At 38.4% G+C, this 288,358-nt stretch overlaps 2 protein-coding genes and 2 pseudogenes across 2 annotated transcripts; 2 read left to right on the top strand and 2 right to left on the bottom strand.

Annotated features, from left to right (window-relative positions):
* The first annotated feature begins 109,726 nt into the window (after positions 1-109,726).
* On the top strand, positions 109,727-267,962 carry TRPC5 (transient receptor potential cation channel subfamily C member 5). Its single transcript, XM_053657523.1, has 10 exons — positions 109,727-110,104; positions 143,030-143,548; positions 206,199-206,535; positions 207,898-208,037; positions 214,044-214,366; positions 235,785-235,980; positions 250,015-250,218; positions 250,457-250,498; positions 265,436-265,525; positions 267,270-267,962. Exons 1-10 carry the CDS (start codon positions 109,727-109,729, stop codon positions 267,960-267,962), a joined length of 2,922 nt encoding a protein of 973 aa, XP_053513498.1.
* TRPC5OS (TRPC5 opposite strand) lies at positions 155,872-156,222 on the bottom strand. The gene has a single exon (XM_037167195.2). The coding sequence runs from the start codon at positions 156,220-156,222 to the stop codon at positions 155,872-155,874; it is 351 nt and encodes a 116-aa protein (XP_037023090.2).
* On the top strand, positions 193,707-193,825 carry LOC119065262 (uncharacterized; annotated as a pseudogene).
* LOC119047161 (zinc finger protein 296-like) lies at positions 219,931-220,968 on the bottom strand (annotated as a pseudogene).
* Positions 267,963-288,358: the final 20,396 nt, after the last annotated feature.

Below are 288,358 nucleotides of genomic sequence, written 5' to 3'. Positions count from 1 at the left end.
CCCCCAACCAGGGATCTGGCCCGAAATCCAGGCCTGTGTCCTGACTGGGAATCAAACCAGTGACCTTTTGGTTTGCAGGACAACACCCAACCCACTGAGCCACACCAGTCAGAGCATCTTTCTTCTTCTTTAACATTGCTGTGTCACCTACTGCTTGAAATAAAAAATCCAATACAAATATCCAATAGAAAGCCTCCCAGTATGATGACTCCATTTACTTTCTTGCCTCTCTCACCCATGCATTCTGTCCTCCAGTCACACCCAGTTGTTTATCAGTTCACAGACGTACCACCTAAATTAATCCCATTGCAATCTTTTTTATATTGTTTTCTTGACCTAAAATGTTTCTTCTTCTTTGCTTAAAGCAGTAGTTCTCAACACATGAGGGCTTGTTACAACCCAGATTTCTAAGCTGCACCACAGAGTTTCTTCTTTTTTAATTTAATTATTGTTAAAGTACAGTTTTCTGTCTTTTACTCCCATCCCAGCCCACACCACCCAGTGCTCCCCACCTCCCTCCCATTTCCACCCCTGTTAGTTGTTGTCCATGTGTCCTTTATACTTGTTCCTGTGAATCCTTCCCCATTTCCCTTGAAATTCCCTCCCCTCTCCCCTCTGGTCCCTTTTATCCTATTCTCTATTTCAGTGTCTTTGGTTATATTTTGCTTGTTTGTTTGTTTTGTTGTTTAGGTTCCTGTTAAAGGTGAGATCATATGGTATTTGTCTTTCACTGCCTGGCTTATTTCACTAAGCATAATTCTTTCCAGTTCCATACATGCTGTTGCAAAGGGTAGGAGCTCTTTCTTTCTTTCTACTGCATAGAATTCCATTGTGTATATGTGCCATATTTTTGGGATCCATTCATTTACTGATGGGCACCTAGGTTGCTTCCAACTCTTGGCTATTGTAAATTGTGCTGCTATGAACATTGGGGTGCATAGGTTCTTTTGGATTGGTGTGTGCAGGGTTGAGATGTGCAGGGTATCTCTCTAGTTTTTGGAAAATTTGAGAAACACCCTATCAAGTGTCTAAATGTCTTGAAGTATAGTACAAATGGTGGAGCCACTTACACCTCAACCCTGTAGTGAGCTCTACATTGAAAATTGTAACAACAGGCTGCTGTAGCTCTAAATGGTTTAGAGTTGATTTGTTTGTCTTCTTTATAATTATCTATTTTACTTTTTATGTTTGTCTTTTTAATGTCATAATCTAAGCTATCAGAAAGAAAGAGCATGAGCTATGAACAGGTGTATCATTTGAGAGGATCTGTTGAGAACAAAAACATACTTTGTGGGCACAGGACTCAGAAAACAGTGATGCCAATTAGTGGAGAAAGTGGTGACACAGAGCATTATGGTGTTTCTACTGGGATGTCTGCTATTTGAGGACATTTCCTGGACCTCCAGGAAGTAACATTTGGCTAAGGTCAGGCTTAGGAAATTTGACTCCCACTTTCTTTACCCATTCACACCCCTAAGCCTGAGTTCAGGGCCACTGCCTTGATCTTCCTTTTCAGTCCTTAGGTTATAGTTTGGGCTCAACTCTAAGAGGCTGGAGGCAGTGCCCTGAATCATTCACTCTAGCAGTTTAGCACTGCTCCTTAACTGTTAGCCAGTGTGTGTAAAACCATAAGAAGTGGCTCAGAGAGCTCTGGTGGACATGTGGTTTTTAAAGCAAAGCACTTTCCCTGCCACCCCCACATCAAAGCACACTGTGACTCATCTATAGGGATTTAACACAGATGGTAAAACCAGAGCCTTCCTGATTTTTAAATTCCTTCCACTCCAGAGCATAAATTTACAACCCCAAACAAAAATCTGTGAATCAAACATTTTATTTGGAAATGCAAGTTCAAAAACTTAAATAATTCAAACCTTCAGTAAACTTGTCAATAGCTTTTAGGTTTGTTATATCTTTTCACACTTGCCCACTATGTTTTTAAGTTGGTATGTTAATTTTTAATAGAAAAAGTTGTCATCAACTATGATTTTGCAAGGTATTACTCCCCAAAGAAAAGAAAAACAGAATAGACAAGGCATTTTCATTTAAAAAGATAATACTGGATCCATGTAAAAACCAATTAAAAATACAGACTTATATCAAAGTAAATGTAAATTCCCCTTCTTTTGCTCCCATCTTCTTCTGCCAAAAAATGCCACATTTCCCAGAAGACATTGTTAATAGTTTGAGCTTTTCTAAGTATTCTAATTTTAAAAGATTTTATTAATTTATTTTTAGACAGAAGGGAAGGGGAGGGAAGAGAGGGAGAAAAATATCAATGTGTGGTTGCTTCTTGCACGCCCCCTACTGGGTACTTGGGCTGTTGTCCAGGCGTGTGCCCTGACTAGGAATTGAACTGGCAACCCTTTGTTTTGCAGGCTGGCACTAAGTCCACTGAGCCATACCAGCCAGAGCAAAAGATGTTATTTTATAAAAGTAATAGAATGGACTCTTCAGAATGATTTTTAATTGCAGCCAGAGAGCTCCCAGTACTCAACACCTCAGGCTGGCAAGGTTTTGACCAGGCCCATAGAATGGAGAAATTGTCAAATTTTCATCCCCAAAGCCTTTTTTAATATCTCCCCCCATGATTCCCATTTATTCTGAATTTTGCCAAATTGGTTTTATCAGTTAAAACTTAATTTTTCCACTCTCCAATAATCAAAGCCAAATACAGTTAGCTCCAGAATGAGGTTATCATAGAATATAAGCTGTTTCTTAGAGTAAGAAAACATTAGTGAGGGACATTACCTTTTTAAGATCATATATTCATTCATTCAGCAAATAATTATTGAAGAATCATCATATTCCAGGCACTGAGGATAAAGCAGTGAACAAAATCACCAAAGTCCCTGTTCTGGAGGAGATGGTATTTTTGAAGCAGTAAGACAGACAATAGGAAATAAAAAAAATAACAAATATGTCAGGTGGTAATAAATGTTACGAAGAAAACCAAAGGAGAATAAGGTGGTGAGGTATTTCTTGGAATTGCAATGTTGCTTTATATGGTACAATCAAAGAAAATAGTTTCTTTAAGTCCAATATTTGTGCAGAGATTTGAAGAAAGTGTGGAAATGAAACAAGAGTGTATCTGGAAGAACATTCCTAGCAGAAGAAACAGCAAGTACAAGGATCCTGAGGCCGGAGTTTGTAATATGTAATTGGTGTGTGTTAAAGAAATACTATTCTACTTCAGTACTTCCAGCCAAGATGGAGGTGTAGGTGAAAACACTGTACCTCCTCGCTCAACCAAGTTTAAAGACAACAAATTTTTAGTAACAATGACACAGCCAAAACACAGAAAACTGAACTATACAGAAGTCCAAAAACAACGAACCCTTCAGCCAGACAGGTAAGAGAGGCAGAGCCAGCAGCAGAGTGAGTCGGGCAGGAAAAATCCCCTGGATTGACCCAAGCTGCAGGCAGCCGTTGGCGGATCCCAGGTGTGGGGTAGCAACGGGCAGACCCAGTGAGGGCAGAAGGTGACAGGCTGACCGCGGTCACACATTCTCATGCAGATAAACCAGCAAAGGAGCAAGCAGTGAGACAGACCTCGCAGGCCCCAGCAGCGGGAAGCAGCAGAGGGGACTGCTATTGTCCCTCTTTGACCCCACCCCCACATACAGCATCACAAACCAGCGACCGAGTTGCCCCACCCTGGTTAACACCTAGGGCTCTGCTCCTCATACTTAACAGGTGCAAACAGACCAAAACATGGCTCAAGAAGAACTCAAAGCCCCAGAGCCGATAACTCTAAGTGACCAAAAAAATAGCCATACTATCAGATGCACAGTTCAAAACACTGGTGATCAGGATGCTCACAGAGCTGGTTGATTTGAGTCACAAATTAGAGGAACAAATGAAGGCTAAACTAGTTGAAATAAAGGAAAATGCACAGGAAACCAATAGTAATAAAAAGAAAACTGGGACTCAAATCAAGGGAGTAGACCAGAAGGAAGGAAAAAATGACCAAACAGAAAAGGATGAAGAAACAAGAGTTCAAAAAAATGACGAGAGGCTAAGGAACCCCCAGGCCATCTTTAAACGCTCCAACATCCTAGTTATAGGGGTACCAGAAGGGGAAGAGGAACAGCCACCAGTGGAAAACTTATTTGAACAAATAATAAAGGAGAACTTCCCCATTCTGGCAAAGGCAATAGACTTCCAGGAAATCCAGGAAGCTCAGAGAGTCCCAAAGAAGGTTGACCCAGGAAGGAACACACCAAGGCACATCATAATTATATTAGCCAAGATTAAAATGAAGGAGAGAATCCTAGAAGCAGCAAGAGATAAGGGGACAGTTACTTACAAAGGAGTTTCCATCAGGCTGTTAGCGGATTTCTCAAAAGAAACCTTACAGGCAAGAAGGGGCTGGAAAGAAATATTCCAAGTCATGAAATCCAAAGACCTATATCCAAGATTGCTCTATCCAGCAAAACTTTCATTTAGAATGGAAGGACAGATAAAGTGCTTCTCAGATAAGATCAAATTCAAGGAGTTCATCATCACCAAGCCCTTCTTTATTATATGAAATGTTAAAGGGACTTATCTAAGAAAAAGAAGATAAAAAAGATGAACAGTGAAAGGACAGCAGACTCACAGTTATTAACAACCACACCTAAAACAAAAGCAAACTAAGAGGACAGCTAGATCAGGAGCAGAACCATAGAAATGAAGATCACCTGGAGGGTTAGCAACAGGGGAGTGGGAGGAAGAGAAGGGGGGAGAAGGTACAGAAAATGAGTAGTATAGATGGTAGGTAGAAAATAGATAGGGGGAGGGCAAGAATAGTAGGGGAAATATAAAATCTAAAGAACTTGAGACATGTGAATATAAACTAAAGGGGGAGAATGGTGGGGAAGGGGTGTGCAAGGTGGAGGGGAATGAAGGGGGGAATAGAACAACTGTAATGACATAATCAATAAAATATATTTTTAAAAAGAAAAGATACTATTCTATTTCAGTGTGACTGAAACACAAAAGTCAAAGAGGGAAAGTAATAGAATATGAAATCAGAAAGACAGCTGAAAGGGGATCATGTGAAATTTTTTGTCCTTTCCTGTAAATGACCTGGGAGTCAGGGGAGGGTTTTAAGCAGAGAAACAGTGTGATCTAACTTATTTTTAAAGAATCACGTTCAGTGCTTTTTGAAGAAAAGATTCTGGTTTGTGAGAAGAGAGGAAGGTTTCAAGGAGTAAAGAAAAGAAACAGCAAGGTCACTTAGGATGCTGTTGTGATCCTTCAGGTGAAAGGAGGTAGAAGCTATTGACCAGATGGTAGGTGAGAAGGCAGTGAAAACTGATCAGATTCTAGACATATTTTGAAAACAGAACTGACAGATTGGATATGAGATGTGAAATAAAAAGAGAAATTAAATATTCATTCATTTTTCAACAGATATTGACTAAGCACATTCTATGTACTGGTTACTGTCCTGTATGCTTGGGACATGGTAATGAACAAAGCAAACAAAAGTCCCTACCTTCATGGAGATTATTTTCTAGTAGATAATTACAGCTAACCTTTATTAAGCATTTCCTATATTCTAAGCTCTTTGCTTTCCTTACTCATTTAATATGCACCATAACCCAATCAGATATGTAACTCTGTGTGTATGTATGTGTATATATATATATATATATATATATATATATATATATATGTGTGTGTGTGTGTATTATTATTATTATTATGGCCAATGATCATACAAGCTCTGTCCCTAATATATGGGTTTCATATAATATATGTAATATTGTATTGTATATATATAAATATAATATTAACTTCATTTTTCAGATGATTCCCTCACAGAGAGGATAAATAAGTTCTTTGAAGTTTCACAACTGGTAAGTAGCAAAACCTTGTTTGAAACTCAGAAAGTTCTGCTGCCTTTGCCAGTAGTCGCACACCAAAAATCAAACCTGGACCACCTATGTGCAAACCAGGGCTCCCAACTGCTAGATGACTCTGTTTTTTGGCCAATAAAACTGTAAGAATGCTTTTGCCATTTACTTGGCTCAGAACATAAATTAGTAGCCTGGGTCTATGGACTGAGTTGTCCCCTTCCTCAAATTCAACCTCAAGTCCAATATGATGCTATTTGAAGATGGAGTCTTTGGGAGATGACATGAATTGGATGAGGTCATGAGGGTGGAACCCTTGTGATGGCACTAGTGTCCTTATAAAAACAGACACCAGAGTGAGAACATATGAGGACACAGTGAAGAGTCTATCTGAAAACCAGGAGGAGGGCCCTCAGCAGGAATGAAATCAGTCAGCACCTTGATCTTGGACTTCTGGTCCCTAGAACTGTGGGAAATAAATTTCTGTTGTTTAAGCCCAGTCTATGACATTTTGTTAGGGCAGTCCTAGCAGACTAATATACCTGGGCATAGAAAGATTTGGGCCAGTGAATACTCTCTAAAATGCCCTGTATTGGTTGACACAAAATATTGTGTGATAGGACCATGTAAGTTTTAATTCTAATTATACACTAGAATACCTAAGTAGAATTCATAAGGACAGAAATCATCGGGCCTGTTGAGAACCTGACACACTACCAGGCAAATCATGAGGCTTTGGTTAGGGAAGTTGTCCTGGGATTATTCCATAGAAACCTCCCATAAATATGGTAGAAAGAAATATGTGGGAGTAAAAGTGAGAAAGAACCCTGAGATTTGGAGATATACAAATCACTTGCATTTTGTTTAATGTTTACTATGTTGTAGGCTCTATTATATTAATTGCTGAAAATGTATTAGCATATTTAATCTTCACAATAACTTCAGGAGGAAGATATTAATGTCTCTAATGTATTAAAGTAAGGTTCAGAAAGGCTCAGTGACCAACCCAAACTCTCCCAGCTAAAAAGCAGTGAGGGGTGAAACTCAAACCCCTATCTGTTTGACAGCAAGCCCCCACCATTCCCCAGTAGGGTGAATTCTCTGCACTCCCCAATGAACCTTGCCCAGATTATCTATTCACTATTTTTTGTATTGCTTCTACTACTTAAGTGAAGACTTACTTGTATGTTTCTATAAATGTTTCGGTATAAGCTCATTCGAATATATGCCCCATCTTTCCCATTCATTTTAACACCTTACAGATGTCAGAGGCTCTGATTTACATAACTTTTCACTTCCCAGCAGTTTCAGTTAACAAAAATCTGCCCACAAGTGAATATCTAGTAAAGGTAGTTCATTGTTTGCAATCAATAAACTGTTTTAAGAATCTGCATGTAATTCTGTATGCTTTCACCCAAGACAAGATTAATATCACACTTCCAGGTAAAATAATTGCTGCCATTTCTTTACAGTCTAGTTATTGCTCAATATTGTGCTAAGTGCTTTCCAAGCATTATCACATTTTACCCTAAAGTATGAATTAGATGCTCTCATTACAATCTCTATTTTTAAGGTGGAAAATTGAGACTCAGAGAGGTTAAAAATAACTTTTACCCACAGTCACTAAGCTACTAAATGAGAGATCGACAGGTCTATCCATCTTCAAAGCCAGTTTTCTTAACCAATGAGTTTAAAGTGGAAAGTAGGCCCTATGAGAATTTGCCTCAATGAAGGAATGCATTTTAAATGTATATCTTCAAATTATTTTAACAGCTTTATTGGGGTATAATTGAAATACCATAAACCCCACATATTTAATGTATATGACTTCGGAGGAGGGCAAAGGGAGAAAAATTAGAACAACTGTAATACAATAGCCATCAATTTTTTTGTAAAAAATAAAGTGTGCAACTTGATTGGGTTCAGTGTATGTATGGAAATATGAAACCACCATAATCAAGATATATATTACTCCCCCAAATTTCCATGACTTTCAGTAAGCCCTCATTCCAACCCCTCTCTGCTCAATATCCTATCTTCAAGTGCAAATTATTTTTTGAATGTGCAAGGCAGAAACTGAGGTGAGGTTCTTCGTGCCCAATAATCATACCAGCTCTGTCCCTAATACACGTGGTTCATTTGATTAGTGTCATTTTACTGATATGTGACTTGGGATCCATAATGCCAAATTTTAACTTCAAGCTGTCATCCAGGCTAACCACAGTAAGGATAGTGAAAATAAATTATCCCTGACAAAGCTAATCTAAAAAATCAGCTAGGCTAATTGATTTCTTATCCTTAGAATCAGAGATGCAGACTATTTATCAAATAGACTGAAGCCCTAGGGATCTTTTGGGCTTCTGTGTGTTACAAAAAATGGGTTTGACATTTTTAAGCTTTTGAAAAGTCTCTAATTTATCCATTAGAGTGATTCTCAGGCTTATGACAAAGGTAGCAGAGCCAGTCAGTAGCTACACATTTTTTAAAATATTTATTTATTTATTTATTCATTCATTTATTTATTTATTTATTTATTTATCTTTAGAGAGGAAGGAGAGAGGGAGAGAAACATCAATGTATGGTTGCCTCTAGTGCCTCCCCTGTTGGGAACTGGCCTGCAGGGAACTGGCTTGCAACTCAGGCATGTGCCCTGACTGGGAATTGAAGCGCGATCCTCTGGTTCCCAGACCTGCACTCAATCCACTGAGCTACACCAGCCAAGACTAGTAGCTACACTTTTAATAAAAACCTATCCAAACTATTTATTTGATGAATGGGCCTAAAAGTCATAGATTGCTGCCAAGTTCTTTTTTTTAAATTTTATTTAGTTATTTTTCAAGTACAGTTTTTTGTCTATTTCTCCCATCCCAGCCTCCCCCGCCCCTTGCTCTCCTCCTCCCTCCCATTTCCACCCCCCTTAGTTCTCGTCCCTGTGTCCTTCCTATTTGTTCCTCCAAATCCCTCCTCCTTTTTCCCCTTAAATTCCCTTCCCTCTCCCCTCTGGCCACTGTCCCCTTGTTCTCTATTTCAGTGGGTTTTTTTTTCTGCTTGCTTGTTTGTTTTGTTGTTTAGCTTCCTGTTAAAGGTGAGATCATATGGTATTTGTCTTTCAACACTTGGCCTATTTCACTCAGCATAATGCTTTCCAGCAATTCCACTGCTAGGATTATATCCTAAGAATCCTAAAACATCAATATCAAAGAACCTATGCACCACAATGTTCATAGCAGCACAATTTATAATAGCCAAGTGTTGGAAGCAACCTAGATGCCCATCAGTAAATGAATGGATCAAAAAATTGTGGTACATATACACAATGGAATTCTATGCAGCAGAGAGAAAGAAGGAGCTACTACCCTTTGCAACAACATGGATGGAACTGGAAAGCATTATGCTGCCAAGTTCTTTTTTAAAAAATGATGCATAGGAACCTGAAAGGTTTTTTTTTTTAAAAAAAATCACATCAATGTACCTATCTACTGAGTGTGTTTATTTGCTCAGCCCATCCACACATTAACTTAACATTTTCACTCTAAGTGGAGAAAATAAACTGGGAGTGAAAAAATTATATGAACATCTGGGCCCTAACAGACCATACCCTTAGCCACTGTCAACCATCCAGCCAATTCCCAACCCTGTTTATTAAATGTAATGGTGAGGAAAAAAGAGTAAAATCATTTAAATGGTGAGAGAATTCATAGTGGTATAACATAAGGATTAATCTATATGGTACAGACAATATGTCATAGAGAAAAGAGATATCTGTGAACTGAGGTGGTCAGGGAAGTCTTTTTAAAAGAGCAGGACATAGGCCCAGAGAAGAAGGGGGAAGTATTTCAAATACATCTAGCCACTGGGATAACTACTAAGTTAGAGGCAAGAACGAATGTAGCAAAGTAGTCAGTATAGAGCAGGGGTGTCAAACTCATTTTCACCAGGAACGACATCAGCCTCCTCTTTGGCTTCAAAGGACCAAATGTAATTTCAATTCCTTAACAGTTAAGGAGTAGTTACATTTATACAGTCCTAAAATTATTTTGGCCCTTTGAAGGCAACTGCAAGGCTGACATGGCCCCCATTGAAAATGAGTTTGCCACCCCTGGAGGGAGACATAGGGCATCTGTGGTCTTCAGGGTTGAAAGCATCTAACAGCCCTGCATTGCTGACCTAAAAGAAATAGAGACCTAGAAAGAGGGGTGACAGAGTAGCTGCCAATTAATTCTTCTTTTTTACCATGATATGTGGCAATCAGATGTATAGGGTTTTTAATTTCAGATAAGCCCTTGTCTACTCATCAAAGATAAAACAATTCTGCTTAAAGCAACTTCTATTAGCAAGAGCAGGTAGCACTAAAGAAAAAGTAAGAAGATTATGCAGGAAAAACATTTTCCTTGATTTTTCTCTCAACGATTAAAGTGTTCCATGGTGAGAAATATACAAAATGACTCAACCTTTCTGCAATAGGCTATCAGTTGATCAGTAGTCAAACACTTCTGATCAACTTCTATTTTGAAGGCAAAACATACTTCATGCCGGAGACTAGCAGAATCATTTAAGAAAAATGATTCCATCTTTGTTTGCTTTCACAGACACTCAGTGTTAAAATAGTGTTAAATGTAATCTGCTCTGACTCCCAGGACAAAATTTAGCCAAAGGAAGCTCCTGGAACCTTGGCTGGTATAGCTCAGTGGATTGAGCACTGGTCTATGAACCAAAGGTTCACAAGTTTGATTCCCAGTCAGGGCATATGCCTAGGTTACAGACCAGGTCCCCATTTGGGGGCACATGAGAGGCAACCATACACTGATATTTTTCTCCCTCTCTTTCTCTCTCCCTTTCCCTCTCTCTAAAAATAAATAAATAAAATATTTAAAAAAAAACAAAGTGAGCACCTGGAAGTCATTTGTTCATCTCCTTGTCTCAAGGCCATTATATCATAAACTGTTTATCCCAGAGAAAAGTGTGAAGCTCAATCCCAGTAGAATTTTCAGAGGTTGTTGCAATATTCCATTTTTGAATCTTCCTTTCACCTTAGAGCCATAGAAATTTTACAACTCAAAAGGAACTTAAGGATTACTTTGTATAACACTCACCATTTTTAAAAAGAATACTTTTATTTTAGAAAATTATTTAGCAGGTAGAGGAAATCAGAATTTTTTACTTTTAATTTAAAACAAAAATTAGAGACAAAGCTGATGATCTCCTCCCAATCTGGGACACATCCTTGTTAAACTCCCTATCCCCTCAGAGGTAAGAATTATGATTAGTATGCTGATTTTCCTTTCAAAACATTTTTGAAAAGAAACGTGGTATTACTTTTTATGTTTTAATTAATTAGTATATTTTGTATATTTTATTTTTAAATGGTATCATGCCTTCTGGCTGTCTTCATTTAGCATTGATTTGAGATCTAGAGCATTCTTTTTAAATGTAGTTAAATATTCCATGTATGAAAGTACAACATTTTCTTTATCCCCTCTCCTCTTGATGGACATTACATTTTCTTTTTTTAATTATATTTAGTTTTTTTCAAGTACAGTTTTTTGTTTATTTCTCCCATCCCAGCTCCCCCTGCCCCGTGCTCCCCACATCCCTCCCATTTCCTCCCCTCCAGTCCTCATCCCTGTGACTTTCATACTTGTTCCTCCAAATACCGCCCCCTTTTCCCCCTTAAATTCCCTTCCCTCTCTCCTCTGGACACTGTCCCCCTGTTCTCTATTTCAGTGTCTTTGTTTTTATTCTGCTTGCTTGTTTATTTTGTTGTTTAGCTTCCTGTTAAAGGTGAGATCATATGGTATTTGTCTTTCAACACCTGGCCTACTTCACTCAGCATAATGCTTTCCAGTTCCATCCATGTTGTTGCAAAGGATAGTAGCTCCTTCGTTCTCTCTGCTGCATAGAATTCCATTGTGTATATGTGCCACAATTTTTTGATCCATTCATTTACTGATGGGCACCTAGGTTGCTTCCAGCTCTTGGCTATTGTGAATTGTGCTGCTATGAACATTGTGGTGCATAGGTTCTTTGATATTGATGTTTTAGGATTCTTAGGATATAATCCTAGCAGTGGAATTGCAGGATCAAAAGGCAGGTCGATTTTTAGTTTTCTTAAAAAATTCCATGCCAGACTGGTGTGGCTCAGTGGATTGAGCACGGGCCTGCGAACCACACGATTGCAGTTCGATTCCCAGTCAGGGCACATGCCTGGGTTGCAGGCCAGTTCCCGGTAGGGGACTCAAGAGAAGCAACCACACATTGATGTTTCTCTCCTTCTCTCCTTCCCTTCCTCTCTAAAGATAAATAAATAAAATTTTATAAAAAATTCCATACTGTTTTCCACAGTGGTTGTACAAGCCTGCAATCCCACCAGAAATGGATTAGGGTCCCCTCTTCTCCACAACCTCTCCAACACTTGTTGTTTGTTGCTTTGTTTATGATGGCCATGCTGACTGGTGTAAAGTGGTATCTCATTGTGGTTTTAATTTGCATCTCTCTGATAGCTAACGATATTGAACATCTCTTCATGTGTCTCTGGAAATTCTGTATGTCATCTTCGACAAGTGTCTGTTCAAGTCCTTTTCCCATTTTTTAATTGGGCTAGATGTCTTCTTAGAGTGAAGTCGTGTAAGTTCTTTGTATATTTTGGAGATTAAACCTTTCTTTGAGGTATTATTGGCAAATATGTTTTCCCATACAGTTGTAATTTAATACTGTTTTCTTTAGCCATGCAGAAGCTTTTTATTTTGATGAGATCCCACTTGTTTATTCTTTCCTTTATATTCCTTGCTCTAGGGGACATATCAGTAAAAATGCTGCTGTGTGAAATATCTGAGATTTTCTTGCCAATGTTCTCCTCTAGGACTTTAATGGTTTCAAGGCTTATATTTCAGTCTTTTATCCACCTTGACTTTATTTTGGCGTATGGTGTAAGTTGGTGCTCAAGTTTCATTTTTTTGCACATAGCTGTCCAGTTCTCCCAACACCATTTGTTGAAGAGGCTATCTTTACTCCATTTTATGTTATTGCCCCCTTTGTCAAATAGTAATTGACTGTAGAGAGTTGGGTTGATTTCTGGGCTCTCTGTTCTGTTCCATTGCTCTGTGTGCCTGTTTTTATGCCAGTACCAGGCTGTTTTGATTACAGTGGCCTTGTAGTACAGTTTGATATCAGGTATTGTGATCCCTCCTACTTTGTTCTTCTTTCTCAGTGCAGCTGCTATTCGGGCTTGTTTATGGTTCCATATAAATTTTTGAAGTCTTTGTTCTATGTCTGTGAAATATGTCATTGGTACTTTAATAGGGATTGCACTGAATCTGTAAATTGCTTTGGGTAGTATGGACATTTTGATGATGTTAATTCTTCCAATCCATGAACATCGTGTATGTTTTCATTTGTTTGTGTATTCCCTGATTTCTTCCTTCAGTGCTGTGTAGTTTCCTGCATATAGGTCTTTTACTTCCTTGGTTAGGTTTATTCCCAGATATTTTATTTTTCTTTTTGCTATATTGAATGGGATTTTTCCTTGATTTCTGCTTCTGCTGATTCATTGTTAGTATACAAAAATGCCTTTGATTTGTGGATATTGACTTTGTAACCAGCTGTTTTGCCAAATTCATTAATTAGTTCGAGCAGTTTTTGGGTAGAGTCTATAGGATTTTCCATGTACACTATCTTGTCATCTGCAAACAGTGACAGTTTTGTTTCCTCCTTTCCTATTTGGATGCCTTTTATTTCCTTTTCTTGCCTGATCGCTGTGGCTAAAATTTCCAATACTATATTGAATAGAAGTGGTGAAAGTGGACATCCTTGTCTTGTTCCTTATCTTAGTGGAAAAGCTTTTAGTTTTTTCCCATTGAGTATGATATTGGCTGTAGGTGTCTCATATATGGCCTTTATTATATTGAGGAATGCTCCCTCTATTCCCACTTTGCTTAGTGTTTTTATCATAAATGGGTGTTGTCCCTTATCAAAAGCTTTTTCCGTGTCTATTAATATGATCATGTGGTTTTGTCTTTGCTTTTGTTTATGTGATGAATTACATTTACTGATTTGCAAATGTTGAACCATCCTTGCATCCCTGGGATGAAACCCACTTGGTCATGGTGTATGATCTTTTGGATATATTGTTGGATGTGACTTGCCAATATTTTGTTGAGGATTTTAGCATCTATGTTCATCAGTGATATTGGCCTGAAGTTTTCTTTTTGTGCTGTGTCTCTATCTGGTTTCAGAATTAGGATGATGCTGGATTCATAAAAGGAGTTTGGGAGTTTTCTATCCTTCTGGATTTTTTTGGAATAGTCTCTGAAGAATAGGGGTTAGCTCTTCCTTAAATGCTTTGAAGAATTCTTCTGTGAAACCATCTGGTCCAGGGCTTTTGTGTGATGGGAGTTTTTTGATGACTGCTTCAATTTATTTTGCTGTTATTGATCTATTCAGGTTTTCTACTTCTTTTTCATTGAGTTTTGGAAGATTGTATTTTTCTAGAAATGTGTCCATTTCCCCTAGGTTCTCGAATTTCTTGGCATACAGTTCTTCATAGTAATTTCTTATAATCCTTTATATTTCTGTGTTATCAGTTGTAATCTGTCCTATGTCATTTCTGATTGTGTTTATTTGTGTCCTCTCTCTCTTTTTCTTGATGAGCCTACTTAAAGGCTTGTCTATTTTGTTTATCTTTTCAAAGAACCAACTCCTGGATTCACTGATCCTTAGAATTGTGCTTTTAGTCTCTATGTCATTTAGTTCTTCTCTGATCTTGGTTATTTCCTTCCTTCTACTTGCTTTGGGCTGTTTTTGTTTTTGCTCCTTGAGTTCTTGGAGACGTAGAGTAAGGTTGTTTGTTTGAAATGTTTCTATGTTCTTTAGGTAGGCCTGTATTGCTATAAACTTTCCTCTCAGGACTGCCTTCACTGTGTCCCATAAGTTTTGGGTTGTTGTGAGATCGTTTTCATTTGTTTCCAGGAACTTTTTGATTTCTTCCCTAATTTCATTCTTGACCCATTCATTGTTTAATAGCATACCATTCAGTCTCCATGATTTTGGGTGTTTTGGATTTTTTCCTTTGGGGTTGGTTTCCAGTTTCAGTTCCTTGTGGTCAGAGAAAATGCTTGGTATGATTTCAATATTCTTGAATTTGTTGAGGCTTGTTTCGTGTCCTATCGTGTGGTCTATCTTTGAGATTTATACATTTTCTTTATGAGTTTATGAGAATTGAGGTTTAGAAAAGCTACAAGATTGGCCTAAGGTAAGTTTCAGCACAGCTGGAACTAGAATCCACATTTTATTTAATTTTTAAATTATACTTTATTGTTTATGCTATTGGAGTTGTCCCAAAATTTCCCCCTTTTCCCCCATCTACCCAGCCCTCCACTTCCTCAGGCTGTCCCCATACCACTGTTCATGTCCATAGGTCATGCATATGTGTTCTTTGGCTACTCCATTCCTTATGCTGTCTTTTACATCCCCATAACTATTGTGTAACAACCCTTTGTACTTCTTAGTCCTTTCACTTTTCCCACCTATCCCCTGACCCTACCTTCCACCTGGCAGCCATCAAATACTTCTCTGTATCTATGATTCTGTTTCTGTTCTGATTCTTTGTTTATTTTGGATTTTTTAGAATCAATTATTGATAGATATGTATTTACTGCCATTTTGTTGTTCATGCTTTTGAACTTCTTCTTAAAGAAGACCTTTTATCATGTCATGTAGAGTCATCCCTCATTATATTGCAGTTCAATTATTGTGGCCTCATTTTATCACGGGTTTTAAATATATATATATATATATATATATATATATATATATATGTAATTCTGTATCACGGAGTTTTCACTATATCATGGGACTTTGCAGTATACTTTACCCATATAGAATTTTATATGTTGTTAAAATTACGTAGGCTTAAGAGTATAGAAAGTGTTTAAGAGCATATGAAATATTTATAAGAGTGTGGGAAAGCTTAATAAGAGAGGGAAAGGTTTATAGGAGTGTGAGAAGGGTTTATAAAGCCTTAAAATACATATAAATAATAAAATAAATATAATGCTGCTACTTCACAGATTTTCACCTGTCATGGGGGTCTCTGGAACATAACTCCTGCAAATGGTGAGGGATCACTGTAATACTTTTTAGAATCTAGAGACAGATAAAGAGCTTCCCAGACAAGAAAAAAGTTACAGCAGTTCATCACCACCAAACTAGAATCTACATTTTAGATGAGAGGCAGATTAATTTCTCAAAATTTTACAGTCCAGGCTCATTCATGAAAGTCTTAGTTGGTCCAATATGAGATTGGAGCACTGGTTTAAAGAGTGCGAAAATTCTGAACTTCCATACTTCCCAGAGCTTGTGATCCCAACAGCCCTAATACATGCCCTTGTATAGTTAAGAGCTTTGGAGCTTACTCCTGGGGAAAAAATACCTGGGACACAGCCACACTTCTGAAGCAGGGGAAGTATGCTGGAATGCTTTATTCTCTGAGAATCATCACATGCGGGCCCAAAACATTTAACCTGCCTTTGTTCTCGGTCTGAAAAACCTTCCTTTAAGACTTAATTACATTGGATCTTGAAGGTTTTTCCATCCGTAAAACTTCCCTGGATCCCCACTGAGAGTTAAGTTAAGGTAATATTGGTTATCAACAGGCAGTTGATAACTTGCTCAAATAAAGTCATTCTAGAAAATGGACATGCATCCTGGTAGGTGGTCAGGATGAAGCAAAGAAAAGGATAAAGGAAGAAAATGGATGTTTATTAATTGCTTGCTATGCTTCAAGCAATGTGATAAGTGCAATATTTTATTACGAGATTATTGATGCTACTTTCCATGTTAGGAGACAAGAGCTCATAAAGGTTAAATAACATTCCCAACTTTATTTCTTTATCTATTCATTCATTCATTCATTCAAGAAAGTTTTGCCAAGTTACTATTGCTATGTGCCAGATGGTGGGCTAGGTGTGGAAATACAAAAGTAAACATGAGAGATCGGGTGTTTGTTCTCATGGACTTGAATCCATGAGAAATTATGTATCATGGACAATGGAAGATTAGTAAGCATGGTCAGGCACACTGGGTTTGGCACTGTGAATACAGACAGCAGGCAAATCATAAGCACCTTGAGGTTCCATTCATTTCTTCTTTCAATGAACAAATATTGAGGGCATACTACATATAAGAAATGTGCTAAGCACTTTGGCAAGATATAAATGTGAATAATACAGAGCATACTCATAAGAGTGCTTAAAACATAGGTTTTCATACAACACTTGAATACCAGTCTAGAACTTTTAAACTCAAGTTCAAATAAAAACTTTGTGTTTTCAAGCTATTTGTCTTCTCAGGTATAAAGGAAAACCTATGTCAACCTGAGGAGCCAAGGGAGGGTCAAATGGGTAGAATATGGCAGAGTATCATCTACCATTTCCATGAAACTGCATAGCTTTATAAAAATGCTTCAATCAATAAAACAAGGGACAAAAAAGGGCATTTTTTAACCAACTGACTGACAGACAGATGATATCTCATTGATGCAAAGTATCAGCAAGTTCTTATTGTCTGACTAGAAGCAACATGACAAAAGATTTACAAGTGTATCTGGAGTTGCCAGTGTGTCTGAACATGGGCTGCTTTTTTCCTAAGATCCAGAACAAAGAGGAGAATCTTCCCTAAAGGCAGAACTCCTGTAGCATAGAGCTACTCCCATTTTTCCAATTGGAGCTTTTGTGCTATTGTTATTGAAGATTTTGTGTTTAGATATAAAAGTAATACACACAGTACATTGTTAAAGGTATAGCTAAAGCAGTCCATTACATTTAGTGTCTTAAGGAACAATACCTTTTATATTTACCCATGTCATTTCCAATTTTAGTGCTAATCATTCCTTTGTATAGTTCTGTATTTTTACCTTATGCTATTTTCCTTTTCCTTAAGGCCTTCTTTTAATATTGCTCATGGTGTGGGCCTACAGGTGATAAATTATATTGGATTTTGACATCTAAAAAACTTTTAATTTAACCTTTATTTTTGAAAGATATTTTCTAGGTATAGTTTTAATTTTTTTCACTGCTTTAAACACGTTTCCCCACTTCCCTCTAGCTTGTGTTGTTTCCGAAGAGAAATCCACTGTCAATCTTATGCTTGTTCCTCTGAACTGAATTTTTTTCCTGAAAAGTTTTAAGATATTCTCTTTATTAATAATCTGGAGCAATTAAATTAGGATGTGTGTTGGTGTACTTCCCTTCATGTTACTGGTGCCCTTCATGTAACTTACTATAGTCTTAAACCTATAGGTATATGTTTCATCAAATTTGAAAAATATTTCAGCTATTTAAATATTTTCATTGCCATCCTTCCACTCTTCTCTCCTGTAGGAACTCCAAATATGCATATGTTGAGCACCATGAAGTTGTCCCACAGTTCACTGATGTTCTTGTGTTTTCTTTGCCTCTTTGTGCTCATTTTGGATAGTTCTCTTTTGCTGTGTATACATATCAACTAATGTTCACTTCATGATCTAATCTCTTCTTCATCATTAATCTCACATTGGGTATTATTCACCTATGGCACTTCATTTATTATCTCTATGAGCTTAATTTGATTCTACAAGAGACCTACTTCAGAGTGAAAGAAACACACAGACTGAAAGTTAAGGAAGAGAAAACATATTTCATGCAAATGGAAATTTTTAAGAAGTTTTGATATAATACTTATATCAAACAAAATAAACTTTAAAACAAAAATTATAAAAGATACAAAGGACACTACATAATAATAAAGGAACAATGATAAAAATGTGAAAATAATAATAAAGGAATCAATCCAACAAGTGAATATACTGCTGGTAAATGTTTATGCACCCAATATAAGAGCACCTAAATATATATAAAGCAAATCCTGATGGACATAAAAAAAGAGGGATCAACAGTAATAGAATAGTAGTAGGATATTTTAACACCCCACTCACATCAATGGATAAGTTTTCAAGATGGAAAATTGACAAGGAGACAATGTTTTTAAATGACACACTAGATCACATGGATTTAATTGATATCTTTAGAGCATTTCGTACCAAAGCAGTAAAAATATACATTTTTTTAAAATGCACATGGTAACATTTCTAGGATAAACTACATATTAGGACACAAAACAAGTCTCACTAAATTTACATATCAAACTTCTTCTCTGACGTAATGGTATGAAACTAGAAATCAATCACAAGAAAAACTGATAAACCCCCCAAAACATAGAAGCTAAATAACATGTTTCTAAAAAATGAATGTGTTAACAATGAAATCAATAAATCAAGAGATAACTTGAAACAAATGAAAATGAGAACACAACAATCCAAAATCTATGTGACATAGCAAAAGGAGTTCTAAGAAGGAAATTCATAGCATTACAGGCCAACCTCAAGTAACAAGAAGAATCTCAAATAAACAAGACTGATGGACCTGTAATAAGAGTCATAAAGAAAAAAAACAAGATCCAAATAAACAAAATCATAAACAAAATTGGAGAAGTACCAAACAACACTATAGAATACAAAGGATTATAAACAAGTGTAAGTCAAAAAATAGGATGATCTGGAAGAAATGGATAAATTTCTAGAAACAGATAATCTCCTAAACTACATCATGAAGAAACAGAAAATCTGAACAGACTGATGACAACTAATAAAACCAAAACAGTAATCAAAAAACTCCTAAAAACGAAAGTCCTAAACAAGATGGTTTCACAGGTGAAATTTACCAAGCACTTAAAGAACTAACACCTATCCTTCTCAAACTATTACAAAAAATTTAAAAGGAGGGAAGACTCCAAAGCTAGTTCCAAAACTAGATAAAGATACTGCAAAGAAAGACAATTGTAAGTCAATACCCTTGATTAATATAGATGCAAATATAATAAAAATATGAGTAACTGAATATAACAATGTACTTAAAAGATCACTGACTTGGATTTATACTTGGAATACAAGGTTGGTACAATATCTGCAAATCAATTACAGTCATACACCACATAAACAACATGAAGGACAAAAATAATATGATCATATGGGTAGATGCAGAAAAAAAATTTGGACAAAATCCAGCATTTATTTATGATAAAAACTATCAGCAAATTGAGAACATAGTCAACATATCTCAACATAATTAAAGCCATATATAACAAGGCCAGATCTAACATCTTACTTAATGGGGAAAATCTAAAAGCATTTTCCTTAAGCTCAGGAACAAGACAGGGATGTCTGCTTTAAACACTCTTATTCAACATAGTATTGAAAGTCCTAGCCATAACAATCAGATGAGAAGAAGAAATAAAAGGCATCCGAATTGAAAAAGAGAAAGTTAAACTGTCATTATTTGCAGGTGACACTTTATAAAGAGAACCCTAAATATCTCACCAAAAAAATCTACTAGAACTGATGAAGTCAGTAAAGTAGCAGGATTCAAAATAAATATCTAGGAATAAGTTGTATTTTTAAACACCTGTAATGAATTATCAGAAAGTGAAACTAATAAAATGATCCCACACTGAACAATAATGAGAGAGAAGCCTTATAGCCTTGGAGAGAGAGAAGAACCAGCTTTGGTACAACCTGTCTGAACCTGCACAACAGCATACAAGACATGGTGGGTGAAGTGACCCTCAGCCAACCAGCAGGAGGGAAGAACCCAAGAAAGAATGACCCAACAACAGTCAAAACCCAAATACATCCTGAGGGCCAAGTAAAAGGTATACCAACAGAAGCAATTTCACGAGATCAAAAAGACAGCACTACTGACTGTCACAGGTATCCTACCATAGAAGTTCATACAACAAACTCAGGGAGTCAGAAAAGATCAATTAAGTAACCAGAGGCTAATGAAAAGAGTCTAGCAAACAATGGGAAGACAAAGAAACCCCAAATGAAAGGAGGAAGCCTCAGAAAGAATGCTAAATGAAATAGAGGCAAGTCAACTATCAGATATTGAGCTCAAAGCAATGATTATCAGAAAACTCAGTGAGTTCACAGGGAATTACCAAAAACTGCAGAGAAACTACAATGAACTCACTGCAAACTATACCAACATGAAAAGGGAAATAGAAACTATCAACAAGGGCCAAGAGGATATGAAAAATACAATTTCTGAATTGAAGAACACAGGGAAAAGAATCAAAAGCAGGCTCAATGAAGCAGAGGATCCAATTAGTGAGCTGGAAGAAAAGGTAAAAAAAAAACAGGAAGAGCAAGAAAAGGAAAAAAGACTCAGAAATTATAAAGAGCTGTTAAGGGAACTGAAGGGGCAGCATGAAATGCAATAATATCCATATAATAGGGACACCAGAAGGAGAAGAAGAAGAGCAAGTGATAGAAAACCTGTTTGAAAAAGTAATGATGGAAAACTTTCCAAATTTGATGAGATAAAAAGTCACACAAATCCAGGAAGTACAGAGGGTCCCAATCAAGAGGAACCCAAAGTGGCCCACTCTAAGGCACATCTTAATTAAAATTGCAAAGTTCCAAGACAAAGAATCTTAAAGGCACCAAGGGAGAAACAAGAAGTAACATAGAAAGGAACCCCAATAAGGCTAGCATCAAACATTCCCCAGAAGGGAATGGCAGGAAATATTCCAAGGAATGAAAGAAAAAGTTCCCTAACCAGAGCTACTCTATACAGCAAGGCTCTCAAAATGGAAGGTGAAATAAGGAGCTCCCCAGACAAAAGAAGCCTCAAAGAATACACCCCCACCACACCAGCACTGCAAGATATGCTAAAGGGACATCTTTAAGAAAAGTAACAAAAAGAGTGAGAGAGAGAGGAACACAGGTACAAAGGAAGTAAAATGGCAATGAAAAAGTACTTATCAATAATAGCCTTAAATGTAAATGGATGAAATACTATAATAAAAAACATAGAGCAGCTGAATGGAAAAGAAATCATGACCCATGCATATGCTACCTACATGAGACCCACCTGAGAACAAAAGATCTATGCAGAATGAAAGTGAAGGGTTAGGGAGAAAACATTGCAAGCAAATGGACAGGAAAAAAAACAGGGTAGCAATACTCTTTATCTGACAAAATATACTTCAAAACAAGAGCCATAAAAAGACACTGAAGGACCCTTTATAATATTCAAAGGAAGAATCCATCAAGAAGACATTAAGACTATATATATATATATATATATATATATATATATATATACACACACACACACATATTTATACACATATATACACAACATAGGGTCACCCAAATATATAAGGAAAATCTTGGATGACTTCAAGAAATATAATGGCAGCAAGACACTTATACGAGGTGATTTTAACACCCTACTGTCAAAAATGGAAAGATCTTCCAAACAAAATATCAACAAAGATATTGAGGCATTGAACAATGCCCTAGGTGAAATTGACTTAACAGATATATATAGAACCTTTCATCCCAAAGAAGAATATTCATTCCTTTCAAATACACATGGAAATTTTTCAAAGATAGACCACATGATAGGACACAAAACAAGCCTCAGCAAATTCAAGAAAATTGAAATCATATCAAGCATTTTCTCCAACAACAAGACTGAACTAGAAACCAATCTCAAGGTCAAAACTCAAAAACACTATAAATCTAGAGATTCAATAGCATGCTATTAAACAGTGAATGGGTTAAGCATGAGCTCAAGGAAGAAATCAAAAAGTTTCTGGAAACAAATGAAAATCAACTCACAAAAGTCCAAAATTTATGGGACACAGAAAGGCAGTCCTGAGAGGAAAGTTAACAGTGATACAGGCCTAACTATAAAAGATAGAAACATTTCAAACAAACAACCTAACCCTACATCCACAAGAACTGGAATAACAATACTACCCAAAGCAATTTACACATTCAACACAATTCCTATTAAAGTTACCAATGACCTATTTCACAGATACGAAGCAGTCATTTCAAAAATTATATGGGACCATAAGTGACCCCGAATAGCCACAGCAATTTTGAGAGAGAAAACCAAAGTAGGAAAAAAACACAATAGCTGATATCAAACTATATTACAAGGCCACTGTAATCAAAACAGTCTGATTCTGGCATAAGAATAGATACATAGATGAACACCAATTAAAATTTAAAAAAAGAATGCACACATAGATAAATGGAACAGATTTGAAAGCCCAGAAATTATTCTAAGTCTCTCTGGCCAATTAACATATGACAGAGGACAGAAGCATAAAATGGAGTAAAAACACATCTTCAACAAAAGATGTTGGTAGCTGGAGAAATACGTGAAAAAATGAAACTAAATCACCAACATACAATATACAAAAATATAAATTCCAAGTTGGATAAAATACTTAAATATAAGGCACAACACCATAAAAGTCCTAGGGAGAATATAGGTAGGAAAATCTCAGATATTCCATGCAGCAATATTTTTTTTTAAATAAGGTGATATGTTTTATTTTATTTTATTTTTTTAAGATTTTTTTTATTTATTTATCTTTAGAGGGGAAGGGAAGGAGAGAGGGAGAGAAACATCAATGTATGGTTGCCTTTTGTGCGTCCCCTGCTGGGAACTGGCCTGCAGGGAACCTGCCTGCAACCCTGGCATGTGCCCTGACTGGGAATCGAACCGCAATTGTCTAGTTCGCAGGCCCGCACTCAATCCACTGAGCTACACCAGCCAGGGCCAATATTTTCAACAATATGTGGAAGTGGGGGAAGATGGTGATGGAGTAGGACGAAGCAGATTCTAACTCCTGCACTCGTGGGTGAAAATCCTGGCAGATCTATAGAGAAACAACACAATAAACCATCGATTACCCAGCATTTATGAAATTAAAAGACCAGAGGTTGTGACCTGGGCGCCAGAGGAGTCAGCTACGGGAGCCGGGACACTCTTGGCCACTGTGCTACTGCCACAACAACGGGCCTGGGCACTGGAAATGTCAGCTACTGGAGCCGGGACACTCAGCACTGGTAGGCAACCAGCGCGGGGACCAACGCAAGGACAAGCGTGAGTAGGTGGAAATGGAGAACATCAAGATACCTGAAGGAGTCTGCACCACTGACCTTCAGAGGTATCATACCACAGAAGTTCACACCATAAACCCAGGGTGTCAGAACAGATCAATTTTGGAAGCTGAGACTAACAAGAAGAGTCTCAAACAATGGAAAGACAAAGAAACAGTCCCCAAATGAAAGAAAAAGCAGAAACTTCAGAAAGAATGTTAGATGAAATAGAGGCTAATCAACTACCAGATAGTGAATTCAAAGCATTGGTTATTACAAAGTTCAAAGAGCTCACAACGAGCTATCAGAAACTACAGAGAAACTGCAATGATCTCACTAAAACCTACATCAACATGAAAAAGGAAATAGAAAATATCAGAAAGGGACAAGAGGAAATGAAGAATACAATTTCTGAATTGAAGAACACAGTAGAAAGTTTCAAAAGTAGGATAGATGAGGTGCAGGATAGGATTAGTGAGTTGGAGGACAAAGTAGAAAGCATCTCACAGAAAGAGCAAGAAAATGAGAACAAGGAATAGAAAAAGTATTTGAAAGAGTAATGAGAGAAAATTTCCCTAATTTGATGAGAGGAAAAGTCACACAAAACCAGGAATCACATAGAGTCCTAATCAAGAGGAACCCAAGGAGGCCCACTTCAAGACACATCATCATCAAAATGGCAAAATTCCAAGACAAAGAGAGAATCTTAAAGGCAGCAAGGGAGAAAAAACAAGTAACATACAAGGGAGCCCCCATAAGGTTAGCTACTGACTTCTCAAAGAAAATATTCCAAGCAACAAGAGAATGGCAAGAAATATTCCAAGTAATGAGAACCAGAGGCCTACAACCAAGGCTACTTTACCCAGCAAGGCTCTCAAACAAGATAGATGACCAAATAAAGAGCTTCCAAGACAAAAGAAGCCTAAAAGAATACTCCTCCACCAAACCAGCTCTACAAAAAATACTAAAAGGACTGCTTTAAGGGAAGGAAGGATAAGAGGGAGACGGAAAGGAACACAGGTACAAGAATGGCAATGAATAAGTACCTATCAATAATAATCTTAAATGTAAATGGAGTAAATGCTCCAATCAAAAGACACAGAATAGCTCAACGGATAAGAAAGCATGAACCAAGCATATGCTGCCTACAAGAGACCCACCCCAGGATGAAAGACCATCACAGACTAAAAGTGAAAGGCTGGAAACAAGTTTTCCAAGCAAACGGACAAGAAAAAAAGCTGAGGTAGCAATTCTGATATCGGACAAAATAGACTTTAAAAAAAGGGGCATAAAGAGAGACTCAGAAGGTCACTTCATTATACTCAAGGGAAGAATCCACCAAGAAGACATTAACATTGTAAACATATATGCACCAAACATAGTGGCACCCAAATATATCAAGAAAATCTTAGAGGACTTAAAGAAAGATATCGACAGCAACACAATTATAGTAGGGGATTTTAACACCCCACTATCAAAAATGGACAGATCTTCCAAACAAAATATCAACAAAGATATTTTGGCATTACAAACACCCTAGATGAAATGGACTTAACTGATATATATAGAGCCCTTCATCCCAAAGAAGCTAAATACACATTCTTTTCAAATGCACATGGAATATTTTCAAAGATAGACCTCATGATACGACACAAAAAGAGCCTCAGAAAATTCAAGACAATTGAAATCATACCAAGAAATTTCTCTGACCCCCAGGGAATGAAACTAGAAACCAACCACAAAGAAAAAAACCCAAAGCACCCAAAATCATGGAGACTGAATGGTATGCTATTAAACAATGAATGGGTCAAGAATGAAATTAGAGAAGAAATCAAAAAGTTCCTGGAAACAAATGAAAATGATCTCACAACAACCCAAAACTTATGGGACACAGCGAAGGCAATCTTGAGAGGGAAGTTTATAGCAATACAGGCTTACCTAAAGAAGGTAGAAACATTTCAAAAAAACAACCTAACCCTACACCTGCAAGAACTCGAGGAACAACAACAAAGACAGCCCAGAGAAAGCAGAAGGAAGCAAATAACCAAGATTAGAGCAGAACTAAATGACATAGAAACTAAAAGCACAATTCTAAGGATCAATGAATCCAGGAGTTGGTTCTTTGGTAGGTACACAAAATAGACAAGCCTTTAATTAGGCTCATCAAGAAAAGAAGAGAGAGGACACAAAGAAACACAATCAGAAATGAAAGAGTTGAGATTACAACTGATACCACAGAAATAGAAGGGATTATGAGAAATTACTACCAAGAACTGTATGTCAAGAAATTTGAAAACCTAGGGGAAATGGACACATTTCTAGAAAAATACAATCTTCCAAAACTCAATGAAAAGGAAGCAGAAAATCTAAACACACCATTAACAGCAAAAGAAATTGAAGCACTAATCAAAAAACTCCCATCACACAAAAGCCCTGGACCATATGGTTTCACAAGAGAATTCTACAAAGCATTTAAGGAAGAGCTAACCCCTATTCTCCACAGACTATTCTAAAAAATCCAGAAGAATGGAAAACTCCCAAATTCTTTTTATGAAGTCAGCATCACCTAATTCCAAAACCAGATAGAGACACAGCACAGAAAGAAAACTTCAGGCCAATATCACTGATGAACATAGATGCTAAAATCCTCAACAAAATATTGGCCAATCACATCCAACAATGTATCCAAAAGATCATACACCATGACCAAGTGGGTTTCATCCCAGGGATGCAAGGATGGTTCAACATTTGCAAATCAGTAAATGTAATTCATCACATAAACAAAAGCAAAGACAAAAATCACATGATCATATCAATAGATGAGGGAAAAGCTTTCGATAAGGTACAACACCCATTTATGATAAAAACACTCAGCTAAGTGGGAATAGAGGGAGCATTTCTCAAAATAATAAAGGCCATATATGAGAGACCTACAGCCAGCATCATACTCAATGGGAAAAAACTAAAAGCTTTTCCACTAAGATCAGGAACAAGACAAGGATGTCCACTTTCACCACTTCTATTCAATATAGTATTGGAAATTTTAGCCACAGCGATCAGGCAAGAAAAGGAAATAAAAGGCATCCAAATAGGAAAGGAGGAAACAAAACTGTCACTGTTTGCAGATGACATGATAGGGTACATTGAAAGTCCTATAGACCCTACCCAAAAACTGCTCAAACTAATTAATAAATTTGGCAAAACAGCTGGTTACAAAGTCAATATCCAGAAATCAAAGGCATTTTTGTATACCAACAGTGAATCAGCAAAAGCAGAAATGAAGGGGAAAATCCCATTTGATATAGCAAAAAGAAAAATAAAATATCTGGGAATAAACCTAACTAGGAGGTAAAAAACCTGTATGCAGAAAACTACACATCCCTGAAGAAAGAAATCAAGGAAGACACAAACAAATGGAAACATATACCTTGTTCATGGATTGGAAGAATTAACATCATCAAAATGTCCATACTACCCAAAGCAATATACAGATTCAATGCAATCCCTATTAAAGTACCAATGGCATATTTCACAGACATAGAACAAACACTTCGAAAATTTATATGGAACCATAAATGAGCCCGAATAGTAGCTGCACTTTTGAGAAAGAAGAAAAAAGTAAGAGGGATCACAATACCTGATATCAAACTGTATTACAAAGCCACTGTAATAAAAAAAGCCTGGTACTGGCATAAAAACAGGCACATGGACCAATGGATTAGAACAGAGAGCCAGAAATCAACCCAACTCTCTACAGTCAATTAATATTTGACAAAGGGGGCAGTAACATAAAATGAAATAAAGATAGCCTCTTCAACAAATGGTGTTGGGAGAACTGGACAGATATGTGCAAAAAAATGAAACTTGAACACCAACTTACACCATATACCAAAATAAATTCAAGGTGGATAAAAGACTGAAATATAAACCATGACACCATTAAAGTCCTAGAGGAGAACACTGGCAAGAAAATCTCAGATATTTCACGCAGCAACATTTTTACCGATATGTCCCCTAGAGCAAGGAATATAAAGGAAAGAATAAACAAATGGGATCTCATCAAAATAAAAAGCTTCTGCATGGCTAAAGAAAACAGTATTAAAATAAAAAGACAACCAACTGTATGGAAAAACATATTTGCCAATGATACCTGAGACAAAGGTTTAAGCTCCAAAATATACAAAGAACTTACACGACTCCACTCTAAGAAGACAACCAACCCAATTAAAAAATGGGGAAAAGATTTGAACAGACACTTCTCCAAGGAGGACATACAGAACATTCAGAGACACATGAAGAGATGCTCAATATCGTTAGCTATCAGAGAGATGCAAATTAAAACCACAATGAGATACCACTTTACACCAGTCAGGATGGCTATCATAAACAAAGCAACAAACAACAAATGTTGGAGAGGTTGTGGGGAAAAGGGGACCTTAGTTCACTGTCGATGGGATTGCAGACTGGTACAACCATTATGGAAAACAGTATGGAGTTTTCTCAGAAAAGTAACAATAGACCTGCCTTTTGACCCAGCAATTCCACTGCTAGGATTATATCCTAAGAATCCTAAAACATCAATTTCAAAGAACCTATGCACCACAATGTTCATAGCAGCACAATTTACAATAGCCAAGAGTTGGAAGCAACCTAGGTGCCCATCAGTAAATGAATGGATCCAAAAATTGTGGTACATATACACAATGGAATTCTATGCAGCAGAGAGAAAGAAGGAGCTACTACCCTTTGCAAGAACATTGATGGAACTGGAAAGCATTATGCTGAGTGAAATAGGCCAGGTGTTGAAAAACAAATACCATATGATCTCACCTTTAACAGGAAGCTAAACAACAAGACAAACAAGCAAGTAGGAAAAAAAACCAAAGACACTGAAATAGAGAACAAGGGGACAGTGACCAGAGGGGAGAAGGAAGGGAAGTTAAGGGGAAGAAGGGGGAGGGATTTGGAGGAACAAATAGGAAGGACACAGGGACGAGAACTAAGGGGGGTGGAAATGAGAGGGAGGTGGGGAGGAAGGGGCAGGGGAGCCTGGGATGGGAGAAATAGACAAAAAACTGTACTTGAAAAATAACTAAATAAAATTTTAAAAATCCATATATATCCTAGCAAGAGACATAAAGGAATGAATAAATAAATGGAATCTCATCAAAATAAAAAGCATCTGCTTGGCTAAAGAAAACAGCATTAAAATGAAAAAAGAATCAAATGTATGGGAAAACATATTTTCCAGTGATACCTCAGAAAAGGGTTTCATCTCCAAAATTTATGAAGAACTGACACAACTCCACACCAGGAAGACAAACAACCCAATTGAAAAATGAGCAAAGAAGTTTGACAGATACTTCTCCAAGGACACACGGAAGGCCCAGAGACATATGAAAGGATGGTCAGCATCACTAGCCATCAGAAAGATGCACATTAAAACCACAATGAGATACCACTTCACACCATCAGTTTGTTCTTCAATTCAATGTTTCTGTTTACATTTTGTTTGCTTGTTTGTTTTGTTGATTAGCTTTCGCTTTTAGCTGAGATCATATGGTATTGGTTGATTACCTGCTGGCTTATTTCACTTAGCATAATGCTCTCTAGTTCTATCCATGCTGTCCTGGAGGGTAAAAGCTCCTTCATTCTTTCAGTTGTGCAGTATTCTATTCAGTAATTGTAACATAGTTTTTTATCTACTCATTTACTGGTGTGCATTTAAGTTACTTCAAGCACTTGGCTATTGCAAATTGTGTTGCTATTACCATCAGGGTGCATAGGTTCTTTTGAATCGGATGTTTCAAGATACTTAAGGTAAAATCCAAGCAGTGGTAATTCTGAGTCAAAAGGCAGTTTCATTTTTAGTTTTCTGAGGAAATTTTATACTGTTTTTCACAGTGGCTGCACCAGTCTGCATTCCCACCAACATTGTAGTAGGGTTCCCTTTTCTCCACAACCCCCCCCCCAGCACTTGTGTGTTGATTTGGTTATGATGGTCATTCTAACTGGTATCTCACTGTGGTTTTAGTTTGCATCTCTCTGATGGCTAGTGATGATGAGCATCCTTTCCTATGTCTCTGGGATCTCTGTATGTTCTCCTTGGAGAAGTAACTGTTCAGTCCTTTTCCCATTTTTTAAAATGGTTTTGGGTCTTCCTGGAGTAGAGTCATGTGAAGTCTTCATAAATTTTGGAGATCAAACCCATGTCTGGGTTGTTACTGGCAAATGTGTTTTTCCATATAGTTGATTCTCTTTTCATTTTACTGCTTTTTTTCTCTAGCCATGTGGAAGCTTTTTATTTTGATGAAATACCAATTGTTTATTTGTTCCTTTATGCCCTTTGCTATAGGGGCCATATCAATAAAAACATTGCTGCATGGAATATCTGAGATTTTCCTGCCTATGTTCTCCTCTAGAACTTTTATGTTCTCTCAATTTATGTTTAAGTCTTTTATTCACCTTGAATTTACTTTTGTGTATGGTGAAAGTTGGTGATCAAGTTTCATTTTCGCATGTATCTGTCCAGATGTCCAAACACCATTTGTTGGAGTGGTTACTTTTTCTCCATTTTATGCTTCTTCCCCCGCTGTTGAATATTAATTTACCATAGATATTTGAGTTTATTTCTGGTATCTCAATTGTGTTAACATTAAAATTTATGTGTCTGTTCTTTTGCCAGTACCAGACCATTTTGACTAGTATGGACTTGTAATATAGTTTACATCGAGTATTGTGATCCTTCCTACTTTCTTTTTCTTTCTCAAAATTGCTGTGGCTAATTGGGGTCATTTATGACTCCATATAAATTCTTGAAATGTTTGTTCTATATCTGTGAAATATGTCATTGGTATTTTAATAGGAATTGCATTGAATCTATTAATTGCTTTGAGTAGTATGGACATTTTGATGATGTTAATTCTTCCAATCCATGAACACGATCCATGCTTCCATTCCTTTCTGTCTTCCTGAATTCTTTCTTCAGCGTTGTGTAGTTTTCTGAGCATAGGTCTTTTACCTCCTTAGTTAGGTTTATTCTTAGGTACATTAGTTTTCTTGTCACTATAGCAAATGGGATTTTTTCCTGATTTATGTTTGTCATGTTTCATTGTTGGTGTACAAAAATGCCTTCAGTTTCTGAATATTGACTTTGTATCCCACTGTATTGTCAAATTCACTTATTATGTCTAGTAGTCTTTTGGTGGAGTCTTAGGATTTTCTATGTACACTGTCATGTCATGTGCAAACAGTGACAGTTTTGCTTCCTCCCTTCCAACTTGGATGCCTTTTATTTGTTTTTCTTCTCTAATCACTGTGGCTAAGATGTCCAATGCTATGTTGAGTAGAAGTGGTTAAAGTGGACATACTTGACTTTTTCCTGAACTTAGTGGGAAAGCTTTTATATTTTCCCCATTGAATATGATGTGGGCTGTAGATTTCTTGTATATAGCCTTTATTATGTTGATGTATGGTCCCTCTACTACCACTTTGATGAGTGTTTTTTTTTCATAAATGGGTGATGTACCTTATCAAATTGTTTTCCTCATCTATTGATATCACCATTTGATTTTTGTCTTTGCTTTCATTTATGTGATGTATTATGTTCACTGATTTGTGAATATTGTACCATTCTTGCGTCCATGGGATGAATCCCACTTGATCACGGTGTATGATCATTTTAAATATTGCTGGATGCAGTAAGCCAATATTTCATTGAGGATTTAGGTGTCTATGTTCATCAACAATATTGACCTGAAGTTTTCTTTCTTTGTTGTGTCTTTATCTGGTTTTGGGATTAGGATGATGCTGGCTTCAATAAAAGAGTTTGGGAGTCTTCCATTTTCTTGTGTTTTTTGGAATAGTCTGTGAAGTATAGGAGTTAGCGGTTCCTTAAATGCTTTGTAAAATTCCCCTGTGAAACCATCTGTTCCAGGGTTTTTGTGTGTTGGGAGTTTTTTAATTACTGTTTCAATTTCATCAGCTGTTATTAGTCTGTTCAGGCTTTCTGGTTATTTTTCATTCAGACTTGGAAGATCATGTTTTTCTAGAATGTGTCCATTTCACCTAGGTCTTCAAATTTCTTGGCATATTGTTTTCATAGTAATTTCTCACAATCCTTTGTATTTCTGTGGTATCAGTTGTAATCTCTACCTTTCATTTCTGATCGTGTTTATTTTGGTCCTCTTTTTTTCTTGATGAGTTTGCTTAAAGGTTTCTCAATTTTGCTTATATTTTCAAAGAACCAATTCCTGGATTTATTGATGCTTTGGATTGTGCTTTTAGACTCTATGTCATTTAATTCTGTTCTGATATTGGTTATTTCCTTTCTTCTACTTGCTCTGGGCTGTCTTTGTTGCTATTCTTCAAGTTTTTGTAGATGTTGGGTTAGGTTGTTTATTTGAAATGTTTTTATCTTTTTTAGGTAGGCGTGTATCACCATGAACTTCCCTGTCAGGACGGTCTTTGCCATGTCACATAACTTTTGGCCTGGTAAGAGTGCATTTTCATTTATTTACAGAAACTTTTTTATTTCTTCCCTTATCTTATTCTTAATCCATTTGTTGTTTAATAGCATCCTATTCAATCTCCATGAATTTGAAAGGTTGTTTCAAAGGTTTCCCCTCAAAGGGGAAAGGTTGTTTTTTTCCCCTTGAGGTTAGTTTCTAGTTTCAGGCCCTTGTGGTCAGAAAAATGCTTTCTAGGATTTTAATTTTCTTGAATTTGTTGAAGCTTGTTTTGTGTCCTGTCATGTGGTCTATTTTTTAAAATGTTCTATGTGTATTTGAAAAGAAGGTGTATTTTCCTTCTTTGGGATAAAGGTTCTATATGTGTCTGTTAAGGCCATTTGATCTAGGGCATTGTTCAATGTCAGTATATCCTTGTTGATATTTTTTGAGGATCTATCCATTTTTGACCGTGGGGTGTCTAAACCCCATAGTACAAGTGTGCTGCTCTCTGTCTCTTCTTTTCTGTTAAATATATTTTATTGATTATACTATTACAGTTGTCCTATTTTCCCCTTCACTCCTTTCCACCCTTTGCACCCCCTCCCACCCATATTTCTCCCCTTTAGTCCATGTCCATTGGTTGTACATATAATTTTTTGGCTTCCATATTTTACATACTATTCTTACCCTCCCCCTGTCTGTTTTTTACCTACAGTCTATGCTACTTATTCTCTGTACCTTTTGCCCCTCTCTCCCCTTCCCGCTTCCCTGTACATGACCCTCCATGTGATCTCCATTTATGTGGTTCTGTTCCTGTTCTAGTTTTTGCTTACTTTGTTTTTGTTTAAGTGTGTTTGTTAATAATTGTGAGTTGGCTGTCATTTTATTGTACATGGTTTTTGTCTTTTTCTTAGATAAGTCCCTTTAACATTTCATATTCTATCTCTTTCTTGAAGTTCTCCAGGATTTTCCTTGAGTATTTGCATGTTGCTATTTTTGGTGCATATATTTTTACAATGTTTCTATCTTCTTGAAGGATTCTTACCTGGAGAATTATGAAGTATCCTTCAGTGCCTCTTTTTATGGTTTTCATTTTGAAGTCTATTTTGCCTGTTATAAGTATTCCTACCCCAGCTTTTTTTTGTCCTGTCCATTTGCTAGGGATGTTTTTTTTTCCCAACCCTGCACTTTCAGTTTGTGTAGGTGTTTAGTTTTGAGATGGATCTCTTGTAGGCAGCATATGTGCATGTCATGTTTTCTTACTCATTCATGTACCCTATGTCTTTTTATTGTAGCATTTAATCCATTCATATCTAAAGTTCTGATTGATAGGTATTTAATCATTTCCCCCTATTGTGCCTGTGTTCATCTCTCTCTAACTCTTGTCCTTCCTTTTCTTCTAGCAGTCCCTTTTTACTATATCTTGCAGTGCTCATTAAGTGCAAGTATATTTTTTCAACCTACCTTTGTTAGCAAAACTCCTTATTTTGCTTTACATTTTTGACTGAGAGCCTTTCTGGGTTAAGTAGTCTTGTTTGTAGTTCTTTGCTGTTCATTACTAGGTGTATTTCTTGCCACTCTTTCCTGGCTTGCAGTGATTCTGTTGAGAAGTCAGCTGCTAGCCTTATTGGAGCTCCTTTGCATGTTACTTCTTGTTTCTCCCTTATTGCTTTTAAGATTTCCTCTTCGCATTTAAAACTTGGCATTTTAATTATGATGTGTATTAGAGTAGGCCTCTTCGGGTTCATCTTGGTTGGGACCTTCTGTGCTCTCTGAACTTGTGTGGTTTTTCCTCTGTCTGTATTTGGAAAATTTTCTGTCCTTATTTTTTCAAACAGGGTTGCTGTCCCTTAAACCTTTCTTCTCCTTCTGGCATTCCTATGATTTGAATGTTGTTGTGTTTCATATTGTCTTGCAGTTCCCTTAAGCTATCTTTCTTTTTTTTAGTGTTTTTTTCATGCAACTGGTCCACCTGAGTATTTCTTTATACTTTTTCTTCCAGTTCACTAATTCGATCCTCTGCTTCATCCAGCCTGCTTTTAATTCCTTCTAGTGTGTGTGTGTGTGTGTGTGTGTGTGTGTGTGTGTGTGTGTTTTATTTCAGAAATTGTATTCTTCATTTCTTCCTAGTTCTTATTATAGTTTATATTTCCTTTTTCATACTGTTGTATTTCCCACTCAGTTCTTTGTAGTTATCTGTGAGTTCCTTGGGCATACTTATGACCATTCTTTTGAATTCTATATCTGATAGTATGCTCGCTTCCATTTCATTTAGCTCTTATAGTGGGGAGTCTTGAATTGCTTTTAATTGCAGGTTCGTTTTTAATCTCCCTGTTTTAGGTGACTCTTTTTGTTTATTTCTGTGATTCCTGATGTTCTGCTTTGCTAGCTGTTCTTGTAGAGTGAACTTCTATGGTTAGAGTTCTGTGTGATTCAGTAGTGTAGTCGCTTTGCTCTCCTTGTCTGGATGATCTAGGGTTGCCCTTTTTTTTTCATTTGAGTGGGCTTTCTTGTACTTGGGCTTTACCCATTGGTGGCTCCATATTTTTTCTAATATTTATCCTTATGCAAGGGAAAAAATGGAAAAATAAACAAATAGGACTATGTTCAAATAAAACATGTTTGCCCAACAAAGGAAACTATCAAACAAATAAAAAAACAACTGACCAAATGGGTGAACATGTTCGCCAGTGATACATCTCATAATGGGTTAATATCCAAAATTTATAAAGAACTCATATGTCAACACCCAAGAAACAAACAATTCAATTAAAAACTGAACAAAGAAACCTAAAATACACATCTCCAAAGAGAACATACAGGTTACCAATGGATACATGAACAGATGCTCATTGTCACTAATCATCAGAGAAATGCAAATTAAAGCCTCAATGAGATATCAACCCACACCTGTCAGAATGGTTATCACCAATAAGTCAACAAACAAGTGTTGGCCTGGATGTGGAAGAAAGAGAACTATACACTTTTCGTGAGAATGCAGATTGGTATAGCCACTATGGAAAACTAAATGAAGGTTTTTCAAAAAATGAAAAATGGAATTGATTTATTACCTAGAAATTCCAATTCTAGGTAATATCCAAAGAAACCCAATACACCAATTCAAAAGAATATATGCAACCTTGTGTTCACTGCAGCATTATTTACAATAACCAAGCTATGCAAGCATCCCAAATGCCCATCAATAGGCAAGTGAATAAAAAAACAGTGATATATATATAACTCAATTATATATATATATATATATATATATATATATATATATATATATATATATATAAAACTCAGCCATATAAAAAAACCAAAATCTTATCATTTACAACAGCATGGATATACCTAGAGGTTATTGTGCTCAGTAAAATAAGTGTCAGAGAAAAACAAATACCATATGGTATCACTTATATGTGGAATCTAATGAACAATATAAACAAATGAATAGAACAGAAACAGATTTGTAGACACAGAGAACAGGCTGATGGGTGCTAGAGGTGAGGGGATCTGGAGAACTGGGTGAAAAGGGTGAAGGGATTTGGAAATATAGATTGGTAGTTACAAAGTAGTCATGGGTAAGTAAAGTACAGCACAGGGAATATAGTCAGTAATATTGTAATAGCTATGTATAGTGCCAGGTGGGTACTGGAAATATCAGTGGGAACACTTTGTAAATTATGTGACTATCTAACCACTATGCTGTGCACCTGAAACTAATAACAAAAGAATATTGAATGTAAACTGTAATTGAAAAATTATTTTAATCAAGAAGTTTAATTTCGTTATTTTATATATCTTCAATATTTCTATACAAATTGTATCTTAAAACTGCTTTATGAGATATAATTTGTATGTGGTATGTACACAATTGCCCATTAAAGTATTTAATCATTGTTTTTTATATTCACAGATATGTGCAATCATCATTATAGTAAATTTTTTTTTAAATTTTATTTAGTTATTTTTCAAGTACAGTTTTTTGTCTATTTTTCCCATCCCAGCCTCCCCTGCCCCTTGCTCCCCACCTCCCTCCCATTTCCTCCCCCCCCTTAGTTCTCGTCCCTGTGTCCTTCCTATTTGTTCCTCCAAATCCCGCCCCCTTTTTCCCCTTAACTTCCCTTCCTTCTCCCCTCTGGTCACTATCCCCTTGTTCTCTATTTCAGTGTCTTTGGTTTTTTGGGTGTTTTTTTTTCTGCTTACTTGTTTGTTTTGTTGTTTAGCTTCCTGTTAAAGGTGAGATCATATGGTATTTGTCTTTCAGCACCTGGCCTATTTCACTCAGCATAATGCTTTCCAGTTCCATCCATGTTGTTGCAAAGGGTAGTAGCTCCTTCTTTCTCTCTGCAGCATAGAATTCCATTGTGTATATGTACCACAATTTTTGGATCCATTCATTTACTGATGGGCACCTAGGTTGCTTCCAAATCTTGGCTATTGTAAATTGTGCTGCTATGAACATTGTGGTGCATAGGTTCTTCGATATTGATGTTTTAGGATTCTTAGGATATAATCCTAGCAGTGGAATTGCTGGGTCAAAAGGCAGGTCGATTTTTATTTTTCTGAGAAAAATCCATACTGTTTTCCATAATGGTTGTACCAGTCTGCACTCCCACCAACAGTGAACTAAGGACCCCGTTTCCCCACAACCCCTCCAACATTTGTTGTTTGTTGCTTTGTTTATGATAGCCATCCTGACTGGTGTAAAGTGGTATCTCATTGTGGTTTTAATTTGCATCTCTCTGATAGCTAATGATATTGAGCATCTCTTCATGTGTCTCTGAATGTTCTGTATGTCCTCCTTGGAGAAGTGTTTGTTCAAGTCCTTTTCCCATTTTCTAATTGGGTTGGGTGTCTTCTTAGAGTGGAGTCGTGTAAGTTCTTTGTATATTTTAGAGATTGAACCTTTGTCTGAGGTATCATTGGCAAATATGTTTTCCGATACAGTTGGTTGTCTTGCTAATTTAATACTGTTTTCTTTAGCCATGCAGAAGCTTTTTATTTTGATGAGATCCCATTTGTTTATTCTTTCCTTTACATTCCTTGCTCTAGGGGACATATCAGTAAAGAAGTTGCTGCGTGAAATATCTGAGATTTTCTTGCCAATGTTCTCCTCTAGGACTTTAATGGTGTCATGGTTTATATTTCAGTCTTTTATCCACCTTGAATTTATTTTGGTGTATGGTGTAAGTCTGTGCTCAAGTTTCATTTTTTTGCATGTAGCTGTCCAGTTCTCCCAACACCATTTGTTGAAGAGGCTATCTTTACTCCATTTTATGTTACTGCCCCCTTTGTCGAATATTAATTGACTGTAGAGAGTTGGGTTGATTTCTGGGCTCTCTGTTCTGTTCCATTGGTCTATGTGCCTGTTTTTATGCCAGTACCAGGCTGTTTTGATTACAGTGGCCTTGTAATACAGTTTGATATCAGGTATTGTGATCCCCCCTACTTTGTTCTTCTTTCTCAAAAGAGCAGCTGCTATTCGAGCTCGTTTATGGTTCCATATAAATTTTCGAAGTGTTTGTTCTATGTCTGTGAAATATGCCATTGGTACTTTAATAGGGATTGCATTGAATCTGTATATTGCTTTGGGTAGTATGGACATTTTGATGATGTTAATTCTTCCAATCCATGAACAAGGTATATGTTTCCATTTGTTTGTGTCTTCCTTGATTTCGTTCTTCAGGGCTGTGTAGTTTTCTGCATACAGATTTTTTACCTCCTTGGTTAGATTTATTCCCAGATATTTTATTTTTCTTTTTGCTATATCAAATGGGATTTTTCTCTTTATTTCTGCTTTTGCTGATTCACTGTTGGTATACAAAAATGCCTTTGATTTCTGGATATTGACTTTATAACCAGCTGTTTTGCCAAACTCATCAATTAGTTTGAGGAGTTTTTGGGTAGAGTCTATAGGATTTTCCATGTACACTATCATGTCATCTGCAAACAGTGACAGTTTTGTTTCCTCCTTTCCTATTTGGATGCCTTTTATTTCCTTTTCTTGCCTGATCGCTGTGGCTAAAACTTCCAATACTATATTGAATAGAAGTGGTGAAAGTGGACAACCTTGTCTTGTTCCTGATCTTAGTGGAAAAGCTTTTAGTTTTTTCCCGTTGAGTATAATATTGGCTGTAGGTCTCTCATATATGGCCTTTGTTATTTTGAGAAATGCTCCTTGTATTCCCACTTTGCTGAGTGTTTTTATCATAAATGGGTGTTGTACCTTATCGAAAGCTTTTTCTGCATCTATTGATATGATCATGTGATTTTTGTCTTTGCTTTTGTTTATATGATGTATTACATTTACTGATTTGCGAATATTGAACCATCCTTGCATTCCTGGGATGAATCCTACTTGATCATGGTGTATGATCTTTTTGATATGTTGTTGGATGCGATTTGCCAATATTTTGTTGAGGATTTTAGCATCTATGTTCATCAGCGATATTGGCCTGAAGTTTTCTTTCTTTGTTGTGTCTCTATCTGGTTTTGGAATTAAGATGATGCTGGCTTCATAAAAAGAATTTGGGAGTTTTCCATTCTTCTGAATTTTTTGAAATAGTCTGTGGAGAATAGGGGTTAGCTCTTCCTTGAATGCTTTGTAGAATTCTCCTGTGAAACCATCTGGTCCGGGGCTTTTGTGTGATGGGAGTTTTTTGATTACTGCTTCAATTTCTTTTGCTGTTATTGGTGAATTTAGATTTTCTGCTTCTTTTTCACTGAGTTTTGGAAGATTGTATTTTTCTAGAAATGTGTCCATTTCCCCTAGGTTTTCAAATTTCTTGGCATACAGTTCTTCATAGTAATTTCTTACAATCTCTTCTATTTCTGTGGTATCAGTTGTAATCTCTCCTTTTTCATTTCTGATTGTGTTTATTTGTGTCCTCTCTCTTCTTTTCTTGATGAGCCTACTTAAAGGCTTGTCTATTTTGTTTATCTTCTCAAAGAACCAACTCCTGGATTCATTGATCCTTAAAATTGTGCTTTTAGTTTCTATGTCATTTAATTCTGCTCTAATCTTGGTTATTTCCTTCCTTCTGCTTGCTCTGGGCTGTCTTTGTTGTTGTTCCTCAAGTTCTTGCAGGCGTAGGGTTAGGTTGTTTGTTTGAGATGTTTCTATATTCTTTAGGTACGCCTGTATTGCTATAAACTTCCCTCTCAAGATTGCCTTCGCTGTGTCCCATAAGTTTTGGGTTGTTGTGCGATCATTTTCATTTGTTTCCAGAAATGTTTTGATTTCTTCCCTAATTTCATTCTTGACCCATTCATTGTTTAATAGCATACCATTCAGTCTCCATGTTTTTGGGTGCTTTGGGTTTTTTTCTTTGGGGTTGGTTTCTAATTTCAGTGCCTTGTGGTCAGAGAAGATGCTTGGTATGATTTCAATTTTCTTGAATTTGTTGAGGCTCCTTTTGTGTCCTATCATGTGGTCTATCTTTGAGAATGTTCCATGTACATTTGAAAAGAATGTGTATTTAGCTTCTTTGGGATGAAGGGCTCTATATATATCAGTTAAGTCCATTTCATCTAGGGTGTTGTTTAATGCCACAATGTCTTTGTTGATAATTTGTTTGGAAGATCTGTCCATTTTTGATAGTGGGGTGTTCAAATCCCCTACTATGATTGTGTTGCTGTCAATATCTTTCTTGAAGTCCTCTAAGATTTTCTTGATATATTTGGGTGCCCCTATGTTTGGTGCATATATGTTTACAATGTTAATGTCTTCTTGGTGGATTCTTCCCTTGAGTATAATGAAATGACCTTCTGGGTCTCTCTTTACAGCCTTTTTTTTTGAAGTCTATTTTGTCTGATATGAGAATTGCTACCCCAGCTTTTTTTTCTTGTCCGTTTGCTTGGAAAACTTGTTTCCAGCCTTTCACTTTTAGTCTGTGATGGTCTTTTGTCCTGAGGTGAGTCTCTTGTAGGCAGCATATGTGTGGGTCATGCTTTCTTATCCATTGAGCTATTTTGTGTCTTTTGATTGGAGAATTTAATCCATTTACGTTTAAGGTTATTATTGATAGGTACTTATTCATTGCCATTTTTGTACCTGTGTTCCTCTCTGTCTCCCTCTTATCCTTCCTTCCCTTAAAGCAGTCCTTTTAGTATTTCTTGTAGAGCTGGTTTGGTGGAGGCATATTCTTTTAGACTTCTTTTGTCTTGGAAGCTCTTTATTTGGCCTTCTATCTTGATTGAGAGCCTTGCTGGGTAAAGTAGCCTTGGTTGTAGGCCTCTGGTTCTCATTACTTGAAATATTTCTTGCCATTCTCTTCTTGCTTGAAGTGTTTCCATTGAGAAGTTGGTAGCTAACCTTATTAGGGCTCCCTTGTATGTTATTTCTTTTTTCTCCCTTGCTGCCTTTAAGATTCTCTCTTTGTCTTGGAATTTTGCCATTTTGATGATGATGTGTCTTGAGGTGGGCCTCCTTTGGGTTCCTCTTGATTGGGACTCTCTGTGATTCCTGGATTTGTGAGACTTTTTCTCTTATCAAATTAGGAAAATTTTCTCTCATTACTCGTTCAAATACGTTTTCTATCCCTTGTCCTTCTTCTTCTCCTTCTGGTATTCCTATTATTCGTATATTATTACGTTTCATATTGTCTTGCATTTCTCTCAATCCCTCTTCATTCTTTCTGAGCCTCTTTTCATTTTCTTGCTCTTTCTGTGAGATGCTTTCTACCCTGTCCTCCAACTCACTAATCCTATCCTCCGCTTCATCTATCCTACTTTGGAAACTTTCTACTGTGTACTTCAATTCGGAAATTGTATTCTTCATTTCCTCTTGTCTCTTGCTGATGGTTTCCATTTCCTTTTTGATGTTGCTGTAGTTTGCAGAGAGATCATTATAATTTCCCTGTAGTTTCTGGTAGCTCACTGTGAGCTCTTTGAGCTCTTTGAACTTCGTAATAACCAGTGCTTTGAATTCACTGTCTGATAGTTGATCAGCGTCTATTTCATCTAACATTCTTTCTGAAGTTTCTGCTTTTTCTTTCATTTGGGGATTGTTTCTTTGTCTTCCCATTGTTTGAGACTCTTCTTGTTAGTCTCTGCTTCCAAAATTGATCTGTTCTGAAACACTGGTTTTATGGTGTAAACTTCTGTGGTATGTTCCTTGTGAAGTTCAGTGGTACAGACTCCTTGAAGTTTCTTGATGTTCTTCGTCTCCACCTACACTCACGCTGGTCCTCGCACTGGTCTCTGCGTTGGTCGCCTACCACTGCTGAATGTCCCAGCTCTAGTAGCCGCCTCCTCAAGCACCCAGGCCCGTTACTAGGGCAGTGGCACAGAGGCTGGGAATGTCCTGGCTCCCGTATCTGGCTCTCTCTGCAGCCCAGGGCCGTCACAGGGGCTTGGAGTGTCCCGGTTTCCGTACCTGACTCCCTGGCGTCTAGTCCTGTCTCTATGGCAGTGGCACAGAGGCTTAGAAAGTCCCAACTCCCGTACCTGATTCCCCAGTGTCCAATCCCCTTGCTATGGCAGCAGCACAGGGGTTGTGACCCTCCCAGTTCCCGTAGAGGGATCCTCTGCCACCCCGGGCTGTCTCAGGGGTTTGGAGTGTCCCGGCTTCTGTACCTGACTCCCCGACGGCCAGTCCCGTCTCTATGGCAGCGGCACAGGATTTGAGAGCTTCCCGGCTCCCGTAGCTGGCTCCTCATCTGCGTCACAGTGGTTTGGAGAGTCCTGGCTTCCGTACCTGACTCCCCGGCATCCAGTCCCGTCGCTATGGCAGCGACACAGGATTTGAGAGCTTCCCGGCTGTAGCTGTCTCCTCAGCTGCGTCACAGGGGTTTGGAGAGTCCCGGCTTCCTTACCTGACTCCCCGACGTCCAGTCCCGTCGCTATGGCAGCGGCACAGGATTTGAGAGCTTCCCGGCTCCCGTAGCTGGCTCCTCAGGGTCCAGGCCTGTCTCTATGGCGGCGTCACAGGGGCCTTTGGTGTCCCAGCTCCTGCAACTGACCCTTCCATTGCCCAGGCTAGTAGCTATGGCATCGGCACAAGGGTGTCCCCGCTCTGGTTCCTGACTCCTCTGTCTCCCAGGACCGTCACAGGGGCTTGGAGTGTCCGGCTTCCGTACCTGAGGCCCCGGCTCCCAGGCCTGTTGCTCTGGCGGCAGTACAGGGGCCGCGTGAGACCCAGCTCCGGTAGCTGACTCTGCCGCCGTCTGGTGTTTCAGCGTCGGTCACAATCTCTGGTCTTTTAATTTCATAAATGCTGGGTAACCGATGGTTTATTGTGCTGTTTCTCCATAGATCTGCCAGGATTTTCACCCATGAGTACAGGAGCTAGTATCCGCTCCATCTTACTCCGTCGCCATCTTCCCAGCATCTCCCCATTATAGTAAATTTTAGAACAGTTTCTTTACCTCAGAAAAGCAACGACATATCCTGTAGCTATCATCTGCCAAGTCCCCCATCTTTCTAAGCCATAAATAACCATTAATCCACTTTCTTGCTCTATATATTTTCCCGTTCTGAGCATTTCATGAAAATGGAATAAAATATTATGTGATTTTTTTTTGCCTTACATCTTTCACTTAGCATAATGTTTTCAAGTTTCATCCAAGTTGTTGCATATATCAATACTTCACTTTTTAGGGCCAACTAATATTTAATGGATGGATAAAATCATATTTTATTTATCAACTCGCCACTTGATGGACATGTAGGTGGTTTCAACCTTTTGGCTATGATGAATACTGCTGTTATTGATGTTGACATACCCAGCTTTTATATGAACATGTTTTTAATTCTCTGTTACATAATTTGAACTGGAATTGCTAGATCATAAAATAACTTTATTTTTTCACTATTGGAAGAGTTGTGGTACTGTTTTCCAAAGTGGCTGCTCCATTTTACATTCCTTACAGCAGTGTATAAATGTTGTGATTTCTCTACATCATCAACATTTGTTACTGTCTGACATTTATATCATAGTCATCATAGTGAGTGCAAAGTAGTATCTCATTGCTGTTTGATTTTCATTTACCTAATGACATGAAGCATCTATTCACATACTTATTGGCCATTTGTATATCTTCTTTGTAGAAATGTTTAATTTTTTCAGCCATTTTAATTAGGTGATTTGCCTTTTTATTGTTGAATGATAAGTTATTCATACTCTAGACAAAAATTCTTATCAAATATATAACTTTCAAACATTTTTATCCATTCTATGGGTTATCTTTTCATTTCTCAGTATCACCTCTTGAAGCATAAAAATTTTCAACTTTGACAAAGTCTAATTTATCTACTTTTTTAGCTGTTGCATATACAACAATTGTTTGCCAGGTCTGCGGTAATGAGGATTTACCACCTTTTTATTCTAAAAGTTGTGTGGTTTTACATCTAATGTCTAAGTTTTTATTGATTTTTGAATTAAATTTTAAATTTTGGCATGTGTCACAAAACCAACCATCCACAAAACAAAAAGCTGAATGGGAGAAGATATTCACCAATTTTGTATCCAATAAGGGGTTACTATCCAAATTCATAAAGAATTCAGACAAAGCAACACCAGAAAAAAATACACAACACACTCAAAAAGTGGGCTGAGGACCTGAATAGACATTTCTCCAAAGAGGACATAGAAATGGTCAATAGACTCATGAAATGTACTCAACATCACTAACCATCAGAAAAATGCAAATTAAAACTACAAGGAAATGTTTGCTCTATATCTCTGATGTGTGTCATTGGTATTTTAATAGTGAGTGCATTGAATCTGTAAATTGCTTTGGATAATATGGACATTTTGATGATGATAATTCTTCCATTCCATGAATACAGTATATGCTTCCATTTATTTGTGTCTTTCTTTCTTCAGTGTTGTGTAGTTTTCTGAGCAAAGATCTTTTACTTCCTTGGTTAGGTTTATTCCTAGGTACTCTATTTTTCTTATTGCTAAGCAAATGGGATTTTTTTCTTGATTTTTGAGTCTGATATTTTGTTGCTGGTGTATAAAAATGCCTTCAGTTTATGAATATTGACTTTGAATCCTGCTATTTCACAAAATTCACTTATTAGGTCCAGTAGTTTTTTGGTGGAGTCTATAGGATTTTCTATGTACACTATCATAGCATCTGCAAAATGACAGAATTTCCTCAGAAAACTAAAAATGGAACTGCCTTTTGACCCAGCAATACCACCACTGGGATTATGTCCTAAGAATTCTGAAACACCAATTCAAAAGAACCTATGCACTCCAATATTCATAGCAGCACAATTTATAATAGTCAAGTCCTTGAAGCAACCTAAGTGCCCACCAATAAATGAGGGGATAAAAATATAGTATATTTATACAATGGAATACAATGTGGCAGAGAGAAATGAGCTCCTATCCTGTGGGGCAGCATGGATGGAACTGGAGAGCATTATGCTAAGTGAAATAAGCCAGGCAGTGAGGGACAAATACCATATGATCTCACCTACAAGTGGAACCTAATCAACAAAACAAACAATCAAGCAAAATATAACCAGAGACATTGAAATAATGACCAAACTGACAGTAGCTAGAGGGGAGGGAGAAGAGGGATAATGGAGGAAAATAGGAGAATGTCTAGCAAGGAACATGTATAAAGGACCCATGGGCAAAGCCATGAACCTACCCATGGAGGTAAGTTCATGGGCAGTGGACAAGGATGGGTAGAGCACTGGGCCATGGTGGGGCAAAAATGGAGACAAATGTACTTGAACAAAAATAACAAACAAACAAACAAACCACAAGGAGATATCACCTTACACCTGTAAGAATGTCTATCATCAATAAGTCAACAAAATAAGTATTGGAGAGGAAGTGAAGGAAAGTGAACCCTTGTATACTCTTCATAAAATTGCAAATTGTTACAGCAACTATGGAAAACAGTATGGAGATTCCTCAAAAAATTAAAAGTAGAACTACCTTATGACCCAGCAATTCTACTTTTGTATATTTATACAAAGAAATCTAAGACACTAATTTAAAAAAATATATGCACCCCCATGTTCATCACAATGTTTTTTGTAATAGCTAAGACAAGGAAGCACACCAAGTGTCCATCAACAGATGAGTGTATAAATTAGAATGGGTCGTATACATAGTGGAATAGTACTTGTCCATAAAAAGAATGGAATCTTACCATTGGTGTCCACACAGATGATCTTAGAGGAGGGTATTATGCTAAGAGAAATAAGTCAGAGAAAGACAAATTCCAAATGGTTTCACTTATATGTGCAATCTAAATAACAAAATTAATGAACAGATCAGAAAAAGACTCAGATGTAGTGAATAGACTGATGTTTCTCAGATAGGATAGGTGTTAGGAGCCTGGTTGAAAAATATGAAGAGATAAAGAATTGTAAATTAGTAGTTTAAAATACTCATGGGGATGTAAATTTTAGCATAGGAAATATAGTCAATAATGCAATAAATGTGGTGCCAGGTCAGGACTAGAATTATCAGGGGATCACTTGATAAATTATTTTTTTATTTTTTATATATTTTATTGATTATGCTATTAAAGTTATCCCATTTTTTCTTTCTGTTTATTCCTCTCCACACTGTACCCCCTTCCCACAATCATTCCCCCACCTTAGTTCATGTCCATGGGTCATACATATAAGTTTTTTGGCTTCTCCATTCCCCATACTATTCTTAACCTCCCCTATTTTTTACTTATCATTTATGCTTCTTATTTCCTGTACCTTATCCCCCTTTCTCCTCCCTCCCCTCCCCACTGATGACCCTCCATGTGATCTCCATTTCTGTGATTCTGTTCCTGTTCTAGTTGTTTGCTTAGTTCATTTTTGGCTGGGTTGTTTTTGTTTTTGTTTTGTTTTAGGTTCAGTTGTTGATGGTTGTGAGTTTGTTGTCATTTTATATGCCCTCCCATTCTAAATGATAGCTTTGCTGGATAGAATAATCTTGAATGTAAGTCCTTGCTTTTCATGACTTCAAATACTTCTTTCAAGCCCCTTCTTGCCTGTAAGGTTTCTTTAGAGAAATCAGTTGATAGTCTTATGGGAATTTCTCTGTAGGTAACTCTCTCCTTTCCTCTTGCTGCTCTTGAGATTCTTTCCTTATCTTTAATCTTGGGTGGTATAATTATGATGTGCCTTCATGTGTTTATTCTTGGATCCAACATTTTGTAATTGGATCCAACTTCTTGTAAATGAAACTAATGCAAGAAAAGGGGAAGTTAAAATGGGCTAAGAGGAGGGGGGTATAATATGTGAATTGAAATAGACTATAGTATAAAATCTAGTCACTTGATATGTACAAACTTGCTGGACAAGAAATGAATGTTAAAAAGCTATGCAAGAAAGAAAACATCACGAATCACAAAGACCACAGTGGCTTTCATCTTGGTTGCCTCTTGTATTTACCACTGTCTTTTTTTTCTTTCTGGATCTGCCTCTAGTGATGTCAGATGTTGACCCCATCTGACCTTAGGCTGTCTGTTCAATGCTTCCAGGGGTCTGCTGACCCTGGCTCTCTCCTTCAGTCGTTAATCTGGTCACTCCACAGTCAGCAGTCTGGTTTAAGCACCATAGGGCAGGACTGAATCCCTCCTGGGAGGGGACTATTGTTTCCCCTCAGGCTGCTGCTGCTGGGAGGGGAGGGATCTGCCTGAGCAGGATGGTTGCTGTGTATGGGGGTTACCTCAGCACTGGGAGCCCAGCCACTACTCTCAGCTCTCTTCCCAAGGCCTCTGTCCCCAGTATTTCCTTAAGCCTCTCTAGTCCGCTCTGCCCCTCTTTTGGAAGTAATCTACTGTCCCTGGTTCTCTCCTTCGGTTGTTAATCTGGTCACTAGGATTCAGCAGTCCATCTTAAGCACCACAGGTCCAGGGCAGATACCTTTCTGGTGTCCGGGCTATTTTTTCCCCTCAGGCTGCTGTTTCTCAGAGGGGAGTGGTCTGCCTGAGCATGATGGCTGCTGCTGTCTGGGGGATGTCTCAGCTTTGGGACCCTGGAGTCCACTCTCTAAGTTCTCTATCCAAAGCTTCTGTCCCCAGTCTCTCCTTAGGCATCACCAGCCCACTCTGCCTCCACCTTTGCCAGAGCCCAGAGTAAATAGCTGCAGATGAAAATTTGTGTGTTAGCCCTTTAACTAGTTCCTGTGTCTCCAGCCATCTGTCTCTGCAACCCTGATGCATTTTGCTGCTGGTTATTGTCTGTGTACTTTTTGGGTTCAGGTGTTCTAGGCTGGGAATCCTGGCTTAGGGTTTAGAGCCCATTCTTTTCAGGAGGATCCACCTTGCTGCTTAATTATCCCTCCAGTGCTGCTGCCTATGGGTGCCCAGCCAGCCCTCTTGAGTCTTTACTGCACTCCCTATCAGACAGGTTGTGCTAAAGCTGTTTTTTTTCTGTTTGAAGTTATATGGCTTCTCTCTGGCGATTGCTCAGCTGTTTATTCCAGGTAGTTTCTTCACAATTGAGTTGTAATTCCAGATTGGTCCTTAGAGGAGGTCAGTGTGACTTCCATTCACTCCCCCACCATCTTCCCTCTCTCCTAAACTATCTTTTTAAAATTAAATTTATTGGGGTGACTTTGCTTAATAGGATTATATAGGTTTCAGGTGTACATGTGTATAATACATGATCTGTATATTATACTGTGTGCCCACTACCCAAAATCAAATCATCCTCCATCAACATATATTTGACCCCTCTTTTATTACCCTCCATGCACTTCCCTCTGTTAACCACCATACTGTTGTCTGTGTTTATGAGTTTCAGTTTTATATCGCTCATATGAATTAAATCATATGGTTCTTAGCTTTTTCTGACTGACTTATTTCATTTACCATAATATTCTCAGGACCCATCCATGTTGTCAAAAATGGCAGTGTTTCATCTTTTCTTATGGCTGAGTAGTATTCCATTGTACACATGTACCACACCTTCTTTATTGAATCCTCTATCCCAGTTCACTTCGTCTCCATGTCTTAGCCAATGTGAATTAACACTTCGAGGAACACAGGGGTGCATATATCTTTGCAAATAATGTTTTTGAGTTTTTCAGGTAAGTAGACTGAAAAGGTATTGCTGGGTCATATGGTAACTCTACTCTCATTTAAGATTTTTTTGTTTATTTTTAGAGGAAAGGGAAGGGAGAAAGGGACAGAAATATCAATCAGCTGCATCTCATACACTCCCTGCCTGGGACTGAACCTGCAATCCAGGCATGTACCCTGGACAGGAATCAAACTGGCAAACTTTTGCTTTGTGGGGTGTTGCTCAACCAACTGAGCCACACTGGTCAATCTATTTTTAATTTCTGGGAACTGCCAGACTGTTTTCCATAGTGATTGTACCAGTTTACAGTCCCACCAGCAGAGAATGGGGGTTTCTTTTTTTCCACCACCTCTCCAACACTTACTACTTGTCTTGTTGATCATAGTCATTGTAACAGGTGTAAGGTGGTATCTCATTGTAGTTTTAAATTGCATTTCCATAGTATCAAGTTGAACATCTTTTCATATACCTATTGACTGTTTCTATGTCTTCTTAGGAGAAGTGTCTGGTCAGGTCCTCTGCTCATTTTTAATTGAATTGTTTGCTTATTTGTTATTAAGGTATATAAATTCTTTATATATTTTGGATATTAAGTCCTTGTTGGAACTGCTGTTTGCAAATACCATCTCCAGTTCTGTTGGTTGTCTTTTTGTTTTGTTGGCAGTCTCTTTTGCTGTGCAGAAGCTTTTTTAGTTTATTTCTGAATTTACTTCCTTGCCTTTGGGTCAAATTTATAAAGTGCTCTCTAAGACCAAGGTCCATAAATTTAGTATCTATGTTTTCTTCTATGAAATGTATTGTTTCAGATATTATATTTGGCCTTTTACCCATTTTGAATTAATTTTTGAACACAGGTACAAACTGTAATCTAGTTTCTTTTGCATGTCATTTTCCAATTTTCCCAGCACCATTTATTGAAGAGGTTTTCTTTTTTCCATTGTGTGTTTTTGGTTTCTTGACACAATTTATTTGCCCATATATATGTGCTTTTATATCTGTGTTCTCAAACCTCCTCTATTAGTCTGTGTGTGTCTGTTTTTTTTTCTGCCAATACCATGCTGTTTTGACTATCATAGCTCTGTAATATAATTTGAAGTATAGAATCATGTTGTCTGAAGAAAGCGACACATTTACTTCTTCCTTGTCAAGTCGTATGCCTTTTATTTCTTTCTCTTGCCTTGTTGCTCTGGCTAAGGCTTCCAGAACTATGTTGAATAAGAGTGGTGAAAGTGGGCACCCTCATCTTATTCCTGGTTTTAGGGGAAATACTTTCAAATTTTTATCATTGAGTATGATATCCACTGAGGGTTTGTCACAAATGAACTTCATTATATTGAGATACTTTCCTTCTATACCCATTTTATTGAGTGTTTCAGTCATAATTTAATGTTATATGTTATCAAATGTTTTAGGCATTTATTGATAAATTTACTCTTTGTTTTGTTAATGTGATATATTACATATATCAGTTAATATATTGATCAATTTGTGTATGTGGAACCATCCTGGTGCCCCTAGAATAAAACGAAATTGATCATGATGCACTGCTCTTGTTTTTTTCTGGGGGGGGTTGTATTGTTGTATTCAATTTGCTAGTATTTTGTTTAGGAGTTTTGCATTCATATTAATCAGAGATGTTAGTCTGAAGTTTTTGTTTGTTTATTTTTGCATGTGTGTTATCCTTGACAAATTTTGGTATCGGGCTTATGTTGGCCTCATAAAATGTGTTAGGAAGTATTGCCACTTCAAGTTTTTGGAAGGTTTTGAGGAGTATAGATATCAAATCCTTTTTGAATGTTTGATATAATTTACTAGTGAGCCAATCTGGTCCTAGACTTTATTTTAGGAGAGGTTTTTGATGGTTGTTTCAATTTCCTCACTGTTTATTGGTCTATATAGATTTTCCAGTTCTTCATGATTCAGTCTAGGCAGGTTATATAGCTCTAGGAACTTATCTTTTTCTTCTAGGTTATTGCATTTGGTGGCATATAGTCTTTCATAGTATTCTAGTATAATCCTTTGTGTATCTGTGATGTATGGTAAGTTCTCTTCTTTCATTTCTGATTTAGTTTATATGTATTTTCTCATTTTTATTAGTGAATCTAGCTGTTTGTCAGTTTTATAAATCCTTTTAAAGAACTAGCTATTTGTTGTATTAATTTGTCTATTGTCTTTTTGTTCTCTATTCAATTTTTCAATGGTTTTTATTATTTTATTTCTTCTGCTAACTTTTGGTTGCTTTTGCTCTTCTTTTTCTGCTCTTTTAAGATGTACTGTTAAGTTGTTTATTCGGGATTTATCTTGTTTCTTTCTTTTTTAAAATTTTATTCAGTTATTTTTCAAGTACAGTTTTTTTGTCTATGTCTCCCATCCCAGCCTCCCCTGCCCCTTCCTCTCCACCTCCCTCCCATTTCCACCCCACTTAGTTCTCGTCCCTGTGTCCTTCCTATTTGTTCCTCCAAATCCCTCCCCTCTTTTCCCCTTAACTTCCCCCCCTTCTCCCCTCTGGCCACTGTCCCCTTGTTCTCTATTTCAGTGTCTTTTTTTTTCTGTCTGCTTGTTTGTTTTGTGGTTTAGCTTCCTGTTAAAGGTGAGATCATATTGTATTTGTCTTTCAACACCTGGCCTATTTCACTCAGCATAATGCTTTCCAGTTCCATCCATGCTGTTGCAAAGGGTAGTACATCCTTCTTTCTCTCTGCTGCATAGAATTCCATTGTGTATATGTACCACAATTTTTTGATCCATTCATTTACTGATGGGCACCTAGGTTGCTTCCAACCCTTGGCTATTGTAAATTGTGCTGCTATGAACATTGTGGCGCATAGGTTCTTTGATATTGATGTTTTAGGATTCTTAGGATATAATCCTAGCAGTGGAATTGCTGGGTCAAAAGGCAGGTTGATTTTTATTTTTCTGAGAAAATTCCATACTGTTTTCCATAATGGTTGTACCAGTCTGCAATCCCACCAACAGTGGACTAAGGACCCCTTTTCCCCACACCCTCTCCAACATTTGTTGTTTGTTGCTTTGTTTATGATAGCCATCCTGACTGGTGTAAAGTGGTATCTCATTGTGGTTTTAATTTGCATCTCTCTGATAGCTAACGATATTGAGCATCTCTTCATGTGTCTCTGTATGTTCTGTATGTCCTCCTTGGAGAAGTGTTTGTTCAAGTCCTTTTCCCATTTTTTAAAAATTTTTATTTAGTTATTTTTCAAGTACATTTTTTGTATATTTCTCCCATCCCAGCCCCCCCCGTCTCCCCACCTCCCTCCCATCCCCCCCCAGTCCTCATCCCTGTGTCTTTCATACTTGTTCCTCAAAATCCCTCCCCATTTTTCCCCTTAAATTCCCTTCCCTCTCCCCTCTGGTCACTGCCCACTTGTTCTCTATTTCAGTGTCTTTGTTTTTATTCTGTTTGCTTGTTTGTTTTATTGTTTAGCTTCCTGTCAAAGGTGAGATCATATGGTATTTGTCCTTCAATGCCTGGCCTATTTCACTCAGCATAATGCTTTCCAGTTCCATCCATGTTGTTGCAAAAGATAGTAGCTCCTTCTTTCTCTCTGCTGCATAGAATTCCATTGTGTATGTGTACCACAATTTTTGGATCCATTCATTTACTGATGGGCACCTAGGTTGCTTCCAACTCTGGGCTATTGTAAATTGTGCTGCTATGAACATTGTGGTGCATAGGTTCTTTGATATTGATATTTTAGGATTCTTGGGATATAATCCTAGCAGTGGAATTGCTGGGTCAAAAGGTAGGTCGATTTTTATTTTTCTGAGAAAATTCCATACTGTTTTCCATAATGGTTGTACCAGTCTGCAATCCCACCAACAGTGAACTAAGGTCCCCTGTTCCCCACAACCTCTCCAACATTTGTTGTTTGTTGCTTCGTTTATTATAGCCGTCCTGACTGGTGTAAAGTGGTATCTCATTGTGGTTTTAATTTGCATCTCTCTGATAGCTAACGATATTGAGCATCTCTTCATGTGTCTCTGGATATTCTGTATGTCCTCCTTGGAGAAGTGTCTGTTCAAGTCCTTTTCCCATTTTTTAATTGGGTTAGATGACTTCCTAGAGTGGAGTCCTGTAAGTTCTTTGTATATTTTGGAGATTAAACCTTTGTCTGAGGTATCATTGGCAAATATGTTTTCCCATACAATTGGTTGTCTTGCTAATTTAATACTGTTTTCTTTAACCACGCAGAAACTTTTTATTTTGATGAGATCCCATTTGTTTATTCTTTCCTTTATATTCCTTGCTCTAGGGGACATATTGGTAAAAATGTTGCTGCATGAAATCTCTGAGACTTTCTTGCCAGTGTTCTCCTCTAGGACTTTAATGGTGTCATGGCTTACATTTAAGTCTTTTATCCATCTTGAATTTATTTTGGTATATGGTGTAAGTTGGTGCTCAAGTTTCATTTTTTTGCACGTGCTGTCCAGTTCTCCCAACACCATTTGTTGAAGAGGCTATCTTTACTCCATTTTATGTTACTGCCCCCTTTGTCAAATATTAATTGACTGTAGAGACTTGGGTTTATTTCTGGGCTCTCCATTCTAATCCATTGGTCTATGTCCCTGTTTTTATGCCAGTACCAGGCTTTTTTGATTACAGTGGCCTTGTAATGCAGTTTGATATCAGGTATTGTGATCCCTCCTACTTTTTTCTTCTTTCTTAAAAGTGCAGCTGAAGGAGAAGAAGAAGAACAAGGGATTTATCTTGTTTCTTGAAGTAAGCCTGTAATGATATACACTTCTCTCTTAATACTGCTTTTGCTGCATCTCAGAAGTTTTGTTATGTTGTATTGTCATTTTTTTTGACCCACTGTCTTTTTAATAGTATGTTGTTTAATCTCCACATAATTGTGGGTTTCTTTACTTTCTTTTTGCCGCTGATTTCTAATTTCAAATCAGAGAACATACTTGGTATAATTTTAATCTTTGTGAATTTTTTGAGGCTAGTTTTATAACCTAACATATGGTTTATCTTTGAGACTGTTCCATGTGCACTTGAGGAGAATGTATAATCTGATATTCTGGAAAAAAGGCCCTGTATATGTCAATTATGTACACTTGCTATGTGTCCTGTAAGAGCAATACTTCTTTATTGATTTTCTGTTTGGATGATCTATCTAGAGCTGTTGATGGAACATTAAGCTTCACAAGTGTGATTGTTTTGGTCTGTTTCTCCCTTTAGTTCTGTGAGTAATTGTTTTATATATTTTGGTGCTCCCTGATTGGATGTGTGTGTGTGTGTGTGTGTATATATATATATACATATATATATATATATATGGAAGTGTTATGTCTTCTTGATGTAGTGTCCCATTATCATTATGAAATGTCCATCTTTGTCTCTTGTTACCTTTGTTATCTTAAAACTTATTTTGTCAGATATAAGTATGACCACACCTACTTTCTGTGGATGTTAATTGTTTGGAAAATAATTTTCCACCCTTAACTTTGAGTTTAACTTTCACTTTGCAGCTTAGATGTGTCTTCTGGATGCAGCATATGGTTGGGTTTTGTTTTTGATCCAATCTACTACTCTGTATCAGTGAATGCAGTCCATTTGAAGTTAGAGTAATTATTGATGTATGAGGGTTTCTTATAGCCATTTTGTCTCTTGTTTTCTGGTAGCTGTGAGCCTCCTTTTGTTCTTTTCCTTTGTGTTTCTGTCTGTTGTTTTTGCTTAGTGATATTTCTATTTTTTCTTATTTTTTTAAGCTATGTGTCTCAGTTTTGAGTTTTTTGTGTGTGTGATTAACATTAATTTTATGAAAAAGAAAGTCTTATATATTCAGTTGTCCTTTTTCCTTTTCAGTGCATCTGGTCTCTACACTCCTTTGCAAATTCAGATCTTTACCTACCCTCCTTTTATGTTTTTGTTGTCACAAATTATCCTTGTTTATGCTCTAAGATTTTTTTGGTGACCTTACTCATAGTATTGTGACCTTTTGCTCTAAGTTTCAGGTAGAATAGCCCCCTTGAATGTTTCTTCCAATGGTGGTCTTCTGGTGATAAATTCCCTCAGCTGCTGTATGTCTGAAAAAGTATTTATTTCTTTTTCATATTTAAAGAATAATTTTGCTGTGTGTATTACTCTTGGCTTGTAATTTCTCTCTTTCAGTAGTTTGGACATTTGGTTCTACTCTCTTCTGCTTATAAAGTTTCTGCTGAGAAGTCTGATGATAACTGAATGGGCTTTTCTTTATAGGTTACTTTCTTCTTTTCTCTGGCTACCTTGATAATTCTTTCTTTGTCATTAATTTTTGACAGTTTTAATATGATGTATCTTGGAGAAGGCTTCTTTGAATTGAGGTAAGTAGGTGTTCTTTTTGCTTCTTGGATTTGAGGATCTAGCACTTTCCATAGGTTTCATAAATTCTCACAACCTATGAGAAGGTTTGAGTAGGCTCTCCATTCCCTTCTTCCTCCCTTTTTCTTCTGGTATGCCTATTATTTTTATATTGTCCATTCTAATAGAGTTAGATATTTCTTGTTAAGCTCTTTCATTTTTTTAATGCTCAAATTTCTTCCCTCTGTGTCATTTCTAGATTTTTGTCTGCAGTATTACTCATCTTTTCTTCCATCTGGTCTGCTCTATGTCCTATGCTTCTTAGCTCGTTTTTGATATCTTTTTTGTCTTTTTAAAATTTAATTGTTGTTTAAATACAGTTTTCTGTCTTTAACTTCCATCCCAGCCCACCCCCCAGTGCTCCCCACCTCCCTCCCATTCCCACCTCCCTTAGTTGTTGTCCATGTGTCCTTTATACTTGTTCCTGTGAATCCTTCCCTTTTTTTCCTGTAATTTCCTCCCCTGTCCGCCTGGTCACTGTCTGCCTGTTCTCTATTTCAGTGTCTTTGGTTATATTTTGCTTGCTTGTTTGTTTTGTTGTTTAGCTTTTCTTAAACTTTTAATCTACAGAATTTATGTTTGATTATTTTTTAAAACTTTAAATCTCTGGGGAAGGACACATTTTGCTTGTTGATTTGTTGTTTGAGCACAATCAATTTGCCTGTCTGTACTTTTACACATCTCATTATTTTCAGAACTACAATCTTGAATTCTCTGTCATTTATATCACATATTTCCATGTATTTAAATTTGTTTTTTGGAGATTTTTAAGTTTCTTTCTGAACTGCCTCTCTACATTGGTAATTTAAAATATTTTGATGGTTTTCTTTGCGGAGGCATCTGAGTGGCATTTCTCTAGCAGATTAACATGAAGACGTTTTCTATCATTTTCCAGTAGGTGGCGCTGAATCACAAGTTTGTTAGTTTTTTTTTTTTTTAGTTGCTTTCTGCAGCAAGACCCTGCCATCAGTCTAGCAGCAAAGTGACTGGGTGGATTGGGTTGGAGGAACCAACTAGCCTGTTTGTTGTCTTGCCCTCCTGGTAATGGCAACCTCAGACCTCTGAGGGGTTCCCCCTTCTGTTTCAAACCTTAGATTGGTCACAGAGTGACCCTTTTGCTAAGGGATAAAAGTGATTATGTAATAATACCAGTTATTGAATTTGCAGATAATGTGCTTTGCAACCATGGGCAAAGGGAGATAAACTTTGGGAGACTATGTGCAGCAGTGCTCTTTGGCTTTGTTTCTCTGTCTGGAATGCCACCTGCCCAACAACTGACAACCTTGGTTGTACCCCCGTGCTCTGTCCTTGTCTAGGTCTCTTGGTTCAGCCACAGCTCATAGTGCTCACTCCTAAAAAATATCCCACCAAGTATCTTTGCTCCTCCCTGCTGAAGGGATCATTGGACAAAACTGGATTTTTCTTCTCTCCAGGAAAAGGTCCCACATGAGGTCCCCAATGCAAGGCTGTACCCATTGCTTGTCTAAACCCTTCTTTCTTCTCACCTCACTGGTTTACTCTCTCTTGCCCACCTTTTTATGTTTCGATGCATGAATTTCTTAGATGTGTTTATGCATTTAGTAGAAAATCTTTTGCTTATTTATAGCTGTTTCAACTATTGAAATTTCAAGGGAAGAGACCAAGGGGAGCTCTCACACCACCATTCCTCTAATGTTACCGGTGTATACTATCCTATTAATGTATATGTGTATCTCCTTTACTAGTGCTCTTTATTTTTATATACACTGACATTCCTATGTCACATTTATTTCAGGCTAATGGAATCCTTTTATAAAATTTCTTATAGGGCAAGTTTCATCAGTTTTCGCTTATCTGGGAATGTCTTCATATCTCTTTTGCTTTTTTAAAGATTTTATTTATTTACTTTTTTAGACAGAGGAGAACGGAGAGAAAAATAGAGAGCTAGAAACATCAATATGTGGTTGCCTCTCACACACCCCCTACTGGTGACCTGGCCCACAACTCAGGCATGTGTCCTGATTGGGAATCAAACCAGCAACCCTTTGGTTTGCAGGCTGGAGCTCAATCCGCTGAGCCACACCAGCCAGGGCCCTTTATTTTTTAAGAATAGCTTTGCTGAATACAGAATTGTTAAAATATATTTTTCTATTTTATTGATTATGCCATTACATTTGTTCCAATCCCCCCTTCATTCCCCTTTACCCTGCACACCCCTCCCCCACCATCACCCCTTTAGTTCATGAACACGTGTCTCAAGTTCTTTAGATTCTATACTTCCCCTACTATTCTTGCCCTCCCCCTATCTATTTTCTATCTACTGTCTATGCTACTTATTTTCAGTACCTTCTCCCCCCTTCTCCTTCTCCCACTCCCCTGTTGCTAACCCTCCATGTGATCTTCATTTCTGTGGTTTAGTCCTGATCTAGCTGTCCTCTTAATTTGCTTTTGTTTTAGGTGTGGTTGTTAATAACTGTGAGTTTGCTGTCCTTTCTCTGTTCATCTTTTTTATCTTCTTTTTCTTAGATAAGTCCCTTTAACATTTCATATAATAAGGGCTTGGTGATGATGAACTCCTTGAATTTGATCTTATCTGAGAAGCACTTTAACTGTCCTTCCATTTTAAATGAAAGCTTTGCAGGATAGAGCAATCTTGGTTGTAGGTCTTTGGTTTTCATGACTTGGAATACTTCTTTCCAGCCCCTTCTTTCCTGTAAGGTCTCTTTTGAGAAATCCACTGACAGTCTGATGGGAACTCCTTTGTAGGTGACTGTCCCCTTATATCTTGCTGCTTCTAGAATTCTCTCCTTCACTTTAATCTTGGCTAATGTAATGATGATGTGCCTTGGTGTGTTCCTTCTTGTGTCCAACTTCTTTGGGACTCTCTGAGCTTCCTGGATTTCCTGGAAGTGTATTTCCTTTGCCAGATTGGGGAAGTTCTCTATTATTTGTTCAAATAAGGTTTCCACTCGTGACTGTTTTTCTTTCCCTTTTGGTACCCCTATAATTCGTATGTTGGAGCGTTTAAAGATATCCTGGAGGTTCCTAAGCCTCTCCTCATTTTTTTGAATTCTTGTTTCTTCATCCTTTTCTGTTTGGTCATTTATTTCCTTCTGGTCTGCTCCCTTGATTTGAGTCCCAGTTTCCTGTCCATTACTATTGGTTTCCTGTGCCTTTCCCTTCATTTCCATTAGTTTATCCTTCATATATTCCTCTAATTTGTGACTATAATCAACCAGTTCTGTGAGCATCCTGATCACCAGTGTTTTGAACTGTGCATCTGAAAGTTTTGCTATTTCTTTGTTGCTTAGATTTATTGGCTCTGGGGCTCTGAGTTGTTCTTGAGCCATGTTTTGATCTGTTCGTGCCCGTTACATATGAGGAGAGGCACCTTAGGTGATCACCAGGGCAGGGCCACCCAGGTCACTGGTTTGTGATGCTGTATGTGGGGATGGGGTCAGAGAGGGAGCAATGGCGGTCCTTTACTCTCGCAGTGTCCACCTCACAGCTTGCCCCGGTCTGTTTATCTGAGCGCAAATGTGTGAGCCCACGGCCCTGCACTGGGGACTGAGTGGTCTGTCTCAGTGCTCGCCTCTTCACTGGTTTATCTGCGTGCAAATGTGAGACCTCAGACAGCCAGCCACACCTGGGATCCGTGCCCTTGGCTGCTTGCACACTGCCTAGGGGATCGTTTTTGCCTGACCCGCTCCACTGCTGGCTTCGCCCCTCTCACCGGTTTAGCTGAGCGGGTCATTGTTTTCTGACTCCGTATTGTTTGATTTTCTGTGGTTTGGTTGCGTTTATTGTTGTAAAACCTTTATTGTTTTTAGATTTGGTTGTGCGAGGAAGCAAAGTGTTTCCACCTACGCTTCCATCTTGGCAGGAGTCCTAGAATTTTTTGTTGATAGTCTTTTATGTTCAATTCCTTGAATACATCTCCCAACAACTTCTGCCATCAATTGTATGTGATAAAAAATAAGTTGTTAATTTTATTAAGGAAATGTCACATAATGAGTTTACTTCTCTTTTGCAGCTTTCAAGATTCTTGTGGCACTTTTTAATATGATGTGTCTAGGTGTGTATCTCTTTGAGTAATTGTACATAAATTTGCTGGCCTTCTTTTTATATGTAGATCAATGTTGTTTCTGTAAAATTTGCAAAAGTTTTGGTCATAATTTAATTTTTTTCTGCCCCTTTTTATTGCTTTTATTTCTGAAACTATCATTATGTGTATGTTCGTGTACTTGATTGTGTCCCACAAGTATCTGTGGCTCTGTTCACTTTTTCACATTCTTATTTTTTCTATTTATTTATCAGCTCAAAGTCTGCCATTACACCCCACTAGTGTATTTTTCATTTTAGTTATTTTACATTCAAATTTTAAAATATATGTTGTTTATTTATTGTTTAAGATTTTTATTTATTTTTTTAGAGAAGGGAAGGGAGGGAGAAAGAGAGAGAAACATCAATGTGTTGTTGCCTCTCATGTGGCCCCCACTGGGGACCTGGCCTGCAACCCAGGCATGTGCCCTGACTGGGAATCGAACCTGTGATCCTTTGGTTCACAGCCCGCGCTCAATCCACTGAGCTATGCCAGCCAGGGCTATGTTGTTTATTTTTAATAATTTTCCTCTATTGATATTATTTGATAAGGTAGTATTCTCATACTTTTAATCCTTTAGCCATGGTTTCTTGTCATTCATTTAATATATTTATAATAGCTGATTTAAAGTCTTTGCTTACAAGTTCAATTTGGGGGCTTCTTTTAGGATATTTTCTTTCTTTTTAAGATTTTAGTTATTTATTTTTAGAGGGGGGAAAGGGAAGAAGAAGGAGAAAGAGACATATTGATGTGAGAAAAATATCAATTGGTTGCCTCTCGTATGCACCCCAACCAAGGACTTAACCAGCAACCCAAGCATTTGTCTTGACCAGGAGTCATACCCATGAACTTTCACTTTGTGGGAGAATGCCTAACCAACTGAGCCAAACTGAACAAGGTCCTTGAGATATTTTCTATTGACTGGTTTATTTTTCCTTTATATGAGCCATACTGTCTTGTTTATTTGTGTGTCTAGAAATTTTTCTAAAAGTGGACATTTCAAATAGTATGATATGGCAGCTACATAAATCATATTGCTCCCCTCTTCAGTTTTATTACTGCTACAGGTGTTGTTTGTTGCTTCTGTTTATTTATGTAGTGAATTTGCTGGACCAAGTATTTAAAGTTTGTATTCTATGTTAAGTGTGGCAACTGAAGTCTCTGCTTAGTTAGCTTAATTTTCAGTTAATGATTGGACAGGTATTCATTTTTTCACTTTTCAATATCTTTTTCTTTCTACTTTTTTCATTTTTGCTCAATTACTCCTCCTCAGCCGCACCCCCACTCCCAACAGCTATCAGCCTGGACAGATATTTACTTAAATTCCTTGAACTGCTAGTTCCCCCACCTTTTGCCAATGGGGTTCTTTGTATGTTGGGACAAGCTTTCCACTGCTGGGATTATATCCTAAGAATCCTAAAACATCAATTTCAAAGAACCTATGCACCACAATGTTCATAGCAGCACAATTTACAATAGCCAAGAGTTGGAAGCAACCTAGGTGCCCATCAGTAAATGAATGGATACAAAAATTGTGGTACATATACACAATGGAATTCTATGCTGCAGAGAGAAAGAAGGAGCTACTACCCTTTGCAACAGCATGGATGGAACTGGAAAGCATTATGCTGAGTGAAATAGGCCAGGTGCTGAAAGACAAATACCATATGATCTCACCTTTAACAGGAAGCTAAACAACAAAACAAACAAGCAAGCAGAAAAAAAAAACCCAAAAAACAAAGACACTGAAATAGAGAACAAGGGGATAGTGACCAGAGGGGGAGAAGGAAGGGAAGTTAAGGGGAAAAAGGGGGGAGGGATTTGGAGGAACAAATAGGAAGGACACAGGGACGAGAACTAAGGGGGGGTGGAAATGGGAGGGGGGTGGGGAGCAAGGGGGGGGGGGAGGCTGGGATGGGAAAAATAGACAAAAAACTGTACTTGAAAAATAACTAAATAAAATTAAAATTAAAAAAAAATAAAATTTGTTATATGGGATCATAGATTTGTTTAATCTGGGGCTAATTATTTCTCACTATCAAAGTAAGACCTTTTTTCCCAGTGTCCTATAATGCATAAAGGTTTCCGGTCTGGCTAGTAGCAATAGGATCTAGTTCCCTTTCTCTGTAAGCACCAAATATTGTTTCATCTAACACTTCAGGTGGTTCTTTCTCTAGCCTTGGATTGCCCTTTCATATGCATGTACTGATGCAGATATTTGGAGTTCCCTGTATGGAACTCTCTTGTCCAATACTCTATCCTGTCACCTGTAGCTGACCTGGTTTCCTTGGACACCCAGCTCTATCTCCTTATCACAGGAAGTCCACCAGTGTCTGCCTCCGTTCTTTTTCCCTGTACTATGGCCTGAAAATTCCCTTGAGGCAGTAAGCTTGGGTAATCAGAGAGTTTGCCTCACTTATTTTCCATCTGTCAGAAGAAACTGTCCTTCATTAGCTGATGTCCAGTGTGTTGAAAAAAATGTGTCATTTGTTTTGTCCCCACTTTTAGTTGTTTTAAGTGGAAGGTCAAATTAAGTTTCTATTACTTCATTTTATCTAAAAGCAGAAGTCTTTACATGACATACTATTTTTAATTTTAATTTATTTTTATTTTTAAGTATTTTCTATTGTTGTTCAAGTACAGCTGTATCCATTTCTCCCCAGCACTTCCCCCTCCTCATCCATCCCCATCTCCCACCTTGATCCTATCCACCTTTGGTTTGTCCATGAGTCCTTTATAGGTGTTTCTGAAAACCCTTCCCTCTTTTTCTCCCACTATCCCATCCCTAGATCAAGGGACATAAAAGAAAGAATAAATAAATGGGATCTCATCAAAATAAAAAGCTTCTGTATTGCCAGAGAAAGCAGCATTAAAATGAAAAGAGAACCAGCCATATGAGAAAGCATTTACCAATGACATCTCAAACAAGACACACTTTTAAGTTTAATTTGAATTATTAATATTTTAACTATCATTTCATTTTTTCCACTTTTTTAAGGTATTATTGCCTTTGCATTATTTTCTTAAGTTGAGACCATCAACAAAACAATAAATCCAGCCCTGGTTTATAGCATTTTGCCAATTTGTATGATGTAAATACTCCCAATATGGCCAATTTCAAGCAACCAACAATATGTATTTTTCCATTATAGAGATATAATAGATGGCAATAATCTCAAGAATATCAATTACAGTAAAAGGTACTAAAATAATTAAGACATAATTTTAAAGTATTTCTTTGTTTTTAACATAATACATTAACTTGTAAGTTGGTATAACTTATTTTAATAATAAACATTTTAAAAACCAGCTTATAAAATTCCTTAAATTTTAATAATCAGCTCGTGAAATAGTATGAGCTGTCTTTAGCACACTACTGCCTCTATCTTTGGGAATTAAAATCAGTGTGGAAGCATTACTATAAACCAGTATACAAGAAGCAGATTTCTTCTACCTGGGGATATGTTCCCTGCTCACTAAGGATATTAGAACACCTTATCAAATACTCAAAGCAAGCATTTGAACACCTTTTTCTCTCCAGAACAACAAAAAGCTGTCCTAAAAACTCCTCTTTTAAAAACATATTACTAGCCCTGGCTGGTGTAGCTCAGTGGATTGAGCGCGGGCCTGCAAACCACACGATCGCAGTTTGATTCCCAGTCAGGGCACATGCCTGGGTTGCAGGCCGGTTCCCTGCAGGCCAATTCCCAGCAGGGGACGCACAAAAGGCAACCACAGATTGATGTTTCTCTCCCTCTCTCCTTCCCCCTTCCCCTCTAAAGATAAATAAATAAAATCTTAAAAAAAAAACATATTACTATACCCCTGGCCAGTGTGGTTTGTTTAATTGGAGTCTTCCCGTACCTCAAAGGTTGTGGTTCAATTGCCAGTCAGGGCAGATACTTAGGTTATGGGTTCAATTCCTGATCTAGGCAAGTAGGATCCCAGGTCTAGTCATGTATGATCTGAGTGTGCACATGTACAGGAGGCAGCCAATCGATGCTTCTCTCCCATCAATCTTTTTCTCTCTCCTCTTTCCCCTTTCTCTTTTCTGCTTTCTTTCTCTCTAAAAAAAAAATGAAAATTGTCCTCAGGTGAGAATAAAAAATTATTACTATAGATCTTGAAGTCTTTTGTATTTCTAAGAATCCCTTTTTGAAATGGCAATGTATCACTGGTGAGCAGTAATACTTTCAACCTTTAATTGGCTAATATCTATATAGATATTAGGCAGCTAAATAAGCACAGGGCCTGGTGTCATTGGCCCATAGGTTCTGTGCTTGGTGGAGACAGTGGTAGTAGATGTAGGAAAGAAATAAAAATAGGAAAGGAAAAATATAAGCCCAAACCACCTTTTTCTTAGACTTTCAGAAGTTCAGCTCCAGTGTATCCACATGTGGACAGAGTTTTATAATACTAAATGAATTGTTAGTACCTTCTTCCATTTTAGCCAGACTACCCACTAGCAGGGAATACCGTATGAGCTGCTTACGATTATATCTTGCCCATCTCCTCAAGAATATTTTTATATTGGGGAAAAAATAAAAGAAGAAAATGATAAGACAATCCATATACTTCAAAGGCTTAAAATACCCTTACAAAATAAAGTACCTTTTTGACAATAGCCATGCCAAAATATAAAAAGTTAGTAATGTTCAGTAGTTCATGTAAGTAGAAAAAAAGACTAGAATGAGAAAGCAAAGAAAAACAAAGGAAAATTTTATATAGATAACCAGATTTGTCATGAAATTGTCATTTTTTACTTGAGTTCAAAATCCTTTTTTGTTCAGGATTTAAAAATGAAATTATACGTGAGTGATGAATAATAACCCACTGATAAATATGTAGAATGTATACAACCTTTTTAACATCTTTCAGGAAGAGTACTAAGAGCCACATCAAACCTCTCTAACCATAATCAGTAATTCCTATACAGAGGTGTTAGGCCCATTCATCAAGCCAGCAATGCAAATTCAGCTACACTGAATTTCAAAGGGCAGAACACTACTAATACACTAACCCCCAGAGACATGTATCACCCCCAAGTCACCTAATAAAATTCCTAACTTCCTCGTAGCTCAAATGCAAGCAACCTTTCATGGACTATGATGAGTGGAATCTAGCAGTTTGATGTGTTACTCCAGAAAAAACAAAGTAAGTGGAATTGAACTGTGCTCTTCTTTACAGCTGTTGAAATGTGAATAATACTTTCTTCAGACTTTTAACTTTATCAAAGTAAGAAGAAATCTAAAGTGGGTGTCTGAACCAACTTGGACTACTCTAATAAAATACTAGGGACTGGATGGCTCAAACAACCAAAATTTATTTTTTTCAGTTCTAGAGACCAGGAAGTCTAAGAGTAAGGTGTCAGCTGAACTGTCTTTTTGGCTTGCAGGTGGTACCTTCTCTCTGTATCCTGACATGGTGGAAAGAGTGAGGGAGATCCCTGAGGTCTCTTCTCATAAGGGCACTAATACCAGAAGGGATACACCACTATGACTTCATTTAACCTTAATTATTTCCTTACTCCAAATACATTCACATCCGGGGGTCAAGTTTTCAAAATACAAATTTGGAGAGCATAATTCAGTCCATAGAAGTAGGGAAGATTTCTGAAACTTAAAAATATGTTATGCATGATCCAACTTGGAAAGGGGCACAAGGGCAGAATCCTCTGGAGTTTAGCTGAAAGAGGATGACTCTGTCTTCAAACACAATGTGAAGTGCAGCCCTAGGAAGGCTACAAATGTAATTCACCCAAAGGCTTTTGCTTCAATCAATGCATTTCACAGAGCATTTCTTCACTTCACTATTTTACACTGAGTGGACCAACAAGTAGAGAAAGCCCAAAACATGGAGAAGGCACAAGACTGAGGTTATAATCCTGATTCTGCTGTTTATTAGTCCCTGGATTTTAGAGTAAACTACTAATTTCTGTAATACTGAAGATAATCACCTATTAAAAAGGAAAAAGAGCCTTGTCTGGTGTGGCTTGGTGGATTGAGCACTGACCTGCAAACCAAATGGTCACTGGTTTGATTCCCAGTCAGGGCATGTGCCTGGGTTGTGGGCCAGGTCCCCAGTAGGGGGCACATGACAGGAAATCACACGTTAAAGTTTCTCTCCCTCCTTTCCCCTCTCTCTGGAAATAAATAAATAAATACTTTTTTTTTAAAAGGAGGGGATGCCCTGAGCTACACCATGATGCCCTAGCTGGTGTAGCTCAGTGGATTGAGTTCAGGCCTGTGAACCAAAGGATCATGGTTCGATTTCCAGTCAGGGCACATGCTTGGGTTGCAGGCCAGTTCCCAGCAGGAGACACATGAGAGGCAACCACACGTTGATATTTCTCTCCCTCTCTCCTTCCCTTCCCCTCTAAAGATAAATAAATAAAATCTTTAAAAAAGAAGGAAATGACAACAACTCTGTGAGGTAGGCAAGGGTAATTGAAAGAACCAAATGAGATGGTGTTTGTAAAAGAGCTTTGCAATCATAAAGCTCTAAAGATCAGAAACATTTAAACTGAAAAGAGAGCTTAGAAGCCTTCAGACTCTTGAGACACATTTCATCTGGGAAAGACAGTAGCCAAGAAGGGCCTTTTTAATGGGAGTTAGCAAATCCCAAGATACTAGCATGGAGGAAATTTGAGGATAAATAAAAGTTCCATACTACATGGTAAATTGTACATATAACTTACAAAACTGGTTATTAGAAGAAGTAGTACAGGATGACTAATTATATAAATAACACTAAAAAAGATTATGGTCAACTAGTACTCATCAAATTATGGTTCCACAAATTATTGATGTTCACCAGGTTTCACCAAGGTGTTCTGCCACCAAAACCAAACTTTGGCAGTCATTCCTCAATTTGTAGAAACAATTTTAGTTCATAGAGAGAATTTTCTCCATTTTGGGTTTTTCTTTTTTTTTTTTAATTTTATTTAGTTATTTTTCAAGTACAGTTTTGTCTATTTTTCCCATCCCAGCCTCCCCTGCCCCTTGCTCCCCACCTCCCTCCCATTTCCTCCCCCCCCCTTAGTTCTCGTCCCTGTGTCCTTCCTATTTGTTCCTCCAAATTCCTCCCCCTTTTTCCCCTTAACTTCCCTTCCTTCTCCTCTCTGGTCACTATCCCCTTGTTCTCTATTTCAGTGTCTTTGGATTTTTGGGGTTTTTTTTTCTGCTTACTTGTTTGTTTTGTTGTTTAGCTTCCTGTTAAAGGTGAGATCATATGGTATTTGTCTTTCAGCACCTGGCCTATTTCACTCAGCATAATGCTTTCCAGTTCCATCCATGTTGTTGCAAAGGGTAGTAGCTCCTTCTTTCTCTCTGCAGCATAGAATTCCATTGTGTATATGTACCACAATTTTTGGATCCATTCATTTACTGATGGGCACCTAGGTTGCTTCCAACTCTTGGCTATTGTAAATTGTGCTGCTATGAACATTGTGGTGCATAGGTTCTTTGAGATTGATGTTTTAGGATTCTTAGGATATAATCCCAGCAGTGGAATTGCTGGGTCAAAAGGCAGGTCGATTTTTATTTTTCTGAGAAAATTCCATACTGTTTTCCATAATGGTTGTACCAGTCTGCACTCCCACCAACAGTGAACTAAGGACCCCGTTTCCACACAACCCCTCCAACATTTGTTGTTTGTTGCTTTGTTTATGATAGCCATCCTGACTGTTGTAAAGTGGTATCTCATTGTGGTTTTAATTTGCATCTCTCTGATAGCTAACAATATTGAGCATTTCTTCATGTGTCTCTGGATATTCTGTATGTCCTCCTTGGAGAAGTGTTTGTTCAAGTCCTTTTCCCATTTTCTAATTGGGTTGGGTGTCTTCTTAGAGTGGAGTCGTGTAAGTTCTTTGTATATTTTGGAGCTTAAACCTTTGTCTGAGGTATCATTGGCAAATATGTTTTCCCATACAGTTGGTTGTCTTGCTAATTTAATACTATTTTCTTTAGCCATGCAGAAGCTTTTTATTTTGATGAGATCCCATTTGTTTATTCTTTCCTTTACATTCCTTGCTCTAGGGGACATATCAGTAAAGAAGTTGCTGCGTGAAATATCTGAGATTTTCTTGCCAATGTTCTCCTCTAGGACTTTAATGGTGTTATGACTTACATTTAAGTCTTTTATCCACCTTGAATTTATTTTGGTGTATGGTGTAAGTCTGTGCTCAAGTTTCATTTTTTTTGCATGTAGCTGTCCAGTTCTCCCAACACCATTTGTTGAAGAGGCTATCTTTACTCCATTTTATGTTACTGCCCCCTTTGTCGAATATTAATTGACTGTAGAGATTTGGGTTGATTTCTGGGCTCTCTGTTCTGTTCCATTGGTCTATGTGCCTGTTTTTATGCCAGTACCAGGCTGTTTTGATTACAGTGGCTTTGTAATACAGTTTGATATCAGGTATTGTGATCCCTCCTACTTTGTTCTTCTTTCTCAAAAGAGCAGCTGCTATTCGGGCTCGTTTATGATTCCATATAAATTTTTGAAGTGTTTCTTCTATGCCTGTGAAATACGCCAATGGTACTTTAATACGTATTGCATTGAATCTGTATATTGCTTTGGGTAGTATGGACATTTTGATGATGTTAATTCTTCCAATCCATGAACACGGTATATGTTTCCATTTGTTTGTGTCTTCCTTGATTTCTTTCTTCAGTGCTGTGTAGTTTTCTGCATACAGGTCTTTTACCTCTTTGGTTAGGTTTATTCCCAGATATTTTATTTTTCTTTTTGCTATATCGAATGGGATTTTTTCCTTGATTTCTGCTTCTGCTGATTCATTGTTTATATACAAAAATGCCTTTGATTTCTGGATATTGACTTTGTATCCTGCTGTTTTGCCAAATTCATTAATTAGTTTGAGTAGTTTTTGGGTAGAGTCTATAGGATTTTCCATGTACACTATCATGTCATCTGCAAACAGTGAAAGTTTTGTTTCCTCCTTTCCTATTTGGATGCCTTTTATTTCCTTTTCCTGCCTGATCGCTGTGGCCAAAACTTCTAATACTATATTGAATAGAAGTGGTGAAAGTGGACATCCTTGTCTTGTTCCTGATCTTAGTGGAAAAGCTTTTAGTTTTTGTCCATTGAGTATGATATTGGCTGTAGGTTTCTCATAAATGGCCTTTATTATATTGAGGAATGTTCCCTCTATTCCCATTTTGCTGAGTGTTTTTATCATAAATGGGTGTTGTACCTTATCGAAAGCTTTTTCTGCGTCTATTGATATGATCATGTGGTTTTTGTCTTTGCTTTTGTTTATGTGATGAATTACATTTACTGTTTTGCGAATGTTGAACCATCCTTGCACCCCTGGGATGAATCCCACTTGGTCAGGGTGTATAATCTTTTGGATATATTGTTGGATGCGATTTGCTAATATTTTGTTGAGGATTTTAGTGTCTATGTTCATCAGCGATATTGGCCTGAAGTTTTCTTTCTTTGTTGTATCTCTATCTGGTTTTGGAATTAGGATGATGCTGGCTTCATAAAAGGAGTTAGGGAGTTTTCCATCCTTTTGGATTTTTTGGAATACTCTGTGAAGAATGGGGGTTAGCTCTTCCTTAAATGCTTTGTAGAATTCTCCTGTGAATCCATCTGGTCCAGGGCTTTTGTGTGATGGGAGTTTTTTGATTACTGCTTCAATTTCTTTTGCTGTTATTGGTCTATTCAGGTGTTCTACTTCTTGTTCATTGAGTTTTGGGAGATTATATCTTTCTAGAAATGTGTCCATTTCCCCTAGGTTCTCAAATTTCTTGGCATACAGTTCTTCATAGTAATTTCTTACAATCCTCTCTATTTCTGTGGTATCAGTTGTAATCTCTCCTCTTTCATTTCTGATTGTGTTTATTTGTGTCTGTTCCCTTCTTTTCTTGATGAGCCTACTTAAAGGCTTGTCTATTTTGTTTATTTTTTCAAAGAACCAACTCCTGGATTCATTGATCTTTAGAATTGTACTTTTAGTCTCTATGTCATTTAGTTCTGCTCTGATCTTAGTTATTTCCTTCCTTCTACTTGCTTTGGGCTGTTTTTGTTGTTGTTCCTCGAGTTCTTGCAGGCGTAGAGTAAGTTCATTTGTTTGAAATGTTTCTGTTTTCTTTAGGTAGGCCTGTATTGCTATAAACTTCCCTCTCAGGACTGCCTTGGCTGTATCCCATAAGTTTTGGGTTGTTGTGAGATCATTTTCATTTGTTTCCAGAAACTTTTTGATTTCTTCCCTAATTTCATTCTTGACCCATTCATTGTTTAATAGCATACCATTCAGTCTCCATGATTTTGGGTGTTTTGTGTTTTTTCCTTTGGGGTTGGTTTCCAGTTTCAGTCCCTTATGGTCAGAGAAAATGCTTGGTATGATTTCAATATTCTTGAATTTGTTGAGGCTTGTTTTGTGCTCTATCATGTGGTCTATCTTTGAGAATGTTCCATGTGCATTTGAAAAGAATGTGTATTTAGCTTCTTTGGGGTGAAGAGCTCTGTATATATCAGTTAGGTCCATTTCATCAAGGGTGTTGTTTAATGCCGCAATGTCTTTGTTGGTATTTTGTTTGGAAGATCTGTCCATTTTTGATAGTGGGGTGTTAAAATCCCCCACTATAATTGTGTTGCTGTCTATATCTTTCTTGAATTCCTCTAAGATTTTCCTTATATATTTTGGTGCTCCTATGTTGGGTGCATATATATTTATGATGTTAATGTCTTCTTGGTGGATTCTTCCCTTGAGTATTATGAAGTGACCTTCTGGGTCACTCTTTATGGCTCTTTTTTTGAAGTCTATTTTTTCTGATATGAGAATTGCTACCCCAGCTTTTTTTTTCTTGTCCATTTGCTTGGAATATTTGTTTCCAGCCTTTCACTTTTAGTCTGTGATGGTCTTTTGTCCTGAGGTGAGTCTCTTGTAGGCAGCATATGTGTGGGTCATACTTTCTTATCCATGACGCTATTCTGTGTCTTTTGATTGGAGCATTTAATCCATTTACATTTAAGGTTATTATTGATAGGTTCTTAGTCATTGCCATTTTTGTACCTGTGTTCCTCTCTGTCTCCCTCTTTTCCTTCCTTTCCTTAAAGCAGACCTTTTAGTATTTCTTGTAGAGCTGGCTTGGTGGCAGCAAATTCTTTTAGACTTCTTTTGTCTTGGAAGCTCTTTATTTGGCCTTCTATCTTGATTGAGAGCCTTGCTGGGTAAAGTAGCCTTGGTTGTAAGCCTCTGTTTCTCATTACTTGGAATATTTCTTGCCAATCTCTTCTTGCTTGGAGTGTTTCCATTGAGAAGTCAGTGGCTAACCTTATTGGGATGCCCTTGTATGTTATTTCTTTTTTCTCCCTTGCTGCCTTTAAGATTCTCTCTTTGTCTTGGAAGTTTGCCATTTTAATGATGATGTGTCTTGAAGTGGGCCTCTTTGGGTTCCTCTTGAATGGGACTCTGTGTGATTCCTGGATTTGTGTGACTTTTTCTTATGTCAAATTAGGGAAATTTTCTCTCATTACTCTTTCAAATATGTTTTCTATCCCTTGTTCTTCTTCTTCTCCTTCTGGTATTCCTATTATTCGGATAGTATTACGTTTCATATTGTCTTGCATTTCTCTTAATCTCTCTTCATTCTTTCTGAGCCTCTTTTCCCTTTCCTGTTCTTTCTGTGAGATGCTTTCTACTTTGTCCTCCAATTCACTAATCCGATCTTCTGTTTCATCCACCCTATTTTTAATGCTTTCCACTGTGTTTTTTAATTCAGAAATTGTATTCTTCATTTCCTCTTGGCCCTTGCTAATAATTTCCATTTCCTTTTTCATGTTGATATAGTTCACAGTGAGCTCATTGTAGCTCCCCTGTAGTTTCTGGTAGCTGATTGTGAGCTCTTTGAACTTCCTGATCACCAGTGCTTTGAATTCAGTATCTGATAGTTGACTTGCCTCTGTTTCATCTAGCATTCTTTCTGAGGATTCCTCCTTTCCTTTCATTTGGGGATTGTTTCTTTGTCTTCCCATTGTTTGTGAGACTCTTCTTGTTAGCCTCAGCTTCTTAGATTAATCTGTTTTGACACCCTGGGTTTATGGTATGAACTTTTGTGGTGGAATGCCTGTGAATTTCAATGGTGCAGCCTCTTTTGGTTATCCTGTTGTTCTCTGCTTCCACCTACTCAAATATGCAGCAACTTGTGGCTTCTCTCCTACAACAGTGTGCAATTTGTCTCTCTGATTCTACTATTGGGAGGCCTCTTCTATGGGTCTGGCTCTGGTCTTTTTATATTTTCAAGTTGATTGTGACTCTTGTGGGTAAAAGAAAGAAATGATAAGGAAAGAAACAAAAGGAAGAAAGAAAAAATGGTAGGGGAATGGAAGAAATAGCAATAAGTTTAGAAAGAAAAGAAAAAGAAATAAAACAGGAAATCTGGGAAAAGAGGACAAAAGTATGGAAAGATGAAACAGTAATAAAGTTTAAAAGAAATAACAGATTACTTTAAAAAAGCAAAAAGATAAAGAAAAGGAATGGAGAAGGGAGAAAGGTAAATAAAAAAAAGAAAGAATAAAAATAAAATAAAGTAAAAAACAAAAAACAAGAAACGCACCAAAATAATCTCTCAAAAACAACCTCAGAAAAAGGAATGTCACTTGTTGGCTTCAAACTAGCCGAACCGGTTTTTCTGGTTGCAGTTGACTGACGGTCGATTGTTGTGATTTTTTTCAGCCAGCCCCTCTCAGGATCCAGACACTTGGCGCCTCTCCCCCAGCTCCCTACAATGGGGAGCTAGGACTTTCTCGCAGTGCTGCCCCTCTCAGGATCCAGACACTTGGCGCCTCTCCCCCAGCTCCCTACAATGGGGAGCTAGGACTTTCTCGCAGTGCTCCCCTCCCAGGGGTTACTGCCATAGTCTGGTTTGCTGTGTTTGCAGGCACCTGCACCAGCCTAGTTGCCTGGTTCCCTCGGGATTGAGCACAGGCCTGCCCCCGTTCAGTTGGGAGGCCCCAGACCCTCTGCCCAATCCTGGGCTCGCTGCCAAGCTGGGTGTGAAGCAGACCAGGCTGCCGTGTCTACTGGATTCAGAGCCCCAGGCTGCACCTCTGAGTTCTCCTGGGATGGCAACCACAGAGTCTTTGGTTGGGGCCCTTTGTCCTCCGCACCCTCTCTGTAAACTCTATCAGTCAAGTCTCTCCTGGCCCCCCACCTTGCTTGGCCAGAAAGGGAGGGGGTTGAGGGTCTCAGCTCTTTTCCCAGGACCCCTCAGCGTCCCGGGCTTCCAGATAGTCTGAGGGGGGTAGACTGGAATCCGGGAGCCGATCTGAGGACTGGGCGCAGACCTAAAAACTCTGTGTGCTCGTCATGGCATGCTGCGTGGTGTGTATCCCTTCTGCTCCTGTGTTTGTCTGGGTCCCCTGGCCAACCTCTGGCAAAAAAAAAAAAACAACCCAAATAAACAATAACAACAACAACCGAGAAACCTTTCCCTTGTTGGTTTCAAACTGTCCAGACTGGTTTTTCTCGTTGTAGCAGGATGTCCCTGTGTGCTGGGATGCCGGCGCAAGTGCGCGCACCAGCCGGGCTACCAGCTTGGGGTGTGGGCGCCTGCACACTTGCTGGGAGCACCAGCCAGGCTACCGGATTGGGGTGTGGGTGCCTGCACACTTGCCGGGCACACTCCCGGGCTGTCCGGGACTGCGCAACCAGCGCTTCCAGGTCCGTGCCGGCCCCGAGCACTTCCCCGTCCTCGCAGGCCCCGAGCACTTCCCGGTCCTCGTAGGCCCCGAGCACTTCCCAGTCCGCGCCAGCCTCGAGCCCTTCCTGGTCCGCGCAGGCCCCGAGCACTTCCCGATCCTAGTGGCGTCAGCCTAGAGTTCTCTGCGCCCCCGCTCGTGCGGGAAACCGTCTGGCGCTTCTAGGACCAGTAGCCCCGGCTCAAAGATCCCTGCGCCAGTGCGTGCCAGAGTCCGGCTATGCGTGCGAGCAGGAAACCGTCAGGGAGCGTCTTTGTCCTGCGGCGCCTCTCTGAACTCTCTGCGCCCGCAAGCTCGTCCTTCTGGGACTGGCGTAACCGGCAGCGGGCTTCCCAGTCCCCTGGTGGTGGCTCAGAGGCCTCCGCTTCCAACAGACCTTCTGGGACCCTGAGTAACCGGCAGGGCGCTTCCCATTCGTGTGGCTAGTCCCCAAATGCCTCCACTTTCCCCCTGGCTCGCTGCAAGGCGGGATAGGAAACAAGCCAATCTGCCTTGGCAGGAGAACACCTCAGTCCACTTTCAATAAAACAAAACAAAACAAAACAAAACATTCCGGACATCCTGTCTCTCATTCCTGCTCAGTCCCCAACCAAACCCGTGAGGCTAATGCATCTCTGGATTCCTGTCAGGCTTGCAATCACAGAGTCTGCAGTTGCACGGGGACCTGTGTCTTTGTACCCCTCCCCAAAAATGCAAGCCTGGTGTTGTCCAGTTTTGCTTATACAGGAAGCAGGGGAGCTGCTGGCCCACGCTGGTGGCCACTGGAGCTGCTGGATGCCCAAGCTCCTGTGGTAGACCTCTCTGGTGTTGGTCTCAGACCGATGGTTCTGGACCCCGGCTGTAGATGCAGCACCCGGGCCACCTGGCCTGGGGCGCCAGCCCCCGCCGCTGCTTTGTCTTTACTCTGGTCCCCAAAGCCCCACTGACCTGCCGCTTTCTGGTGTTTCAGCGTCCAACAGAGTCTCTGTTCTTTCAATTTCACAAATGCTGGATAACTGATGGATTAGTGAGCTGCTTTTCTATAGATCTGCCAGGATTTTCACCCACGAGTGCGGGAGCTAGAATCCGCTCCCTCTTACTCTGACGCCATCTTCCCCTGCCTACCCCACTTGATCATCTTCTATAATATTTTTGATGTATAGGTGAATGCAGTTTGCCAGTACTTTGTTGAGGATTTGGGTATCTATGTTCATCAATGATATTGGCCTAAAGTTTTCTTTCTTTGTGATGCCTTTATCTAGTTTTGGGATTAGGATAATGCTGGTTTCATAAAAAGAGTTTGGGAGTCCTCCATCATTTTGGATTTATTGGAATAGTCTGTGGAGAATAAGGGTTAGCTCTTTCTTAAATGCTTTGTAAGATTCTCCTGTGAAACCATCTGGTCCAGAACTTCTGTGTGATGGGAGTTTTTTTTGATAACTGCTTCAATTTTGTTTGCTGTTATTGGTCTGTTCAGACTTTCTGCTTATCCTTCATTGAGTTTTGGAAGATTATGTTTTTCTAGAAATTTGTCTATTTCATGTAGGTTTTACATTTTCTTCGCATATAGTGCTTCATAGTAATTTCTTGCAATCCTTTGTATTTCTGTGGTTTCAGTTGTAATCTCTCATCTTTCATTTCTGATTGTGTTTATTTGGGTCCTCTCTCTTTTTTTCTTGACGAATCTGCTTAATGGCTTATTGATTTTGTTTATCTTTTCAAAGAACGAGCTCCTGGAATTATTTATCTTTACAATTGTGCTTTTAGTCTCTATGTCATTTAATTGTGCTCTGATCTTGGTTATTTCTTCTACTTCCTCTAGGCTGTCTTCGTTGTTGTTCCTCAAGTTCTTGCAGGTTTAGGGATTAGGTTGTTTATTTGAGATATTGCTATTTACTTTAGGTAGGCCTGTGTCAAGGTGACCTTCCCTCTCTGGAATGCCTTCACTGTGTTCCATAAGTTTTGGGTTGTTGTGAGTTCATTTTCATTTGTTTCCAGGACCCTTTCGATTTCTTCCCTAATCTAATTCTTTTTTTTTTACTTTTAATTGTTTTTCAAGTACAATTTTCTGTCATTTACCCCATCCCAGCCCACCCTCCCAGCCCTTTCCACATCCCTCCTATTTCCACCTCCCTTGTTATTGTCCATGTGTCCTTTATACTAGTTCCTTCAAACCCCTCTCTTTTCCACTGAAATTCCCTCCCTTCTCCCCTCTGGTCACTGTCAGCTTGTTTCAGTGTCTTTGGTTATATGTTGCTTGCTTGCTTCTTTGTTTGTTTGTTTGTTTGTTTATTAGATTACTGTTAAAGGTGAAATCATATGGTATTTGTCTTTCACTGCCTGGCCTATTTCACTTAGCATAATGCTTTCCCTAATCTCATACTTGAGCCATTAATTGTTTAATACCATGCTGTTCAATCTCCATGAGTTTGAGTGTCTTTGTGTTTTTTCCTTGAGCTTGGTTTCTAGTTTTAGTCCCTTGTGGTCAGAGACAATGCTTTGTATGATTGCAATTTTCTTGAATTTGTCCAGGCTTTTTTTGTGTCTTATTATGTTATCTATCTTTGAAAATGTTCCATGTGCATTTGAAAAGAATGTGTATTTTGCTTCTTTGGATGAAACACTCTCTATATATATCAGTTAAGTCCATTTGATCTAGGGCATTGTTCAGTGCCACAATATCTTTGTTGATATTTTGTTTGGAAGATTCATACATTTTTAACAGTGGCATGTTAATATCCTCTACTATAATTTTGTTGCCCTTAAGATCTTTCTTTAAGTCCCCCAAGATTTTCTTTATGTATTTGGGTGCTCCTATGTTTGGGTGTATATATATTTACAATGTTTATGTCTTCTTGATGGATTCTTCCCTTGAATATTATGAAGTGACCTTCTGAGTCTCTTTTTATGGTTCTTGTTTTAAAGTCTACTTTGTCTGATATGAGTATTGCTACCCCAGCTTTTTTTCCTGTTCATTTGCTTTGAATATTTTTCCCAGCCCTTCACTTTCAGTCTGTGTGGGTCTTTTGTTCTGAAGTGGGTCTCTTGTAGGCAGCAAATATGTGGCTCATGATTTCTTATTCATTTGGCTACCCTATGTCTTTTGATTGAAACACTTAATCCATTTACATTTAAAGTTATTATTGATAGGTACTTATTCATTCCCATTTTTTGTACATGTGGTGCTCTCTCTCTCTCTCTCACACACTATTTTTTTCCATTTTCTTAAAGCATACCCTTTACCATCTCTTGCAGAGCCAGTTTGGAGGAGGTATATTCTTTGAGGCTTCTTTTGTCTAAGAAACTCCTTATATTGTTTTCCATTTTAAGTCAGAGCCTTGCTGGATAGAGTAGGCGTGGTTGTAGGCCTTTGTTTTTCATTACTTGGAATATTCCTTATCATTCCCTTCTGGCTTGCTGTGTTTCCATTGTGACGTTAGCTGCTAGTCTTATCAGGACTCCCTTGTATGTTACTTCTTGTTTCTCCCTTGCTGCCTTTAAGACTTTCTTTATCTTGGAATTTTGCCATTTTAATGATGATGTGTCTTGAAGTGGGCCTCTTTGAGTTCCTCTTGATTGGGACACTCTGTGTTTCCTGTATTTGTGTGACTTTTTCTCTGATCAAATTAGGAAAGTTTCTCATGATTACTTTTTCTAACATGTTTTCTATCCCTTGCTCTTCTTCTCCTTATGTCATCCCTGTTACAGGGATACTTTTACATTTCATGTTTTCCTGTAGTTCCCTTAACATCTTTGCATTCTTTCTGTCTCTTTTCCTTTTCTTGCTATTTCTCCTGTTTTTTTCTACCTTGTCCTCCAGCTCACTGATCTGATCCTCAGCTTCATCTAGCCTGCTTTTGATTCCTTCTATTGTGTTCTTCAGTTCAGAAACTATTTTCATTTCCTCTTGGCTCTTGTTGATAGTTTCTATTTCTTTTTTCATGTTGATATAGTTTCTAGTGAATTTATTATAGCTTCTCTATAGTTTTTGGAAATTCTCTGTGAGCTCATTGAGCTTCCTAATAACCATTGTTTTGAACTCAGTATCTCATAGCTAACTTGCTTCTATTTCATTTAGCATTCTTTCTGAGGCTTCCTCCTTTCCTTTCATGTGGGGATTGTTTATTTGTCTTCCTATTGTTTGTATTCTTTTTGTTAGCCTCTGCTTCTTAAAGTGATCTGTTCCTATTCCCTGGGTTTATGGTATGAACTTCTATGGTAGAAGACCTGTGCAATTCAGTGGTGCAGTCTCCTTGATCTCCTGAACTTGCTTCTCTTGGGCTGTCATTTATGTTGGCTATGTGGATATATTTGGGTTTTGATTGTTGTTGGGTCTTTGGTGGGTCCTTCCCTCCAGGTAGTAAACTGAGGGACACTCCACCCACCATGCCTTGTATGCTGTTTTGCAGGTGCAAATATAGATTGTGTCAAAGCTAGTTCTTCTGTCTATCTGATGTTTTGAGGCTTCTCTCTCACTGTTGTTCAGTTGTTCTTTTCTGGGTAATTTATTCAATGTTTAGTTGTAATTCCAGATTGGTCCTGAGTAGAGGTTAGTGTGGCTTCCACTCACTCTTTCACCATCATCCTTCCTTACCTGTTGTTGGTTCCTCTGTTGGTGGTATACTGGTGGTATTCAGAAGGTATACTGGTGTTCACAGCTCCCAGGTTTATGCTTAATTCAAATACACATACAGTTTGTCTTCTAATGGTCACCATTCTTGCTGTATTTCAGGAAAAATTAGAAGTCCATGGCTCGGCTATCTCCTCATTCTTTCCAATAATCCATGCTTTGCTGGCAGGCTTCCTGTGGTTCCCAGCACCATCAGCTGTGCAATTGTGATCTCCAGTTCTTAACTGATACCTATGTGGCACCTACTCATGGTCCACCAGCAATAGTCCTTTCACCTTTTTCCTTCCCACAATATCTCTCCTACATTTTTCTGAACTGCTATGAGCATGCTCTGCATATCTTCTACATCTTGCTTTCCTGCTTTCTAAGCCACATGGTAAAGAGAACCCAAAACTATGTGGTTAACCCCCAAAAACCACATGGTTAGCTAATAAAATTTTTTAAAATAGTTATATGCATGCTTACAATTTCAAAAATAGATTTAAAAAGAAACTAGGCAGGTGGTAACTTTATTCTAATTGGTATTTATTTATATGCCCTGATATGGTTTTCTCAAACCATATGCTTAGCTTTTAGTGCTTTTCTTTTTTATGCCCTTGTTAGATAATGCCTGTTAATTTCCCCCAAAGACATTAATTTTAATCCAAATCCAAATATCTCAGCTTAAAAGGAACTTTAAGAAAAAGTTTGAAAATTATAATTTATGACAGTGATAGAAGTCTGTTTTGATTTAAAATTTAGAACATATTTATTTCTATTGACCAAGTAACTTGAGAAGTTATTATTCCACTATCATTTATTTTTGTTCACCCACAACTTTTTGTTTGAATCTATTGATCATGGGCAGTTGGAATTATACCTGGTTCAGTTTCCAAAACTCTGAATTTTTGTTGAAATAACCCCAATGACTTTGCCCAACCCCATGAGGGTCCTAAGAGAAAAAACAAATGCAATCCTCTGGTTACAAAAAGAAGAAGGAAAAGGAGAAAAAAGAAATGATATGTACTAACTAAATCTTATTTGTAAGAGCAACTTCCCCACAAGGGAAAGTGGTGGTGGCCAAGGGGGTGGTCAGGAGTTGTGTAAAAGAGGGCAACTGTAACTTGAGGAAGTTTTGGAGGCAGACAATTCTGAAAATTATCCAAGAAGAACACAGTTCAGCATTTAATCTAGAGAGGAAGGTGTGGATAGGATAGGTAGCTGAGAGAATAGATAGCATGAGAAAACAGAACTTGGGTTGCTACAGGAGATGAAAGCTTTGCTGGGCAGAGCTTTTGTGTGTATTAGTATGTCCCTCTACTTACATGTTACTTACTACACATTAAATAATGGATTGAAATGCTCAAGGAATTTGTATTAAATTTATAACAATGTTTTATGGGGTCCAAGAGGGCATCCTGATTTCTACGTGATCTGTTGTCAACATTTGAGAAGCACTAAGGTTGAGTTGTGGATGCAGAGCCATGGAGAATCATTAATAGACAACAAATATTCTGGCAATTATCCTAATTCTTGGAAGGGGCACAATGGAGAAAAAACCCTTTCTTCTAACCACATACTACTCAGAGTGTCTATTAAAGGAAAGATCTTGGGCTGGTTCCTCTTATGATGGAAATCACTAGGATTCCTTAAGATGGCTCTGAAGACTATGGCTGCTATTTTTGGGAAATGGCACTCAAGAAGCTATAGGCACAGGACTCAGAAAATCAGGGCAACCCCATCTTTGGGTTCTGTTCTAGTCTACCTTAAAAATATAGTCATATAATGCTGGCCCCAGTTTCAAAGGGAAGGTGATTTGATATGGGTTATTTAGTTTATTTCACCTATAAAAAGAGCTCAAGCCAGTAACTGAATCTCAAAATTTATTTTTTCATCTGATTCATTCCTGTTTGCCTGTCTTTATGAAGTAAACACATGGCTTACTGATAAATGTGTCTCTAATTTGATTCTGTATCTAACCCAGTAGACTCTAAGTATCATCAATATTGCTAATATTATACAAACATTTTTTGTTTTAATAAATAGTTTATTTTAGGGCTGGCATTCATCTTAGCAATCAACTTTTTATCTCCCTCATTTCACAGAAAAGAAAACAGAGACTTAAAAAGAGGTAATGTGACTTGTTCGAGCCCATATGTCAAATTAGTGGTAAAGCTGAGACTAGAATCCAGGTCTCCTAATTCACAGGAGACTATTCTTTAACCTGCACCATTTTACACATAGAGGTATGTACCATTATTTCTAAGTAAGTCCTCTGACAAATTTTTATCGTTTGCTTTAAAACTGTACGATTGTAACATTTCAAGTCTTAATCTTATATATTAGGGCAGGCAGGGAGGTGAAGAACTAACCAACTTCACAAGAAATATATTCCGTGCAAAAGTAAAAATCTCTAAGTAATAAAAGGGTGACCTGGTTTTACAGATCCCAATATGCAAAAGGAGAAAGTTACAAAACAGTTAAACTGAAGGCAATTGCATTATAAAGGAATGCTTAATAGAACTTGAGTTCATTTAAGCATTTGAGATCATTACTTAGCAGAACCCACAGGGACAGAGAAACAATCAAAATGTTAAGAACTACTGCCAAATGAAGACCAAGAAAAAGCCAAAATAAGCTTCGAAGGGGCACAATGGAGAGAAAAAAAACTCTCTTCTAACAACATACTCCTCTGAGTCTCTATTAGAAGAAAGATCTTGGGCTAGATCTCTTTGAAGTAAAATGGAAGTCATGAAGAAATGGAATCTGTTTGACAGACACTTAGGACCTTAGTAACCAGCCTAATGAAGAGCCTTTCTCAATCACATAGATAGAAGCATTACCACTCTTCTAGTCATTCAGGCTTAAACACAATGTGCAGCATAGGGGAAAAAGTCAATAATAACATAACTTTTTTGTGGTGTCATGTGGTTACTAGATTTACTTTGGTGATCACATTGTAAGGTATATAAATGTTAAATTACTCCCCAAACTATTATATGTCAATTATGCTTAATAAATAATAAATGTTTAAAATAATAAAATAATTTAAACACAGATATCATCTTGAGGTCTCCCCATACCTCACTCTCCATAGTCTATTGATACCAATTTCTGTTTTTTTTTACAAAGTCTTGTTTTTTCTTCATTAGAAATAACTCTAAAATTCTTCTCTTTCTTCTCCATTCTGACTGCCCACATTCTAGACCAGACTCCTTTCTCATAGCAACAGTTCCATGATCCTTGTTTTTGACCCAGTAATTTGACTTCTAGAAAGTTATATTGAGCAAATACTTGAATATACTATATCAAAATTTTATGTACAAAAATATACATCAAAGTTTTATTTAAAACAGTGGAGGTAATGGAATAAAATCTTAATGTCCCCTAACAGAAGATTAGTTAAGTACATTATGGTAAACCTGACCTGATCCAAGAAAATATTACATAGCCTTTTAAAAAAGACTTATTTATTTATTTTTAGAGAGAAGGGGAGGGAAAAAGAGGGGAAAGAAACATCAATGTGTGGTTGCCTCTTCTGTACCCCTACCAGAGTGGAGGGACCTGGCCCCCAACCCAGGCACCTGTCACAATAAGATATTGAACCAGCAATCCTTTGGTTCACAGGCAAGCTATCAGTCCACTGAGCTACACGAACCAGGGTTATATAACCTTGTTTTTATATTTTACAATGTGAGATATTTATTTATTTATTTCATTTGTTAATTTTTTACAGAATTATTATACTTTTTAATTTTTTAAATTAATTTATTGTTCAATTATAGTGGTCTACATTTTCTCCCTACCAATTCCCCCCACCCAAACACACCTCACTCCCTTTCTTCCACCCTCCCCCTTGGTTTTGTCCATATGTCCTTTATAGAAGTTCCTGAAAATCCTTCCCCCAGTTTGTCCTCCCACCTCCCCCAGGGTTACTGTCAGATTGTTCTTAATTTCTATGTCTCTGGATATATTTTACTTGCTTTTTTTCTTTTGTTCATTATATTCCAGTTAAAGGTGAGATCATAGGGTATTTGTCCTTCACCACCTGGCTTGTTTCACTAAGCATAAAGCTCTCCAGTTGCACCCATGCCATCACAAAGGGTAGGCGCTTTCTTTATTTCTGCTGTATAGTATTCCACTGTGTAAATGTATGACAGTTTTTTGATCCACTCATTTACTGATGGGTACTTAGGTTGCTTAATGCACTTGGCTACTGTAAATTGTGCCACGATGAACACTGGGGTGCATAGGTTCCTTTGGATTGGTGTTTCAGGGCTCTTAGGGTATGATCCCAGCAGTGGAATCATGGGGACAAAGGAAGTTCCATTTTCAGTTTCCTGAGGAAATTCCATACTGTTTTCCACAGTGGCTGCACCAGTTTGCATTCCCACCAACCATGCACTAGGGTTCCCTTTTCTCCACATCCTCTCCAACACTTGTTTGATGACTTGTTTATGATAGCCATTCTCACTGATATGAAGTGGTATCTCATTGTGTTTTTAATTTGCATCTCTCTGATGGCTAGTGATGCAAAGCATCTTTTTATATGTCTCTGGGCCCTCTGTATGTCCTCCTTGGAGAAGTGTCTCTTCAAGTCTCTTGCCCATTTTTGAATTGGGTTGTTTGACTTCCTAGAGTGGAATTGTGTGACTTTTTATATATTTGGAGATCAAACCCTTGCCCAAGGTATCATATGCAAGTATATTTTCCCATATAGTTTTTTCTCTTTTCTTTTAATGTTGTTGTCTTTAGCTACACATAAGCTTTTTATTTCGATGAGGTCCTATTTCTTTTTTTTTATAATTAATTTTATTCAGTTATTTTTCAAGTACAGTTTTTTGTCTATTTTTCCCATCCCAGCCTCCCCCGCCCCTTGCTCCCCACCTCCCTCCCATTTCCACCCCCCTTAGTTCTCATCCCTGAGGTCCTATTTCTTTATTGTTTCTTTTATGTCCCTTGCTTGAGGGGACATATCAGTAAATATGTTGCTGCATGGAATGTCTGAGATTTTCATGCCTATATTTTCCTCTGGGGTTTTTATGGTGTCACGGCTTATATTTAAGTATTTTATCTACCTTGAATTTATTTTTATGTATCGCGTAAATTGGCGATCAAGTTTCATTTTTATTTATTTATTTATTTAATTTATTTATTTATCTTTAGAGGGGAAGGGAAGGAGAAAGGGAGAGAAGCATCAATGTATGGTTGCTCTCTGCGCATCCCCTGCTGGGAACCGGCCTGCAACCCAGGCATGTGCCCTGACTGGGAATCGAACCGCGATTGTCTGGTTCGCAGACCCGAGCTCAATCCACTGAGCTATACCAGCCAGGGCCATTTTTTTTTAATGTAGCTGTCCAGGTCTCCAAACATCACTTGTTGAAGAGGCTATTTTTACTCCATTTTATGTTTCTGCATCCTTCGTCAAATATTAATTGACCATAGAAACTTGAGTTTATTTCTGGGATCTCTATTCTCTTTGATTGGTTGATATGTCTCTTTTTATGCCAGTACCAGGCTGTTTTCATTACAGTGGCCTTGTAATACACTTTGATATCGTATTATAATTCATCCTACTTTACTTTTCTTTATCAAAATTCCTGCAGCTATTAAGAGTCTTTTATGGTTCCATATAAATTTCTGAAATGTTTGTTCTGTATCTGTAAAATATGTCATTGGTACTTTAATAGGGATTTCATGGAATCTATAAATTGCTTGGGTAGTATGGCAATTTTGATTATGTTAATTCTTCCAATCCATGAGCATGGTGCATGCTTCCATTTGTTTGTGTCTTCCTTAAATTTTCTCCAGTGTAGTGTAGTTTTCTGAACACAGGTCTTCTACATCCTTAGAAAAGTTTCTTCCTATGTACTTTATTTTTCTTATTGCTATATAAAATGGGACATTTTTCTGATTTCTGTTCCTGATATTGCATTTTTGGAGTACAAGATTGCCTTTGATTTCTGAATAGGGACTTTGTATCCCGCTGTTTTGCCAAATACGCATATTAGGTTGAGTAGTTTTTTGGTAGAGTCTATAGGATTTTCTACGTACACTGTCACATCATCTGCAAACAATAACAGTTTTGCTTCCTCCTTTCTAACTCAGATGCCTTTCATTTTGTTTTCTTGTCTGATTGCTGTGGCTAAGACTTCCAATACCATGTTAAATGGGAGTGGTAAAAGCATGTATTGTTGTCTTGTTCCTGAACTTAGTGAGAAAGCTCTAAGTTTTTCCCATTGAATATTATGTTGGCTGTAGGTCTCTCATATATGGCCTTTAATATGTTGAGGAATGCTCTCCACTTTGTTAAGTGTTTTTATCATAAGTGGATGCTATACCTTATCAAATGCTTTTTATACATGTACTGATATGATCGTGTGATTTTAGTCTTTTGTTTTGTTTATGTGATGTATTATGTTTTTTGATTTGTGAATATTGTACTATCCTTGCATCCCTGGGGTGAATCCAAATTGAACATGGTGTATGATCTTTTTAACATACTGCTGGATGAGGTTTGCCAATGTTTTGTTGAGGATTTTAGTGTCTATATTCATCAGCGATTTTGGCCTGATATTTCCCCCCTTTGCTATGTCTTTATCTATCTGTTTTTGGGATTGGGATGATGCTGTCTTTATAAAAAGAGTTTGGGAGTCTTCCATCTTCTTGAATTTTTTGGAATAATCTTTGAAGGATAGGGGTTAGCTTTTCCTTACATACTTTTTAGAATTCTCCTGTGAAACCATCTGTTCCAGGGCTTTTGTATGTTCGAAGTTTTTTTTATTACTGCTTCAATTTCATCAGCTGTTATTGGTCTATTCAAGATTTCTGCTTCTTCTTCATTCAGGTTTTGAAAATTATATTTTTCAAGAAATTTATCCATTTCACCAAGGTTTTCAAATTTCTTGGCATATAGTTCTTCACAGTAATTTCTTACAACCCTTTGTATTTGTGTGGTATCAGCAGTAATCTCTCTCCCTTCTGATTATGTTGATTTGGGTCCTCTCTCTTTTTTTTTTTTTTTTGTTATGAGTGCCCTTAGAGGCTTTTCAATTTTCTTTATTGTTGTAGACCACTCTGCCTGGTTCTAGGAATTGTATCTCGACCCCTTGTGGCTAAGGGTGAGGGATGACCTCTAGAATGTGAGCAGCAGGAGACAAAGCTTGTCTCTGGTAGCAAACATTGCCTCAGTTTCCTCTCCCTGCCCCCGAAGCTTGGTTGAAAGTCAATGACGAGTAAGACCCCTCACAGTGGGGGGCAACCTAAGCCAGACTCAATCACTTGGGAGGCCTTCATGGAAGGACTTGGGGGGCTGCAACAAAGAGCAATGGCTTTGACATAGCCTGAGTCCCCATGTTCTCTGGGAGAAGTGCTTCCTGGCTCTAATCCCCTTAAGCCTGAATACCTGTTGGGGAGAGGTGCAGCTCCTTGCCTTGCTAGAGTGAGCCTGTCCTGGGAAAAAACCTGGCATCACAAAAATTTCCTGATAAACTTGTGAAATCTGCTCTGCTAAGAGTGCTTTCATTCATATGTTAAAGGTTTGAGCAGGAAACCCTAAAACTCTGTTCCTGACAGACTCTGACTCAGACTAAACCCTCAGATTTCTTTGAATTGTTATATACTGTTTGATCCTTGCCGCCCTGTATTCCTGTGTATTAGAACCCAATAAAAAACTCTGGAGGAGGGGGCTCAAGGCCTTTTTCTTCTCGGAGAACTGGTCGCTGCTGGCCTTTTCCCCCTGAAATACTGGCCACTGCCCACGCCTTTTTTCTCTGGGAAAATGGCCACTTCTCCCCAAACAGATCACATGATGTCTTGGTCATGATTACTCTCATCTGTGGCAGCTTGGGGGACTTGCAAGGAAAGTTGCCCTCACACTTTATGCTTTCAAAGATCCCACTCCTGGATTTGTTCATCCTTAGAATTATGCTTTTAGTCTTTATGTCATTTAATTCTGCACTGATCTTGATTATTTCCTTCCATCTACTTACTCCGGGCTGTATTTTTTGTTGTTTCTCAAGTTCTTGTTGGTATATGGTTAGGTTGTTTTTTTCAAATGTTTCTATCTTTTTTAGGTAGGCCTGTATTGCTATGAACTTCCCTTTCAGGACTGCCGTCACTGTGTCCCATAAGTTTTCGATTATTGTGAGTTCATGTTCATTTATTTCCAGAAACTTTTGATTTCTTCCTTAATCTCATTCTTGACCCATTTATTGTTTAATACCATGTTATTCAATCTCCATGCTTTTTAATTTTTTTGTTTTTTTTCCTTGAGATTGGTTTCTAGTTTTAGTCCCTTCTAGTCAGAGACAATGCTTTCTATGATTTCAATTTTCTTGAATTTGTTCAGGCTTTTTTTGTGTCCTGTTATGTGGTCTACCTTTGAAAATGTTCCATGTACATTTGAAAAGAATGTGTACTTTGATTCTTTGGATAAAAGGCTCTCTCTATATATCAGTTAAGTCCATTTGATCTAGGGCATTATTCAATGCCATAATATCTTTGTTGATATTTTGTTTGGAAGATTTATACATTTTTTAAAGTTGGGTGTTGAAATCCCCTACTATAATTTTGTTGCTGTCAAGATATTTCTTGAAGTCCTTCAAGATTTTCTTTATGTATTAGGGTGCTGTTATGTTTGGGTGCATATATATTTACAGTGTTTATGTCTTCTTGATGGATTCTTCCCTGGAGTATTACGAAGTGGCCTTCTGGTTCTCTTTTTATGGTTCTTGTTTTGAAGTCTATTTTGTCTGATATGAGTATTGCTATCCCAGCTTTTTTTTTCTATCCATTTGCTTGGAAAATTTGTTTCCAGCCCTTCACTTTCAGTCTGTGTAGGTCTTTTGTTCTGAGGTGGTTCTCTTATAGGCAGCATATGTGTGGGTCATGCTTTCTTATCCATTCAGCTATTCTATTCCTTTTGATTAGGGTATTTAATCCATTTACCTTTAATGTTATTATTGATAGCTACTTATTCATTGCCATTTTTTTGTACCTGTGGTCTTCTCTCTCATACAATTTTTCTTCCTGTTCTAAAAGCAGGCCCTTGGGAAAATATTGCAGAGCTGGTTTGGACAAGGTATATTCCTTAAGGCTTGTTTTGTCTGGGAAGCTCTTTATTTGGCCTTCCATTTTCCTTGAGAACCTTGCTGGGTAAAGTAGCCTTGGTTGTAGGCCTCTAGTTCTCATTACTTGGAATATTTCTTGCCATTCTCTTCTGGCTTAGAGTGTTTCCATGGAGAAGTCAATTGCTAACCTTATCAGGGCTTTTTTATATGTTATTTCCTTGCTTGTTTATCCCTTGCTGCCTTTAAGATTCTCTCTTTGTCTTGGGATTTTTCCATTTTAAGTATGATGTGTCTTTTTTTTTCTCCCATTTGGTTTTTATTGATGTTAAACACAAACTCCCCAGTTTTTAATAAGCTGGGGCAATTTCTCTGCGAGTTCAAGCTATCTCCCCTCAGGTTTCCAGTTCAGCTTGTCAGGTACCCCGTGAAGCTCTGGTCTATCACCCAAATAACTGTCTCACCACCACCAAGCAGCTTGCATACAGGCACGTTGCCACCCACCCACCCAGGAGCAGGCGCAGGCGCAGTCACAGACAACAACAAAGTGCAGTCCTCGGCCCCTCCCACACTCCCCCTTTATTCCTGCCTCCTATTGGCTATTTCTACCACGTCGTCACAGTGCCCTAGCGACTGGCCAATGAGAACTCTGGTGGGTGTGGTCAAGGGCGGGGAGGCTAGTTTTGCCAGCACGCCTCCATCGGTCCACTTGGCCTGGGGTGGAACCGCTACTTTTCAGGTGCCCCTTCAGCTGTGATGAACTTAAGCTGCCTGTGCCCTCTTCTAAAGCCGGTTCTTCTGTGAGGAGCTCTGGCAGTGCCAGGCCTGGCCAGCACGTTGGTGAGCGCAGTGCTGGCTGCCAGGCAGACTGGCGGGCCATTGGGGTGGACACGCGGTCTCCACCCCAACGCCTGGGGCCAGAGTGACCTTGGGTGGGAGGGCGCCATCCAGCACGCAAGGCGGCTGTCCGGGTGATGGGTAGCGTAAGGGCCGGGGTACTGACGGGGTCATGGCTGGGGGTGGTGTCCTGGGATCAGCGAGAAAAACTAAGCTGTTGGGTCTCTCCAACTGCGCAGGGGCTGCTGTGTTGGGGCAACTGGGGACCTTGGGCTGCTGGTGCCCAGGCTGGAGCCGACAGAGTGAGGGTGCCCCTTGGGCTGGTTAATCCACCGCCCCTCCCCCACCCTGTACACCCTGGGACACTGCACAGTGGTGTCACAGATGGGCGGCTGGGAGCCCTGGTTACCGGTCCTTTGTTCCCCTGTGCGGCACTTGGTGGGTACCGAAACATCTGGAGGATTGGCGTGGGCCGTGCAGCCGCCTGCTCCCAGGGTCGCTGCAAACGGCCCTGATCCCCCCCAGGGGGCGGTATGATGTGTCTTGAAGTGGGCCTCTTGGGTTCCTCTTGATTGGGACTCTCTGAGTTTCCTGGATTTGTGTGATTTTTTTCTCTCATTATATTAGGGAAGTTTTCCATCATTACTTTTTCTAATAGGTTTTCTAGCCCATGCTCTTCTTCTTCTGGTATCCCTACTATAGGGATATTATTATGTTTCATGTTATGCATTTTCCTTAACCCCTCTTCATTCTTTCTGAGTCTCTTTTCCTTTTCTTGCTCTTTTTCTTTTTTTTTTTCCTACTGTGTCCTCCAGCTCACTGATTGGATCCTCTGCTTCATCTAGTGTGTTTTTGATTACTTCTATTGTTTTTTTCAGTTAAAAAATTGTATCCTTCATTTCTTATTCACCCTTGTTGACAATTTCTATTTCCTTTTTCATTTTGACATAATTTGCAGTGAGTTCATAGTAGTTTCCCTTCAGTTTTTGGAAATTCTCTGTGAGCTCATTGAGCTTCCTAATAACCATTGTTTTGAACTCAGTATCTCATAGCTAACTTGCTTCTATTTCATTTAGCATTCTTTCTGAGGCTTCCTCCTTTCCTTTCATGCGGGGATTGTTTCTTTGTCTTCCCATTGTTTGTGAGTCTCTTCTTGTTAGCCTCTGCTTCTTAAAGTGAACTGTTCTGACTTCCTGGGTTTATGTTGTGAAGTTCTATGGTAGAAAACCTGTGAGATTCAGTGGTGCAGTCTCCTTGATCTCCTGAACTCACTGCTCTTGGGTTGTCATTTATGTTGGCTCTCTGGATGTTTTGGAGTTTTGATTGTTGTTGGGTCTTTCTTTGGTCAGTCCTTCACTCCCACTGGATAGCTGAGGGATACTCCATCCACCATGTCTTGTATTCTTTTGTACAGTTTGTGGACAGGTTTTGTTGAAGCTGGTTCTCCTGTCTGTCTGATGGTTTGAGGCTTCTCTCTCACTATTGTTCAGTTGTTTTTTTCTGAGTAATTTTTCTACTGTTGTAAATCCAGATCAGTCCTGGGTGAGGATTAGTGTGGCTTCCATTTCCTCCTTCACCTTCTTCCATTGTTATCTGTTGTTGGTTCCTTTGTTGGTGGGTTTCCTCTTCCTGCAGGTATACTGTTGTTCTCAGCTCCCATGGACTGTTTTTTTTTTTTTTTGATCAGTTGGAATGGAAGACAAAGTGGTTTAAGACAGTGAGATTGTATTCTATGGTATTTAAAGTACCAACCTGTAGAGAAGAGATAAGAAATCCTTTGGGTATGTATAGTTTTAACCGTGATATTTCACCAAACTAGCCACTTGTTAGAAATGGTGGAAAAAAGATAAGACTCTTGTTAGGGCAGGGAGGACTATGAATTGGATCTAGAAAACAGTAAGCTTGTGGGAGATCAGATTATGAGGTAGAGTGAGAGTAAACAATATAAAGTAGGTGTAGAGTGAAAGAGAATAGAGTTAACCACAACAGTAATAAAGTTTCAGAAACAATGAAGTGAGCTAACATCCAAGAGGGGTGCTATATAGTATTTACAATTGTATGGAACAGCAGTTATTTACAATAGTAATGAAGCAACAATCATATGACAGAATCTATGTGATCCGAATGACAAGAATAGGAAGTATAGGACCTAGAGTAGTGTGCTATTGGAACACAAGTGAAGTGAAAGATGGAAAATTAAAAACACACTATAATAGTGAGAACATGGGAAACCAGTCAAACAATGCAATTTAACAAAGCAAGAGAAGAAGTAAAATTTAAAAAACTGATAAAATAAAAACCTACAAATAATGAAAAAGTATAATAATACTAATATACAATAACTTGCAAGATCTCTGGGGTAGCAAAGTGGAATTTGTCTCACTATCTCAGTTGTTGGGATGATGCCTCATTGAATCTAACTCTGGTCCTTTCAGAGCTCTAGATCTTATTGTCTCACTTGTGGGAATTTAAAAAAAGGAAGAAAGGAAGAAGGAATAAAAAAGAAATAAGGAAAGAAAGGAAGAAGGGATTAAAACAGAGGAGGAAGAAGAAGCCTTTTGCTGGCTTTAAACAAGCCAATGCAGTTCTGCTGGTCTTCCTGGCTGCAACAGCCTGAGGGGGATTGGTTTTGCTTTTCTCCCTTCCTTTAGTTTTGCTGGGATGGGGACAGGTCTGAGCCACACTCTGCAGTTTCCCAGCCTTCAGTCCAGTTCTTCAGTTCACTGCCAGGCCCCCAGTGCCCTTCTGCACCTGCACAAGGGCAAGATCACCAGTTGTGCTGTCCTTGAGGTGCACCAGTTAGGGGCAACTCACATACCACCTTCTTGCCCTTTGCTGTCCTAGATGCTAAAGACTCTAGGAGTTTATTCAGGGTAGTTTAGCCCTGGCACTGTTAAGTCTTTCTAGGGATCACTGACTCCCTGAGCCCTGCTGCTCTTCTCCACAGGGGCATCTCTCTGCCTTCCTCTGAGAGAGCCAGTCCACCTTGCAGAGCAGGGGCACCATTTTGGCACTCCTCTTCTGCTACTGTGCCTGGGGGAGTGGGGTTGGGCTCAAGGTGCCTCTGGGTGGCAGGGTCAGGTGCACTCCATTCCTGGGGATGCGTGCATGAGCCCCTTAGCTACTGGAGCAGAATGGGCAGCCACTGGGTTACGGGGTAAGGTCTGCAACATCCCTGGGTTATAGGTGTGAGTGCTTGGCCTCTGCTGGTGCTCTTTCTGCGGTAGACACAGTGGTGGGGTCAGGCGTGCTCCTATTTTTTAATGTTTAATGTTTTTTTTTAATTTTTATTTTTGTATTATTAATGTTCTAATACAATTGTCTCCATTTTCCCACAACCACTTTCCCCTGCCCTACCCCCTTCACCCTCAATCCTACCTCCCTTTGGCTTTGTCCATGGGTCCATATATGGCCTCTTAATGTGATGTTTTAACATACGATATGTGAAACATAATCTCTCAAATCCCACCTAGCAGAGCCACTAACCCATAGGAGAAAGTGGTGGTGGGAAGGTAGGAGATTCAAAGAGTGTTTTTACAGATTAGTGAGAAATTTTTACAAAATAGTAAGTGAAAAAAACTGGATAGAAAACTATATACAGGAACTCACAAAATGCATGGAAGGAAAGACTGAAAATATTTATTTTAAGCCACACCATTTTATTTTTATGAGGATGTATGATTTTCTTAAGTAACTTTTTGCAATTTTTATTTTAAAGTAATTCTAGACACAGAAAAGTTTTAAGAAAATTATAAAGAACTTACATGTACCCTTCATCCATAGTCCCTCATTTTTGGCATTAAAAAAAAAACTGTTAAAATCCCTTTCCCTCCATTTAAGGAGGGTTTGTCCAATAAGCTTCTGTGTGAACATTGCCACTTTAGATTCTAAAGTGAAAAAGTACCAGAAAGGGTACAAACACTCATTTCTCATGGCCTGTAGGGTTTGGGATGAAAGCCAGTCCCAAGATTAAAAATCACATGCAAGACTTTTTACCAATTATGCCACCTACTGTTTGTTGTAATCAGTGTCATTTCATTCTGCCTTTCCTTGACCACTTCAAGAAACATCATGCAGACAAAGTGATAAGTGCTGAGCCACCGATTTAAACTCCTCCATGCAGGTGAGTAACAGATTTAAACTCCTCCATGCAGCTGAGTAACTTGAGGGAGACAAATATTTTGTTTTTCACTCATTTCTTTACTCCAGAAAAAAATGAAAAACATTGATTTAATCCAGCTTCCAAGAGTTCTACGTAACTCCTTTGGGCATCAAAGAGAAGTGAATAAAGAGTGTAAGACCTTACAAAAATAAAAATACCACATGTCCATAGCCATGAAAATGCACTTTGCAAATTAAAGTACCCACATTTTAACATAGATACTGTATATTTCTACACTAAATTTGGAAAATCCCTCTGTACTATACATAGTTGAGAGGTAGAAGAGACATTTGGGTCATACAGCACCATCCAATAGAACTTTATGTAATAATTAAAATCTTCTCTATCTGTGCTCTCCAATATGGTAGCCATTATTAAGTGTGTGAAATGTGACTGGTGCAAAAACAGAACTGAAGTTTTTATTTCATTTTAATTCATTTAAATTTAAATGATCACATGTGGCTAGTGGCTACTGCACCAGATAGTAGAGCTCTAGACCCGTCTCCACTCTAAGTAGAAATTTGCTCTCCAGTTCCTCTGATCTTTTTGCACTTTCCCTGATGATCACATCCAATCCAAACAGCTCCTGTTACCACTTACAATGATGGAATTCAATTTTGGGTGCATGTTATATTCACTTGGGGAGCCATTTCTAAATGACAATGGTGGGGGCTGTTACTATGACACAAGCATGGGTATTTTTCAAAAGTTCCTCAGATGATTATAATGTGCAGTCTGTTTTGAGAACCTTTGATCAATATGCTGATGATTCCCAATTCTATATCACCAGATCTCAATGCTGTGCTCTACATGCTAACTGGATCTCTCCTTCCTGATGTCTCCAAAAACTAAGATATCAAAATGAGATATAATTATCTCCTATTGCACTCATGCAAATCCTTCAAACTATAATTACTGGACTTACTTTTATCATTTTGCTATTTGTTTTCTTTATGTCTTAAATAGTTTTGTTCCTCAATTCCTTCATTACTGCCATCTTTTCTGTTTATATGATTATTGTAGTGTGTCATTTTGATCCATTTCTCATTTTCTACTATACATATGTTTTTAGTTACTTTCTTAGTATTCTCCATGGCAATTAAAATTAATGTCTCTAATTTATAGCAAACTAGTTTGAATTAATAACTAGCTTCAATAATGCAAAACAAAACGTCTTTTTACTACCTACCCAGAAGAAGCACCATTAACATTCTTTTTTTAAATTTATTTTAATTGTTGTTCAAGTAGTACAACCACTATGGATAACAGTATGGAATTTTTCTAAGAAAACGAAAAATGGATCTGCCTTTTGACCCAGCAATTCCACTGCTAGGATTATATCCTAAGAACCCTGAAACACCAATCCAAAAGAACCTGTGCAGCATTAATATTCTTGTAGGGGCACTTTATGGGCAATGAACTGCCTTAGCTTTTGTTTGTCTCAGAATGTCTTAATTTTACCTTCATCTTTTGAAGAATAGTTTTGCAGAATATATAATTTTGGTCAAAAGTGTTTTTTTCTTTATTTCTTTTCTTTAAATTTATTTAATTATTGTTCAAGTACTGACAGTAACCAGAGGGGAGGTGGGAAGGGATAATGGGGGGGAGGGTTTTCAGGACCATGTATAAAGGGCGCATGGACAAAGCCAAAGTGGGGTAGAATCAAGGGTGAGAGGCAGGGATGGCTGGGGTGGGGGGAGTAGTGGGGGGGGGAAATGTAGGCAACTGTACCTGAACAACAATAAAAAAAAAGTTCTATGTAAAAAAATAAATTAGAATCAAAACTAAAAATAATAATAATAATAAATAAAAGGTTTTTTTTTCTTTCCTTCAACACTGTAAATATATCACCTGAATACCTGTGGCCTCCATGATATCTGAAAATAAATTGGCTGTTAATTTTATTGAGGGCCCCTTGTATATGACTAGTCACTTATCTTTCTGCTTTCAAAATCCCCTCTTTGTCTTTGTCTTTTGTCAGTTTGATTATAATGTGTTTCAGTGTGTAATCTCTTTAAGTTTAGCCTTCTTTGAGTTTGTTGACCTTTTTGAATAGATTCATGTGTTTCATCAAATTTTGGAAGTTTTTGGCAATTATTTTCTCAAATATACTTTCTGCCAGCTTCTGTTTCTCCTCTCTTTCTGAGACTACTATTATGTATCTGTTAGTGTTTCACATGCCTCTGAGGTGCTATTTACTTCTCTTCACTTTTTTAAAATTTCTGCTCTTCAAACTGGATTATTTCAATGGATGTATTTTCAGTTTTTTTCTTCTACATGCTTAAATCTACTGTTCAGCATTTGGCAAACACTGCCGAGGAAGATGCTCCAGCTCGAGAAATTCCAAGGGGGAGTAAAAAAGGCAATCTTCTGAGCTAATCCCTCTTTTTTATATACAGCAATTCAATACATATGTATTGTCCAATCAACATGTACAATCACAATTTTTTCTCTTTTTTAATTGTTTTTCAAGTACAGTTGTCTCCATTTTCCTGCTACCACTTTCTCTTGCCCCACTCATCTCCACCTCCTGTCCTCAATCTTACCCACTTTAGATTTGTCCATGGGTCCTTTATATATGTTCCTTGACAACATTTCCCCTTCTTTCACCCATTATCCCCCACCCTCACTCCCCTCTGGTTAATGTCAGCTTGTTCTTTATTTAAGTGCCTCTGGTTATATTTTGCTAGCTTGTTTATTTTGTTGATTAGGTTCCACATAGGTGATCTTACAATCACAATTCTTTGAGAACAAAATTCATATTTTCCCTCATGCTTGAAATGCAAGCCACTGTCCCCACAGCTGTCTCCATGCTAAGGAGTAGGTAATGGTTGAAAGTTCAGTAAAAATGTTATAAAACCTTCTCACCAAAATTTAGTAACCTCTTTCTTCATTAATCACTACTGTGATTGCTGTAAGTTTTTATTAGATTCCAGAGTTCAGAAAAAGTTGATTCTGGTGGTGTTTGCTAGATTAATCATTGCTTTAGTGGACTGATAGGTTTTTGGAGTTCCTTACTCTGTCATTTTTATAATGTCATATTTTTCTTAATCAAAATTTTTGTGAAAATTTTTACACATTTATCCTTTCATCTAAAGTTTATTTTTTGTCCAGCTTCATATAAAACTAAAATGGAGTCCTGACTGCTGTGGCTCAATAGATTGAGTACTGCCTGTGAACCAAAGGGTCGCCTGTTTAATTTCCAGTCAGGGCACATGCCTGGGTTGTGGGCCAAGTTCCCAGTAGTGAGTACGCAAGTGGCAACCATGCCTTGATGTTTCTCTTCCTCTCTTTCTCCCTCCCTTCTCCTCTCTCTAAAAATAAATAAATTAAAAAATTTTTAAAACACAAATGGAACACTTCTTGTAATTTATATCTTAATTTAGGAAGAAATTATATTTTTATTAGAGTCTTTATTTTCAGGAAAATAGCATGCTTCCATATTTTCTTTGGTCTTGCTTTATCCCTTTCAGTACCTTATTTTAGATGGCTCCTATTCTTTTATAGGTAAATTTATTGATAGATATCTTAAGATATTGACACTAATATGCACTGAAAATTTTCTACTTCATTTTCTGAGTGAATATGATGATTATTGTTATAAATTTTTCAGAGTAGTTAATATGTGTACATTTTTCTTGCATTCTGTCACCTTAACAAAGTCTCTTGTTTGTTCTAATAGATATTTGTAAAAATTATTGGATGTTTTATTATACAAATATATTACCTGCATATAAAGGTAACTTTGTCTCCTCTGTTAAATATTTATAATAATTTCATGTCTTTATAATATTTCATATCCTCCTCTATTACATTACTCATAATTTTAAAACAGAATAATAGTGCTGATAGTGGTATACCTGTTTTATTATTTTAATATCAATGGGTCCAGTATTTAATAATTTATTACAATATTTATTATTTATTTGTGGTAAATAGTTTTTTGTGCATAGGAGTTTACTTCTGTTTCATTTTTTAAAAATAACAGGTGCTGAGTTGTGTCAAATTATTTTTAATAATATAATCATGTTTTCTTTCCTTTAAGTCATTGGCTTATTTACTGAATTATATTAAAAATTTCCTCATATTGAACCATGCTTGTATTCTTAGGATAAATTCTACTTAGTTGTAATATATTATTCTTCAAATAGAATAACACTACTGGTTTCAATTTGTTAATATTTTATTTAGAATTTTTAAAAATATTTTATTTAGTTTTAGAGAGAGAGAGGGAGGGAGAAAGGGGGGAGAGAAACATCAAGGTGTGGTTGCCTCTCACATGTTCCCTACTAGGGACCTAGTCTACAACCCAGGCATGTGCCTTGACTGGAAATTGAACCTGCAACCTTTTGATTTGCAGACACATGCTCAATCCAGTGAGCTACACCAGCCAGGGCTATTTAGAACATTTGGAATTATTTTCATGCTTAAAATTTGTCTATAATTTTCAATTTGGGTACATTTATCAGTTTTTATCATTAAGATTATGCTAGCACTGTAGAATTAATTGAGGAGTTTTTTTCTTTATTCAATAATCTGAAATATTTTTACTATCACAATAATATCTGTATTTTTAAGTTCTATATATAGCTGTGAAATCATCTGAGTTGAATGACTTCACACTATTTTAATTTTTCTCTATGATTATTAATGTGGTCAGTCTACCTATTTATGTGTGGTTTAATTTTGGTGATTTTTCAGAAAAGCTTGTCACTTAGAATATCTGTGGCATCTTGTAAGAGAAACATACCTAAAAGTGGGTTAACAAAAATGGAGTTTTCAGCTCACAGAACTGAAAGCCTAGAGGTTGAGCAGCACTCAGATTGGTTAGTTCAGTGGCTCAGACACACCATAGATTTATGCCAATTTATGTCATCCTCAGCATGTAGGCTCCACCTTTTAGGGTAGCTACCCTCAGAGTCCCAAGGTGACTACCAAAGTCTTTGTTGTCACATGCAAATTACAACATTCATAGACACAAAGAGAAATATTTCTTTTTTTACATCTTTTTTTTAAGAACAAAGAAACCTTTCCCAGAGGCCCTCCAGCATATCTTATTGGCCTAAATTACATCATATGCTAAAATCTAGGTCAATTACTAGCCAAAGAAATTGAATTACCCACCTTGGCTGGGTAGCTCAGTTGGTTAGAGCAGCAGTCCTTAACATTTTTGGCACCAGGGACTAGTTTCGTGGAAGATAATATTTCCATGGACCAGGGGGTCAGGGCACGATTTGGGGATGATTCAAACACATTACATTTACCCTGGTGGGTGTGACTAAGTGGACAGAGCACTGGCCTGCACACCAAAGGGTTACCAGTTTAATTCCCAGCCAAGGTACATGCCTGGGTTGCAGGCCAGGCCCCCAGTAGGGGGGACGTGAGAGGCAACCACACACTGATGTTTCTCTCCTTCTCTTTCTCCCTCCCTTTCCCCTCTTTCTCCCTCCCTTCCCCCTCTCTAAAAATAAATAAATAAAATATTTTAAAAAACACATTACATTTATTGTATACTTTATTTCTATTATTACATTGTAATATATAGTGAAATAACTATACAACTCACCATAATGCAGAATCAGTATGAGCTCTGAGCTTGTTTTCTAGCAACTAGATGGTCCTATCTGGGGGTGATGGGAGACAGTGACACCCAAAGTGTGTTGCTTATCTTATGTCCAGTCCACTCCATAATCTCATTTTGGTTGCTGTTAGAAAACCCTGCTTCACAAAGATGTGATGTTGGAAATGGAAGCAGGCTATTCCGCTTTTGTGGCAATCTCAGGATATCTTGCCTTGACTTTACTCCAGAAGATATAGAGATCTGAAGTTTTCTCAAACACACATTTAAGACCACCATCATTTACAATCTCAAGCAGTTGATCCTCTTCTAACACAAAGTTTATTCATCTGGCTTATTTAGAAATGGGTGGCGGATCCATTTCTTCCCAGTTCAGGGGTCTTTCATGGTTGAGAAGTAATTCTCAAACTCTTTTGAAAACTGAGACAGGTGATCATGTACCAGCTGGGAGAAAGAAGGCCTTGGCTGAGTCTCTTTCAAAATCTCCACTGTTTGAAACATATAAAAAATCCTAATGTTCCCTTGTTATCCCCAGTCTGGCTTTGAATGTAGCCACTTTATCTGCCAACTTGAACACAGTTTTTGTTCTCCCTTGAAGTGACAGATGGAGTTCATTGAGTAGCTCAAATATGTCCCACAAGTAAGCAAGTATTACGACCCATTCTGTGTCAGCCACTGAAATGTGTTGTCAGTGGTGACTGCTTTTCTAAAATAAATCTCTGCAGATGCTCTTATAACTCAAAAACTCTGGCCAGTGATCTACCATTAGAAAGCTATCTCACTTCTGTGTCTAAGAGAAGACTTGTGTGCTCTGCGTCCATCTCCTCACAGAGCTGCACAAACAGATGTGAGTTAACGGCATGTACTTTAAGGTGGTTGATCATTTTAATCACATTCTGAAAAGCTTTATTAAGTTCAAATGACATTTTTCAGCTAGCCAGCACTTCTCTATGGATGACACAGTATGTACACTCACATTTAGAAGTGACCTCTTTGAGCTAAATAGTGAAAACAGAAAGCCATCCAGTCATGGCAGCTGCTCAGTAAATATACCAACATGGTCAGTAAATATACCAACACAAAAAAAGACCAATTCAGTTTTCCTGATGTGTAATGATTTAAAGACTTGAATAGTTCTGTAGCTGTGGTGTTGTGGCAGCAAAAATGCATATAACATATCCTCATGCACATCCTCCTGAAAAATATATCACACAGAAACAAGTATTATTGCTTTGTTGTCAACATCAGTAGACTCATCAGCATGGATTGCATACCACAGTGACTCCTTCATCCTCTCTAACAATTGTGCCTTAATATTTTCTGCTATTTCGTCAATTTGTCTAGTTATGATGCTAGCTGAAAGAGGAACATGTGCCACCTTTTGAACTGCAGCCTTTCCTAAAACTTCATGACAAATGCCCTTAGCAGCAGGCAGGATCAATTCTTCACCAATAGTAAAAGGCTTCTTAGCTTCAGCAATGCAGTCACCCACTAAGAATGATGTTTTCTGTGCAGACACATTTGATGAAGTGGTGGCCTTCAATAATTGCTTCTGTTCTTCATTTTCACATTTTTTTTTCTTTCAAAAAACTCTAAAGGCTTACCTTTTAATGCACGGTGCTTTGTCTCCATGTGGTGAAGCAGTAATGAAAGATTCATGGCTTTGTTGGATAGCTGGTCACCACATACTTATACAAAGAAGGCTTGGAGAATGTCAATAACCTGTTGCAATGAATCCATAATTTAAGTAGGATTCATGATATTTTCTTTTAAATGCAGCTGTCTTTTTGTTGGCAGCCTTAGAGTCTTCTTCCGTATTATCATTGGGCCTTTCCCCCTTATCAAACAAGCTCTCCAGTGACATTTGATTTTTACTAATTTTGGATAAGGTTAGCTTATGGGCTTACCAAAACTGTGACCTAGACAAGTGCACAGTATGGGAAAGAGGCACAGACAGAAGTGGTAAATAAAATCATTGATAAGCCACACACAGACTGATATAAGTGTCGGATTCTGACTTAAAGCCTGTCACCAGATGCACATGTACAATTAAAGTATATCAACTCACTTGCCACTGTAAAGCCTGCCACCAGATGCAGCTTAATTGTCACTTGTCACTCACTGATAAGACTTCGATATGAGCCTGCAAACAATTGATTTGTTATGGTCTCTGTGCAGTCAAACATCTCTGCTAATAATCATCTGTATTTGCAGCTGCTCCCCAGAGCTAGTATCACTGCCTCAGCTCCAACTCAGATCATCAGGCATCAGATTCTCACAAGGAGCACTCAACCTAGATCCCTCCCATGTGCAGTTCACAGCAGCATTCATGCTATGAGAATCTAATGCTGCCACTGATCTGACAAGAGGCAGAGCTCAGGTGGTAATGTGAGTGATGGGGAGCAGTTGTAAATATAGATAAAGCTTTGCTTGCTTGCCCACAGCTCGCCTCCTGCTGTGCAGCCTGGTACCTAAGAACCCACAGACCAGTACTGGTCCATCTGTGGCCTAGGACTTGGGAACCCCTGGGTTAGAACATTTTCTTAATATACCAAGGTTGAGGGTTCAAACCCCAGTCAAACCACATACAAGAATCAACCAATGAATACATAAATAAGTGGACCAACAAATAGATCTCTCTCTCAAGTCAATAAATAAAAAAATTAAAAATGGAATTACCAATATTAAATTAGTTTTAGACTAATTAAGACTCTGAGATACAAAAACTTCTTGCCTATGCACATGGCTGTATGGAAGAGAGGAGGTTAAATATGCAAACAAAAGCAGAGCTCTATGAGCAGTGTTTTCTCACATTGCTATCTACACCACTATGTCATATAGTAAGTCAATACCGTAGGTCTGTTCAGAGTCTAGTCTATGCTAGGCTCTGGGTATAGAGTAGTAAACATGACAGATAAGGTCCTTGCTATTGTGGAATTTATATTTTGGTCAAGAAAGTTTTATATTAAAGTAAAAAAAACAAAATATGGCCATTTCAAATAGTGATAAGTTCTTGCAGGAAATCAAGTCAGGGTAATGAGATAGAGTGTGAAGGGTTTTCTCTGCTATAAAAAGTAGTCTTAGAGTTGGGAAGATGGTGACAGAGTAGAAGGGAGCGGATTCCATTTCCCCCGTACACATTGGAGAAAATCCTGGCTGATCTATGGAGGAACAGTGCAAGTAACCAACAGTTCCCCAGCATATATGAAAATAAGAGACCAGAAATTGCAGTGGACACTAAAAAAACAGAAGGTAAAGAGATGGCTGTAGGACAGTAGGGTCTCAGGGACCAGAGTGGAGACAGGAGCTATGGCAGTCCTGGGCTACGGCTGGGGCACCTGGCGCCCAGTAGGTCTACCACAGACTCTTTGGGAGCCCCAGACCTGCTGCAGGGTCTTTGGGACAGAGCCAGGTCATCAGCTCCCTCCCTCCCCGGCCAAGCAAGGTTGGGCAACACCACAGGGAGAGACCTCTTTCTTGAGATTGCAGAGAGGGTGATAAGGACAAAGGACCGTGATCAGCCACGGAGTCTGTGATCACCAGCTTGGGAGAATTGAGAGGCACAGTGTCTGGCTCTGACTCCGATAGTCACCAGTCTGGCTGGGGAACTGAGCTGTGCTGAGTATCAGGCTTTCTGAAGGAGAAATTTTTTGGAAAGTAAACTGAAGGATTCTCTTGCAGCAGCCGCTTGGCCTGCTCCCCACCCAGCCTGGCAGCAATCCTGAGGTTGGGCAGAAGACCTAGAGTCCACCCACAGAATTGCTACGGGTCTGTGCCGGAACCCACGGGACCCAAGCAGCCTGGCTGGTGCGTGCACGCACCCGCACCCCAGCCCACAGCTATGACCCCTGGGGAAAGTGCTCTGAAGAGGACCTAGATCCCCTTCGTTGTGGGACACTGGGGAGAGGCTCCAAGTTAGCTCATGGGAGAGCACTACCAGAAAGACCACAACAATCCCCCCTCAGCCTGCTGCAGCCAGAAAAAACAGTTTGGCCAGTTTGAAACAAACAAGAGATGTTTGTTTGTTTTTTTAAGTAATCTTTTATCTTTTAAATTTTATTATTGTTTTATCTTTGAATACCTTTCCTCTCTTTTCTTCTTTCTTGTTTTATTCCTTTTTCCTTTCTTTCCAAACTTATTGCTTCTTCCTCCCTTCTCCTGCCTTTTTTTCTTTTACCCACAAGTGACACAAACAACTTTGAACTGGGAAAAGACCGAAGTTGGACCCAAAGAGGGGGGCGCCCCAACAGTAGAGAGAGAGAGACAAATTTCACTTTGCTATAGCAGAGAAGCCACAAGTTGATGCATACTGTGCATTATTATTTTTTTCATTCTCACAACTTTTATATTTTAATAGTATCTTCGTATTCCTCCCCTTTCTGTATAGGCTTCTTTGCCTTGGCTAGTTATATTGTATCATTTGACAGGTTTCCCCTGTTCTCTCTTCCACACTATATTGCTAATTGTCTATACTTCACGTCACTTGTGTTCCTTTAGTATACTACTCAAAGGTCTGTATCCCCATTCATGTTATTCATATCACATAGAGTCTGTCATAGGATTGTTGCTCTAATATTATTGTAAATAATAGCTGTTCTATACAACTGTAAATACCACACAACACACCTCCTGGATCTTAGCCCATGTCACAGTATCCTGAACTCTATTACTGTAGTGGTTAACTCCATTTGCTCACACACTAAACCTATTTACTATCCTTTACTCTCACCTTACCTCAGAATCTGACCTCCCACAACCTCACTGCTTTCTAGATCCCACTCACAAGCCACCCTCCCCAACAAGAGTTTTATCTTCTGTCCACCCTTTCTTAAAAGTGGCTAGTGGGGTTGAAGATAATGGTTAACACTATATATAGCCTAAAGATCTTCTATGTCTTCTCTACCGGCTGTGACTGTAATTATCATAATATACTCTCCTGCTGTCATAAACCATTTTTCCTCCCCCTCAACTGATCACAAAAAGAAAAGAAGTGGGTAGAAGCAGAGAACTCCAAGATACCCACTGGAAGAGGAACCCCAACAACAAAGGAACCACCAACAGAAAACAACAGAAGAAGGTGAAGGAGGGAGTAGAAACCACACAAACATCAATCCAAAACCTATCTGGAAATACAACTAAATAGTGGAGAAACCTGCCCAGTACAAACAACTGAACAAGAGCAAAAGAGAACCCTCAAAAGCTTGTACACACAGAAAAACTAGCTTCAACACAACTGGCCCTAACCAGCACAGCAAATTAAAATGGGTGGTAGAAAGAGGGACCATCAGTTCACCAGCTGGTGGGAATGACCCAACAAAGGAAGACCTCAAAACAACCAAAGCCCAAAGACAAACACAGAGCTGACTTAAGCAACAGCCCAAGATAAGTGAGCTGGGGATATCAAGGAGACTACACCACCAAAGCTCACAGGCATTATACCACAGAAGTTGACATCATAAATCCAAGAAGCCAGAACAAATCAATTTAAGAAGCTGAAGATAACAAGAAGAGTCTCACAAACAATGGGAAGACAAAGAGACAATCTCTGAGTAAAAGAAGAGGAGGAAGCCTCAGAAAGAATGTTAGATAAAAGAGAGGCAAGTCAACTATCAGATATTGAATTCAAAGCACTGGTTATCAGGAAGTTCAAAGAGCTCACAAAGAGCTATCATAAACTACAGGGGAGCTACAATGAACTCACCCCAAACTATGTCAACATGAAAAAGGAAATAGAAACTATCAGCAAGGACCAAGAGGAGATGAAGAATACAATATGTGAACTGAAGAACATAGTAGAAGGAATCAAAAGCAAGATCAACAAAGCAGAAGATGGGATCAGTGAGTTGGAGGACAAAGTAAAAAAAAAACACCCCACCCAGAAAGAACAAGAAAGGGAAAACAGACTCAGAAAGAATCAAGAGAGATTAAGAGAAATGCAAAACAATATGAAACATAATAATATCTGAATAATAGAGACACCAGAAGGAGAAAAAGAAAAAGGGATAGAAAACCTATTAGAAAAAGTAATGAGGGAAAACTTCCCTAATTTGATAAAAGAAAAAGTCACACAAATCCAGGATTCACAGAGAATCCCAATCAAGAGAAACCCAAGGAGGCCCGCTTCAAGACACATCATCATCAAAATGGCAAAATTCCAAGACAAAGAGAGAATCTTAAAGGCACCAAGAAAGAAAAAGAAAGTAACATACAATGCAGCCCTAATAAGATTAACTGCTGACTTCTCAATGAAAAAGCTCCAAGCAAGAAGAGAATGGCAAGGAATATTCCAAGTAATGAGATCCAGAGGCCTGCAACCAAGGACACTTACCCAGCAAGGCTCTCAATCAAGATAGAAGACCAAATAAAGAGCTTCCAAGACAAAAAAAAAACTCTAAAAGAATATGCCTCCACCAAACCAGCTCTTCAAGAGATGCTAAAATGTCTGCTTTACAGAAAGGAAGGAAAAGCAAGAGAGAAAGAGAAACACAGGTACAAAAATGGCAATAAATAAGTATCTATCAGTAATTACCTTAAACCTAAATGAAGTAAATGCTCCAACCAAAAGACATAGAATAGCTGAATGGATAAAAAAACATGACCCACACATATGCTGCCTACAAGAGACCCACCTCAGGACAAAACACCACCACAGACCAAAAGTGAAAGGCTGGAAAAATTTTTCTAAGCAAACCAACAGGGAAAAAAAAGCGAGAGTAGCAATACTCATATCAGAAAAAATAGACTTCAAAAAAGGGCCATATAGAGAGACCCAGAAGGTCACTTCCTAATACTCAAGGGAAGAATCCACCAAAAAGACATTAACATCATAAATATATATGCACCCAACATAGGAGCACCCAAATATATAAAGAAAATCTTAGAGGACTTCAAGAAAGATATTGACAGCAACACAATTATACTAGGGGATTTTAACACCCCACTGTCAAAAATGGACCGATCTTCCAAACAAAATATCAACAAAGATATTGTAGCATTGAACAATGCCCTAGATAAAATTGACTTAACTGGTAAAGTACCAATATAGAACCCTTTATCCCAAAGAAGCTAAATACACATTCTTTGCAAATGCACATGGAACATTTTAAAAAACAGACCACATGATAGGACACAAAACAAGCCTCACCAAGTTCAAAAAAAAATTGAGATCATACCAAGCATTTTCTCAGACCACAAGAGATTGAAACTGGAAACAAACCCCAAAGGAAAAAACTCAAAACACCCAAAATCATGGAGATTCAATAGCCTGCTATTAAACAATGAATAGGTCAAGAATGAAATTAGAGAAGAAATCAAAAAGTTTCTGGAAACAAATGAAAATGAACTCACAACAACCCAAAACTTATAGGACACAGCAAAGGCAGTCCTGAGAGGGAAGTTCATAGCAATACGGGCTTACCTAAAGAAGATAGAAAGATTTCAAACAAACGACCTAACCCTATGCCTACAAGAACAAACAACAACAACAAAGATAGCCCAGAGAAAGTAGAAGGAAGGAAATAACCAAGATCAGAGCAGAATTAAATGACATAAGACTAAAAGCACAATTTTAAGGATCAATGAATCCAGGAGCTGGTTTTTTGAAAAGATAAACAAAATTGACAAGCCTTTAAGTAGGCTCATCAAGAAAAGAAGAGAGAGAACCCAGATAAATACAATCAGAAATGAAAGAGGAGAGATTACAACTGACACCACAGAAATACAAGGAACTGTAAATACTTACTATGAAGAACTGTATGCCAAGAAATTTGAAAACCTAGGTGAAATGGATACATTTCTAGAAAACTATAACATTCCAAAACTTAATGAAGAAGAAGCAGAAAGACTATAGAAACCAATAATAGCAGACGAAATTGAAGCAGTAATGAAAAATCTCCCGAAGCACAGAAGCCCTGGACCAGGTGGTTTCACAGGAGAATTCTATAAAGCATTTAAGGAAGAGCTAACCCCTATTCTTCACAGACTATTCCACAAAATCCAAAATAATGGAAGACTCCAAAAATTTTTATGAAGCCATCATCCTAATTCCAAAACCAGAAAAAGATACAAGAAAAAAAGAAAACTTCAGGCCAATATTGCTGATGAAAATAGATGCTAAAATCCTCAACAAAATATTGGCAAACCGCATCCAATAATACATTAAAAAGGTCATACACCATGAACAAGTGGGATTCATTCCAGGGATGCAAGGATGGTTCAATATTCGCAAATCAGGAAATGTAATACATCACATAAACAAAAGCAAAGACAAAAATCACATGACCATATCAATAGATAAGGAAAAAGCTTTTGATAAGGTACAGCACCCATTTATGATAAAAACACTCAGCAAAGTGGGAATAGAGGGAGGAAGCATTCTTCAATATAATAAAGGCCATATATATGAGAGACCTACAGCCAACATCATACTCAATGGGCAAAAACTAAAATCTTTTCCACTAAGATCAGGAACAAGACAAGGTTGTCCACTTTCACCACTTCTATTCAATACAGTACTGGAAGTTTTAGCCACAGCAATCAGACAAGAAAAGGGAATTAAAGTCATTCAAATTGGAAAGGAGGAAAGAAAACTGTCATTGTTTGCAGTCGACATGATAGTGTACATGGGAAATGATATATACTCTACCCCAAAATTGCTCAACCTAATAAATAAATTTCGCAAAACAGCGGGATACAAAGTCAATATCCAAAAATCAAAGGCATTTTTGTATACTAACCATGAAACAGCAGAAGCAGAAATCAAGAAAAAATCTCATTCGATATTGCAAAAATAAAGTAAAATATCTGGGAATAAATCTAACCAAGGAGGTAAAAGACCTGTATACAGAAAACTGCACAACACTGAAGAAAGAAATCAAGGAGGACACAAACAAATGGAAACATATGCCGTGATCATGGATTGGAAGAAATAACATCATCAAAATGTCCATACTACCCAAAGCAATTTACACATTCAATGCAATACCTATTAAAGTACCAATGACATATTTCACAGACATAGAACAAACACTTCAAAAATTTATATGGAATCATAAATGAGCCCGAATAGCAGCTGCACTTTTGAGAAAGAACAAAGTAGGAGGAATCACAATACCTGATACCAAACTGTATTACAAAGCCACTGTAATCAAAACAGCCTGGTAGTGGCATAAAAACAAGCACATAGACCCATGGAACAGAACAGAAAGCTCAGAAATCAACCCAACTCTCTACAGTCAATTAATATTCGACAAAGGGGGAAGCAACATAAAATGGAGTAAAAATAGCTTCTTCGACAAATGGTGTTGGGAGAACCGGACAGCTATGTGCAAATAAATGAAACTCGAGCACTGACTTACACCATACACCAAAATAAGTTTAAGGTGGATAAAAGACTTAAATATAATCTGTGACACCATTAAAGTCCTAGAAGAGAACATTGGCAGGAAAATCTCAGATATTTCACACAGCAATATTTTCACTGACATGTCCCCTAGAGCAAGGGACATAAAGGAAAGAATAAACAAATGGGATCTCATCAAAATTAAAAGTTTCTGCACAGCTAAAGAAAATAATATTAAAATAAAAAAGAGAACCAATCATATGGGAAAACATATTTGCCAATGATACCTCAGACAAGGGTTTAATCTCCAAAATATACAAAGAACTTACATGACTCCACTCTAAGAAGACAACTAACCCAATTAAAAAATGAGAAAAGGGCTTGAACACACACTTCTCCAAGGAGGACATACGGAGAATCCAGAGACATATGAAAAGATGCTCAATATTACTATCTATCAGAGAGATGCAAATTAAAACCACAATGAGATACCACTTTACACTGTTCAGAATGGCCATCATAAACAAAGCAACAAACAACAAGTGTTGGAGAGGTTGTGGAGAAACAGGGACCCTAATACATTGTTGGTGGGATTGCAGACCGGTACAACCACTATGTGTAATAGTATGGAATTTTCTCAGAAAACTAAATGGATCTGCCTTTTGACCCAGCAAATCGACTGCTAAGATTATATCCTAAGAACCCTGAAACACCAATCCAAAAGAACCTATGCATCCCAGTGTTCATAGCAGCACAATTTACAATAGCCAAGTGTTGGAAGCAACCTAGGTGCCCATTAGTAAACTAATGGATCCAAAACCTATGGTACATTTACACAATGGAATTCTATGCAGCAGAAAGAAAGAAGGAGACCCCACCCTTTGCAACAGCATGGATGGAACTGGAAAGCATTATACTGAGTGAAATAAGCCAGGTGGTAAAAGACAAATACCATATGATCTCACCTTTAACGGGAACTTGAACAACAAAACAAACAAGCAAAATATAACCAAAGACACTGAAATAGAGAACACGCTGACAGTGACCAGAGGGAAGAGGGGAGGGAATTTCAGGGGAAAAGGGGAAGGGTTTATAGGAACATGTATAAAGGACACATGGACAACAATCAAGGGGGGTGGAAATGGGAGGGAGGTGGGAAGCACTGGGGCCGGGTGGGCTGGGATGGGAGTAAAAGACAGAAACTGTATTTGACCAATAATTAAATAAATTTTAAAAAAGAGAAGAATGTGAAAGAATACTTTGTAGAAGATAGTTTATGAGGGTTGCTCTGAAGAGATACATGTTTTTGAGTTTGGAAAGATGAAAAGAGCTGGAGAATATTGTTCCAGGTAGTGATCAAAGGCCTTGAGGTGGGAAAAACTTGATGTGTTGAAAAAATTGAAAGAAGCTCCACATGGCTGGGAAATAGCTATGGAAGGTAAAGTGCAGCATAAGAAATATAGTTGATAGTATTTTGATAACTATGTATGGTGTCAGATGGGCACTAGATTTATTGGGGTGATCACTTTGTAAGTTATGTAAACATAAACTAACATAATATTGTATGTCAACTATAATTTAAGAGTAAATGACTAAATAAAAATAATGTACGAGCATGAAAGAATGGCTTTACATAAAATTTGAGAGGTAAACACAAGCCAGTACCTAGGTGACGTCAGCAGGGAGTGTTGATTTTATCACAAGAACAGAAGTTAACCAAGGAGGAGTGCAACGGGATCAGGTTTGTGTTTCACTGGATAACTTGGGGGTGGTGTGATAAACACCAATATGGAGGGGAGAGAATGGGGTCAGCATGGTCAATTCTAAGGTTGCGAAATGGTGGTCCAGTTAAATGATGAAGGCAGGGATCTATTCTTCTATATCCTCCAAAAGTGACTATCATATTGCTAGGTACACAGAAGGTTGCTACCATGTTCACATTGATTAACTAAATAAACATAAACTAAATTGAGTTGCCAAGTCTCTCTCTAGGAGATCACTCTATCTCTTATTCTTCCTCCATTTTTATTTGTAATGGAGATGGGGAGGCAGTCTACATTGATATTGTTAAAATCATTCACTGTTTATTAACAAATGCTTACTCTAAGCACCATTCTATTTTAGTTACTGTTGAGTTACTTGAAAGTAGCACAGGAAGTATCAGTACTTCTTGAGACATCCCAATAGCACCCTGCTATCCTGAGATTTCAATGCAGGGAGAAATTTGTCATTTAGGCCTGTTCAGGGCAAGAGGTAAACTCATCTTCAAATATTAACTTCCTAGAAGATCACAAGCACATGAATCATGAATTCCACATAGTATAATATATGGTTATCCCTCTGCCAAAACAAGAATGTAATTACCTGGAAGAGTGATGCAAATGCTTCTGGGACCTTCATGTCTTCATCTCTCTTACATCAAGATGATGAGCTAACAGTCCCTTTATCACATTTCCATTTCTTTTTGTTGGCAAAGGAGTCTGGTAATGAAGTACATGTAAATAAGTCTATCCAAACTCAGCCTCCAGAGGACCCTGGAAGTCCCAGGGTTAAGAAGTAAAGGAGAGTCAATCACCTAATGTGTCTGAGCCTCATCTTCTCCCCTGGGTAGGATAGCCATTTCTACCTTAGAGGGCTAATACAAGGAGCCAATGAGGAATGTGCATGAATTTGATCTGTGAACTAGAAGACAGGAGCCCTATACTGTGATTAATTCTATGAATATGCAGGCAAAGACCATTATATTTTTATTCCAGAGAAAGTTAAACGCATTGCAGGAACTCCATAATAGGATTTACTTTAGATTAAATTCTATGAAAATCTGACTCTAGATGTGATGCATGTAAAACAGACTATTCACTTCTCAGAACTAAATTACATTCTGAGATCTATAAGCTCCTTGGTTTGGAATGGTGGAGGAAAAATTATGAGTGGACAGAGGGGGTGTGTGCTTATCTTTTGCAGCTGCCTTTGGTCTGTTGGAGCCAATACCCCTTATACAGTAAGAATTAGCAAGAATCAGGGTTTCAGTTAACACTAAGACAGGGTTGCAATCCAGGATCTACATCTGGGCAACTGTAAATGTAATCCTTAAAATTACCACAAGGACAAGCCCACAGGCTCAGATCCCAGAGGAATTGGCCAAAGACAAACTCCAACTTTGTATCACCAATCACAGGTATTATGAGTATTTTCAGGCAGCAAAAAGGAAGAAAAGAACCAGCTTGTGCCATGTCTCAGGAGGTTTATACTTAGCCAGTTACTTTGATAAACATATTGTTTTACTTAACTCTCACAATAGGCTTTCTGAGGTAAAAATTATTCTTTAGCACAGAGCTTAGTACACAGTGAGCAGTTACTGATGATAACTGTTAACAAATTATTAATATCGACAACTTTAATAATAAGAACAAACTGAAACACAGAGGGCTTGACTTGAGTAATTTATCCAAGATCACAGAGGTGTTAAAGCCAGGATTTCAACCATGTGTTTTCATTCCCCAAAGCCTGGGCTCTCTCTGATATACTCCTTTGCAAGAAAAAGATTCTGACATTAAAATGGTTTGGGATTTCCCAAACCATTAGCAAGGCTACCTCCACAGCTGGCCATTTGAGACCTTCAGGTATCTAAGAATTTCTCTGGTCTCCCTTTCTCTCCTCACTCAGGTTTCTAAATTGCTGCGAACCATGGCACAACTCTACTACAAAAAGGTCAACTACTCACCATACAGAGACTGTATCCCCCTGCAAATTGTGAGGGCTGAGACAGAGCTCTCTGCAGAGGAGAAGGCCTTTCTCAATGCTGTAGATAAAGGGGACTATGCCACTGTGAAGCAGGCCCTTCAGGAGGCAGAGATCTACTACAATGTCAACATCAACTGCATGGATCCTCTGGGTCGGAATGCTCTGCTCATTGCTATTGAGAATGAGAACTTGGAGATCATGGAACTACTTCTGAACCACAGCGTGTATATAGGTGATGCCTTGCTCTATGCCATCCGAAAGGAAGTGGTGGGTGCTGTGGAGCTTCTGCTCAGCTACAGGAAGCCCAGTGGAGAGAACCAGGTAAGAGAAGTCCCTATAGGCTGGGAAATAGTCAGGGACAACAGGATACCATGTTCAGAAGCCTTGAACCTATGGAAGGTCAAGTAGGTTAGAATTGAGAAGCCTCAACATGACAATCCTCTGCTCTTAGAAATAGCATCAATGATCTCAGGTGGTATCCTAGAGCTACCCTGTATGACCCATGCTTAGTTTTACTCATATGCCTTCTCCTTACTGGTATTTGCCCTTATATATATTCAATACTTAACAATCCAAAAGTGTTCTCTCCATTTCCAAAATATTTAAAATCCTTCTACCCTCCCTCCCCTCTGTTTTTTATCTTCATTTTCTTCCTCTACTCAAAGGTTACTTTCTAGAAAAGAAATAAACCAAACACAGACCTGAGCTTTCTTTTTTTACTAGCCTCTGTCCTGGAGGACAGGAGGCCTTTAAACATGTGTCATGATGCAAATTCAAGGGGATACTGGGGTTCCCATACTTTTCTAGTACTTGTCATGTGACTGTATTCCACCCCTAGATGCTTGGGGTTTTGCCTTGATGATTCCCTACCCTCCATGGCACCTAGGTTTCATACTCTGGAGTCATCTTTGAGTCTTTCCTCTCCCTAGCCTCCATATCCAACCCCCAAACCCTGTAGTTTCTTCCCTCCTAATATCTCTTACATATTTTCCTTTCTAGCCCAACTCCCATCACTCTACCTCTGGTTTTCATCATCTCTCTTCTCAATGAGTTGTTCTCAAAGCGTTGTCCCTAAAGCACCAACATTACCATCATTAGGGGAACTTGCTAGAAATAGAAATTCAAATTCTCAGGCCCCACTATAAACTGAATAAAAAATTCTAGGGGTGAGACCCAGCAAGCTGTATTTTAACAAGGCCTCCAGGCAATCCTTACACATACTCAGGTTTGGAAACCAATGACCTAGATAACATGAAAATCTTCTAACTGGACTTTCTCCCTCTAACCTCTCTTTCTCTCTAGACATTCTGAACAATGATGCTAGCTTATTCTTTTCAAAATATTGTAACAATTCTATAATTCCTGACTATCCTTTAAGCAACTACAATGTCTTCTCTTTCCAAGAGAAACCAACTCATGAAACTTAGCACTCAACACTGTTCATTAACAGTTTTTTCCAGTCCTTTCTCCCTTAGTCCCTTCTAAACCCCTCAAGTCAAACACATCTCTTGATTATATCTCTTACTTGAAGCATAGCATTGGGCATAGTAGGGACAAAGAAAATACCGTCATCAAACATAGACTACTGCAACATATTAAAAAGTAGAAATAGTACAAATCAAAACAAAAATTTCAAAGTACTTAAAACTATTGATAATAAAAACATTTAACATTAAATTTTATGGGATATTAGCTGTGGGCTGGGGTGGGAGTAAAAAACAGAAAACCGTACTTGAACAATAATTAAATCAAAAAATAACAAAAAAATTTATGGGATATGACCAAAGCTGAGTTTAAAGGGAATTCATAGTTTTAATATTTGCCTAAACAAAAAGAAATTAAAATAAGCTAAGTGATAACTAGAAGACTAAGAATTGTAATTGATAGAGCAGAAAGGAAGACACTAGATTAAAAGTTCTTTGGGTAAAGGGCCTAAATCTCCTTCTTCTCCATTAGGATTTAACACAGTGCCAAAAGAGAAGGGACCTGGTCTCTCTTCTTTACTGCTGTATCCCAACACTGGGAAAGTGCCTGCAACATTTACTTCACTCAATAAACATTTATCTTATAAATGAATAGTATGTGACTAGCACTGTGCTAAGCACCATACACAACTTACCTCATTTAATCCTGCCAGTAGCTCTGTTAGGTAGACACTATTATTATCATCCCCATTCTACCAGTGAGAAAAATCAAGTCACAGGATGATTAAGTCAATTGTCCAAGATCACAATAAGTGTCATGGCCAGGATTGAAACCCAAGCAGTTTACCTCCTAAACCCACTCTCTTAAGCACTAGGCTGTACTGCTTCTCTGGCAGTTTGATTAAGTCCTAGAATTCCCACCATAGGAGTTCTGAGATGTGGTAGATCAATGGAGTATGGATAGATGAGCTCTCTGGAAAGGATTCATCATGTGAATTAATACAAGAGCAGAGATATGTGAACAAGTTCCCTACTTAGTCCACATCACTATCCACATTAAAACTGATTTGTTCTGCACCCCATTTCCTTAGAGGCCTGATAAATGCCTGACTGATTTAATGTGCCAATCTGAACAAAGGCTCCTGCAGCACTATAATCTTGCCCACCTCTGAGATCATGTAGGCCTTTACTTGACACCAATATACTATTCATCAGCCTTCCTTGTATAAATGTCTAGTCTCTGTAACTAGATTGCTTTTTTAATGTGAGGCATAATCTAATGCCCAACTGTTCCCATGCTTCCCCCATCAGCACCTAACCCAGTGCATAGTATATAATGGGTAATAAACAATGGTGGGCAAAAATAGTTTAATAATAATAAATAATATAATGATTAATATATAATAATACAAGAATAAGCTCTGTGTTTCAGATACTCACAACTGGAAATTTACTTTTGCCCACCTCTGTATAAATATTTACTGATTAACATGAAGGAATTAAGTGTATCTCCCAGAAAAGCATATGCTAACTGATTAAAAGAGACATTCCAGACTTTTATATTCAATAACATTTGTCTTCATCATTGTTTTGAAAGAGGGAAGAGCACAAGGGCAGTTCTGAAGAGGGAGCTAGCAATACCAACCCTACATGAGTTTTGAAAATAGGAAAAGTCCTTAATTGATGGCCCCCACTTCCTCCATCTTTCCCTGGTGTTTTGGCAAATGCTGAGGAAGAAAGGTACTAGGTAAAATTAGACTAAAGTACAATTTAAGGCATGATCTTCCCTGGAGAAAGACAGTACTTAACTCACAGAATAAATCACTAATGGTGGAATATCAGGCATATGGAACCTGGGTAAAGCTGTTTGGTACAAGCTGTCTTTTACTAAGATCCTTTCAGACACACTGCCAATATAAGACCTCATTTGTCCATACTCTGATATCATACTGTATGTACAAACCCACAAAGCTTTCAGCCCCATCCCCAAGTCTCTTTAGCAGCCTTCTCCTCCCTTATTCCTCTTTCTCTCCCAACCCCCACTGCCAACCTCTGCTAAATATCACTTTGTCCCATTGCTTTGACAATCACTATGACAAGTCATACATCAGTAACTATAACAACAGGCTACCACAGAGCTGGAGCTCTGCCTCTTTAGGGATAGAAACAAGATTTATTTACCTGGGAGCAATCAGGGATGTGAGCAAACATGGGTCTCTTGAAGGATCTTGGATCCAGATGGGTAAGCTACTCTCAAGAAGGCACTCCCCCAACAAACAGAATCTGAATACCTGCCCTTTTTTATGGAGATCCTCCCCCATCTCTCCAAGGGGTTAGGCACAGCTGACCTCCATCAATTTGGGGTAAACTAGTGCCCTCCTTGGCTTTCCTGGTTATGGCATTTGACCTCAGGCTGGCAGCAAGACCCCCTCAGCTCAATCTTTACCCCAGACCAATGATCTTCTTCTGCCTCTTCTTGCCAATAAAAATTGCTCTCAGATAAAGATTGGAGGCCAGACCTGAATGAAAGACACAAACTTCAAGTATCAACACTCACATGGAGATGTGCATTTTTAATAGGGACCAAATCTTAAAGTAAAATAGTAATGCTCTATAAGATACAAATCCCTGCACTAGATAACCAGTAGAACACGGTGTGCATGTGTGTGTTGTTACTATGTTTTTGTGTGTGTTATTCTGTGGTATTCATGCTGCTCCAGAAATCTGACCTTCTTGGCAGCATCCACTCCCAAACTACTATGGTCTATTTTCTTAGAGGCAGATTTTGGTGACTTGGAGAATTCCTTGGGATAAACACTCTTAAATAATTTTCAAAATTCAAATGTTTTGGACTACAGAAGATTTAATACCAGCTTGTTTCTTGTTCATTAAGTCTACTCCTTCAACCCACTGACTCTGAGAACCACTAGAAGAAGATCATCAGTAAGGATAGCAAATCAAGCAACAATTCAGAGACTTGTATCTGTGTATGGTCACAATAAGCTCAGAGATCAATCACCGTGCACATGGAGAACTTGTCAAGATGCACATTTCTCAGTCCCATTGCATACCTACAGAATCAGAAGCTTGGGGTTTGGACAGGGAAGCAGCATCATAATAAGCTTACTCCAACCTGTTTCTAGCTAAGAGATGTATGTATCTTTCTGTATTTGTTTCATATGTCTTCCATAACAAGTTACAACAAACTGGGTGGTTTAAAATAAAAGAGATGTATTCTCTCATAGTTTGGGAGGCCAGAAATCCAAAATAAAGGCTGGTTCTTTCTGGAAACTCTAAGAGAGAATCTGTTCCATGTCTTGGCTTATAGTCACATCAGTTCAATCTCTGCCTCTGTCATCATGTAGAGCTCTCCTTAGTGTCTTTGTGTCCAAATATCCCTCTTCCTTCTCTTATAAAGACACCAGTCATTTGATTTAGGGCCCACCCTAATCCAGGATGACCTCCTTTTACCTTCATCATATCTACAAAGGCCCTTTTTCCAAAAAAGGTGACATTCAGAGGTACTGGGATTTAAGACTTGAACATATCTTTTGAGAGGACAGTTCAACCCACTACACTTTTTATGAGAATTACTATTTATGAGAAGTGGTTTTATAACATTTTAATTAAATTAATCCTTCCAAAATGTAAAACAAACAGACCAAAACAGTGCTGCCCTAGTTTAAGTGCAGGTTGGAGGCAAAGCCCCACTTGTTCACACACAGATACACACCCCCATTCCTGCTTGGCCCCTGAAGAGCAAGCATAGCTGGAAAGCTACTGGTATAGAAGACAGAATGTCAGGCTCTAATTCAGAGCTTCAGGTACTAGCCAGCTTATAGATAACAAGATGACCTTGAGTAACTCATAAGGTCTTTTACACATATCCAAGTATGGAATCACCCAACAGCTCAATTTTATCATCTGGAAAATGAAGCTAACATTACCTGCCTCTACCTGATCTAGGAGGATATTATACAGGAGAAATAAGATAAAGATATGTTAAAGTCTTATGATAAAAATTAAATGCTAGACAGAGGTCAATGGCTATAATTTTAAGCTTCACTTTATCAATTTGACTTAGCCCATCATGTTGTTGGAGAGACCAGGTGTCAAGTGGCACTCATCATAAGGCATTATCAGTACAGTGAGAGGCAGAGGCTGGTGAGTGAGTGGGCGAGTTCACAGATTCCTTCCTTCTGCCTGGCTTTGATGGCAATGGTCTCCCTTTTGCTGCCAGGTAAGCTTCATGACCTGAAAGTCACCCCTCCTTGTTCACTGGAGTCTAAGAATTTTAAAGGGGGAGGTAGATCTGCTGGCCTCTGCATCTACAGCTTACCCAAGTAATTTTATTTTTTGGCTATTTGCATCAATGCAGGCAGGAGAAAAAAGGCTAAGCCAACCTTCTCCCCATGTTCCACCCCACTGGACTCTGCCATAATTACTCATTTGTCTGTGGCAGATGGCTCCAATTTAAAATGGGTCTCACAGATGATCTAGCAAGACAAAGTCTCAGCAACACTGTAAATGTTTGTGTTGAGATTTCAGAAAATCAGCAGGAAGACACTATTTCCTCCTCCTGTATGATCCTTGGTCTCAGGGAGAGATTGCACAGTATGGAGGGGGACACTAAGGGCCCAGGCAAAGGAGATTGAAGCACAGAGAGGGGTTAAAGACTCTAGCCTATAAATAGCTCTCAATATAAGAGTGGAAATTAAAGGAGAAGGTTGTAAAAGTCACCCTGCTATCTATAAGCAGCTTGAAGTGGTAGAAAGAAGAGAGGCTTTGGAGTCATCCACCTATAAGATGTGTTTCCCTGGAAAAGTCATCTAATCTCTTCAAACCTCAGTTTCTTCATCTGTAAATGGGAATTACAATGGAGTGTATTTCATAGTTGTACTGGAAATTAAATGAAAGAATACATGTATATTACTTGTAATAGTGCCTGACACGTGAATATTCAATTTATGATAGGTAGTACTAACTACTCCTACTCCTATTAGTTGAAGCCTTGATGATAATTCAAGCCAAGAATGATATTCTGTTCACTTCTATTCAATTTTATAAGCATTTGACTGCTAATTATATGCTTCACAATAAATATGAAAGATAAAGTTAGTGCCCTCCCTCACAGGGAGAACAGACATGCACATGCTGTCCAACCAGACCACTGCTCTTACTAGGCATGCACTTCTCCGTCCCAAGGGACACAAAATATTGAACACAGTGATGTTTGCCTTTCAGGAATAAATATTTGAACTTGGACTTAAGTAGACCAAGGGAGCTGGCTACATAAAACTTCACAAGGAAGAAACCATAAAGTAATCTGAAAAGCTAGTCACTAAATAGAAACACATGAGGAATTTAAAAATATATTTTATTGATTATGCTATTACAGTTGTCCCTTTTTTTTTCTCCCCTTTATTCCCTTCCTCCCTGAACCTCCCCCTCCCACCAGCATTCCCCCACCATAGTTGATGTCCATGGGTAGTACATATAAATTCTTTGGCTTCTTCATTTCCTATTCTATTCTTAACCTTCTCCTGTCTATTTTGTACCTACAATTTATGCTTCTTACACCATGTACCTCTTTTCCAATACCCCCCATACTGATAACCCTCCATGTGATCTCCATTTCTGTGATTCTGATCCTGTTCTAGTTGTTTGCTTAATTTTTGTTTTTGTTTCTTAGGTTCAGTTGTTGATAGCTGTGGGTTTGTTGGCATTTTACTGTTCACAGTTTTCATCTTTTTCTTAGGCAAGTCCCTTTAACATTTCATATAATAAGGGCTTGGTGATAATGAACTCCTTTAATTTGAACTTATCTGGAAAGCACTTTATCTGCCCTTCCATTCCAAATGATAGCTTTGCTGGATAGAGTAATCTTGGATGTAGGTCCTTGCCTTTCACGACGTCAAATACTTTTTTCCAGCCCCTTCTTGCCTCTAAGGTCTCTCTTGAAAAATCAGCTGATAGTCATGTGGGCACTCCTTTGTAGGTAACTGTTTCCTTTTCTCTGGCTGCTTTTAAGATTCTCTCCTTATCTTTAATATTGGGTAACTTAATTATGATGTGCCTTGGTGTGCTCCTCCTTGGGTACAACATTTTTGTGACTCTCTGAGCTTCCTGGACTTCCTGAAAGTCTATTTCCTTCCCCAGATTGGAGTTTTCATTTATTATCTGTTCAAATAAGTTTTTAGTTTCTTACTCTTCCTCTTCTATTCCTGTAACCCCTATGATTCAGATGTTGAAATGTGTAAAGTTGATCCAGAGGTTTCTAAGCCTCTCTTTATTTTATTTTTTAAATTCTCATTTCTTCATTCTGTTCTGGTTGAATGTTTATTTCTTCCTTCTGGTCCAAACCATTGATTTGAGTCCCAGGTTCCTTCTCATCACTGTTGGTTCCCTGTATATTTTCTTTATTTCACTTTGCATAGCCTTCACTTCTTCCTCTATTTTGTGACCATATGCAACCATTTTTGTGAACATCCTGAGTACCAGTGTTTTGAACTCTACATCTGATAGGTTGGCTATCTCTTTATTTCTTAGTTCTATTTTTGGGGCTTTGATCTGTTCTTTCATTTGGGCCTTATTTTTTGTCTCAACATGCCTGTTACATAGTAAGAGGCATAGCCAGAAGTTTTGAGGCTTTATTTTCCTGTATTAGAACCCTTAGTTGTACAGTCTGTCTTGCTACCCAGTTGCTCCTCTGGGTTTATCCACATGCAAATGAGGGACTGTGTGATCTGCCAGCCACCACCTTGCCAAGAGTCCTCTTCACCACAGCTACTCATCTCCACCTCTTCTACCATTCTGGATGAATATTTCTTCTTTAACTCCTTGGTTGTTAGACTTCTATATTTTGATTTTTCTGGCAGTTCTGGTTATTTTTGTTTCTAATTTTGTTGTCTTTCTTTTGGTTGTGTAAAAAGGCAAAATGTATTTACCTATGCCTCCATCTTGGCTGGAAGTCCACATGAGGTTTTTTAACCATGACCCTCCACTCCTTCCTTCACAGTTACCACCAACTCAGGTCTTTCTTTCTGTATCCTCATGGTTATAGTTGTATATAGCCCTAACCCACTGTTGGAAACTGCTCTGCCTGGTTTCAGGAGTTGAAACTGCCCCCCATGGCTAATACTAAGTGAGCTACCCCCAGAATGTGAGCCACTAAGGAAACAAAGCTTGTCTCTTACAGCAAGCGCTGCTTCTGCTTCATCCTTCTGCCCCCAATGAATGGTTGGTTAGTCCATGACGGGTAAGACCCCTCAGAGGGGGAGCAACCTAAGCCAGACATGATCACTTGGGAGGCCATCATGGAAAGACTAGGGGGGCTGCAACAAAGAGCGAGTGATGGACCCTCGCCCCCCAGCTATTCTGATATACCCTGAGTCCCCATGTCCCCTGGGAGAAGCACTTCCTGGGTCCACTTAAGCCTGAAAACCTATGATGGGGGAGGTGGTGCAGTCCCTTGCCAGCTAGAGTAGGATCCAGGGTGATCGGGCATAAGAAAGAATTCACAAAGTCCTGTGAAGCCTGCTTTGCTGAGAGTGCTTTCATTCATATGTTAAGGGTCTGAGCAGGAAATGAGTATGTCTCCCAAAGTTTCTGCAACTCCCTTACCTGACAGACACTGACTCAGATTAAGCCCTCAGATTTCTTTGAAATGCTATCTACTGTTTGATCCTTACCGTCTGTATTCCTGTGTATTACTACCTAATAAAAGCCGTTGAGGAAAGGGTTCCTGGCTTTTCTCCTCTGAGAGGTTGTCCACCTCTCCTCCCCAAGCAGATCATGTCTTGGTAGTGTTACTTTCATCCGTGGAGGACAGGGGAACTTGCTGGCCAAGTTGCCCCCACAACCCACATATGCATGTCCAATTAAGGGGAAACCTTTTCTCCTCTGTCCTCTTTCACCTAGCAGGTACAGTTGTATAAAGGGCAACTATTTTCTTTCTGTCTCCTTTTCACCCCAGGCTCCTTTTGATTTTTTCCATCTTATGGCTCTTGTCACAAACTCAGATTAAGTGTGATATATCTGCAACACTTAGAGCTCTTCTTCCATCTCCCCTTCCAGCAGTCCTATGCCAGTACATCAAACACTACCTTGTACTGATTCTTTTCCATATGCCAACTACAAACATGGGACAGAAATAGAAGAGTACAAGAAAATGCATACTATGTCATCCAATATGTGTAATGTAGACAATATAGGAGGTCATTCTGGATACAAGTAGACAGAGAGGTTTCAAGGGAGGGACATTTCAGCCCTGGCTGATGTGGTTCATGGGATTGAGTGCTGACCTGCAAACAAAAATGTCGCTGGTTTGATTCCCAGTCAGGGCACATGTCTGGTTTGTGCACCAGGTCCTCAGTTGAGGGTGTGCAAAAGCTAGCCAATGGATATATCTCTCACACATCAATGTTTCCACCCTTCTCTTTCTACATCCCACTCCCTCTCTATATAAATAATTAAATAAAATCTAAAAAAAGGGGACATTTCAGATAAAAATAGAGCTTTATATGGAAAAGAAAAAAGAAGGGGTCAGAAGCAAATAAATGGATAATGACGTTGGTAGTGGGAGTGATAGTGGCCTGTTTGCAGTGGATCCTGGAGTGATGGGTTGATGATAGAAACAATGCTTGGGCCTCAAGTTATCCTCATATAGGAAGGCTGCAGATACCTCACTCAGTCAGAATACAAACAGTGGTTGCTGGGTTCCTGTGCTCATCTGCCATTTCTCTTTTTCTCTGATCTTAGTTGGAATAAAGGACAATGAGTCTATAGCCATTAGTTGAGCTACTCCTTAGTTGGGATGTTGGTGAATAGTCACCACCATTCCAGCTGGTTGTTACTGATCCTATGACTGTCATTTGGAGCTGAGAGGCCTAGAGTGGGATGAAAGAAAGAGGTTGGAGCCACTGATCACCTAGGGGCCTGGTTGGACAGCAAATATTTGTGAGGAAGTGGATATAATGATATTTGACTTTCCCTTTTCAACTATATACTTCCCCAAATGACAGTCTATCCCTCCTTTTTCCCAGTCCTTCCCCATACACACATTTTAATGTCTGTGTCACATTTTAATTTCATTGGTTGACAACTCTCTTAGCTTCCATATCATGCCTATCTGGTTCCTCCTATCTCTCTGACCACTAACTTATAGTGTCTTTTTCAAATCCTTTGATATTAGTGCTACCCAGGGTTCTGTCACTTCTCCCTTTGTAGCCTAATATCTATCCTGAACTTCAAATTTTATTTTACAAATTTCAACTAGATATAAGCATCTAGATGTACCCCAAACATTTAAAATTTACTATATCTAATAATAAAAAATAGCAAACACTAATTTAACACTTACTATGTGCCAAACATCATTCTAAGTACATAAAATACATTAAGTTATTTGATACAACCTTTATGTGATCCAGAATAATAGCATTATCCATTCTTACAAATGGGGATATAAGGAGGTTAAATAAGGGGAAAAAGAGGTTAAATAACTTCCCAAGCTAGTAAGTGGACAACCTAGGATTCAAACCTAAGCAGACATGGCAGTAGAGTCTATTCCCTTAATCCCTGCTGTTAGCCTCATTTTGCCCTCCAAAGACCCTTCCTCATCCAGTGTATGCTCTCAAGTGATAACACCTGTCTCCTTCCAGTTTTCCTTTGAATAGTTTTTTATTGCCTAGAATAGCTTTTGGAACATGACAGTTACCCCATCAATATTTTTAATTGAGATATAATTGACACATAACATTATATTTTATATTTTTTCAATTAATACAACATAATGATTTAATCTTTGTGTATGTTGCAAAATGATCACCACAATATGTTTAGTTAACATTCATCACCATACATATACATTGTTTTCTTGTGATAAAAACATTTAACATCTACTCTCTTAGGAACTTTCAAATATAAAGTACAGTATTATTAACTATAGTCACCATGGTATATATTATAGCCTTGGGACTTACTCATTTTATACTTGGAAGTTTGCATCTTTTGACTACTTCCATCTATTTCCTCTTTATATGTATACCCCAATCTCCACTTTTTGCAATGACTGATTCCCAATCTGTTTTCCATATCTATGAGTTCACTTTTATTTTTGATTCCACATATAAATGATATCATATGGTATTTGTCTTTCTCTGAGTTACTTCATTAGCATAATGCCCTCAAGGTTTATCCATGTTGTCATACATATATGTTTTTTTTGAAAGAGTGAAATTAATATAATGTTAGACCTGGAAAGATGGTCTAATCCACCTCCTCCCCATTTTATTGATGGGGGCAGTGAGACTCAAGAAGTGATTTATCCAGGCTCAACAGATTGACTTTTATAGCAGAACCAAAATACATAACTTCTGACTTTCAACTGAGTGTTACTTTTACTACATTAAAATTGTTTTCTGTCTTTAAAGCCACTCAGAGTGAGTTCTATGACATCAATAGTAATTTGGTCTGGAGTCTAGCACTAAGAACTGTTTTTTTTGTTTGTTGGTTTGTTTTTTGCTTATAACCTAAAACTTTCATCTTATAAGCTAAACAATTTCATCTACTTTAGCTCTTGGTGGAGAGAAAATATATTATAAAGATAAACAACCCTTCTTTCAAGCACATGTTTGTTATTTCAAGAAGCTGCAGTTTGCTCTAAACAAAAGCCAAGGCAAGGTTTCTGTTCTCTACTATACATCCAAAGACTTATATCAACCCCATGAAGCAAGCCTCTCTTGTTAGACAACAGGAATCTAGAGAACCAAAGTAGGAAAGTCACATGAGTCTCTAAGAGACAATACCTTTAACTTCAGTTTAGTGCAGCTGAGTCAGGAGAGCATTAAAATATGTCCACTAAAAATATATTTGTATCCAAAATCCAAACTCATTTAACCAATAGCCCCTGCCACTGGATCAGAAGCATTCATCCATTATACAGATGTGGTCATAACTGACAACTTTTACTAACCAAGTAACCTTCCCTTGGACTACTAAAGATGAACAGAGTAGTGAGCCCTAGCTTGGCCTTGGCATCATTATTTTCTGCCTTCCTTGTTGAGACCCTGATTTCTTTCTTCCAGCCTTAATGTCTCTACCATTTTAAACAGAGATTGCCATAATTTCTAAATTAGCTGGTTCTCATTTGTAGACCAGGAAACAAGACAAATGAATTTTCATATTCTGCTGTCAGTGTTAACATTTTGGGGGATAATAGCTTGTCTGATCAGAATGGAAATTATTATCTGTATCCTGGAACTTACTTGGGATAAATGTCATATATATTATTTGGAGAAATAACTTAAATTAGTAAGGTTCTATTTAAATAGCAATCATTATTTGGTCATTCTCACTACTTTTTCATTTAAAGTACCTAGAAGGAAGCCTGAATTCATAATTTCAACTAAATGATTCAACTGGTAGTATCATTTCTATCCTGCTTGGCCTTCAGGATTGAAGAACAAAACCCAATATCCAGAGAGAGCAGTGTGACCTAATAAGAACACCAATCTAGCACTCTTTATCCTGAACTTCTTTGGAACCAGACTGAAATAGAAGTTGATCAAGTCATTGAGCAGCTACCTTGTATCAAGAGGGAATAAGCTACAAGACAGGAAAGCATTCTTTCTCCTCCTTTTCCTCCTCCTCTTCCTCCCCTTCCTTCCTTCCCTCCTTTCTTTCTTTTCTTTCTTTCTTCTTTCCTTCTCTCTCTCTTCTTTCTTCTTCATTTTTTTTACTGAATGTCCTTATTAGAGAAAACTACTATTAAAAAGGACTTAAGAGGGACTTCCAGCCAAGATGGAGGTGTAGGTAGACACACTGTGCCTCCTTGCACAACCAAAATAAGGACAACAAAAATTTAGAAACAAAAAGACAACCAGTACTAACATAAAATTGAACTGTATGGAAGTCTGATAGGCAATGAGTTAAAGTAGACACATCCATCCAACCCAATAGGAGAGGCAGAGTCGGATGGCCAGGCTGAGATGGGTTGCAGAAAAAAAAAAGTGGCAGCTGGTATACCCCGGGTGCATGGGGTGACGGCAGGGGCATCCCGTGAGGTGGGAGATCATGAAGGGGCACGGAGCACAAGGCGGCTGGCCGACCAGGTGGTCCCACATTCAGGCACAGATAAACCAGGAAAAACTGGAGAGCAAGGCAAACCACACAACCCAGGGCTTCATCTCAGGGAAATAAAGCCTTAAAACACCAATTGAAAACACCTGTGGGGGCTGAGGTGCTGGGAGAGACTTCCAGCCTCACAGGAGAGTTCAGAGGAGAAACCCACAGGGTCCTAGAACATACACAAGCCCACCCACATGAGATTCAGCACCAGAGGGCCCAATTTGCTTGGGGGAAGTGGCAGCAGGGATTGAAATCTGGGAGAGAGTGGAGCAAGTGCCATTGTTCCCTTTCAGACCCCTGCCCCACCTACAGCGTCACAACACAGGACGTGTGAACACCTAAGGCTCTGCCTCTTTCTACGCAACCAGTGCATAAAGACAAAAAAATGGCCCAAATGAAAGAACAGATCAAAGCTCCAGAAATAATACAACTAATCAATGAAGAGATAGCCAACCAGTTCAAGAGATAGATGCACAGTTCAAAGCACTAGTGATCAGGATGCTCATAGAATTGGCTGAATTTGGTCACAAATTAGTTGCAAAAAATGAAGGCTATGCTAAGTGAAATAAAGGAAAATGTACAGGGAACCAATAGTGATGGGAAGGAAACTGGAACTCAAATCAATGGAGTGGACCAAAAGGAAGAAAGAAACAACCAAACAGAAAAGAATGAAGAAACATGAATTCAAAAAAATGAGGAGAGGCTTAGGAACCTCCGGGACATCTTTAAACATTCCAACATCTGAATCATAGGGGTGTCAGAAGTAAAAGAGGAAGAGCAAGAAATTGAAAATTTATTTGAACAAATAGTAAAGGAGAACTTCCCCAATCTGGTAAAGGAAATAGACTTCCAGGAAGTCCAGGAAGCTCAGAGAGTGCCAAAGAAGTTGGACCCAAGAAGGAACACACCAAGGCACATCATAATTACATTAGCCAAGATTAAAATGAAAGAGAGAATCCTAGAAGCAGCAAGAGATAAGGAGACAGTTACCTACAAAGGAGTTCCCATCAGACTGTCAGCTGATTTCTCAAAAGAGACCTTAGAGGCAAAAGGGGGCTGGAAAGAAGTATTTGAAGTCATGAAAGGCAAGGACCTACATCCAAGATTGCTCTATCCAGCAAAGGTATCATTTAGAATGGAAGGGCAGATAAAGTGTTTCTCAGATAACGTCAAGTTAAAGGAGTTTGTCATGACCAAGCTCTTATTATATAAAATGTTAAAAGGGACTTATCTAAGAAAAAGAAGATCAAAAACATGTATAGTAAAATGACAGCAAACTCACAATTATTAACAACCACACCTAAAACAAAAACAAAAATAAAACAAACTAGAACAGGAACAGAACCACAGAAATGGAGATCACATGGAGGGTTATCAACAGGGGAGTAGGAGGAGGAGAGAGTGGGAAAAGGTACAGAGAATAAGTAGCATAGATGGTAGATAGAAAATAGTGGGAGGACAAGAATAGTATGGGAAATGTAGAAGCTAAGGAACTTATAAGTATGACACATGGACATGAACTAAAGGTGGGGAATGTGGGTGGGAGAGGGTGTGCAGGGTAGAGAGGAGTGGAGGGGGAAAATGAAATTATTGTAATAGCATAAATAATAAAATATATTTTTTAAAAAGGACTTAAGAGTTACCATTAGTGCCTTTCTTCTTGCTAAAGATGTGTATAAAATTAATGAAGTGACAGTACTACATCTGCCATTTGCACAGCATATAACTTTCTCTTCCTCCTCTCCTTATCCCTATTTTTCCTCCTTTCTGGCCACTATGGGAGTCTGACTTCTCACTTTCCCAGCATAGGCCAGGATACCATGAAGTTTACCTCCAAGAATATGGCCAGCTGCTTCCAGTGTGGTCAAAGCCTCCACTCCACACTGTCCAAGAGTAGCTTCATCCTCCAAAGGACTGCCTGCCAGGACCACCACTTGATTTCCTGGGGTTATGCCCTCTAATGATGCCCCATAAGCCTCAATATAGCCAACTATCTCCTGGCCAGTCATCTTGAGGATGTGTATGTAGTATATTGGCATGGACAAAGAACCCCATGTTGACTACTGATCCAACTGTGGCTACAGCTGCCACTACCACAAAGATGGAGTCAAGAATAGGAAGGAGTACATTTTCACTGCCTGCTGCATGCCACGTTACTCAGGAAAGTATTTTTAATGAAGAGTTTAATACTAGAGAGAGAAGACTGAGGGTGCTTAGTAGTGTTTGATGGGGAAGAATAAAATGTCCCCACCCATTTTCAAAACAATAATCTCAGCAGTAGAGAGAAATGAAATGGCATATCACCACAGGGCATGTTTGAGCAGAGGTAGAATGGCCAATGGGCAGGAGTATTAAAAAAGGGATTAAGCATCCATTATGAAGTTAGATTATGTCATCTCCAAAGTCCCTTCCAACTTTGCAATTTTGCAATGTGTATATCAGCAGTGGCACATGATACAATGGACAAAGTCTGAGAGTTGAGTTCTCTGTTGACTCTATCTCTCAACTGTTATGTAGCCTTAGAAAACTTACTCAACCTATTTATAGCTTAACCCTATAGCCCTTGAAAAGCAAAGGAATAATACTAAATAACTTCACGGAATGCTGTGAATAAATGAACAATTTTTTGAAGTTATTCTAAAATTACTCTATAAACCCATATTAAATAGGTACCATGCAAGACACCTAAGTGGTTTAGTAGAGAGGCAAGAATACAAAGCTTCAGTATTTATTAAAAAACCACAGGTGAGTTCACTAATAAATCCAGAAGCAGTGATATCATTGATACATTTCTATAATAAAGAAAACCCTTTGAGTTCTGGTGGGTATGTGTTTAGCAATCTAGGTCATTCTTCTGCCACTGCAATCAATCCAAGAGTTATTAACCTTTAGCCTCTGAAAGAGTTAAATACCCTAATGTAAATTTTATAGAACCTAGGCAGGGTATGAAAGAAGTCCCAAAATAGTCTATATAAGTATCCATTGTCCCAAATTCTCAGCTGTATGCCTCAGGCCTCCAAAGAGTCTCAAATTCATAAATGAATGGTATAAGACCACAGGCAAAGAAGAGCTTGCTGGAATCTAAGTCTCCTTTTTGCATACCTAATCACCTTAGCTGCTTTTTTTCTGTCAATAGACAAACAATTCTATGCATCTTTGGAGCTGTCCAAGAGCTGGGTATTTCATCCCCCACTAGAAATTGGGGTTGGAATAATCAAACATCTGGGAGCCTCAGTCACTACCTCTCTTGCAACTTTTCATCATTCTTTGAGATTCTTATCTTCTATTCATTAAATATAAAGAAGAAAATTCAGTAGTAGTGAATTTCGTAGGGAACACCAGTCCCTTCTAAAGCCTCCTTCCTATTAGCCCTGCCCTACATTCCTGAAAAAGGTATTGCAGAGTTAAAGATTTCATTGAAACTATAAGTTGTCTGACTACATGTGTCTTCCAGAGAGGAGAATGTTTTGCAAGCTATTGAAAGGTTATCCTTACATTTAAAATGACTCTGCCTTTTGAGGTTTCAGATCAGGAGTATGTTTGACTTGCCAGAAACAAGGACAAGGCACCTGGTGTTTTCCTAATTCAGTAGTGATCAACACTTAGCTTACCTTTCTCTATTGACAACAACCCACACCTTTAGCCTGGGAGGATACTGAGATAAAGAAAAGCAAGAGACAGAGTCAGCAGGGTTAAAAGCCCAAAGTAGCTCTCCTTTCTTTCATTTCCAGACAGAGGCAACCAAGCTCTTGGTTTTTTCCTTGCATTGTTGGTCAGTTCTGACAGAAACATAAGGCATTCTGTTTGAGAAAGCACTATGATAGTGCAGCTGTGAGTTCAAAAACATAGAAATGAAGATCTCAAGGAGGGTTAGCAACAGGGGAGTGGGAGGAGGAGATGGGGGGAGAAGGTACAGAAAATAAGTAGCATAGACAGTAGATAGAAAATAGATGGGGGGGGCAAGAATAGCATGGGAAATATAGAACCTAAAGGACTTGAGACACATGGACATAAACTAAAGGGGGGCAATGGTGGGGATGGGGGGGCAGGGTGGAGGGGAATGAAGGGGGGAATAGAACAACTGTAACAGCATAATCAATTTTAAAAAATTAAAAAAACACTAGAATTATAAGTAATTTCAGAGAGAGGAAGAAACTATGGTGGGAGGAGGTGTTTTTCTTGAGCTTTTCTTCTCAAAATGCAATAGAGAAAAACATATGAGTAAATGCAGTACATTATATGGGTATCAGTAAACCTTTGCTTGTCAAAGACTGAAAAGAACTTGCTTACCATTGATGATGTCAATACGATAGGCATCAATTCAATCACAAAATGACTTATGCTACTTTACTGTCAACAAATTTCACCTGTTTTTTAAATATGAGCAATTTATTATTATGACCCACTATTTCAATCCTGGCTGTTTTGTACTGAAAGACCTGTTGATCATCATGATGTGTGTTGTCATTGCCACCAGAGATATTCGAATCCTGTTTTCTGCAAAAGAAAATTCTTGAAATGAGTCCTACTGAGATGTCTGTGGTAGGTGAACTTAACCTTCTTGAAATTGTCCAAACTCAAGCTTCTTTTCTAAAAGGCTTCTCCTGGAGTTCCAGCCAAGATGAAAGCATAGGTAGAAACCCTTCGCTTCCTCACACAACCAAAAGGAGGATAACAACCAATCTAAAATCAATAAACAACCAAAAGTACCAGAAAATCAAACTGCATGAAACTCTGACAACCAAGGACTTAAAGGGAAAATCAAGCAGAATAACCAGACCAGTAAGGTGGCAGACCATGCAAGCTGACTCAGAAAAACCAGGCATGGCTGCAGACCACAGGGTTGGGGCCGGCTGCCAAGCTCAGCAGGTTGCGTGGGAGGGGCTGATGTAAGGGGAAAACTGAGACTCAGAGGTGGCTGTGGACTATAGTGTTTGCCACAGCAGGGGAAGTTCCCAGTCTCACATGAGAGTTTGTTAAAAATGAGCAGGCGAACTGCACTGATCCCCCTATGGCCCCTCCCCTACAGGCAGTGCCACAGCGAAGCAAGGAGGTTTGCCTTGCCTGGGTGAATACCTAAGTCCCCACCCCTTACAACTTATCCTGTGTACCAAGACAAAGAAATATGGCCCAAGTGAAAGAACAGAGCAAAGCCTCAGAAAGAGAACTAAAGGAGGAGGACATCACCAACCTATCTGATAGAGAATTTAAAGCTCTGGTAATCAAAATGCTCACAGATCTGATTGAGCTTGGTCGAAAAATGAAAAAACAAATGAAGAGTACCCAAAGTGAAATAGAGCAAAATATTCAGGGAACCAACAGTAACAGGAAGAAACCAGGACTCAAAGCAACAATTTGGAACAAAGGCAAAAATAAACATCCATCCAGAACAAAATGAAGAAACAAGAATTTAAAAAAGTGAAGAGTCTTACACCCCTCTGGGGCAACCTGAAACATTCCAATATCTGAATTATAGGATTGCCAGAAGGAGAACAACAGGAAGAAATTGAAAACTTATTTGAATAAATAATGAAGGAAAACTTCCCCAATCCGGGGAAGGAAATAGACTTCTAGGAAGTCCAGGAGCCCAAGAGAGTCCCAGAGAAGTTGGACCCCCCAAGAAGAACATACCAAGGCACATCATCATTAAGTTATTCAAGATTAAAGATAAAGAGAAAATCCTACAAGCAGCAAGGGGAAAGGAGAGTTACCTGCAGAGGAGTTCCCATTAGACTATCAGCTGATTTCTCAAAAGAAACCTTGCAGGCAAGAAGGGGATAAAAAGAAGTATTCCAAGTCATGAAAGGCAAAGACCTACATCCAGTATTACCCTATCCAGCAAAGATTTTATTTAGAATGAAAGGGCAGATAAAGTGCTTCGCAGATAAGATCAACTTAAAGAAGTTCATCATCACCAAGCCATTATTATTTGAAATGTTAAAGGGACTTATCTAAGAAAAAGAAGATAAAAAAGATGAACAGTAAAATGACAACAAACTCACAACTATCAACAAATGAACCTACAAGAAAAGAAAAACAATGAAAATAAAAACTAAGCAAACAACTAAAACAGGAACAGAATCGCAGAAATAGACACCACATGGAAGGATTTCAGTGGGGAGTGGGAATGGAGGCATAGGAGAAGAAAGGTACAGGCAAGAAGAAGCATAATTAGTAGGCATAAAATAGACGGGGAGAGATAAAAATTGTATAAGAAGCAGAGGAGTCAAAGAACTTGTACGTACAACCCATGGACATGAACTAAGGGCAGGGGATGCTGGAGGGTTAGAGGGCCAGAACAGATGGGGGATAAAGTGGGTAAAATTGGAAAAACTGTAATAGCATAATCAATAAAAATACTAAAAAATAAAAATAAAGGGCTTGTGTTTCCTAGCCAGGCCCTACTGCAGAGTGAGGGGCTTCTCAGAATTCACTCAGAAATCCCAGGCTGGAATTGAAGCAGAGAGAACTCAAATACAAAATTCTCCCAGGGTGGCTCCAGCAGTACAAACCAGTACAAAATGTTTCCTGTCATATGTAAAAAAAATTCATTAAAAATAATGGGAAAAAAAGAGAGACTTTATTCAAGAAAACAATTTTCAAACTTGGAAGATGCCGCCTCCAGTGAAAATAGAATGATGTTCTGCAGAGACAAAGGAGAGGCCATTTCTTAAGTTCCTGCCCAGGTTCCCATCATACAAATGAGGACTTCAAGTCAGATAAGTGTGGGTTGTTTGATGTAGATGCAAATGAGGAGTAGAATCTATGCAGTTCTGATTGATCAGGGCATATCACAGTCTATTGGTTTAGTGGTAGTACAGTGATGATGGGACAAGGAATGTTGCTGCAGTGATTGATTAAGAAAGCATAAACAGATAGGGAGTTGAAAGTTCAGTCTATGGTTCTCTCCAGAATGCAGAGTACTTGAGAGGCCTCTCTCAACAAAGAGCCCCTAGACTTTAGTTTTGAATTTAGGCCCAATTAACCACAGGAAGTCTACTTCAATACATAATTTTTTTCTTGGGGTTTATACATGAATAGTAGTTTTTTGTTTGCCTCATGTTTTCCTAAAGTATTCATAAATCATGAAGTTTCTATTTCAATGATAACCAAGGGCCCTAACTGTGGTATTGTCATGAGATGCATGTGCCCTGACTCACCTGCAGTGTGGCTGAGGATAATAGAATAATAGCACTATGCCATGGAAAGGTGATCTCCATAATGACCTGCCCATTTCCCTGTCACTGCAACTCTTCAGTACAACCATTGCCAGATGAAGACACTTCATTCCCATGGGGTGACTCTTCTAGTGTAGGCTCTGAGACTAATCCAGTTTCTAGTCATGGGGACTTATAGAACTAGAAGCCAGCAACTCAGCAGTTTAGCAGCCAAGCCACTGTCACCTCTGAATCTTGTATTTTTGTAGCTATACTTGAGCCCTTGCCTTGTTGACATGTAACCAAGTTCTGCTTTACATTCCACTTCAGTGTTTTTAAACTGCAGGCTGTTTTTGTCCCTCAGGAATGTGTTTAGCAATGTCTAGACATGCTTTTGTCCATCACACTTGGGTAAAAGGTTCCATTGATAACAAGGGAGTAGAAGCTAAGAATGCTGCTAAACATCCTACAGAGAACACGACAGCCCTTCTCCCAACAAAAAGTTATCTGAGACAAAATGTCAAAAGTACAGTGGTTAACATGCCTTGAACTGATTTCAGTAATTGAGTCCCTATACTATATCCTTCCCAGTACCCCTATTCATGTTGCCACACCTCTATAATACCAACCATGTGCCTCATAGACCTCTGCGTATATCCACATTCTCTAGATACAGTGTTCCATCTAAATATTCAGAAATCTGTCTTATCTACTACTAGCACATCTGGGCTGCTTCTGATGTTAGCTGCCCATAATTCCACTTGATCACCTTCAGGCCATATCATATGCTTGTTAACAACCCAATGTCTAGATCCAAACTGACTGGATTTAAGTCCTGGCTCATCCATTTGGTAGCTGTGTAATCTTATACAAGTTACTTTACCTTTCTGAGCCTCAGTTTTCTTGTGTATAAAATACAAATAGTAGCAATTCCTATGTCATAAGTGAAATAAAACATACCAAATGTTTAGAGGACACATTTTACATAGGTTTCAGCACATTTTAAAATATAGCAGGCCCTCAAAAAGTGTCCTTTTGTTCAATGTTGTTCTGTTATAACGTTAATGAGAAATGTGGCTAGTAGTTATCCTGATGCAGAATTTTCAAACTTAATATTCCACAAAAGTAAAATTCCAATAAACTCTCCTGAGGAAAGTTTATCCTACTCCCCCTCCTTCCAGACATTAAAAAGTATTGTTATAGTGACCTCCTGTACTGATGGAACTGTGTTGCAACAATCAGATGGACTGTAACAGAAAAAAACCCTTAGACTGCATGACTAATTCTATCTAGTTTGCCTCTCCCTGTTTCAGTCAGCTCGCTGCAAAACAAGCCTCATATTCTACAGCAGTGGTTCCCATCTGGGGCAATTTTGCCTCTGGGGGACAATTAGCAATTTCTAGAGATATTTTTGGTTGTGAAAACTGGGGGATAGGGAAGCTGATATTGGCATTTTGTAGATAGATACAGGGATCCTACAATGTACAACACAGTCCCTCACAACAAAGAATTATGTGACCCTGAATGTTTTCTTTTGTTTTTATGTATTTTAAAATTATTGTTCAAGTTGTCTGCCTTTTCCCCCACCACTTCCCCCAACCCAAACCATCCCCACCTCCCACTCTGATTCCACCCCTCCTTGGTTTTGTCCATGTGCCCTTTATAGTTGTTCCTGAAAACCCTTCCTCTTTCACCCCCATTATATCCTCTCACATCCCTTCTGGTTGCTGTCAGTTGGTTCTTAATTTCAATGTCTCTGGTTATTATTTGCTTCCTTGTTTTTTTAGTTGATTAAGTTCCACTTAAAGGTGGGATCATATGGTATTTTGTCTTTTACTGTCTGACTTATTTCACTTAGCATAATGCTCTCCAGTTCCATCTATGCTGTCACAAAGAGTAGGAGTTCCTTCTTTCTTTCTGCAGTGTGGTATTCCATCAGTAAATGTACCATAGTTTTTTGATCCACTCATTTGTTGATGGGCACTTAGGTTGCTTCCAGCACTTGGCTATTGTAAATTGTGGTGCTATGAACATTGGGGCGCATAGGTTCTTTTGAATCGGTGTTTTGGGGTTCTTAGGATATAATCCCAGCAGTGGAATTACAGGTGTGATCTTGAGTGTTGAGAAACTGTGCCCTGGAGGGAATTCTTAAACTATCTCAGACAGGAAAGCATATATTCTCCTCTTAAAAACCTCCAAATATAGGGGGTCTTCTAACCTTCCTGAAAAAATTAAGCATAATGTTTACACTACTCCAAGTTTATTCCCTCCAGATTACCTAGAAGGAAACTGTTTCTTTCCATATTAGGGGCAGCATTTTAAAAAATAATTCTTCAATGTGGAAAAATTCAAGGAAGAGAAATCTTTAAGATGATGGAGACTATACAGAAGGAGAATTTGGTCTAATTTACCATTGCTAAGATATTAGAAGGAAGAGTCTTTGAGCCTGCTGAAGTTTTAGGATGAATGACAAATTATGATTTTCTCAGTGTGCAATAAAATGGCTGACTTTATTAACCCCCAAAGGTGATACCATGTAAAAAGGTAAATGTATTCTCAAAGGGATTGGATTTAGATATTAAACCTATAAACATATCATTTACAGCTTCTAAAACTGTAAGGGATTATTTAGAGGAGCAAGAAATATTAGGTCCAAAATATTAAATGTGCATATTATTTGTGACCTAACATTCTCATACCAGTATGAGTTTACACTATCGTAAACTAATATGTGTAAAAAGTATGTTAAAATGTAAGTATAAAATGTTCATTGCAGCAGAGTTTGCAATATAAACCATTAAAAACAACCTAAACATCAAAAAAAAAAAAAAGAAATATTAGGTCCCTGTTTCTTTGACATGGATAGCATGGCAAGAATTCCTACTCTCCCTGGACACCTCCTCCTGTCCTCACAGATAGAAGTCTGGGTTGCAAGGCCTGTGGGCCTGAGCCAGTCATTGGACTAGATCATGCTTCTCCTGAATTTCTCCATGTTGTGATTTAGGTACATTTTCGCATGTGTTTTCTTCAATGAAAAAGTTGAAAGTTAGACTTCTGCCAAGATGGAGGCATAGGTGGAAACACCTTGCATTCTTGCACAACCAAATCTAAAAACAACAAAGTTTTAACAACAATAAACGCAACCAAACCACACAGAAAATCAACAATAAGAAGTCCAAAAACAATGAAATGCTCAGCTAAACCGGTAAGAGGGTGGAAGCTAGTAGCAGAGCGGGTTGGATAAAAAGATCCCCGACCAGGGTAATGCGCAGGCAGCCGAAGGCACGGATCCCAGGTGCGGGCTAGTTATGGGCGGACAGAGGGAAGAGGCACGGCTGGCTGTCTGTGGTCAGTCGAGCATTTGCATGCAGATAAACCAGTGAAGAGGAGAGTATTAGGACCGCAGGGCACAGGGTGGCGGGCTCGCACATTTCAACTCAGATAAACAGGTCGGGGCATGTGGTGGGACGGTGGGAGGGACTAGGCGAGCAGAGAGGACCGCCATTGCTCCCTCTCTGACCCCACCACCACATACAGCATCACAAACCAGCAACCTGGGTGGCCCCACCCTAGTAAACAACTAAGGTTCCGCTCCTCATACTTAACAGGCACAAACAAATAAAAACATGGCTCAAGAACAATTCAGAGCCTCAGAGCCGATAAATCTAAGTGATGAAGAAATAGCCAAACTTTCAGATGCACAGTTCAAAACACTGGTGATCAGGATGCTCACAGAACTGGTTAATTTTAGTCACAAATTAGAGGAACATATGAAGGTGAAACTAATTGAAATGAATGGTAATGCACAGGAAACCAATAGTAATGGAAAGGAAACTGGGACTCAGATCAAGGGAGTAGACCAGAAGGAAGGAAAAATGACCAAACAGAAAAGGATGAAGAAACAAGAATTCAAAAAAATGAGGAGATGCTTAGGAACCTCCAGGACATCTTTAAACGTTCCAACATTCGAATTTTAGTGGTACCAGAAGGGGAAGAGGAAGAGCCACAAGTGGAAAACTTATTTGAAGACATAATAAAGAAGAACTTCCCCAATCTTGCAAATGAAACAGACTTCCAGGAAATCCAGGAAGCTCAGAGAGTACCAGGATTTGACCCAAGGAGGAACACACCAAGGCACATCATCATTATATTAGTCAAGATTAAAATGAAGGAGAGAATCCTAGAAGCAGCAAGACATAAGGGGACTGTCACTTGCAAAGGAGCTCCCATCAGACTGTCAGTAGATTTCTCAAAAGAGACCTTACAGGCAAGAAGGGGCTGGAAAGAGGTATTCCAAGTCATGAAATCCAAAGACCTACAACCAAGATTGCTCTACCCAGCAAAGTTTTCATTTAGAATGGAAGGACAGATAAAGTGCTTCTCAGATAAGACCAAATTCAAGGAGTTCATCATCACCAAGCCCTTATTATTTGAAATGTTAAAGGGACTTATCTAAGAAAAAGATGATAAAAAAGATGAACAGTGAAAGGACAGCAAACTCACAGTTATCAACAACCAGACCTAAAACAAAAGAAAATTAAGAAGACAGGTAGATCAGGAGCAGAACCATAGAAATGAAGATCTCATGGAGGGTTAGCAACAGGGGGTGGGAGAAGGAGAAGGGGGGAGAAGGTACAGAAAATAAGTAGCATAGACAGTAGATAGAAAATAGATAGGGGGAGGGTAAGAATAGTAGGGGAATACAGAATCTAAAGAACTTGAGACATGTGTTCATGAACTAAAGGGGGGAATGGTAGGGGAGGGGTGTGCAGGGTGGAGGGGAAAAGAGGGGGGAATAGAACAAATGTAATGGCATAATCAATAAAAATAAATAAACTGTAGAAAGGCAAAAAAAGACTTCAAAGTTATTATGTTCATTCAAGAATACCAAACTAAGTATTTCAGATCATAAACCCATTTTTTACCTAACTCTTAGCATGGGAACTCTCTAAACTATCCTATCTAACAGCCTCCAAGTTTTTTAAAATTTTTATTTAGTTATTTTTCAAGAAAAGTTTTCTGTTTATTTCTCCCATCCCAGCCCACCCCTCCCCCATGCACCCCATCTCCCTCCCATTTCCACCCCCCTTAGTTATTGTCCCTGTGTCCTTTATACTTGTTCCTCTAAATCCCTCCCCTTTTTTTCCCCTTAAATTACCTTCCCTCTCCCCTCTGGTCACTGTCCCCCTGTTCTCTATTTCAATGTATTTGTTTTTATTTTGCTTGCTTGTCTGTTTTGTTGTTTAGTTTTCTGTTAAAGGTGAGATCATATGGTATTTGTCTTTCAACACCTGGCTTATTTCATTCAGCATAATGCTTTCCAGTTCCATCCATGTTGTTGCAAAGGGTAGTAGCTCCTTCTTTCTCTCTGCTGCATAGAATTCCATTGTGTATGTGTACCACAATTTTTTGATCCATTCATTTACTGATGGGCACCTAGGTTGCTTCCAACTCTTGGCTATTGTAAATTGTGCTGCTATGAACATTGTGGTGCATAGGTTCTTTGAAATTGATGTTTTGGGGTTCTTAGGATATAATCCTAGCAGTGGAATTGCTGGATCAAAAGGCAGGTTGATTTTTATTTTTCTGAGAAAATTCCATACTGTTTTCCATAATGGTTGTACCAGTCTGCAATCCCACCAACAGTGAACTAAGGTTCCCTTTTCCCCACACCCTCTCCAACATTTGTTGTTTATTGCTTTGTTTATGATAGCCATCCTGACTGGTGTACAGTGGTATCTCATTGTGGTTTTAATTTGCATCTCTCTGATAGCTAGCGAAATTGAGCATTTCTTCATGTGTCTCTGGATCTTCTGTATGTCCTCCTTGAGCAAGGAATATAAAGGAAAGAATAAACAAATGGGATCTCATCAAAATAAAAAGTTTCTGAGTGGCTAAAGAAAACAGTATTAAATTAAAAAGACAACCAACTGTATGGGAAAATATATTTGCCAATGATACCTCAGACAAAGGTTTAATCTTCAAAATATACAAAGAACTTACACGACTCCACTCTAAGAAGACAACCAACCCAATTTAAAAAATGGGAAAAGGGCTTGAACAGCCTCCAACTTTTCACTCTACTTTGTACCCCAAATGAATTTCTGTAACACCAGTCAGCAGGGCCAGATATGCACAATTCAACTCTTCAGATGTTTTACCAATACTTTGAGATTTGGAAAATTGAAGATACTTGATGACCTTATAATATTTCATTTGCTGAAAAGATAAAAGATAACCTCGTAAGAAGAAATTAACCCACTCTCCAACCCCAGAGACTGTGGCCACATTGAAAGTAGTTATTCAGTTGTATTCTACCTCTGAATAATAGTGCCAGCTGTCAGGCTTGCCTGAAATGTGAATAACTGACACAAGCAGAAATATGGGGCTCAATAATTCCTTGAAAAATGTGACACAATCTCCTTTTCTAAGCCTTTTCATCCAGTCATGTAACCTTTAATCCAATATACTGCACAACTTTAAAACAAAACATTGTTTGGCATGTGTATAGAGCATGAAATGAAAATCATGGCCAGCAAAGGGTGTACTCTTGACTATTTCACATGAATTTTGCTTCTAGATTTCTGCTCTGGTTTCCTTTATATGTTTTAAAAAGGTTTCTTACCTACTACAAGGCAACTTAAAGGCTATTTTCTTCATTCAGGTTTATCCTACACTGCTTTTGAGAGTAATAGTGAGAATTACCCATTAAATTTTTCTTTACACTCAGAAAATGAACTGAGCTTAATTTTTATCACCAAAGCCCTTTTAGGTGAACTTCAATAATACCTACCAATTTTTCATGTATGGCAATAGACATCATTTTCAATTGTATGGCTATGAATGACTTCAAAAAATAGGGGGACTTGGCTCCTCTTTCTGTATGAAAGACCCTCTTTTTTTACACTTTGATTTTTGTTTTGCTGGCAGTTGTGCTTCTATCAAGATCAGTGTCCACCACAAAAATTAGAAAGTTATAAATGGCTATATGTATCAAATCCTATCATATGGTTGATATCAATCTGGTTATCCTGGCCCTCACATGGTCCCGTACCTGGCTGATCACCAAGGTTTCTATATCTGAATTCTCAGCCCTGTCCACAAAACTTTATCATGCTATATTAACTCATATCAGTCACATGATAAGCAGTGGTATGGAGAAGTAAATCAGCTTGGCGGCATCCTCTTTCCAGTAAAGCAATATACAAGAGTAATTTAATTTAAAAAAATTATATGGTGACTTATAAAAGTGAACCAACAATGGCCTTGCTAAAGAGCTATTAGTATCAAGCACCACCATAGGGATACCTGAAAAGCAAACTACACTCACATTAGCAGGGTAGGGCTCTACTCCTCTGTGCAGTGCTAGACATAATGACCAGAACTTCAATTTTGACATTTTTACATATCTACAATAACCCACACCTTCTGATTTGCTGATTTTTTTACTTATTGCATCATTTTTACAATTTTCTAAGAAATGCTATATCTTTACTGCCTAGAGGATGGCTTCACAGAGAGCTGGCTCCCCAAAGACCATGCACAGTGTATCCGTATCTTGCCTTGGCTTCCTCTACCTCTTCCTTTATTTCTTATATCCACCCTAAAGCTCACCTTGGGGAATTAATGGCCCTTATTATTCATTGTAACCCATATTTTCCAAAGGAAAAGGTGTAGAATGGTTCATTTAACCCTTTGTAACCATCTAGATTTGAGAAAAATGCCTTTCTGGGCTTCCTTGACTAGAACCATAAAATTATAAACTCTGACAACCTGTGGTGTTAGCCATGTATTATTTTCACATAGACTTAGCTCCTGTCTTTTGAAAAATTAAAAGCCTCTAACTGATAACAAATCAAGAATGGTCCTGTGGGCTTCCAAATCTTGAGTAATGCTACATACTGTTTATCTGGTAGAATATTAGTTGATGATTTAATTATTAATCAATGACACCTGCAATATGTAACTGATATGTATGAACATTCAATGTTATGATTGTAGATTTGTTTATTGATATAATTAATCAAATTGTTGGTCTTATACTAGTTGTGAGTGAAGCAGCATACTGGTTAACAGTGCAGGTTTTGGGGCCAAGCTGCCTGGGTTCAAGTTCTGGTCACTTTACCTCCTAGATATGTGACCTTGAAAAAGACACTTAGCTTCTCTATGAATGAATTCCCTCAGGTATAAGGTGGGGTTAATTTTTATGTTTATATTGTAGAACCAAGATGAGAACTAAATGAGATACCCTAGTATGGTGCTTGGCATATGGAAAGTTCATAACTAGTAGCCATTAATGTTATTTTTATCTTTGTTACAAAGGGTAATGTTGATAATTGTTATATACATTATTGATTTTTACATATTAATATTGACTTTTAAAAAAAACACCAGTTGTGTTTTGTGACATTATCCTCAAATAAGTTTTGTCCATTTTAGTCTTCCAATCTTTTAATTCAGCTCAGGTGATCCACCAAATCTTAATTCAGATGGTTCTGTTTTTTACCAGAGTCTGGGAAACATTATCATCTGATGGCAATGGCTGTCCCAAAGTAAGCTTCTGTTATCACCACTACTAGCTAACTGATCTATAGGTAAGGCAGAGTGGCAGCTGGTAATGTGATGTGATTAGATGCAGGTGTTCTTCATTTCTAAGTACTGCAGAAAAATTAAATTGCCTTATTAAACTGCTAAATTTCTTAAGCTGCTAAAAATATTGAGCATTCATTTTATCTGACAGGTTAATATGGGGAGGAGGAGGCCCAGGATGTGGGAAAAATGGTATTTCAATTTCACTAAGTCCAGGAACAAAATGGGAGATTTATTTCAAACACGATGCTGCCAGGCCAGTTGTATGAGGAAGTACCAATTAGACAGGTTAGCCTATGATCAGATGGCACTGCTTGAATGAATGAGGTAGCTCCTGATAAGGGTCTGCTGATTAATTACAAGTGGGAGGTTTTATTTCAGAAGCCTGTGATAAACTCCAGCAAGGACACCTGCCTAAGTCTGTTAACAATAGGGTTCAGAAAATTCCAATTAGCAGATATGTCCAATGATGAAGTTAATGTAAATGAATGTATTACTTGGGCCCTTTCAGAATTTGGGCCCTTTTACCTAGTAAAACTCTAGTCAGTCCTGAGAGTGGGCAAAGTGAAGCATCATCTATTCCTCTGTTGTGTCCTCTGGCAATGGAATTTGTTTGAAAATATGAAGAACTGACTTGAGCTCTCTCTGTTCACTGTATTGAAAATGTTTTATATGATGAGCTCTGAGCCCAGTGACTCTGTCCTGTGCTCATTAATCCAGAATGACCTTACAATATAATGGTAGCTTTTTAACAGGAAGACCTAGGGCAGATACAGGAGCAAACTTCTTAAGGCCTGAATGCAAAACCCCAGGGTGACACAGGCAACATATTTTTTAGTGGGCATGGCCCAGCCCACATCATTGCAAATTTTAAAATTCAATCAAGTTGGTTCGTGCACCAGGATTCTTTAAAAGTAGAGTTGTAGATAATATGAACCAAATTTAATTTATTGGTGTATTCATATTCTCCCCTTTCTCCACCACCTACCACACTTTTTTTCTTTTAAAAAACATGATATTAAATGGGAAGCCCAAGGGCACTCAGTATAATTTTGAAGCCAAAGAGAAAGCAAAACTTAATAAGAAAAGAATAAAATTGAATTTTCCACCTGACCTCATTCTAAACTCAAATGATTTGTAAGGGTAATTTTTTAAAAGGTTAATTCATGATCTTCATGCAAATTCAAGTGAACCGTGTCAAAAATTTTGTTCCACATCAGAAGCAGAAATCAAGGGAAAAAACCCATTTGATATAGCAACAAGAAAAATAAAATACCTAGGAATAAAACTAACCAAGGAGGTAAAAGACCTGTACTCAGAGAACTACACAACACTGAAGAAAGAAATCAAGGAAGACATAAACAAATGGAAATATATACTGTGTTCATGGATTGGAAGAATTAACATCATCAAAATGTCCATACTACCCAAAAAAAATTTACAGATTCAATGCAATACCTATTAAAGTACCAATGGCTTATTTCACAGACATAGAACAAACACTTCAAAAACTTATATGGAACCATAAACTACCCTGAATAGATGCTGCAATTTTGAGAAAGAAGAAAGAGTAGGAGGGATCACAATACCTGATACCAAACTGTATTACAAGGCCACTCTAATGAAAACAGCCTGGTACTGGCATAAAAACAGGCACATAGACCAAGAGAACAGAACAGAAAGCTCAGAAATAAACCCAAGTCTCTACAGTCAATTAATATTCAACAAAGGGCGCAGCAACATAAAATGGAGTAAAAATAGCTTCTTCAACAAATGGTGTTGGGAGAACTGGACAGCCACGTGCAAATAAATGAAACTTGAGTGCCAACTTACACCATACACCAAAATAAATTCAAGGTGGATAAAAGATTTAAATATAACCTTGACACCATTGAAATCCTAGAGGAGAACATAGGCAGGAAAATCTCAGACATTTCACACAGCAATATTTTCACTGACATGTCCCCTAGAGCAAGGGACATAAAGGAAAGAATAAACAAATGGGATCTCATCAAATTAAAAGTTTCTGCACAGCTAAAGAAAATAATATTAAAATAAAAAAGAGAACCAACTATATGGGAAAACATATTTTCCAATGATACCTCAGAGAAGGGTTTAATCTCCAAAATATGTAAAGAACACACATGACTCCACTCTAAGAAGACAAGCAACTCGATTAAAAAATGGGCAAAGGACTTGAACAGACACTTCTTTAAAGAAGACATAGAGTCCAGAGACACATGAAAAGATGCTCGGTATCACTAGCTATCAGAGAGATGCAAGTTAAAACCACAATGAGATACCACTTCATACTTGTCAGAATGACCATTATAAACAAAGCAACAAACAACAAGTGTTGGAGAGGTTGTGGAGAAAAAGGAAGCCTAGTACACTGTTCGTGGAAATGAAGACTGGTACAACCACTATGGAATTTTCTCATAAAACTAAAAATGGATCTGCCTTTTAACCCAACAATTCCACTGCTAGGATTATACCCTATGAACCCTGAAACACCAATCCAAAAGAACCTATGCACTCCAATGTTCATAGCAGTACAATTTACAATAGCCAAGTGCTGGAAGCAACCTAGGTGCCCATCAGTAAATGAGTGGATCTAAAAACTGATACATTTACACAATGGAATTTTATGCAGCATAAAGAAGGAGCTCCTACCCTTTGCAACAGCATGGATGGAACTGGAAAGCATTATGTTAAGTGAAATGAACCAGGTGGTGAAAGACAAATACAATATGATCTCACTTTTAACAGGAACTTGAACAACAAAACAAATAAACAAGCAAAATATAACCAAAGACACTGAAACAGAGAACAGGCTGACAGTGACCAGACAGGAAAGGGGAGGAAATTTCAGGGGAAAAGGGGGAGGGTTTACAGGAACAAGTATAAAGGACACATGGGCAAAAACTAAGGGGGAGCTGAAAATGAGAGGAAGGTGAGGAGGGTTGGGGGGTGGGCTGGGATGAGAGTAAAAGACATAAAACTGTACATGAACAACAATTAAAATAAAATTTAAAACAAAAACAAGAGTCAATGTCTTAATTTGAGATTTGGAAACTTAATTCCTTTTTGCTGAATGCCTGCTGTGTTTTCAGTAGTGTGCTAGATGCTATGGGGAAAACAAGAGCAGACTAAGACAGCTTTGTCTTCAAATAGCTCACAACCTTATTGGAGAGGCAAAAAAGGTACATGTGGAATAATAAGAGAACAATATATGTAAGTATCAGCAAAGTGAAGTCTTGGCTGTAACCTAGTGCCACAACATCTGGGTGGTCAGTATGAAGTGGGGGAAATGAAGTTAAGACAGGTAGCTATTGAAGATGCCAGGACTTATAATGGCCCTTTGTTGGCAGAGAAATGGGGTAGACCATTCCACAAAGAAATCCCACAGGGATATACACACAAAGCAATGAATGAATTAGGTGTGGCAATCTGTGAATGATAAAGTTGATTGAAGCAAAAAGGCAGTCTGGGTAGGAAGACATGGCTAATCATTGCAGACCAGTTTTGGGTTTTTTTTAAGATGTCATTTCTAGTGTTGCATACCCAGAAAGCTAAATGGAGGATGAAAGGCTCCTTGTCAAATATTAAGTCAAAGACAACAGAATCAAATAGTTTCCAAAGAACTACTTAAAGCTGTGTAATCCTAGGTATGTTTTTAAACTCTGTGTGCCTCAGCTTTTTCATTTGAGGGGAATATTTACCTCACAAAGTTATTGTGCAAATTAAATGAGTAAATATGTATAAAGCACGTGAACAGTGCTTGGCATACAATAAGCTTTCCACAAATAGCTATTATGGTAGGGAGGAGAATTGGCAAAGGCATGGTAACTCCAATTTCCAAATCGCTGACATTTGATGCACCTTGTGCTCCCCTTACTCTGAGACTTAATCCTGCCCTCTTAGGCTTCTCGTTTTGTTTTACCTAGGTCCCCACTCTGATGGACACCCAGTTTTCTGAGTTCACACCAGACATCACTCCCATTATGCTGGCTGCCCACACCAACAACTATGAAATCATCAAATTGCTTGTCCAAAAACGAGTCACTATTCCACGGCCTCACCAGATCCGCTGCAACTGTGTGGAGTGTGTATCCAGTTCAGAGGTAGACAGCTTGTGTCACTCTCGCTCCCGGCTGAACATCTATAAAGCTCTGGCAAGCCCCTCACTCATTGCCTTATCAAGCGAGGACCCCATCCTAACTGCTTTCCGCCTGGGCTGGGAGCTCAAGGAGCTCAGCAAGGTAGAGAATGAGTTTAAGGCTGAGTATGAGGAGCTCTCCCAACAGTGCAAACTCTTTGCCAAAGACCTGCTGGACCAAGCTCAGAGCTCCCGGGAACTGGAAATAATCCTCAACCACCAAGATGACCATAGTGAAGAACTTGACCCTCAGAAGTACCATGACTTGGCCAAGCTCAAGGTAGCAATCAAATATCACCAGAAAGAGGTAAGCTGAGTCCTTCTCTCCTCTCAGGAAAGCTTAATCTCTCCAGTACAGAATAAAAGAGCAGAGTCAACATTTTTCTAGCACTTGGCCCTTTAAGAAACAAGTGGTTAGACAGGCCCCCAAAACAGACCCACTTATCCAAGGCACATACAGCCTCTGCATATTTTCCGATAGCCAGATAAGTAAGGGAAAATACTGATCACCTAGCTCTTTGATGGGAAAGCACTCATTAATTCAACAAATGTTTATTTAGCACTGTTCTAGGTGTTTGGGATGGAGAAACCAGACACCCTGTCCTCATGGAGCTTACAAGTTCATGGTAGACATTAAGTAAATAATAACACTAGTGAATATATAATTACAAAGTATCCTTAAGTGTTCTGAAAGAGAACTTCTATTAGAACACATAACAAAGCCCTATACACTGGGACATGGTGGGTAGTGATTATAGATGGCTCACTGTCTGGATGGTTGTACTTGTTGACAAAACTAAGTCCTTGGGAGCTCCTCAGCAAGAAGGCTGAGACATACATCTAAAAGATAGACTCATACTCAGGGTGTAGTGTTGTATAAGGTTAGAGTAGTATTTGCTATGGTATGACCTCTAAACTGTTAGGATTTACCTCTTTGAGGGAGCTCAGTTCAAGCAGAATGCAGAATGAGAGTCTTATTTTCCACTTTTGGCTACATTTACAGTCTAGCCAGTGTAGTTCTATGCCATTGAATCAAACAAATTTGGGGAGACTCCTAGCAAGCCAAGAAGCTTAATTTAACTCTTTAAGTAGGCAGATGGTATAATAGAAAGAGAAGGAACTTTAGACCCCAAGCAACTGAAAGTGGAATTCCAACTCACTAGCTGTATGACCTGAAGAAAGTCACTCAAATTTTCAGGACAATAGTTTTTGTTTTTGTTTTTTTCCCAATTATAAAATGGAGGTGATAATAGTTCCTCCACTTCATAGGCCTATTACAGAAAATATCTGAAAATGTGCTACTGTGGCACAGAAAGTACTTTAATGTCCATTTTCATCTCTCTTCCAATGCTACCAGGAGACAGATTTAAACAGGTTGAACCAAGAGTTGCTTGCCATCTGAAGGGCAAGTGGCAGTGCCATTCTTCATGGGTCCAACCAAACCCTGAGACAAATTGCATTGTGTGTTTCCCTAGTCCATTTATCTAAAAAAAGAAAATAGTACTATGCCTTTGAAATTGGGCAAAAATGAGTACCAGGGACAACCTTGGAGGGGGTACAACATGACAATAAGGCAACACAAAGATCGAAAAGATTGTATTGGGGCAGATAGTAAATGGATAGGCCCACCTAAGTCTCCGTATCCTGTTTTTGCCACTAATTGCTTTAAGTTATTTCACTTAAATTATTAAATAAGTCTGAAGATATTTAACCTCATTTTTCTCTTCTGAAAAATGGGGATAATAACAGGAACATTTACCCTCCTGGAGAAATATAAAGTTTACATAAAATAAAACATATTTCTGCAGAGCACAATATTCAGCATACATTAGGCATTCAATAAATATTAGCTGCTATTATTATTTGTTTCATTTTCATTATTACACATGGGGCCCATGGTAATAGATGTAGTAATTACCCATCCCCTCCCTTACACCTCTCTCCCTCCCCCATCGCCCTATTCTTGATATATAGTATCAGTTGTTTTATGTAGTCTGCTGTAAGGTCTAATTGACTTTTCTTCACTTTGATATGTATGTATATTTCCATTAACTATGTATATTATACTTTCAGTGTGTTTTTTACTTTACATATTGTTATAATTCTGTGACAAAAAAAAAGCAGGCATTTTTAGAACATGAATTGCTTCCAGGTGATAAAATGGTTAATGGGAATACAACTGTAAAAAATAGATATTGGAGAATATAGCTCAAGTTTGCATTCCTTACCTCACTAAATAGTAGATAAACTTCATATTTTTAGGTCCCCATCCCCCTGAAAATTCACAGGGCATTTATTTTCAAACAATTTCACTGTAATATTTCATTAACTTTATATTAATAGATCATTTCCCAACTAGATTATCACTTGACCCCTTCTGTTCATATAAGCTTCATTTGCCAATTTTAGTTACTTCATTTGAAAAACATTGTGATGACTTCTTTACTCACATGGGGATCTGCTTGGTTTATGATCATGGATTCACCCTTGAATTCTTCTACATTCGCTGCCCTCCAACCTTCATTTTTTAGTCCTTTACTTTCCTGAAACCTTGTTTTCTATGTCCCTTATTTCATAAATTATTGTTATTATTATCATTACAGATTATCTCTATGCTACTATATGTTCATAAAATTTATTTCTCAGCTACCATTATACCAACCTAAATCTGACAAGGAGTTACATATTGTTCTTTGCTCACTTAATTATGTACTACAGATTCCAAAATTGTTTTCAGAGTCCATTTGCTATGTACATTCAAGTGGGAAAGGTCATTTGTTTTATTGCAGTAAAATATACATAATATAAAATTTATCATTTTAACCATTTTGAAGTTCACAGCTCAATGGCATTAAGTACATTATGTTGTTGGGCAACTATCACCACTAGGAATAATTTTTTGAAAATGCACAAGTTTTGGTGTGTCCACTTTTCTTCCAATTGTGAGCAGCTTTTAACTACTCAAAATTATTGATATTCATCAGTAATACAAAAGTAATCCAAAAGCACTGTATTTATGCAAAAATCAACAATTTTAGGCCTGGTGGTATCTACTCATCATTCTGAATCAAATCAATGAGAACTCGGGAATTTAATACACCAAAGTGGTTCAGTCAGAGCACATCAAACTCCAATTCTAGGCTTGCAGCAATTAGAGCAAATATATTGAGTAACTCTCAACTCCAATGTCAATTTCATGAAAAAGAATACACTCTCACATAAACTCAAAAATGATCCAAAGTTTAATCCAAAAGCCAGAAACATCATAATTATTTCAAGTTTATACATTTAGCTCAAATTTTCTGAGATAAATTATCTCAACAATGGCTATAGATCAAATTTAGTTTAGTTTCTCTTCAAACCAAACCACAATGATTAGCAGGGCAAGCTTGAAAATTCAGATGTATCCTAAGGTTTGTTTGCAATCCAAAGACATCGTTTTCAAAATGTAAAACTTGATTTATACTCATCAATATATGTAAATCTCTTGTTAATTGTGAACTGTGACTTCATTTCCACTGAAGAACTCCATAATGATTCTCAGTCTCTGAAATGCAGCTATTTTTAATGAGTCTCAAATGAGTATACAATTAACTCTTGAACAACATGGAGGTTAGGGGCATCAACACCACACACAGTTGAAAATCCATCTATAACTTTTCGCTCCCCCAAAAGTTAACTACTAATAGGCTAATACTGACCAGAAGCCTTTCTGATAACATAAATTTCTATTAACATATATTTTGTATGTTATATGTATTATACACTGTATTATTATAATAAAGTAAGCTATAGAAAAGAAACTTCTAGAGCAATCCCTCACCTATCACAGGAGTTACGTTCCAGAGATCCCCGAGATAAGTGAAAATCTGCAAAGTAGTGGCGCTATATTTATTTTTTATTTATTTATCTTTAGAAGAGAAGGGAAGGAGAGAGGGAGAGAAATATCAATGTATGGTTGCTTCCTGTGCATCCCCTGCTGGGAACTGGCCTGCAACCCAGGCATGTACCCTGATTGTGAAGGCAAACCATGATCTTTTGATTCACAGGCCCATGTTCAATCCACTGAGCTATACCAGCCAGGGCTATATTTAAGGATTTATAAACCTTTTCTACATTCCTATAAACCTTTCCCACACTCTTATAAACACTTCATATGATCTTAAACACTTTCTACACTATTAAACCTACATTATTTTAACAACATATGAAATTCTATATGGGTACTCACCAGCGAAGTATACTACAACTTGAATGACAAAGGTCATGAATTATGTAGCTGTGAAGTATTGATGGCAATGAAGGTGATGATGATGAGATGAATGTGCTATACAGCCAAGAAGAACATTACAGCTCTTCTGAAGGCACCACTTCATCGGGCACTTCATCAGGTGGTGCGGTATCTTCGCCCTGGGCTGTAACTTCTATTTCCTCTAAAAGCATAGGGGTAACTGATCTCTTCATCCCAGTGATGAACATAGTTATGGAGAGTTGCTGGTGCTGCGTTTTATCCACAGAGGCAGCTTCTCCATGCAGAGAAATGTTCTTCAGTCCAAAGCATCTATGAAATTTGTCAAACCAGCCCTTGCTTGCATGGGGTCGATGTGGTGGGAGAAGCACTCAACAGTCCTGCTTCTGGGTCGTGGTCCTCGCCTTCATCCTCGACACCATCGTGAATGTCTGTGCTTTCCGCAAAATTATCATAAAGTTTCTTGGCCTTCATCCTGATGGTGTTGGTATTCAGCGAGATATTCTTCTCCCTGCAGTCATTTATGCACAAGGCCAATGCAGACTCCATCCTCACAATGGCCTTATTGCAGGAAGTGACCACCCTCTTTGCAGTCTTGTTAAGTCATTGTTGCTGTAGACCTAATATTCTCCTCTTTCTTTATGTAACAAACAGTAGATTCGTTAATCCCATAATGGTGGCATACAGCAGCATAGCTTTTGCCTTCCTTTAACATGTCGAGAAATTCCACCTTTCTTTTATGGTAAGCATATTTCTCTGGCACTTGGGTTCACTGCCAGAAGCCTTAGAAGGTACAGAACATTTGGGTGACAACTTAGGGTTCGAAATAAATTCAAAGTTTTACAAAAATCTCACAAAAACACAACACTGAAGAGCAACACTATGCACAGTGATCAGACGTGGATGTGAAGTGGACAAGGAGAGATGCTGAATGTAGGGGCACAGTGCTGGAGAGCAACCAGACCCATGCTACAGTTACTGAGCCAATCAGCACCCAGGATACAGAACACAGTGCTGTGGTTGGTAGCCTTCCATTCCATCAGCCAATAGTATGCGATATACACTCTCAGGTTGGCAAACTTGTGCAAACGGTAGTGGCTTACTGCATTTCCATTGTGTACAGTATGGTATTCATCAACTGATGAAATACATACTGTATTTTATTTTGATTTAATATTATTTTAATATGTTTAAATTAACATTTATCTATATATTATATTATTTTATATTATTTTATATTTTAGGCAAAATAATTAAAATCATAAATATTATGTAAATACCCATATCCCACGAAATCCCACAATATAGTAAAAACTCTGTGATACAGAATTAGATATATTTAAAAAAAACATGACACAGTGAAGCCACAATAAGTGAACCATGATATAGTGAGGAACAACTGTATTTAAAAATCATAAAAAGAAAAAAATAGGTTTGCAGTATTATTGAAAAAATCCAGGCCCTGGCCAGGTAGCTCAATTGCTTAAGAGCACTGTTCCAATACACCAAGATTGCAGTCCAATCCCTGGTCAGGGCACACACAGGAAGCAACAATGAAGGCATGAATTAGTGGAAGAACAAATCGACATTTTTCCCTCTACTATCAATTAATAAAATTAAATTAAATTAAAAAACCCTTCCATTAAAGAAAAAGGAAGAAAAAAATCCACAGATAACTGGACTTGGGATGTTCAAACCCATTGTTCAAGAGTCAGCTCTAGTCTCTAATTGACCTCTATTCAATCCACATGTCTAGTTTAAGACTGAATATTCTCACCTTGAACAAATTAGCATCATCCTTATTTGGAAATTGTTTTTGTAATTTCAAGTTTAGTGTGTTTGAATAAGAAACATAATCTCGTGAGCTACTGGGGTTCTAATAATTCAAGTGCTTGTCAGCACCTCATTCTCAAAAGTCTTTCATCTGAGGAAGCAGACTAAGTCTGTTCAATAAATAACCATAATCTAGTATTTTGGAAAGTGAAGCATTCAAACAGTGCTTAAGGCCACAAGCATAAAAAGAGTTGCAATCTTTTTTTTTTTTAAAGATTTTTAATTTATCTTTAGAGGGGAAGGGGGGAAGGAGAGAGGGAGAGGAACATCAATGTATGGTTGCCTTTCTTGCGTCCCCTGCTGGGAACTGGCCTGCAGGGAACCGGCCTGCAACCCAAACATGTGCCCTGACTGGGAATCGAACCTCGATCGTGTGGTTCGCAGGCCTGCGCTCAATCCACTGAGCTACACCAGCCAGGGCAAGAGTTGCAATCTTGATAATTTATTTTATCATATTATGCAGTAAACTTGAGCACCAATTTTCACAGTACAAATTCTCCTTATATAAGATGTGATATAGCTAGGCAAACTAACCTTTTCATTGGATGCAAATAAATGAATGAAAACTAACTTTATCCCTCTATTATATATAGAGCAAATGAATTCAGCTCTTCTGTTAGATGAAATTCCTCAGTTTCCTTGGAGGAATATAGTTTATGTGTGCTTTCTCATAAAGAGGAAAAATAGTTCAAATCTTAAGTGAGTTATACCCCAGGTCTGATGAAACACATTTAGTTTGAGAGTTGCATGTGTGGAGTACATAAACAAGTTGGAGACATCTCTTTAAAAACAAGCTTTTCCAGATACATTCAGGTCCTAAGGAAGGCTGGAAAAGAATTGTCTTCTAGGACCAGAATTATTGAAAGGAGGAACAATTCCAAATAGGAATGGGACAATTTATCTAAAAGAGAAAAATTGTTTTCACACCTGATTCCATGCCTAATTCCAGTTGGTCCATGAGGTTCTATCTTCAAGGACAGTTGGTTACTTTCTTAGTATCTATACTCAAAATAGGAAAGAGCAGTTGTACCATTTCTCAACTTTCTGTGTCATTCCTGCTGACATCCTGTTTAATCTTCTTTTAAAGCATTCTGTAATTTCAACCAGGAAGAAATATCCAGTACAAAAAGAAACTTTTTCAACAACTGGATGTATCGTAAAAGAGGAGCACCAGAGACTCCTGCACTAGGGAAAAGTACCCAAAGATTAGCCCGCCCACATCTAAAAGTGTCAAACAAACAACATGCCTCTTTGTCTCTTAAACCTTGAGCTGAAAATCTGTATTCCACAAAAACAAGCAAACAAAAAAACCCAGACAATATTTTCTCTGTAAAATGAGCAACAACACAACCTGTTTTCCAAAACTGGAAGTTAGGAAGTTGTCAACATTAAAAATTTAGAAAATACAGTTTCAAGAAAGGCCAGTATTTAAGTAAGACTAAAACTATTAAAGTTATCAATATTGCTAGAATTTGTTTTAATCTAGAAGCATGTGTGTTAATGCATTTTCAACAACAGATTTTGTTACAATGACACCTTTGGTTAAACAAATCTGAAGTACTAAAGTTGCACTTTCTAACTGTGGCTCCCTAGTCCACTTTACATAAATACTTATGTTAATCTAAAAAGTACCTCTTGACATCCTTTGAGCATTTCACTAGGGTCTTTAAGATGAAATTGTGACAAGGGGTAAAGACTTCAGTGGTTTTCCTTACCTTGCTGAAATACATCTCCATCCTTCAGGGGTATAAGTGGAGATTACCTTCAAAGACTTTATTACACTGAAGAGATCTGACATCTGACACCGATATATAGCTCTATCTGTCAATACAAATAACTCCCAAATAACTTCAAGAGCTAGAGGTTATTCTTAAGTTTTTTGTTTGCTTGTTTGTTTGGTGAACTAAGTGTATTATATTCAGAAGAAACCAAGTTTTAAATGTGGACTAAAGGGATCAGGCCCTTGCAAAAGTAGTAAGTATGTCCAAGAGGAAAAGAGTAAACACCTCTGGTCTGTTAAGATAAGGTTATCAATACAAAAACACAATAGTCAGCTTTGATATAAAAAATAATTGTAAAAGTCCAATTGTACAATAGCAAGTTAATGTTCAGAGTTACATAACCCCGCAGGAACAAAATCTTAACCTTAAATGGAACACAATTCATTATTTCCCGAAAGGCTTTTTATTGTTGTTTTTCCTCATTACTATTCCTACTAGAACTTACATGGACTCCCAAAAAGAATTTAACTGAGTTAGAAAATAACAAGCTCAGAAGAATGAAACAAAAACTGAGTCAAACCTATAACTTTGACATGGAGTAAATTAAGAAAGTGATAATATCTAATAAAACTATTGGGTAATCTTTACATGTCACAGAGGCTTGCAGGTGTCATCATATAGACATTTTTCAGATATTCCTAAAAAGCCATTATTTCACATATTCTGTCCCATTGGCTTGATATATCATAGCAAGGCCATTAAAAAGTGTATCATTTTTTTGTTCCTTATTACCATTGAAAGTAGGCAGAAAAATTACTTTAACTCTTGTTTTACAAATAAGAAAAGACTATATTTCAGAGATTTGTCCAGAACTATCTGACAAAGCCAGAAGTAGAACTTCAGATTCCTGGTTCAGTATTCTCTGAGTATATTCCACCTTCTGTTGCTTGTTCGGTAGCCTCCAAACTCACCACCAAGTAATTAAAATGACCACCAGTTCTTTGATTTGCAAATGGAAGTTTATTAGATAAAATCTGTTAAAACATATAACAATAAAATTGTATGACTAAATAGCTAATAAGGATTATATTCAATTATATTCCAATAACTAGCAGTAATCATCACACATAAGAATACAACTGTGTAATCACACACATGAGGAAGATTTGTGCTTCCTAATACTTTGCCATCTACTAGCTTATCTCCCTCGTTTTCACACCTTTAAGTTGGTCTCAGAACAATGGGCCTGTCTCAAGAAGATCCAGAGTTGAAGGAAACTTGCCTTCGGTTGGTGAACACACAATACAATATATAGATGATATATTATAGAATTGTACACCTGAAAGCTACGTGATTTTATTAATCAATGTCACCCCAATAAATTCAATTAAAATTTCAACAAAATTTCAGGAAAGAGCTAATTTGGATCTCTTTGGATGACCATTGGATAAAACATCAACCACTCTGTTCACTCTTCTGGAGAAGATTTGCAGGATTCCAATCAAAGGCATCCAATCAGTAGACTGCCAAGTTAGTTAATATATCTCCATCTAATCATGTTTCTAAGTCATGACTTGTATCAATTGCCACCCAGCTATTTATATCAGAATCAACAACCTAGGGTTGGCTAATTTGCATCTTACAAAAACAAGACTAGATTCATAAACCTGCTTAGGAACTAACTCACTGGTTTTCCACCATGAACAGCTGTATAACTGTTGGCAACTTATAACATTTCTTCCCTCTCCTGAAAAAACTTTCCCACTAGCTCTTCTTCTGAAGTATTTTTTTATTTCCTACACCTATTTCTTATTACTATTGATTCTGTTTCTAATTCTGTTCCAAAGAACAAATATAAATATCATTCCTTGGAGTAGGGTTACATCTTAACAATTGTTAAAAACATAAGCACATAATCAAAACAAACATTGCAATATATTTCATCTATTCTGGAGGTGTCATTATAGTACAATCTTTCCAGGTGACCCACCTGGCCAAGCAGCTAGACAGCTCCGCATATTATGAGGTTGTAGCATTTTCCTGCTTTGATACTGGACCACGTTGACCATTTGTTTTATGGGCTAGTTCAAGTTTTATCTTGTTTCAAGGTTTGGGATAGTCTCACAGATTGCTCTTGGTTTATTTGATGACTTGCTTGAGTTAGCTTGGTTGCTTCTGTTCTCTCATTAATACTAGCAGTTTTAACAAGCTCACACTAATCTGTTATAGAATTGTATAAAGTCCATATTCCAGAATTATAGTAGGCTGAATAGCTACACTTCAGTATCTATATTTGAGAAGCACCAGATTTGTCCATTTACAGTTAAATTGCTCATCAAATATAATTTGTAACAGACTTATATGGGCTATCATTGTATATGCTTCCTAACCTTGTCCAAGTACTTATGCTTTGAGTTTTATTTTGGCACAAATTTATAGGACAATTTCCCAAAGTTCAAAATCCCACTGCAGAGTTTACATCTTCCCTTGCTGTTTCTAAACCTTTAATTAAAGCATAGAGGGTATTATGCTAAATGAAATAAGTCAGACAAAGACAAATACCACATGATTTTACTTGTACATTGAATCTTAAAAAAACAAGTAAAGAAAACAAAACAAAGAAAGACTCATAGAAAGAGAACAAACTGATGGTTGCCAGAGGAAATAGCAGAGGGATGGAAAAAAATGGTGAAGGGTATTTAAGAGTTACAGACTTTCAGTTAAAAAGTAAATAATCAATGGAGATGTGGTAGTATACAGCATAGGAATATAGTCAATGATATTATAATAACTCAGCATGGTGACAGACAGTTACTAGACTTAGTATGGTGATTACATTATGGGATATGTAATATGTATAAACTTTAGTATATAAATGTTGAATCGGTATGCTCTACACTTGAAATTAACACACTATTGTATGCCAATATCTGTGTATGCAGACCTTGATATTAGATGCAGCATCTGTCATGTTGTTTAGCTATAAAGTTATCTGAATTAACTGTCTTTTAATCCCTTTGACTACAATATACTTTAGGACTCTATATGAATTCATATAGTCAGGTTTCTACCAGTATGGATTGACTTCTACATGTCATTTCACAATTTGCATGTACCACTTTATCTAATGGTACACTTTAATGTCTTTACCTAGTTGTTGCCCATGTCATGGAATACAAAGGTCATTCTTTAAAAAGGATGACCATAGTGTCTATAGGCTTGTCTGAAGGGTAGCTATTCTTCCAAATGGAAGTAAGGATACTGTATGGCATGGAATTAGTTTGATCAGTGAATTTCCCACACATTTATTTGGCCCCTCTCTGTTTTGACATAGAAGGTCCTCTAACTATTGCATTTTCCCCTTCTGGTATCTGTAGAATTATTGTGGCTAAATACCAGTGCAAATTTTGTTTAAATTCATGTTGTTCCCACCTCTCAATAGTTAAAATTTCTAGGTCAAGCTGCAACAGGTTTACTATAATAAGCCTACAAGCTATTGTTTATAAGTTTAACTATACCCTAGAAGATATACTTTATCCACTACTAGTTGTGGACCATGATATCTAAGTCTATACCATAAGTATTTTACTTTCCTTTGGTGAATAGTCCTTGCAGGGTTTTTATCTAGCCTTTCTAGTGCTAGTACTTCTCTCATTATTTGATGTAATTTGCCATTTCCATTTAGGGAACAATATTGCAGACCAGTTGCAATCTGCATCAGCATTTAAGGAAATAGTCCTGCATTGCAACCTCTTGGCTTCAGCTTTTTTAAAGCTCTTTTCTTCTCACTTGCAGACATTATCTGAAAACCTTTCCACACTTTTATTATCTGGTAGATGTTGCATTTTCAGAATCATCTCTACTAGTCTGCTATAGAATCCACTGGTTGACACACTTTACTAAAGGCCTAGTATGGAGGCTTTTTAAAGTAAGAAGTTATACCTTCTTAAGTAAAAGTATTCCATAGTTTTTTGATTCACTTATTTGCTGATGGGTGTTTAGTTTGCTTCCAGTGCTTAGTTATAGTAAATTGTGCTGCTAAGAACATTGGGGTGCATAAGTTCTTTTGGATTGGTGTTTCAGGGCTCTTAGGGTAACTGGAACATAATCAACAAAAGAAAAGAGCAATCAAAATATAACCAGAGTCATTGAAATTAAGAACACTCTAACAACAGCCAGAGGGGATGGGGAAGGGGCCAGTTGGGAGAAGGGTTTTCAGGAACTACTATAAAGGACACATGAACAAAACCAAGGGGGAGGGTGGAAGCAAGGGAGGGAGGGAGGTTTGGAGGGAGTGGGGGAGGGGTGGGGTAAAAATACAGACAACTGTAATTGAACAACAATAAAATAATTTAAATAATAAAAAATAAAGAAAAAGTGTTCCAGTTTGTCCTGTCAACTTGAATATATTCACTATGATGCCATCTTGGGGATTATTCCTCTTTCGGCTTGCATTCATTGTAGAAAGATGAAATGGGGTGTCAAGCTGTGATAGAGTTCATCAGGTCTTCACTCCATTGTTAGATGAGGAGTTTATTTTCTTTTTTATTGGTTGCACATATTATCAGGAATCCTAGCAGGAGAACAAGTACAGGTAAAGAAAGAACTATATGGCTAAAGTCAGGGCTTCTTAAATAAGTATAATAAAGAAAAAAGATCAGCCTCTGCCTCAACTAAATCAAATATTCATTGTTCTATAAGGTATTATTAAGGAAAATGTGCATAACTAGGAGAAAATTCATATTGCTAATATTCAGAAAGATTAAAAATATTTTTTTATAATATTAGAAAGAGAAATTCAGTCAGTTCTTACATGCTGGTGGGGTCTCATCCACTTCTTAAGTCATCATTTATCCTGGAAAGTACATCTCCATACAAGTTTTCTACGTGTAACATAGCTTGATCTATATCAAGCATTAGTTCTTCTTCTTCTCTTGGTGTAAGTATTAATTCTAACTCTGGGAGATTAGCAAGGTCTGGTAGTGAAGCAAGGTCTGGTAGAGAAACTTCCTCAGAAGGAGCTGAATCTGCTTCTATCTGTTCTGCTCCATCATTTTGTTCTACACAAGGAACTTGTTCTTGCGACATTAATTGTAGAATCTCTTCAGCTATTATTATCAACTGGGCTAAACAGTCAACAAATCCACCAACTAGCACAGGGATTGTTGCAGGCTCCATGCCTCAATGCTCTCCTCAGAAGATAAAATAACCCTAAAAACTAGCAAATCAGCTCTTGGCTACAATGAATCCTGTGGAACTGGCAATGGCTCTGTGTTTGTTTGGTCCAAGAATTACGCTGTTCATATGATTATGATGATCAAGCACAGAATGAGGCCAGTGGTCCTATAACAATTTTTTATATAGTTGGTGAACTTCCTACAAAATTACTTGTAGTACTCTTGTTGGTACTGGTAGTGAACAGCTATTATAATGGTTGTATGGTGGATTCTCACAGCCAAGAGAAAACAGCAAAGCAGATCTAATAATAAAAAAGAGAGAAATATAAAGATTAGTATCCTTGAGCCTTTATCCATCCTACAGGTTCTGGCTATAGGGTAAGGTTGAAAGGGTATCCTTAGCTATTGCTCCTCTTTTTTCTGATGACCTTATAATGATCTACTAGTCATATTCTCCTTTAAACCTTTCATGATCTTTATCTCTTCTTAGGGGATTTGAGAACAAAATGAACACAGATAGTTTGTTTATCTTTCTTCAACATCTCTATTGAGGAAGATACATTCACTCAGAGTCTTTCATTTAACTGTCTTAATTAACTTGTATGTCTCACTGCTATTTATATCTGGTGCTGCTAAATTCTTTCTGTGATTTTAATAGTCCATTCATCAAAGTTTTCAAATACCTTTGCAACCTAGGAGATGTATAGTAAAAGAAACTCCCACATTTTCTGACTTCTGCAAATTTTGGACAACTTTGGTTATAATAAGTTCCTTGGTCATGTCCTATAATGGCCAATATTCCATATCTAGCATATATTTCCTCTAACTTTGTCTAAAAACCATAGTTATGCAAAGCACTGCATGTCTGGAGTGCTTTGCATACCTTCTTTCTGAGTGTTTATGCATCTGAAAGTCATATTCTTGGCTTAAAAATCTAGGGATTGGCCCAATATTATCTGTCACATCTGTTTGGTTTACCACCTCCATTTCCCTTAAAATGAATCTTGTATAAAAAATAAATGTCATAGAGATATAATATCTGTGGAAATAGTATAGGGAAAATAGTGAATATTATAATAAATTTGTATGGTGACAGATGGTTTTTATACTTATTATGGTGACCACATGATAAGGAATATAAATGTCAAATCACTATGTTATATACCTGAAGCCAATATAATATTGCACGTCAAATATTCTTAAATAAAAAAATTTGTTGGAGATTCAAGTTTTTAGTAACTTGACATATCTCATATTGCTTACTTCCTTGCTTGTTTAATTCATAATTTGTTTTCTTCATTCTTTCACCTCTGCTTACCTAGGACATTTAGCCCATATGTCCTGAGGTTTCATGTGCCACTTCTGCAACCTTAAATTGAACTGACAAGAGAACTGAGTCAGGACTTGGGGTCCCCAAGACTGCAGAGTCTACATTAGTTTTGGGATATCCAGTTGTCTCCTCTTAAGTAGATTATTCTGTCCTTTCATTCTAATAAACTGGTATGTATCCTACACAAACTGCTAAATTCCTTTCATTGTTTCACTTTCATATCTCCCTTTACATCCCTTCACAAGGTTGCTCTTTCTGCTATAGTACAATCAATAATTTTGCATTATAGCATGTATCTTTAGTTCATGGTTGATCAGTGTAGCTATACACCTTTGACTAACTGCTTTCTTGGGTGAGTATATACATCAAATTTCTAGCAACCATGCTGCAAATTAGGCTGTTTTTTTTTCTATCCAGCCTCAGTTAAGCTTATTTTAATGAAGAGTATTAGGAAGCAGCCGTCCATCTAACTTCTTCAGGATAATGCCCAATCTGTTACTGTCCTGTTCCAGCAGTTCTGACCAGAGTGATGTCCAGCTAATTGTACTCCTTAGACATGTACTGGATGGAGTACAGCAAGTCATCAGCCAAACAGTCTGTGATTTTTTCACATGGAACTTTCTGGTCTCCACAGGGCCTGGTTAGACCCACTGAGTTATAAACCACCTGCATTTAGCATAAGTCCTGTCAGGACCACACTTTTTTAGTCCAAAATATTGACAGTAGAAATGGGATTTGCCCTATAATCATGACCAAAACAATGATGATCAGAAAGTATGATTTTGGTTATAAGCAACTTTCCATCTGAGTATAAGAAAGTGAGTGCTAGGAGGCATAATTCTTTGTTTTCTTACTTCAAAGATCTCTGATTTTTTTGGTTAGATAAAAAACAGTCTAATGGAAGAAAATAATGAAAAAATCATGCAAGGAATTTCGCATTAATGTAGAATTGAAACAGCTCATCAGAAGGAAACACAGAAGAAATGTATGTGTTAAATTTTACTAGAGAGCACCATCACATTTTTCAAAGGAAACAATAATTTACTATGGTGCCCATAGTCCAAGAGCATGAAAGAATGATATGAACACCCTCACACAAAACCTATTTCACTTCTGGCTTCCCTTTCACCCAGTTTTTTTCTCAGCTTCTCCATCTCCCTCTAGGACGCTTCATCCCTCCTCTTGGTGGGTATACTCGTATTTCTGGACCTGTTTTTCATTCTATTTCACTTCCTCTCTGTCTCCACTTTCCATTATCCCTTCCCATCATCTTTTCTTCCATCTCTCTATGAACTAGAAAAAATTAAGAAATGAATTATATTCTATTTATGAAGCTGATATTTGATTTATAGACTCACATTATATAATTTAAACATGAAAAGCAGAAGTAGAACATTTCATATTTTATTATCTAATAAAGACAAATATAGTTGCTTATTACTTATGCAACCCTTTATTTACTTTGTCTATTACTTGGTCACCTTTGATGGGAAAAATTTCCTGACCTAGCCTTAACCCAGATGACCATTGTGTTAGCTAATCCACAATTCCTAGCTTCAAGCATCTTGGACTCTAGGAGCTTGGGGGAGCAGGAAGGGCAGGGAAGATGTTGAGAAACTGCTAAGTACTGCAGTTTAGTAGTAAAGAGTAACAGTATAGCAATAGTTTACTCCATTTATGATAATTTCCAAAGCAACCAATACCTGACACTGTAGTTTACCTAAAGAAGTATTTTGTATGGTTTGTGCCTAGTCCCAAATCATCTTAAAGGCCTTTTAAAAAATAATTTCTTTTTAGAGAGAGGGAAATGGAAGAAAACATTAATGTGTGGTTGCCTCTCGTGCACCCCCTACTGGGGGTAGGGGGACCTAGTCTGCAACCCAGGCATCTGCCCTGACTGGGAATCGAACCAAGACACTTTGCTTCACAGGCCTGCACTCAATCCACTGAGCTACACCAGCCAGAGCTTAAAGACCTTTTTTATTAGTTGTTCCCTCTGCCTGAGATCCCTTTCCCCCCAGGACAAAAAAAAAAAAAAGGTGATTTCTTATTCTGGTCTCAGTTTAAATATTATTTCTTTAGATTTTGGACCCTCTAACCTGAAAAAGCTTCCTAATCACCCTTTTCTTGTTATACATACAGTGCATTTTTGTATTATAGCAGCTATAATTACCTCATATTTTCTTGTTTATTTATTTGTTTTCCTGTCTCCCACCCAACCACCATATACATATAGACTAAAATGTAAGTGCCATGAGATTAGGAATCTTGTCTGTTTTACTTTTTGATGTATCCTCAAAAGCACAGGAGAGAGACTGGCACATAGTAGGTAATCAGTATGTGTTACTTAATAAAGGTGGGAAAAATAAACAACTTTTAGCTCTATTATTCAGTAAATATTATCATTTCAACCATGCATGGGAATAGCATGAGGTACAGAGATAAGCTAACTTATCAAAACACATGGTAAATAAAATGAGAAGGCAATCCACAGATTGAAAGAAAATATTCACAAAATATATATCTGACAAAGAAGTTGTACCCAGAATGTATAAAGAGCTCCCGCAACTCAAAAACAAACAAACAAACAAACAAACAAACCAGTGTTTAAAATGGCCGAATGAGTTGAACAAACATTTCACAAAGGAAGAAAAGTAAATACAGTCATACCTTGTTTTATTGTGTTTCACTGTATTGTGCTTCACAAATAGTGTTTTTACAAATTGAAAGTTTGTGGGAACCCTGGATTGAGTAAGTATATTGATGCCATTTTCCCAACAGAATTTTTTCACTTTGTATATCTATGTTGTAGCCCAAATTTTTTCATTATTAAATTTTTATGGTGCCCTATGTTCAGTGATATTTGAGAAATCATTTGTGAAAGGAAGAGTAAAATCAATGTGGCAAACTTTTAATTGATGAGACAAACATCACTGTTGTCTTATTTTAAGAAATTGCCACAGCCACCCCACCCTTCAGAAACCACCATCCTGATCAGTCAGCAGCCATCAACATCAATACAAGAACTTCCATGAGGAAAAACAAATACAGTTTGCTTAAGGATCAGATGTTGGTTAGCATTTTTAGCAATTAAGTATTTTTAATTAAGATGTGTACATTGTTGTTTAGACATAATGCTATTGCACACTTAATAGGTCACAGTATAGTATAATATAACTTTTGCGTGCACTGAAAAACCGAAAAAAAATAATGTGTGAATTGTTTTATGAAATTTGCTTTATCGTGGTGGTCTGGAACTGAACCTATAATATCTCCAAGGTATGCCTGTAACTAATAAGCACATGAAAACATATGCAACACCATTAATATCATGGAAATGCAAATTAACATCACAATAAGCTACCACAACATACTCAGTAGACTGTCTAAAATTAAAGACTGATAACATCATGTTGACAAAGATGTTGAGCAACCAGAATTCTCAAATATCGCTGATGCTGGAGTGTAAAATGCTACAACATCTGGCAGTTTTTTATAAAAGTAAGCAAGCACCGATGTAGTCCCAGCAATTCTACTACAAGATATTTACCCAAGAAATGAAAGTTTACAAGGAGGGTCATAGCAGCCTTATGCATAATAAATACCCCCCTCAAAAAGTGGAAAGAACCCAGGTGTCGATCAAAAGGAGAATGTATAAACAAACTGGTATATTCATACAATGTGATACTAATATGCAACAGAAAGAAAGCCATTACTGATAGGGACAACAATATGGACAGATATAAAAAACATTATACTTAATGAAAAAAACAGATACAAAAGAATACATATTATACAAGTCCATTCATATGCAATTCTATTGGGTTGGCCAAAAAAGTCTGTATAGTTTATTCCATAAAACAAAGACACATTTTTCATTTTCACCAATAACTTTATTGATTTGAATATTTTCAGTATGTTGGCTATCTCCCACTATTGGCTTCTAGTGGGTAGAGGCCAGGGCTGCTGCTAAACACCTTTCAATGCATAAGACAGCCCCACAGCAAAGAATCATTTGGCTAAAATGTCAACAGTACACAAAAACTTCACAAAACACTTTTGACATGTTTGATCAGTCACAGCACCTTCCCCATACACTGTAAAAATCTTTTCTTTTGCACTTCATTTGCATTTTTACCTTTTTTGAAATAATAAAACATAATATACTGAACATGTTGCATATTTTCTTCCATCTCCAATATTAGAATTGCTGCATGACATCTGTCACAATGCAATTAACAAAATTGTTTTGAATGAAGTTAAGGAAAACTAAGCATTACTAGAGCCATCATACCCCGCTCAAAAAAAACCTAAATAGACATTTTGGCCAACCCGATATAAAATGCAAAATGATCTATGGTAGAAAAAGTCAGAATAGTGGTTATAGCTAGGGGAATGGGAACTGACTGGGAAGAGGCATAAGAGAACTTTTATGGGGTGATGGTGGTAATCATGTCTTAGAGTTTTGGGTTACATGAGAGTATGCAATTGTCAAAACTCATACAGTGGTCCTCTTAAGATTTGTGTATCTCACTATACGTAAATTTTACTCCTTCTCAAAGTAACCAGGCATAATCCCTAGCCTCAAGAATTATATGTCAGCCCTGGCTGGTGTATTTCAGTGGATTGAGTGGCAGCCTGTGAACCAAAAGGTCACTGGTTAAATACCCAGTCAGGGTACATGCCTGAGTGGCAGGCCAGGTCCATGGCTGGGAGTGTATGAAAGGCAACTGGTCAATGTATCTTTCACACATTGATGTTTCTCTCCCTACCTTCCTGTTTCTGGAAAAAAACCCTGTATATCAGATTAGAGGACATGCTCATAAATAATTATTATAATAAATGCTCGTGTTTATGGAAGACCTATTGTGTCTTAAGTACTGTGAAACCCACTTTTCTTATATTTGTACATTTAATCTTCACAATAAAACTATGAAATTACAGATGGAAAACTTGAGAATCAGAGAAAATTAGTAGCTTGCCCATAGTCAAATTGTAAGTTAGGTTGCTGAACTGGAAATTAGTCCAGGTCTGACTTCTAAAGCCTTTTGGCCAGAGTCAGACATTCAAGTTCCTATAAGAGCAAAATGTTCCTTTTTTTGTACCAAAGATGACATCTCATTCTAGGAAGAATAGAACAGAGAATGTTAACTTATTTGCCATCCTTGGAAACTGGCTGAATTCCAAGTTCTTAGGACAGTGAGTCCTAAGGCAGAGGAATGGACAGAGCCTGATCAACACCCTCAGGGATTCACATCATTTGTTACAGGAATGTGTGTCCATTTTAACCACCCTTCCACTGACCTACTGAATTGGCACAAACACTCATAAACTACTCACCTGTGATAGATCCAGATTGGATGAGAGGGTCAAGGCACTGTTCAGTAAATGTTTTCTGGATTTTACTTTCAAATGAAATATATGCATGACCATCACAACTAAAAAACAACAAGAAAGGATGAACAGCAAATTTGATAAGTTTAAAGATATCCGTGGTCTTTGGAAACAATGACAAAATGAATTAAAATTTCAGAGAAATAAGAGTCCTTCCTATGTCAGCTGGTAATCATGAGGCAATTGCTGATTTGAGTTGAAGATGAGGTTTGGCCCCAAGGCAGAGTGACTCTACTAAGGAAAAGGAGAAACAGGCATAAAGTTTAAAACTAGTATAATATACTGGAAATTTCAAAAGCCTGAAATACAAGAATAGTTTTCTTACCTGAAGATAGCTGGGTTCTAGGCTGGCACCTAACAGTGAGAAGCTCAGTGAAATGTACTACAGTCTCGCGGTATTTAAGAGATAACTTCTCAGTAGTGGGAGGAGAACTACCGTAAATACACTGTCGCTCACGCCTCAAAATGTTGCCTGGGTTTTGAAAGTGGGAGGACCTGAAATGGCTAGTAAGTTAATAAGCTCAAAATCACCCTCAAAGGGCACTTTGAACGAAGTGATTCTAAAACTCATAAAGATATATAAAAGACTTAGTATAGCCAAAACATATTGAAGAAGAAGAAAACTGGAGGACATTAACTATCATATATCAATGCTGGGTATACAACTACAGCAATTATAAAAACATGGAACTGGCACAAGGACAAGCAGATAAATCAATGGAACCATTGACACCTCACAACAGACACCAAAGAAGTAGCAGCAGCAGCAGTAGTAGTAGTAGTAGTAGTAGTAGTAGTAGTAAGTTGAAATGGATCATAAATCTAAATATGAAAGATAAATCATTAAATCTTCTAGAATAAACCATAGGCAAATATCTTCATTATTTTTTGAAAAGCAAAAATTTCTTATTTGATACAAAAAGCATTAGCTATGAAAGGTTAGAAAGTTGGATTTCACTAAAATTGAGAACTTCCATTTATCAAAAGATACCTTAAGAGGCTGAAAAGTCTCACAGACTGGGAAAAATATTCCCAATACATATATCCAACATAGGATGTGTATCTAGTATATCAATATATTTTTTAATTCCTTCAAAATAATAAGAAAAAAACAGACTATCCAATTTTTTAAAGTAGAAAAAAATTAAATGGCCTTCACAGAAAAGAACATCTAAGTGTCCTACCAGCATGTGAATAGGTTTTCACTATTATTACTTATGAGTAAAATGCAAGTTAACACTACAGTGACACACACCAAACCCCACCAGAATAGCTAAAATTGAAAAAAAAGTAACAATACAAAGCAATGAGAAGATCATGGAGCAACTGGAGCACTCAGACATTGTTGGTGATAGTGTTAACTAGTACAACTACTTTGGAAAACTGTTTCACAGTATCTACTCAAACTAAACATACCATTAATGCATGACCTTGCAATTCTACTCCTAAATACATAAACCAAAATAAGAGTACAAATGTTCACAAAAGTACATGTACAAGAATGTTAAATCAAATTCATTACAGTGTATATTATACAATTTCACTTGTATGAGTGAGATTTAAGACCAGGAAAAATCAGAAATAAGCCAGGCAGTGAAAGACAAATACCATATGATCTCACCTTTAACAGGAAGCTAAACAACAAAACAAACAAGCAAGCAAAATATAACCAAAGACACTGAAATAGAGAACAGGCTGACAGTGACCAGAGGGGAGAGAGGAGGGAATTTCAGGGGAAAAGGAGAAGGATTTACAGAAACAAGTCTAAAGGACAGATGTACAAAAACTAAGGGGGGTGGAAATGGGAGAGAGGTGGGGAGCACTGGGGGTGTAGGCTAGGATGGGAGTAAAAGACAGAAAACTCTACTTGAACAACAATTAAATAAATAAATTGTTTAAAAAAGAACAGGAACAATCAATCTATAGAACAGAAGTAAAAGCTGTGGTTACCACTAGGTGGGAGTTGCTAGAAACGTTTTGTGTCTTGATTGATTACATATATTTTAAAAAGCATTCAACTTTACTAATAGTTTGAACACTTTATACCTCAAAAAATTATTTTATTTTTAATTTGGGGTCTCCTTTCTATAAAACCACCATGGACAATGTGACAGTGATAAAAAGTCTTTCCAGGGTTGGGCAAGCCAGTCATCACATGCAGTGAAAACTGAATGAAGTCTGAAGGTACAGAGAAAGATCCCTTTGACCCCTGTGGCTCTATGCTTCTTGGTAGTGATAAGTAAAGCAAGAGGTTCTTATAGCTAAATAGAGTTTTAATTTGAGGCAAGATGAGATAACTCACACCTTATAAGTAGTTTAAAAAATAACTGATACAGAGGCCACACTCTCCATCTGATAACTAGGATCTTTAACCCCATCGATTTTTATTAATCTCACTCTTGTGACTTTTACTAGCACAATTAATCAAAAGTCCCCATTTTTTTAGCTACCCTGCTAAAAGACAGTCCTACCCTGCTATTTTGTAATACGTTGCAAACTAGTAATAATTGTCTAACAGTAGGATGGAAAAGCAGCAAAGGAATCCAAATCCTCTCAGCCTATGTTTACAGTTGATAAACTCTGCATCAGGCAAGGTAAAATTACCATTTTTACATGTATAATGCACACCCATGTTTTGCCCAAACTTTTGGGGGGAAAAACCCTTTTGTTTTACTTTTAACTCAATTTTTATTTAATTATATCTAGATAGTTGCGTTTTGTGTTATAAAGGATTTTTAGCATTTACTTTTGAACATATAATGGTACAAGAAATTTTATGTAACAAATAGTTACAAAACACAAGAACAGATACAAGTTATTTCAGGAACTACCCATGTATAATGCACATCCTTATTTTTCCCTCAAAATTTTGGGCAAAAAGGTGCACATTATACACCACAAAATATGGTAGTTCACATCCAAAAGGAACAGAGACAGTTATGGGAGAGAAATTAAAATGTGCCTTTGGTGAGTATAGGTGCCAGTTTCCTATTTACAAATAGGATTTTTTTCATAATGCTTAATTCTCTAGTGCTGCAGTACCATTTGGATACGTGCATTCAATATATATTTTTAAAAACACCCCCAGAAATTACTCCTCCTTGCCCTCCCCACTGTTAAAGAAAACACCAAGAAGTTCTTGTTCTCAAAGGGTAAAGTTTTATAATTTTGACATAACAAAAGCTCTCTGGGTGGCCACAATGAACCAAACAAACAGTATTTAACCATCAAACTCACTTTTTAAAACCAAAAAACTTTTCCTTAAAAAAAATTGGTGCAATAAGGGATTTGCCTCTTAAAAAATCTGACATTTTAGTCCCCATGAACCATTTTTAATTTATCAAGAAAGAAAAGAATTGTGTGGCTGAGGAGCTAAACATGATCTTTTCTTGAACATATATGAAAAATTCAAAGTAAAAACTGAAAAAATAGGGGAGTAGGAAATATCCTTATGGTCAATTTTAACCAAATTCTCTTGAAATTATTTCTTCCTCTTCCAAATTTGTTCAATGTTTCAGAGAGAATCACAGATTCTTGCTTACCCTTCAGAAAAACAGCCTAGTCACTGGAGAAAAACAAACACTTTGACAATATAACTGTTGGTTATTTTCCTAGACAGACACATAGTTTTCTCAAAACATTATCCAAACATGAGGACAGCCACACCATCTTGACTTGGTAGAACCCTGCAGCAGATTGTCCCCGAATCTTGGCTGTTGAGAGAAGACCACAGGCCCCCAGAGAGCCTGAATAATTTTGTAATTCTTCCAGAAAGATTTTTGGCTTTTAAATATTACCAGTGCAGAGGACAGGGTATAAAATAAGGGAAATAAAAAGAGAACTTGGAGATAACAAGAAAAGGGATTTTGTTCCAAAGTCTTTCCTCAAAAAAAAATATTTGTACTTATTTGGAGGAGACAGTAAAATGCTAGTGATTGTATGGGTAGGATCTATATCAAACAAACCCATATTTGAATTTCAGCTTTTCCACTTACTCACTGGAAGTTTGCTAAACTATTCTTTGCCTAAGTGTTCTCATCCATAAGATGAAGACAGTAACATTTATGAAAATTACATGAATTAATACATGGACAAGTTTAGAATAGTGCTCAGTATATAGTAAGCTCTTAATAAATGCTAACTAATATAGTTGTTCTGGAGAAATCCCCAGAATCAAGAGATCAGGGTATGGTGCATTCCAAGTCCTGACTAGTGATCCCTGGAAGGTAGAAGGGGAGATAGCTACAGACAAAACAAAAACTGGAAGGAAGTACCAGAAATACAACAGACTTTGAACTTGGATACAGATGTGAGGGAGCAGCACAGTTGAGGATTAGCAGATCTTCCTAGCCTAACTCCCTCTTGCCTTTGAAGCACTTGTTCACTGTGGCTTTGCTCACTGAGGCAAAAGCTGACTACTCTTTGGACTGCTCACTGACTATTCCTTCAGAACACTGACAAGTGCATGGACAAAGCCTTCCACTGGTATTATGGCAATGAAGCTTTCAAAGCATGAACTGATTATGCCTTGGAAACATCTACTTGAAAAGTAACTGCTGAAGTCATTGAGGCAAGATAATGAAAGCCATTACCCTGTGTCTACTATGACTATACCTGAAAGAAGATCAGAGTTTCTTCGTTTTGCCTGCAAATGTGCTTACTGCTTACCTGCCAAAGCATAAGCTTCTGTTTCTAATAATCTCAAAATAAGATTCCATAACATCCCTTGGTAGCTTATTCCAATGTTTTACAGGGGTTTTTTGCCTGTCAATTATACCCTCAAGTACTTTTACATACATTAACTTATTCAATTCTCATAACAATCCTGTGCAGCAAGGATTACTCCTATTTTACAATGAGGGAATAAAGACCCAAAGAGGATAAGTGACTTGCTGAGATTACACAGGTGCTTAGTAGCAGAGCAAGAGTAAGAACATGATTCTTTCATCTCTGAGCCCTCTTGTGCTGTTGCTTACACTGTGGCCTGCCTAGTTATTCACTGGGAAGCTTCAAATCACCAGCAGAGTAGGGAGCAGTGTTAAGATGTTAACAGGAACACAATATAACCATGGTAGATGGCTTACCAAACAGATCATACGTCACAAGTCCCCTTGAGGATAACCATTCCATTGTCCTCATCCCTACATACTATTGTTTCCAGCATGTGCCTGCAGTTAGAATGCTCTAGTAAAAAGGAAAGACACCAAAAACCTAACTGAACATTAAAATCACCTAAGGTCATATGTTAATCTATGAATATAAAAAATAAGACAAGAATATGTGGTCTCCGGTTTTCTAACTTCTCCCTTTTGACCTCTGGGATAGATATAATCAGAATAAATTGAAGAAAGTAAAGCAGAAAAAATCTTTCATAATCTCTTAAAAAGAGAAAAACATGTGTTTCCCTTGAACATGAATTTGTTTCCTTTTCCTCTGAAGATTTCATTCCTCTGCCTCTCAGGGTTCATAAAAGGGGCCAAAGTTTATCATTTAAACATACATAATGAGCAAGCTCCATTCCCTATTTGCTTGACATTCAGAAAAGCACACTGGGGCCATACAGTCCTCTCCTTTGGCAAGACCTCTTCCAATACCAGACCAGCATGCTGCTCAAGTAAAAGGCTGGATGGAGTTGTCCTTACAGGATTCCTTACAGGGTTTCTTTTTTAAATACAGGCTTTGAGTCAGGAGAATCTCAAGGTAGCTTTGCTCAACAAGAACAAACTAACTCTTATCTCTTGTGACTCATTACCTGGTAAAGTATTTCTGTTCCAAAATACACTTTTAATTAAGCAAACTGGCCACTCCACCTAACTACCCTTGTCAAAGTCACCAGTAACTTCCACATTCCTAAATCCAATAGTCAATTCCAAGTCCTCATCTTACTTGTGCTGTAAGCAGCATTTGACATTGTTCCTCACTACCCAAGTCCTGTTCTCATTCAATAATAGTCATTTCCTTGGTGATCTCATATAGGCTGTAAATAACACCTACATGCAGATGATTCTTACATTTATTTAGCTAGCCTAGACCTTTCTTCAGAATCCCATACTTGTGTATGTAATTGTCTTTACATTGATTTCTAATACCTAAAACTTTATATATCCAAAACTGGATCTTTGGCCTTCCCTCCAAAACCTACTCCACCTGTATATAGCCTTCTCCATCTCAGTATATGGGAACTCTATCCTTCTAACTATTCAGGATAAAAAAATTTTTGAGTTTATCTTTGAATGTTTTCTTTTTCCCATAATCCACCAGAATATCCTGTTGACTCTGCCTTCAAAATATATCCAGAATCTAACAACACATAGTCATTGTGAGCCACCACCATTCACCTCTCAACTAAATTATTTCAATGGCCTCCTAACAGGATTCCCTTTGCCTCACTCCAGTCTCTTCTCAATACGACAGTCAGATTGAGCCCATTAAAATGTAAGTCAGATCATGCCACTAGTCTTCTAATGGCTCTGCATTTCCTTTAGAGTAAAACCCAGATCCTTCTAATAGCCTACATGGCCCTCCATGATATAATCTGTAACTTCATCATCTATTTCTTTTCTCTCCCCTCTGTTCTGGGCACTCTGACCTCTTTCTCCAAACTCACCAAGCACAATTCCTCTTCAGGCATTTTGCACTGGTTTTTCCTTCTGCCTGAAATGGTTTTTACTCAGTTATCTGAATGGCTAAATCCCTCACATGCTTCTATATTTCACTTTCTCAATGAGAGCTACATTTACCACTCTTTAAAAAAATTGAACATCCCCTCCCAACCCAGCACTTCTGAGTCTTTCTTATTCTGCTCTCCTTTTTAAATTTTCTTAGAACTGAATACCTTCTATACATATTGTATACTTTACCTATTTGTTATGATTATTCTTTTTTATATTTTAATTATTTTTTCATTTTTCAATTATAGTTTATATTCAATATTATTTTCTGTTAATTTCAGGTGTGCAGCATACTGGTTAAACAATCATATACTTTATAAGTGTACCCCAATATTTCCAGTACCCATCTGACACCATACATAGTTATTACAATATTATTGACTATATTCTTTATGCTGTGCTTTACATCCACCTGACTATTTTGCAACCACCAATCTGTGCTTCTCAATTCCTTCACCTTTTTCACCCATTCCCCCAAAACCCATTCCCTCTGGCAACCACCAATCTGCTCTCTGTGTCTATGAGTCTGTTTCTGTTTTGTTTGTTCATTTATTTTGCTCTTTATATTCCTCATACAAGTGAAATCACATGGTATTTGTCTTTCTCTGTCTGAGTTGTTTCACATAGCATAATACCCTCTAGGTCCATCCATGCTGTTGCAAATGGTAAGATTTCATTATTTTTTAATGGTGGAGTAGTGGTCCATCGTATGTGTGTCTCACAACACTTTTATCCACTTGTCTATTGATGGGCATTTGGGTTGTTTCCATATCATGGCCATTGTAAATAATGCTGCAATACACATGGGGTGCATATATTCTTTCAAATTACTGTTTTGGGTTTCTTTGAATATATGCCCTGAAGTGCAATTATTATGATTATTCTTTATTTTATGGCTCCTCTCTCTAGAAAGTAAGCTTCATGAAAGCAGTGATCTCTATTTTGTTCAAATATAAGAACAGTGTCTGCATACAGTGAGTACTCAATCAATGTTTCTTGATTGAATAATAGGACTGATAATTCTTGACATTTTTAATAGTGTTTTATACTTTTTCTAGTGTTTTCGTATCACATTTCATTTGATCTTCCCAATTATCATATAACTTAGGTAGGGTAACACAGAATTTATTATGCCCATTTTACATTTAGGAAAATTGACATCCAGAGAGGCAAAATGATCTACCCAATCACATAGCTGGAATGTCATAGAACCAGAAACCCAGTTATGTGTTCTCTTCTCATTACCTCCAACATTATACTGCAAAGCTCTTAGTCCTTAAGGAAAGACTAAATCCCTCCAGACTATTCCAGATATTTTGTTAGAACAGACATATGCCCTGCTTATGCCATTAACCCAGTGCCTTAAAGCTAAATGTGTGAATTTTCCAGATCATGGACATATATGCATGTAAAGTCATCTAAAGACCTGAGTTTGTGTGGGGGAATCACCATGCGAATGTCAGAGAAAATGACACCATTTCCGAATGGTGCTCTTTCCCAGAAAGAAAGCAAAATTTTAATATACCAGCTGCTCAGTGGAATAAATTATATGTTTCTTCCTAACCAGCGTTGCCTGTCTCTTATATAACACATTAAACCAAACAGTTGTTCAAAACCACTTAACAGAATGAAGGGGGAAGTTACTGTCCAAGAAGGCATCTGCTACCTAAAGTGAAATTTAGTGGCCTCTTCCACTGTTCCACAATCTAAGTCACTGACTGGCCATGTTGAAAGCTCTCCTCCACTGGCACTACCACACAAGAAGAGTGGAGACTGTCTGTTTAAATGTACCACTGAAGAGGAATGTACCACTTGGCCAGGGAAACAGAATACTTTATGCTTGGCATACTGCTACCATTGGCATCCAAGTCAGAAGCTGCTACATTCTGCAGGGGTGGCAATGATTTTATCATCAGAATAACATAGTGAAAGCTACCGCTATATTTACATACAGGCTTTTTAACAGAGAAACTTGTCACCCCTGATAAGCTCACAGGAGGCAACAGAAATTGCACAGCCAGGAAAAGTCAAGCCAAGTCTTCAGTTCCTTCTGTCAGCTAAATCCACAGTATCAGAGAGGGTGGCCGGATCTCTTTCCTTGGATCTCAGAATGTCATTACTACAAGGATGTACATGTCCAGTAACTCTCCCAAGAATTATTATGTACACCAGGTTTGTCTTCAGTGCCCTTGACTTTGATCACGGCAAATTAAGTGGTTGAGCCTTGACTCTGCTACCAAGTCAGCTTTGTTGCCACGCTCAGCAAATATATCCTAATGAAAGAGCATGCATCAATTCAAGCCCAGTATAGCAAATGCTTGATGGACTTCAGATAATACATGGACACAAACATCACTGAAATATGAAGACATATACAACAAACTCAGGAACACAGTCACGTACTAAAGTTTTTGACACTGGGGAAGGATGGAGGAAAGAAATTATTCTTAAGGAAACTCCATATTCTTAAGAAGGAGGCAGCGAAGGGCTTTTAAAGCCCTTGAGTAAAGCGGTCAACTAGTCTAGTTCACCAGGGATCAAAGGATTTTTCAAGTTCTAGAACTTTCAGTGCTAAATATGGAAAGTCTTGGGCAAATTGGAATGATGTCATTACCCTAGTCTTGATTAGTCCTTAGCAAGTCTTTACTATTCCTTAACAAAGTCAGGGGCCTGAATAAGCCTTAAATGGGATGGCTAGGCCTTAAGTAGAGTTAGGCCCTGACTTCACCTTAACTATACAATGACCAGGCATTAATTAGGTTTAGACCCAGGCAGTCCTTTAACTAAACTCTGACTAGGCCTTCTCTATACTTAGACCTTAGTTAAGTCTTAACTATGCTTTTGGCTAGGTTTTAAATAGGCTTAGTCCATGTCTAGACCTTAACTGGGATTCAAATAGATCTTAAGAATTAGGCCCTGGCTAGACCTCAACTGGGTGATTAAGACAACTCAGATTTGTCCCTAACTAGGCCTTAACTGGGCTGAGTAGGCCTTAACTTGGCAAAGTCTTAACTATGCTGAGGGACTAGCTACCCTTTAACTGAGATGACAAGGCCTTAATTAGATTTCTCCTTTGACTTCACCTTAAGTCATTTATCACTAGGACTTAACTTGGTTTAGTCACTGGCTAGGCTTTAATTAAACTCTGAGGAGGCATTCCCTAGATGTAAGCCCTGCCTAGGCCTTAACTAAGATAACTCTTCACTAGGTTTAGACCTAGAAATCCCTAAACTAGACTCTGAAAATGCCTTCTCTAGATTTAGGTCCCAGCTGGACCTTAAACATACACTGACTAGAATTTAAATGAGCTTTGGCACTGGCTAGAGCTTAAATAGATTCTAGCTAGGGCTAAAGAATGTTTAAACTCTACATAAGCTTTAACTGGGCTGGCTAGGCTTTAAGCTATCTCAGGTTTTTATTAAAAGTGAACTGAACCCTGACTAAGCCAAAACTGAGCCCTAACTAGACCTTAACTTGGCTAATAAGGCTTTAAATGGGCTTTAACCCTGACTAGGCTATAAATCAGGGGTGTCAAACCCATTTTCACTGGGGGCCACATCAGCCTCATGGTTGCCTTCAAAGGGCTGAATATAATTTTAGGACTGTATAAATGTAACTACTCTGTAACTAGGGGCAAGGAGTTTGGTGCTGCCACGATGTAGAAACAAGGTGTCAGGCCCAGGTAAAACAAGGTGGAGGGACAGACTTGGCCCACAGGCCTTATGTTTGCCACCTGTGCTATAAATGGACTAACTAGGCCCTAAATGCACTAACTAGTCCTTAACCTGACTGAGGCTATTAGTATATGTTATACTCACTCATATGTCCTTCCTATACCTTCACCAGGATTAGTCCATGCTTAAACTTTAACTGGAATCAGACTAGGAATAAACTAGGCTAGCTAGTTTTTAAATAGGCTTAGGCTCTGGATGTACCTTAAGATGACTCTGACTAGGCCTTAACTAGGCTCTGAATAAGCTTCAAAAAGCATAGCCCTTGGATTTACCTAAACTACTGTTTAACTAAAACATAAGTAGATTTAGGCCCTAACTGGGCCTAAACATGAGGATTAGGTCATAGTAGCTCTTACACACTCTGGCAAGATCTTAACCAACTTGGTGTGCTTTTAACTAGGCTTAGGTCTTGGCTATACCCTAAAAAGACTCTGGCTAGGCCTTGACTTCTTTCTGACCAGGCTTTAATAAGCTTAGGTTCTGGATCTATCTCAAGTGGTTTCTTTCTAAAACATGAACAGTTCAGGCCCTACTGGATTCTGACTAAACATAAACTAGACACCATCCATAGCTAGTCCTTTAACATTCTCTGGTGATATCTTAACCATGTTGGTTAGCTTTTATGAGGCTTAAGCTCTACCTATACCTTAAAAAGCCTCTGACTGAGTTTTAACTACATTCTGACTAGGATTTTTTTTAAGTATATTTTATCAATTATGCTATTATAGTTGTCCCATTTTTTTCTCCCCATTATTCCCCTCCACCCTGCACCATTACTCCCACCAGCATTCCCCTCTCTTAGTTCATGCCCATGGGTCATACATATAATTTCTTTGGCATCTCCATTTGCTATACTATTCTTAACCTCACCCTTTATATCTTGTACCTATCATTTATGCTTCCAATTCCTTCTACCTTTTTATTGAATTCCTCTCTCCCTGCTGATAACACTCCACATAATCTCCATTTATGTGATTCTGTTCCTGTTCTAGTTGTTTTCTTAGTTCAAATTTTTGTTTTTTAGGTTCAGTTGATAATCGTGTGTTTGTTATCATTTTACTGTTCATAGTTTTGATCTATTTCTTAGATAAGTTCCTTTAACATTTCATATAATAAGGATTTGGTGATGATGAAATCCTTTAACTTGATCTTATCTGGGGAACACTTTATCTGCCCTTCCATTCTAACTGATAGCTTTGCTTGAGACAGTAATCTGGGATGTAGGTCCTTGCCTTTCATAACTTGGAATACGTCTTTCCATCCCCTTCTTGCCTGTAAGGTTTCTTTTGAGAAATCAGCTGATAGCCTTATGGGAACTCCCTTGTTGGTAACTGTCTCCTTTTCTCTTGCTGCTTTTAAGATTCTCTCCTTATCTTTCATGTTGGGTAATATAATTATGATGTGCTTTGGTGTGTGCTTCCTTGGGTCCAACTTCTTCGGGACTCTCTGAGCTTACTGGACTTCCAGGAAGTCTATTTTCTTTGCCATACTGGGGAAGTTCTCCTTCATTATTTTTTCAAATAAGTTTTTGATTCCTTGCTCTTCTTCTTTTTCTTCTGGCACCCCTATGATTCAAATGTTAGATCATTTAAAGTTGTCCCAGAGGTTCCTAAGCCTCTCCTCATTTTTTTTTTGAATTCTTGTTTTTTCATTCTGTTCTGGTAGAATGTTTATTTCTTTCTTCTGGTCCAAATCACTGAGTCCCAGTTTCCTGCCCTTCACTGTTGGTTCCCTGTATATTTTTCTTTATTTCACTTTGCATAGCCTTTGCTTTTTCCTCTATTTTGAGACTATACTCAACAATTTCTGTGAACATCCTGATTACTAGTGTTTTGAATACTGTGTCTGCCAAGTTGGCTATCTCTTTGTCACTTAGTTCTTTTTCTAGAGCTTTGATTCTATTCTTTCATTTGGGCCATATTTCTTTGTCTCTGTGCACATGTTATGTTGTAAGGCATGGAGCCTTAGGTATTCATCAGGGCAGGGCAACCCACATCACTGTGTTATGGTGCTGTATGTGGGGGAGGGGTCAGAGAGGGAACAATGTTGCTTGCTCAGCTCTTCTTGGCTTTCAGTCACTTCCCCTGTTACCCACAAGCAATATGGGTCGTTCTGGTGCTGATTGCTGGGTTGGTGGGTTTGTGTACATTCTAAGAGCCTGTGGGTCTCTCCAATAAACTCTCTTGTAAGGCTGGGAGTTTCTCCCACTGCCACAACCCCCAAAGGTTTTTACAGCCAGAGGTTTTAAAATTTCCCTCTGCTTTCACCTCTGGTTATTGTCAGTTTGCTGTCAATTTCAATGTCTATGGCTATATTTTGCTTGCCAGTTTGTTTTGTTCATTAGGTTCCACTTATAGAAGACATATGGCATTTGTCTTCCACTGCCTGGCTTACTTCACTTAGCATAATACTTTCCGGTACCATTCATGTTGTCACAAAGGATATGAGCTCCTTATTTCTTTCTTTCTTTTGTGTAGTAATCTATTGTGTAAATGTACCATAGTTTATTTATTCACTCATTTAATGATGAGCACCTGGGCTGCTTCTAGCAGTTGGCTATCGTAAGTTGTGCTGCTATGAACATTGGGGTGCATATATTTTTATAAATTACTGTTTCAGGACTCTTAAGGTGTAACCCCAGCAGTGAAAATGCTGGGTCAAAAGGCAATAACATTTATAGTGTCTTGAGGAAATTCCATACTGTTTTCACACAGGTTGCACCAGTTTGCATTCCCAACAACAGTGAACTAGGGTTTCTTTTTCTCCACATCCTGTCCAACACTTGTTTGTTGATTTGTTTATGATGGCCATTCTGACCTCTGTAAATTGGTATCTCATTGTGGTTTTAATTTACATCTCTCTGATGACTAGTGATGCTGAGCATCCTTTTATTTGTCTCTGGGCCCTCTGTATGTACTCCTTGGAGAAGTGTCTGTTCAGGTCCTTTTTAATTGGGTTGTTTGCCTTCCTCAGTCCCCAGTCTTTCCTCAAGTCTCTCTAGTCCACTCTGCCTCTCTTTTGTGAGTGATCTACTGTCTCTGGCTCTCCTTTGATTGTTCATCTGGTCACTAGGATTCAGTAGTCAGGCTTAAGCACCAAAGAGCCAGGGCAGAGACGCTCCTGGGGTCGGGGCTGTTGTTTCCACTAAGGCTACTGTTACTCAGAGGGGAATGGTCTTCTTGAGCACAAAGGCTACTGCTGTCTGGGGGGTGACTCAGCACCATGATCCCAGCTGATACTCTTTCAGAACTCTCTCCAAGGTTACTGTCCCTAGTCTCTCCTCAAGCACCTCCAGCCCACTCTGCCCCTGCCTTTTCCTGAGCCCTGGGTAAGTGGCTGCATATCAAAATTTGTGTGTTGGCCCTTTAAATGGTCCTTGCATCTCCAACTGTCTGGGGCAGAGAGCAACCCTGCTGCTTTTTCCACTGGTCACTATCCGTGTACTTTTTGGGCTCTGATGTTCTGGGCTGGGAATCCTAGATTAGGGTTTAAACCCCAGTCTTCTTCCAGGGATCCAACCAGCTGCTTAATTATTCTACCAGTGCTGCTACCTGTGGGTGCCCCTCTCGAGTCTCCACCACACTCCTTACCAAAACGGTTATGCCGAAGCTGATTCTGTATGTCTGAAGTTATATGCTTCTGTCTGGCTATTGCTCAGCTGATTTTTCTGGGTGGTTTCCCAAGAATTGAGTTGTAATTCCAGATTGGTCCTGTGGGAGGTCAGTGTGATTTCCATTCACTACTCCAACATCTTCCTCCCTCCTCAAAGGTGATTTTAGTTTGGGAAAAGCCAGAAATCACAGGGCTCCAGATCTGGGCTGTAGGGAGGCTGAGTCACCTGACTTTGATGTTTCAGATGTTTTTCTTAGCAATATTTTTTTTCTAATATGTGGCAAGGGAAACAAATAAAAAAATTAAACAAATGGGATACACGAAACTGAGAAGTTTTAGCCCAGCAAAGAAAACCATCAACAAAGTGAAAAGATAACCTACTGAATGGGAGAACATATTCACCAATACATCTGAGATGGGGTTAATATCCAAAATTTATAAAGAACTCAGACAATGCAACACCAATAAAACAAACAATCCAATTCAAAAATGGGCAGAGGACGTGAATAGATACTTTTCCAAAGAGGATATACAATGGCCAATAGACATATTAAAAGATACTCAATGTCACTAATCATCAAAGAAATGAAAGTTAAAACCACAATGAGATTACCTCACACCTATCGGTGAAGCTATCATCAATAAATCAACAAACAACAAGAGCTGGTGAGGATGTGGAGAAAAGGGAAACCTCATGCACAGTGTATGGGAGTGCAGATTGGTGCAGTCACTGGGGTAAACAGTATGGAATTTCTGAAAAAAATTGAAAATGGAACTGCCTTATGACCCAGTGATTCCACTTCTGGGAATCTATCCAAAGAAACCCCAAACATTTATTCAACAAAATATATGCACTCCTCTGTTCATTGTAGCATTGTTTACAATAACTAAGATTTGGAAGCAGCCCAAGTGCCCATTAGTAGATGAGTGGATAATAAAGCTGTGGTACCTTCACATAGTGGAATATTATGCAGCTCTAAAGAAAGAGGGAAATCTTACCTTTGTGACAGCATGGATGAACCTAGAGACTATTATGCTAAGTGAAACAATACAGTGAGAGAAAGACAAATACCACATGATCTCACTTACTTGTGAAAATTAATGAACAAAATAAACAAAAAAATGAAAACAGACTCATAGATACAGAAAACAGACTGACAGTTGTTAAAGGGGAGGGCTATTGGGGAGCTGAATGCTAAAGGTCAAGCAATTAAGAAAAAAAATCTTCACAGGAGAACAATAGTATGATGATTACCAGAGCGAAATGAATTGGGAAGTAGTAGAAGAGAGTAAAGGGGAGAATAAATGGTGATAGGAGAAGACTTGACTTTGGTTGCTGAACAGACAATACAATATACAGATGATGTTTTATTGAATTGTATACCTGAAACCTATATAATTTAATTAACCAATGTCATCCCAATAAATTCAATAAAAAACAAGTGGTACATATATACAATAGAATCATTACTTGACCATAAAAAGAACAAAATCTTACCATTTGCAACAGCATGGATGGACCTAGATGGTATTGTGCTAAGTGAAATAAGTCAGTTGGAGAAAGACAAGTACCATGTGACTTCACATATATAGAATATAAGGAATAATATAAATTAACAAGGAAAACAGGAATGGGCTCATATATACATACAACAGACTGATGGTTGCCAGGGGGAGGGGCATTGGGGGCTGGTTGAAAAGGTGAGGGAATGAGAAGTACAGATTGGTAGTTACCAAATAGTCATGTGGATGTAAAGTACGGCATAGGGAATATAGTGAATAATATTGTAATAACTAGATATGGTGCTAAGGAGGTACTGGCAATATCAGGGGGACCACTATGTAAAGTATATGATTATCTAATCACTGTTGTACACCTGAAACTAATACAAAATAGTGTTGAATGTAAACTGTATTTGAAAAAAATTTTAAGAAAAGAAATTAAAAAGAGAAGAAAATACAGCCCTGGCTGGTGTAGCTTAGTGGATTGAGTGCAGGCCTGCAAACCAAAGGATTGCAGTTTGATTCCCAGTCAGGGAACATGCCTGGGTTGCAGGCCAGTTCCCAGGAGGGGACTCATGAGAGGCAACCATACATTGATATTTCTCTCCCTCTCTCCTTCCGTTTCCCTCTAAAGATAAATAAATAAAATCTTATAAAAAGAGAGAGAAGAAAAATACACACATGGCAGAGTGAGTGATATGAAGACTCAGAAAAAGATTGAAGTGATGCATTTAGAAACCAAAGAATGACAAGGATTGCTGGCAGCCACCAGAAGCTGAAAAGAAGCGGCATGGAATGGATTCTTCCTCAGAGCTTCCTCCAGATGGAGTCAAACTTGCTAATACCTTGACTTTGGACTTATGGCCTCCAGAACTTTGAGGGAATATATATCTGTTGTTTAAGGTTCAGAAAAAGAAGGAGGAGGAGGAGGAGGAAGGGGGAGAGAAGGAGAAGGAGAAACAGCAGCTGCCGCCCTGTTCAACTCTTTCTAGGACACCTATATTTTGTAACAAGTTTGTAACCAATATGGAAGAAAGCCTTCCCAAGTACAAGAAATGTATCTATAGCTTTTGGACATAATGTGCAATTGGCAGTTAAGAAAAGAGACAGATAGCACATTACAATTGCAGCAAAGGGAGTATAAGCTTCATAAAACTGAACCCTGAGCATTTGGGAACACTGTGAACTCTCTATGATTGTTTTGTCAGGTCTAATATGAGAAAGTATCCTGTGTGAATGCAGCTCACAGCATGAACCATGAATCCCTGTTTAATGGTTTCATCAGTACACTAACAATGAAAGATTGGTAAGTGGTTCCAAAACTCTGCTGCATTACTATATAAAATATACTCCCAAACCAATACAGCCATGCACTGCTTAATGACAGTGATACATTCTAAAAAATGCATCATTAGGCAATTTTGACATTGTGCAAATATGATACAGTATACCTTCACAAACCTGGATGGTGTAAACTACTACTCACCTAGGCTGTGTGGCATAGTCTATTGTTCTTAAGCTATAAGGCTTAAGATGTTATTATACAAAACAACATGAGATTAAATCAAGCGCAAGAGAAAATGATGCAATCTAGAGACACCATAAACACTGGGTGCACAAGGCTGCTGCTGGTACAACAGCATACTGTTTTACAGCAAACTTTTTTAATAATCAAAAATAGTATATGCTAAAACAATGACTAAAAGTATAGTAAATACAGAAACCAGTAACATAGTCACTTATTTTAATATCAAGTATTATACACTATTCATAACTGTACTGCTATATTTTTATGACTGGCAGCACAGGTTTGTCTAAACCAGCATGACCACAAACATCTGAGTAATGCATTACACTATGACATTAGTACAGCTATAACATCAGTAAGATATTGAAAAATTTCAGCTCCATTATAATTGTATAGTACCACTGTTTTATATGTAGCCCATCATTGATTGAAATTTCATTATGTAGCACATGACTATATATTCACTTTTTAGTAAAATACATTTGATTCATTTCTCATTGAGAGTTCACTTAGACTCAGCTAATCATTTTTGTCATTCTTATCAAATTCCAAGTTAAACTTAAATAGGCTTATATACTCATTTCATCCCCTTCAAATACAGGGTAACTCAGTATCAGCCCTGAATAAATTAACTGAAATTTGTAGATACTGTCTAGGACACAGTTGATAACTGGTCCTGCTCACATAGGATAGTACCTGAACAGGGCCTATTGCAGCAGGGTGTAACCAGTCCTTACATTAGGTTGTGAACGGCAGTAGATCAAAGTGACTAATTCAGGCACCAGGATCAGGGAATTTGTGTATTCATTCATCCCACAAATATTTATTGATCACTTAACTATGTGCCAGAGACTGGGAATATGATGGCTCAAATAACCACAACCCCTGTCCTTTAGGAGTTTTCATTTTATGAACAATACTGAGGAAGGGTCTGCATAGCCATTAGCTGCAGCCTAGCATAAAACAATCTACACCTTCTGGATATCACAGATCAAAGTCAAATAGGATGGCAAAGCTCAAAATGACAGAATGGCTGTAGAAATTGGGGTAAAAACCTGGCAAATGGCCATGTGGTCATAAAAACAGACAGCAGTAATAAATGAATCTTATCCTCACTTTACAAACACGGAGACAGAGAGTTGCTGAAGATCACCTTGGCTAGTAAGCAGCAGAGATAGGATTCCAACCCAGAACTGACTCCAGAGTCCACATGCTATCCAGTGCCACCACACTACGGGACTGATGTGTGGCCCTAGAAATCTCAGGAAACAAAGTGAAAAGCTTTAAGCATCCTCATATTTCTTTGCTAAAGCCACTAATCACAACCTTAGTCATTCTTCCTTAGTTCTGCCTGTTTTACATGATGGGGCATGGATATGGTTTTGATGGGAAGGTAGGAATGAAAATCTGGTGACCAGCCTCCAGAAGTGTGGCCTAAGGAGATGGCTACAATTGTATAAAATCTCTGGGCTATAACAAATTTAGTGGGGAAACAAAGAAACAAATAAAGGCTATTTCATGAGGGTTCTTTTGTAGTAATTTATTGAGAGGGAGTGAAAGTAACCAGAAGATTTGTGACTGTCTGATGCAACAAAATTATCTGAAGATTTACAGTAATCCCTGGGGTTGTAAGGAGTGATGATACTTAATCACCTACATCTTGCCAAGAAAACAGCTAATTATTGTAAATATATGCACTTTCTATATCAAGCAAAAAATAAAATTTAGTCTCTTGGAAACAAGAGATTAGCTCCGCCCCTCTGATTTATTCACCTTGATCTAATCATGGGAAGGAGTTTATTGCACAGGAGTATATCAAGAAATTCCAGCTGACAATAGGAAACCAAACTGCTTTAAGTTCAAGGAATTTCCAAGGTTATTTAGCATTTCCAACCATCACTCAGTTAAATCTTGGAAGATGCCAATTTATCTTGCAATCTCTCCTCCATCCCCCTCCTCAATGTGACTCAGAAGCAACTTAGTAATGTTCTGGCAAACCCCTGTGTTTATGGCACCTCAATTCTCTAGCTCAGTTCCTTGGTCCAAGTATGTAGTATATTCCTAGTTTCCTCAATTCCCCTGGAAGATCCTACAGGGACACAATGTACTCTTCACTCAAAGCCTGCTGGTAAGCTAAATATAGCTAATGACCTCCAGCATCAACTGGGAACAAAAATGGTTCCATCATTTGACACAGTTCAGAAATTCAGTATATCACACAGTTGATGACAGACTGCCTTATCTAGTTGTCTAATTCTTTCCAAGAATGATAGGTGTGTTATCTTTTTTTAGAGAGATGGGAAGGGATGGAGAAAGAGAGGGAGAGACATTGCCCAGTTGCCTCTCTCATGCCCCTGAATGGGGACCTGGCCCATAACACAGGCATGCACCCTGACTGGGAACTGGACCAGCAACCTTTCGGTTTGGCAACCGAAGTTCAATCCACTAAGCAACAGCAGCCAGGGAAGACCTACCCCATTCTTTTGAACTAGAAAGAATGGGGTAGGTAGAAAATGTGCACACAGTATAAGAAAGAAAATGTTTTCTAGTGTTTCTTTTGCTTCTCCCTGTACCATCACTACCACTGTCACAATATCATACTGGGAAAGTCATTTTTATTTTCTGATCCTCAGTTCTTCAATAAAATGGAATAATTTATCCATTTGAAAAAAATAAAGAAAAGTAGACTAGACAAATGTATCATATTAGCATGGTAGGTAGAAGCATAGACTTTGTATAGATCAGAGTCTGAATCACAACTCTGTCATCTTGTAGCTATATAAGATGCACATAATCTTGGCACATTATTTAATCTTGCTGAGCCTCACATTTACTTTTCTGTAAAAAGAGAATGAAAACAAATAATACCTAACCCACAGATTTATTGTAGGGCCAAAATCTAAGAATACATGGATTAATGTATCATAATACATTAGTTCAATAACTCGACATGCTTTATTAAGAACCAGGAAGCATAGACTATGCCTTGTACAACCTCGCTGCTTTTATTCACATCAATTTTTGGTGTTTTAAGAGTATTTATAAGGCACTCATCAAAAATATACTGACTAATTTATTGGACTTCCCCATAGGGGAGTGGGGTGATTCACAGGACAATACCATGGAACCTCAGAAGCCTGCAAAATATTGATAGAACAAGACAAGTTTTCAGAGTTTTTCCTTATCTTCACCCCTGTCCAACTCAATCTACATCTATTCATTTCTTGTGACCATAATAAAGAAATACCTTCCTGGAACCACAGATCCCATTACGATGACACACAAAAGTGACAGAAACACACTCTAGGTTTAACCTGAAAAATAAGAACCAAGGACTCCTGGGTTTTCTACTCTGCCTGGGCACCAAAACCTTCTGTACATTTAACTTTCCCAACCTCTGGCCAATCTCTGAAGAGACTACAGACCTATAGTTACATTATAATATTTGAAAGATAACTTGAAAAGGAAATTCATTTTTATTTATTTTTATTTAGTTATTGTTCAAGTACAGTTTTCTGTCTTTTACTCCCATCCCAGCCCACCCCCCCAGTGCTCCCCACCTCCCTCCCATTTCCACCCCTGTTAGTTTTGTCCATATGTCCTTTATACTTGTTCCTGTGAAATGCATTATGAACTACTAGTTGCAGTTTGTGAACAATGTAACAACTGTTTCTTTACAGTTTCAGAAACATTACAAATCACTGCTGTAATTGGATATATCCCTGGCTTTGCTTTAATATTCAGGATCATAAGGGAAACGTGTTGGCATCATTTTAGTACTTCGTGTTTAAGCTAAAGTAATGAGACTTTTAATCACTCCAGGGAAAGGCAGAGAAAGGAATGAGTTCAAGGGTCTCAGAACTTAAGTAACCAAGAGAGGTTATACATTTCCTTCTGGATCCCATGAACTGAACACCAATGTTTTACAACAGGAGATGTGCTGAAGAACAATGGATAAACAAGCCGGTCCAGCTCACTTAGAGCAGTAGGTTTCGACTCAGTTGATCATTCCCCTGCAGGAGACATTTGCTGATGTCTGTAAACCACTTTAGCTGTCATCATTGTAGAAGGTGAAGAGGGAGGTGCCACTGACAACTAGTAGGTAGAGGCCAGGAATACTACTAAACATCCTATAATGCACAGGACAGTCTCCCAGAACAAAGACTTTTTTCAGCCCAAAAGGTCAAACTTTCAAGGTTGTAAAAATCTGACCTAGAGAATTTTTTGATCCTTCCCATCTTAACAACTATAAAATATAATTGAAGATCTATTTTGTGGGCACAGTGAAAAATATAAGCTATGGTCTCTTCCATAAAGAAGCTTACAGTCTAATAGGGATGGATACCAACCAAGCACACAGAAGCTACCAGAAAATAAAGTGTTACACATAGGGTTTTTTTGACATAATAGCCTCTGGGTGCTACAGAAACTTTGAGAAGTGGAATAGCAGCCATGCCAATCATTCAGAAAAATTTAAGAAGAGTTGGATATTGAGCTGGTATCTAAAGGGGAAAACTACACTTTCTCATCTCCTCATTATCGGGAAAAAGATGTTCATACCTCCATTCTTCCTTCTTCTTGTTCCTTATTTAATCAGCATTTTATAATATGATTTTAGGATTCCACAGAAAATGACAAGAAACTCACAACTATCAGCAACTGAATCTTAAAAAAAACAAAAACAAACTAAGCAAACAACTAGAACAGAATCACAGAAATGGAGATCATATGGAGGGTCATCAGTGGGGAGGGGGAAAATAGTGAAAAAGTACAAGGAATAAGAAGCATAATTGATAAACACAAAATAGACAGAGGGTGATTTAGCATAGTTAAGGAAATGGAGAAGCCAAAGAACTTATATGCATGACCCATGGACATGAACTAAGGAGCAGGGTATGCTGGAGGGCAGGGGGTGCCAGGTGGAGGGGATCAAAGGGGGGAAATTGGAAAACTGTAATAGAAAAATTAATAAAATATACTTTAATAAAGAAAATATTCTTATGTAGGTAAACAGTGACATTAATCACCAGGGCCAATCACCTCTCCTCAATATTAATCTTCAACCCCACTTTTTAAAAATTCTCTTTCTCCTTGACTTTTATGACATCATCATCTATTCTTTTTAGATTTCTTAGGGCTCAGCATCAGTTTTCTTTCCACAGCTATCCTGTACAAATGTGCCTCAGGCTCTAGTCTGAGGCCTTTTTCTCACTTACCTTTTTCTTTTTATTAATTATTTTATTCATTTGTTTACTTCCACTAATATACATAATTCTACAAAAGATTTGAAGTAGTTACAATTTCCTGCTATGTATTCTCTCATAGTTATCACACCCATTCATGTGGTTTTACCCACTATCTCTATATAGGCAACCCCCAAAACTGTACCTCTGCCTCTAATACTTTTTCTATACACCACTCATACCTGCCCAACCACCTGATGGAGACTGTTTGCAGACACCTCAAATCCAACATATCCTAAAATTAGGATCGCCAACCAATAGTTTGCCTTGGAATTTCCCAGTTTTAACACTGAAAATTCAATGTTTTTGGAATCCCCTTAATGGCAAACAAACTGAAACAGTAAGTCATTCTACCTAAAATGAACCTAGTCTTCCTTCTTATCTCCTGATTCCCCTATACCATTTAATAGTAAAGAGAGCCTCAATTCCTCTTTACATTATACGCCTTCACACAACTGATTGCCAAATATTGTCAATTCTCTCTCAAAAATAGTTCCATTGTCCTCATGTCCTTTCAACTCCCACTGCTCTATTTCAGGCCCTTATTACTTCTCACCTGGAAACTTATAATACACTCCTAATCAGTCCTCCTGCCTCTGGTCCACCATAACCACATTTTCATTCCCTTTGCTGATTAATCTTCCATGATCAAGATTGATCATTCTGAAAAACACATCTGATCATATATAGGTAGTCATCTCATCAATATGGAAGTCTTTCAGACTGAACCCTAAGAACAGTGTTAAACCAAGGCTCCCAAGTATTCAAGCATAGTAACTATATAATGTGATAACTAAGAAATATTGCTATGGCTGACTAAAAAGCATGAGCAATAATGTGAGCTGTAAGTGAAATGGAAAAGCAAAACAAAACAAAAACATCACTGTACCTGTGAAAAGCCAGAAAATCTTAGTCTGTCACTTATTATATCTTCTCATTTCTTCAGAGAGGTATAGGACAGTCACAGTCAAGGCAAGAAAGTATTGCTAGGGCACTCTGGGTAGAACAAACCAGTTATGACTTTGACATTCCTCTGAAACAGAATCAATTGGAAGTTACATTATGCAGAAACTAAGATAACTTGAGAGAGAATTCACGTACTTCCTTTGTTAGTTCTTATCTGTGGTTCTACTCCCAAATCACCCCTGGTGCAAGAGGCATAGGCTTTCGATTATAAACTGGCAAGAAAAAAAAATGTTTTGCTTGAATAATGTCCATATCAATGACAGCAAATATGTATTCCATTTGAATAATGGGGAAAGGGACTCAAAATATAGATTATGAGAAATGAAAACTGCCAGATAATGAAGGCAAGTGCTCTTCCTAAGGGAGAGCAAGCAAGCTCTTCCCTTCTTCCCCCAGCAAAACATATTTATCTTCTGTCTGTTCTCAGACACTTGCAAATTGTGAATTGTTAATGAAGAAACTCACCTTGGGAGTGAAGGGCTAACCTTCACAGAGACTTTAGGAAAAGGTGGCTATTAGAAATACTAGTGCTGTAAGAAATACTAGTGCTGTAATACGGTGGTTTACCTCCCCAAAAGTAGGAATTTCCATTGTAATTAACTTCCTCTTCCACCTGAGGATTAAGAGAGGTAGCCACCCAGAAGAAAGGTTCCCACTGTGGGGGTCCTGCCTTTTTTGCCATGTTGATTTTTTTGTCACTTAAGAGGACACTGAAATATTTAATTTATCTCCCAAAACTTTGCTCCCGAAATTTGTTCTCCATTCTCTATCTGGGACCTCCCCAATCAGGAACACACACACACACACACACACACACACACACACACACACACACACTTATTGTTTAATAGCAGCAACATCCTCCTTCTCACTCAACCTGGGAAATAAAAGCCATGGTTTCTGCTCTGCAGTTGTTTGGACTTTAATCAGGGATATGAAGCAAGCACAACTGAGAACAAAGTATACCACATAGTAATTCTTCTATAGTTGCTACAGAAATGTGGAGAATGGGGAGCTTACACACACAAGAATCCTTTAAAAAAGTATAACACTTTCAAAGAATGGAATCACAGTTTATTTTCCTTCTATAGGGAAAAGGAATTTGAAGCTACAAAAAAAACCTCACAGAATTGGGTGTGCTCACTCTCACTCACACATCTCACTTTGGTCTGATAATATGGTTTAGGCTTAAAGTATTAAGTAGCTTGTTCCATGGTAAATTATCTGCTGTTAACCACTTTCTTTGCTAGAACTATTATGTTCACTGCCTTGTCCTGCTGATCCCTGCACTTCTTCCTTCAGCACTAAACTTGTCTTTTCTTTAGCACTAGAAGGTCCTAGAGAAGTTAGCAAAAATAAGATAAATATAAATATTTGGTATTTAAGTGAAAATTTACTATATGCCAGACACAGAACTATATTCTATATGTTGTCATTACCATTGCAAATAATTTACCTACCAATATTAAGAGTTTACTACATACCAGGCGTCCAAACACTGTGCTAAGAACTTTTCATGCATAATGTCTTATTTAATGCTCACAAGAAAGCTAAGAAATAGATAATAGTATTGTTCACATTTTACAGATGGGGAAACTGAGGCACAATGGAAGTAAAATGACTTGTCCAAGGGCACACTGTTAATAAATACCAAAGCCAAAGTTTGACCTCAGCTGTAACAACAAAGTCTACATACCAGAAACTATGATATGCTACTTAGAACTTGGGGATAGAGGGATAATCAAACTTTATCTGTAAAGAACAGATAAATATTTTAGGCATTGTGGCCCATATGCTTTCTGTTGTAATTACTCAACTCTGTCACTGCAGCACAAAAACAGCTATAGAAAATATGTAAACAAAAGAGAGTGTCTGCATTTCAATAAAACTTTATTGAGGAGGCAAGATTGTGGAACAGTGAATGGAAGCCACACTAACCTCCTCCCAGGACCAATCTGGGATTACAACTAAATTGTAAAGAAATCACCCAGAACAAACAACTGAACAACAGCAGAGAGAGAAGCCTTATAACCTCAGACAGCCAGAAGACTCAGCTTCACCACTAACTGACTAGTCAGGAGTGTGGTGGAGACTTGTGAGGGCTACTTGGGTGCCCACAAGTGGCAGCACCGGAGGGATAATTAAGCGGCTAGTTGTATGTGCCTGAGAAGAATAGGGTCTAAACCATAAGCTGGGATCCCCAGCCTAAAGCACCAGAGCCCCAGAAAGTACACAGGTAACAACCAGCAGTGAAAAGTGGCAGGATTGCTATCTGCCAGAGACTGATGGCAGGAGACCCAAAGAACTGTTTTAAGGACCAATGCACAATTATTTGCTTGCTACCACTTACCAAGGGCTCTGGCAAAGGTAGGGGCAGAGCGGGCTAGAGACACCTGAAATAAGACTAGGGATGGAAGCTTTGGGAGAAAGCTGAGAAATTACATGCTGGGATCCTGCAACTGAGTCATCCTCCCTATAGTAGCAGCCATCCTGCTCAGGCAGACCACCGCCCTCCAAGCAGTAGGAGCCTGAGGGGGAAAAATAGCCTTGACCCCATGAGAGATTCTACCCCACCGTATGGTGCTTAAACCTGACTGCTGAGTGCAGAGTCACTAGAATAACAACTGAAGGAGATAGTAACAAACAGTACTTCCCTGGAAGTCTCCCTGCAGGCTGCCTAAGGTCAGATGAGTTCAATATATGATACCACCAGAGGTGGATCTAGAAAGAAAAAACAGTAGTAAATATTAGAGGCTACCATGACAAAATCCACTGTGGTCTTCTTCATAATTAGCAATATTTTCTTTCCTGCATAGCTTTTTAACATTCATTTCTTGTCCAGCAAGCTTGTACATATTAAGTCACTAGAATTTATACTATACTTTATTTTTCACCTTTATTACAATAGTTTTAACCCCTTTACACCCTTATTAATACTGGTTCCTTTGTTGTTGATACTGGGATTGCAGGGTGGAGGGAGGTATTTTTGCAGACGTGGGTTTGTTCCATGGGCTTTGTGGCTGTGTTCTGGTAGCACTTGCACAAGAGCATACAAGACAATAGAGGGTGGAGTGACCCTCAGTCAAACATCTGGAGAGAGGGACCCTCCAAAGAATGACCCAACAACAATCAAAACACAATTATATCCAGAAAGCCAAAATAAAGTGCATCCCAACAGTATCAAGTTCAGGAGATCAAAGAGTCTGCACCACTGAATCTCAGAGGTGTCATGCCATAGAAGTTTATACCACAAACTCATGTAGTCAGAAGAGATCAATTTAAGAAGCACAGAGTAACAAGAAGAGTCTCGCAAACAATGGGAAGACAAAGAAACAATCCCCAAATGAAAGGAAAGGAGGAGGCTTCAGAAAGAATGCTAAATGTAATAGAGGCAAGTCAGCTATCAGATATGGAGTTCAAAGCAATGGTTATAAGGAAGCTCAATGAGCTCATTGACAAGTACCAAAAACTACAGGGAAAATCATGAGGAACTTACTGCAAACTATATCAACATGAAAATTAAAAGAATAAATTATCAATAATAGCCAAGAGGAAATGAAGAATAATTTTCTGAATGAAGTACATAGTAGAAGGAATCAAAATCAAGCTAGATGAAGCAGAAGATTGAATCAGTGAGCTGGTTGACAAGGTAGAAAAAAAACTCCAAGAAAGATCAAGAAAATAAAAAAAGACTCAAAAAGAACAAAGACAGCTTAAGAGAACTGCAGCATAACATGAAACATAATAATATCAGTATAATAGGGATACCAGAAGAAGAAGAGAAAGGAATAGAGAACCTGATTGAAAAAGTAATGATGGAAAACTTCCCTACTTTGAAGCGAGAAATAGTTACATAAATACCAGAAGCAGAGAGGATCCCAAAAAGAAGAACCCAAAGAGGCTGAATTCAAGAGACATCATAATTAAAATGGCAAAATTTCAAGACAAAGAGAGAATCCTAAAGACAGCAAGGGAGAAACAGGAAGTAACATACAAGAGAGCAAGGGAGCTGCAATAAGGCTAGCAACTGGCTTCTCATTGGAAACACTACAAGCCAGTAGGGGATGGCAAGAAATATTCCAAGTAATGAAAAGCAAAGGCCTGCAACCAAGACTACTCTATCCAACAAAATTCTCAATTAAAATGGAAAGTGAAATGAGGAGTTTCCCAGATAAAAGAAGGCTGAAAAAATACTCTATCTCCAAACGAGCATTGAAAGAAATACTAAAGGGAATGCTTTAAGAAAAGGCAGAAAAAGAATGACAGAGAGAGGAACTCAAGTACGAAGGGAGAGAAATGGCAATGAATAAGTACCTATCAACAATAACCTTAAATGTAAATAGATTAAATGCTCTAATCAAAAGACATAGAATAGCTGAATGGATAAAAAAGCATTACCCACACATATGCTGCCTAAAAGAGACCCACCTCAGGACAAAAGACCTACACAGACTGAAGGTAAAGGGTTAGAAAAAATGTTCCAGGCAAATAGACAGGAAAAAAAACGGGATAGCAACACTCATAGCTGTCAATATGGACTTCAAAACAAAGGCCATAAAGAGACCCAGAAGGATACTTCATAATACTCAAGGGAAGAATCCATCAAGAAGACATACACATTCTAAACATATATGCACCCAACATAAGAGCACTCATATTTATAAGGAAAATCTTGAAGGACTTCAAGAAAAACACAGACAGCAGCATACATATACTAGGGGTCTTTAACACCCCACTGTCAACAATGACTAGATCTTCCAAAGAAAATATCAAAAAGGATATTGTGGCATTGAACAATGCCCTAGATCAAATGGACTTAACTGATATATATATATTAGTTGATGTTGGCTGTAGTTTTCTTGTATATGGCCTTTATTATATTCAGGTATGCGCCCTCTATTCCCACTTTGCTGAGTGTTTTTATTATAAATGGGTGCTGTACCTTATCAAATGCTCTTTCCTTATCTATTGATATGATCATGTCATTTTTGTGTTTCCTTTTGTTTATGTGTTGTATTACATTTATTGATTTGCAAATATTGTACCACCCTTGGATCCCTGGGATGGATTTGTCTTGCTCATGGTGTGTGGTCTTCTTAATGTATTGCTGGATGCAGCTTCTAATATTTTGTTGAGGATTTTAGTGTCTATGTTCATCAGCAATATTGGCCTGCAGTTTTCTTTCTTTCTTGTGTCTTTGTGTGGCTGAGAGTTTAGGGTGATGGTGGCTTTATAAAAAATTTGGAAGTCTTCTGTCTTGGATTTTTTGGAATAATCTGTGAAGGATAGGGGTTAGCTCTTCCTAAAATGTTAGTTCTTCCTATGAAACAATTGGTCCAGGGCTTTTATGTGCCAGCAGTGTTTTGATTACTGCTTTGATTCTGTCAGCTCTTATTGGTCTGCTCAGGCTTTCTGCTTCTTCTTTGTTCAGTTTTGGAAGATTATATTTTTCTAGAAATTTGTCCATTTTACCCTGGTTTTCAAATTTCTCAGTATGTAGTTCTTCATAGTAATTTCTTACAATCCTTTGTATTTCTGTGGTATCAGTTGTAATCCGTCCTCTTTCAGTTCTGATTTTGTTTATTTGGGTGAGGCCTCTCTCTTTTTTCCTTGATTCTTAAAGGCTGTCAATTTTGTTTTTCTTTTCAGAGAAACAGCTCCTGAATTTATTGATCCTTAGAAATGTTCTTTTAGTTTCTATGTTATTTAATTTTGCTTTGATCTTAGTTATTTCCTTCCTTCTACTTACTCTAGGCTTTGTTTGTTTGTTGTTGTAGATGTAGGATTAGGTTATTTATTTGATATGTTTCTTTCTTTTTTATTTTATTGCTGTTCAAATACAGTTGTCTGCCTTTTCCCCCTCTCCCCAACCATCCCTACCTCCTACCTCTGATTCCATCCACCTTGGTTTTTCCCATGTGCCCTTTATAGTTGTTCCTGAAAATTCTCCACCCTTTTCTTCCATTATCTCCTCCCATCTCCCCTCTAGTTACTGTCTGTTCTTAATCTCAATGTCTCTGGTTGTATTTATTTGCTTGTTTGTTTTGTTGATTAGGTTCCACTTAAAGGTGAAATCATGTGGTATTCTATCTTTTTTAGATAGGCCTGTATTGCTATGAACTTCTCCCTCAAGATAGCCTTTGCTGTGTGTCCCATAAGTTTTGGATTGTTGTGAGTGCATTTTCATTTGTTTCCAGAAATTTTTTGATTTCTTCCTTGATCTCATTATTCATTCATTCATTATTTAACAGCATGCTATTCAGTCTATGTTAATTTTAGTGTTTTTGAGTTTTTTCCTTGAGGTTGGTTTCTAGTTTCATGCCCTTGTGGTCTGAGAAATGCTTGATATGATTTCAGTTTTCTTGAATTTATTGAGCCTTGTTTGTGTCCTATCATGTGGTCTATTTTTGAAAATGTTAAAAAATGTGTATTTTGCTTTTGGGGGGATGAGAGGGTCTATATATATATAGAACCCCTATATTTCCTTCACAGATTATTCCAAAAAATCCAAGACAGAAGACTTCCAAATTTTTTATAAAGCTACCATCACCCTAAACTCTCAGCCACACAAAGACACAAAAAGAAAGAAAACTGCAGGCCAATATTGCTGATAAACATAGACACTAAAATCCTCAACAAAATATTAGAAGCTGCATCCAGCAATACATTAAGAAGACCACACACCATGAGCAAGACAAATCCATCCCAGGGATCCAAGGGTGGTACAATATTTGCAAATCAATAAATGTAATACAACACATAAACAAAAGGAAACACAAAAATGACATGATCATATCAATAGATAAGGAAAGAGCATTTGATAAGGTACAGCACCCATTTATAATAAAAACACTCAGCAAAGTGGGAATAGAGGGAGCATTCCTCAATATAATAAAGCCATATACAAGAAAACTATAGCCAACATCAAACTCAATGGGCAAAATAAAAGCTTTCCCACTAAGATGAGGAAATACAAGAATGTCCACTTTCACCTCTTCTATTCAAGATAGTACTGGAAGTCCTAGCCACAGTAATCATACAAGAAGAAGAAATAACATACATTCATATTATAAAGGAGGAATGTAAACTGTCATTGTTTGCAGATGACATGATAGTGTACATAGATAATCCTATAGACTCCACCTAAAAACTACTCAACCTAATAAATTAATTTGGCAAAACAGCGGGACACAAAGTCAGCATTCAGAAACTGAAGGCATTTTTGTACAGCCACAATGAAATATCAGAAACATAAATTTGGAAAAATATCCCATTTGATATAATAACAAGAAAAATTAAGTACCTAGGACTAAACCTAACCAAGGAGGTAAAAGCCCTATACTCAGAAAACTACACAACACTGAAGAAAAAAATTAAGGAAGATACAAACAAATGGAAGTATGTACCATGTTCATGGATTGAAAGAATTAACATCATCGAAATGTACATACTACCCAAAGGAATTTATATATTCAATGCAATACCTAGTAAAATGCCAATAACAATTGCTTCTCAGTCTTTTGGCTAAGATCAAGTGTAGTGTCTGTTCTTATCAGTTTAAAATATCAGTAACATATTTCACAGATACTGAACAAACATTTCAAAAATTTATATGGAACCATAAATGACCACAAATACCCACAGCAATTTTGAGATAGAAGAACAAAGTAGGAGGGATCATGATACCTGACATCAAACCATATTACAAGCCCATGGTCATCAAAACATTATGGTACTAGCATAAGAACAGATACATAGGTCTATGCAACAGAATGGGGAGCCCAGAAATAAACCAAAGTCTCCATGGTCAATTAACATTTGCGAAAGAGGGCAGAATCATAAAATAGAGTAAAAATAGCCTCTTCAACAAATGGTGTTGGGAGAGCTGGACAGCTACATGCAAAAAAGTGAGACTTGATCAGCAACTTACACCATATACAAAAATAAAATCAAGGTGGATAAAAAACTTAAATATAAGTTGTGATGCTGTAAATGTCCTAGAGGAGAACATAGGCAGGAAAATCTCACATATTCCACACGGTAATATTTTTCACCAATATATCTGCTAGAGAAAGGGACATAATGGAAAGAGTAAACAAATGGGACTTTGTGGGGGTCTCCACCCCCAGGGCCCACCGCCCTGGCCACCACGGATGAGACAAACAATACAATTTAAAAATTGGCAAAGGACCTTAACAGAAACTTCTCCAAGGAGGACATACAAAGGGCCCAGAGACATATGAAAGAATGCTCAGGATCACTAGCCAGCAAAAATGCAAATTAAAGCCACAATGAATAAGAACCCTGAAACACCAATCCAAAAGAACTATGCATCCCAGTGTTCATAGCAGCACAATTTACAATCGCCAAGTGCTGGAAGCAACCTAAATGTCCATCAGTAAATGAATGGATCAAAAAACTTTGGTACATTTACACAATGGAATTTTATGCAGCAGAAAGAAAGAAGGAGCCCCTACCCTTTGCAACAGCATAGATGGAACTGGAAAGCATTATGCTAGGTGAAATAAGCCAGGTGGTAAAAGACAAATACCACATAATCTCACCTTTAACAGGAACCTAAACAACAGAACAATCAAACAAGCTAAATATAACCAAAGCCACTGAAATAGAGAACAGGTTGACAGTGTCCAGAGGAGAGAGGGGAGGAAATTTCAGGGGAAAAGAGAAAGGGTTTACAGGAACAAGTATAAAAGACACGTGGACAAAAACTTGGAGGGGTGGAAATGGGAGGGAGGGGGGAGGGTTTGGTAGGTGGGCTGGGATGGGAGTAAAAGACACAAAACTGTGCTTGAACAACCATTAAAATAAAAAAAATTTAAAAATAAAACCACAATGAGAACCAGTTGACATTAGTCAGAATGGCCATCATAAACAAATCAACAAACAAGTGTTGGAGAGGACATGGAGAAAAAGGAACCCTAGTGCACTGTTGGTGGGAATGCAGACTGGTGAAGCCACTGTGGAAAACAGTATGGAATTTCCTCAGAAAGCTAAAAATGAAAATTCCTTTTGTCCCCACAATTCCACTGCTGGGATCATACCCTAAGAACCCTGAAACACCAATTTAAAAGAACCTATGCATCCCACAGTTCATAGCAGCACAATTTATAATAGCAAGTGCTGGAAGCAACCTAAGTACCCATCAGTAAATGAGTGGTTCAAAAAACTATGGTATATTTACATGATGGAATACTATGCAGCTGAAAGAAAGAAGGAGCTCCTACCCTTTGTGACAGCATATATAAAACCGGAGAGCATTATACTAAGTGAAATCAACCAGGCAGTGAAAGACAAATAGCATATGATTTTACCTATAAGTAAAATCTACTCAACAAATTAAAAACAAGACTTCCGCCAAGATGGAGGCATAGGTGGATGTGCTGTGCCTTCTCACACAACCAAGATTAGAGAAAACTAAATATTAGCAACAGAAAACACAGTCAGAACACGGAAAATTGAACTTTTCGGAAGTCCGTTAACAACAAATTCTTCAACCTGACCGGTAACGGGCGAAACCAGCGGCTGGCGGAGCAGGGTTGCACAGGAGGACTCGGCCAGACAGACTCAGGCCCACAGAATCCAGGCACAGGGTCAGACCTAGTGAGCGACGCAGCGAGCAACCAGGCGAGCGACCGCGGGGGAGACAGCCGGCCCGGGGCTGCGTGTTGACTGAGGTCGCGCATTTGTGCGCGGGTGGACAGGCGAGGGAGTGGGCGGTTGGACCAGGCCGGCAGGTCCCCACGCAAGCGGCAGTGGAGGGTGCTGCCATTTCCCTGCTCTGACCCCACCTCCACATACAGCGTCATAGCCCGGCCCAGGTGAACCACCTAAGACGCTAATCCGCACCCAGCTGTGAGAAGCGGCTGAGGGGGTCGCCATTTTCCCGCTCTGGCCATGCCCCCACATACAGCGTCACAACCCAGCGACCTGGGAATCCAAGGCGCCGCTTCTCATACTTAAAGGGCCCGAACAGACCAAGAATGGCGCAGGAGGATCTCAGAGCCCCAGAGCCAATAGATCTAAGCAATGAAGAAATAGCAAAACTCACAGACGCACAGTTTAAAACATTGGTGATCAGGATCCTCACAGAACTGGTTGATTATACCGACAAATTAGACAAATATATGAAGGCGAAACTAATTGAAATGAATGGAATTGCACAGGACACCAATAGCAATGAAAAGGAAACTGGGACTCAAATCAATGGAGTGGACCAGAAGAAAGCAAATAACGGCCAAACAGAAAAGAGTCAAGAAGCAAGAATTCAAAGAAATGAGGAGAGTCTTAGGAACCTCCAGGACATTTTTAAACGCTCCAACATCCGAATTATAGGGGTACCAGAAGGGGGAAAGGCACAGCCACAGGTGGAAAACTTATTTGAACAAATAATAAAGGGGAATTTCCCCAATCTGGCAAAGGAAATAGACTTCCAGGAAATCCAGGAAGAGAGTACCAAAGAAGTTGGACCCAAGAAGGAACACACCAAGGCACATCGTAATTACATTAGCCAAGATTAAAATGAAGGAGAGAATCCTAGAAGCAGCAAGAGCTAAGGGGACAGTCACCTAGAAAGGAGTCCCCATCAGACTGTCAGCAGATTTCTCAAAGGAGACCTTACAGGCAAGAAGGGGCTGGAAAGAGGTATTCCAAGTCATGAAATCCAAAGACCTACAACCAAGATTGCTCTATCCAGCAAAACTTTCATTTAGAATGGAAGGACAGATAAGGTGCTTCTCAGATAAGATCAAATTCAAGGAGTTCATCATCACCAAGCCCTTATTATATGAAATGTTAAAGGGACTTATCTAAGAAAAAGAAGTTAAAGAAACATGAACAGTGAAAGGACAACAAACTCACAGTTATTAACAACCACACCTAAAATGAAAGCAAACTAAAAGGACAGCTAGATCAGGAGTGGAAACATAGAAATGAAGATCTCAAGGAGGGTTAGCAACAGGGGAGTGGGAGGAGGAGAAGGGGGAGAAGGTACAGAAAATAAGTAGCATAGACAGTAGATAGAAAATAGATGGGGGGGGCAAGAATAGCATGGGAAATATAGAATCTAAAGGACTTGAGACACATGGTCATAAACTAAAGGGGGGGTAATGGTGGGGAAAGGGGGTAGGGTGGAGGGGAATGAAGGGGGGAATAGAACAACTGTAACAGCATAATCAATAAAAAATTTTAAAAAATAAAAAAAGAAAATAGCTAATTGATTGCTTCTTCATCTAATATTTACAATAATCTATAATAAAAATGACTTGTTGCCAGGGGCTAAATTAACTCTCTTAATCTTCATAATGACCTATAGCATGGATTACTAGTATAATCTTCATTTTTCAGATAGGGAAATTGAGAGACAGAGAGGTTAAGTAATTTGTCAAGGTCACCCAGCCCACCACCCAGCTCTAGTGGTGGAGCTGAAATTTTAACACCAGGTCTTTCTGTCTGACTGCAAAGACCATGCTACTGCTCTACCATATTAAACATATCTTTGTATTTTCAGCCTATGTTGCACTGTTAAGCTAACAAATATGTATGGGAAATGCCATCTTCCATTTTGAGGATGTTTCAAAGCACTTTGCCATCCATGATCCATTTGATCACCATGTCATCCTTATGAGGAAGGCATGGTGGGTAGTGGAATCACCCTAGAACAGATAAAGACCCAAACACAAACATTTGCTTGCCCCAAGTGTCGCTACAAATCAGAAGCCAAATCAGAGTCAGAGTTCAATAAGTATATTTTCAAAATGTGTTATTTATTACAGAGAGGAGTTAAGCTTCCTCCACCTCCTTTTTTCTGATTTCATGCTGAAGATGGTAAAGGAAGGGGGCAGCTCACAGCAGTTCATGAAACCTCCAGCCAAAACTTTTTGAAACTGTGAAAATTATTTGGGCATATGTGATTTTATCTCCCATTCACCACAATCCCTCAGGATCTGCACTACTTGAACACATCCTGTAATCTAAAGAGGGGGGTTGGAAACTTGGTCCTTAAGAACTAGATACACTGAAGGCATGAACGTATCTCACCATAGATCTTTCCATTGTTTTCTTTTCTTTATTGATTACAGGTCCAAAATTCTAAAAGTTACCAAGTTCTGAAGACCAAAACAAAAAAATTAATAAATTTTCTATCAAACCTTATATGGTGGAAAACTGATATAAACTGATGTGAGGAAATTTGTGGTCTTGATTTATTTCATTGAGTCTAAACATTCATAGGTTTCACTGCTGAAATATTAATGTATTTAATTATAGTATATTGCCAGATATATTACAAGATATCTGTGAAACTGAAATTTCAAATAAACAGTGAATAATTTTTTAGTATAAGTATGTTTCTTACAATATTTGGGACATAGTTATACTAAAAAATTATTCACTATTTATCCGAATTCAAGTGTAACTGGATGCCTTGCATTTTTATTTGCTAAATTTGGCAACCCTGATTATGAGTGCTGCCTCAAACTCCACTGGGGGTATTACATAATATATGGCACAGACATATTACTGTTCTAAAATTGAACAAATTTACAATTACAAAACACATCTGGTCCCAAGAAGTTTTGAATAGGGGCTGTGGATATGTGTACCTGTAGCATCCTTCCAGCGGTGCACTTGGTACTGCCACTGCACCCAGCTCTCAAAGACTTATGGCATCTGATTCAGTTGCCTCTTTGACTCTCATTATATTTCCCCTTTGCTCTGTTAGATTTATCATCAGCTTGATCAATGATTTATTGCTCTCTGCTTCTCCATGGTGAGAAGTTTTCCAATACAGTCTCCTATTTTTCCTTCTGGAATGCCCCTTTTGGTGTAGGAAGTGAGATCCTGTCACCCTCTGCTGCTATTTCATCACTAGAAGAAGCCATTGCACTGGACATAATTCAGCCACAGTAGATGCATTCAGAGCCCATCACCTCCAGCACAGGAGAATTATAACATTTGTCAGAAAAGCCCATTTAGCTAATTCTGAATGCTATGTATACTGGAAAATGAAAAATTGTATTTAAATAATGTGCTCTAAACCAGAGTTTTCAGAATCTAGCTTCACCTTCCTTCATTTAGTTAAATTAGTGAGGCTTAGCTCTAGTTTTAAAATAGAGGTATGATTACCACTTGACTTATTTTGTGAGTTTGCACCATTGATATTGGTATCCCATCTCAGGAATCATATCTGTTAGCTAATTACAACAGCAGCCAGCTGAATACAAAGTGCTCAGTAATACCTGGGTAAACAGGCACCTCCTTTTTAAAATAATCTCCATAGATTAATTATGTGAGTAGAAAAGTATCAAATTGTGTTAGAGACTACATGTAATATGTAGGGACTACTTCCACTCATAAAATGGGCCTAAACTACTTGCCAAAATCTATTCTTTGTCTCAAATTTCTGCTGCAGTGATAAAAAGCTGAATCATTTTGTGATAGTATGGCTCAGTAAGATCATTGTAATGGTGAGAGAAGAAAGATGTTCTGAACATTTCTTCCTCTTCAAGAAAATTTGCATTGCCACTAACTTACATTTTGAGCATTTTCTCCTTGTCAGAGCCCAGCTTAATTAGCAACTATAAAACAAACCAACAAAACTCATTCTAATATCACTGATAATTTCTGCTGGCTGGCTTTTTAAATACAGCCTTATACACACCCAGCTATCCTTTGACATGTGATGCACTGAAAGTTGAGCCTATTCCAATATGCAACCATTCACTGAGGGAGTGTAAGAAAGTTCTGGAAAGATTAGTAAATCTCTTCAAACTACTAAGAAAGGTCCTCATCTCAGATCTTGCCACAGATTGGAACTCAATTTTTCTTTAAAACCCTCCTCATCTTCTCCCTGGGGAGGGGGTGGGCAGCGATTCATTATCACCTTTCAGATATTCTTTTCCTCCACATGAACTAAAGGAAGAAATGTTTACAACTGTTAAGTTCCCCAGCTTGAAGTCAGTTGATTTCTTTTAAGGAACACACAAAGATAACCCATTGCCAATTACTTCCCAGGAAAACAGGTCTGTATTTTTTTTTAAGATTTTATTTATTTCTCTTTAGAGGGGAAGGGAAGGAGAGAGGGGGAGAAACATCAATGTATGGTTGCCTTTCATGCGTCCCCTGCTGGGAAGTGGCCTGCAGGGAACCGACCTGCAACCCCGGCATGTGCCCTGACTGGGAATCGAACCACGATTGTCTGGTTCGCAGGCCCATGCGCAGTCCACTGAGCTACACCAGTCAGGAGGTCTGTATTATTTTTTTACAAACCTTTGAATGTTAAATATATCAAGGTGACCTTATTTCCAGTCTCACCTATTGCACTTTTGTACACACTCAACAATTTCAAATCATCTGAAAATACCCAGGTAAGTGACTAAATGTGGGACTGGAAGCTCACTGCTACTATCTTTTTTTCTCTCCTTCACAATATGGCTTACTTCTCAAGAGGGTATCTGCCACCCCCAGATTCTCTGCTCCTGCCAGGGGACTTTTCTTCATTTTTCATTGCTTCTTCAGAGAGTGGGGACTCAAACAATTACCAGGGAAATCTATCCCTAGCTCACTACTCTGAGTTCTCACTACAGTGCTTGACATACAGTAGGTACTCAATTGATAATTGTTATCATTATTATAATTTAACCTTTCTGACTCTGTTTTCTTATCTGTAAAGTGGGTATAAATATATTACCAATGAGAACAGAGAGTCAAAAGCAAGGCCAGAGGGGTGTGATAGAGGTATGGGAAGGGAGTGGGCCACAGTAGGAGTGCTCCATATATTCAGAGAGTGGGTAAAGAGAAGAAATGTTGTGAAAAGTATTTAGTGAGATAAGAAATGCTCCCAAAGCAATACTAATTGACAAGAGCCTATAAAACTTTGTCATCATCACATTGTATGTGTATGTGTGCATTCACGGAGGTCAAGAGACAGATGAGGGCAGAGAGGGAGAACACAAAAGTCACCTGGCCTCTTGGTAATGGGGTTATGGGTGCTTTAAGTTTTCATCTTCAAACTTTTGTATATTTTCTAAATTTTAAATAATAATCATGTATTACTTTTAGAATTGGAGAAATTATAAATACTAGTTGAAATACACACACACACACACACACAAACTTCTGGGTTTGTTAATATATGCAAAGCACTTTAAAAGGACCCAAAACATAAGAAATCCTGCATACATTTAATCTATGACTATCATAGATTAAATGACTATTATAAGTACTACTAGAGACATGCTTTGAAAGAACACAACATGCAAGGTGCAAAGGGAATCCTCTGTGTGTGCATGTCTGGGGGAACTTTGGTGGAAAAGAATTCTGTTGGATTATGTGCTTGAAATGTCCCCTGGGCAACTGAACATTAAGGTCTGAAATTTAACATGGAGACAGAGATGAAAAACGTATCGTTTTAACAAATACAGTTAATGCCTGCAAAGCCCTTTGAGGTATGAAAAGTCATACACATACAAAATTGTCCCTCCCCTTCAGACACTTATTATTGTAAGAAGGCCAAGTCATGGGTTCTACAAGTAAGTGTAACATGAGACAGACTTTAAGAGGTATCACAAGGAAGAAGCAAAGAGGTCTGGGCTCACAGAGGGATCTCATCTGGCTGGGGCAATCAGGGAAGGCTTGCAGAGGAAGTGAGGTTCTCTGATTTAATGATTCTCTGCAGCTTTTCTTTTCTTTTTTTAAAATTTTATTTTTATTTATCTTTTTTAATTTTATTTGATTTTATTGATTATGCCATTACAGTTGTTCTATTCCCCCCTTCATTCCCCTCAACCCTGCATCCCCCCACCCCCACCATTCCCCCTTTAGTTTATGATCATGTGTCTCAAGTTATTTAGATTCTATATTTGCCATACTATTCTTGCCCTCCCCCTATCTATTTTCTACCTACCGTCTATGCTACTTATTCTCTGTACCTTCTCCCCCCTTCTCCTCCTCCCACTCCCCTGTTGCTAACCCTCCATGTGATCTTCATTTCTATGTTTCCACTCCTGATATAGCTGTCCTCTTAGTTTGCTTTTGTTTTAGGTGCGGTTGTTAATAACTGTGAGTTTGCTGTCCTTTCACTGTTCATCTTTTGTATCTTCTTTTCCTTAGATAAGTCCCTTTAACATTTCATATAATAAGGAAGGGCTTGGTGATGATGAACTCCTTGAATTTGATCTTATCTGAGAAGCACTTTATCTGTCCTTCCATTCTAAACGAAAGTTTGGCTGGATAGAGTAATCTTGGTTGTAGGTCTTTGGATTTCATGACTTGGAATACCTCTTTCCAGCCCCTTCTTACCTGTAAGGTCTCTTTTGAGAAATCTGCTGACAGTGTGATGGGAACTCCTTTGTAGGTGACTGTCCCCTTAGCTCTTGCTGCTTCTAGGATTCTCTCCTTCATTTTAATCTTGGATAATGTAATGATGATGTGCCTTGGTGTGTTCCTTCTTGGGTCCACCTTCTTTGGGACTCTCTGAGCTTCCTGGATTTCCTGGAAGTCTATTTCCTTTGCCAGATTAGGGAAATTCTCCTTTATTATTTGTTCAAATAAGTTTTCCACTGGTGGCTGTTCCTTTCCCCCTTTTGGTACCCCTATAATTCAGAAGTTGGAGCGTTTAAAGATGTCCTGGAGGTTCCTAAGTCTCTACTCATTTTTTTGAATTCCTGTTTCTTCATCCTTTTCTGTTTGGTCATTTTTTTCTTCCTTCTGGTTCACTCCCGTGATTTGAGTTCCAGTTTCCTTTTCATCACTATTGGTTTCCTGTGCAATTCCCTTCATTTCAGTTAGTTTAGCCTTCATATGTTCCTCTAGTTTGTGACTAAAATCAATCAGCTCTGTGAGCATCCTGATCACCAGTGTTTTGAACTGTGCATGTGAAAGTTTTGCTATTTTTTTGTCACCTATATTTATGGGCTCTGGGGCTTTGAGATCTTCTTGAGCCATTTTTGGTCTGTCTGTACTCATTAAGTATGAGGAGCAGAGCCTTAGGTGTTCACCAGGGCGGGGCCGCCCAGGTCACTGGGTTGTGAGGCTATATGTGGGGGCGGAGGTGGAGCTGGGAAATAGCGGCCCCCTCTGCTGCTTCCCCCTGCTGGGGCCTGTGGGGTCCCATCTCACTGCTCACTCCTTCGCCAGTCTATCTGCTGGGTCCGCCTGTCGCTCACTGGGTCACTCACTGGGTCTGCCCGTTGCAACCCCACGCCTGGGATCTACGCGCCTGAGTCCGCCTGATGAAGTTTTCCTGTGCAACCCCGCTCCGCCAGCTGCTGGCTTCAACCTCTTACCGGTCAGGCTGAAGAATTTGTTGTTATCAGACTTCCGAAAAGTTCAATTTTCTGTGTTTTGGCTGTGTTTTCTGTTGCTAATATTTCATTGTCTCTAAACTTGGTTGTGTGAGAAGGCATGGCATCTCCACCTATGCCTCCATCTTGGTGGAAGTCTTCTGCAGCTTTTCTTTCCGACTCTAGTGCCTACTGATTTTTACCATCTCTGAATGCCCTGAATTCCTAAGTTAGGGTGCATGATAACAAAGTAATGAGCTTTACCTAATGGTAAGTGGATACAGTTTGCAGGACTAGAATTTATTCTGACCTTTTATTTTACAAAATAGTGGTAACAGGAAATGAAAGTGGCATTTTTCAAATGTCCTTTCTAACAAAATCTCTTGATTTGGAGAAGAGTGGCCTTCACTGGTCTATGAGAGCCAACCATCTGGGAACCTGACACTTACCATTTGTACTGCTTTTGAAGGTCTCTAAGCACAAATAGTATTGTCCTGTTACATGCTTTACATGAGTTTCATTGGTCTCTCAAAGAAATCCTGAATCACTGTTAGTCTCTCTTGTTGTACCTCTCTCCCCATGAGAAAACTGAGCACAGAGCTGAGCACAAGAGCAGCTACGTGGAAATGCTTGTTGAAATGCCTAAATTGAATCACATTGGTCTTACATATCCTTGGCAATGAACAAGTCAAACTCTGTTCTGCTTTAGGTTCAGCATGTGAATCAGGCACAAGCCACATGATTATTTAGACAGCTGTAGAAACAAAAATCGCATAAAATAGACTGGTGAGAGATAATTAATTATCTTCACTGAATGAATGAAGACAGACCTCTGCTGAGATTAATTCAAAGTGGTTTGCTAGTTGTCTGGGGGGGGTGGGCCCTTTCCAATGGAACCTGACTTTATTCCTATTAAGAATTATCCTTTGGAGGGGCAAATATCTATTGAGCCACTCCACTTAAAACACAGCTTTATGTTAAAGGGAAAAAAAGCTATAGCTTTTCCAAAAGTTCTATGCAGCAGTAAAGAAAAAATAATTTTCAGTCCTTACCTGGGAGCATTGGAGAAACGAAGCTTTGCAGAGGAAAAAACAACTGCAGTGAGGGCCCTAGGAGGTTTATAAAGAAAATATTTATGCAGGTTGAAAACATGGGTCCCGTAAAGATCTGGCCTGGAGATAAACCATGCAGCTAAGATCTTTAGGATTTCCCTCATGTTCTTAGCATCACTTCTCCTCATACTAGCTTCTAGTCAGGAGCCCAGACCTAGGAGGGCCCCAAAGCTTCTGGGCTTTGCTGGTAGGCAGGTCCCTTATAGCTAGATAATTAGCTAATATGATATACTTACTTTAAACTCTTAATAATAGATAGTAGTTTCATATATTACTAAATCCTAAAAACATAAATATAACTACAATGCCTCAATCCAAAATAATAAATTATATGGGCATTTTAATCACTGTTGTAAGGTCAATGGGTAAGATACTGGGAATATCAGTTTTTTGCAAGCCTCAGACCATACCGTTCATAGATTTTTTATGACTTTGGTCTTTGGTCAGCCAAGCTAGTGTTTCAATACTGGCTCCACAACTTTCTAAGAATGTAAGCTTGGGCTCGGTCCAATCATCTGTAAAATGGGTATAATACTAATATCTGCTTTTAGGGTTACTGTGAGATGATATATGTGAAAATGTGGTACAGTGCCTGGCACACTATAAGAGCTCAATAGATGGTAGTTAATCTGATTATATCAAGAACACTTTGTAGTTGCAACTAAAAGATTTGACTTAGCTACCAGAGTTCACTCTCCTGCATACACTAAGGAAAGAAGGCTTTAGAGACAGAGGGCCCTGCCAAGATTCATCCAGCACAGATTTATTTAATCACTGACACTTTGTAGACTGATTTTAAGTAAAAGCCCATCTGAGTTGTATACATGTTATAATATTGGCCCCAAAATTTATTTTTTTTCTTTACATGTCTTGACTGAAGAAGGTGTTAAATAAATGGCAAAGTAACAACCTGACTCATTGCTAGCCAACCAAGAGGTGCTCAGAACCAAAGGAGAGAAAACATAAAATCAAAACGGGAATTCATTTCCATACTAAACTATAGCCACAGGCATGAGCTGATTCCATGCCAGTTTGTGTTTTTGCCCAAAGTGCACATTTGTTGATGTGTTACATAGGCTAGGGGAATGAAAATGTAAATCTATTTGAAATGAAATATCCCCATAAGTATCTGCTAAAAAGCATGTGAATTCACAGGAGAATTTTATAAAACAGCTACCCAGACACTACCCACCCCCCACATCCCCCACACACGAAGAGGCTCATTTAGTCAGCCTGTGGTCTTCCTGGGATATGGATTTTTTTAATGTTTCCTGGGTGATTTTGATGCAGACCAAGCTTTTAGGAATCATTTCTGTAATATGATGGCAAGGGGAATAGAAAGGCATGTCAGGGCACAAACCAAACAGAGTGACTTTGTTTAATACATGAAACAAATAATCCTAAGGAAGATCTATTCTTGACATGTAGAGCTGTCTCTTGGGTTAGATCCATTCATGGGAACCTAGAAACCAGGCCTCTTTGGGGAATTGTCCATGCAGCTGGCTGTAAGCTTGGAAAGGTACTATGAATGTAGACTTCCTCCTGGTCATTTCAGATGCCTAATTTTTTCTCTTCTTTTCCCAGTTTGTTGCTCAGCCCAATTGCCAACAGTTGCTTGCCACTCTGTGGTATGATGGCTTCCCTGGATGGCGGCGGAAACACTGGGTAGTCAAGCTTCTAACCTGCATGACCATTGGGTTCCTGTTTCCCATGCTATCTATAGCTTATCTGATCTCACCCAGGAGCAACCTTGGTCTATTCATCAAGAAACCCTTTATCAAGTTTATCTGTCACACAGCATCATATCTGACCTTCCTCTTCATGCTTCTTCTGGCTTCTCAGCACATCGTCAGGACAGACCTTCATGTACAGGGACCTCCCCCAACTGTTGTGGAATGGATGATATTACCTTGGGTTCTTGGTGAGTCTAAAAGACCAGGGTATGTCCAGACTGACTGCTGGTCTTGTCTAAAGAAACTACTGAAATAGACAGTTTTACTGGCCCTGAACTAAGGCAGCTTCCCTCTGTGCAGTGGGGTAGTCCTTTGTTAGGACTCTCAGAAATGTAGTTCCTTTTTTCCTAGGGCCTGGTCACTCAGTAGTGCCTGTCTTACAGTGAGATTGGCAATGCACCCAAGTGTTGTTTCTGCTCACCTAACATCATCAAAGACAAGGACAATGTCTGTCAGTTGGTGTAGAAGGAAAGCCAAGTGTCAATCGGGATGGGCCTCAGGTAAGTTAGGCAAGGCATATGCTAATCAGTCTATTCAATGCCCTCTTTCCCATAACTGGGAGAGGGGGCACATAGATCTATTGTTTTCTGATGGCTATCCCACACAATCCAGGTACTTATTCAGAGTAGACATACTATTTGGATATTGATTTTACAATCTGGAGGGGAACCTGGGAAATTCGCACAATTCATGATAAAAAGTAGCCTCACCAGGAGTCTCTAAGCATAATTAGATTGCACTGGATCCTCTAATGCATTGCCATCCTCTAAGTCCTTGCTTTTCAAACAGTGGACCCCCATCCAGCAATGTCAGTATCACCTAGAGCTTATTAGACATACAGAATATCAAGTCCCACCCTGGGTCTACAAAATCAGAATCTGCATTTGATCATCCACAGGTGACTCATATGCACTTTAAAGTCTAAGAAGCACTGCCTTAGACTACAGCCATACCCTTTACTGCTGTCCACATTTCAAGGCATCTATGTTATCAAGCAGAATTCCATAAGATCACCACACAATGAGAAGAGAGAGGAGAAAAAATGATTCTAAATTATTTTGGGCTCTATTGCCTGGCTCCAGCTCTGACATCAAGTATTTTGTTCCATGGTAGGCTTTCTCACTTAAAAATTTGTGGAGACATTTCCCCTAAGCCCATATTAGAAACTAAGAACTATGAGAAAATATTGACCAAATTAATTTATTGATGAAATTACTTCCACTCTAAAATTGGAAGTTGGTAGAATCTGGCATCCAAAATTATAACAGCATTCCAGTAACTATAGTAATAACACTCAAGTGAGTAGTAGCCAGAAAAGTATAACATATGTGCATATTAAGGGAAAGTCTATCGGTTTGATAAGTTCAAGACTGGGAGGCAAGATTAAAAAAAGAAAAATAGGTAAATGATTACTTTATCTAGGGGCTTTATGCCACTGATCCCAATTGATTTACTTTTTCATCTTTCGTTACTGGGGAAATCCTCCTAAAATGACTATGATGACTATTCTGACCTTGTGAAGAAATATACCTTTTGCTTCCATTCTTCAGGTTTCATTTGGGGGGAGATTAAAGAAATGTGGGTTGGTGGATTTACTGAATATATCCATGACTGGTGGAACCTGATGGATTTTGCAATGAACTCACTCTACCTGGCAACTATTTCCTTGAAGATCGTGGCCTATTTCAAGGTAACTTGGGATGTCTGCCATTTTTCTTAACCAATTATTTGGGTTACATTAAGTTTTAGCACTCAGGACATAAACAGTTTAAGGGGAAAATGTTGATGACAGTCCCATCCCTGTGGGCAAGTACCGTATAAACTTTCTTTTAATAGTTTTTAAGCATTGTCCACCTAAGCAAAAAAAGTGGAGAATGGAGCAACTTGCAAATGAATCCTTAGCTTCTTAAACTCTGAAAGTAAGATGGTTTTCAGCTACCCATCCATGCAGTAAGCATTTAAATCCTCTCTACCAATATCTTTTCCAAGAAGATGGTCTACTAATGTTTTCATAGGAAAGAGGAAAAAAAAACACTAAGCTCTCTGTCTCCAAAAGCTTCTTTCAACCCTTTTCACTTCATTAAAAAGAGCTAACTTTATATTTTTCTAATATTTTATTCCTTTGACACATTCATTAGCAATCCTTCTTCCATGTGGGTTCAAACCAAACAAGGGTGTTCCTCCTCCATAATAGTGCATCCAGTATGCAGTCATCTCTCTCTAACCCACTGAGTTGTCTCTTCTCAAAGCTAAATATTCACACTTCCCCAAGTGTTCTTCATGTGACAGATAACAGAACACTAGAAACTTCACTGCATGAGACATAGACCTTTAATTGCCTCTGCCTCCCTCACCACTTCTACCACCAGGATGATCATTCGAGCTGGGATAAATCCAGCTTTTTAAATATAAGCCAACTTATGTCTCTGTACCAGTTCAGATAATGTATATATACACACATATACACACACCAACTTGATGCATTTCCCGAATGTTGTACAACCTGAATTATCCTGAAAAAAATAGTTTCATACTCTGTTCTTCATATTGGATAGTCACAGGCTTCAAGTTCAGGTTTGGTACTCATTAGATATTGAAATGGCCATCTTCCTACTACCTGAGTTGAACTTCTCCAATATGAGAAAAGGCTGATGTCACCAAGATTACCTAGTCAGTCATGCTCTTTAGCACTAAATTCTGCATTAAGTTTTAAAATGGGAATATGGCTGTCTCCCAATCTCCAACAGCTTACTTTATTTTTTATATCCTTAATGTGCATATTGCATAAATCTTAAGATCTTTGGAGTTACTTATATGGAGCATGAATATTGAATGCAGTCATGAAACATTTTTAAGAAGCCTATGTTGTTTAGCACATACTTACAACTTCTTTACAAGAAAAACCTGGTAAGGAAATGTTTGAATATCTGGTTAATGTAGCTGGATGAAATCCATGTCATTTTGGCACTCTGATGACTAAGTAAGTAACACTGTTTGCTTAAAAAAATTCTTCCTTTAGAAGTGGTATTTATACACTGGAGGAACAATTAATTATCAATCTAGAAGTTGGTGGGTTTTTCTTAAACAGGAAGATTAGAATAAATGATCAAGAAAATTATTAACTCTTGGTGACATGAAAACATACCTGTTGATGCCAAATGTTAGCTGATCACATAACCTATCCAACTTCACTGGTAAGGCTTCCAAGAAGCTAGACACTTCTGCACCACAGAATATAAGAATAAGTCAGCTCTAATAATCTGAATGAATGTCCCTTAACTGAAAAATACTTAACTCAAAGGAAACATTTGCCAACAAGCTGGAGTCCTTCAATAAAAAAGAAGATTTACAAAACAAGACATGCCACATGCAGACTTTGAATTTGCAATGAGAAATTATAAATGGGCAGTGTAGTCTATTCATTCATGGAGCACACCAGCCTGAGATGAACTTCTCTAAGTAGGATGAGCCAACCCATATGAGGTAAAGCCAGAAAAGTTCTGGTTCTCAGTCTCCTTGAAACATTTTAGATCATTGTTGTATTGAAGAAGTACAGAAGCACCATGGGATAAGCTGGCTTAGGGATCTTTTATTGGAGTAAAAAACTAGTGAACAATATATATGAGGTCTGTCTGGGAAAAGTCCATCTATTATTAATATAGTGAGGATGAATTGCATGACATCAATGTACCCTGGCAGCCAAGGAGAGTGCACTGGAATGTGCATGCCTGAACAATAATGACCACTGGACTAGTCAGTAGGGGCAGTAGATGCCATTGAGTGAGCATGTGTACTGTGTGGCCATCACATTCAAAATAACTGAGCAAATAGAGCAACAAATTTGCATCAAATTTAATATTAAGCTTGAACATTTCTCTGTGCAAACTATTTAGAAGGCCACAACTGTGGGCAACTGGTGATTGGCAGCTATATCACAACGACACAACCACTCATGCATCATGTCTTATGCAGAGTTTTTTTGTGAAGCATGAAATCACCCAGGTGATTCAGTCCCCCTACAGCCCAGATTTGGCATTCTGTGACTTCTGGATTTTCCCAAAATTAAAATCACCTTTGAAAGGGAAGAAATTTCATATAATCAATGAGACTCAGGAAAATACAACAAGGCAGCTGATGGTGATTGGGAGTACTGTGTGAGGTCCGAAGGTGCCTACTTTGAAGGGGACTGAGGCATCATTGTCCTATGTACAGTGTTTCTTGTATCTTGTATGTTCTAGAAATGTCTATATTTTTCATTTTACATGGCTGGATACCTTCTGGACAGACCACATACACTCCATTTCATGTGGTCTACAACAACAGGAACCAAAAGGCATATACTGAAGTATTGAAAAGGAATAAATACATATAAGGTTGTCCTTCAGTGCTCCCCTCCAGATAACCATACAAATAAAGAATAATTGTCGTTTTGTCTTCTAAGATTGTATCACCTAGATTTATTTCACCACCACCTTACTTCCATTGAATTATAGTTCTTTCTTTAGCCAGTACTTGGCTGTAGACACACACACACCCATTGTTGTTATGACTGAGTCTTCATATTAGTCTGTTTCTCCTCCTATTTTGCTTTTGACTTGACAGAATGCAGTTCACACCCCTTTGAAAGGCATGAAGGCCAATTTTTAAGGTACAGTCCATCTCAGAAAATATGAGGAAGATCACTTTCCTCCCAAAATCACTAACTCAAGAGTCAGGAAACCCAAATTTAATCCTTTCTTTGATATTCACAAATTGGATTACCATAGGTCATCCTTCAACCTCTCTGACACTTAGATTCTGCCTCTGAAAAATAAGATTGGACTAGATCTGTGGCTTTCAACCTTTTAATTTTTCATGGAACCACATTTTGAAATTAAAATTTATGCAGAAGTTCAATATATTAAAAAGCTTAAAGGACCAAATTTGAAATGAGGAATGCTCTTCCAGTCCTCTTCTTTGGCTCCCACAGTGGCCACCAGATGCCTCCACTGATGTTTCAAGTTTCAAGGAACAAAGTTGAAAAACCACTTGTGTTAGATTATAAGCCAGAAAACTATGGTCTGCAGGGACAATGTGGCCTCCTTCCACATGTATTTTTTTTACATACTCTCTATTAGTTTTACAAGAAAAGAGTTAAGTAATGGCTACAGGGACCACAAATAGAGTTTACAAAGCTAAAAACACAGGATGGGGCAAATGTAGGTTTACAGTGGTTCATGTGGGAAATAATACAATAATCAATAAATAACACAAAAACCCTCTGTGTTTTGTGAACTCACAACTGCAAACCTACTTTTGCCCCACTGTGTATGTACTATCTCACCCTTAACAGAACATTTTTGCTGACCTCCATAATAAATGAGGTCCAAATGTATTTCCTGCTCTCATATTTTATATCTTTCTTCAAAGGTGTATGCAAAGCATAGATAGGTCACAAGAATCATCTTTCACACTTCTGAGTGTTCTGCAAATTCAGGCTTACCATCTAATGAGCATAAGACTTCCCTGTGGTTATAGTTGTGGCTGTGCATAGAAAAAATCCTAAATTATGAGCTATATATGCTCCAGTTAATAATTTCTAGTTTTAAAACACAGGTCTGTTTTTTATCAGCAAATATTATCTGTCTTTTACATATACCTCAAAACCTTTAAATGTCTATCTACCATATGTACTGTGATATCAACTATGATATAAGTAACACTTAATAGAAATAGTGCTAGGCTGAGTCTTTACAGGTTAGAATTTTAGTCCTGGACCTGACATCAACTTGCTGTGTGATCTTAGGCAAGTTACTCTGCCTCTCTGTATTTCAGTTCCTCCACTTGTAAAACAGGCATAACAATGCCCACATCTCCACAGCAGAGCAGCATATTTTTTGGAAGGAAAAATGTAGAGATATATGATTGGGCCAAGAGTGTACAAAACTGATTGGCCAACTAAAGTCTATCTGAAACAGAAGCAGAATTGTGGCAAGGTTTCTCCAAACTCCTCCAACAGTAAAGAATATTGGATATACACAAATTAACAATATCAGTTTCCTCAGTTGTTGTAACTGAAGCATATTTTAGAAATGCTAGCAATACAATTTGGCCCCCAATGCAACATTTTCTCAGGAAAGTCGTTTACATAGAGTCCTGAGAAACTGTGATATTTAGATGAGAGCTCAAGGCAATATGCTTCAGGTTGAATTTCAGGCCAAATCTATTTATGTCTTAGGAAGGTAATAAGCAATTTTTTGTGTGTTTTCATAACATCTTTCCTCATAGTGTACACAGACTTTCACATATGCATACATAATCACAAATGTATGTAGTGGGTAGGTGTAGATATTATCTTCATTCTATGGTGAAGTTGAGAGATAAAGGCAGTTTGGGGTATTATTTGTTTTGTCTTTTTAAAGTAAACTTGCTCTTTAATGGGGGGTAGGAGGGAGGGCTGTTCTGGTGGGAATGGGGTTAAGGTGTCAGAAGCACATCCCCTTGCAGGCCAAGTCATCTCTGGCTTCCTGGAAGTGGCTTTTCAGCATGCAGGCACTGTCCTCAAGGGTGAGGAGGTCAAGAGCAAAATCAGAGTGGCCCTGAGGTGAATATGACAAAATCAGCACAGTGGCTCCTGAGCTCTGCTTGGGCAGCCCTGACCATGGGACCCCTGGGCCTAGAGCTGCCTTTGTCACTTTGAGAGGTCCTGTGGCCACTGCCCACCTACTTGTGGTGTCTGCTAGCTGCTATGCCCTGGACACTGTGGGCTATTGCATGGCTACTTTTCATGAGAGGTAAAGACAATTTTAAGTGACAAATTCCCATTTGACCTTAGGTCTCACAATAAAGCCATCTTTCTACAAGGCTGGATACCCAATGTTCTAGGAGCTAGAAATCCCAGACAGGGCTGAAAAATGGATAACAACCCTAGAAATACTGATTCTTCCCCTCCTTCAACCCTCTGGTTCTTTATTTGTGCCAGAGGGAGAGTCCTCTGGCTGTCAAAGGAAAATAAAATACATTCATACACCCCTGTTTAGGCTGTGTTAAACTCATTACGTGGAAGATAGACATGCTATTTGTAATAGTATGGAATACATGACAGACTGCAAAAAAATTAGTAGAAACCTCTGAGTAACAATCCTCTAAGGATGCTCCATCAGCCCCAAACTGCACTCAGCAGGGAAATCAGAATGAGCACTATACATGCTGCAGATGCTGAATATATATCCCTTGTCCTTCAGTAACAATCTGACCGTGGTGCTCAGACAAAATAGATGGGGAATTGAAGAGGTAAATTTAATTTGAAATCTCATTAGGAAGCAGTGTAGTTTGTCTCCACTATGTTGGTCATACCAGTGGCTCAGTTCCAGTGACACTCCCTAACAATCTGGGAAACCCACAGTTAGAAAATGTCTGTTGATAAACCATGGGTGATTGCTCCAAATGATTGCCCTGAAAATCATTTTTCTACGTCTATATGCTAGATATATATTCGGATGGAAGGAAGAAAGTTATTAGCATCATGTGTTGTTCTGGTGGGAAAAAAAGTGTTTTTTCATTTATACAACAGGTCCTGTGTATATAGGATTTGTTGTATAAATGAATGTTTGATGCTTACTTTGGTGACTTTATTTGGGTGTAGGAGAGAGGGAAGAGAATAAAGTTTTATAAACGCTCACTTGTACTTCTCATCTTGTGCACTTCTTTCTTTCAGTATAATGGTTCTCGTCCAAGGGAAGAATGGGAAATGTGGCACCCAACTCTGATTGCAGAAGCACTCTTTGCGATATCCAACATTTTAAGTTCATTGCGTCTCATATCCCTGTTCACAGCCAACTCCCATTTAGGGCCTCTGCAGATCTCTTTGGGGAGAATGTTGCTTGATATCCTCAAATTCCTCTTCATCTACTGCCTGGTCCTTCTGGCTTTTGCCAATGGATTGAACCAGCTTTACTTTTATTATGAGACCAGAGCGATCGATGAGCCGAACAACTGCAAGGGGATCCGATGTGAGAAACAGAACAATGCTTTCTCCACGTAAGAATCCCCCTCTCCTCAATGCCTTTTTCAGCCTTCTCCTGTTTTGCCCCATTTTCAGTCCACAGCTTCATCATTGTCTCTTGGCAGTGCATGCAAAGCTCACTCACAGATCAACCTGAAGTGTCTGAAGTGGAGGAAGGTTCTTCACTTGCCACAGCAGACTAGGAGAGGAGGTAGACTTAGGTCGGGGAGCAGGTAGCCAAACACACAGCTGGGCTCCCAGGAATGCATCTAGAGTTAAACTATTTTGGTAGCATTCCACATTTTTAAAAGAATTCATGGAAGGACAGTAAGTAATTTCTCACTTAAAAAACATCACTCACCAAGGAAATGAAAGAGCAAGGCTGTTCCTCTGAACAAGTGACTAGAGAGCTAACTTAACTATTCTGAAGCAAGAACAAAGAAAACAGGAGGATACAAACGCATCTTAATGCACCCTGTGATATTGTGATTTTAAAAAAGAAATATGTACTTGATCTTCATGCCCCCTTTTCTGGCACAGAGCTCCTAAAATACTTTTGGAATTTCCAAAATGTTGAGAGTGATAATGTGTCTTTGTTATATTAATGAGGTGACATTTGGAAAGCACCTAAGGATGGGGGCTGGTAGCCAGTGGAGCTGACCACATGATTAGAGAATTTGAAGTTTTAGTCCTGCCCCCCCCAAACTCCAGGGAGGGGAGAAGGGCTGGAGATTGAGTTCAATCGCCAATAGCAATGAATTTAATCTGTCATGCCTATGTGTTGAGAACTCCATAAAAATCCAAAAGGATATATATCTGAGAGCTTCCAGGTTGGTAAAAATTTGGGGAGATGTGTTTGAAGAGGTCATGGAAACCCCACACTCTTTCCACATATCTTGCCCTATGCACCTCTTCCATCTAGCTATTACTGAGTTATGTCTTTTTATAATAAACCAGTAATTTAGTAAGTAAAATACTTCTCTGAGTTCTGTGAGATGCTGTAGTAATTTAATTGAAACCAAGAAGAGACTTATGGAAACCTCTAGTTTAGTGACTTTCAACTGATGTGCTGCAGGACACAGGGGTGCCTACAAGAATTTTTAAAACATGCAACACCTGACTGTTTAGTTAGGCACACTGACCTTTTTTCCTTAGATTGTCAAAGAAAAAAATAACAACGGCCAACACAACAATAGCCACCTGGTGTGAATGAATCAAAATTATACCTATTTTTTTCATTGGAGCAGCAAAAATATATTTTTGGTCTGTGCTAGAATTTTAGTAATTAGTTTATGTGTGTCACGAGATGAAAAAGGTTGAAAATTGCTGCTCTAGTCTATAACCAGTTAAAACCATGTCTGGACTTTTGAATGGGATCTGAAGTGGGGGGAGGGGCAGTCTCGTGGGACTAAGCCCTTAACCCAACAATGTCAAAATTGAGTTGAACTGTAGGACCACCTAGATGGTGCTGAAGAATTGGTAGTGTGTTTGTGTGGGGGGACCTATGTATACCCAAATATTGGAATTGAGTTCAGAACCTCTGAGTTGATGTCAGGGAAATGGGATTTGCTAGAATAGCCCTGGTTCACAGAAACATGTAGTAGTTTGGTAAAAAGAAAGGCAGAAAATAATGAACCTTTGCTCTCTAGATGGCTACCTAGTCACCCATGGTTATGAAACTGCAGTTGTGCTGTGATAGGTTACTAAAGGTAAAAGTTACCAATGAAATTTACAAATGGTAGTAAACCTGACTCTGACTTGGCTCATTGATTATATAAGGGAATGGAAAATAATAAGAGGGATGGTAAACATATAATCCCTTGGTTATTATTATCTGTAATAGTTAAGATTAAAATAAATTGCTGGTTTGGGCCTTAATGCTAATCCAAGCTGAGACTTAGATCATTCTGAGCTTGGGACTCCAGCCTCAAAACTGCCTTCCAAGGGAAAAATTATGCAGGGACAATAGAAAATACCTCTAATACCTATGATCAGCAACAAGGTTGTCAATGTAGGGAGAAGGTGACGCCAAGAAACTACTGAAATCAGGGAGTACAGAGAGAAGTTGTTTCATTTTATAATTCAATGTTACCAGCTTCTGAGGAACACTTACTTAAATGTATTGTGAGCATAACTAATTTGGGGACTATGTTTTTGGTTTTGAATGCCACAGAGTAAAAGAACATATTTAGGTTGATGCAGAACCCACAACTCACTATGAAACAATCAGAGATCAGAGATGGCTGTAAGTGATCCACACACAGGACATTATTTCTTAGGCAACAGCAAGGATAAAAACCACTAAGGTCTATTTATCCTGAGAAGGAGGACTTTCTATCTCTTCCTGTGAATGTGGAGCAAAGTAGAGCCCCTCAGATGAAGCAGCTGATATGTTTCATATGCAAGCCATGTGGGACTGACTTTATGATAACTGGGATATTCATCGCTGAATATGCCCATTTCCCAGGTCATGGTAAATGCTATAGTTAAGGGGGCCACTTTCACATGGGCACCCGGGGTTACCTTACTCCTGCAGAACCCAGGGAGAGATAGGTTTTTACATCTCTTTCTAAGGGCCTGGCTCTCATCTGCAAATGCCTCCTGAATACACCTGGCTGGACCACAGGCCTCAAACACAAAATGTCCACAGCTAAATTCCTTATCTCCATATCCCCACCCAAAACCAATTTTCACTTAATTCCTCATCTTATTAAGTGACACCAGCCAGAATCCTAAAAGTCATCTGGGACCATCACCCTCTCTCTCATGCAAACACTTCCAGTCTCTCACTCAGCCTTATAAGTTCTACTTCCTAAATATTATATTTCTTGAACCCACCCTCTACACATATACACCATTGTATTGGTGTCTGCTCAGGCCTGAATTATCTCTTCCAAGAACTGTTGCATGTTTAACTGGTTTTTCAGCTTAAGTCTTTAAAATTTTTTATTGAATTTATTGGGGTGACAGTAAATAAAATTATATAGGTTTCAATTGTACAATTCTATAATACATTAACTATATATTGTATTGTGTGGTCACCCCAAGTCAAGTCTCCTTAAATCACCATTTATCACCTTTACTCTCTTCTACTTTGCTTCTCCATCTCCCTTTGCTTAGTCTCTTCACCTTTTTCATGTAGTCCCCAAGTCTGTCCACTCAGTTGTCAGTCTGTTTTCTGTATCTATGAGTCCGTTTCTATTTTATTTGTTTGTTTATTTTGCTCATTAGATTCCACATATAACTGAAATCATATGGTATTTGTATTTCACTGCCTGGCTTAATTCACATAGCATAATACTATCCAGGTCCATCCATGCTGTTGCAAAATGTAGGAGCTCCTTCTTTTTATGGCCAAGAAATATTCTACTGTGAAAATGTACCACTGCTTTTTTTAAATTTATTTTAAAGATTTTATTTATTTATCTTTAGAGGGGAAGGGAAGGAGAGAGGGAGAGAAACATCAATGTATGGTTGCCTTTTGTGCGTCCCCTACTGGGAACTGGCCTGTAGGGAACTGGTCTGCAACCTAGGCATGTGCCCTGACTGGGAATCGAACCGCGATTGTCTGGTTCGCAGGCCCGCGCTCAATCCACTGAGCTACACCAGCCAGGGCCTCCACTGCTTTTTTTTATCCATTCATGAACTGATAGACACTTGGGCTGCTTCCAAGTCTTGGCTATTTAAATAATGCTGCATGAACATAGGGGTGCATATATTCTTTTGAATTAGCATTTTGAGGTTCTTCCAATATATTCCTAGAAGTGGAATTTGTGGGTCATAAGGCAGTTGCACTTTTAATTTGTTGAGGTAACTCCATACTATTTTTCAAAGTGGGTGCAACAATTTGCATCCCCACCAACAGTACACGAGGGTTCTTTTTTCTCCACATCCTCACCAACACTTGATGAGGTTATTTGTTGATATATTGATGATAGCCTTCTGACAGGTGTGAGCTGATATATCTCATTGTGTTTTTAATTTGCATTGTTGTGATTATTAGTGATATTGAGCATCTTTTCATATGTCTATTGGCCATCTGCATGTCCTCTCAGGAGAAGTGTCTATTTAGGTTCTTTGCCCATTTTTAAATTGAACTGTTTATTTCCTTGGTATTGAGTTATATGAGTTTTTCATAAATTATGGATTTAACCCTTTATCAGATATATCATTGGTGAATATGTTCTCCCATTCAGTGGGTTGTCTTTTCATTTTATTGATGGTTTTCTTTACTGTGCAAAAAATGTCTTACTTTAATGTAGTCCCATTTGTTTGTTTATTTATTTTTCATTTGATTCTCTTGCTGGTGAAGACATATTAAAAAATATTTCTAAGAGAAATGTCCGAGATTTTACCAACTGTTTTCTTCTACAATTTCTAGGGTCTTCAATTTTATGGTCTCACATTTAAGTTTTTAATCTATTTTGACTTTATTCTTGTATATGGTGTAAGAAGGTAGTTTGGGGGGGGGGTTTGTATGTATCTTTCAATTTTCCCAACAGTATTTATTGAATAGATTGTCTTTACCCAATTGTATATCCTTGCCTCCTTTGTCAAATATTAATTAGCTATAAAGGCATAGGTTTATTTCTTGGATCTCTATTCTGTTCCATTGATTTATATGCCTATTCTTATCCTAGTAGCATGCTGTTTTCATTACCATGGCCTTGTATTATAGTTTGATATCACATAGTGTGATTCTCCTAACTTTGTTCTTCTTTCTCTAGATTGTTGAGTCTATTTTGGGGTCTCTTGTGGTTCCCTATACATGCTTGGAATATTTGTTCTAGTTCTGTGAAATCCACCATTGATACATAGATAGAAATTGTGTTGTACCTACAGATTGCTTTGGGAAGTATGGACATTTTAATGATGTTAATTCTTTCTGTCCATGAACATAGTATCACTTATTTGTATCTTCTTTCACTTATTTATATCTTCTTCAATTTCTTCAGTGTCTTCCAATTTTCTGAGTGTAGGCCTTTTACACCTTGGTTAAACTTATTGCTAGGTTTTTTTTTTTAATACAATGTAAATGGAATTGTTTTCTTAGTTTCTCTTTCTGATAGTTCATTATTGGTGTATAAAAATTTAACTGATTTCTGAATATTGATTTTGTATCCTGCTACTTTACTGAATTTATTTATCATATCCAGTAGTTTTGGTGGAATCTTTAGGGTTCTTTATATACAGTACAATGTCATCTTCAAATAATTATAAATTTACTTCTTCCTTTCCAATTTGGATGCTTTTTATTTCTTCTTCTTGTCTAATTGCTGTGGCTAGGACTTCTAGTACTATGTTGAATGAGTGCACCTAAAGCGAATATCCTGTCTTGTTCCTCATTTTAAGGGAAATACTTTTAGCTTTTGCCCATTGATTATAATGTTGGGTATGGGTTTGTTATATGTGGCCTTTACTATGTTGAGGTATGTTCCCTGTTATTCCCACTATGTGGGAATGTTTTTTCAAGGTTTTATTTATTTGCATTTATTTTTTTGAGGGAGGGAGGATTTATTTACAGCATGGGAAGGACAAGATCAACAGATATATGAAAAGTGGCACCAGGGACAGCAGAGAGGGAGAGCACTTCTGCCATTCAGGCCTCTCTGCCAGTCTTAGGGTGCTTCTGCCACAGGTGTTTGTCCAGGGTGGCCCACAGGCCAAAGGGCACACAGCAGTGGGGGCACTCTAACTGGGCACCTTTGGGCCTCAGGCTGTGCATGCAGCAGCGGCAGTTGAGCTTGTTGCTCTACACACAGCATAGGGGCAGAGCTTGCAGGTGTAGGGCCACTCCCCGGTGTGTGAGCACCTGTGAACTGTCAGGTTGCTACTGTTGGCAAAATGCTTCCCACAAATGTCACAACTGCCCCCTGGCCCATGGCTCTTGCCCATTTGGTTTGGTGTCTTCTTGGGTGACATCTCTGGGCTCTGGGCAGAGTCAGTTCTCTCTACCTTGATGGCAACTCCCCAGTTATCCCCACCAGGGCCAGCCTGAGCTCCACCACTCAGAGCCCCAGGTTCCTGCATACCTGCCATGATGGATCCAGCCCCTTCTTCAGGGCTACACAGGAGGGTGCCTGCTGGGGCAGTGGCATGGGCAGCTGGCTCTGGAGGGGTGGCTGAGGCCTGCTTCTGACTGGTGTTGGCCAGGTAGGGGCTCTGAGGCTGCAGTTGTGGGTGGGTCTCCTTGTGGCAGTTGATCCTGCTGCTCTGGGCACTAGCATAGGGACACTGGTCTCAGGCATAGGGCTGCTCACCCACGTGTGAGTGCATGTGCACCTTGAGGTTGCTGAAGGAGCTGAGGGTCTTTGTGCACACAGAGCAGGTGGTAGTTCTGCTTGGGGAAGCTACTGGACTGGGGGTCTTGGCCTCCACTTCCAGCCCCAACACTGCTGATATGGCTGTGGCCACCTCTGCCAGGCCCAGCAACAGGGTCTCTGGGGCCTCAGGTTCTGTCTGGTAAATGGACAATCCATGGTCCCACTGATCATGGAATAGCAGTTCCCAGGCCCTGGTGAACTGTCAGCCACTACAGAGGCAGATCAAGGACTTCAGGTTCTCTAGTCCTGAGTCCAGGCCAGGGCTGAGGGCCTCTACAGAGTTGACAGCCCAGCTTCACGTGGTCCATGAAAGCAGTGATGAGCCGAGGGTGTGGAGGGGACTGCTGATGGGTACCAGGTTAGAGGAGTAGTGGAGTCCACCCTCAAACTGCCCCAGCACTGGCACTTACTTTGTGGAAGAGGGCTGTAGCCCCATGGCCTGTAGGGGCCATGGATTTGGCTTAGGGTTCACGTCAATAACCAGGTCCCACATGGCTGTCTTACTGTGCTGGCAGCGGGGTGGGGTCTAATCAGCGAGACCTGCAACCAGTCCCTTACAGCAGTACATGGGTTGCGGCTGGGGTTATGTGGCAAGCTGGAGGGAAGGTAGGTGCAGGACGTACCAGCCCTGTGCACTCAGGTGAGTGGCTAAGGTGTATTTATTTTTTGAGACAGGGGAAGGGAGGGAGAAAGAGAGGGAGAGGAATGTCACTGTGTGGTTGTCTCTCCCGTGTACCATACTGGGGACCTGGCCCTCAACCCAGTCATGTGCCCTGACTGGTAATCAAACCAGTGACCCTTTGGTATGCAGGCCAGCACTCAATTGACTGAACCACACCAGCCAGGGCCCACTGTGTGAGGATTTTTATCATAAATACATGCTGGATTTTATGAAGTGCTTTTTCTGCATCTATAGATGTCATTGTGTGATTTTCATCCTTTGTTTTTATGATGTATCACATTTATTGATTTGCAAATATTTTACCAATCTTACATCCCAGGAATATACCCCACTTGTTCGTGGTGTATGATCTCTTTAACGTATTGCTAAGTCCAATTTGTTAATATTTCATTGAGGATTTTAGCATCTGTGTTCATCAGGGATATTAGCCTATAGTTTTCTTTCCTTGTACTGTCTTTATCTGGTTTTGGAATTAGAGTCATGCTGGCCTCATAAAATGAGCTTGGGGGGTCTTCCCTCCTCTTGCATTTTTTGGAAGAGTTTGAGAAAAATAGATGTTCTTTGAATGCTTGGTAAAAGTCACCTGTGAAGCTATTCACTTCAGGACTTTCCTTTGTTGGGAGTTTTTTAATTACTGCTCAGTTTCATTAGCTGTAATTAGTATATTCAGATTTTCTCATTCTTTCTGATTGTATGTTTCTAAGAATTTATCCATTTTATCCAGGTTGTCCAGTTTGTTGCCATATAGTTGTTCATAATATTTTCTTACAATCCTTTGTATTCCTTTGTTATTTTTCTTTTTCCATTTCTGATTTTATTTATTTGGGTTCTCTCTCCTTTTTTCTTGATGAGACTGGTTAAATGTTTGTCAATCTTGTTTATCTTTTCAAACAACCAGCTCTTGGTTTCATTGATGTTTTGTATTTTTTTACTCTATTTTGTTTATTTCTGCTGTGGTCTTTATTATTTCCTCTCTTCTACTTTGGGCTTTATTTGTTGTCCTTTTCCTAGTAACTTTAAGTGTATAGTTTGTTTATTTGAAAACTTTCTTGTGTCTTGAGATGGGCCTGTAATACTCTGAATTTTCTTCTTAGCACTGCTTTAGCTGTATCCCATAAATTTTGGTGTGTTGTGTTCTAATTTTCATTTGTTTCAAGGTATCTTTTGAGTTTTTCCTTGATGTCCCTGTTAACCCATTCATTGCTTAGTAATATGTGATTTAGCCTCCATGTGTTTGTTTGTTTTTCTGTTTTTTTCTTGTGATTGATTTTTAATTTGATACCATTATGATCAGAGAAGATTCTTGATATGATTTCAATCTTCTCAAATTTATTGAGATTTGTTTTATGTCCTTATATATGAATCTATTCTAGAAAATGTTCCATGTACCATAAGGCCTTAGGTCTTATTTCTCCCCCCATGTGCCATAAATAAATTTCTTTCTAAATTATCAGTGTGATCCTGTCATTGCTCTGTCTTCATGTTCACCAGGTATCTAAATCTTTTCCAGTGTAAAATCTACCTCTTTACAGTATCATACAGGATTTAGTTATCTGGACCCCACTTCTCTACCCTGCTACTCCTATTCTTCATAGTCAACACCTTGCTCTTCCCCAACAACAGTAGAACATCTCAGCCCTACAGGCCTTCACATATCACATAGCATTTCCTCTGCCTAAAATGCTTATCACCACCTGGTTGGCCTGGAAAACTTTTACCTACCCTTTAATCTCTGCCAAATCTTTAACTGCTCTTTTAAGCCTTTTCTTACTGAGACCTCATTCACAGTAACTGGATCCTTCTGTGTTTCCCATGGCATTCTAAGCACATTTCCCCTACAATGACTAACCTGTTGTATTTTAGTCATTTGTTGTCTCTCATCCCGCCACACTGGGATCCCCACTTCAATAAGCCTTGTACCTATCATAGAGGAGACTAAGACATAAAATTAAGTGAGTAAAATGAATGGCCCTGGCTAGTGTGCCTCAGTGGATTGAGCACTGACCTGCAAACCAAAGGTTTGCCAGTTTGATTCCCAGTCAGGGCACATGCCTGGGTTGTGGGCCAGGTCTCCAGTTGGGGGTGCTCAAGAGGCAACCACACATTGATGTTTCTCTCCCTCTTTCTCTCCCTCCCTACCCCTCTCTCTAAATATATATAAATGAAATATATATATCCTTTAAAAAGGATGAAGTCCAGTAGCAATCCTATGTTTAATTTTAGAAGATTACTTCTATTTCACCCTCTACCAATATGGGTGAAGTACCTGGCCAGCTCTGTAATTCTGCTGACCCACTTTGAAATTGCTTTCAGAACAAACCCTTGGCTTTTCTCCTGCCTCCCTCATCTTGTATTTGGGCACTCGGCCTGAGAGTAAAACTCTACAATTATCCCTATTAAATGTCATCTTATTAGTTCTTGCACATTTATCCAAGCTGTTAAAATGTTTCTGAAACTTGATTCTGTCACCCAATCTATTAGCTAATCCTCCCAGACTTGTGTCATCTGAAAATCTAAAAGGGTACCATCAATTCTCATCAAAAGCATTGATAAAACCATTAGACAAACTTGGTATTTGCTGAGTAGAATATTGGGCAGGTGTTAAAATATTACCTGTATAGACTCTGTATATATGCAAAATGTGTATTTTTAAAAGCAAAAAAATGTATACACTATGATTGCAGTTATGTGTAACTAAATATGTCAATGGATAATAATATATAAAGACAATGAAGAAAGGTAAAACAGAGGGGAGAGAATTACAGGGAAAAAGGGTGAACGGTTTGCAGGAACAATTATAAAGGACACATTAACAATAATAAGAGGGGGTGGAAAAAAGGAGAGAGGTGGGGAGGGCTGAGGGGTGGGCTGGGATGGGGATAAAAGGCAGAAAACTGTTCTAGAACAACAATTAAAATAAAAACAAAGATTAAAAAAGAAAAGTAAAACAACAACAAGGTTGTATTTAGGTGGAAGATAAGTAATACTCATATAATTAACTAAAATTTACTGAATGCTGTATTACGAGAGGAGCTGTACATGAGTTAACTCATTTAATCTTCACAACCCTGCTATCAGGTAGGCATTATTATTGTTAACCATTTTACATATGGAGAAATTAGAGCACAAAAGAATTAAGTGTCAGAATTTCAATCCAGGAATACAAGCTCCAGTCCATGCTTTTATCCAGGGATGGAGGTGTAAGACTGTAAGGTGTATTTAAAATGCATTGTGTACATTTGCAATAATCACAAATAAATATATAATTAACTAGCACACAGCTATGACCTAGTAGGTTATTTCTGACCTCCTTGTTGACTATCACCATTCATTTGTGGCTATTTCTACTTTATCATTATTGATTTCTCTACCCAACTTTCTCTAACCACAGTCCATATTTTCTCATATTATTTACATGGATACAAACTCAGCCCCCATAAAAGGCTCTTTTTATTCTGAAAAGATATTAAAGGTCCTTATTGATTTTCTTCAGCTTTCTCTCCTGATTTCAGTTCATAGCTTTCTCACTACTATCATCACAGGGTGATGCCATTCATTCATACTTTCCTTAGTTATTTACTTCTCTTGTCATCTTTTATAGATTTATTCAATGAACACTTATTCAGCAACTGCTATGTGCCCAGAAATGAAGATATTAAGATGGTATCCTCATCCCCCAAAAGTTCATATTCTAATGAAGAACACAAGTAAACAATTAGAATCATTGCCAATTCTAATGCTAATCATATGCCAAGCCCTAAGTGTATGAGCTCCAGAGTCAGAATAGTTGGTTGCAAATCCTACCTCTGCCACTTGCTGCCTGTGCGACCACTTTGTACCTCAGTTTCTCATCTGAGGTACATTAACACATATTTTTTAAAGCAGATTCTGAGAATCAAATATTATAATATATTGAAAATAGCACAGTGCCTCGCACATAGAAAGAGGATAGTAAATGCTAATGATTGATATTTATTTTATCAATAACCATTTTAGAGATCAGGAAACTTGAAGTTTGAAGAAGCTATGTAACTTTTCCAAAGTCAAATAGTTAATAAGCACTTATAACTGAGTGACAATGGGCAAGTCATTTAATCTGTGACCATGTTATCCCAACAGTAACAATAAAGTTTTTATAAGGATCATAATGATAATGTATGTAAAAGTGCCTAGTATGATTTTATAGTAGTCAATAGTTACTGGTTAATATAACATTAAAAATAATCCATATAACATATTAATTCAAGAATCCTTAAGTTCCTCAACTGAGCTGAGCACCATTCTGGGCCCCCACAAAAGTATCAGATGCTTAGCTGAGAGAAGATGGTGGCTAGGTAAGAGGGAGCAGATTCCAGTTTCCTCTACACATGGGAGAGAAACCTGGCCAATCTATGGAGGAACAGAGAAGACAGCCAACAGTACCACAGCATATATGAAAACAAATCTAAAATTGTAGCAGACATTGAAAAATCAGACAGTAAGGAGAGTGCTCCAGGACAATAAGGGCCCAGGGATCAGCTCGGGGACCAGGAAGGCTACAGTCCCAGGCCCGGCTCGGCCAGCCACAGGGCTCTTGGGAGAGAGCTGGATCGGTGCTCACTCCCCAGCCAAGCAGGCTTCAGCAGCACTGGGAGAGACCTGGTTGCTTGAAGTCCCAGAGAGGGGAGTAAGGACTGAGTGGCAAACACATGGGGTCTGTGAGCACCCACACATAACCCTGGGAAGAGTGTGTGACAAAGCCCGTGTGACTGAAGGCAGCCCGACCCGGCATTCGTGCCTGCCACTGGGGGAGAGAGAGCTTTCTGGAACACCTGGGGACCACACCCAGGGACCCAGAGACAGCTTGCTCACCTCAGGAGACCCTGAGCCAACATTTGTAAACCCGCCCCTCACCCAGCTATAGCCAGCAGGAACAGAAAAACTGGCTTGGCCAGTTTAAAACCAGCAAGAGGTTTTGTTTGTTTATTTGTGTTGTGTTTTTATTTTTTGTTTATTTTATTTTTAAGTAATTTTTTACTTTTTAATATTTATTTTTTTATCCCTCGATTCCTTTTGCTTCTCTTTCCTTCTTTCCTATTTTATTCCTTTATTCTTTCTTTCCAATTTTAACTCTTCTATCTTCCTTAGTCTGCTTTTTTAAAAAAATACCCACAAATCAGACAAAAAAATCCAGAACTATGAAATGACCAGAGCTGGACCCAATGAGGGGGCATCCCAAAAGCTGAAACAGAGAGACAAATTTCATTTTTCTATTACAGAGAACCTGCAATATATGCCATATTTGTATTATTATTTTTTCATTATTCTTTCATCTTTTATTTGAATAATATTTTTGCATTCCTCTTCTTTCTGTTTTGTCTTCTTTGCTTGCCTGGTTTTATTATATTGTATGACAGGTTTTCCATGTTCTCTCATTCATAGTACACTGTCCTTCACTTCACCTGTGTTCCATTAGCACAATACTGAAGGTTGGATACTCCCTATTCTTGGTATCTAGATCTCATAGATTCTGTCATATGATTGTTGCTCTAATATTATTGTAAATAATAGCTATTCCATACCATTTTAAATACTACACAACACCCCTACCAGATCTCAGCCCACTTCACGGTTCCTGAACTCTACTACTGCAGTGATTAACTCTATTTTCTCACACACTACACCTACTTACTATCCTTTACTCTCACCTTACCTCAAAATCTGACCTCCCACAACCTCACTGCTTTCTAGATCCAACTCATAAACTTTTCCTACCCAACAAGAGTCTTATCTTCTTTCCATACTTTCTACAAAGTGGCTGTATGGGAGGAATGAAACAGTTAACACTATTCATAACCAAAGGATCTCATTTCTCTTCTCTACCAGTGCTACTGTAAATAGCATACAATATTCTCCTTCTGTCTTAAACTATTTTGCCTTGCCACTCCAACTGATCACAAAAAAAAAGTGGGTGGAAGTGGTAAAGATCACGATACCCAAAGGATACTGTACCACTAAATCTCAAAAATATTCCACCACAAAGGTTCACGCCATAAACCCTGGGGTCAGAACAGATCAATTTAAGAAGCTGAAGCTAACAAGCAGATTCTCACAAACAATGGGAAGACAAAGAAACAATCCCCAAATGAAAGAAAAGGAGAAAGCCTCAGAAAAAAATGCTAGATGAAATAGAGGCATGTCAGCTATCAGATATTGAATTCAAAGCATTGGTTATCAGGAAGTTCAAAGAGATCACAATGAGCTACTAGAAACCACAGGAAAATTACAATTAACTCGCTGCAAACTATAACAACATGAACAAGGAAATAGAAACTACCAGCAAGGGCCAAGAGGAGATGAAGAATACAATAGGTGAACTGAAGAACACAGTAGAAGGAATCAAAAGCAAAATAGATGAAGCAGAAGATTGGATCAGCAAGCTGGAAGACAAAGTAGAAAATAACACCCAGAAAGAACAAAAAAAGAAAAAGAGACTCAGAAAAAATGAAGAGGGATTAAGAGAAATGCACGACAATATGAAATGTAATAAAATCTAAACAATAGGGATACAAGAAGGAAAAGAAAAAGAGCAAGGGATAGAAAACCTATTTGAAAAAGTAATAATGGAAAACTTCTCTAATTTGATGAGAGAAAAGGTCACACAAATCCATGAATCACACAGAGAATCCCAATCAAGAGGAACCCAAAGAGGCCCACTTTAAGACACATCCTCATTAAAATGGCAAAATTCCAAAACAAAGAGAGAATCTTAAAGACAGCAAGGGAGGAAAAGGAAATAACATACAAGAGAGCCTTAATAAGGTTAGCAAATGACTTCTAATGGAAGCACTCCAAGCCAGAAGAGAATGGCAAGAAATATTCCAGGTAATGAGAACCAGGGGGATACAACCAAGGCTACTTCACCCAGCAAGGCTCTCAATAAAGATAGAAGGCCAAATAAGGAGCTTCCCAGACAAAAGAAGTCTAAAAGAATACATCTCCATCAAACCAGCTCTGCAAGACATGTTAAAGGGACTACTTTAAGGAAAGGAAGGAAGAGAGAGATAGAGAGAGAGGAGAAACAGGTATGACAATGACAATGAATAAGTACCTATCAATAATAATCCAAAATGTTATGGATTAAATGCTCCAATTAAAAAACATAGAATAGCTAAATGGGTAAGAACTCATGACCCGGATATAGGCTGCCCACAAGAGACCCACCTCAGGACAAAAGACCTACACATATTGAAAGTAAAGAACTGGAAAAAAATTTTCCAGGCAAATGGACAGGGGGAAAAAAAGCTGGGGTAGCAATACTCATATGAGACAAAATAAACTTCAAAAAAGGGGCCATACTTCCGCCAAGATGGAAGCGTAGGTGGAAGCACTGCGCCTTCTCTCACAACTAAGTTTAAATGCAACAAAGTTTTAGCACAAAAACGCAGCCATACCACAGAAAATTGAACTACACAGAAGTCTGAAAACAACAAACCCTTCAGCCAAACAGGTAACAGAGGCAGACCCAGCAGTAGAGCCGGGTCAGGCAGAAAAGATCCACCAGACTGACCTGAGTGCACGACCCAGGTGTGCCAGCAGCCATGGGCAGATCCCAGGTGTGGAGAAGCTGGCAGACCAACTGAGGGAGCAAGGAGGTAGACACACTGAGGGCGCAAGGTGCTCACACATTCGCATGCAGATAAACCGGTGAAGGAGCTAGCAGTGAAACAGAACATGCAGGCCCCAGTGGCAGGAAGCAGCAAAGGGAACTACCATTGTCCCTCTCTGAACCCGACCCCACACACAGCTTCACAAACCAGCGACCTGGGTGGCCCCGTCCTGGTGAACAACTAAGGCTCCGCTGCTCATACATAACGGGCACAAACAGATAAAAACATGGCCCAAGAACAACTCAGAGCCCCAGAGCCAATAAGTCTAAGCAACGAAGAAATAGCCAAACTTTCAGATGCACAGCTCAAAACACTGATAATCAGGATGCTCACAGAACTGGTCGATTTTAGTCACAAATTCGAGGAACATATGAAGGCTAAATGAATTGAAATGAAGGGAAATACACAGGAAACCAATAGTAATGAAAAGGAAACTGGGACTCAAATCAAAGGAGTGGGCCAGAAGGAGGAAAAAAATGACCAAACAGAAAAGGATGAAGAAACAAGAATTCAAAAAAATGAGGAGAGAGGCTTAGGAAACTTCAAGACATCTTTAAAGGCTCCAACATTCGAATTATAGGGGTACCAGAAGGGGAAGAGGAAGAGCCACAAGTGGAAAACTTATTTGAACAAATAATAAAGGAGAATTTCCCCAATCTGGCAAAGGAAATAGACTTCCAGGAAGTCCAGAAAGCTCAGAGAGTACCAAAGGATTTGACCCAATGAGGAACACACCAAAGCACATCACAATTACATTAGCTAAGATTAAAATGAAGGAGAGAATCCTAGAGCAGCAAGAGATAAGGGGACAGTCACCTACAATGGCGTTCCAATCAGACTTTCAGCTGATTTCTCAAAAGAGACCTTACAGGCAAAAAGGGACTGGAAATAAGTATTCCAAGTCATGAAATCCACAGACCTATATCCAAGATTGCTCTATCCAGTAAAGCTTTCATTTTGAATAGAAGGGCAGATAAAGTGCTTCTCAGATAAGATCAAATTCAAGGAGTTCATCATCAACAAGCCCTTAGTATAAGAAATGTTAAAGGGACTTATCTAAGAAAAAGAAGATAAAAAAGATGAACAGTGAAAGGACAGCAAACTCACAGTTATTAAGAAGCACACCTCAAACAAAAGCAAACTAAGAGGACAGCTAGATCAGGAGCAGAACCATAGAAATGAAGATCTCATGGAGGGTTAGCAACAGGGGAGTGGGAGAAAAAGAAGGGGGGAGAAGGTACAGAAAATAAGTAGCATAGATGGTAGGTAGAAAATAGATGGGGGAGGGCAAGAATAGTAGGGGAAATATAGACTCTAAAGAACTTGAGACACGTGGTCATAAACTAAAGGGGGGAATGATGAGGAAGGGGGTGTGCAGAGTGGAAGGGAATGAAGGGGGGAAATAGAACACCTGTGATGGCATAATTAATAAAATATATTTTTTAAAAAGGGGGCCAACTTCCACCAAGATGGAAGCATAGGTGGAGACGCTGTGCTTTCTCACACAACAAAGTTTAGAGACAACTAATTATTAGCAACAGAAAACACAGCCAGAACACAAAAATTGAACTTTTCGGAAATCTGATAACAACAAATTCTTTAGCCTGACCGGTAAGAGGGGCGAAACCAGCAGCTGGCAGAGCAGGGTAGCACAGGAAAACTCGGTCAGACAGACTTAGGTGCGCAGAACCCAGGCACAAGGTTGGACCCAGTGGGCAACCGAGCAAGCACGCAAGTGACCTCGGGGAAACAGCAAGGGAGCGGGACTGAGATTTGACTGTGGTAGCGCATTTGTGCGCAGATAGACACGCGAGGGAGTGGGCGATTGGACGGGACCCAGCAGGCCCCTGTGGCGAGCTGCAGTGGAGGGTACTGCCATTTCCCCACTCTGACCACACCCCCACATACAGCTTCATAACCCAGCGACTTGGGAGTCCAAGGCTCCGCTCCTCATACTTAACGGGCACGAACAGACCAAAAATGGCTCAAGAAGATCTCAAAGCCCCAGAGCCTTTAAATCTAAGCGATGAAGAAAAAGTAAAACTCTCAGATGCACAGTTTAAAACACTGGTGATCAGGATGCTCACAGAACTGGTTGATTATAGCCACAAATTAGAGAAACATATGAAGGCAAAACTAATTGAAATGAATAGAATTGCACAGGAAACCAATAGCGATGCAAAGGAAACTGGGACTCAAATGAATGGAGTGGACGAGAAGAAAGCAAATAATGGCCAAACAGAAAAGAGTGAAGAACCAAGAATTCAAAAAAGTGAGGAGAGTCTTAGAAACCTCCAGGACATCTTTAAACGCTCCAACATTCGAATTATAGGGGTACCAGAAGGGGGAAAGGAACAGCCACCAGTGGAAAACTTATTTGAACAAATAATAAAGGAGAATTTCCCCAATCTGGCAAAGGAAATAGACTTCCAGGAAATCCAGAAAGCTCAGAGAGTCCCAAAGAAGTTGGACCCAAGAAGGAACACACCAAGGCACATCATAATTACATTAGCCAAGATTCAAATGGAGAGAATCCTAGAAGCAGCAAGACATAAGGGGACAGTCACCTACAAAGGAGTTCCAATCAGACTGTCAGCCAATTTCTCAAAAGAGACCTTACAGGCAAGAAGGGGCTGGAAAGAGGTATTCCAAGTCATGAAATCCAAAGCCCTACAACCAAGATTGCTCTATCCAGCAAAACTTTCATTTAGAATGGAAGGACAGATAAAGTGCTTCTCAGATAAGATCAAATTCAAGGAGTTCATCATCACCAAGCCCTTATTATATGAAATGTTAAAGGGCCTTACCTAAGAAAAAGAAGTTAAAAAAACATGAACAGTGCAAGGACAGCAAACTCACAGTTATTAACAACCACACCTAAAACATAAGCAAACTAAAAGAACAGCTAGATCAGGAGTGGAAACATAAAAATGAAGATCTCAAGGAGGGTTAGCAACAGGGGAGTGGGAGGAGGAGAAGGGTGGAGAAGGTACAGAAAATAAGTAGCATAGACAGTAGATAGAAAATAGATGGGGGGGCAAGAATAGCATGGGAAATATAGAATCTAAAGAACTTGAGGCCCTGGCTGGTGTAGCTCAGTGGACTGAGCGCGGGCCTGCGAACCACACGATCGCAGTTCGATTCCCAGTCAGGGCACATGCCTGGGTTGCAGGCAGGTTCCCTGCAGGCCAGTTCCCAGCAGGGGACGCACAAAAGGCAACCATACATTGATGTTTCTCTCCTTCTCTCCTTCCCCCTTCCCCTCTAAAGATAAATAAATAAATAAATAAAATCTAAAAAAAAAAAAAAAGAACTTGAGACACATGGTTATAAACTAAAGGGGGGTAATGGTGGGGATGGGGGGTAAGGTGGAGGGGAATGAAGGGGGGAATAGAATAACTGTAATGGCATAATCAATAAAAAATAAATTAAAAAAGAGTATTAAGATAATAAGAGAAACAACTATATGGAAAAACATATTTGCTAATTATACTTCAGACAAATGTTTAATCTCCAAAATATACAAAGAACTCACATGGCTCCACTCTAAGAAGACTAGCAACCCAATTAAAAAGTGAGCAAAGGACTTGAACAGACAATTCTCTAAGGAGGACATACAGAGGATCCGGAGACACATGAAAAGATGCTCAATATCGCTAGCTATCAGAAAGATGCAAATTAAAACCACAATGAGATACCACTTCACACCTGTCAGAATGGCCATCATAAATAAAGCATCAAACAACAAATGTTGGAGAGGGTGTAGGGAAAAGGGGATCCTAGTTCACTGTTGGTGGGATTGCAGACTGGTACAGCCATTATGGAAAATGGTATGGAATTTTCTCAGAAAAATAAAAATCGACCTGCCTTTTGACCCAGCAATTCCACTGCTATGATTATATCCTAAGAATCCTAAAACATCAATTTCAAAAAACCTATGCACCACAATGTTCATAGCAGCACAATTTACAATAGCCAAGAGTTGGAAACAACCTAGGTGCCCGACAGTAAATGAATGGATCAAAAAATTGTGGTACATATACACAATGGAATTCTATGCAGCAGAGAGAAAAAAGGAGCTACTACCCTTTGCAACATACATGGATGGAACTGGAAAGCATTATGCTGAGTGAAATAGGCCAGGTGTTGAAAGACAAATACCATATGATCTCACCTTTAACAGGAAGCTAAACAACAAAACGAACAAGCAAGCAGAATAAAAACAAAGACACTGAAATAGAGAACAAGTGGACAATGACCAGAGGGGAGAGGGAAGGAAATTTAAGGGGGAAGGGGGGAGGGATTTGGGGGAACAAATGAGAGGGACGCTGGTAGGAGGGCTGGGGAGTGGGGGTGGGGGGAGGGAGGAGCGCGGGACAGGGGGTGGGCTCGGATGGGAGAAATAGACAAAAAACTGTAGTTGAAAAATAACTAAATAAAAAAATAAAAATTAAATTAAATTAAATTAAATTTAAAAAAAGAAAGAGCTACTACCCTTTGCAACAACATGGATGGAACTGGAAAGCATTATGCTGAGTGAAATAGGCCAGGTGTTGAAAGACAAATACCATATGATCTCACCTTTAACAGGAAGCTAAACAACAAAACAAACAAGCAAGCAGAATAAAAACAAAAGACACTGAAATAGAGAACAAGGGGACAGTGACCAGAGGGGAGAGGGAAGGGAATTTAAGGGGAAAAAAAAGGAGGGATTTGGAGGAACAAATATGAAGGACACAGGGAGGAGAACCAGCGGGGGTGTAAATGGGAGGGAGGTGGGGAACACGGGGCGGGGGGGGGGGGCGGCTGGGATGGGAGAAATAGACAAAAACTGTACTTAAAAAATAACTAAATAAAATTATTTAAAAAAATAGAAAACTAATGAAAACAAATAAGCCAATAAAAGAAAAAAGGAACCCAAAGCCTGTTATTAAATTCGGGAGGAAAAACTATCGCAAATCAGGAAACGTAATCCCAGTATATACATAGCTCTTCTGTAAATAATGCTTATATATCCTTTAATAAAGCAAACACTGACTACTGATTCCAAAACCAAATCAATATAAAGTTCATTATCTGAGAGATAAATTTGCAATATCCTTACATCACCAACAAGCAAAATTGTTAATATGTCATAGTCCTGTGTACCCAACCTCTCTAATGCCCTCAGTCTGAGTTTTCCTCATTCCTGGAGCCTTCTTCCCTCCCAATTCATCTTCTCCCCTTAAGCCATAGATGATTTAGACATGAGCCAAGTGATAGGCTCTTTTATTTTTAAGTATGTGTGCATTTCCAGTTTACTTGAAATAATTCAGAGCTCTGGATAGTAGTAAAAAAAAAAAAAGAGGTAATGAAATGCCCAAATATGGTTAGGTAGAAAAAGTAAAAATGTCCTGGAGAGGTCTGAAGATCTCTGTTATAACCAGAGTCTACTTTAAAGTGCCTTAACTAGTCTTCAAATTAGGGTTTGACTTGAGTGGTTAATTTCAGTACAGCAGCCAAACATTTTACCTTGACCCATGTTTTACTTCATTGAGCTTATCCAGGCTTTACCAGACTCCTCAAATTACCTCTTTCAAACTGCTTCGAAATTTTAAACTACCTAAACTTGTGAGAACTAGAATACACTTGACACATTGTGGTTCTGGGCTAAAATAAAGTATGTAATGTTCTAGGATATGTTAATTTTAACCCCTCAGGCTATTCAAGGGCTAATTGTTTTAAGGTCAACTGCAGCCTAACAGTGTGGTGTTCCCTATGCATTCGCAAGGCTCCTTTTCTGACTTGAATGTATTAAGCTATTGAAGTGGAGTCATAACATCCCTTACTGCTGCCATGGGTAGCCATAGGTCTGCACTAAGGATCTAGCATCATTAACTAGGTCCCAAGTGGTATTAGCCAGGTAGGCGTAAATACTTTGACCTGACTAAAAGGAAGTTTACTTGTATATTTGTATATCTAAGAAAGAAAACATTACAATGTTTGCAAAGGCAATAAATGAAAAGTATAAACTCTGAAATCACACTCCTGATTAAATCTTAACTCTCTGACTGTGACCTTGAGCAACTGTTCAACCTTTCAGCATCTTAGTTTGTTCTGCTATAAAATTGTGTTAATAACAATACCCTTCTTCACAGAGTGATTTTGATGATTTAAATGAATCTATGTATGTAAATGCTTATCCTCAACCCTGGCACATAATTTTTAAAAAATGCTTGCAAGTATTAAAAAAATAAATAAAATAAAATTTTCAAAAAATAAGTAAATAAATAGAAAGAAAATAAATAAATTTTTAAAGAATACATAAATAAATAAAAAGAGTCAACCACAAAAAAAGTACATATGCTAAGTTGCTCATGTTCACTCATCTAGCAAATGTCAGAGCTGATATTTTCATCCAGAGCAATATAACCCAAACACCATATTCTAAATGCAAGCACCACTGCATTTTTCTATGTAATTAGATGGGTGATAAATCACATGGTCTGAAAGTGAGAAAGAAAGTTTAGTGGAGTACGTAGCCCTGGAAGTAAGTCTTGGAATATTATAGGTTCTGCATAGACTGAAAAGAGGGAGATAATATTAAGGTGGGAAGACAAAGCATACGACATAGAAGTGGAGACAAACAAACAAACTGACCTGGCTGGTTTGGGTTGGGGAAGAGACCAAAATATTGTGAAATCACCAGTCTACCTGTTTGAATGCAAATATGGCAGCCTCTTATTAAGCAGATAACCTCACTCATTTCTCTCTTCTCATTCTTCCTAGAGAATTAACTAACATGCTCTTGTCTCTTTAGGCTCTTTGAAACCCTTCAGTCACTCTTCTGGTCTGTATTCGGCCTTTTAAATCTCTATGTCACCAATGTGAAAGCCAGACATGAGTTCACAGAATTTGTGGGAGCTACCATGTTTGGGACATACAATGTCATCTCCCTGGTAGTGCTGCTCAACATGCTTATTGCCATGATGAACAACTCCTATCAGCTTATTGCCGTGAGTAGCTTTGTTTTACAAGGGTGATTACCTTTACAAGGGTGGTTTCAGGAGAGGTCACATTGTCATGAAGCCCACTAGAAACTCAATGAAACCATCTGTCTGCTTCAATTATTTTACATTAACTTTCCCAGTTATTAGATTGAATTATTTCTTTCCAAGGCAACTCAGTTTAGCCTCTCAGTCCATTGAATCTCAGTAATCGAAAAGATGTTCTACTTAATAAAGCTTTCTGGTTACCCGTAAAAACTATTTTTAAATCTCTGAATCCATTTTCTTGCCTTAGTATGGAGAGCTCAGTGGGTGTGAGCACCATTTTTCTACAACATGTCTCCCTCTCCACTGTAATCATCTCCCTCCAAAAACTGAAGCTTCTCAGACAGAGTGTCTATTTTTTTATCAAGGACATGCAAACAACTGTACTTCACTGTGAGATGCACTTAAGTAGAGTCCATTGCTGAATATTTTTCACTATTATGTTATGATTGGATCAGAAATATTTATTACCCTAAACTAGAAATGACAAAGGTATAGGATATGGGATCAATCTGGGCCCTGCCTTGTTTTGTGATAACAAAATAAATATCTAACCTTAGCTTATTTTCTTATGTTCTGAATTTCATTTCTAGAATTGGAGTATTAGCAAAGACATTCTTTCTATCTAAGGACCTATTTAGTGAATTTGGATGATTAATTCATATTAAGATGCTAGATCACACCAGGGGTTCATCTGTTGCTCAAGGTTTTGCTGTCCCATAAAAGGCAAAGAATAAAAGATTTGAGTCTTACATTCCTTCGTAGGTGCTATTTCTCTGATTTGGTTTGCCACTGAGGAGTCATTTAACCTATAGAAAAGAATCTTAATTGTTGGTTATCTGTATGCATGTGCGTGAATGTTTCTATAGGCACACCTCATTTATTGCACTTCATGGATGTTACATTTTTTACAAACTGGTAGCAGAACCCTCCACCAGAAAAAAAAGGTTATGGCTTGCTTTATTGCAATACTTGCTTTATTGCAGTAGTCTAGAACAAAACCCACAATATCTCCAAGCTATGCCTGTATAGGCACATATAAGTACAACATATTTCATAAATGTTATTGGTGATAGTGAACATCTGTGGCCCATTTCCATTAAGGACAGACCAAAGAGGAATAGGTTTTTGTTGTGGGAAACTTTTGAGTTCTATGTGTGAAAGAACTTTCTAACCATAAATGGCAATAAAATATATTCTCCTAAGTGGATTTGTAGAATTTTTTCATCAGAGACTTGTAATAATCAGGATATAAAATCATCTACTAGGATGGTTCTGATCTTAGGTAGTTAGGTGGGGCAGAAAAGAGAGGAGTATACAGGAAAAATATATTAAGAGTTAGAAGACCAGGGACTCTAGTCCTGTTTCTGTCATTTATAATGGTGTAATCTTGAGTAACTTTCTTTTTGAGATCCTCAGTTTCCTTACCTCAAAATTGAAAGAGTTGGAATGTATGATCTTTTTTGGTAAGCTTTATTGAGATACAATTGATATACAGTCAAGCACTGCATAAAGAGGTTTTGGTCAGCAATGGACCACATATACAATGGTGGTCCCATAGGATTATAATGGAGCTGAATTTCATATAAGAAATGGAAGAATATGTGGTTCAGAAGGAATATCTTTTCCTCTGATGGGAACAATATCTAGTGCTTTGAAATAGATTTCCTCTCACTCACAGCACCTCAGTTTTGAGTGCACAGATCACATCCCCATCAGTCAGCTGTTGACCTATTTTAGCACAGAAAAGCCTGTCCCCCATCACTACATAATGAGAGGATGCTACAGCCCTCCTGGATCTAGCATGATGTCTTCAGTGTACATTGCTATACATTGTTTGTTGAGGACCTAAGATTCTGGAAAATGACACAAGTCCACAGGAGCTACCTTCACAAGTATGAAGTGCCACTTACATTTCACTAAGAGCTGTCTGTGTTAGCATGGAGCCACCCTATCCCTGTACTTTGAAAATATGTTCAGGTTGTAATGTAAAGCATAGATAAGTTTCATTTCTTCCATCCATTCCATGCCAGAGAGAGCCCTTTGTGCCAGGTAGCATCAATGGAACCAAAAACGAATGTCCAAAGTCAAGCTACTGAGTCTCAGGTCTACACCCTCTCTGTGTTAAATACTCTCTGTTTTATGAATAGCACACAGTTCCTTGATGTTACCACTGCTCCGACATGTGATAGTCCAAACCACATTGCCGTGACAATGCCTATGTTCCTTTATGTCTCCATCTTGCTGTTTCTTCCTGCTGATCCTCAGGCCACCTTTCACTCCCTCCTGAGTCACTATTGTGGTGATCTATGTCTTACCCAGCCAGTTTCTCCTTGATATTTCCAATTAATTCAGCCCACATGGAGCTTCATGTTCGAGTTCATGGAGCAGCACTGATAGCTTTGATGCTGTTTCTGACCCTGTTGGAAGGAAGCATGAGCAGCACTTGTGGGACAGTGTTTATAAACGCTACAGTAGTGCCCTAGGCCTTCACATTCACTCACTGACTCACCCAGAGCAACTTCCAGTCCTGCAAGTTCCATTCATTAAGCTCTTTATAGAGGTGTGTACCAATTTTTATCTTTTATACCATATTTTACTGTACCTTTTCTGTGTTTAGATATGTTCACATACAGAAATACTTATCATTGTGTTATAATTGCCTGTAGTATTAAGTAACATACTGTACAGGCTTGTAGTCTAGGAGCAATAGGTTATACCATTTAGTTTAGGCATAGTAGGCTATACCATCTATGTTTGTGTAAGTGCAAACTATGGTGTTCACACAATGACAAACTCTCCTAATGACACATTTCTCAGAATATATCTCCAGTAAGTGATATATAACCATACAACATTGTGTAAGTTTAAGGTATACAATATGGTGATTATATATATATATATATATATATATATATATATATGATTACTATAAGATTAGCTAACATATTTATCACCTCACATGAATTACCTTTTTGTGGTAAGAATATGTACGATCTACTCTTAGTAATTTTCAAATATGTAATACAATATTATTAACTACATTCACCATGATGTACATCATATCCCCAGAAGTTATTCATATTCTAACTAGAAGTTTGTACCCTCAGCCCATGGTATCCATCATTCTACTTTGTTTCAATGAGTTTGGCATTTTAAGATTACACAAATAAGTGATATCATACAGTATTTGTCTCTCTGTCTGACTCATTTCACTTAGCATAATGCCCTATAGTTTCATCTATGTTATCACAAATTGCAGGATTTCCTTCTTTCTCATGTCTGAATAATATTCCAGTATATATAATTGTCTATTATATGTATATTTTATTATATATATATGTGTGTGTGTATATATACATATATACATATTTTTTATTCACCTACTAGTGGACACTTAGGTTGTTTCTATATCTTGACTATTGTGACTAATGTTGCATGGGGGTGCAAATATCACTTCAAGATAGTAGTTTCACTTCCTTCAGGTATTTACCCAGAAGTATGGTTGCTGGATCATATTGTAGCTCTATTTTTTAATTTTTGAGGAAACTCCATACTATTTTCCATAGTTGCTGCACCAATTTACATTCCCACCAACAGTGCACAAGGGTTCCTTTTTCTCCACATCTTTACCAATACTCGTTACACTTTATCTTTTTTGTGATAGTTTTTCTGATAGGTATGAAGTGATATTTCATTGTGGTTTTAATTTGCATTTTCCTGATAATTAGTGATGTTGAGCATCTTTTCCTGTACCTGTTGGCTATCTATAAGTCTGACTCAGTGGTTTTTAATATCCCTGCCAACTCTGATATCCTGTGAGTCTAGATATCTATAGATGAACTGGATAGGCTCACAAGGTTTTTTCTAGTTCTGAAATTCTGCCCATCTGTCACTTTTGAAATAGAATACAGTTCAATTTCATTCTCTCTCCCCCATCCAGTCCCTGTCCCTCTCCCTCTTGACAGTTTGAACACAACTAGACCAAGAACTCTGAAATGACCTATGCTCATTCCTAGTCTATCTCTATAAGGGGGACAGACATAGAATCTCAGATGTTTAGTTTTCCAACCCTATGCCTATCGTGGTAACCCCTGCCCCTGCCAAAGAAAGCAATATTCATGCTGAGGCATTCGCCACTTCTTCCCTGGGTGTCTTGCTACTGACTGTTGCCAATGGTAGTGGAAAAGGGGGATATTTTCTTGTCAGCTAATGCAGGGCTATGGTATCTCCCACTGAGCTCAGTGACATTTTTCTAGGAAGAGTTGAAATCATGTACTCTAGCTCTCTTGTCACCCCACCTGCTGGCAGTTAAGTTATGTTTCAGTGCTACCTACTACTGCACCTGAGGAAAATACCTTGGCCTGGGAGAAAGCTGGGAGTTGGGGGTAGGTGATTTGTGGGGAAATAGCCTGAATGGGACCTATACCATCTCACACATCTGGAGCCATGGCCAAGCATTCTGAATATTAACTGCTGCTTTAGAATCCTCTGGTAATGGATCTTCACAATTTGGAACTGGATCCAGTTGAATCCTGACAGCAGGCAACCTGATTCCCAAAGTACCTGGATATGTTTAAGTGGTAAAGACCACCAAATAGATTAAATTCCACTAGTTCCACCTGTATCATCTATGGTTCAGCAGTGAATTCAATTTTTAAGAGGGTCTTGATGTGAGGGAAAGGTTACATGAAGGGAAACCACTAAAGACAAATCTCTTACTTCAAAAGGTATCATGGATCGACTTTGTCTAAGTAGAAACTCAGTTGTCAGTGTGTTTAACTGTGAATCCTCTCAGTGTATACTCTAGGACAGAGCTCAAGAATACCAGGTCATAGCAGTCCCTCGAAGGGTTGAGCTCTTTCTCAATACTTCTGTGTGGGATGCAGAGCTGCTGATGGAGTAGATATATGACAATTCATATTTCTATGCCAGAATAGATTTCATTATGCTAGTAGATAGAGTCAGCCTTAAGATATGGAACAGCAGAGATTACTCCAGGCCTGTGCTCTATGGTCCCAGCCAAAATTAGCAGGTGAAGCTGGCTATATTATATATTTTTATTGTTGTTTGTTAAGAAGCTGTGATATAAATCTACCTCAATCTGATTGTTTTCCTCTGTGACACTTCATTCACACATCCAGCTTGTCATTGCCATTCCTGATGTGTATACTCCAAGTTCCATCAGGTAAAATTTCCCCTGATGCCATTTTAATCAAATTTACCTACATAAAAACATTAGTGGAGAGACAGACCAGTCACAAAATGTTCACTGACCTTAGGCCCTATTCCTATTCCCAGCTCACCCATAAAGGGTATCTCTATTACCTGAAATTGCTCTTCCCTCAACATGAGTCTCAAGATCATCTGCTGTAGAGCCTCACTCATCAAGTTAATAAGAACCCTCAGTTTCTTAGGCTGCTGTAGAGTATTCACTCTAATGCTGAGAGTAAGTAAATTGAACTTGCCTTACTGAGCAACACAAGCTGGATAGCTTGGGGAGAGCCAAATACATGGCATTGTTATCACCCTTAGAGTGGCAACCTTTTGAGGACCAGATGATGGATAGACTCCCCAAATGCAGAAGACAGCCATGCAAATGAAGACATTCATCAGAACAAACTCAGCACTATAGAGTACTGGAAGGGGCCACTGCACACCATCAGAGTGCTGAGGAGGGAAGGTGGTCTTCCCACCCTAACCCAGTTATCTGGGACCAATCTCAGCCTCTCAAAACAAAGAGAAGAAGGCAGTACTTCATACACTACACCATAAGTGGCAAACACAAGGTCCATGGGCTGAATCCAGCCCTCTACCTTGTTTTCTCCAGCCCAGCACTTTGTTTCCAACCAGTGGCAGCACTGAGCTCCTTGCCCCAAATTAAGGAGTAGTTATATTTATACAGTCTTAAAATTACATTCTGCCCTTTGAATGCAACCATGAGGTTGATGTGGCCCCTGGTGAGAATGAATTTGACACCCCTGCACTACACAATGATTTGTAACCCTCTAACCAGGCAGATAACCTAGTGCTATGCACCGATAGGGCACCCACTTGTTAAAATAGTAAAATACTTCCAAACCAGTTGGTAAGTGGTTGCCACTTCAGATTTTCTCTTTGGGGTGTCCCAAGACTACCCCAAACTCCAGAAAGTGAAGGGTAATAAGGGAACTGCAGATATTTGCCATACCCCTGTTCCAGTGCTACTGCTGGCATACATTCTTATGGGTTAGTTTCTTAAACAATATGAATACCACTGTGGCAGGCAGAATCCTAAAATGTTCTCCCAAGATTTACCATTTCAATTTTCAGGACTATGAATATGATGAGCTAGCACACTTGTGATTATGTTGGATTTTGCAGATGTAATTAAGGTTACTAATCAAGGAAATTATCCAGGCGGGCCTAATCTAATGACATGAGTCCCTTAAAAGCAGAGTTTTCTTGAGCTGGGAGCAGAAGAGACTGTCAGAGGTACCAAGCACAAGGAGGATTTGACATGCCATTGCAGGCTTCAAGATAGAGAGAGCCATAAACCCCCAAAGCGTAATTAATGTAAAACTCCATTTACATAAAATAATAATAATAAAGAACTAGATAACCTAAAAATGTGTGCTGCCTTGAGGTCATGAGAGTGTCCTCAGCGGACAGCCTGCAAAGAAGTACAGGTCTCAGTCCTCCTACCACAAAGAAATGAATCCTGTCAAAAATGGAAATGAACTTGAAAGTATATTCTTCTCCAGAACCTCTAGACACAAGCTCAGTTATGCTGACACCTTAAATTCAACCTCTAAAAGGACACTGTGACTGAAGTACAATAAACAAAGGGACAGAAGTAAGAGTTTAGGTTAGAGAGGTAATGGGGTAAGGGAAAGATCAAGTAGGGAATGATAGACCTTTGTAAATACTTTAGCTTGCACTCTGAGTGAAATGAAGAGCCATGGCAGTGTTTTGAACAGAGGAGGTACATGATTTAACTTTCATTTTAGTAAGATTGCTGTGGCTGACTGAGGAAAGATTAAATGATTCAGGGGCAAATACAGATAGACAAATTATGAGATCGTTTCATTAACTAGACAAGAGCTAATGGTAGATTAGACTAGGGTAGTCATGATGGATGTGATGAAAAGTAGTGTGATTCTAGGTATATTTTGAAGATAGATTCAATTTGCCAAGGGATCAGATGTGTAATGTGGATAAAATAGAAGAGGCAAGGATAACACCAAGATTTTGGGCCTGAGTAGCTGGATGCTTAGAGTTATCCCTTACTGAGTTAGGAGGAGTGTGGAGGAAGCAGGATGTGGGGAAAGCAGAGATCTAAAGTTGACTTTTACACATGTTATGTTGGAAATGCCTATTACATATCCGAGCACAGCTGTGGATTAGGCAGTGGTCCTACAGGTCTAGAGGGGAGGTCCAGACTAGAGCTAGAGATTTGGAAGCCACCAGCATAGTGTTTGAAGCCATAGGACTAGGTGAGATCACTAAGGGAGTGAGTGTGTATAGGAAAAAGAATACATCCAAAAATGAGACCCAGGGCACTTTAATGTGTAGAAGTTGGGAAAACAGGATAGACTGACCAAAGGGACTGAGAAATAAAAACCAGAGAGGTAGGAGAAAAGCCAGAGTAATATACTATATTACAGCACTCTATTTAAACTCCAGTTTACTGATTTCATATGCTAGAAAGTGGAACCTGGATTTGAACTGAGGTAGTCTAAACCCAAGACCCATGCCCAGAACCATGGTATTTATCACGTAGACACTTACTCCGAAGCCAAGAAGCATCTGATATGCACTTCACTACAAGGTCCCTAGCATACGTTCTTTCTTTTCCTGAGCTGAGATTCTCCACCACCACCCACACACCCACACGCCCACTAGTCCTCTTTTTATCCTTAGTGTGCCCACCAGACTTCCAATTTAAAGTATCTCCTTTGGTGTCCTTAATACTCCCAGCCTCCCCAAAGGAACAGACAACCCACCCGAAATCACTACACCCACAGAGGGTACAAAGTCCAGAGCTACCAAACTCATTTGTGTGATAAGAACTCCTTATTCAATTTACTCATCCTGCTTTGGGACCTCTTATCTCTCTGTTCCTTCCCAGACAGTTTTCACTTGCTCAAAGCCTCTCATGAAATTGTATCTTCACCAGCAAATGAATATTCACCCTCCACTTTTGGCAGAGGACTGACAAGCATTTTCTCTGCAAAGGCAGCAGGGGACACCAAAGGCTGACTCTTCAGAGACCTCGGCACCCTGTCTGGGCCTGGTCTGGCCCTCCCTCTAGTGGTCTGACACAAAAATGGATTCTTTTTGTCATTTTGCATAGATGCTAACTCATGGGTTTGTAGGCAAGCTGTTTTGAGAGCCTGACTCTGCTAGGGATGAAAGCTCAAAATACTGAGGATATACTTTGGTAGGTCTCAGCTGACCAGCAGCCTCTGCTTCCAACAGCAACAGCAGCAGCAGCCTTTGATGACTTTGGTCACCGACAAAGATGCAGGTGGGAAATGAGAAGAAGACAAATGCAAGGAAGTAGGTTTTCTTTGCCTGTGCCAAAGGGCAACCAAACAGAGCAGATAGATATCTATGCTGCTTCTCTGAATTTTGGGTTCACCTGTCCTGGATGGGCATTAGAAACATCAGTAGTTGCCATCGAAACTCTACCTTGGGTAACTCAAATGAAAACAGGACCAACTATGCAAGTGAGCAGAAGGCCTAATGTCCAAAGAATACTTCTGCCCATCTGCTGGTGGATGCCCTTTATTCTTCCATCTATTCACTTAACAATAAATATCTCTTGGACAGATAAATGATTGAGTTTAACACAGTAGACAACAGTAGGTTTAATGTTGTCAGTATGTGTAACACAGAGTTTATCCCTGTGTTATTATTTAACTATTGTATTATGTTCCATATGAAAAAATGTTAGCCTATTTTTAATCACCCTGTATTTATTGAGAGACTGCTCTATACCACACATCCTATTCTTGGCACTGGGGATGCAATAGCTGACAGGTGAACAAGATTCAGTCCTTGTTCTCACCGGGTCTACAGTCATGGAACTACAGTTTCAAATATTGCTATTTTCATTTCATTTCTTTACCTTAAGACTATCCTTAACCTTTTGGGTTTCTTATTGCTTTGATAATCTGATGATCATGAACAAAAAGTGCATATGTGAGCAAACACACATAAAATTTAGTATAAAATCTCTGAAGATTTATAAAGATCTTCCCATGGTCCTAGAAATCCCTCCCCTTAAGACATTGTTCCCAGTTATATTACAAATATGTTTTGAGCTGGGAGTAGCTCACTTATGACTAGATATAAATGAGTCCAATAGCTTACTGATCAAGTTTTCCTATGAGGCCAAGCAAGTAAAGAGGTACCATAAAGGAATTGGAGTTTGAGAAGACTGGAGAGGCAACACCAACAAGAAAAAGGGATTGAAGGCACTGGATGAAAATGTCACCATCATCACAGTTTTGCAAAGGGTCAGGTCTATACAACAGTCCTGAAGCCAAAGTTTCCTTTAACTCCTACATAAAACAACAACTGTCAATGGACAATTGGGAGATAGAAATGACTGTGTTTATATTTTGAAAGATTTCAGAGCTGAGCCCCAGGAAGAACTGTTCATTGTGGAAGACCTGGTCTTCCTATGGATCAGTGTCTGAATGTTCTATTCATAGGTTACAAATAATATCTGTGGACAAGTCAACTGCCCATGGCCCACAGTTCATAGTTGGGGGATATGATTATTGACTTCTGTCTTATTCCCATTATCCTTGTCTGGGCATCAGGAATCAGTTGACTGAAAAGCTAAGTAATACTAATGTTCTTTAATTTCATAGCAGCTTGAGGATTAGAACCTAAATATAAGTGCTGAGTGGTTAACATTAATAAGGTCTCTCTCCCTCCCTGTGGTCCCTGGAGCCCTGTGTTTTAGCTTGGCTCAACATGAGAGACAGCATGGGCCAGGAAGTATCCTCTAGCCACAACACAGAAGTCACAATACCCAGAAGGAGCCTCAGATGTTACAACTCACTGCATTCCTCCACCTTTTACTTGAGATCCGACAGTAAAATTACATGATCTCAGTTGTCAAGGTAAACCTCCTTTTGTTTAAAAGAGGAAAAAAGAGAAGATCTAGGAGTAAAAGTAATTGTATTTATCTCTTCCTTATTCTCCTTTTTTCCCCTCACAGAATTTTGCTTTCTCAATTTCCCCTGGGTGTTTGAACTTACAGAAGTCCTGGGCCTATAAAATTGTGAACCAATCACAAAGGATTGATGAGAAATATGTTTTTCTTAAAGCTGCTCTTTATAAATGTGGCTTATTAGGAATCCCTGATAGTGAAAGAAAAAAAGTATTGCAGGCCTCCTCATTTATTAGATAGTTAACACCAATTATTAAAGAAGATCTGAACTACCAAAATTAGAATCCCCTTAACTTACTCCATCAAAGTTTCTATTGGCCTAACCTTAAAGATTACTGGAGGTGCAGAGAAGTTTTCATCACCCCATGGACTCTCCAGATGGTTATGCCACAAGGCTTTGCTCTTGATGCCTTATTTCATATATTTTGTATAAGAAAACTAACCAATGCATAAACACTTTATGCTAAAGTCCCTTATCCTTAACTAGGATATACTGTGTGACACATAGTAGGCTCTCACTTAATGTCTAATGAATAAACAAATTAATGAAATTTTTATATGTATGTGTGATGACAGAGCTACTGACAAAGTGGACCAAGCCGAACCTTATTTTTCTCTTGTTCTGAAGTTGGTAAAGTTTTTCTGTAATGGGTGGATGGTGAATATTTTACGCTCTGAGGACTCTAGATCTCTGTAATTCTTTCTAATTCTGCTTTTGCAACAATGAAATAAGTCATTGAAAATACATAAACAATGGATGTGACTGTGTGCTAACAAAACTTTATTTAAGGGCACTGAAATTTGAAATACACGTAATTTTTAAGTGTCAAAATATTATTCTACTTCAATTTTTTTCAAATAGTTAAAAATGTAACAACCATTCTTAGCTTGCAGGCTATGCAAAACCATGGGGCAGGACATATTCAGCCTGCAGGCCATAGTTAGTCTACTCTTACTGTAATTGTTTCAAAATATTTCTACCTTTGTAGACTGAAGTTACATGATGATAAGGACTTTGGCTTGGGTTTTCTTTATATTTCCCTGGTGTCTAGAGAAATGTGGGACACACAGTGGCTACTTAAATACATACTTTTTAACTGAATAATAGGGAGAAGTTTGGAGAAATCTCTAGTGTATAGTTTGTCAACCATGTTAGAAAAGGACTTCCGCCAAGATGGAGGCATATGTGGATAAGCCGTGCCTTCTCACACAACCAAGTTTAGAGACAACTAACTATTAGCAACAGAAAAAACAGCCAGAACACAGAAAATTGAACTTTTCAGAAGTCTGTTAACAACAAATTCTTCAGCCTGACCAGTAAGGGGCGAAACCAGCAGCTGGTGGAGTGGGGTTGCACAGGAAAACTCTGTCTGACGGACTCAGGTGCGCAGAATCCAGGCGCAGGGTTGGACCTAGTGAGAGACCACGTGAGCCACCAAGCGAGCAACCGCGGGGAAACAGCCAGGGAGCAGGGCTGCGGGTTGACTATGGTCCCGTATTGGTGCGCGGATAGACAAACGAGGGAGTGGGCGGTTGGACCGGGACACAGCCGGTCCCTGCGGCAAGCAGCAGGGAGGGCACCGCCATTTCCCTGCTCTAACCCCACCTCCACATACAGCGTCATAACCCAGCAACTCTGGTTGGCCCGGCCCAGGTGAACCACCAAAGCCTGTGCTCCTCACCCAGCAGCACGAAACAGCAGAGGGTGCCACCGTTTCCCTGCTCTGACCACGCCCCCACATACAGCTTCACAACCCAGCGACCTGGTAGTCCAAGGCTCCGCTCCTCACACATAAAGGGCACGAACAGACCAAAAAATGGCTCAAGAAGATCTCAAAGCCCCAGAGCCTATAAATCTAAGCAATGAAGAAATAGCAAAACTCTCAGATGCACAGTTTAAAACACTGGTCATCAGGATCCTCACAGAACTGGTTGATTATAGCCACAAATTAGACAAATATATGAAGGCAAAACTAATTGAAATGAATGGAATTGCACAGGAAACCAAGAGCAATGAAAAGGAAACTGGGACTCAAATCAATAGAGTGGACCAAAAGAAAGCAAATAATGGCCAAACAGAAAAGAGTCAGGAAGCAAGAATTCAAAGAAATGAGGAGAGTCTTAGGAACCTCCAGGACATCTTTAAACACTCCAACATCCGAATTATAGGAGTACTAGAAGGGGGAAAGGCACAGCCACCAGTGGAAAACTTATTTGAACAAATAATAAAGGAGAATTTCCCCAATCTGGCAAAGGAAATAGACTTCCAGGAAATCCAGAAAGCTCAGAGAGTCCCAAAGAAGTTGGACCCAAGAAGGAACACACCAAGGCACATCATAATTACATTAGCCAAGATTCAAATGGAGAGAATCCTAGAAGCAGCAAGACATAAGGGGACAGTCACCTACAAAGGAGTTCCAATCAGACTGTCAGCCAATTTCTCAAAAGAGACCTTACAGGCAAGAAGGGGCTGGAAAGAGGTATTCCAAGTCATGAAATCCAAAGCCCTACAACCAAGATTGCTCTATCCAGCAAAACTTTCATTTAGAATGGAAGGACAGATAAAGTGCTTCTCAGATAAGATCAAATTCAAGGAGTTCATCATCACCAAGCCCTTATTATATGAAATGTTAAAGGGACTTATCTAAGAAAAAGAAGTTAAAGAAACATGAATAGTGAAAGGACAACAAACTCACAGTTATTAACAACCACACCTAAAACAAAAGCAAACTAAAAGGACAGCTAGATCAGGAGTGGAAACATAGAAATGAAGATCTCAAGGAGGGTTAGCAACAGGGGAGTGGGAAGAGGAGAAGAGGAGAGAAGGTACAGAAAATAAGTAGCATAGACAGTAGATAGAAAATAGATGGGGGGGGCAAGAATAGCATGGGAAACATAGAGTCTAAAGAACTTGAGACACATGGACATAAACTAAAGGGGGGGTAATGGTGGGGCCGGGGAGGTAGAGTGGAGGGGAATGAAGGGGGGGAATAGAACAACTGTAACAGCATAATCAATTAAAAATTTTTTTAAAAATATAAAAAATAATAACTATTGTTAAAAGTTTTGTATATACCTGTCTAGGACATGTAAGCACGTAATATAAAGGTTTTTTCACTTTCATGAATGGGATCATTGTACACAATGTATATTGTGCTTTATGTTGCTTTTTTCACTTAGTGGTCTTGGAGGTCTTATAGATATACAGACAAATGCATATACACATACACATGTTCTATATATAAAATGATCATAGATATTTTTATTTTTTTAAGATTCTATTTATTTATTTATTTTTATTTATTTATTTTTAGAGAGACAGGAAGGAAAGGAGAAAGAGGGAGAGAAACATCAATGTGTGGTTGCCTCTTGCACGCCTCACACTGGGGACCTGGCCCACAACCCAGTTAATGTGCCCTGACTGGTAATCAAACCAGAGACCTGTTGGTTCACCAGCCCATACTCAATCCAATGAGCTACACCAGCCAGGCCCATATTTTTAATTAGTTATATTGTAAGACATTTTGTTGATATAACATCATTTATTTAACCATTCTCCCACTGTTGGATATTTAGGTTGTTGGCAGATGTTTTGCTATTAACAAACTACAATGCTACAGTGAACAGCCCTGTGATACATCTTTTTATAAGTATATTTATAAGATAAATATCTACAAGTAGGATTACTGGATCCCAGAGTTTGTGTAATTTGAATTTTTATAGCTACTGACAAATTGCCTTCTATGAAAGTAAGGTAGAACTTTTAGAATGTGACATGGGTGCATGTTGGAGTTTCCTATCCCAAACCCTTGAACTTCTCTTTTTCATAGGATCATGCAGATATTGAGTGGAAATTTGCAAGGACAAAGCTCTGGATGAGTTACTTTGATGAAGGTGGTACTTTGCCACCTCCTTTTAACATCATCCCTAGCCCCAAGTCATTTCTATACCTTGGTAACTGGTTTAATAACACCTTCTGCCCCAAAAAAGACTCTGATGGTAGACGGAGAAGGCACAACTTGAGAAGCTTCACAGTAAGGCTTTTTAAAATTATGTTTCTTTTAAAACAAAACTGTTTTCTACCTTTCCTCCTTTGTGACACTCCCTATCTTAAATATCATAAAATCACTCCAACCTAAAAATGTTGGGGAGGGCGTGGTTCAGGCAGGGACTCCCTTCTTTCTCCAGTCGAAATACTTAGAAATAATCTTTGGGGGGGATGGGTTGCTAAGAGACTGCTGATGTAACTTCTCTGACCGTTTTTAATTACAGGAAGAGCATACTGACAGCCTGATACAGAATCAACATTATCAGGTAAAGCTTCCTCACAGAGACTAAGCACAATAGTTCTTGGTCAGTTATGTGACCTTGGACAAGTCACTTAACTCAACTGAACCTCAGTTTCTTCATTTATAAAGTTGGAATGATAAAACTTAACTCAGCATTATTATGAGATTTGAATGATGAGTATGAATGTATGAGCATGTGTGTGTGTGAAACATTGCATTTAAGTGGTAGCTGTAATCATTACCATTACTAATACAAAGTATAGTGACCATGGGTGTGCCATTCTCAGAAAACTAGGTAAAAAGAGGCCATCCCCCTAAAGGAGAAATGTAGATTGACTCTAAGAAAAATATCTTGATTGTGTAATTAGTGAACATTAAAATCAGCAAATTTCATGACAACGAAGAATGACTTTCTCAACTTTATAAAAGAAAGAAAAACTCTCATCTTACTAACTAGACAGGTTAAAGTTCAATCCAGTCTGATGGTAAAAGGATATTGACTATGACCAGTCAAGAATTATTTTGCTCTCATTATTCTATAAACGTGAATCCATGCTTAATTTATGCTTGGGTAGAAATTTTTCTTTTTCTGTAAATTTGATCTTGTTGGCTCACTCTGCCATGAAATTTGGAAACATAATAATTCTTCATTTAGCCAATGGAATGAACTGGGTTTGTGGGAAAATGGCCAGATCCTAGGATTTTCTTTCTTTCTTTTTTTAAATTTATTTAATTATTGTTCAAGTACAGTTTTCTGTTTCAAACTCCCATCCCAGCCCACCCCACTCCAGTGCTCCCGACCTCCCTCCAATTTCAACTCCCCTTAGTTGTTGTCCATGTGTACTTTATGCTAGTTCCTGTAAATCCTTCCCCCTTTTCTCCTGACATTCATTCCCCTCTCCCCTCTGGTCGCTGTCCCCTTGTTCTCTATTTCAGTATCTTTGTTTTTATTTTGCATGCTTGTTTGTTTCATTGTTTAGCTTCCTGTTAAAAGTGAGATCATATAATATTTGTCTTTCAACATTTGGCTTATTTCACTCAGTATAATGCTTTCCAGTCCCATCCATGCTGTTGCAAAAAGTAGGAGCTCCTTCTTTCTTTCTGCTGCATAGAATTCCATTATGTATATGTACCATAATTTTTTGGTCCATTCATTTACTGACAGGAACCTAGGTTGCTTCCAGCTCTTGGCTATTGTAAATTGTGCTGCTATGAACATTGGGGTGCATAGGATCCTTTGGATTGGTGTTTTAGGGTTCTTAGGATATAATCCCAGCAGTGGAATTGCTGGATCAAAAGACAGGTCCATTTTTAGTTTTTTTAGAAAATTCCATACTGTTTTCCACAGTGGTTGTAACAGTCCCCAATCCCACGAACAATGGATTAGGGTCCCCTTTCCCTCAAAACCTCTACAACATTTGTTGTTTCTTGCTTTGTTTATGACGGCCATTCTGACCTGTGTAAAGTGTTATCTCATTGTAGTTTTAATTTGCATCTCTCTTATAGCTAGTGATATTGAGCATCTTTTCACGTGTCTCTGAATCTTCTGTATGTCCTCCTTGGAGAAATGTCTGTTCAAGTCCTTTGCCCACTTTCTAATTGGGTTGCTTGTCTGGTTAGAGTTGAGTCATGTAAGTTCTTTGCATATTTTGGAGATAAAACCCTTGTCTGAGGTATCATTGAAAAATATGTTTTCCCATACAGTTGGATCTCTTTTTATTTTAACACTGTTTTATTTTGCCGTGCAAAACCTTTTAATGTTGATGATATCCCATTTGTTTATTCTTTCTTTTATGCCCTTTGCTCTAAAGGACATATCAATAAAAAAGTTGCTGTGTGAAATATCTGAGATTTTCCTGCCAATGTTCTCCTCTAGGACTTTAATGGTTTCAAGGCTTATATTTAAGTCTTTTATCCACCTTGAATATATTTTGGTATATGGTGTAAGCTGGTGCTCAAGTTTCATTTTTTTGCACGTAGCTGTCCAATTCTCACAACACCATTTGTTAAAGAGGCTATCTTTACTCCATTTTATGTTACTGCCCCCTTTCTTGAACATTAATTGACTGAAGAGGGTTGGGTTGATTTCTGTGCTCTCTGTTCTGTTCCATTGGTCTATGTTCCTTTTTTATGGCAGTACCAGGCTGATTTGATTACAGTGGCCTTGTAATACAATTTGATATCAGGTATTGTGATCCCTCCTACTTTGTTTTTTTCTCAAAAGTGCAGCTGCTATTCAGGGTCGCTTATGGTCCCATATAAATTTTCAAAGTGTTTGTTCTATGTCTGTGAAATATGCCATTGGTACTTTAATAGGTATTGCATTGAATCTGTAAATTGCTTTGGGTAGTATGGACATTCTGATGATGTTAATTCTTCCAATCCATGAACACGGTATATATTTCTATTTGAAATCTTCCAAAGAAATCTTCCTTGATTTCTTTCTTCAGTGTTTTCTAATTTTCTGCATACAGGTCTTTTACTTCCTTAGTTAGGTTTATTCCCAGATACTTTATTTTTCTTTTTGCTATATCGAATGGGGTCATTCCCTTGATTTCTGCTTCTGCTATTTTGATGTTAGCATACAAAAATGCCTTTGATTTCTGGATATTGACTTTGTAACCTGCTGTTTTGCCAAATTCATTAATTAGTTTGAGCAGTTTTTTGGTAGCGTCTGTAGGATTTTCCATGTACACTATCACGTCATCTGCAAACAGTGACAGTTTTTTTTACCTCCTTTCTGATTTGGATGACTTTTTTTCTTTTCTTGCCTGATCACTGTGGCTAAAATTTCCAATACTATATTAAATAGGAGTGGTGAGAGGGGACATCCTTGTCTTGCTCCTGATCTTAGTGGAAAAGCTTTTACTTTTTGCCCGTTCAGTATGAGGTTGGCTGTAGGTCTTTCATATATGGCCTTTATTATATTGAGGAATGCTCCCTGTATTCCCACTTTGCTGATTGTTTTTTATCATAAATGGGTGTTGTACCTTATCAAAAGCTTTTTCTGCATCTATTGATATGATCATGTGGTTTTTGTCTTTGCTTTTGTTTATGTGATGTATTACATTTACTGATTTGCAAATATTGAACTATCCTTGCATCCCTGGGATGAATCCCACTTGGTCATGGTGTATGATCTTTTGGATATATTGTTGGATGCAATTTGCCTATATTTTCTTGGGGATTTTAGCATCTATGCTCATCAGCGATATTGGCCTGAAGTTTTCTTTCATTGTTTTGTCCCTATCTGGTTTTGGAATTAGGATGATGCTGGTTTCATAAAAAGAGTTTGGGAGTTTTCCATTCTTTTGGATATTTTGGCATAGTCTGTGAAGAATAGGGGTTACCTCTTCCTTAAATGCTTTGTAGAATTCTCCTGTGAAACCATCTGGTCCAGGGATTATGACTGATGGGAGTTTTTTGATTAGTGCTTCAATTTCTTTTGCTGTTAATGGTGTGTTTAGATTTTCTGCTTCTTTTTCACTGAGTTTTGGAAGATTGTATTTTTCTAGAAATGTGTCCATTTCCCCTAGGTTTTCAAATTTATTGGCATACAGTTCTTCATAGTGATTTCTTACAATCCCTTCTATTTCTGTGGTATAAGTTGTAATCTCTCCTCTTTCGTTTTTTATTGTGTTTATTTGTGTCCTCTCTCTTCTTGATGAGCCTACTTAAAGGCTTATTTTCTTTATTTTTTCAAAGAACCAACTCCTGGAATCATTGATCCTTAGAATTGTGCTTTTAGTTTCTGTCATTTAGTTCTGCTGTGATCTCGGTTACTTCCTTCCTTCTACTTACTCTGGGGTATCTTTGTTGTTGTTCCTCGAGTCCCTATAGGCATAGGGTTAGGTAGTTCGTTTGAAATGTTTCTATCTTTTTTAGGTGGGCCTGTATTGCTATGAACTTCCCTCTCAGGACTGCCTTTGCTGTGTCCCATAAGTTTTGGATTGTTGTGAGTTCGTTTCATTTGTTTCCAGGAACTTTTTGATTTCTTCCCTCATTTCATTCTTGACCCATTCGTTGTTTAATAGCATACCATTCAGTCTCCATGATTTGGGGTGTTTTGGGTTTTTTTCTTTGGGGTTGGTTTCCAATTTCAGTCCTTTGTGGTCAAAGAAAATGCTTGGTATGATTTCAATTTTCTTGATTTTTGAGGCTCGTTTTGTGTCCTATCATGTGGTCCATCTTTGAAAATGTTCCATGTGCATTTGAAAAGAATGGGTATTTAGCTTCTGTGGGATCAAGGGTTCTATATATATATATATCAGTTAAGTCCATTTCATCTAGGGTGTTGTTTAATGCTCCAATATCTTTGTCGATAATTTGTTTGGAAGATCTGTCCATTTTTGATAGTGGGGTGTTAAAATCCCTACTATAATTGTGTTGCTGTCAATATCTTTCTTGAAGTCCTGTAAGATTTTTTCTTATATATTTGGGTGTTCCTATGTTGGGTGCATATATATTTACAATGTTAAAGTATTCTTGGTGGATTCTTTCCTTGAGTATTAGGAAGTGACCTTCTGGGTCTTTTTTTATGGCCCTTTTTTTGAAGTCTATTTTGTCTGATATGAGAATTGCTACCCCAGCTTTTTTTTTCTTGTCCATTTGCTTGGAAAATTTGTTTCCGGCCTTTGACTTTTAGTCTGTGGTGATATTTTGTCCTGAGGTTGGTCTCTTGTAGGCAGCATATGTGTGGGTCATTCTTTCTTATCCATTCAGTTATGGTATGTCTTTTGATTGGAGCATTTCGTCCATTTACATTTAAGGTTATTATTGATAGGTACTTATTCATTGCCATTTTTATACCTGTGCTTCTCATTGTCTCTCTCTTTTCCTTCCTTTCCTTAAAGCAGTTCTTTTAGTATTTCTTGTAGGGTTGTTTTGGTGGAGGCATAATCTTTTAGACATCTTTTTTCTTGGAAGATCTTTATTTGGCCTTCTACCTTGATTGAGAGCCTTGCTGGATAAAGTAACATTTGTTGAAGGTCTCTGGTTCTCATTACTTGAAATATTTCTTGCCATTCTCTTCTTGCTTGAAGTGTTTCCATTGAGAAGTCAGTAGCTAACCTTATTGGGGCTCCCTTATATGTTACTTCTTTTTTCTCCCTTGGTGCCTTTAAGATTCTCTCTTTGTCTTGGAATTTTGCCATTTTAATGGTGTTGTGTCTTGAAGTGGGCCTCTTTGGGTTCCTCTTGACTCTCCGTGATTCCTGGATTTGTGTGACTTTTTCTCTCATCAAATTAGGGAAGTTTTCTCTTATTACTCTTTCAAATATGTTTTCTATCCCTTGTTCTTGTTCTTCTTTTTCTGGTATTCCTATTATTCGGATATTATTATGTTTCATATTGTCTTGCATTTCTCTTAATCCCTCTTCATTCTTTCTGAGCCTCTTTTTCTTGCTCTTTCTGCGAGATGTTTTCTACTTTTTCCTCCAACTCGCTGATCCTATCTTCTGCTTCACTAATTATATTTTTGAAACTTTCTACTGTGTCCTTCAATTCAGAAATTGTATACTTCATTTCCTCTTGTCCCTTGCTGATAGTTTCTATTTCCTTTTTCATGTTGATATAGTTTGCGGAGAGTTCATTGTAGCTCCCCTGTAGTTTCTGGTAGCTCATTGTGAGCTCTTTGAAATTCATGATAATCAGTGCTTTGAATTCAATATCTGATAGTTTATTTGTCTCTATTTCATCTAACATTCTTCGTGATGATTTCTCCTTTTCTTTCATTTGGGGATTGTTTCTTTGTCTTCCCATTGTTTTTGAGACTCTTCTTGTTAGCCTCAGCTTCTACAATTGGTCTGTTCTGACTCCCTGGGTTTATGGTGTGAACTTCTGAGGTAGAATACCTGTGAATTTCAGTGGTGCAAGCTCCTGCAGGTATCTTGATGTTCTCTGTTTTCACCTACTCCTTTTTTGGTGTGTGTGTAATCTGTTGGAGGGGGATGCAAAATGGTTTAAACAGCAGAAGAGTATTTTATGATAGTTACAATCACATCCGGTATGGAAGAGATAGACAATATTTGGACTATATATAATGTTAGCCATAATCTTCAACCCAACTTGCCACTTTTATGAAAGGATGGACAAAAGATAAGCCTCTTGTTGGGGAGGGAAGGCTTGTGAGTTGGGACTAGAAAACAGTGAGGTTGAAGACGGTCAGATTTTGAGGTAAGGTGAGAGCAAAGAATAGTAGATAGGTGTATTGTGTGAGCAAATAGAGTTAATTACTCCAGTAATAGAATTCAGGAACTTGTAAAGTGGGCCAAGATCTAGGAGATTAGTTGTGAAGTGTTTACAGTTATATAGAACAGCTATTATTTACAGTGTATTAGAGTAACAATCCTGTGACCGATTGTATGAGATCAGTCTGAATAGGGAGTATAGAGCTTTGGGTAGTGTGCTAAAGAAAAACAAGAGGCGTAAGGTATAGATAATTAGAAATACATCATGGAGGAAAGAACAGAGGAGACCTGTCAGATAATACGATATAACCCGCCAAGACTAAGAAGCCTATACAGGAGGAGGAGGAATACAAAGATACTATTAGAATATAAAAGAAGTGAGAATAATGAAAAAAAATAATACAAGTATGCAGCAACAAACAAAACAGCACAAAAAAGGCAGGAGAAGGGAGGAAAAAGCGATTAAGTTTGGGAAGAAGGACTAAAACAGGAGAAAAGAAAGAAGAGGATCAAAGTATTGAAAGATAAAGCAATAATAAATTTCAAAATAAATGAGATTACAAAAAAAACCCCACAAAACAAAAGAAACAAAAACTTCCCTTGTTGGTTTTAAACTGTCCAAACTGGTTTTTCTGGTTACAGCAGGACCTCTCTGTGGGCTGTGTTGCCAGCGCACACCATCAAGGCTACCAGACTGGGATGCAGCGCCCCCACTCCTGCCAGGCTGCCTGGTTCCCTTGCTCTCTGGTGCAATACTTCCTCGCTGCTAGGCTGGGTGGTAAGCAAGCCAAGCAGTCGCAGGAGAGAACCTCAGTCCACTTTCAAAAAATATATAATAATAATAAAGCCTCCCTAGACAGCCTGCCTCTCAGGCCAGCCCAATCCCCAGCCACACCAGTGGCAACCATGCGCCTCAGTTGTCAAGGGTTGGCAACCACAGAGTCCTCTCAATTCTTCTGGGCTGGCAACCAGAGTTCACAGATGAACACAGCCCTTTGTTTTTGTTGCTCTCTGCTCTCTGTGTAAACTCAATCCCACAGGCCTCTGCCTGGCGCTGCTGAGGTAGGGAGGGAAAACACTGCTGACCCCCGCTGGTTGCCTACCGGGGCCACTTGGTACCCCCCACTCCTGAGAGGGGTGACTCCTGCACTGGTCACAGCCCTGCTGTGGCTGCTGTAGCACCGGAGGTGCCCGGCTGCAACGCCAGCCCTGCCACCGCTCCTGTTTCCACTCAACTCCCCTATGCACCACTAACCTGCCACTAAACTGAACCTCAACGCCCGTCACAATCGTTGCTCTCCCAGCTTCATAAATGCTGTGGATCTATTACTTAATTACACTATTTCTCAGTAGCTCAGCCAGGCTTTTCACCCACGTGTACGGGAGTTGGAGTACGTTCCATCCTACTCCATCGCCATCTTCCTCTCCTTCCCTCTTTCATTTCTGATTGTGCTTATTTGGGTCCTCTCTCTTCTTTTCTTGATGAGCCTGCTTAATGGCTTTTCAATTTTGTTCATCTTTTCAGAAAACCAGTTCCTGGTGTCATTGATCCTTAGAATTGTGCTTTTAGTCTCTATGTCATTTAATTCTGCTCTTATCTTGGTTATTTCCTTCCTTCTATTTGCTCTTAGCTGTCTTTGTTGTTGTTCCTTGAGTTCTTATAGGCGTAGGGTTAGTTTGCTTGTTTGAAATGTTTCTATCTTTATTAGATAGGCCTGTATTCCTATGAACTTCCCTTTCGGGACTGCCTTTGCTGTGTCCCATAAGTTTTAGGTTGTTGTGAGTTCATTTTTATTTGTTTCCAGGAACTTTTGACTTCTTCCCTAATTTCATTCTTGACCCATTCGTTCTTTAATAGTTTGCTATTCAGTCTCCATGATTTTGAATATTTGGGGTCTTTTTTCTTGGGATTGGTTTCCAGTTTCAGTCCCTTATGGTCAGAGAAAATGCTCGAGATGATTTCAATTTTCTTAAATTTGTTGAGGCTTGTTTTGTGTCCTATCATGTGGTCTGTCTTTGAAAATGTTCCATGTGTATTTCAAAACAATGTGTATTTAGTTTCTTTGTGATGAAGGGCTCTATATATATATCAGTTAAGTCTATTTCATCTAGAACATTGTTTAATTCCACAATATCTTTGTTGATATTTTGTTTGGAAGATCTGTCCATTTTTTATAGTGGGGTGTTAAAATCCCCTACTATAATTGTGTTGCTGTCAATATCTTTCCTGAAATTTTCTAAGATTTTCTTTATATATTTGGGTGCTCCTATGTTGGATGCATATATATTTACAATGTTTATGTTCTCTTGGTGGATTCTTCCCTTGAGTATTATGAAGTGACCTTCTGGGTCTTTTTTTATGGTCCTTTTTTTGAAGTCTATTTTGTCTCATATGAGTATTGCTACCCTAGCTTTTTCTTCCCTGGCTGTTTGCTTGGAAAATTTGTTTCCAGCCCCTCACTTTTACTCTGTGTAAGTCTTTTGTCCTGAGGTGTGTCTCTTGTAGGCAGCATATGTGTGGGTCATATGTTCTTATCCATTCAGCTATGGTATGTCTTTTGATTGGAGCATTTCGCCATTTACATTTAAGGTTATTATTGATAGGTACTTATTCATTGCCATTTTTATACCTGTGCTTCTCATTGTCTCTCTCTTTTCCTTCCTTTTCTTAAAGCAGACCTTTTAGTATTTCTTGTAGGACTGGTTTGGTGAAAGGAAATTCTTTTAGACTTCTTTTGTCTTGGAAGCTCTTTATTTGGCCTTCTATCTTGATTGGGAGCCTTGCTAGATAAGGTAAACATTCGTTGAAGGCCTCTGGTTCTCATTACTTGGAATATTTCTTGCCATTCTCTTCTTGCTTGGAGTGTTTCCATTGAGAAGTTAGTTGCTGACGTCATTGGGGCTCCCTTATAGGTTACTTCTTTTTTCTCCCTTGTTGCCTTTAAAATTCTCTCTTTATCTTGAAATTTTGCCATTTTAATGATGTTGTGCATTGAAGTGGGTCTCTTTGGGTTCCTCTTGATTGGGACTTTCTGTGTTTCCTGGTTTTGTGTGACTTTTTGTCTCATCATATTTGAGAAGTTCTCCATCATTACTTTTTCAAATAGATTTTCTATCCCTTGCTCTTCTTCTTCTCCTTCTGGCACCCCTATTCAGATATTATTACCTTTCATATTGTCTTGTATTTCTCTTAATCACTCTTCATTCTTTTTGAACGTCTTTTCCTTTTCTTGCTCTTTCTGGGCATTTCTTTCTACTTTGTCCTCCAACTCGCTAATCCGATCTTCTGTCTCATTGATCCTGCTTTTGATACCTTCTACTGTGTTCTTCAGCTCTGAAATTGTATTCTTCATTTTCTTTTGGCCCTTGTTGATAGTTTCTATTTCCTTTTTCATGTTGATATAGTTTGCAGTGAGTTCATTGTAGCTCTCCTGTAGTTTCTGGTAGCTCATTGTGAGCTCTTTGAACTTCCTGATAACCAGTGCTTTGAATTGAATATCTGATAGCTGACTTGCCTCTATTTCATCTAGCATTCTTCCTGAGGCTTTTTCCTTTCCTTTCATTGGGGCGTTTTTTGTTGTTGTTGTTGATTTTGTCTTCCCATTGTTTGTGACTCTTCTTGTTAGCTTCAGCTTCTTAAATTGATTTTTTTCTGGGTTCCTGGATTTATGGTGTGTACTTCCGTGGCATAATACCTGTGAAATTCAGTGGTGTAGTCTCCTTGATCTCCCCAAATCGTTGGTCTTGGGACAACGTCCTTAACGTTGTCTCTGGGTTTTTCTTTCAGTTTTTGTTGTTTCTGGGTCTTTTTTTTTGGGGGGGGGTTCTTCCCACCAGCTGGTGAATTGATGGTCCCTCTGTCCCCTACCCATTTTAATTTCCTGTGCTGGTGAGTGTGGGTTGCATTTAAGCTAGTTCTTCTGCATATACAAGGTTTTGAAGATTCTGTTTTGCTCTTATTCAGTTGTTTGCCCTGGGAAGTTTCTCCGCTGTTTAGTTGTATTTCCAGATAGGTCTTGGGTTGAGTTTTGTGTGGTTTCTACTCCCTCCTTCACCTTCCTCTGTTGTTATCTGTTGGTGGTTTTTTGTTGTTGGGTTTCCTCTTCCTTTGGGTATCCTGGTGTTCACTGCTTCCACCTATTCTTTTTTTGTGTGTTTGTGATCAGTTGGAGGGGAAGGCACACTGGTTTATGACAGCAGGAGAACATTTTATGATATTTACAGTAGCAGCCGGTAGAGAAGAGGTAGGTGCTCCCCCAACTATGTACAGTGACAGTCGTAATCTTCAACCCACCTATCCACTTTTCAGAACAAGTGGAAGGAAGATAAGGCTTTTGTTGGGGAGGGAAGGCTTGTGATTTGGGTCCAAAAAGGAGTAAGGTTGAGGGAGATCAAATTCTTAGGTAAGGTGAGAATAAGGGATGGTAAATAGGTATAGTGTGAGAGGGAACAGAGTCAACCACTGCAGTATTATAGTTCAGGCAATAATGTAGTTGGCTAAGATCTGGGGGGAGGGTGTTGTTTAGTATTTACAATATCATGCAACAACTATTATTTATAATATTAGAGCAACAATCACACAACAGAATCTATGATACACCAAGATTAGGGAATATTGGACTTTCAATAGTTTGCTAACTGGGCAAGGGGAAGTAAAGGACAGTAAATTAGCAATACACTATGGTTGAGGGGACAGGGTAAACCTGTCAAGTGATACAATATATCCAGCCAAGGTAAAGAAGACTATACAGAAAGAAGAGGAATACAGAGATACTATTAAAATAATAAATGTATTAATAATGAAAAAAAATTAAATATGCAGTAACTTGTAGTTTTTCTGTTGTAGCAAAGTGAATTTTGTCTCTCTGTCTCTACTGTTGGGATGCCCCCTCTTTGAGTCCAACTCTGGTCTTTTTGCCATTCCAAGTCTTTTGTCTCATTTTGGTGGGGAGGGGGTCCTAAAGCAAGAAAAAGAAAAGAAAAAAAGGCAGCAGAAAGGAGGAGAAAGTGGTAGGTTTGGAAAGAAAGGAAGAAGGAATAAAACAAGAAACAAGAAGAGAGAAGGTAAAAGTATTGAAAGATAAAACAATAATAAAGTTAAAAAATAAAAGATTATTTTTAAAAAAAACCCTCTTCTTGGTTTCCAGCTGGTCAATCCTTTTCTTCTGGTTACACTAGCTGCAGCAGTCTGAGGGTCAATTAGTGCTGTCTTTCTCTCCTTTCTCGGTGAACTCAGCTGGTCTCACAATTGGTCTTCCAAAACCCTCTCCTCAGCGCCCCACTGAAAGCAGACTTTCCCCAGGATTCACAGTCCTGGCCTGGGGTGTGGATGTGTGTTCCTGGCCAGGCTTCTCTGGTCCCACTGGCCTTGGCTCAAACCCTTCCCAGTGCTATGTGGGATAGCAAAGGCAACTCTGGATCCTTCCAAGCCAGAGTCCACAGACTCCACGTGTGATCAAACAAAGCTCTCTGTTTTGCTTCTTCATAACCAGTCCTCTCCCTGATACTCCAAGCAAACAGATTTCTCTTGGCGTTTTTTTCAAACTGTGCCCAACTGGTGACTGGCTCTCTCCCTAGGTCCTAGAGCCAGCCTTCAGCTCCCAGAGACTGAAGTGGACCACCCAGGCCCTGGTATGGTGCGGCCCAGCCCCGTGGAGGGCCTGCGGCCTCTGCGCCATTCCCTGGGACCTTATTGACCTGTAGCCATCTCTCCTCACCTTCTGGTCATTCAGAGTCTGCTCCAATTTCTGGAGTCCTACCTTCCTATATGCTGCATCCCTGTTGGCTGTCTGGTGCACTCCTCTGCAGATCAGCCCAGTTTTTCTCCGGTGTGTGGGGGGAAGCGAAATCCTTTGTCCTACGTCGCTGCCATCTTCCTCCATCTGTAGGATTTTCTTTTTTTTTAATTAAAAATACTTATTGTTCAGTTACAATAGTCCCCCCTTTCCCCAATTACACTCTCCTGCCCAACTCACACCCCACCTTCTATGTTCAATCCTCTCCCTAACCCCAATATCTTTGTTCAGGGGTCCTTTATACATATTCCTTGACTTGACTCTTCCCCTTCTTTCCCCCATTATGCCCTCCTGCCTCCCCTCTGGTCACTGTCAGTTTATTCTTAATTTCAGTGTCGCTGGTTATATTTTGCTCACTTGTTTGCTTTGTTGATTAGGTTCCACTTTAGGTGAGATCATATATTTGACTTTCACCACCTGGCTTATTTCACTTAGCATAATGCTCTCCAGTTCCATCCATGCTTCTGTGAAGGATAGGAGTTCCTTCTTTCTGCTTTCTTTTTGAAAAACTATATTTTATTGATTATGATATTACAGTTGTCCCATTTTTTCTCCCCTTTATGCCCCTCCTCCCTGCACCCCTCCCACTTTCCTATGTTCCCCACCCCATTAGTTCATGTCCATGGGTCATACATATAAGTTCTTTAGCTTCTCCATTTCCTATACTATTCTTAACCTCCCCCTATTTCATGCCTACCAATTTTTCTTCTAAGTCCCTGTACCCCCTCTTGATTCACTCCCCTCTCTCCCCCCAAGTGATAACCCTTCATGTGATCTCCATTTCTGTGATTCTTTTCCTGTTCTACTTGTTTGCTTAGTTTGTGTTTTTTAGGTTCAGTGGTTGATAGTTTTGAGTTTGTTTTCATTTTATTGTTCATAGTTTTTGATCTTCTATTTCTTAGATAAGTCCCTTTCACATTTCATATAATGTGGGCTTAGTGATGTTGAACTCCTTGAATTTGACCTTATCTGAGAAGCACTTTATCTATCCTTCCATTCTAAATGATAGCTTTGCTAGATAGAGTAATCTTAGATGTAGGTCTTTGCCTTTCATGACTTTGAATACATCTTTCCAGCCCCTTCTTGCCTGTAAGGTTTCTTTTGAGAAATCACCTGATAGTCTTATGGGAACTCCTTTGTAGGTAACTCTCTCCCTTCCTCTGGCTGTTTTAAGATTCTTTCCTTATCTTTAATCTTGGGTAACTTAATTATGATGTGTCTTGGTGTGTTCCTCCTTGGGTCCAATTTCTTTGGGACTCTCTGAGCTTCCTGGAAGTATATTTCCTTCACCAGATTTAGGAAGTTTTCCTTCATTATTGGTTCAAATAAGTTTTCAATATCTTCCTCATCTCCTTCCAGCACCCACACAATTTGGATGCTTAAAGTTTTCCCAGAGGTTCCTAAGCCTCTCCTCATTTTTAAAAAAATTCTTGTTTCTTCATTCTGTTCCGGTTGGATGCTTATTTCTTCCTTTTGTTCCAGGTCACTGATTTGGGTCCCAGTTTCCTTCCCTTCACTGTTGGTTCCCTGTATATTTCACTTTATTTCACTTTGTGTAGACTTCATTTCTTCTTTCATTTTGTGACCAGGCTCAATCAATTCTGTGAGCGTCCTATTACCAGCTTTTGAACTCTGTATCAGATAGGTTATCTATTTCCTTGTCACTTAGTTCTTTTTCTGGAGTTTTGATCTGTTCTTTCATTTGGGCCATATTTCTTTCTCTCTGCACATCTGTTACATGGTAAGGGGTGGAGCCTTCAGTATTCACCAGGGTGTGGCAACCTTCTTTGCTGCATTGTGGTGCTATTTGTGGGGGAGGTGTCAGAGAGGGAACAATGCCACTTGCTCCACCCTTGTCCCACTTTCAGTCACTTTCCTTATTAACCATAAGCGGATTGTGCCCTTCTGGGTGCTGATTCACAGATAGGTGGGTTTGTGTATGTTTCCGGACCCTGTGAGCCTCTCCAGTGAACTCTCCTGTGAGACTGGGCATTTTTCCTACCACTGCAACCTCCGCTGATTTTTTTATGGCCAGGGGTTTTGAGTCCTTAGTTTCCCTTGCTGGAAGCCTTGTTTTCAGTCTGTCTTGTTCCCTTGTTCCTCCCTGCTTATATGTGTGGTCAGCCACCTTGCCACTAATACTCCCTGCCCTGGCTGCCCATTTCCACCACTCCTACCAGTCTGGATGAATGTTTCTTTAACTCCTTGGTTGTTGGACTTCCATGCAAATGATTTTCTGGCAGTTCTGGGTTTTTTTGTTTTTAATTAGTTCTTATCCTTCTTTTGGTTGTGTGGGGAAGTTAAGCATTTCTGCCTACTCCTCCATCAGGGCCAGAAGCCTGCTGCTTTCTTTTTTATCCACTCATTCACTGATGTGCACTTAGGCTATTTCCAACACTTGTCTATTTTAAATAGTGCTGCTATGAACATTGGGGTGCATGGTTCTTATGAAGTGGTGTTTCAGGATTCTTAGGATATAATCCCAGCAGTGGAATTGTCAGGTCAAAAGGCAGTTCCATTTTAGTTTTTGAGGAAATTCCATACTGTTTTCCACAGTGGCTGCACCATCTGCATTCCCAGCAAAAGTGTACTAGGGTTCCCTTATCTCCACAACCTCAACACTTGTTGATGCTGATTTGTTTATGATGGCCATTCTCACCTGTGTGCATCTCTCTGCATTTAATTTGCATCTCTCTGATGGCTAGTGATGCTGAACACCCTTTCATATGTCTCTGGGCCCCTCTGATAATCCTCCTTGGAGAAGTGTCTGTTCAGGTCCTTTGCCCATTTTTTAATTGGATTGTTTTTCTTTCTGGTATGGAGTTGTGTGAGTTCCTTAGATATTTTGCAGATTAAACCCTAGGATGATTTTCTACTGCAAAAAAGATCTAGGCAGAGTTTAGTTCCTGTGTATGTTCCTTATTTTACTGAGAGCCCAAGAAGAAAATGCCTCGTGTTTTTTTTTTTTTCTAATTCCAGGAAGTTATCAGGAATTTAGTCAAAAGATATGTGGCTGCTATGATAAGAAATTCCAAAACAAATGAGGGACTGACAGAAGAAAATTTTAAGGTAATTTAATCATGAGGTGGTTTAATTTCTCATTTTACATATTTTAAGCATCATTTAATATTCACAGTGTTTGAAGTTTCTGGTGATGGAATTTCAACACCTTTAATATAGCAAAATGAGCTATAATTTTTATTCTCTCTCTTAGAACAGTCTGTTATTCAGTATATAAGAGAGATTTTACCAATATCTGTCACCACAATCAGCTTTATGAACAAAAGAATCTGCCCTATGCATTGTTTTCAAATTCTCGGTGTTTCTCAGTGTGGAAACTGAGTACTTTAAATGATGTGGTAAGAATGTGTGATGAGGAGCATGTTGGCAAAGGGAAGATGCCTGGAGAGTTAAAGGCCTTTATTTAAAATAAAATATAAAAACCAACAAAATCTATTATTATATCTAAAATTTAAGAAAGCCTACCATTAAATATTAGAATTTTCCTAATACTAACATTAGCATAAAACAGAGACTTTCAATCAGGAGCAATTATGCTTCTTGGGATACATTTGGCAATGTCTGGAGACATTTTTTCACACTTGGATATGTATGTTATTAGCATTTAGTGGGTAGAGGCTGGGGTTGCTACAAAACATCCTACAATTTACCAGATAGCAACCACAACAAAGAATTATCCAGGTCAACATGTCAAGTGGTTGAGAAATCCTATCCTAGAACACATGTATATTTTCTAAGGAACATAGAAAAAGGTCATTATCCTAATCCATAGACATAACTCATCTATTAAAGGCCTGCTATATGCCAAACATTTCATTAGGTTGCTGGGGTACAGTGGTTGGCAAGATATAACCAGCCCCTACTCTCATGGGGTGACACACAACCAGTAATAATAGAGGATGACAAATGAGTATTCTAATAACATATACATGGGCTGCTGCAGAGACACAGAGGGGAAGGATACTCAGCTGGGATTTGAGGAGTCAAGGCAGGTTTTTAAGCTAAGCTTTGAAGAAGAAATCAGATAAAGGAAAGTTGGGGAGAAGAGTGTTCTAGACAGACAGGATAGCCACAGGCCAAGGACCAGAGGCAAGAGGGAATATGTTCATACAGGTAGACAGTAAAGAGCCTGGGGAGAGTGGGAAGAGATGAAAACAGAGATCCACAGATACCAGTCCTTGAAAAACTTTGTAGTTCATGATATGGAGTTTCTACATTTTTCTAAGGTTAATGAGAAGTTACTAAAGAGTTCTAAGCAGGAGAGTGGCATAATCAGATTTAAACTTTTAAAAGATGGTTTTTAAAGAAGGAATCTAGTTTCTGAGCAGCCAGTTAAATAGAAGACACTTCAGAGGGACTTGAATAACCAGGGCCCCCTCTTTCAAAATAGCAGGCTCATTACCTGACACATTTTACTTCCCTAGTTTCAAACCTTAAGAGTCCTAAAATCTTTTCCTGTTCAGGAGACCTTTTGTATGAAGATGTTTATGCCTATGAGATCCAGTGCCCTAATCTAATTCTTTAATCCTAACGATTAGTCTGTTGGTGTGCCCCTAATAGGGAGTTTCTGAAATCAGCTTTACCAATTGCACAATTTTTCCAATGGCCAGCCCTGCCCACGGAATTATCATGTTTTTCTTGTGCTGGAATAATGTAAGATTTTTTGGGTAGTTTGTATATTTTGTGATTTGCTATTAGACAAAACCTGGAACATTGCAAAGAATATCCAATATACCTATTTTGAAATATACATTGTACATCTTAACATAATGTGTTTTCTCTCTTGCCCTAGGAATTAAAGCAGGACATCTCCAGCTTTCGATATGAAGTGCTTGACCTCTTAGGAAATAGACAACACCCAAGGAGAAGCTTTTCCACCAGCAGCACTGAATTCTCTCAAAGGGAAGATACCAGTGATGGCAGTGGTGGGGCTCGGGCCAAATCCAACAGTGTCTCTTTCCATTTAGGCTGCAAGAAAAAGGCCCGCCATGGGCCATCTCTTACCAGAACCATGCCAAGAGCCAGTGGTGTCCAAGGAAAGTCAAAAGCTGAGTCATCAAGCAAACACTCCTTCATGGGTCCTTCTCTCAAGAAACTCGGTCTCCTATTCTCCAAGTTTAATGGTCGTACCTCTGAACCCAGTTTAGAGCCGATGTACACAATTTCTGATGGAATTACTCAGCAGCACTGTATGTGGCAAGATGTCAGATATTCTCAGATGGAGAAAGGGAAAGCAGAGGCCTGTTTGCAGAGTGAAATTAACCTCAATGAGGTAAAATTAGGTGAAGCCCAAGGCACTGCTCAGAGCAGTGAATGCCCTCTAGCCTGTTCCAGCCCTTTTCACTGCACACCCAGCATCTGCTCCTTGAATTTTAAACTTTTAGACTCCTCAGAGGATGTATTTGAAACTTGGGGAGAGGCTTGTGACCTGCTCATGCACAAATGGGGCGATGGACAGGAAGAACAAGTTACAACTCACCTCTAAGTCAAGCCCCTATCTCCTTTTCTGGAATTCAGCAGAAAATCAGTAATTGCCTTGCTCTGAGAGGTGACATAGAATATAATCCCCTCACTGCCCTCACCCCTAGAAAGGAAACTCCTATTATTTTCACCATCTTTTATAGCCACATTCTCCATTTTTGTTGTTGTCATCTTTATTATTACTATGATCAGCCTTTTTATACCTACAAACACTAAGACCATTTACAACCACCTGAAGGGGTGTGTGCCCTTAATCAGCAGAAGTGCAGTCAGGTGCTTAACATTTTGCTTTGCTTTTCTTACCCTTGCTTCCTTGAAGCTCCAGGTGCCACTTTGCTACTGACACACAGATTCCTGACCTTCCTCAGGATCTCCCGCCATTTCCCTACAGGGCTAAGGGTTGTGTTCAGTGTCCCACCAGCCTATCCTATCAGAAAAGGCAAACAAACCTGCCTATCTTTGTTACCCTTCAGTGCTCTAGGCTGCCCATTCTGGTTCAATGAACAGCATCAAAGGGAGACTGAACAGCCTGCAAAGAACTGTCAGCTTGTAGTTTCTAGGTTTAACTGGCCTTGTTGTTTTCCTTTTTAAACACAACTTCTCCTTATAGTGGGGCTGTTTTCTCTTTCTTAAGGATATGTTAGTTTCCTAATGTGTGCCAATGAATATTTACCACATAGTATATGTCACATCTAGTAAGTTTGTGAATTCCTTTCTTGTGTTTGTGTATTTTAGTTAACTTAGTACATTTTAAAATTTGATAGTACTGAGATTAGTATTTAGGATATGAACTGTTTTAAAAAACTTCTACTGCACTGTAACCAATAGACACTACATCTCATACACTGATAAAGAAAAAATAATTAGCTGGTATAGTTATAGGGTCCTCTCTGCCATTGATAGTTTTAAGCACCACTGCTATTGGAAAGAATTTCTAAGATAAAGGCCTGGATTTGAAAATATTTTTTTATCAAAAAATGACATCTTGTTGTGGTGTCAAAATCTGAAAAGAACACCTTCATCTTAATTGCTGGGGGAAAAAAAATTTAGGTCTAAATAACCTGATTCAGGTTGCAGTTTTTATATTCACTGGGGCCATGGAATTTCATGTGTAAACTTATGTTAAATATATAACGTAACCACCCTAGTGATTTCACAGAAGTATAAACATGATACAAATTCTACTGTTTTCAAAGAAAGCTGCATTTATACATCAAACTAAGTATTTCCCATGGCTTGAGAGGACCTCGTCAGAATACAAAGGTATAGGTTAAAAAAAATGAAGTCCATAACACATATGGTTATCACATTAGACCCAATAACTGCTGGGAGATAACCTGCTCAGCAAGGGTGGCTTTACCCAAAATTATCACAAAGGTATTCCCAACTTATCTTAACCTGAAACAGCCCTAGGTTTGGATCCTGGAGGTTAAATTAACAGTATATAGCTCAGAAATTAAGAGAATTAGTTAGGTATCATACTGTTCTTGTAAATGACAATAGCAATAGGAATCCAACTACATTCCTCTGTATACTTTCTGGTAAAAGTAAGTGAAATGAAGCATTTTCAAATAATGCAAATATGCCTCCAAAATAGTTTTTGACAGTGTAGTTTCTTCTATTCAAATTAATCCCCATTTCTGGCGCTAGCTTTTGTGACTGGTGGTCAAAATATTCCACATGAAGTAGAGAAAAACTGGGGGTGGGGGAATTGGAGGAACAGTAAAAGGTATTGAAAAATAAAGCTCAGATACAAGGAAAAGTGATCAAGAGAACAAGCTGCATCAAGACTCATTCGATAAGAGATGGTCCCAAAATAATTCCTTCATCATATCTGAAGTGATCATTTACTCAAATCCAACTTCTCTCCTGCTTCTTTAAATGGGAATATCATAAATGACCCTGACATCAATAACAGGTTACTTTCCAGAAGGAAGGTTTCTACAGTTACAGAATCCACTTTCCCAATTATTAAATTAACTGAATAATATATAGAATATGGGCTATGTTCCTAACTCATAATGATGACACCAAAAACCAATACATGACCCTATTTCATCAAAAGAAAAAGATATGCCATCCTCATAGATGCATGTACTTGTGATAACTTTGTTCTGGCATTTATCAGTTTATCAGAAAACAAGGGTAGCCAGATATAGAGCCATGTTCCCAAATCCAAAAAGGTGGAAGGGGAGAAAGGGGAGAAAAAAATGGGACAACTGTAATAGCATAATCAATAAAGAATCCAGTCTTCTCTTCATTATGCTCTCAAGACAGAATATGTAGCCATATTAGCCATTCTCTACCACTGAAATAAACCAGGGTAAATATTTCACAGATAGTACATTCCTTTTCAGTTATCAGTGTTATTGACTTTGAGACTTGGGCTTAAAACTTCAGTGGCAATGTGTTAGGCCTACCAGTGTTGGGGGTGGAGGCCAGTTTGCTGTTAAAACTAAACAGCTATTGTTGTACCTTCCACATTGGTGACACCAATGTATTTATTACCTTTAACTCATTGGAAAGCAGGAAGAAGAGATTTGTGTTCACATCCTTAACCTCTGGATCAGCTACTGTCAAGAAAGGTATTTCCAATCAAATGTGTAAGTATGTCCTCTGACCTTAGGAAGGTATAAACCAACACGAGAATAAGTTAAAAATATAAAATTTTCTCCCCTCTCCAGGGGAAAAGGGGAAGGATTCACAGGAACAAGTATAAAAGGACACATGGACAAAAACTAAGGAGGGGGGGGGATGGGAAGGAGGTGGGGAGCACTGGAGGGGAGGTGGGCTGGGATGGGAGTAAAAGAAAACTGTACTTGAACAATAATTTTTTTCAATTCCAAAAAATATATAAATATAAAATTTTAGAGCTAAATGAGAACTTTAGAGAGGATCTATTTCTTCTATTCCAAACTCTTATTTTACAAATAGAAAGGGGGGGGGGAAACAGAGGTCCCAAGAAGGATAATGAGTTACTCAAGGTCACAGAGCAAATCAATAAACTCAAATCTTCTAGATCATAAAAATAAGATGTTTATTATTACGCATATGTATGTGTATAACATATATGTGAAACTGGAATGGCCACTATAGATACCTTTTTGTTCATTTGCTTAAAATGCTGTGAACTCCACAAATCTGACTGACATATTTAAATGTAAAGTTAAAAATGTAGTGGGAAGAAAATATATGTATAAATAGTAAAAGAATCATTTACTATTTGTCTAAATATCTATATCATGGTTCACCTCCACTACTGTTGGCTTTTTTATCACTTCCAGATACATGCATTCATTTCTTTAATTAAAGTCTCCCTGGTAATTAGTAAGGGCAAATACTGTCATGAATAAAATATCTGAATTATATTAGAAAATGACCATTGTTGATGTATCTCTTTCACTTCTAGCTCGAAGTATATTTGAGTGCAAAGATAGGAAAAATTCAAATTCAGAATCATCACTTTGTAAAAATGCCAAATTTTACAGGGACATAAATGCTTCAAGTTATACTTCTGTCCACTCACATGGGAATATTAGAACATTTTCAGTCCTTCCTGCCTCCCATAGTCATTTTTCACTCTACTCTAACCTAATGTAGACTATTTTGGCTAAGTTCAAAACATCTAAACATCTGTCTGCAAGTTGATTAAAGAATGTAAAAAAAAGTTCTCTATCTTTTGAATGCCTTAATTAATAAATACCTTTTCAGTAAGAACTCTATAGTTCTTATGGCAGTGAAAACACTCCCCTGAAAATTTTGGTGAGAAATATGAGTTGATAATTTGGCCAGAAAAATATGAATAACCATTTGATGTTCCTATTACATTGTGGTTGAGACTCAACTGGTGTTTTGACTACGTTTAAATTGCCTGGACCTTAATTTATTGAACCACCAGGTAAAAGAAAGGTACTTGGAAGTTAGACCGACATTCTTTTCTGTTTACAAGTACATAAGATTGATATTATTTTGATAATCAAGTTTCCAAAACATTGCTAATAAACAGATTGCTTGTATATACACAGCCAATATTAAGTTCAGGTAATTGTTTGTATAATTTAAATAACCTCTTCATAACTACTTTTCAGCTCCAACTCCAGTCTCTGCAGCTTTACATCAAATCTATGGGTATTTCAGATTGTCTCTTTGGCTTGCTTTATCTAGATAATTGTTCCAAATATCCACTTTGTTGGTATAGAACTAGCCACTGGGAACCAAGTACCCCAATTCAATGTGAGTGTTTGTTTAGTAGAGAGAAACGTTATTTTATTCTATTTCTAGTGTCTCTTTATATCACCTTTTTCAACGAACATGGGTTTTGGCTTATATTGCTTTAGGGGGAGTGTTTGTAAAAGTGAGAACCTTGTCTGTGTATATACAAGCAGAGGCACAGGCACACACAAACACACACACATGCAATGAAACTTAATACTAAATACTATTTGATTGCCCTGGCCTTGGCTCTTAATCCCTTTGGTAATTATTAAATCATTTTCAAAGGAAGGCAAGCAGAATAACTGCAATTAAAAAAATTCCTAAAAAGCAATTTCCTGAGGTGTGGTGAGGAACTGTTAAAATGAACTGACACCAAAGCATCCACTATGGCACAAGTTAATATTAGGGCTCCCGGGATTTGAGGCCTCTGGTTTGAAGAAAAAATAGCTTTTAGGTCAGAAGGGAAAAAAACCTTGTAAAAATACTATACATTCTTGTGAATTACAAGTCAGTCTGTATACTTCAGATTTACTTACACTTGAGATATTATTAGTTATATGCTGATATGTGGCCTAGGATTTCCATCTACATGCTGCAAGGTTGGTCCAGAGAAGCCACTGGTAAGTAGTTTTGAGAGCTTTATAAGTTGGACTGTCTATTAAGAAACAAAGGAGTTAGTTGATGGAATGACACAGGCAGCAGAGTACAAGGGTGCTCTGGCATTTTTAAATTGATTATCTATTTAATTTCCACTGTACAGGGTGTTTGTATCTCACACACACTTGTTAGTTGATTGGATCTGAGTTGTGGTCTTATTTTTTCTAAAGAGGTATGTACCATAAGTGTTTGTGGTACCTGAGAGACATGGACACATTAAGAATTATAATGTTTAAATATAAATTTAAGTGGAATGCCCTAATGCCAACAGCTAGTTTTCTTATCAGATGTGAGAAGTTGTGAAAGCTCTGTAAAAACTGCTTGTGACTACACAAATAAAACACAAACAATATCTGCAGTTAACAGAAAGCCTACTACTTATGACCACTTCAATCAATCTTCATAAGTCCATGATTGCAGCACACATCTGCTTTATCTTTATCCCTCAACCCTCAAAAAAGAAAAGCCACATTTGCAACTTCAAATGACCAAAAAAGACTAAATGAAGATGTAGGCAAGAAAGGCCTGCAATGTGAAGGTCATTTTCACCAATTCACAGCCTATTTTGTCCTCTGACTTTATCTGTAAGCAGGTTTCAGGGCAACCTAACATCTCAAGAGGTGCATCTTAACATATGCACAAAAACATACCAAACCATCACCTTCTGTACCACTTGAATGGGTAGGAAGAAGTATGCCTTTTATTTTTGCCTAAGGTGGCCAACCATTTCCAAGAACAGTTAGGCTGGGCGTGGCCATTTTGTTTATTCCCATCAAGTTCAAAACATCCCCCAAAATTCATTGCCAATTGCCTTCCAACCTAGAAACCTTCTTGATAGTTCTCCAGTCTTATACAACCATTAAAACTGACCCTTGGAAGACAGGATAAGAGAGACTTTTAGTTCTTATTCATTTTTAATTTTCTTTATTTATGCTATTACATTGTCCCCAGTTTTTTATCCTTTGCCCATCTCCACTCAGCTGTTCCCCCTCTCTCTCAGGCAATCCTCTTAATGTTGTATGTGTCCATGGGTCACAAATATATATGTATATATGTACACACATGTGAACACACACATACACATAAACATAAATACATTCTTTGGCTAACCCTTTATGTTTTCATCCAGTCCCCCCCAATACTCTGACAGCTGTCAGTCTGTTCCATGTATTGATGCATCTGTTTCTACTTTGTTCATTAGATTTCACATATCACTGAGATCATTTGGTATTTGTTTTTCACTGACTGGCTCATTGTACTTAGCATAATATTCTCCAGGTCCATCAATGCTGTCACAAAAGGTAAGATTTCCTTTTCTTTCACTGCTGCATAGTACTGTATTGTATAAATGTACCACAGCTTTTTAACCTATTATCTATTGATGGACCCTTAGGCTTTAGACTTTTGTGGGAATGCTTGAGGAACTTAGATGGTGGTAGTACAGGGACAGATGGAAAAACTCTGAAAGTAAGGACAAGCATGGATAAAGCACTTTAAAACATAAGGCTAAACCACCAAATTGTCCAACTTTTTGGAAGCCCCCATCGAGATGGAGTTGGATTTTTAAACCATGTAAAATTTTAACATCAACATTTTCTCCCTCAACAAAACCCAGAAGTGCAACACTATATGAAAACCAGCTCTGAACAACTTATAAATCACTTTTCAAAGGTTGGGTCATATTCAGGCTGAATTTCAAATAGTAGCAAGTTCTCACTTTGTGATCACTCTATTCCTAAGTTCATATGAAACCCACAGTAAGGTTCCATTTTAAAATGGGGGGGGGAATGGTGGCGGAGTAGGATGGAGAAGATTCTGCTTCCCCCCACACATGGGAAAAAAACCTGGCCGATCCTGCAGAGGAACACAGCAAATAGCCATCAGTGCCCTAGCATATAGGAAAATAGGAGTCCAGAAACTGTAGCGGACACTGAAAGATCAGATGGTGAGGAGACAGTTGCAGGTCAATAAGGTCCGAGGGACCAGCACGGAGGCAGCAGGCCAAGGCTGCTGCCTCTACCACGCCAGGTGCCGGGGGCCTGACACCGGATCTGCTGCACACTCTTTGAGAGCAGAGGGCCGGCAGCAGGGTCCTTGGGAGAGAGCCGGGTCATCAGCTCCCTCCGTACCCAGTCAGGCGTGGTTTGAACTAGGAGAGACCTGTTTCCTTGAAGTGTCAGAGAGGGGAATGGGCATGAGGAGGTCAACACTGGGACCTTGATCGCCCTTGGAGTCTGTGGTCGCCAGCTTGGGAGAACTGAGAGTTGCAGTTGTCAGACCCTGACCCCGACTGTCACCGGTCTGGCTGGAGAATTGGGCAGGATTGAGTGGGAAAAATTTCTTGAAAAGTAAACTGCTTGGGGGATCCTCCTGTGACAGCCACTCATCATATTACCCACCCAGCCTGGCAGCGATCCCGAGGTTGGGGAGAAGGCCTTGAGTTACCCCAAAGCACTGGGAAAGGTTCCCGCCCAAGCCTGCGGGACCAGGAAAGCCTGGCCAAGCAGTGCATCAGCACCCCAGCCCACAGGAGTGACTCCCAGGGAAAGAGTGCTCTAAAGAGGACCTGGATTCCCTGGGTAGGGCGCGGAGGAGAGGTGCCAATCTGGATCTTGGGAGAGTGCTGGTGAGACAGGCTGAGTACACCCAGAAGAGAGAAAGGCCACACCAATCGCCCCTCAGCCTACTGCAGCCAGTGAGACCAGAAAAACTGGTTTGGCCAGCCGGAAACCAACAAGAGGTGTTTTTGGTTTTTTATTTAGTAATCTTTTATTTTATTTATTTATTTATTTTTTAAATAAATTTATTTATTTTTTTGAATTAATTATGCTGTTACAGTTGTTCTATTCCCCCCTTCATTCCCCTCCACCCTGCCCCCCCAACCCCACCATTACCCCCCTTTAGTTTATGTCCATGTGTCTCAAGTCCTTTAGGTTCTATATTTCCCATACTATTCTTGCCCCCCCCATCTATTTTCTATCTACTGTCTATGCTACTTGTTTTCTGTACCTTCTCCCCCCCGTCTCCCTCCTCCCACTCCCCTGTTGCTAACCCTCCTTGAGATCTTCATTTCTATGTTTCCACTCCTGATCTAGCTGTCCTTTTAGTTTGCTTTCGTTTTAGGTGTGGTTGTTAATAACTGTGAGTTTGTTGTCCTTTCACTGTTCATGTTTCTTTAACTTCTTTTTCTTAGATAAGTCCCTTTAACATTTCATATAATAAGGGCTTGGTGATGATGAACTCCTTGAATTTGGTCTTATCTGAGAAGCACCTTATCTGTCCTTCCGTTCTAAATGAAAGTTTTGCTGGGTAGAGCAATCTTGGTTGTAGGTCTTTAGATTTCATGACTTGGAATATTTCTTTCCAGCCCCTTCTTGCCTGTAAGGTCTCTTTTGAGAAATCTGCTGACAGCCTGATGGGGACTCCTTTGTAGGTGATTGTCCCCTTACCTCTTGCTGCTTCCAGGATTCTTTCCTTCATTTTAATTTTGGCTAATGTAATTATGATATGCCTTGGTGTGTTTCTTCTTGAGTCCAACTTTTTTGGTACTCTCTGAGCTTCTTGGATTTCTTGGAAGTCTATTTCCTTTGCCAGATTGGGGAAATTTTCTTTTATTATTTGTTCAAATAGTTTTTCCACTGGTGGTTGTGTCTTTCCCCCTTCTGGTACCCCTATAATTCGGATATTGGAGCGTTTATAGATGTCCTGGAGGTTCCTAAGCTTCTCCTCATTTTTCTGAATTCTTATTTCTTCATTCCTTTTTGTTTGATGATTTTTTTTCTTCTTCCTTCTGGTCCACTCCATTGATTTGAGTCCCAGTTTTTTTTTCATCTCTATGGTTTTCCTGTGGAATTCCATTCATTTCCCTTAATTTAGCCTTCATATGTTTCTCTAATTTGTGGCTATAGTCCACCAGATCTGTGAGGAAGCTGATGACCAGTGTTTTAAACTGTGCGTCTGAGAGATTTGCTATTTCTTCGTCACTTAGATTTATCTGTGGGGCTTTGAGGTCTTCCTGCGACATTTTGGTCTGTTCTGGCCCTTTAAGTGGGAGGAGCGGCGCCTTGGATTCCCAGGTCGCTGGGTTGTGACGCTATATGTGGGGGCATGGTCAGAGCGGGGAAATGGCAATGGCGCCGCCGCCGGTCCAAGCGCTCACTCCCTCACCCGCGTGCAACCATGCAACCTCAGTCAACTCGCTGCCACCGCCTCCCCACTGACTCCTCCGCAGTCGCTCACCCGGTGGGCCGCTCGGTTGCTCACTAGGTCCAATCCTGGGTTTGGAACCCGTGCGACTGGATTCGTGCGTCTGGATTCCGCGCCCGGGTCGACTCCTTTGTAACTCCTCACCCGACGCCGGTTTCGCCCCTTACCGGTCGGGCCGAAGAATTTGTTGTTAGCGGACTTCCGAAAAGTTCAGTTTTCCGTGTTCTGGTTGTGTTTTCTGATGCTAATATTTAGTTGTCCCTCAACTTGGTTGTGTGAGGAGGCAGGCACATCCACCTTAAACCTCCATCTTGGTGGAACCAGAGCAATCTTTTATTTTTTAACTTACTATTTTCTCTTTCAACACATTTTTCCTCTTTGCTTTATTTCTTCTTCCTTTCTTTCCAAATTTACCACTTTTTCCTCCCTTCTGCTGCCTTTTTTTTCCTTCCACAAGTGAGACAAAAAACTTGGAACTGCAAAAAGACCAGAGTTGGACCCAAAGAGGGGGAATCTCAACAGTAGTGACAGAGCCAAATTTCACTTTGCTATAGCAGAGAAACTACAAGTTACTTCATTTTTGTATAATTATTTTTTCATTATTCTTACATCTTTTATTTTAAGAGTATCTTCGTATTCTTCCTCTTTCTGTATAGATTTCTTTGCCTTGGCTGCTTATACTGTATCATTTGACAGGTTTCCCCTGTCCTCTCATTAATAGTGTATTGCTAATTTATTGTCCCTCACTTCACCTGTGCTCCATAGGCACACCACTGAAGGCCTGATACTCTCTATCCTTGGTATCTCATAGATTCTGACATATGATTGTTCCTCTAATATTATTGTAAATAACAGCTGTTCCATATTATTGTAAATACTACACAACACCCCTCCCAGCTCTTAGCCTTCTTCATTGATTCCTCAACTATATTACTGTAGTGGTTAACTCTATTCTCTCTTAAACTACACCTATTTATTATCTTTTATTCTCACCTTACCTCAGAATCTGACCTCCCATAACCTTACTGCTTCCTAGATCCAACTCACAATCCTTCCCTCCCCAACCAGAAACTGATCTTCTTTCCATCCTTTCTAAAAAGCGGCTAGTGGGATTGAAGATTACAGTTATCACTATACATAGCCAAAGGATCTCCTATCTCTTCTCTACTGGCTGCTACTGTAAATATCATAGAATACTCTCCTGCTGTCATAAACCATTTTGCCTTCCCCTCCAACTGATCACAAAAAAAAAGTAGATGGAAGTGGTGAACACCAGGATACCCATTGGAAGAGGAAACCCAACAACAAAAGAACCACCAACAGATAACAACAGAAGAAGGTGAAGGAGGGAGTGGAAACCATACAAACCTCAACCCAGGACCTATCTGGAAATACAACTAAACAGCAGAGAAACTACCCAGTGCAAACAACTTAACAAGAGCAAAAGAGAATCCTCAAAATCCTGTACACACAGAAGAACTAGCTTCAACACAACCTACCCTCACCACCATAACACATTAAATGGGTGGTGGACAGAGGGACCATCAGGTCAACAGCCAGTGGGAAAGATCCACAAAAGAAAGATGCCAAAACAACCAAAACCCAAAGAAAAACTAAGAGCCAAGGTAAATGACAGCCCAAGACAAGTGAGCTGGTGAGATCAAGGAGACTACACCACTGAATCTCACAGGTATTATACCACAAAAGATCACACAGTAAACCTAGAAAGCCAGAAGAAATGAATTTAAGAAGCTGAAGCTAACAAGAAAAATTTCACAAACAATAGGAAGACAAAGAAACAATCCCCAATGAAAGGAAAGAAGGAAGCCCCAGAAAGACTGCTAGATGAAATAGAGACAAGTCAGCTATCAGATATTCACTTCAAAGCACAGGTTATCAGAAAATTCAAAGAGCTCACAATGAGCTACTAGAAACTACAGAGGAATTACAATTAACTCACTGCAAACTATAACAAATGAAAAAAATAGAAATTACCAGCAAGGACCAAGAGGAGATGAAGAATACAATATGTGAACTGAAGAACACAGTAGAAGGAATCAAAAGCAGGATAAATGAAGCAGGAGATTCCATCAGTGAGTTGAAGGAAAAAATAGCAAAAAAATCCCAGAAAGAGCAAGAAAAGGAAAAGAGGCTCAGAAAGAATGAAGAGGGATAAAGAGAAATGCAAAACAATATGAAACGTAATAATATCCAAATACGAGGCAAACAGAAGAAGAGCAAGGTATAGAAAATCTATATCACAAAGTAATGATAGAAAACTTCCCTAATTTGATGAGAGAAAAAAATCACACAAATCCAGGAAACACAGAGTACCAATCAAGAGGAACCCAAAGAGGCCCACTTCAAGACATATCATCATTAAATAGGGAAAATTCCAAGACAAACAGAGAATCTTAAAGGCACCAAGGGAGGAAAAGGAAATAACACACAAGGAAGCCTTAATAAGGTTAGCAACTGACTTCTCAATGGAAACACTCCAAGCAAGAAGAGAATGGCAAGACATATTCTAAGTAATGAGAACCAGGGGGCTACAACCAAGGCTACTTTACCCAGCAAGGATCTCAATCAAGATAGAAGGCCAAATAAACAGCTTCCAAGACAAAAGAAGTCTAAAAGAATACATCTCCACAAAACCAGTTCTGCAAGAGATGCTAAAAAGACTGCTTTAATGAAAGAAAGAAAAAGAGAGAAAGACAAAGAGAAACACAGGTGTAAAAATGGCAATGAATGAGTGCCTATCAATGATAACCTTAAATGTAAATAGATTAAATGCTCAAATCAAAGACATAGAATAGCTGAATGGATAAGAAAGCATGACCCACACATATGCTGCCTACAAGAGACCCACCTCAGGACAAAAACCTAAACAGACCAAAAGTCAAAAGCTGGAAACAAATTTTCCAAGCAAACGGTCAGGGAAACAAACAAACAAAAAAGCTGGGGCAGAATACTCATATAACACAAAATAGACTTGAAAAAAAGGTCTAGAAAAAGAGACACAGAAGTTCACTTCATAATACTCAAGGGAAGAATCTAACAAGAAGACATTAACATTGTAAATATATATGCACCCAAATAGGACCACCCAAATATATAAAGAAAATCTTAGAGGACTTAAAAAAAGATATTGACAGCAACACAATTATAGTTGGGAATTTTAACATGCCACTGTAAAAAATGGACAGATTTTCCAAACAAAATATCAACAAAGATATTATGGCATTGAACAATGCCCTAGATGAAATGAACTTAATTAATAGATATAGAGCCCTTACCCAAAGAAGCTAAATACACATTCATTTCAAATAAGCATGGAACATTTTCAAAGATAGACCATATGACAGGGCATAAAACAAGCCACAACAAATTTAAGAAAATTGAAATTATACCAAGCATCTTCTCCGACCACAAGGGACTGAAACTGGAAACCAACCCCAACATAAAAGACCCGAAACACTCAAAATCATGGAGATTACATACCACGCTATTAAACAACAAAAGGGTCAAGAATGAAATTAGGGAAGACATAAAAAACTTTCTGTAAACAAATGAAAATGAACTCACAACAACCAAACACTTATGGGACACAGCAAAGGCAGTCCTGAGACGGAAGTTCATAGCAATACAGAACTGCCTAAAAAAGAAAGAAACATTTCAAACAAATGACCTAACCCTATGCCTACAAGAACTCGAAGAACAACAACAAAGAGCCCAGAGCAAGTAAAAGGAAAGAAGTAACAAGGATCAGAGAAGAATTAACTGACATACAGACGAAAAGCACAATTCTAAGGATCGATGAATCCAGGAGCTGGTTTTTTTAAAAGATAAACAAAATCCACAAGCTTTTAAGTAAGCTCATCAACAAAAAAAGAGAGAGGTCACAAATAAACACAATCAGAAATGAAAGAGGAGAGATTACAACTGACACCACAGAAACACAAAGGATTACAAGAAATTACTATGGAGAACTGTATGCCAAGCAAACTGAAAACTTAGGTGAAATGGACAAATTTCTAGAAAAAAAATAATCTTCTAAAACTCAATGAAGAAGCAGCAGAAAGCCTGAACAGACCAATAACAGCAGAAGAAATAAAGCAGTATTCAAAAATCTCCTGACACACAAAAGCCCTGGAATAGATGGTTTCACAGGAGAATTCTACAAAGCATTTAAGGAAGGGCTAAACCCTATTCTTCACAGACTATTCCAAAAAGTCCAAAATGATGGAAGACTCCTAAACTCTTTTTATGAAGCCAGCATCATCCTAATCCCCAAACCAGATACAGACACAACGAAGAAAGAAAACTTCAGGCCAACTGGCTGATGAACATAGACACTAAAATCCTCAAAAAAAAAAATATTGGCAAACCACATCCAACAATACTAAAAAGATCATACACCATGACCAAGTGGGATTCATCCCAGGGATGGCAGGATGGTTCAATATTCCCAAATCAGTAAATGTAATGCATCATATAAACAAAAGCAAAGAAAAAAACCACATGATCATATCAATAGATGCAGAAAAAGCTTTTGACAAGGTACGACAGCCATTTATGATAAAAACACTCAGCAAAGTGGGAATTGAGGGAGCATTCCTCAACATCATAAAGGCTATATATGAGAGACCTACAGCCAACTTCATACTCAATGGGCAAAAACTAAAATCTTTTCCACTAATATCAGGAACAAGATAAGGTTGTCCACTTTTACCACCTCTATTCAATATAATATTGGAAGTTTTAGCCATAGCGATCAGGCAAGAAAAGGAAATAAAAGGCATCCAAATAAGAAAGGAGGAAACAAAACTGTCACTGTTTGCAGATGACATGATAGTGTACATGGAAAATCCTATAGACTCTACCAAAAAACTACTCGAACTAATTAATGAATATGGCAAAACAGCGGGATATAAACTCAATATCCAGGAATCAAAGGCATTTTTTATACCAACAATGAAAGAGCAGAAGCAGAAATCAAGAAAAAGACTCCATTCGATATAGCAAAAAGAAAAATAAAATATCAGGGAATAAACCTAACCAAGGAGGTAAAAGACCTGTATACAGAAAACTACAGAATACTGAAGAAAGAAATCAAGGAAGACACAAACAAATGGAAACATATCCTGTGTTCATGGATTGGGAGAATTAACATCATCAAAATGTCTATCCTACCCAAAGCAATTTACAGATTCAATGCAATACCTATTAAAGTACCAATGGCATATTTCACAGACATAGAACGAACACTTCAAAAATTTATACAGAACCATAAACAACCTTGAATAGCAGCTGCACTTTTGAGAAAGAAGAACAAAGTAGGAGGGATCACAATACCTGATACCAAACTGTATTACAAGGCCACTGTAATCAAAACAGCCTGGTACTGGCATAAAAAAGGCACATAGGCCAATGGAACAGAACAGAGAGCGCAGAAATCAACCCAACTCTCTTCAGTCTATTAATATTCGACAAAGGTATATGTTTCCATTTGTTTGTGTCTTCCCTGATTTGTTTCTTCAGTGCTGTGTAGTTTTCTGCATACAGGTCTTTTACCTCCTTGATTAGGTTTCTTCCCAGATATTTTATTTTTCTTCTTGCTACATTGAATGGGATTTTTTTCTTGATTTTTGCTTCTGCTGATTCATTGTTAGTATACAAAAATAGCCAAGAGTTGGAAGCAACCTAGGTGCCCGTCAGTAAATGTATGAATGAAAAAATTGTGGTACATATACCCAATGGAATTCTTTGCAGCAGAGAGAAAGAGCTACTACCCTTTGCAAGAACACGGATGGAACTGGAAAGCATTATGCTGAGTGAAATAGGCCAGGTGTTGAAAGACAAATACCATATGATGTCACCTTTAACAAGAAGCTAAACAATAAAACAAACAAGCAAGCATAATAAAAACAAAGACAGTGAAATAGAGAACAAGGGGACAGTGACCAGAGGGGAGAGGGAAGGGAATTTAAGAGGGAAAAACTGGAGGCATTTGGAGGAACAAATATGAAGGACACAGGGTTACTAAGGTGGGTGGAAATGGGAGGGAGCTGGGGAACATGGAGGGGGGCGGGCTGGGATGGGAGAAATAGACCAAAAACTGTACTTGAAAAAAAAACTAAATATTTTTTTTAAATAAAAAAAAATAAAATGCCAAAAAAATATTTGACAAAGGGGGCAGTAACATAAAATGGAGTAAAGATATTCTCTTTAACAAATGGTGTTGGGAGAACTGGACAGCTACGTGCAAAAAAAAATGAAACTTGAGCACCAACTTACATCATACACCAAAATTAATTTAAGTTGGATAAAATACTTAAATATAAGCCATGAAACCATTGAAGTCCTAGAGAACATTGGCAGAAAAATTCAGCTATTTCTTGCAGCAACATTTTTACTGATATGTCCCCTAGAGCAAGGGATGTAAAGAAAAGAATAAACAAATGGGATCTCATCAAAATAAAAAGCTTCTGCGTGGCTAAAGAAAACAGTATTAAATTAGCAAGACAACCAACTGTATGGGAAAACATATTTGCCAATGATACCTCAGACAAAGGTTTAATCTCCAAAATATACAAAGAACTTACACAACTCCACTCCAAGAAGACAAACAACCCAATTAAAAACTGGGCAAAGGACTTGAACAAACACTTCTCCAAGGAGGACATACAGAACATTCAGAGACACATGAAGAGATGCTCAATATCGTTAGCTATCAGAGAGATGCAAATTAAAACCACAATGAGATACCACTTTACACCAGTCAGGATGGCTATCATAAACAAAGCAACAAACAACAAATGTTGGAGAGGTTGTAGGGAAAAGGGGTCCTTAGTCCACTGTTGGTGGGAGTGCAGACTGGTACAACCATTATGGAAAACAGTATGGAATTTTCTCAGAAAAATAAAAATCGACCTGCCTTTTGACCCAGCAATTCCACTGCTGGGATTATATCCTAAGAATCCTAAAACATCAATATCAAAGAACCTATGCACCACAATGTTCATAGCAGCACAATTTACAATAGCCAAGAGTTGGAAGCAACCTAGTGCCCATCAGTAAATGAATGGATCAAAAAACTGTGGTCCATATACACAATGGAATTCTATGCTGCAGAGAGGATTTGCAACAACATGGATGGAACTAGAAAGCATTATGCTGAGTGAAATAGGCCAGGTGCTGAAAGACAAATACCATATGATCTCACCTTTAACAGGAAGCTAAACAACAAAACAAACAAGCAAGCAGGAAAAAAAAACAAAGACACTGAAATAGAGAACAAGGGGACAGTGACCAGAGGGGAGAAGGAAGGGAAGTTAAGGGGAAAAAGGGGGAGGGATTTGGAGGAATAAATAGGAAGGACACAGGGACGAGAACTAAGGGGGGTGGAAATGGGAGGGAGGTGGGGAGCAAGGGGCGGGGGAGGCTGGGATGGGAAAAATAGACAAAAAATTGTACTCGAAAAATAACTAAATAAAATTAATTTAAAAAATAACTAAATAAAATTAATTAAAAAATCAGTAAATAAAATTTAAAAAAATGAGAATAACTATTGTAAAAAAAAAAAGAGTATACTAAAATTGAGGATGAAGAGTTTCTTCCTATTCAAAATAATGAATGTAAGTTTGGAACTAACATTTAATGGCAGATCAAGAATATTGGAAAACATATGAACTGTTTCATTCCCTTCCCTAGTCCCAATCACATGTCACCATACATTAAATGCTTGCATCAGAAAAAAAGATGTTTGCATCAAACTTCGAGTTAAAATTGTATCTCCTCAGCTTAATAGTGAAAAGGGAAATTTCCCAGAGTGTTCCTGTAAATGGTATTTTCATTTTGCAAACTATTTTAAAAGTAAAGTCTCCTTGAGAAAGCATTACTTTAAATACTTTCTGTAAGAAGTGCAAAGTTAGTAATTCTTAAATTTGTTAAAAATAATATTGTATAATAAAAGATTTTGTGTGTTTTTAGGTTCAGTATAAACAAAAATAAAGCATTTGCTTTTTTCTCCCTGAAATGCATGACTGCTCAGAGTTAAGGTGTTTTGTTCCACCCCTTTTCAATGCAATTATTTATGGTTAACTATTATTAATGAACATTTATGGAAAACAGGTTATACATTATAATTTAACCAGCAGAAATACTTAAGGGAGACCTCCACAGTCCTGTGCATTTTGAGAAGTAGATTATTGAGAATAAACATTATTAATATCATTCTTTTATACTGCCTATTAAAGTTGTGGCTACTAAATATTTAAACACTGAATATATGTTCATGAAGAACTTTAAGATGATGACATGAAGGGAGCAATACAGCTACAACGCTATAGCTTTACGCCACTGAGAAACCTGACAGATCTTATCCTGGAAATTTCTTATCATTTTCTGAGTACCCAACATGGTACATGTTGTACAAAACAGTTCAACTCTGTACATCATGAGAAGAAACATAAATTGAGATTAAGTTAGTTATTATTCAACTAGAATAATCAGAGTACATTTGGGCAATATTTCAAGTATCAGCTCACTCTTCTTTTAAAAAATTTTGTAGTAATAAACTTTCTGGCAATTAGCTTTCCCCTAATTAATTCAGGTTCTTGAAGTGTTACTATATTTTATTTTACCAATTAACATTAACTTTTATGTCACCAGAGCACTAGCTAGCAAACCAGAACAGCTTAACTTTCAACCAAATAACTCACTTGCAAGTCCTGGCTGGGTATATAACATGTACATGTTGGTTAGATAAGTAAAAACAATTAAAAAGGCAGTAATACATCTAAAAATTATCTACAACCAGCACATGAAAAGAACTCCTACAAGTCAATAATGAAAACAAATAACTTAAACACACTTCAAAAAGGAATATAAACAACTAGGAAATAGGCACTAGAAGAAGTGCCCAACAAAATCACAGAAATAAAAATTAAAACCACAGTGAGATATCACCTACTATATACTGTACATATCAGAATGGCTAAAATAAAAGACTGGCACCACCAAATGTTGACCAGTATAAAAATTACTGGAACTCTCATACATTGCTGGTGGTAGTATATATTATAATCACTTTGGAAAATATCCTGTAGTTCCTTACAAAACTAAACATATATTTAACCTATGACCCAGCAATTCCATTACAAAAGGAATAACAACAAATGCTCACAAAAGACTTCTACAAATATGTCTATAGCAACTTTATTTGTATCTAAAAATTGGAAATGGCTCAGGTGTCCATCAACAGAAGAATGGATAAACAATGGCGTATCTATACAATGAAATGCTGCTCAGACATACAAACTATTGACACACTCAACATTTGGGATGGAGCCCAAATACATAATGCTGAACACAAAGCCTTACACAAAGGAGCACATAATGATTCATTTACATAGTTTGAAAGACAGAAACTAATATATGATGGGGGAAAACTCAGAACAGTAGTTGCCCAGGGGACAGGAATGGGGGAGCAGGATTTGACTGGGAAGAAGCATGAGGGAATCTTCTGAGGTGAAAATGTTCTCTTGGTAAGGGCCTGGGTTTCACGGATGGAATCTGTCAAAATGAACTATGGCTAGGGTTGGGGGGGAGTGGTGGTGGCGGGGAAATGGAGATAACTGTATTTGAACAATGATTAAAAAATGTGGGGAAAAAAAGAAATACCAGATGGGAAAAAATGCACTGTATTGAACAATTAAGACTTGTGCATTTCACTGCATGTACACTTTAACTCAGAAGGAAGAAAATAAACTCTAACAAATACCAAACTCTAGTTACTATGCATGCTGAAATACAGGTGAGAGGTGTACTTAAGTTAGCCTTTCTTTGCAGTGTATTAAAAAATAGGCTTTATGTACTAAAAGATAGATAATGTGAAAATCCAAGTATAGGAAAATGTTAATTATAGAATCTAGGTGGTAAATATATGAATGTTCACTGCAAAATGATTTCAACTTTTTTATTTAAAGTTTTTCATAATAACACATTGGAAAAATAAACACTAAGTAAAGAAAAAGAACTAGGTTAACGAAAGCCAGATCTATACCATACTTCAAAACAACTAAGATAAAAACTTCTTGGGTAGTTGAAACTGTTTCAGCATATTTAAAGTAATGAAAGTAAATTAAAGTCCAACTACTCAAGAAGGCAAAACAACTGAATATAAAACTGGATTTTTTTGGTAGGGCTATACATATGTTTTTTTATTTTATTATGGTAAGAATACTTACCATGAGATCCACCCTTTTAAGATTTTTTTAAAATTTTTTTATTGATTATGCTGTTATAGTTGTTCTATTCCCCCCCTTCATTCCCCTCCACCATACCCCCCATCCCCACCATTACCCCCCCTTTAGTTTATGACCATGTGTTTCAAGTTCTTTAGATTCTATATTTCCCATGCTATTCTTGCCCCCCATGTCTATTTTCTATCTACTGTCTATGCTACTTATTTTCTGTACCTTCTCCCCCCTTCTCCTCCTCCCACTCCCCAGTTGCTAACCCTCCTTGAGATCTTCATTTCTATGTTTCCACTCCTGACCTAGCTGTCCTTTTAGTTTGCTTTCGTTTTAGGTGTGGTTGTTAATAACTGTGAGTTTGTTGTCCCTTCACTGTTCATGTTTCTTTAACTTCTTTTTCTTAGATAAGTCCCTTTAATGTTTCATATAATAAGGGCTTGGTGATGAAGAACTCCTTGAATTTGATCTTATCTGAGAAGCACTTTATCTGTCCTTCCATTCTAAATGAAAGTTTTGCTGGATAGAGCAATCTTGGTTGTAGGGCTTTGGATTTCATGACTTGGAATACCTCTTTCCAGCCCCTTCTTGCCTGGAAGGTCTCTTCTGAGAAATCTGCTGACAGTCTGATGGGGACTCCTTTGTAGGTGACTGTCCCCTTAGCTCTTGCTGCTTCAAGGATTCTCTCCTTCATTTTAATTTTGACTAATGTAATTATGATGTGCCTTTGTGTGTTTCTTCTTGGGTCCAACTTCTTTGGTACTCTCTGAGCTTCCTGGATTTCCTGGAAGTCTATTTCCTTTGCCAGATTGGGGAAATTCTCCTTTATTATTTGTTCAAATAAGGTTTCCACTGGTGGCTGTGCCTTTCCCCCTTCTGGTACCCCTATAATTCAGATGTTGGAGCGTTTAAAGATGTCCTGCAGGTTCCTAAGACTCTCCTCATTTCTTTGAATTCTTGCTTCTGGACTCTTTTCTGTTTGGCCATTATTTGCTTTCTTTTGGTCCACTCTATTGATTTGAGTCCCAGTTTCCTTTTCATTGCTCTTGGTTTCCTGTGCAATTCC

Source organism: Artibeus jamaicensis, unplaced genomic scaffold (assembly GCF_021234435.1).
Source record: "Artibeus jamaicensis isolate MK-2021 breed Jamaican fruit bat unplaced genomic scaffold, CSHL_Jam_final scaffold_461, whole genome shotgun sequence".
Lineage (NCBI taxonomy): Eukaryota > Metazoa > Chordata > Mammalia > Chiroptera > Phyllostomidae > Artibeus > Artibeus jamaicensis.
Note: the sequence above shows the minus strand (reverse complement) of the source record. Positions and strands in the feature narration are given on the sequence as shown.

What these genes read in the sequence shown, in the direction of transcription:
- TRPC5 (XM_053657523.1), top strand. Translation starts at nt 109,727, where the DNA reads ATGGCACAACTCTACTACAAAAAGGTCAACTACTCACCATACAGAGAC. An exon ending in AGATCGTGGCCTATTTCAAG is followed by an intron (nt 208,038 to 214,043) that starts GTAACTTGGGAT and finishes TCTTTCTTTCAG; the next exon opens with TATAATGGTTCTCGTCCAAG. An exon ending in ACTCCTATCAGCTTATTGCC is followed by an intron (nt 235,981 to 250,014) that starts GTGAGTAGCTTT and finishes TCTTTTTCATAG; the next exon opens with GATCATGCAGATATTGAGTG.
- TRPC5OS (XM_037167195.2), bottom strand. Translation starts at nt 156,222, where the DNA reads ATGGAGCCTGCAACAATCCCTGTGCTAGTTGGTGGATTTGTTGACTGT.